Source organism: Cryptomeria japonica, chromosome 8, assembly GCF_030272615.1.
Source record: "Cryptomeria japonica chromosome 8, Sugi_1.0, whole genome shotgun sequence".
Taxonomy (NCBI): Eukaryota; Viridiplantae; Streptophyta; class Pinopsida; order Cupressales; family Cupressaceae; genus Cryptomeria; species Cryptomeria japonica.
In genome coordinates, this window is record NC_081412.1 from 180,265,537 (window position 1) to 180,553,894 (window position 288,358).

Here is a 288,358-nt window from a genome sequence, read left to right on the forward strand (position 1 = left end):
CTCGTGATTCGGATGAATCATGGATGGATTACAGACTTGGCATAGCATTGGCACAGTGAGACATGCATGTTTCACTTAGCGCAGGGGGAGATGACTGTGACACTGGAGGATGTGTGGCGCATCTTGCATATTCCCATTCGGGGTGAGCTGGTCACATATGATAGATCATGGGGGACTCTAACAGTGCAGAGATTCTTCGAGGAGGACGTGTATATTGATGACGGTTCGATAGCCTGGGAGGATATTGCTGCTTTGTATGAGCCATTACAAGCAGTTTTGTCTGGGATCGTGGGAGGGCTATTGTGTCCGGATAGACGATCACATGGTTTGGCCATTGGTTGGGGGCAGGTGATAGAATAAATGATGATAGAGGGGGCCTGATTTGCCTGGGGACCGTGCGTGTTAGCGCACATGTATCAGGAGCTGCATGAGGTAGTGTACCGCGGGAGAGGCTCCTTGGCAGTGGGAGTGATGTTGCTGCATATATGGGCATGGGAGCACTTACCAGTTATGCGACCAATGAGTCTTAGATTCTGGGTAGTTGACTAGCCCTATATGTTCATCTACAGCGGTATGATGAGTCAGCCCCACCTGGGAAAGTTAGAGTGGTGGCGGTGGGCACTAGATGATCTGGATGCGGTGATTTGGAGACCCTACATGAGTGCGAGCCCTGGGAGGATGATGCAGAGGCATTGCTGTTAGGTCCCAGAGACAACTGAGAGGGGGGGTGAATCAGTTGTCAAATAAATTCAAACCAAAAACAACTTAATCAACTTAATGCTTAATACCAGTAAACCAGTTAAGTATGTCGGTAGACAATGTTAACAGTTAATTGCTATACCGGTAAAGATTAATGCATGAAACATAAACACAAAGTCATCCACAACACAAAACACCAATATTTGTACGTGGAAACCCTGTAAGGAGAAAAACCATGGTGGGAAACTTTACCCACAATCAGATGATACTACTGCAGATAGTAAGTGTACATAAATGGGGTCTGCACATGCAGAAAAGGCCAACAGCCTAGAGTTCACTTCTCAATCACAAAAAGGGAGTCACACTGACTGCAGTTGGATGGTTAAATCCAATAAGAATGTACTGCTCAAGATAGCATCTTCATATGTTGGATTTAGTACCGGTGTAATGCTGATATGCTTTCATAAAAACCTAGCTTCACCTTCAAATGATGTCTTCGTGTATAGCTCTGCTTAATCTCGCATATACCTTCACACAATTCTTTTTCGCATTCCACATTCGATCTTACAAATAAGATCTTACATTTATACCATAACCTAAGACCAATTTTAGTAGGTTGGCTCTACAAGATATTACAATAAAAACATTTTACAAACAATATAATATCTGATGCAATAACCGATTAAACATGTCGGCTTAATGCATTTACAACAATAATTAGTCATCTCCATAGCATGCCATGTTGATATGGAAAAGATAAACCTACCGATGTAACCCTAGGTAACCCTGGACCTATTTGCCGGTAAAAGAAAATACACAAATATGAATATAACAATGATTAATTCCTCAAAACAAAGTGTCCACACGATGTCTTCGACATTACCAGGTGTCTTCCATATCATTCCAAGTGCCGGTGATCATTATATCCTGTCGGTGAACCATATACCAGTAATCGTGCAATAGTTACTTGATTGTCGGTGAATGTTGTTGGATCTCCAAAGTGCTAGTGTTTTAGTAGGTGTTGACATCAATGACAAAACCATAACAAAATACCAATAGTTGCCATATGTATTCATGACCTGATTCCTCATTGGGAGGACATGTTATGATGTAGAGAGACAGGTGTCAGGCAGATTGATGAGACAGTTTGGGCGGCAGCAGGGATTGTCGAGGGGATCGGGAGAGTATGCTAGAGTGGTCCGAGAGAGATATGCATGGGGGCTAGTACTTCCTTATGATCAGGCATTGGCAGAGTTTCGGATGCTTCAGGCGAGGCCATGGGATATATGACCAAGGGTGGTAGATGTAGGAGTGTCAAAGGAGTATACGCAGTATATGGCGGCTCATCTGATTCCTCGGATATCAAATCTGGCAGAGCTGATTCCCAATTTTGAGGAGGAGAGGGGATGGAGACGAAGGGGGAGAGGAGGTCTAGGACCAATGGTAGATGGAGGAGGTGGGGGTGGAGGAGGAGGAGGGTGGGATGGTGGAGATGGTGGAGGTGGAGGAGGAGATGGTGGAGGTGATGGAGGTGGCAGAGGAGGTGGTTTAGGTGGTCGGGTCTAGCGGAGAGGGAGAGGCAGATTGCCACTGTGAATATCACAAGGAACGTTGATGCTAGGATGAGTCAGATTAGGTGGTCGAGGTATGGAGAGGGAGATACCGATGGATAGAGGGGAGGGAGCCACTGGAGAGGGAGCTACAGGTGAGGCACCTATGGATACAGGGGAGGGAGCGACAGGGGGTGGTGATTTGCGGGATCATATGCTATTACATTTACAGACTCAACTAACAACAGCCGAGACACAGGTAGAGGATCTAGAGGCGGAGGTTGTAGCGAGAGTTGTGCAGCTATTTGCATGAGAGTTGGAGCTGATGGTAGTGCTACAGGAGAGGGATAATGCAGTGGAGAGATTAGCAAAGCTGCAGGAGAGAGTTCGAGTTGGAGTAGGAACAAAGGGTCCTACTGGGGAGGTGATGAGATAGTTTGGATGGGCACAAGCTGAGATAGAGTATTGGCAGGGATTATATGAGTAGGTGGTGCCAGCTAGTAAACGAGCACTAAGCTATTCACAGATGCGGTAGACCAGGTTAGAGCGGTCTCAGAGGATGCAGAGCAGTGGGGGTGTGATGGGTCCTCTACGAAGAGATAGGTCAGGGGGTGCAGGAGCTAGTGGGGGTTTGATGGGTCCTCCACGGAGAGATAGGTCAGGGGGTGTAGTAGCTAGTGGGGGAGCAGGTGGGGATGGTGATGCAGCATCTGGTCATAGTGGCATCTGAGAGAGCATTTTGTATGTATTTTGATATTGTCATTTTGGACTATGTCTTGGATGGCTCTTTGTAGCCGATTTTTTGGACTTCATTGTACTCTGATACATGAGATGATATATATATGAGGAGATCCCATGTTTTTTATGATATGCATTTTGATATGTATGGAGTTTATGCTTTAGATGGATACTTGTATATGTATGCATTTATGAGATGATTCCTATATGCTATTTATATGCATGCTTTATGATGATTTATGATGTTGGATACTAACATATGAATGCAGGTTTATATATGTGTGCGTGCTTTGTTTGATGTATTGCTTTATGTATGTAATGCCATGATGCTTATGCATGCATAACAAAATGATGATTTATGATGGTATAGATAGTAGTTTGTAATTTATATTAGCTCAATGATGAGATAATGATATGCAATGATGTTAATGCAATGCTTTGAATGAATGATTCTTTTTATGGATATGCATCTATATGGTGAAAAATGAATGTAACATGGATAAACAAATGTAAAGTACAAATGTTTAAATGATGATTTCTAAATGAATGCATATGTTTATAATATACAAACCAATGTTGGAAACAAAGGGTTTTATGATTCCAAATGCCCAAATATGATTTAAGTAAAATGATAATGTGATGATAATGCAACTTATGGTTAATAATTGCACCTTAATGCAATTAAAAAGGGATAATGAATGCAATTTAAATGAATCCTAAAATGAGTATAATAAGACACTAATAATGGATGAATGAATGCACTTTTTAACTAATGAATAGATAAATGAATGTATGCAATGATAAATGATAAATGATAAAGGATAATAAAGGATGATAAAATGAGACTTTGATAACTGACACTAAATGAATGCACAGTAAATGGCTAATGCAATCAAGGACAATTGGATTATATGAATGAATCTAAACATCATGATTATGCAATGATGAAATGATATAAGAAGACTAATGTTTAATAAATGATAATAAACTATATGCATTTTAAACAACTAAAATGATATGAAATGTACTTGATGCAAATGCAACTAAATGTAATGATGATGATATGCTCATGATAGATGAATGCAAGGTTGTTTATACTTTGCATGATGCACTGATGATGTATCAAAGTACTCGATCATGATTGTATCCAAGACCAGCTCATTTTTTTGTATAACTGCTCATATTTAACTTTGTTCACAGTTGCATACAAAAAGCATATATATGAATGAGTAAATGGATGGGAGATATGCAACGGAATGCAATATAAACATATGAGATGAAATGACGATCCATAGTGCTTTATTTTTCATCGTCGAGCTTTTAAAATGTTGTATGAAAATACAAGCAACTTGACATAATGATTCAAGATGACTTGAGTATTTCTTACATGGATTTTGATATAGCAAGTTAATACAAACAACTTGATATAATGGGTCAAGTTGACCTGAGTATTGTTTGCGGAATAGACAAGGATTATCTCCATTCATGCATGTCTTGGATCATCCTCCTTGATCTTGGGCTGGTCATATCCTGAGCCAAGTTCATACCTTAATAAGAGACAAAAACCTTTATCCAAATTGGATGAGGTAGGAGGAACCAAAGAAGAGCATTGTTCTTGTAAGCAAACATTATATACATAAAGAATAAAGAATATGGATCCTTGATAATGGTTCATGCTCATATGGTCAAGGTATACGTTGTAGTCAGCAAGCCATAGTGATCTATGACTGCATTTTTGCCTATGGTCGTGTAGCTTAGTGAACTTCCCACGTAGACACCATTAGTACATGCCCCAGAACTTCATCGGAATAATTCGCAGAAGATACACAAACAATGTTGTAGGAACCTGATATGAATAAATAACCCACAAATCAACCAAGTATTTGATAGCTTAAACAGAATTTTCTTGTCAAAGAAAAATGTCATCTTGTCTTTGTTTCTTGGTAAGGAAGGATGCATCCTTGTTGAAGACATTTTGAGTGTTGATGTTGATTGTTTGGTTGATTTTGAGAAGTGATCATCGTGCGAGTATTTTTCAATGCTTGTTTTGGTATCTGCTCGGATGAGTATGTATAATGTGTTGCCATGTTTTTGTGTGATTTTTGATGTTTTCTGATGTTTTTGGATTTTGTGAGATAGTTTTGAATGTTTTTGTATTTTCTGAGACAATTTTTCCAATGTTTTTGGTATTTTGTGAGATAGTTTTCCAATGTTTTTGGTTTTTGTGAGATAGTTTTGAATGAAGAACTCAATGAATCACAAAATAATGTAGAATCCACTTCCATCAACTAGATTAAGGGTATTGCCCCCAGTTTAGATATGACTATGAAAAAGCAGGATGCAAGATGCATGAAGTACTATCCTTAATTGCAGATCAATAGCGAGTCATAGTTTGGACAGATGGATGAGTGAATGTAGTGAATGTGATCGCAACAAGTCTGAAAGACAATGGAGCCATAGCCTTTACAAGTGGCACCTGTTTGCCAGGTTTTCTCCATTGCACTTACCCAAGGTGCCACCGGAGTGGTTGTTCACCGTTTGGATGCATGATTTTTCTTTACTATTTTGATGTTTTTGTATTTTCTTCAGGATATTTTTCCTGAATGTTTTGGTGTTTTTCCCAATATGCATGGGAGCCTGATGCTCTATGTAGCTCATGTATAAACCATTTGAGGTGCATGTTGTTGATCAGATCTGCTAGCGGTTATCCTTCTAAAGTAGCCAACTGATATGCCCCGGACCCAAATACAACAGTGATAACATATGGACCCAGCCAGTTTGATTCAAAATTTCCCTGATGTTCTCGGTTGGGTTGGTTACGAGGATTCTCTCATAAAACAAGATCGCCTACTTCAAATGTACGAGGTCTAACTCGATGATTATAGCTTCTGCTCATGCGTTGCTGATAGGCTTTGAGATGATTGTATGCAGCTTGTCATTTCTCATCAAGTAGTTCTAAGTACTGAAGACGTGATACTCTGTAGGCTTCGTCATCTATAAGATTATGCAAGGAAACCCGTACTGATGGTATCTCAACCTCAATAGGTAAGATAGCTTCGACACCATAGACCAATGAGTAGGGAGTTGCACCTGTAGGGGTTCGAATGCTAGTTTGATATGTTCATAGTGCTGGATTCAATTGAACATGCAAATCACGGTCGGCATCATTGACTATCTTCTTGAGGATTCTCAATATGTTTTTATTCGATGCTTCAGCCTGAACATTGCCTTGTGGGTAATAGGGGGTGGAAAAGCGGTGTTGGATGTGAAACTTCTCACAGAGTTCACGGACATCTTGATTTTTGAAAGGAAGATCGTTATCTATGATGATGGACATGGGTACACCATACCGACAGATGATGTAATTAAGGATGAATGAGGCAATCTTCTTGTCGGTGACTTGGGTAAGTGGAACAACTTCAATCCACTTTATGAAGTATTTAGTGGCGGTAATAATGAATTTGTGGCCGTTGGATGAAGATGGATGAATTTTACCCACAAGGTCAAGGCCCCATTGACAAAAAGGCCATGGTGTTGTGATTGGTTGCAATTCTTGTGCCGGTGCATGTATCAGGTATCCATGAACTTGGCATTTCTTGCACTTTTTGACAAAGTAGTTGGAGTCTTTTTCCATAGATGGCCAATAGTATCCAATGCGCATGAGTTTCTTAGTGAGTGACGGATCGCTTGCATTAGTTCCACAAATTCCTTCATGTACCTCTTCCAAGGCCTTTGTTATCTCATCCTATTCTAGACATCAAAGGAGAGTACCATCAAGACTGCGTCGGTATAGGGTTTCAGCTATAATGGTATATCGATCGGTTTGGCAAATGAAAGTTTTACGTTGGTTATTCAATTGGTTAGGAGGAAGTGTGTGGTCGCGGAGGTAGGTATAGAATTCACCATACCATGGGGATTCAGAATCGATAAGGTGACATATCATCTCGGATTTGGGGATATCATAAGCGGGAATCCAAAACTATTCAACCAAGAACTCGTAGCGTGTTGAATTATGCGGAAGATCTAGGAGAGAGGCGATGGTAGCCATAGCGTCAGCAGCTCGATTCTGATCTCTTGGTATCTGCTCAAAGGTGATAGTAGTAAATGATTCCTTTAGTTTGTCCACCATTTGTTTGTATGGCATGAGTTAGTCATCCTTAGTCTGATATTCATCAGTTGCTTGTCGAATGACCAATTGGGAGTCGCCATATACTTGTAGTTCTTGTAATTTCCATTATATGGCTAGCCTGAGTCCTATGATCAAGGCCTCATACTCTGCTATGTTGTTTATGCATGGAAATGTGAGCCTGTAAGACTTCAGGATGTTGTCACCTTGAGGTGTGATAAACAGAATGCCTGCCCTCGAGCCATGCCTAGTGTATGAACCATCAAAGTATAGTTTCCATGGTTGTGCTATTGTGATCATGAATATCTCTTCATCTAGAAAATTGGAAATTAGAGGATGATCGCCTATGAGTGGTGCATCGGCCAACTGATCTATAATAACTTGACCTTTGATAGCTTTACAGTCCACATACTCGATGTCAAATTCATTTAGAATCATCACCCATTTGGCCAAGCGGCCTGTCAATGCTGTTTTACTGAGTAAGTATTTGAGTGGATCCATCTTTGCAATGAGTTGTACCTTGTGTGTTAATAGATAGTGCCTCAGTTTAGTGGCTACCAAGATTACTGCTAGGCAAGCTCGCTCAATAGGTGTGTAGTTGAGTTCATAGCCAACCAGTGTGCGAGAGATGTAGTAAACAGCGCACTCTTTCCCTTTTGCATTGTATTGTGCGTATAGTACACCCAATGTTGTACTTGTTGCTGATATATAGAGTAACAGACGTCTGCTCGGATCTGGTGGGATCAGCAATGGTGTATTTATGAGATAGTCTTTAAGCATCTGGAATGCTTGCTGGCATCTGGTATCCCACTGAAAGTGGATGTTTTTATGCAGTAGATGTGTAAAGGGTGACACTTATCTGCCAGTTGTGCAATGAATCTTCAGATGGATTGTAGCCATCCTTGTAATGTCCTTAGCTGACTGATGTTCTTTGGAGGTGGCATGTCCATGATTGCTTTGACCTTTGCTAGATTGACCTCAATGCCTTTACTTGAGACAATGTATCCTAGAAGCTTCCCGGAGGTTACTCCAAAGACACATTTCTTTGGGTTGAGTCGAACATGATATTGTTCCAGTCTATCAAAGATTTTATCTAATATGTTGAGATGACCTTCTCTGGTGAGTGATTTTGCTAGTAAGTCATCAACATAATCTTCCATTATAGTATGCATCATGTCATGGAATATGGTGGTCGTGGCTCGTTGATAGGTCTCTCCTACATTCTTGAGACCGAAAGGCATTACATTCCAGCAATATGTGCCCCATGGACATGTGAAGGTTGTCTTATGTTGATCTTCTGGTGTGATCTTTATCTGATTGTATCCTGAAAAGCCATCCATGAGTGAAAGCATGGCATGTCCTGCTGTTAGGTCCATTATGATGTCGATGTTTGGTAGGGGGAAGTCATCCTTAGGACATGCCTTATTTAGATCTCTAAAGTCAGTACAAATACAGATGCCCCCATTTGGTTTGCCGATAGGCACAATATTGGATATTCAATCTGCATAATCAATTGGTCTAATGAAACCAACATCTAGGAGTTTCTTGAGTTTTGCTTTGACTAGTACTGCAATCTAAGGATGCATCTTATGAAACTTCTTCTTGACAAGTTTGACTCCTTCTGCTATGGTAAGGTGATGCATGACTAAATCAGGATCAAGCCTAGGCATGTCTGCATATGACCATGCAAAGTTGATCTGATGCTTTTGAAAGAACTCTACAAATTTAGGTTGTTCCTCTGGAGTTAGAAGAGATGCCAGATGTATGTGGTGAGGAGTTTCAGGAGTCCCCATGTTGTATTCTTTTGTTTCCTCGATGAGAATCGTTGATCATTCTTGTTGTGTACTAGCAGGGAGAATGTCAAACCTTTCATCTGTCGGTGCCTCAAAGAGGTTTTCACCATTGGATACGCTCTTTCTTTTTACTTTTGTTGAATCAAACAGTGCCATGGTGTGGTTTTCACTGGAAGATCCATGTTTTATTGTTATATTTTTGCAGCTGAAAGGTTTGGCATCCGCCCTAAAGTACACTGCGCTATTAAGTTCTATGGTGAATCCAGCTTTGTGATCCCCGCTTGGTATGTTATCCCGTAGTTCCAAACAGTCAATGATTATCTTATCATTTTGGAAATGGTCAAGACATGGGGGATTAGGTTGGTTCCATTCAATGAGTTCAAGATGGATAATGGGAATTACCTCATTGATTAGGTTAAGTTCGTTAGATGTGTCAATGAGGGTTAATACGTTATGGTGAGGGTCATTGATGGTACTCTCCCTATCAGAATCAGGCGTAGGATGTGACATAGGGTCTATGGAAGAAGTTTCCATCTCAAGAACCCAAGAGGTCTTTATATGTGCTTCTCTGCAAACAGGGATGTCTTTGCGAGGTGGAGGTAGTGATGTGTCTTCCTCATCTGAAGTATTAAGCTGGATGGAACCAAATTCCCATTCATGTGAGTCGGTCTCTGAGTCACTTTCCAGTATCCGATTACTATACCATACTGGGATGTCCTTTGAGTTAAACAGTACAGGTGTGATCAGTTGATGTACCTGTGTAGATGAAATAAGTGGCGCTGTAGGAAGGATGATGGGGATCAATGAATCTGATACAGGGAGTATCGGTAGTGTTGCCTCTGTTGCTTCTATTGGAGCTATTGATGTTTTAGATATTGTTGTGGGTTCTGATATAGTTGTTGTTGCTAATGGTGCTATTGATGTTATGGCTGCTGTTGGTGGGATTGTTGGTTTGTTTGGTGGGATGATTGGCATTATAGATGGTTGTTTTGGGATTCTTAGCCTTAGTGGGGCAGTTGCAATAGTATTTGATGCTGCTTTTACAATCAAAGGTGTCCTCTTTGCAATAGGATGATATAGTGGTTTGTTGGGTTTTCCTTTGAATCTAAGCTTAGGAAGGATCTCCTTTTGAAAGCCTAAGCCTATATTATCCTTAGGCTTTAATTCCGGCTGCAGTGGTTCATGTCTTCCTTGTTTGCAAGGTCCCAAAGCACTCTGACCATCATAACCCATTCTTTGCATAATGAGAAGGCCTTTTCCATACTGATCTGTGGGAAGCTTAGCTTGCAGCATATCGGTGGTGATGGGATCTTTATAGATCCATTCTACTAAGTCCTCATCTCTGGTTTCTTCTTCTTGACTCTTCCCCAGGATGAAAGGTGTCAAAGGACATGTTGGCTTGATCAGTGGTTGTTGAAGTAACTGCTGAGGTTTACCATGTGTTCTAGGAGAAGTGGGCATTTGTCCCACACAAAAGAGTTGACTCAAATTGTATTCCCCGAGACCTTCCTCTGTTATTTTCATCTTAAGCTTTTCTTGCTTGGGTATAGTGGTGTTTGAACTGGCAAGAGAGGCTGGACTTATGTATGATGTGGAGGAGATGGCTTCTCTATTGTTAGGAACAGTAATCTCTGATTGATGACTTATATTATGATAATATGCAAAGGGTTTTGCATCACCCAGGATTGTGATCTCTACACCATTATGTGGGAACTTGATACATTGATGGTAAGTGGATGGAACGGCTTGCATGGCATGTATCCAAGGTCTTCCTAACAATAGATTCTATGGCAGAGGAAGGTCCAGAACTTGACAGATAATGTGTTTCACCAAATGATGCTCTGCAAAAGAGGACAAGTTAGACAAAAAGTTGTGGTAGTATAACACATACAAACAACAAGAAACAAGTGTTAAAGTTAGTGTTATTCAACCAAAGATTAACCTAAGCAGGCATATCAAAAGAGATACTAAAAACATGAGAGAATATTTAACTAGGAAATTAAATACGATGAGGCAACTCCAAATGCCTCCTAACATGCTCTTAGTTCCTTCTCCTTTGTTCCTCTCCTCTCCAAGTTCCAAACTAGTGTAGCTCTCAACAGCCTTTTGCACTATGGATGCTTATGGAGGTTTGAGATTGAAGTATTTTCTCTAAATGTGAATAAAAAGCTAATACTAGATGCTATGATACTAAAATGATTTATTTTAAACCAAAGTGATAAGATATTAATGATTTATGCTAAATGCTCTCTAAAATTCTCTCCAACTTAGATGCATACAAGTTTTCAGGATCTGGATTATGAAGAAATGGGCTCTATTTATAGGAAAAATGGAGCAATGGATGGTTGAGATTGAGTAATCTCAACAAGGGTCAGGATTGAATGATATTCAATCTATGTGAAGGCTTTCAACCCAATCTTAGGATGACAAGTGTCAATATGAGATAGGTTGAGAGGAGAGGGAATAAGCATTTAATGCTTGACATGACTTTGAAGGTTAACTTGGGGGTTAAAGTCAAGGTTAGGTTGAATGAATAAATTCTTTATTCAAAGAATAAAACTTTTATTCAATGGATAAAATCTTGTGCAAAGGCAAAAGGGATAACCATGGTCAAAGCAATAAATGCTTGACGAGACACATGAGTGCAAGTTGAAATAACCATAAATGGTTATGTAAGAGCCATAAATGGTCATGTAAGAGCCATTAGTGGTTTTGGAAGACTTTGGAGGTTAAATTGTTGAACACACAAAGCATTTAATGTTTTTCAAAGACTTTGAAGTCTTTGAGAAGTGACTTCAAGTTTCTTAGGATTGTGACAATAATTAGGGGATGGGTTAGGCTAATTAGGAAGGGGGTTAGAAGAGTCTAGAAGGGGGTTTAGGAATGCAAGTGGATTTGGTGGGTGATGGAAAATAGGATTTTTATTTAAAATAAATTAATTTATTTCAATAAATGTGTGCAAGTTGCATTTGTAGGAAAATGCAAGTGGGGGGGGGGATAAATGATTTAAATAAATGTTTTGTTTAATTTATTTAAAAGAGGAAAGGGGATTAAATTGAATAAATAGAATTTATTCATTTAACTGAGTGTGAATTTGGTTGAATTAATTAATTAAAATAAATTGAATAATTTATTTAATTAATAAGAGAATGTTTGAAGATGAATTAATTTTTATTAATTTAATTAACTGATGGCTTAGTGGATTTTTAATCAAATAAATAGGAAATATTCATTTAATTAAATTGGACAGATTTATGTGACTATAGAACATATAGAATAGATCACATCTTCTCCATGAATCTGTAGCACAAGAACTGAAGAGAAGTAAAAGCATCCATCACACACACAAACATCCAACGAGGAATCCCAATGGGAGAAGGCATCAACCACATGACCATGTGGAACCAAAAAGGTCCACCCCCTATGGTCCAGATAATGACATAGGGCCCCACACACACTTTAGATCTACGCTAACACCTACACAACCATGGGAACATAAACATACAAAAAGGCAACAACATACTGAAAGACTAAAACAACATAAGGCATAGGCTTAACCATAAATCATAGACTAACCAGATGCTTTAAACAACTCAGAGGTTAAGGTCCTAGGACACACATAGGGGAAAGTGTCATCACATGCCATCGTAAGGGTTTCCCAGGTAGTCTCTCACTAGACCTCAATTCCCAAGTGACACCCATGCAGAACTAACTCATCCTTTCATGAAGAAAAGGAAGAACAATCATGCCAATTGGCTTTCCCAAGCTCATCCTGAGCCTGACTTAGCACTTTAGGCTTTGACTGGGGCACATAATTATCTTTTTAATGTAAAAAATACCCAACCCCTACATGAATTAATTAATATTATCACTTGCTTATGGCAAACTTCCAATGAGATTCCTCTGTAGCCACTTGGGGCCCCAACACTCACTTGGAAGCCACTCCCCCCTAACATGCTCCTAAAACCTAGAGTTCCATGATAAATCATAAACTTAAGGAGAACTCATAAATCCACATGAAACTTTAATGCATTGGTTCTAGATGAAAATTTGAACCACACCATCAAATCTGATTCATACCACATTGTCAAACTCTATAGGTCTCTTACATCATCAAGAATGCAAAACTGATAAACCAAGATGAACAAATACATAAGAAAGAGAATGTGACACATAAATCATTCAAAATCCATCAATTAGCCTCTAGAAAATTACCACAAAAAGTTACAAACCCCCAAACAACCCTATGGTCTAACCTATACCAACATGGACTTCAAAACCTAAGCCGAAGATGAAAAACTTGGAAGTATTGCATTTGTTACATGAACTAGCACATTTGTCACTTGTTTTATCATATTGTGACTTATTTTAGTGCACATATGAATTATTTCAGCACATTTATTCTCTGTTCTAGTGCATTTACAACAAAGACATGATTACGACATTGAGTCAACTTTAAACCCACAAACGGACTCCAGAATGACACTAGACCCAAAAAATAACTCATACCCATTTTATAATGGGGTGTTTCCTACTTATAAACATGATTTGATATCCATAATAATGAAAATTAAATTTATAATAAAACAAATATAAAAAATAACCTCTTAAAGAAGCTAAACGGAAGCGTCCTTATCATCTAAACAACAAAACATGAAACAAAGACCCAAAATTTATTCAAACAATATAAAGACATCATTTAAAAACACAACAAACAATATTTATCCATTTCTAAAGCAAAAATACATAAATTAAAGAACATCAAGAGAATCACCAACTTGAAAGAAAGAAGATTTGGACAAAGAAATTGAGAAGGAAGACATATCTACGTGATCAATCCTCGACACACAAAACCAATCTAGAGAAAATCCAACCTTATCCAATGCACACACAACAACAACACAATCTGAGAAGCACCCAATATCCATTCTCAAGCATGCACAAGAAATCCCCCTCAAAACCTGAGACCAAAATCAACATTCAAACACAAAATGAAGATCCTCAAACACCTCTCAACAATATGATTTTAAAAAAACCATTATCAACAACCTCCATGAAGAAAACCACTCTCTCAAAAATGAATATGCATTCGAAAATCAGAACCACTCTTTCCTCATGCACTGAGGACCCATTTAGCAACTCCCCATGTGAAAGCCACATCACTCCCCATTAACAATGAAAGAAAAGGGTAACAATATTAACTACCAAATACAACTCTCAAATAACCATTAAATATTAAAGAGTATTTAAATCCACAAATAAACTTAAATAATTAAAGAACATGATTCAACAAAATAATATTAATATATAATATGAGGGTCCCTATATATATACACAAACATATAACATAATTAATTACTCACACATAGGGCTATACATGTAATACATTTTTTAATCACCACAACCTTAACAATGTCAAACCAAAAATTAGATTGAAATACATCATGCTTAAACCACATAAAATCTAACAAGACAACTCTAGCTAAAACATTGGAACTAACAAGACACTGACTAGTGTTAGGATGTGGTAGGGCCTTTTGTCACCTTTGATCAACTACCATTGTGATTAGAGGCACACTCAGTCCTGTGAGACTAGGCGGAGATGATGCCTAGTACCTGCATCCTGCATAACATGAAATGTCTATACACAACATATATATAAACATAAGATGAACAAACAGGTGAAAGAGAATCACAACATCACACCCTGGTCATAAATGAGTGATGTGACATTGTCCCTTTCACATCCACAATAAAAATATATTATGAAAAATACATAACATCATCAATATTATCAACATCCTATCTAAAGTAAACATGAAATAAGGGTTATCACATGATAATACATCATAACAAATATATATTAAACACTTGAACTGATAGTGAGTAAACATAAATAAATAAACATAAACCCTAACATCATCATAGTCTTAAGTATCGCATCATCCAACATAGAAACATAAAGTATCCAAAGTCACCATAAAGTATCTCAACATAAAGAGTCTAAAATAAGTCCATAAGTAACCATAATATGCATCATAGAAGAGTGTTTCATGGAAGGACACTACATGATTTGCCTTAATTTAGTCCTAAGACAACAATTTTAACTTAAAGTGAGAGTTGTAATATATTAGTAAATATAATTTTATAAAAACTAAATACATTTCATTATAACATTTAACTTAATATTTTAAGGATAGTTTGGAGGATAGTTATTATCTCGATAACTTTCTCTGATTTAAAATTGGGAGTTATACTATGACTAACAAAGACAATAATGTCTATAGATTTGAAAGTGTTGCTTCTGATTTGGATAATATTCTTCGCATAGGATGGTGGGCTTTTGATAGCTTCTTTATTTAGTTAATATCTCACACATATTTCATTTTATTTGCTCTATTGAAACATATTTATTTTCCTTAATTGATATACCTTCTTCTTTTCACTTGCATTTGTACATCTTCAATTACTCTATTAAGAGAAGCATATATTTTCTCTCTGGTATATCTAATTCTTATATATAGACTGTATAGTTTCCACCACACTTAAATCCTTCACAAATGACTTTCATATATTATTTATATCTTCCTTCAAATTTGCTCATTAAATTTCTAACAATCTTGTCGTATAATCTTGTAGCCAATCCTCCTAATAATGGATTTAATTTCTTATACATTTATAGATATATTCTTCATACACACTACACATATTCTTGATAAAATTCAACACATGAATCCTTCAAAAAACTGCTAATGAGACCTCTTCAATGCGTATCTTTTCTATAACAATATTCATGCAATGTCCCCTACTGGAAGGCTACCACCAAGAACAAGGATGTTATTGCATGTAACTTAATAACAATTTTGATCTAATTTGATTGATGGTGTTATTACTAGATGCTTTTGATTTCTTCCCTTTATGTCTCTCAATGTGAGGGAGGGGTCAAACCTATACCATTTGGCAAGAGACACACCCTTTTACTATTTGATGAATACTAAGAGGGGGGGTGAATTAGTATACCAAAAAATACTAAACTCAAACTTTTAAACAGTTTAGCAATTAACTAGTATAACAAATTTACTAACAAACTGGTTAAGACAAATGCAAACCAAACAACAAATAAAGAATTCACCCACAAGAGCATAATCACCATAACACAAGATGTTTTGACATGGAAACCCAAATGGGAAAAACCACGGTGAGCAAAAACTCACAAGTAACTATCTGCAAAATAGAAACCAGACCGGTTAAGGTCATACAATGTTCTTCACCAAAACAGATCCTGTTAGGAATCTAGATCTCTGTTAGGAGATAAGTCTTGTTAAATACTACCTTGTGAGAGGATTTTGGATTCACAGTTGTGAACCACCTTGTTAGAGGATTTACAAAGGCTTTGCTGGGCCTACCCGATTAAGGGTTTCAGACTTGTCAAAGATATGAGTAATCAACAAGTAGATTATCTAGATACTAGCGCAATATGCTTGGTTAGATCCTTGATAGCTCATTGTTAATGCACATTTAGTATTACTTCAGTCTTCAATATCTCCACACTATGTTTCTTCACACAGACCTAATCTTCTCTTCTATAATCACACATACAAAACCCTCATCCATTCCTAAAACCCTAGACATGATGTCCTTATAAAGGAGTCTGATTTCATGTCAGTCCAATAGGATTACATTACAAGTTCCTAGGTTCAGTGCATCTAGACACATTTGGTAACATGGCACAAAATCACCACCAAAGTGTCGGTGGATGATAACTAATCATAGAAATACTGGTTGGTAACTCGTCACAGAGTAATACCGGTTCATACATTTTACCGATTACCGGTTATCAAAATGAAGACTGGAAAAATGTTAACTATCGCTTTGTTCCTTCGTACCACTTTGAGATCCTCGAACCGCTTGAGGTCTTCATACCACTTTGGGTCTTTAGTCAGTTTGTGACTGGTAAACACCTTCTACAAAACACCGATAGTCTAAAGATTATAATACATAATACCGGTTGGAACAATTACCAGTTGAGTATAACTCATACATAAAGAAAGTGATCTCAAAACAAGTGTGTGTTCATTAATGACAGTCACAACATCATCAAAAATGCCAACAATCTCCCCGTTTGGCATTGATGGCAACACTTAGGAAAATTTTGACATCTAGGTGTTTTACAACAAAAATATGCCATAATCAAAATTAGTCCCCCTACGCATATACATTATCCCTTTTTGCAGACAATACAATGTATACTACTCTCTTAAAGAGGTAACATGAAAGTATACATAACATGCATCAAAATTTTAAATACTACTCCCCCTTTGCCAACAATGACAAAGTAATGCAGAATAACCCCTGTTTCTCATTAAGATTAAAATAAGTAAATGTTTATGACAATAATGAGTGAAACTTATCAAAAATAGATTTAAAATCCTGCATAAAAGTCTTCATGGCTAATGACCATGACTCAAGTAATGAGGTAGCAACCTCACTTTCCATCTGCATCTGTGATACCTGTTCTTCCATGGCATCAATTGTACTCTTCTCTTAAGTTACCATTAAAGCTTCTAGATTGAGAAAGCACTTCTGAAGAATTTGCAGCCTAGGTAATAAAACCAGTTGAAGCTCCTACAAATCTCTTGTTCGGTTGATAATCTTCAATTCTATCTTGGCAAACTGAAGCTGATATCAGTGAACAGGTTGCCCATATGTAGTGAAAGAATCATACGGTGTCTTAAAGTTGCTTATGTATGCCTGCAAATTAGATTACAATTTATCCTTTTGTGCAAGCACATCATCACAAAATAGATGGGGTTGGCTTATTTTGCTCAACAGTAGTTTTCCCTCATCCATAGCATCTCTTATATTCTTCTGTTGTTTCTAAAGTTGAGATCAGAGATCATTCATTTTCTTTACTAAGACAGTGTTTAGTGCCTTTTGATGCTTCCTTTGTGCATTAGCTTCAACAACTTCTTCTAGGCATTGTACCTGGTCTTCTACAACTGTACATAGAAGTTTTAGTTTGGCCAGAGAGGAATTGGTACCGGGGAGGTTTGTACCTAGAATCAAACTGGTAAGGGTGTCAATCGAAGTGTGAATGACATCCTACTCCTTTTTCCTCCTTAATGTTTCCAGTCTTTCTTGTGCTAGCTTTATGCCTTGCAGCAGCTCCGATTCATCTGCAGATTGGAAGTCAATAGGACTGGTGATGTCAGCTGGTTTGGCTTGACCACCAGTTGCCTTTGGAGTCTCTTCTTGTTTGTTCTTTTCTGCTTCCTTCTTCTCTTCTGCTCTTTTCTTTTCCTCTTCTTTCTCCCTTTTCCCTGCTTCATGCTTTTTCTTATCTTCCTCCTTTCTTTCTTCTTCTTTCCACTTCTCCTCTTCTTGTTTCTTCTTCTCCCCGTCTTTCCGCTTCTCCTCTTCTTTCTTTTCCTCTTCTTCTTTCCTCTTCTCCTCTTCTTTCCTCTTCTTCTCTTCTTTCCTCTTCTCTTCTTCTTGTTTCCACTTCTCTTCATCTTGTTTCCTCTTCTCTTCATCTTGTTTCCTCTTCTCTTCCTCTTTCTTTTTCTCTTCCTCTTTCTCCACTTTCTCTTTGTCAGCCTTTTCCTTGTCCATCTTCTGCTTCTCTGCTTTTTCTTTATCATGTTTCTCCTTCTCTATGTCTGGAGTGACATCTTCACCATCTAATGCATCCATATCAATAGTGCCAACCTGTTCTGTAGCTGGTTCTCCTTTGCCCTCAAATGCCTCATTCAATTTTCTAGTTTCCATTTCCTGTTCAGCTTTTCTATTTGCTTAAGCAACTTTATGCATTTTTCGTAGCGGCTTTAGTATGGAAGTGTGTGTCTTTCACCACTTCAAAGGCTTTGCCTTCTAGTAGAAAGAGTCTTCTTCTTCTCATGAAGAAGAGACCTTTGTACTGGTCCATGATTTCAAACAATTCAGAGTTTGAAGCATCAAGGAAGTATTCTGCAAAAATATTTTCTCTAATCTCCGATTCTCTCTTGATGGCAATGCGCCATTTATTATCTAAAGAATTGTACAAAGAATCAGGTGTCTCAAATCTAATTTCTGATGGCAGCCGATCATAAACACACAAATGATTAATGATTTACCGCTCTGCTTCCTCTTTCTCACTATCGGTAAAATCATCAAAACACTCCTTCAAATCACTAAGCAATTTTCTTTTAATATTCTTTATAGTCCTCTGACAATGTGTCATTGGCTTATAAGAAGAGACGTCAATATTTACCGATGCTGATGATGTAGGTGCATTGTCGGTAGTTTTTGCCTTCTTCCTTGTTTGCCTGGTCTTCTTAGGCTACACTTCTAGTTCTGTATCCTCAGGCTCCGGTGAGTTGCTTTGGATCTTTCGCTTCCTTTCAAATACTTTAGCAGGTGCAACTTCCGGTTTCTTCTTGGCAGATGACCACTTGGTCACTTTTGGGCTTGCTGAGGTAACCAGTGCTGATACCGATGGCACTACCTTTCCCTTTTTCACTGAAGGTTCTTCAATCGGCATTACCCTTTCCAAGTAGGTGTTGGTTCTCTTTTTCTTTGTATTTAAAGGAGAGGCAATCAGGGTAGAGGCATACCCATGCAACATGTCATACATCACCTCATATCCCATTGTTTCTACCTCTTCCTTTTGCATGTTGCAGTAGTGTGACTGCTACCATGACAGATCAAACGGGTTGCTCTCCAACTGGTTTCCACTTGATAGCCACCACTACCTAACTGATGGTCATAGGCATTATATCGGTTTGGATTTTGGTTCACAGAGGATTCAGGAAAAACTCCTTGAGTCCTTTGAGGATATCTCCCAGTGTTGTGCATAATAGACCTACATTCAAATGCTCTATGCCCAAACTTGTTGCATGTATAACAGTTTCCATTGAATCTATTGGATCTAGGCTTATTGTTTAGAAAATAAGGAAAGTTATTGTAGGCTTTATTTCTACACACATTAGCAGTATGTCCTTCTTTGAGACAATTTAAGAAAATAGGTTTAAACTTTTGCTTACCTTTATCCTTTGATGTCGGTTGCTTCTTTGATGCTACATCTTTTGTTCTAGAGGTCTCACCTTCCTCATAACCGAAGAAACCAAGTCCAGTAGTATTCTTTATAGGTTTTACTGATTCAAGCTTTTTCTCTAGCTTAGCAGTTCTCTTATTGAATTTGGCAAGTATCTCCTTTGTCTCAGTGAGTTCTTTGGTAATAGAAGCATTGGAATCCTTCAAGGTTGCATTCTCAGAAATAGCCATGTTTAGTTCACCTTGCATTTCTTCTTTTTCCACTTTACTCTCTTGGAGATGAGCGGTAAGGGCACTGATTTATTGCTTCAACTTAGAGATCTCATGATCTTTGTCTTTTACCAGATCTTCAGCTTTCCTTCAGTTCTCAAGCTCTTGACACATTCTGATAGTCAGTCCTTCCAATTCCCTTCTCAGGTTGGCATTAGATTCATTCTGTTTTTCAACTTCTTCAACTAGGGCCTCCATGTCAGCTTCATCAGAAGAACTATTTTCAGTAAGCTCCATCAGTTTCTTAGCATGCTCTCTTCTTTTTGCCAGAGAGGCTTTATATTTGACTTTGAGTTCATCATAGGCTTTCTCAGTTTGAGTGAGCCGATGAGTAAGTTCCCTCACAGTGTATTCCCCCATATCTCCTTCCAAGTGGTTAGACTTATAGAAAGGTTGGATTTGATACCGATTGATGAATACTAAGAGGGGGGGGGGGTGAATTAGTATACCAAAAAATACTAAACTCAAACTTTAAACAGTTTAGCAGTTAACCGGTATAACAAATTTACTAACAAACCGATTAAGACAAATGCAAACCAAACAACAAATAAAGCATTCACCCACAAGAGCATAATGACCATAACACAAGATGTTTTGACATGGAAACCCAAATGGGAAAAACCATGGTGAGCAGAAACTCACAAGTAACTATCTGCAGAATAGAAACCAGACCAATTAAGGTCAGACCGGTTAAGGTCATACAATGTTCTTCACTAGAACAAATCCTGTTAGGAATCTAGATATTTGTTAGGAGATAAGTCCTATTAAAGACTACCTTGTGAGAGGATTTTAGATTCATAGTTGTGAACCACCTTGTTTGAGGATTTACAAAGGCTTTGCTGGGCCTACCTGGTTAAGGGTTTCAGACTTGTCGAAGATATGAGTAATCAACAAGTAGATGATCTAGATACTAGCATAGTATGCTTGGTTAGATCCTTGATAACTCATTGTTAATGCACATTTAGCATTACTTCGGTCTTCAATATCTCCACACTCTGTTTCTTCACACAGACCTAATCTTCTCTTCTATAATCGCACATACAAAACCCTCATTTATTCCTAAAACCTTAGACATGATGTCCTTATAAAGGAGTCTGATTTCATGTCAGTCCAATAGGATTACATTACAAGTTCCTAGGTTCAGTGCATCTAGACACATTTGGTAACACAACACAAAATCACCGCCAAAGTGTCAGTGGATGATAACTCATCACAAAAATATTGGTTGGTAACTCATCACAGAGTAATACAGGTTGGTAACTCATCACAGAGTAATACCAGTTCATACATTTTACCGATTACCAGTTATCAAAAATGAAGACTAGAAAAATGTTAACTACCACTTTGTTCCTTCGTACCACTTTGAGATCCTCAAACCGCTTGAGGTCTTCATACCACTTTGGGTCTTCAGTCAGTTTATGACCGGTAAACACCTATAGTCTAAAGACTATAATACATAATACCAGTTGGAACAATTACCGGTTGAGCATAACTCATACATAAAGAACGTGATCTCAAAACAAGTGTGTGTCCATCAATGACAATCACAACATCATCAAAAATGCCAACACTATTATCACCCTTTGAAAGAGTGCAAACCTTCTTTATTTTTGCTCTTTGAAAGGGACACAACCTTTCACAATAAGATCTACATGTCTTATTTAAATTAGATCTGCACTTTTAATTCTCAAATTATCCCCCTTTTGAAATGAAGATCTCTTCTCCCTTTTATATCTCATGTTTGAGGGAGTCACAACTTTTCATCTTATGCCTTTTGACCATTCACTAAACTTAACTAAATTTTAGTTATGGTTATGTTTAATTTTATTCTTTTATATTTATAATTTTATTATTAAATCCTATTTTGAAAAGGGCACATTACTATGTTGGCAAAACAATGGTTATAACACACATCTAAGTACTCAAACTAGAGACACAAATTTCCATTGAGCAACTATCTAAATTCCATTCTTCTGAATCATTTATTCATTAATCCAAGGTCGTGTAACTTGAAATAGGACTGCAAAGTATATGCACTAAGAACATATAGGAACAAGTCTACCCTTTTTAAGACAATGATTAAATAATCTTTTAGAAAAAGGAATTTACTTGAAATCATGACTCTAAGGATAACATGAATTTCTTCTAACAAAATGTCAATTCTTCAACTTATACAGAAAATATTATGCCCTATCGTGGTTGTAGGAATAGTCACAGAGTTAGAGATTGTGGCTGCAAGAACAGACAACGAGCAAGTGAATGAAATAGAATTAAACAACTTAAGAAACAAAGTGCATAAAAGACAACCATATATAATTCTCACCAAGTGGGCCCCCTTGGGTGAGTCTCTTGTAATAAGAACTATAACAGAAATTAACTTATTAAGCCCACAACCATATCATAAATGCCATATTCACTTGGAAAGTAGATGCTCTTCTTTTATTCAGAAATCAACTTCAACGGCATAACATTACTCTAATATGAAATTAGGAACTAACTAATATAGGAATGCGCAAAGGATTTATAACATTCATCCTTAACAAAAATCCAAAACATACGCTCCACTTCCCACTATCTAGGTGGGAGATTTATTTAAAACTCGTTAAATTTAGGAAAGCTAAGATAATCAGAACTCTTGTCCTTCTTTTAACATTTGTATATTTTCCCTATATTCTCTCTAACATCCCTCATGACAACTAACAATCTTTACTAATGGATCAGAATTAGTCTACAGACTCCTTATTTATCAGAGATGGTAGTGAACAAGTCTTCAACAGATTTTTGGATGCTTCCTGGCTTGTTGTCTATCGTTTGTCCATGTTACCTTGTTGATATGAATGAGACCATGTTCCTTCATAAATATTATCCCACATAGCTTCCACACAAAGGTTAGAGAAAACATTCTATCCACACATCATGATCATTTATTTTGAGCATATTCATTAGTCACACATAAAAAATAGTAAATACTTATAATTGCAATCATAAGGTTCATGGTCTTATCAAAATAAAGGTTTCAGCTCCAAACAATAAGACTTATCAAAACAAGCATATAAGGTTGATTAAATTATGTTTATGAAGTCCATCAATAAATACAAAAACTTCTAAAGATGACAAACCTGAAGATGACAAACTATCTATAAAAGAACTATAAAACTACGACTTATCACCACCCCCAACTGAAGGTTTTGTTGGTCCACCAATAGATGTTCCCTCAAAAGATGTCTTTTGATTTTCAATCCAAATCAGTAGTAGAAGTCTCCCCTCATATTTTAGCAATATAACCCATGGTTCTCTCTGAGATTCTCCCATCTTTCCCGTTCTTGTTCCACGTCATAATACTACAGTTCCTCCTAGTGAGGAATAGGCCACCATAACATAGGCGGTTGGAAGATCAAAGGAATCCACTTTTCCTGTTGTGACCATCCCAAATGTATATAGGTGGTTGCTTGCCTAAGTTTTGCTTGATAGTTTCTCAAATAATGTGGCTCTACTTTCTTCAAGTTCTCAAGTAAACCATTCCATCTCCGAGCCAGGTGTCCATACATTGTTCTTGCAGTTGTTTCTGCCATTTGTTCAAATTCAATGTGAACTTCTTCCCTTAATGATAAAATCCTTCTTTTAACCCCTAGATCAAAAGTAAGATGGTTCCATCTATAATAAATTTCATCTGAGTCCTCTACTTTAGCCCTTATTGGTAATGGAACAACTTGTTCCATATCCATATATTATCTAGCTTGTTCACCCCTCAAATTTTCTTTCTAAATATAGGACATAAATGCCCTAAGATGAATATTTATGATAGAAAGAAGTGGGTTCCACTGAGGTGTGTATGAAATAGCATATTTGTGGAGATAGAACTCACAAAGTAAATTATTTTTCTCAGGAGGAGAGGTTTTATAGGCATTGAAAAATTCATCGAGAGTCAATAATGATGAATTCAGTATTGATAGCTCCCTACCTATCTTGTAGGAAAGATGTAATTACTTCAAATAAAGATAATAGACTCTTGGAGGAGGCCTACATTCTATTACCTGAGGTATCAGAGTAGCTAAAACATCTATCCTATCCTCCAACTTGTTTACTACTACATCTTTTTCTTGCAATTTTCTTTGTAATGCCTCCTTTTCCTTTTTCCATTCCTCCTTACTTTCTAATAATTGAAATAATCCAAAAGCAATCGATCCCCAAGAAAAATAAGGTGGAACGTGCACACTTACCTTATCTTTTGTTTATTGTTCTTACTGATTCACTTTCTCAGCAGCCTCAGCCAAATTTGCTAACCCAGTTGTAACAGTTCTTTCATTATTAGGCTCATCCTGACTAGTTTGCTGAGGTATAAAAGTATTATCACAAATGTTTAAATCAACGTTTAAATTGATTTTTCCAAAATGTCCTAGCCCTTCTTGTTCCTCATCTTCTTCTTCTTCCTCTTCTTCTTCCATTTCTTCTTGTTCATCCTTTGCTTCTTTTTGTTCCTCCTCCTCATTACTCTGAGCCATGTTTTGAATTTCATGCTTTGTTTCATTCAATTTTTCTCCTCCTAATTATTGATTGCCTTCTATGTTGGTATCCACTTCTTCTTCTGAGAACTCTTTTGAATAAGACATTTCATATTCTTGATCTTCTTCTTCACTAGGAGAAGAGGATTGAGACAATATCTTGGGAGATTTCCTCATTAGATTCTGAGCTTGAAATTTCAATTCTTTCTCCTGTAGCTACTTTTCCTTTAAACTTCTTTTTTAGCCTATGACTAGTTCTTGTAGGCTTCTTTCCTGTAGAAGGTCTTTCCATTTTTTTCCTTTTTTGGCTAGATGATCCATCTTTTACTACATAATTTCCTATTTCTTGAGTTTTTGTAGAGGTCATGGGTCTCTTTGCTTCCTACTTTTTAGAAAATTTTCCTGCTTTCTTATTCTTCTAAACTCTATTTCCCAAAAGCAATTTTTCATTCTTTTTACTCTTGGATGAGGGTTTTTGTTTTTATGAAACTTTTTGAGTGACTTTTTGAGTGGCATCCTCAAAAGAATTTTCAATATAATCCTTAGTAGGTCTAGAGGATGAAGCCTCTGCAGCTTTTCCAGAGCTGGAAATTTGTCTTAATGGACAAGCTCTACTTAATGCTAGAAAATCCACCCACTGCATCCCAAGGTTGCTTTCTACTAGGGATTGCTCAACCAATATTTGAATTAAGCAATGGTGAGATACGGATTGAAGGTTGCCTTTTTGTACCTGAGTTGCCATCTGCTTAAGTATATTGTAAAGGAAATTTGGAATATTCATTCGCCTACCATGTCTTAAATGACATAACAATTTAAAATGAACATAAGGCAATTGAGATTGTCTTCCCTCACAAGTAATGTACTTAATAATATAAGTTACCCTATGAGCCCAGAGAGGTGGAAGAGACAACCTGTTAATTCCTTACTTAGTAACATTCAAAGGAGGGTCACCATGCTCTGTAAACTATTCTTTGGCAAACTTGGCATCATTAGTTTCTGGAAATGGTTCACCATCCCGAGGCAACCCAGAAACTTGAGCAATATGCTCCTCTATAAGAGGAATCCTCAACCCTTTCACCACAACCATATCATCCTTCAAAGATTGTGCAAATTCAAGGGCTACATTATCATCATAAGTATGCAATTTTAAGAAATAATCTAGCCACCCACATCCTTTATACAAAGGTTCACAATCCTTGTCTTGTAATATCAAAGTGTGGTTTGTAGGTTCTCTCTTAATAGGGGAACCTCCCATTACTACAACTCCTACTTTCTTCAAGAAAATCAATTCATGTTAAACCTGAAATATGAAGTTTTTCTACTTTCAGACAACAAGAGAAAACAGGGTGTACTAGGCAGGCTTCCAAACAGAACGGGGTTTTATACAGACTTGACTTGAAAGGAAAAAGTTTTAAAAATTTGCCAAATTAGGAATAAAATAGACTTTAACAATGGAAGGTAATACTAACTCATTCCTTTAACCTGAGTTAACATGCTTATTAGAATTTGTATAGGTCTAATAATGACAATACCTTATCTCACAATAAATTCCCCCCTCCAAATGAAGATAGACGTAGTGTCCACACATGTGTAAGAGTAGGAAATCAAAATGCAATCTTAATTATTTAAAATTTGAATGAAATGACAACAACAAAAAATGAAGCAAAAAGTCGTAATCATGAAAGTGTAAATATACTTACGTGCTTTGTAATGTGATTGTGGCGCGTTGTGACTTGTGTTGGCACATGCGATATAGGAGCAAATTATTGTTTAAACATGTTCATAAAGAATTATGGTGGCAGAATTGAAATGAAAGACAAGAAAGCCAAATGAAACAGTGAAATAAACTCCAGGCGGACATGGAGTGTTTATTATGATTTTTGACAATTGTCATCAATGAAATGGTAGACCCAAAGGTTCACCTTTAGTGGTTGCAGGAAGAGTCAGAAGTGGTTGAATTTGTTGAAGAAACTCTTCCTTAGTGCTTGGTTTATGATATAGGCAGAGTCAATGGCCATTGACAAGCAGTTTGAATTGTGCATTATCAATGGTGGCCAAATTGATTGCGCCATTATCAAACACTTGTTCAATTTCATAAGGACCTAGCTACCTTGTGTTTAACTTCCCTACATTATCCTTAAATATTGAATCATACAATAAAGCCTAGTCCCCAGCATGAAAAGTTTTAGGTTTGATGTATTTATCATGCCACTTCATTCGATGTTGCTCTAGACTAAAAGTGTATTCTGCAATGTTGATTTCCTTAATTCATCCAATTGATGTAGATGCAATATTATTTATTCTTGTGCCTCTGACAATTGCATACCCAATTGTATTGTTGTATGTAGAGTTTTATGCTCAAATTATATGGGCATGACAACATGTTTACCATAAACCAATTCGAAGGGTGTAAACCCTGTTGTTGTTTTCCAGGATGTTCGATAGGCCTAGACTGCTTCTGGGAGGCAATTTGCCCAATCTTTTTTGTGCGGTGCAACTATTTTGGTGAGGATGGCCTCAATTTCTCTATTAGTCACTTCAACTTGACCATTGGCCTAAGGATGATATGGGGTAGATTTTTTATGTCTAATATTATACTCCTCTATCATAGCAACAATCAAGTTAAATGTGAATTGTGCACCTTGATTAGTTACAAGTTCTCTAGGTACCCCATATCTAGTAAATATATCTTCATAAAAAAACTCTGCAACTTTATTGTCCTTGGTATAATTCATTGCTTTGGCTTCAATCCATTTAGTTAGGTAGTCGGTACAGACTAAGATGTAGGACTTTCCATTAGAGGGAGGATCAATTGGACCAATAAAGTCCATACCCCATTTATCAAATGGGGTAAAAACTACCTATGGATAAAGTGGCATCTCATCTGACTTTGTTGGGTGCCCCATCCTTTGGAATCTATCACATTTTCTAGTATAGTTGGTTGCATTCGTATGTAGAGTAGGCCAATAATACCCTGTGTTAAGTATCTTGATGGTTGTTCTTTTGGTTCCAAATTGACCACCACAAGGTTCATCATGGCATGCATGGACGATGTCAAATGTTTCACCTTCTCTAATGCATCTTCTCATAACATTGTCTAGTCCAATATAGAATAAACATCCATTTACCCATGTGTATGGAAAGATCTTTTCAATCAAAATTATTTTTTCCTTTGGGGAAAAGGAGTTAGGTACCTTACCCGTAACTAAGTAATTAGCTATATCTGCATACCATGGTATGTGCACTGTGATTGCAAACAAATGCTCATTTGGAAAAGAGTCATCTATTTTAGGCTCATCAGGTTGGTGTGTAAGTCTGGATAAGAAATCAGCAACAACATTTGTCTTTCCATATTTGTCAATGATGGTAATATCAAATTCTTTAATCAAGAGAAGCCATCTTGCTAGCCTTCCTAAAATAACTGGTTTGTTCATGAGGTATGTTATGGTTGTATGATCAGTATAAACAAAGACTTGGTATACTGTAATGTAATGTCTAAACTTGTTGAGAGCATATACGACTACTAACATCTCCTTTTCTGTGACAGTGTAATTGAGTTCAGCTTCTTGCAAATTTTTGCTAATGAAATATATTGCATTTTCTAAGGCTCCTTTTTTAGCAAATATCGCTCCCATTGCATGGTCAGAGGCATCAATATATATATATATAAAAACGCAAGTTCCACTTGGGGCCTTATAGGACTGGTGCTTGAATGAATACTATTTTGAGTTGTTGAAATGCTTTATCACATAATGGTGTCTATTTAAAATCAACATCTTTTAACAAAAGATCATACAAAGGGCTTGCAATGGTACTATTTTTTTTTATAAATCTCCTATAATAACCAGCATGCCCCAAAAACTATAGATTATTGGAGAGGATTGATTGAGAGGTGGAACTCAGGTGATCTCACATGCTGATTGATAATTGAACTGCTAATTTGGGGGTGGAACAGAATAAATTGAATAGATAAAATGAGTTAATTGATTGAAAAAAGTTGATTGAAAGATGAAAAAGAATGATTGGAGGAAATAAAGAGGAGGAAATAGTTAACTGATTGAAAGTTGATTAAGAGCTTTATTTAGAAAAAGCTAACTAGAAGATAGAAATAGGAATTGAAAAGATAATTGAATTAATTAATTTAGCATGTGCTTGCACTTTGACTTTGATTTTCAATTTAATCTTGGTATGAGAATTAATTCAAATATTGAATTTATTTTAAATTCAATTTATTATTTGAATATATTTAGAACTTGACTTTGATTTTCAATTTGATTTTTGAAATCATGCACATGTATTTGAAATTAGGAGAAATTAAAAGAATATGAAATTAAAATAAATTAGAATTTGGGGAATTAATGTAATTAAATGAAATTAGAAGAATAAAATTAAATAAAATTAGAATTAATTAGTTAATTAAATAATTTAAAGATTTAATTATTTAAAAATTGATTTTAATTAAATAATAAACATTATTTAATTTAAAGGATTAAAATTGTAATTAATTAAATAATAAATATTTAATTAATATTTAGAAGAGGGTTAATGATTAGATGATTAGAGAGAAATTGAGAATTAATCAATTTAAATAATAAAGATTATTTAAATTGAAGGATTAATCGAAATTAATTAAATAAGAAATATTTAATTAACATTAGAAAATGGTTAAATGATTAAATGATGATATAATTAAAAATAGAATAATTAGTAAGATGACGAGGAAATATGAAATTAGAAGAATAAGATTAATTAACTTAATTAAAGAATTATTTAATCAATTAGACGAATAATTAGTACATGATCAATGAGACATTTTTGGGTGTCTACATTTGCCCCTCTTTGAGACAAAGTTAGAATGACATTGTTTCAAAGAAAATGAAAAAATTTCTTGCCCCAGTATGCCCTGGTGATGTTGTATAGTGTAAATATACCCCCTCGGAAAAGGTGGTCGAAAAATTTGGAAATTGTGACCATATTTTCAATATCAATATAATGAGCAATCGTGTGAAGTTTCGTGCAATTTCGAGATCGTTTGAGTAGCCTACAAGTTGTTTGAAGTTCATGGGGACCATGGGTGTCAGAGTGGAAAAAACCCTAATTTTGAGCTATAAATATAGAGTTTGGCCTTTCATTTGCTCATTTGCATTGTGTTGAGTGCTTGGAGATCCTTGCGAGTCTTTTGCTTTCCTGTGAGTACTTGATCACCATGGCTGGCTATAGGGCACGAGTGCACTTGTCTGACCGAGTACATTCTTACCAGAGACCTCTAGGGACTGTGTGCAGAGGTAGAGGAGGATGTAGGCATTGGTGGAGACACCGAATCTATGAGCAGTGGAGATGACAATGATTCGTCAGAGTCATCGAGCAGCGAGGATGGGGATGATGATGATATGTCGGAGCTAGAGGACGTTCCTACTGTAGAGGGGGGAGGAGGAGGACAGGGTGGTGTGGAGATGATGATGATCCATAGATTCTCAGAGTGTCGATTCAAAGTTTAGAGGACAAGGTTGCCAGACTTAGGCAACAACCAGATACTGAGCAGGAGGCATTCCACAAAGACTATGGTGCATTAGAGACCGAGAGAGATCATCTCCAGAGGGAGAGAGATGATGCAGTTAGACAATCACAGATGGTTCGGGCTGCTTATCATCAACATTTTTCTCCAAGTACCGATGCACGCAGACACTCTGACAAACTCTATTATAGTATACAAGAGGCTTTTAATTATTGACAACTCTACCATGAGGTTGCACCTAAGGAACAGAGAGCTTCGAGCTTCAATGAGGTTAGAGGTCATTCTGGTTCTAGTAGGACTTCTACATGGAGGACCAGCAATGGTGGTGTTATGGGTCTACCTCAGCATCATGGGGTAGGATCTAGTAGGCAGGATCCACCTAGAGATAGAGACAATGTGGGTTGATACATTGAGATCATGTTATCTAAGCCTTTGGGCCTATTTTTATGATTATTGTATTCTGACATATTACCATTTTTTAGTTATATATATGATATGCAGTTTTTTGGTAGCGATCTATTATGCTTTGTTTTCCATGTATGTTGTATATCTCAAAGAGGGCCAATGTCTATGATACTATATGTTATGCGATGCATGTCTATATGATTTATAAATGATTTGTTTGTTTTTATGAATGCAATTATTTCTACATGATTTATGATGTGATGATTAATGAATTGTTTAATTGATAGTTCTGATACTTAATATAAGTACAGATCTGATAGCCAACAAGATGAGAGGGGGGGGTGAATCATACAAACTTAATCATTAAAGAAAACATCAGATTCAACCTCGGTAACATATATCAGTCATAGAATAAAAACTGTCAAACATGCAAACTCAAAAACATATGAACAATATAAACCTCATAACACCAGATTTAACGTGGAAACCCAAATAGGGAAAAACCACTGTGGGATTTCGGACCCACTAAGAAATATACTCTTCTAGAGTATGCTCGGTTAAAAGCCAATCCTGTTAAAGATTACAAAACACATTGCTAGATGTGACCCGGTTAAGGGATTTCCCTCAGATCTGTTAGGATCTTCACTTTGTTAGAAGTGACCTTGTCAAAGGATTTCAAACACTCATTTAGAATGTCACCTTGTTAGAGGATTTACTTATAAGATTGTTAAGTCCACTTGGTTAAGATATTTCCTGTTACTTTCACAAGCTAACAATAATACACTCTATCTACAACTTTACATCTAAAATGCTAAAGCAGATTCTTATTTGTTCAACACAATCTAGACATGGAACTATTCTTGTCTATCTGTTGGGCATCAATACTCTGTTATTCCAATAGGTCTTCAAGCTTCTGTGCTCAGTGATCACTATGTAGCATCCCTATGCATACACTTGCCCGCATCCACTGTTTATCAACAGTTCCTTATTTATAAACAATCATCTAACCGCTTAATCTCCTTGATCACATTTCCCATGATCAATCATAGCCATCAGATCTTCAATCTTGTCCAGATTCATTGTATCTTATGATCTGAAAATGTTTTACCCTACCTCGGAACTTGCACAATCATCTTGGAACTTGTGTTAGGGTAATGTGGTTCAATCTGAGTTGTAGATCTTCTTGTCGACTTTCCATTGCCTTAGATTTGTTAACAAACTTCTTCCATGACTTGCCAATCATTGATCCGCTCTAGCTCATCAGCTTCTTTCATTAAATATCACATGTAAACATTTAATGCATTCTGTTATTGCTCGGTTGCAACTCGGTGAATACTAAACTTTACTCGGTAGACATTCTGTCTTCATTAACCGGCTGCGATAACCTTAGGGTTTACCGACTAGGTTCCTTAGGGTTTACCGACTAGGTTCTTTGCCTGATAACATAGTGTAGTATTAACCTTTACATTTTATAACATATGTATGATGTTAAAACAATCTAAAACATCAAGATCTCATCATTGTCTGACTCGATAGAGTTGCCCATTGAATAATTTATCCCTTTATTCATCATATTCTTTCCTGTGTCTTTACCGACTTCTTTATAATCTTCGTATCATATTTCTTAAGATATGGCAACATCATACCGAATTAGAAAATCAATTTCTTGACATCAATGACAAAATAATAATATCAAGATAGTAAAACATCTTTAATCAGTTATGTCCATAATCATCAACAACCTTCTCAATATCCTTGTTATATTGCCAACAATCTCCCCCTTTGGCATTGATGGCAAAACCATTTGATTTGACCGTTAAGAATTCAGATTGCTATGATTTTGAAATGCTGAAATGCTCTCCCCCATACATCAGACTTCTCTTCTAGTTTTCTCTCAATCTTCTCCTCCTTGGGTAGGTCTTCTCCCCTTGGTAGTCATCTCCCCCTTTGACAACAATGTTAAAAAGAACTAAAACATAAGTTGTTTCTTGTAAGAAGTTATTTCCTGCTGATGTGTATCAACTGAGTCTCGGTCAGAGCATTTGTTTACAATTCCTGTTCCCTGTATCATTGTCTGTATTATCCCAATATTGTTCCAGTACACTTTCAGAAAAGCATTCTTAAAGTGTATCACTCCAGCATCAGGTCCCTAAAAGATATTCAATAGATTAATCGAAGTGATGCTTTCGCCGAACTCGGTCAGTGAGTAAGAGATAGGGGTAGGACCCCTAACTTACTTCTGAGATATTCAAAAGTGTCCTTTGGTAGTGGCTTGGTGAAGATATCAGCTATTTGTTCCTTTGAGTTAACATATTCCAACACCACTTTCTTTTCATGAGCTTCTTCTCTAAGATAATGATATTTGATAGATATGTGCTTTGTCTTAGAGTGCATAACAGGGTTCTTTGAAATATTAATGGCACTAGTATTGTCGCAGAATATAGTTACTAGCTCGGTAACTTTCTCATTTATACCTTCCAGCAATTGTTTGATCCATGCAATGTTGGTACAATTCAATGTTGCAGCAACATATTCAGCTTTGACTGTTGACTGAGAAACACATCCTTGTTTCTTGCTAAGCCAACTCACTATTCTTTCTCCTAAGAAGAAAGCTCCTCCACTTGTGCTTTTCCTGTCATCAAGGTTGCCTACCCAATCAGCATCAGTATAGACTTTCAAATCAAAATCATTTCCTTTTGGGATATACTAAGCCATAATCTTCAATGCCTTTCAAGTATCTAAAAATTCTTTTGATTGCTATCATGTGTATTTCCTTAGGATCTGCAGAGAATCTTGCAACAATACCTACTGCATGTGCTATATCAGGCCTGTTGTGAACAACATATTATAATTTTCCAATCATGGATCGGTAGAGTGTCTCATCAACAGATGCAGATTCATCATTCTTTGATAGTTTGCAGTTTGTAGTCATAGGAGTACTTACTGGCTTTGAATCTTCCATTCCAAATTTCTTCAAGATTTCCTTTATGTATTTGGATTGAGTAATGAAAATTTCATTTTTCATTTGCAGTATCTGTAAGCCTATAAAATACTTTATCTCACCGATTAATGACATCTCAAATTCTTTGCTCATTTCATTACCAAAGTTCTTGCATAAAGAGTCATTTCAACAAAATATAATATCATCAACAAATATGGCTGAGATTAGTATTCCATTTTCATCATTCTTCATGTACATGTTGTTGTTCTCACTTGTCCTTATAAAACCAATCTTAATCAAATAAGAGTGCAGTCTTTCATACCATGCTCTAGGTGCTTGTTTCAGACCATATAAAGCTTTGTTCAATTTACATACCTGATCTTTATTATTGTCTTCAACAAATCCTTCAGGTTGTTCAATGAAAACTTCTTCTAATATTCCATTCAGAAATGCAGATTTGACATCCATTTGATATACCTTGAAGTTTTTGCAGCATATGCCAGCAATGTTCTAACTCCTTCAAGTCTGGCAACAAGTGCAAAATTCTCACCATAATCAATTCCTTCTTCTTGGGCATAACCTTTGCAAACCAATCTTTCTTTGTTTTGAATGATCTCTCCTTTCTCATTTAGCTTGTTTCTGAAGATCCACTTTGTACCGATTACATTTTTGTCCTTAGGTCTTGGGACTAGTGTCCATGTGTCATTCTTCTTGATTTGATCAATCTCTTTAGTCATAGCATTTATCCAATCTTCACTGTTGAATGCCTCTTTTACTATTCTTGGTTCAAATTCAGATATCAAACATGTGTTTTGTCTCAGTTTGTTCCTTGTCATCACTAGATCATCCTTATTTCCTATAATCTGACTTGGTGCATGATGTCTTCTAACATATTTGGCTAATACAGGCTCGGTAGGCTCTATATGATCCTCTTCATCACTCGGTAACTGGATATCTTCCTCATTTCCTTCAACAGTTATCTCGATAGGACTTTTCGGTTGCACATAGACAAATTCATCATAGTCTTCTGGTTCTTTGGAATTCCTGTCATCAGTTCTTTCTGCAAATTCATCAATTTTCACATTTGCACTTTCTACTATTTTGTTAGATGATTTGATCAAGCATTTAAATGTTTTGCTTCTAGAAGAATATCCTAGAAATGTTCCTTCTTCACTTTTCTGATCAAACTTGGCATTTCTATCATCTTTATGAACATAGCATTTTCTTCCAAAGATCTTAAAATAACTTACGTTAGGTTTCTTGCCATACCAGATTTCATAAGGTGTCTTCAAAGTACCTTTCTTTAATTGAACTCGGTTCAAGGTGTAAACAGTTGTTCTTATTGCTTCTCTCCAAAAATTTTGTGGAACCTTCTTCTCAATCATCAGTGTTCTAGCACAATCCACAATATATCTATTTCTTCTTTTAGCTATTCCATTCTGCTGTGGAGTCCTCAGTGTAGAGACTTGTCTTTTAATACAATGATCATTGCAAAATAGGTTGAACTCATCAGATGTGAACTCTCCTCCTCTATCTGATCTAAGACATTTCAATTGTCTTCCTATTTCATTTTCAACTCTAGCCTTGTACCACTTAAACATTTGAAAAGCTTCTGATTTTTCTTTTAAAAACATTACTGACATCATCCTTGAATAATCATCCACAAATAATATGAAATACTTATCACCATAATAACTTTGAACTTTCATAGGACCACAAAGATCAATGTGTACAAGATCTAAAATTCCCTTAGAAGTGTAGGACTTACTTGTAAAGTTGGATCTTGTCATCTTGCCCATTTGGCATCCTCGACACATAGCATTCTCGGGTTTTTCAAGACTCGGTAGACCTCTTACTCTGTGCTTCTTACTTATCTTGATCAGATTATCAAAATTAACATGACAAAACCTTTTATGCCATAACCAGGTGTTATCAATCTTTGCATGCAAGCACTTGTTGTGAGTAGAGTCAAGGTGAAATGTATTACCTTTTGTTTGTGTCCCGATAGCAGCTAACTTTCCATTTTTGTCATGAACTTTGACAATTCCTTTCTAAAATTCTATTCGGTAACCTGTGTTGTTTAGCTGTGCTACACTCAACAAATTATATTTCAAACCTTCAACCCAATAAACATCATTGCATCTTTCTTTATTAAGAAGTGTTATGGATCCTTTACCTCTTACCGGACATGGTGCATCATTACCAAATCTAACATAGCCTCCATCATAATCTTCTAACATAACAAACTTGTGTTTATCTCCTGTCATATGATGTGAGCATCCACTATCTATAATACAAGAATCATTAGTGTTTATGTGAGATATTAGGGATTTTTCTTCATACCTTTCTTCATCTGATCCATCCTTGATAGCCACATAAACAACTTCCTATGTATCAGTCTCATCTGATTTATCATCTTGAGATTCCTCATCAGCAATTAAGCAGGTCTTTCTATCTCTTCTTCTGAAGTCTCAGTGACCTCTGTAATGATTATCTTTCTGTCTGTCATCTCGGTAATCTCTCTTTTCAATGAAATCTTTGTCAGGACAGTTAGAAGCCATATGTCCAATCTTATCACAATTGAAACATTTCAAGGGTAGTTTTCCCTTATACTTACCTTTGCCTCTTGGTAACCTTTTGGCCAATAGTGCTTCAAACTCTTCTTGCTTTCTGATTTCTTCATACAGTTTGTGTACCTCCTCGATGTTCTTCCAAAATCTTTCACTTGCTCCACTATGATCTCCTCCAGAGTACTTATACTTTCTTTCATTGTAATCATTAGATTCATTCAGATGAAAATAACTAAATGCAGATTCAACTTTATTTACCGATGACCCACTATTATCAAAATTACTTAACTCAAATGCATGTAGCTTACCAATAGTAGCATCCAAGGAAACTGGCATATTAGGTATAGACCTCAGTTCATTGATTGCAGAGACTTGGATTGCATAGGCAGGTAGAAGGGTTCTTAACAACTTACTTGTCACATCCTTTTCTTCAATAGTTCCTCTTGCTCCCTTGATTTGATTTACAATCTCCTTTAGTCTTGTACTGTACTGGGTTATGTTCTCACCTTCATTCATCCTCATAGATTCAAGTTGTCCTCTTAGACTATCAACTTTTGCTCTTTGAACATGTTCATCTCCTCCATATATAGATATGAGCTTAGTCCACATAGCCTTCGCATCATTGCAGCCTTCTAGATCATTAAACTCAGAATCGGTCAATGCAGATGTTATTTCAATCATTGCTTGAATGTGTTCTTGCTTTGCCTTTATCTCTTCCATAGTCAATGGATAGGTGCTCAGTGTAACAAAATCATTCTCCAGATAGTATATAGCATATTCTCCAACTCCTGATAGATGTAGCTTCATCCTTTTTTGCCATGTAGAGAAACTTGACTTATTCAGCTTAGGTGCATCCCTCTTATACATCTTTGGATCTTTAACTCCAGAGCCTTTAAACTTTCCTTTCGGAGTCCAAAGCTCTGATACCAATTGATAGTTCTGATACTTAATATAAGTACAGATCCAATAGCCAACAAGATGAGAGGGGGGGGTGAATCATACAAACTTAATCATTAAAGAAAACATCAGATTCAACCTCGGTAACATATATCAATCATAGAATAAAAACTATCAAACATGCAAACTCAAAAGCATATGAACAATATAAACCTCATAACACCAGATTTAACGTGGAAACCCAAATAGGGAAAACCCACTGTGGGATTTCAGACCCACTAAGAAATATACTCTTCTAGAGTATGCTCGGTTAAAAGCCAATCCTGTTAAAGATTACAAAACACATTGCTAGATGTGACCCGGTTAAGGGATTTCCCTCAGATCTGTTAGGATCTTCACTTTGTTAGAAGTGACCTTGTCAAAGGATTTCAAACACTCATTTAGAATGTCACCTTGTTAGAGGATTTACTTATAAGACTGTTAAGTCCACTTGGTTAAGAGATTTCCTGTTACTTTCACAAGCTAACAGTAATACACTCTATCTACAACTTTACATCTAAAATGCTAAAGCAGATTCTTATTTGTTCAACACAATCTAGACATAGAACTATTCTTGTCTATCTGTTGGGCATCAATACTCTGTTATTCCAACAGGTCTTCAAGCTTTTATGTTCAGTGATCACTATGTAGCATCCCTGTGCATACACTTGCCCACATCCACTGTTTATCAACAGTTCCTTATTTATAAACAATCATCTAACCGCTTAATCTCCTTGATCACATTTCCCACGATCAATCATAGCCATCAGATCTTCAATCTTGTCCAGGTTCATTGTATCTTACGATCTAAAAAATGTTTTACCCTGCCTCGGAACTTGCACAATCATCTTGGAACTTGTGTTAGGGTAATGCGGTTCAATCTGAGTTGTAGATCTTCTTGTCGACTTTCCATTGCCTTAGATTTGTTAACAAACTTCTTCCACGGCTTGCCAATCATTGATCCGCTCTAGCTCATCAACTTCTTTCATTAAATATCACATGTAAACATTTAATGCATTCTATTATTGCTTGGTTACAACTCGGTGAATACTAAACTTTACTCGGTAGACATTCTATCTTCATTAACCAACTGCAATAACCTTAGGGTTTACCGACTAGGTTCCTTAGGGTTTACTGACTAGGTTCTTTGCCTGATAACATAGTGTAGTATTAACCTTTACATTTTACAACATATGTATGATGTTAAAACAATCTAAAACATCAAGATCTCATCATTGTCTAACTCGGTAGAGTTGCCCATTGAATAACTTATCCCTTTATTCATCATATTATTTCCTGTGTCTTTCCCGACTTCTTTATAATCTTCATATCATATTTCTTAAGATATGGCAACATCATACTGAATTAGAAAATCAATTTCTTGACATCAATGACAAAATAATAATATCAAGACAGTAAAACATCTTTAATCAGTTATATCCATAATCATCAACAACCTTCTCAATATCCTTGTGATGATTAATGAATGGTTTAATGATTTCTACATGATTTGTGAATGATGTTTATGAATGAATGCCATTAACACTATACAAATGCAATTTACACTATACGGATGCAACTTAAAACTATATGGATACAACTTAAAACTATTTGGATGCAACTTTTATTTTTGTATGATAATGTCAGAATATTCTTTTAACTCAGATGTACATTGAAGAAATGTTAGTAAGATGAAAGAAAGAAGAGATTGATGAAAACATAATGTTAGATAACAAAAAATGATTTAGAAGAGATGATAAATCAGCAAACTATCAATAAACAGATGAGATGAGAATGGGAATGATTGATTCACGAACCTGTGTCATTATTTCTTGTGCAAGATATATTCATCACTAGGACTTATTATTGAACAATAGAGCTTAGCACATCAGGGTATAAGGAACCAAGATGTAAAGATATCTCATTGAAGAAACAAACACATAGAAGACAAGGAGTGAAACCCTCCATTCTGGGAAATACACTAGGGGTCGAGGTATGTGTGGTATTCACAAGCTGAATGCTCCTATCACAGACACCCACTAGAGTAATTTCCCTATAACTTCATTGGTTCACACCACAAACAACAAACAAAGAACTTCATTGGTTCACATTACAAACAACAAACAAAGAAAAAGATAATGCCCATCATGGCTCCTCTAGTCATTTATGGACATCCGTGAGTAGTGTAATGCCCCGCCATGAAACCCCGAAGGGATAAGCCAAAACACAAGAATAGAGTGCAATAATTTTTTATTTTTTTTTCAAAGTAACACCACATTAAGATACAACAAGATATCAAAGATTCAGATTACATAGCGGAAGACATCAACTAACACCTAAAGAGTTTCCCAACGAGATTACATAAATTTCACAATTCACTTAACTCACACAATTAATCCAATGAGCTGATTATCTTAATAATGAGATAATTCTTAATCAGGATAATTTCTTTCAGAAGATGGAAATATAAATCACAAGAAAAGATTCATTCATTAAGATATATTCATAATCTTCATACAAGCTTTCATTAAATTACAAGCCATACATCTAATATTCTAACACACTAGAATTTCATCATAAACATATGAGATCTTTTCCAAGCATACTTAATTTCCTTATCAACAACTGAATATATTCCATTACTCTAAGCTACATTCATTCATGATCCAATTTACTGCATTATAAAAGACGATTTCATACATGCATCCACGATAATTCTCATCTAAACCACTTATGCATTTGATCAAAATGGCATTCAAGAAAGGACTGAATATAAGCATTTAAAGTTAATTCCATTTATCCACTTATCCATTCTAACATAAGCTAATCATACATGATAAAGCTAAATAAAGGAAACATAAGAGAATAACATCACATAACACCATAATGATCTCGGAGTTCACCCCTAAAGGGCTACATCTCTGGGTCTTCTCAACTGCAAGACCCCTCTAATAATAATAAAGTTAGGAATACAAGAGGTTACACCATTTACAATCCTGCAATCAAGGTGAAATATAAACAATATACAAACGACCACATCGGTCAATTAATACATAAACGATCCCTGAAAAGAAAAGGATCCAGCTGAACATAATCAAAGCTAATACAAAGGTCCATTGGAGCATCCACAAAACTGAGTCATCACCACCCAAGGTCTAACATGAAACTAGGTACTCGCAAGGGCATAGACAATAGGACGACCCACAAACGTGCTCCTAACAGGACAAAACGACAACACACTAGCGAACGTAGGGACAAGTGTCATCACACAACCTGGTACGGTTACCATGGCAGGTCTTCATAGGTCCCGGCCCCATACACTGGGTTACCCTGGCAACCTAATCCGAACCTCCGGCCCATCCAAGCCTTATGTGGACCCACACATCCTCTCGTGAAGACAAGGATGATGGTTTGCCATTTCAGGCCTTCTCACAGCATGTCGAGTCTATGTTAGCACTCGTCCCATGTGTGAGGCACATTTATCTTACTTAGAGATTACATTCTAATCTACTGATAGGTTATCACTTATTAGACTCACTTTCGATGGGTTACCCAGCAGCCACTTTGGGCGCGGCCCCCAATCGAAAGCCACTTTCCCATATGACACTAGACTATACTCAGACGAACTCAAAACCCAAGGAATACACATGGTCAGATGAACGGAGTTCAAGAAGGAGGGAACAACCATCTGGTCAAACACGAATCATCATTCGACACCCACACAAAGGATATGACCAAATACAACACTACCACAAAACAACAGTCAACTCGGGACCAAGGGCTGAAATAGGTACCCCAAGTCAATCCATACGACAGGGTCCTATCAACAAAGCACAACTTGCCATTACATAAGCAAAAGCGAATACAGAAACTAAAATCGCATAGGTAATATTCAGCAAATACAATCTTTTCCGAATTGATCTAAACGTTAAAAGTTGATCAAGTTTTCTACATGATCTATATTAGATTGCAGTTATCTACCTCATCTAGGTATAGGTTGTTCTTGGTTTTCTAACTCACTGATGTTCATTGCATCGAACATATATAAATATGCCATAATGAGTTCTTTAACCAATTTCACAAGAATATATTCAGACAACCATTAACCAATTAAATAAGATATTTAATCTTCAATTAAAACATCATTGACGTACTGGATTAAAACCAATCTCTACAATTCCATATTTTCCAAGCTCAGTTACACTATACGGATCAAGGAAACATAAATATATATGGAATCCAAATAAAGATAATCATTTCCAAAATCCAAAAATTACTTCCCTTCGCACATATAGAAGAATCCAAAATTAACTATTAATTAATGAATATATTTATTAATCCACGATTAATTAAATATAACAAATTAATAATTAATAACGGAATTAACAAATTAAGTATTTAATTAGAGAAATATTGATTAATAATAAAATAAAATTTGAGCATTAATTAATGTACACTTTCCAATATACAAATAATTAATAACAAATTAATCATAGTTTATTACTTAATGAATATTTAATCATAATTAAAAATAACCTTAATTAAAAATACATTTATTATAATATTAAATTATAATATTTTTATTTTTTTTATTTAAAAAAAAAACATATTAAAAAAAACACATTCTTTATTTTTTTTTTTCTACGAAAATAAAAACATAAAATAAGGGGAGGGAGGGTACCCACCTGGAACCCCACGTGGGCCCCCCCCTTGGGAGCTCACGCTACCCACGGTAGCGCTACTACCAAATGGTAGCAAGCGGTTGCCATGGGCAGCGCTGCTACCATTTGGTAGCAGTCCGCTACCATGGTAGCAAGCTACCTCCCGCGTGGTGGGGGTTTGTGCCCTGCCACGTGGGTATTAAGTTATATTTTTTTTTTTAATTTAATTTTTTTTTTTTTTTAAATTTTACTGTCAAAAAAAAATGCATAGTAACAAAAAAGATACAGTCCAGAGACTTTTAAAAATAAATATTTTTTTTTTCATTTTCCAAATACCCAAATTTGGAAGGGGAAATCTTTCCAACACAATACCCTTTAGGCAAAATGAGACGGATTTACACAATTTAACATCAAATCTGCCAAACCCCAATCTAAATTTCATTCTTCAACTTATATAAAGGAGATTCAATGGAGTTTTAGACAAAAAAAAAATTTCAAGAACAGCCAAACCCCAAATTTGGTTTTAATTTAATTTTTTTTTTTGAGAATCCATTTATACAAACAAAATTGCCATCTTGCGATTTGGAAAGGAAGCAAGGAGAATTTAAGATCCAAAAATTCAAACTACAACTTCTCTATTTCCCAAAAGCATAAGATTTTTAATCTTCAACCAGATTTCTACATAAACACCAAAAATGATTTTCTTTAAGCAAGAACCCAAGAAATAACCAGAGGCCTACTTGATTCAGCAATCCTAGCAAGATCGGAGGGGAGCCCAACCTGCAAGCTCCAAGAAAAATCCTTTCTTTTGCAAAATCCCCCAATTTTTTCATCCGAAAAATATTTTTCCAACAAAACATTTTTCCAAAAAGAATCCATCCTCCAAAATTTCCAAAAGTCTAGGTTATAAAGAAGAGTTGACCAAAATTTCATTTTTTTGGAATTAAAATTTTTATTTAAAATAATTCTTTTCCAACTATATCAATAAATTGAATTGCTTTTCCTATTTAAAATTGATTTTCTCACTCAACTGAAATTTAACCTTTCTATTTCAAAAATGCCAAAAGATTAAATTAATTCTGTTGCAATTAAATTTAAATCTTTCTTTTTCAATAGCATATACAAAATGCATTTAATATTCAAAATCAACCATTTAATTGAACTTACTCCCAATTTAAGACGAGCAATCCAATATCAACGATAATCGCATAATGAAATCCCGATTAATTTAGTCCATTACTCTTTAATGCACAAACACATATTTAATCAAAATAATTACTAAGGACTAATTAGCCAATTTAACCATACACACCAAGCACGCAAACCAAGAAAGTCGATCAGACAGACGACTCGCAAACCCAACCAAAAGGGAATATTGACGACGACTGAAGATGCTCGCTTGAGCATGACTATGGTCAACTAGGGTCTTACGACCACCTAATCCAACTCTAAGGATTAAAGAGGTACACTCAAACCTGCAAATCCAGGTGAAGACGAACCTCGCACTCATCCGACGTTGTACCTGAAATCTCCTGCAACCAATAGTCATACATGCATACATATATAAACTTAATGAAAGCGTTAGCCCGATATTAATACCACGAAATAGGAACACTAAACAACTTGCATACAACTAGTGTGAAAACCACATCAACAGCTATGCGTTAAATCAAACATCTGACTATAACATTATATTAAGATAAACTAACCAAGATTAAACCAAGATTAGAAATTGATTAGGGCAGGGGTACTACATTCTCCCCCCCTAGGTTTCGACTTACTCCTGGAAGTCGTAAGGCTAGATGGAGAACATGTCGTACGCATCAGCCCTGAAACTCATTCAACAAATATCAAATTGCACATAGAAATCTTTCCATAATCAAAAGAAATATTACTGCTAAATCCTCTACAAATGCCATTACCCATTGGCAAGATACATCTAAATCCATACATTTCTTATAACATTCTAGAAATTGTCCACAATCATAGCAAAGAAACAAGAATTTTCTCCCTTTCATTACACCAAATTAAAGCATTACAAAGAGGTAAACAACAATTACCATAATCATCTATCAAACATGACAAGAAAACATGCCATCAAAATCAATTTCCTTTACCAATCCATCTTTTTCATAAAATTTATCACATAGAACTAGCTTAAATATCAATTTCTACAACCAAATTAACTTCCAATAAATAAGAGCAACAAAATAACTCAATTGATTACACTTGCCAGGCATAAGAAAACCTTTCCAAAGACTATGTCCCATAACATAGTGACAAGTTAACACAATTTACTCCATGATACAAATAATAACCATCCACATAACTGGAATACATAACTCAAAAGGCCACATGTGAGCATGTCTAATGCTCGGTCAAAGATAACATGCATGATCAGCATCTCTATGCCTGATCTCAGAACAACAATAAGATCATAAATATCCAATATCTCACTCAAGGCTCGATGGTGCTAGGCACACCATAGCGGTGCTACCTTCCATACAAGACCTTTGTGAATATCCCTTGTTGAGCAAGGTGGTTAGCCTCCAAGAGATAGTCACCACACATAGGTAGGTAGTGGATCCTAGCTGCATCACCGCCTCACATACCCCCATCCTCAAGGTTCCTTACGACCACTTCCTCGTACACACTCTACCAAATCCGTATCATACGTCTTTGGAGAGGAATTTCACATTTCAACACAAGACCAATATACGAAAACAATAAGGATAAACCAGTTTAGCCACCAAAGTACAGATGAATAAAGATAATAAATCATCAATTCCAACAGTAAGGTAAGAAAATAATCCAGAATTTCAACACCAAATCAAAAGTGCAAAAGATCACAAGATCGTGGCTAAACCTTCAAAATCAAAGTAAAATAAATTGCTGGTCCCCAAAGAAATAATAAGAATATCACAACTGCACATAACATCACTATGTGACTAGCATCTAGCCATCAACGAGGAAGGAAGGAACAACTGACTAGCTATTGCAGTAGCTCATCATGTGGTGCGACATAGTCACACTACCCACATGGCATGGCGGTGTGCACCTCGACATCACCCCGCATCACGTCGTCACGCGGCATGGCAATACCCCAAGCGGAGAAAACACCCAATGGGCATATCCCGCATGGTAGTGTACCTCATGGAAAATGCACGCGCAGGTCACATCCCGCATAGCAACGTATCTAGAAGGATACTCGTCGTAAGTCAGAGGTATACATGACTAGGGTCCACCCACATGCCCACCAACACGTATTGACTGGCAGCACATGTGAATAAACCTACCTTTCATGAAGACAAGGCAAAGGATCCTCCAATTTACACCATCACTATACACAAGAATCACCATCCATATGCTCAAATAAAGGAGAGGAATAGGCTGCCACATATAAACCTATAAATAGATTCATCAAAAGGGAAAGTATTGAGCACACCTTTGACACAGTTTAATAGTACAACTATATCATTCCTCGAAGTAGAGAAGCTAAAGTCGCTTCGCGCCGACATTACTCGTACGCCAATCCATACTATTCAAGGAACGGTTACTTCGAATACTACCCCTTAACATACTGAGCTACCCACAACCCGAGGTTTGGTACTCAGTAGGGAAACAATTAAGCAACATCACACAAACAGTATGGTTTCCCATACTCATAAGCAACATATCCTCCATGGTTGATTACTTCACCAATCCATGGGCACATATAATAAGCACTGGTTTCTTACAATACACACGAAAACACCAGTACTGGTTTAGTCACATTTACGGGGAGTACTTTTCAGTACGCTAACATCTATTCAAGGAAAATTTTAATTATGCTTTCTATATAAATAACTGAATCAAGTTTACTCTAGATACAAGTACTGAAATTATTAACAATTCACAATTACATAAGGAAATAACATCATTCCTATATCTTTCTCAAATTTCACTAAGCATCCGTAACTAAATTACTAGCTAAGCAAATTCTTTTCCCAAAGAGGACTTTCATCTTTCAATATGAAGCCAAAATGCAATAGTACAATTTCACATGTTTTATAAACATTCTATTTAAATCAATGCATTCTTTAATACCATTTCTAAAAATCTTATGATTAGGCAAAGAGAAGGGAAAGAGAGTTTGATAATCAAACTGCTTCCTACAAAAATGCAAGATCAACAGATCACACTACATTATAAAATTTCTCACTATAAGCCTATCATTTTAATTACACGGTTTTCATTTCACTACCGTTTAGAAGGATGACAATCAACCTAACAAAACACTTCCAATAATTATGGTTGCAACAGGAGGTTCTAGTTTTCCAAACAAAACAGAGATCAAGACAGGTAATCTTTTCGATAATGCAAGACCTCTTAAGAACACTCACTATTTAATACAATACAGACACATGTCATAATTTTCAACCTATCATTAAAATCAAATTACGATAAAAAGGTAAGTGAGGAGCTATTACCCAAATAAAACATATTAATGCATACACATCAAACAAGTTTTTCATTCGCGCTTCCTAAACGTAATAAGACAATTTATATATCCAAAAGCAAGTTCAATGGAGCATTTGCTAAAATAGATCCTCAGTCAAACTGATTTAATGCAACACATAAAACAATCTTTCGAGGAACACATTAATACTCTCTCGAAGCTACAATAACATGCTCCTTTTAATACTTCTTCTACAAACCAAGCAGTTTCACATAATTCAACTATTCGCATAGTAATGCACCTTACTAAGATAGAATTTAATTATGCTACTCCTACAAAATACACATGGAGAATTCTTTAAACGTACACATACAATTTTCTCCCAATAACCAAAATAAATTTTTAAACCCATAGCTCTTTAATAATCTAAAAACATAAGCGTCATGAGGCTCACACAAGGGTTCAAGAAGTCACAGCCTTTTCTCTCTCGCAAACAAGAAAACTCGAATCGAAGATAATTACACATATCCTAATCATTTTAATTTCCAGAAAGAGAGAGAGGAATGGTGATAATCATTTAATTTTCTACAAAATAAGCATTCAATATTTGCCATACTAGTCCTTCAAGTGGACAACACTAAGCTAGATCATATTCTTAAACAAGCACTGACCAACCCAAATGGATTAGTCTATAGAGTACAACACTCAAAAAGGAAAGTACATACGACTCTCTTTCAGAGTATGAGTAATCGTAGACCGAGACATCAATAAGCAAACAATGCACATATAAACACTCAAACACCAACATCAAGAAGGTGAAAACAAGGTGTGAACACACACACGTTACACACAAGTTAAGGTCTGCTCAATCACTCACATGCAAAAGGAGGACGAGCAAACACATAAGGTCGATACACCTCACACCAATAGAGGGCACACGCGACACCAGAGATCCCAGTGTTTGCAACATGGGCTCTAATACCAAATGTAATGCCCCGCCAGGAAACCCGAAGGGATAAGCCAAAACACAAGAATAGAGTGCAATAATTTTTTATTTTTTATTTTTAAAGTAACACCACATTAAGATACAACAAGATATCAAAGATTCAGATTACATAGCGGAAGACATCAACTAACACCTAAAGAGTTTCCCAACGAGATTACTTAAATTTCAAAATTCACTTAACTCACACAATTAATCCAATGAGCTGAATATCTTAATAACGAGATAATTCTTAATCAGGATAATTTCTTTCAGAAGATGGAAATATAAATCACAAGCAAAGATTCATCCATTAAGATATATTCATAATCTTCATACAAGCTTTCATTAAATTACAAGCCATACATCTAATATTCTAACACACTAGAATTTCATCATAAACATATGAGATCTTTTCCAAGCATACTTAATTTCCTTATCAACAACTGAATATATTCCATTACTCTAAGCTACATTCATTCATGATCCAATTTAATGCATTATAAAAGACGATTTCATACATGCATCCACGATAATTCTCATCTAAACCACTTATGCATTCGATCAAAATGGCATTCAAGAAAGGACTGAATATAAGCATTTAAAGTTAATTCCATTTATCCACTTATCCATTCTAACATAAGCTAATCATACATGATAAAGCTGAATAAAGGAAACATAAGAGAATAACATCACATAACACCATAATGATCTCGGAGTTCACCCCTAAAGGACTACATCTCCGGGTCTGCTCAACTGCAAGACCCCTCTAATAATAATAAAGTTAGGAATACAAGAGGTTACACCATTTACAATCCTACCATCAAGGCGAAATATAAACAATATACAAACGACCACATCGGTCAATTAATACATAAACGATCCCTGAAAAGAAAAGGATCCAGCTGAACATAATCAAAGCTAATACAAAGGTCCATTGGAGCATCCACAAAACTGAGTCATCACCACCCAAGGTCTAACATGAAACCAGGTACTCGCAAGGGCATAGACAATAGGACGACCCACAAACGTGCTCCTAACAGGACAAAAGGACAACACACTAGCGAACGTAGGGACAAGTGTCATCACACAACCTGGTACGGTTACCATGGCAGGTCTTCATAGGTCCCGGCCCCATACACTGGGTTACCCTGGCAACCTAATCCGAACCTCCGGCCCATCCAAGCCTTATGTGGACCCACACATCCTCTCGTGAAGACAAGGATGATGGTTTGCCATTTCAGGCCTTCTCACAGCATGTCGAGTCTATGTTAGCACTCGTCCCATGTGTGAGGCACATTTATCTTACTTAGAGATTACATTCTAATCTACTGATAGGTTATCACTTATTAGACTCACTTTCGATGGGTTACCCAGGCGCGGCCCCCAATCGAAAGCCACTTTCCCATACGGCACTAGACTATACTCAGACGAACTCAAAACCCAAGGAATACACATGGTCAGATGAACGGAGTTCAAGAAGGAGGGAACAACCATCTGGTCAAACACGAATCATCATTCGACACCCACACAAAGGATATGACCAAATATGACACTACCACAAAACAACAGTCAACTCGGGACCGAGGGCTGAAATAGGTACCCCAAGTCAATCCATACGACAGGGTCCTATCAACAAAGCACAACTTGCCATTACATAAGCAAAAGCGAATACAGAAACTAAAATCGCATAGTTAATATTCAGCAAATACAATCTTTTCCGAATTGATCTAAACGTTAAAAGTTGATCAAGTTTTCTACATGATCTATATTAGATTGCAGTTATCTACCTCATCTAGGTATAGGTTGTTCTTGGTTTTCTAACTCACTGATGTTCATTGCATCGAACATACATAAATACGCCATAATGAGTTCTTTAACCAATTTCACAAGAATATATTCAGACAACCATTAACCAATTAAATAAGATATTTAATCTTCAATTAAAACATCATTGACGTACTGGATTAAAACCAATCTCTACAGTTCCATATTTTCCAAGCTCAGTTACACTATACGGATCAAGGAAACATAAATATATATGGAATCCAAATAAAGATAATCATTTCCAAAATCCAAAAATGACTTCCCTTCGCACATATAGAAGAATCCAAAATTAACTATTAATTAATGAATATATTTATTAATCCACGATTAATTAAATATAACAAATTAATAATTAATAACGGAATTAACAAATTAAGTATTTAATTAGAGAAATATTGATTAATAATAAAATAAAATTTGAGCATTAATTAATGTACACTTTCCAATATACAAATAATTAATAACAAATTAATCATAGTTTATTACTTAATGAATATTTAATCATAATTAAAAATAACCTTAATTAAAAATACATTTATTATAATATTAAATTATAATATATATATTTTTATTTTAAAAAAAAAACATATTAAAAAAACACATTCTTTATTTATTTTTTTTCTACGAAAACAAAAACATAAAATAAGGGGAGGGAGGGTACCCACGTGGAACCCCACGTGGCCCCCCCCTTGGGAGCTCACGCTACCCACGGTAGCGCTGCTACCAAATGGTAGCAAGCGGCTGCCATGGGCAGCGCTGCTACCATTTGGTAGCAGTCTGCTACCATGGTAGCAAGCTACCTCCCGCGTGGTGGGGGTTTGTGCCCTGCCACGTGGGTATTAAGTTATATTTTTTTTTTTAATTTAATTTTTTTTTTAAAAAAAAAATTTACTGTAAAAAAAAAATGCATAGTAACAAAAAAGATACAGTCCAGAGACTTTTAAAAATATATTTTTTTTTTTTCATTTTCCAAATACCCAAATTTGGAAGGGGAAATCTTTCCAACACAATACCCTTCAGGCAAAATGAGACGAATTTACACAATTTAGCATCAAATCTGCCAAACCCCAATCTAAATTTCATTCTTCAACTTATATAAAGGAGATTCAATGGAGTTTTAAACAAAAAAAAAATTTCAAAAACAGCCAAACCCTAAATTTGGTTTTAATTTAATTTTTTTTTTTGAGAATCCATTTATACAAACAAAATTGCCATCTTGAGATTTGGAAAGGAAGCAAGGAGAATTTAAGATCCAAAAATTCAAACTACAACTTCTCTATTTCCCAAAAGCATAAGATTTTTAATCTTCAACCAGATTTCTACATAAACACCAAAAATGATTTTCTTTAAGCAAGAACCCAAGAAATAACCAGAGGCCTACCTGATTCAGCAATCCTGGCAAGATCGGAGGAGAGCCGAACCTGCAAGCTCCAAGAAAAATCCTTTCTTTTGCAAAATCCCCCAATTTTTTCATCCCAAAAATATTTTTCCAAAAAGAATCCATCCTCCAAAATTTCCAAAAGTCTAGGTTATAAAGAAGAGTTAACCAAAATTTCATTTTTTTGGAATTAAAATTTTTATTTAAAATAATTCTTTTCCAACTATATCAATAAATTGAATTGCTTTTCCTATTTAAAATTGATTTTCTCACTCAACTGAAATTTAACCTTTCTATTTCAAAAATGCCAAAAGATTAAATTAATTCTGTTGCAATTAAATTTAAATCTTTCTTTTTCAACAGCATATACAAAATGCATTTAATATTCAAAATCAACCATTTAATTGAACTTACTCCCAATTTAAGACGAGCAATCCAATATCAACGATAATCGCATAACAAAATCCTGATTAATTTAGTCCATTACTCTTTAATGCACAAACACATATTTAATCAAAATAATTACTAAGGACTAATTAGCCAATTTAACCATACACACCAAGCACGCAAACCAAGAAAGTCGATCAGACAGACGACTCGCAAACCCAACCAAAAGGGAATACTGACGACGACTGACGATGCTCGCTTGAGCACGACTATGGTCATTTAGGGTCTTACGACCACCTAATCCAACTCTAAGGATTAAAGAGGTACACTCAAACCTGCAAATCCAGGTGAAGACGAACCTCGCACTCATGCGGCGTTGTACCTGAAATCTCCTGCAACCAAGAGTCATACATGCATACATATATAAACTTAATGAAAGCGTTAGCCCGATATTAATACCATGAAATAGGAACACTAAACAACTTGCATACAACTAGCGTGAAAACCACATCAACAGCTATGCGTTAAATCAAACATCTGACTATAACATTATATTAAGATAAACTAACCAAGATTAAACCAAGATTAGAAATTGATTAGGGCAGAGGTACTACAAGTAGTATAGGAACATGATCTGTCACCAAATGATAAAAGATAAAGACTGATCCAGACAAAATTCAGCAGCTATACCAATCTCCATATGCCTTTGTTCTCAGTTGCTTGATGTGATAGTTGATAATGTCTGATCTCAGAAAGTTGCGGACCCTGTTTAAGACTGACCTGTTTGATTTCCAGTGTATCCTCTTCTATTTAAGACAAGATAATGATCACTTGATATGGATATTGATATGATTGATAAGATAGTTTGATCAGTTGATTGCAGATGCTTGATTGGATAGTCGTATCCTTTGTTAACTTCGTGCGAAGCATTTGTTGGATATCTGCTAGGGTATTTGTTTCTTGAGAGACATTTTATTGCAAGTTTTTTGATTGATTTTTTTTTTTTTTTTTGGATTTTGTAGATCGATATTTGAATGTTTTTGGATGATTTTATTTTTTCATGACTTTTTCTGAATTTTTTTGGTATTTTTTCAGGACTTTTTCTGAATGTTTTTGGATTTTTTCAGGACTTTATATGTGAATGTTTTTGGATTTTTAAAATATTTCCCAATGTTTTTGAATTTTTGTGTTTTCCCAATGTTTTTGGATTTTTGAAAGATTTTCCTAATGTTTTTAGGATTTTTTCAGTTATGCTTCCAGTGTGCAGACCTATATGACATGATGATCTGCAGAATGCATGTGGAGACAATGAATTTTTGACATGACCTATGTTAATGCAATATGCATGATGAAGATGCATTTCCTCTTTGAACAAGGATGACCATGTTTGTTTAGCATTTTATAATACACCAATTGAATTGGAGGTACAAAACATTTCATAGATAAGTGGTCAATCAATCCTTAAGGTCCCTTGGCACATCCAAATTAACACACTTAGTGACTAAGATTTACAAATGGAGACGTGGAAAACTTCCCCATTGGTTCTTGAAAATTTGATCTTCTTTTGCCCATGTGTGTGCAAATGAGTTAATTCTCACTCTTGTGTTCACTAAAGATCCTTAGCATCCTATATGACTAGCTACATGGATTGTTCTAACTTCAAAACAGTCCCAAATAGAGCCTCACTGCCAGCAAGCTTTTAGAGCTCTGACGAGGTTATAGACTGTAATTTCCCAAATATTGCTCCATTACCAGCAAGCGTCCATAGCCCTGATGGAGTTACTCGCATGTTCCCATAGTCAATATTTTTGTCGCACTTTGTATGCGTGATATTTCAGTTATATATCATTGCTCTTTTTCCTTGAGATGAATATTTGATATAGCTCTTCTTCTTCTTTTTTTTCTTGCCTTGACTTGTAAGTAATGAAACCTACTTGGGTGTGACAATTACAACGACGCTGAAGTAGAATTTTAGATTTGTCACTAGTCATATGATCAACTAGGTGTCTGGAATGAATTAGAGATTTTGTTAATTTGTTTGAGATATAGAAATTGATAGATTTTGGGTTAACAAGTCTCAAATAGTAAAATCACTACCCAACAATAAGTAAAGCATCGTCACAGGGTAATGCTGAAAATGAATGACCTTACGACCTCAAAGACTTCATGTCTAAATATCTAAGAAAGGAGATGACCCTTGTTTCTCTTGAATGCAAGTGGATGATAAAATTGGACAGTTCCCTTGTTTTATTGATGCTGATATACGCAAATAAGGAAATTTTGCAAATACAATGCATTTGAAAAATACACTATATGTGATGAAGCGCTTTGAATAAAATGAGATGCAATACGAAAAGTAAAACCTAAACTAACCCAGCCCTTATATATAATATAGTTTAAGGTGAATGTTGTTCATAGGGTCAGGGAGTGGATCTCCCTCCATGGTAGCCAAATTGTATGCTCCATTTATTATAACCCTTGTTATGATAAAAGGACCTAGCCAGTTAGGTTCAAACTTCCCTGGCTTTTCACGTTCTTCTAGGTTCCTTTGGTTCTCCTTGAGAACTAGATCTCCCACTTCAAAATTCCTTGGGCGTACTCGTTTATTGTAACTCCTTCTCAATCTATTGTAACCTTGCAAATGATTTAAAGCAGTTTGTCTCTTTTCATCGAGCATTTCAAGCTCTTGTAATCTTGCAACCCAATAGTCTTCCTCTGATATGATGTGTTTTAAGGAGGCTCTTAAAGATGGTAGTTATATTTCAATAGGTAGTATTGCTTTTGTACCATAGACCAATTAATATGGTGTTTCTCTTGTAGGGGTGTGTACTCATGTTCTATAAGCCCAAAGAGAAGGATATAACTAGAGATGTCAGTCTCATCCCGTGTCAGTAACAACTTTCTTGAGGATTTTTAATATTGTCTTGTTTGTTGCCTCTTCTTGTCCATTGCTTTGCAGATAATATGGTGTTGCAAATCTCTATTGTATTTGAAATTTTTCACACAATTCTCTCATTTCTTGATTTTTGAATGGACGTCCATTGTCTATCACTATGCACATTGGAATCTCGTATTGGTAGATAATGTAATTAAGCATGAATTTTTCTATTTTCTTACTAGTGGTGTATGTAAGGGGGATTGCCTCTACCCATTTAGTAAAATACGCAGTAGCTGTTAAGATGATTTTGTGCCCATTGGAAGAAGTAGGATTAACTTTACCAACTAGATCCAACCCCCATTATGAAAATGGCCATGGTGATGTAATAGGTTGAAGATCCTGTGTCGGTGCATTAAGGTCTCCATGCATTTGACATTGTCTACATTTCTATACATATTTATTGGCATCCTTTTCCATAGTTGGCCAATACTATCCAGTTCTTCACAATTTCTTTGATAGTGGCAGGCCACTTTGATGTGCCCCACAAATTCCATAATGTACCTCCTTTAGGGCAAGTTGTGCTTCTTCTTCATCAAGACATTAGAGAAGGGTTCCATCAAAGCCCTTTCTATACAATGTGTCAGCAATAATAGTGTGTCTGGATGCCTGATGAATTAGTGTTTTGTTTTGATTTCTCGACAAATCAGGAGACATATACTATGTAAGTATGTGTATATCTCATTATACCACGGGGATTCAAGACCCACAATTACACATACATATTCTGATGATGGAATCTCATATGTCAGTATCATCAATTGTTGTACAATAAACTCAAACTGAGTTTCATTATTAGGCATATTTAGTAGAGACCCTATTGTAGCCATGGCGTCGGTTGCCTTGTTTTGTATCCTTGGACTCTGTTGAAAAGTGATGTTACTAAAATGTTCTTTGTAATCTTCTACCCATTTTTTATAAGGTAGTAGTTTATCATCTTTTGTGTTATAGTCATCATTGACTTGATTTACAATCAGTTGTGAGTCACCGTAGACTTGTAATTCTTTTATCCTCCACTGTACTGTGGTACGAAGTCTTATGATGAGAGCTTCATATTCAACAATATTGTTCTTACAGAGAAAATTTATTCTGAATGATTTAGGGATAGAATCACCTTGAGCAATGATGAAAGAATCCCAGCTCCAACTCAATGATTTGTATAGGACCTATCAAAGTATAATTTCCACATGGTGGATGTTGTCAATGTAAACATGGATTCATTAGGAAATTATATTAGTAGCGGGTGATTGTCTTGCAAGGGAGCCTCTTCTAACTGATATGCTATAATCTTCCCTTTGATTGCCTTTCTGTCCACATGCTCTATATAAAACTCACTTAAAATCATGACCCACTTAGCCAATCTTCCAATCAGTTTTGCTATGCTTAACAAATATTTGAGTGGATCAAAACATGTGATGAGTTGGACTTTGTGACTCAACATATAATGTCTAAGTTTCTTAGATGCGAAGATCACTGCTAGACATGCTTGTTCTATAGGAGTGTAATTAAGCTCATGTCCAATTAGGGTTCTTATATAGTAGATTGCTCTTTCCTTTTCTTGATCATCATGGTGTGCCAACAAGGCTCCTGAAGATGAGTTTGTTGCTTATATATATAGTTATAGGGGCTTTCCTTGAGTAGGTGGAACTAATACTGGAGTATTCAGAAGATAATATTTTAAAGCTTGAAAAGCTTCTTGGCACTGTTCTGTCCATTTGAAAGTAACTCCTTTTCTGAGTAAATACTGAAATGGATGACATTTATCTGCTAGTTGTGCTATGAACCTTCTTATAGACTGTAGTCTTCCTTGTAACCCTCTTAACTGCTTAAGTGTTGATGGAGGTTGCATATCCATGATTGCTTTGACCTTTGTAGGATCTACTTCAATTCCTCTGTTAGACACAATAAAGCCTAAAAGTTTGCCTATTGTTACACCAAACACACACTTTTTGGGGTTTAACCTAACATTGTATTTCTCTAATTGATCAAATAGATTTACCAGGACTTCAAGGTGACCTTCCCTTGTTTGTGATTTAGCCAGTAGATCGTCCACATAGTCTTTCATGGTATTGTGGATCATGTCATGAAAGAGTGTTGTCATAGCCCTTTGATATGTTGCTCTTGCATTCTTAAGAACAAATGGCATGATGTTCCAGTAATATGTTCCCCATGGACAAGTAAATGTCATCTTATGTTGATCTTTTGGTGCAATCCTGATTTGGTTATATCTCGAGAAACCATCCATTAATGAAAGCATTTCAATCCTAGTTGTTAGGTCAACTATCATGTCTATGTTAGGTAATGAGAAATCATCCTTACAACATGCTTTGTTTAGATCTTGGAAGTCACTACAGATTCTTATACCCCTAGTGGGCTTAGTCACAAGCACCAAATTGGATATCCATTCTGCATAGTCAATAGGTCGAATGAAGCCCACATCTAGAAGTTTTTCGAGTTCTATTTTGACCAGTACTGCAATTTGTGGATACATATTTCTTAGATTTTGTTTGTACGATTTACTTCCTGGTAACAATGGTAAATGATGTAACACCAATTCTAGATCTAGGCCTACCATATCCGCATAGGACCACTTGAGCGAAATTGATCAGACGTTGTTTGAAAAATTGTATGAATTTGTCCTTTTCTTCCTGGTTTAATGATTTTGCTAAGTGGATATTATGTATAAATTCTCCTTCTACTATATTTACTTCTTCGGTTTCTTCCATGAGTAATGTTGAATTCTCTTTTTCAATAGCGAGGTTGTCTAACTCACTCTTGCCATTTCAATCACTTTGATCCATATCTTCTGTCATAGTGGCACCTACCTCTCAAAAGTATGTTGTTCTATCCAGGTCTACAACAAATCCTGCCTTGTGATCACCTTGTGGAAACCCTTCTCTGACACAAAGGAATTTTTCAAAAGCTTCACCATTCTCAAACCAATCTAGGGTTGGTTTTTCTTCTCATCTCCAATCAATCAAATGTGAGTGTATAAGGGGTAATTCATTACTCCCTTCTGTTGTAACAAATTCTGATAATATGCATACCTGGTTATTTGAGTGATGTGATATATTTTCATCATTGATAGGTGATTTGTGGTCCTCTATCATGTCTATTGCTTGTGGGCTAACATCATGATCAGATAGGAATTCATAGTCATGAGAATCTATCACACTTTCTATGTACGTTTTAGTTTCTGAGGTTGTGTCACTTATCTCCTCTTATTCTTGCATATGATTTTGTTGTAGATTCGCAGGCCTCCTTTGTATGGTGGTCACCCTTCTTAAGCCTGGTATAAGTCATTGCAGTCTTTCCTCATCTGATTCATTGGGTGGAGGTTGAGTTGTTTCCCTTAGAAAAAGTATTGACAACAACCAAAGATTAGGTTCGTTTACTAGTGCTAAGCCGATGTCTATTACCATATTTGCTTGTGCGGATGTTTCAAATACTGTATTCTTGGGTGACTCGGTGCTAGGTTCTTGTAGAAGTTGTTTCATATCTTCACCATCTGATTCTGTAGTAGGAGATGTTGGTGCTTTCTTGCTTGTCTGAGATGAAGAGGGAAACACTCATGTTGATAACTGACTTTGAGGTATGTACTCTGACGGTGGCCTTGGTTTGTTCAGTATATCTAGCGTACGTTGTCTTGCTTCTATTATGTTTGGTACATGTTTATATCCTAACCCTTGATTCTTTGGATTTTTCGTTCGGTACAACATGTTCTAATCTTCCTTGCTTTTGTAATCCCAAGCCTGTGGTACCATCATACCCATGTTTTTGTAGCATCTTGAATCCATTGCCATACTGATCTAAAGGTAACCTGGGTATTATCATGTTATCTTCTTCTCTGTATATCTAGTGATTGAAATCTTCATTCAAAGATTCTTCTTGTAAATCTCACCACCTAATGAAAGAGCATGAATCTGAGTATCTTACTATTTCTTTTCCTTTGTCTTATTTCATTACTGTGTTTTGAGGCTTCCCAAAAGACCTAGGAGAAAGAGATAATTGTTTGCCATTCGAGGTACTTGAAATAGAGTATTCCCCATAACCAACATCCTTAATATGCAAAGAAGATGTTGTAGGCACATTCTTCTGTATTGTTGTGATCGTTAATGAATCCATTTTTGTAGTGAGGGGTGTTGCTTGATTAATGGGTACCTGGTTATCTATGCTTGCCTTTAAGTGATTACAGTGTTGGAATGGATTTGGATAACCCTTTATGGTGATTTCAATGCCATTGTACAGGAATTTAACACATTGGTGAAATGTTGATGGTACAACTTGCATGGTATGAATCCATGGGCGGCCCAATGACATGTTGTACCCTAGTTCTCTGTCCAACACTTGGAAAGTAACCTCTATTGTTATAGGTCCTATTTGCACTGGTAGCGTAACTATACCTTTTGAGGGACACTCTTCATCATCATATGCTTTGATGTTTATTCTTTTTGAAGGATCAATATGAAGCTCAAAATATCCCAATGCCTTAACTAGCATTAAACTACAGATGTTGAGACCAACTCTTCCATCTATAAGTACTCTTCTGATTCTTCTCTTATGTATGTAAGCTTCTAGATGTAGCGGGTCATTATGGAGAAGTCTATCACTGGGAATATCCTATTCTGTGAACGCAATACAGGTGCCAGTAGCCAAATTCCCCACCATGGATTGGAAGGCATTTTCATCTATATCTCTGTCAACTACTGAATCTTGAAGTGCTTTGTCCAGGATAGATTTATGAGTTGGTGATATACGTAATAGTTCAAAGAGTGATATTTGGGTTGGGGTTTTCTTGAGTTTCTCAACAACATTATAGGTCCCTATTGTTGGTGGTGGGTTCGATGGTACTCCTTGTAAAGTTACTTTAGATCTGCAAGTAACTACTACACAGTCTCTATCTCTGGGAGTTATCGTGATTGTAACCACTGTATCATCTCTTGTGAGGGAACTCTCTGCAACATATGTTGTGTTATCAAGGTTCATTTAATATCCCTTCCTATATTCATTATGTGCAAGTCTAACATCCATGATATGTGCTAAAGTTCATCTTCAAACCATCCCGAATGAAGCGGTTCTTCATGCCCCCAGTCCATAAGATGGAGATTCTTGTCTTCATCATATTTTGGTGCTTCTAACATCATGCAAATTTGGTCATCATAGTTATAAGTCTCTTGATATTGCTCTTCATTATCAAGTGCTTCTTGTGAATCATCATTTACTACATCTCCTGAGCTAATGGCATGAATAGTATAGTCATATAAGACTTTTGTGTAGTTAGTTGTGTTGTCTTGTGTTCCCAATGTAGATGCCTTCCCTTTATAATGTTTGACAAATGGATCCTTAAAGATGGTATGATTCATGTTTGCTGAAGTTTTGTTGGTGTCAATTGTGATGTCACCTTGATCGTTCATGTCTTGGATTAAGTTTTTTCAATTTATAGAAACTTGCAGTTTTGTGACCTTTAGTACGATGATATTCACAGAAATCACTCATTCCACCATGTAGGTTTGAAAGGACCTAGTTCATATACTCTTACTTCTGGAAAAGTGATCATGTTTGTATGTATTAACTTTTTTAATGTTGATTCAATAGCTTCCCCTAGAGGTATGTAATTCCTTTTTGGAGCATTTACCCTTGGGAATTTTGTGTTCATAGTTTGTGCAACGTTTATGTTGGTTGATATAGTGTTATTCTCTGTATGTGAACTAAATGATTGACTTGGGCCCTGTAAAGACAAAATCGGTTGAGTTTTGTTCACTGTACGGGAGTCTACAACACCATCGTTGGTCACATTTTTTTTTTTGACCAATATTTGTATTTATCATTGTTGTTGTTATTGTCATATTTTATGAGGCCTTGTTCTACTAGTTCTTTCTCACACTTTAGGGATTTTTCATTGATTTGTTTAAATGTGGTAAAAAATTGCATTTGTATCGGGTACTTGATTTTAGGGATTAAGTTTTCTGTGAACATGTTGACTTGCTCCGTTTCAGAAATAATAGCCTTGCACCTTCTATAAAGAGCTCTCCATCTTTGTATGAAGGATGCGAATGTTTCATTTTTATATTGTTTTGCGGCACATAAGTCCATCAAAGTGATTGGGATTTCAATGTTATGCCAGAAGTTAGTAATGAAGTGTTCAGCTAATTCACCCCATGATGTGATAATTGGTGGTAGATGTGAAAACCACTCCAAGGTTGAGCCTCCCAGACTTTTAGGAAACAATCTCATTAGATAAGTATCTTTAGTTACAACCTCCATACATGTCATAAAAAACTCTTTGATGTGATCTCTAGGATCACCTTTCCCTCGGTATCTATCAAAATTTGGTGTTTCAAAATGTGGTGGGAAAGACGACATGTATAATGTGTGATCAAAAGGATAAGGACGTAAGTCCTACATTGTCTAGCTCTTTTTATCATTACTGGTTTGCATAGTTGCCATTTGTTGTTGCAAATTTTGTACCTGTTGGGACAAAATATTTGTTTGAGTCAGGGGTACACTTTGCGCATGTATATTTCTCACAAAAGGATCCGTGGTAGTGTAACTAGGAGGTTGTTGAAAGGTACTATAATTATAATTACTGTGTGTTATGGGTTCCACTAGGTACTGTGAAGTAAGCAACACGTGAACCCATGTTTGACTGGATTGTACTCATTGTATTAGCGAAACTTGGGTTTGTATTCTAATGACTGTATGTAGATCCTATGGAATAGGAAACCGGAGGTTGAGTCACACTTTTTGTATGAGAAACTTGTGTTTGAATAGGTGTTGAGACACTTGACATTATCAGTATTGTGTGAGATGCTAGGATAGCTTGTGTTGGTGTGCTAACGTTTATTGTTGAGGATGATGCACTTGATTGAGAAGTCATGTTTAAAATGACATTTGTTTGTATAGATGATGTTGGTGTATACTAAGAAAAACTTGAGGTCATCGCTTGTGTTTGTGCCATACATGTGGTATTTGACTACTATTTGGATCTAAAGTATTTCCTCGTGGTAATATTGGTGTGATATCAAAATATTCAAGTAACTTGGCCCCATTTTGTAATAACAATGAGAGATATTTGTCCCTATCATTATGTATAAGAGTGTCTAAGATCATAAGGACATGTGGGTCTTGTTGAGTTGATTCAATCTCTTCGCGTGTTAATTTTTTTTGTAGCTTGTGTATTGTGGGCATTGCCTAAGAATTTGACTATTGACTACTTGATATGTCCATGTTCCAAGTTGGATTAACTGACAGGTCGTTGTTTGGGTCCATCTTACTTTTTGCCTTTTGCGACCTTGTGACGGGCATTTATAAATTCTATATGAGGATGGTTTAGAATCTAATGCAAGACAATAATAATGTAAGACTCTAGACCTAAATACAGAATATGCAGCACTAGACCAGATTCTCTATTAGGGATTTGGACATGAGACTTGTTGAGTATCTCGAGATTTTTGCAACGCAAGTTTTTCAAGTTCTTCTCTTAGAAGTTCTACAACAATTTCTCTATCAATTCTACAAGCAATTTTATATTCTCTATTTAGCTCGTACTCAACTCCTATGTAATGAGGTGCATTTCTCTTTAATCGCCAGGCCAACTTACCTAAACCATCAATGATTTCTCATCGACCGACGTTTGGCACTAGATTACGTTGCTCAAAGGGGAGCAAACCATCACCTGGGAGACCCATTAAGACGCATGCTATGACTTTCTAGGATGATTATGCAAATGATGATGGACTAAGACATATGTACATGAGGTCTAATAAGGACCAAATCTAAGGACGTATATGAGGACGATAATAAGAACGTAAATGAGGACTTATGCAATGTATATGAGGATGATAATAAGGAGGTAAATGAGGACTATGCAAAGACTAATGCAACTCCTAAGGACATAAATGAGGACTATGCAACTTCTAAGGACATATATGAGGATGATAATAAGGACGTAAATTAGGACAATAATAAGGATGTATACGAGGACCATGCAACTTCTAAGGACGTATATGAGGACTATGAAAATATTTCCTATGGTCACAAGTATGTAAATTTTTTTGAGTTTGTAGGACCATCTAATGTTTCAAGATAAACTTTGTTTCCAGTAATTATGCCTGTAGGACAAGTTTGTTGTTTTCCAAATCTGAGAACAATTGTTTGAAGACAGGTATAGCTAACTGAACTATGTTCTGACCAACTCTCAAGATTCAGAGATACGTAAGGTAGGGCATGCAATAGCCCAAATACTGACTCAATACTGGTCTGGTACAACGATACATATAAAAACACAGAAGACAATCTTAGGTTGGAAAGTGGACACCATTCAATGAGGCCCCCGCAGCAAAATACTGAAACAAGATGAACATATAGAGTCTGGTAGCACTGGCTCCACTCCATGACACACACTTCTTGGGCATGCCAGTCTCTCTTACCCTGAAGATCCTGTTAGAGTATTCGGGTATTTACTTGATTAATTAAACAATATTTGTTTAATTATTTAAGTTCCCTTTATGTCTTTTACACTTAAGCTAACTTTAGGTGCATAATAATTAATTATTTTATTAATTATTATGTGCAAGCCTAGGTTTTCCTTTTTAGGGTTTCTTGACCTATTATAGGATTATTCTTTTCATTGTATTGTAAGGATTATCACATTACACATTTTGTGAATATTGAGCTCTCATATTTTTGAGCATATTTTTTGTGTATTGCTTTTTTATTATTTGCTTCCTTGCTTCTCCTTGTAACAGGTTATTCAGCTTGCAGAGATCTTTAGGCTCCTGTGGTGTTGTATTTATCAACTCTCACAGATCCAAAGATCTTATCACTGAGGGATTTTTGTCTCATAATGCAAGGTACATGAGGGGTATCTATGGGGTACGATCCGGACTCCCAGAATCACTGAATGTGGAATTTGGGCTACTAAGTTGGTTCTTATTATAAATTTCAAGGGGTCCCGATCCAACGATGGATTCTCAGAGCAAGCCACTTAAGACTTTAGTTGAGCTTATCAGTGCAGGGAAGGCCCCCACATACATCGAATTCACTCAACACTCTATCCTCCCGACTAGTATATTTATATAGCGGCTCAAAAAACTCGCTCAAGAGTACGCTAGGAGAGATGATATCCCCAACACATCCCAATTTGAAGTACCTCTATGGGGTGATGAAATCCCCAATCAAAGATACTCCTCACTATTAAAATGAAAAATTTGGGTGTTGTTATCACCTTCTCCCTTTCTCCCAAGACCCCGAAGGTGGGTGGAAAGGTAGTTAATGCAATAGTAGGTCCACCCCAAACACGATAAAAATTTATTTCCCTTAAATAAAATGAAGTGTGAGTTATTCTATTGATAAGCCTGATTCATGTTCATTTTAAAACCCAAATTTAGGTGTGAGATACGCATGTCCTGTCAATTTTAAAACACCAAACTGAAGTGTGAAAGCATGCATGTCAATTTTAACCAAGTTGATTTTAAGCCCAAAACTGAAGTGTGATAACATGCATGCTAATTTTAACCAGGTTTATTTTAAGCCCAAAACTAAAGTGTGATAGTGTTTATGATTCAGTAATAATCTGATCCTCTCTGTAAATTTGCCACATATTGCAAACAGATAATTAGTAACCCAAGAAAATCCATAGAAAACATAAACTTAACAATGAAAAATACGAATGCGTAATGATACCTGAGCGATTGCGTGATTCTGTACGAGCGATTGCGTAATAATCACAGAGCGATTGTATAATGTTGGCAAAGTGAATGTGTGATAATGACAGAACGATTGCGTGATTATATCTAGGTGAATGTGTGATACATAGACATACCAAACAAAAAACAAAATAAAAAAGCTAATTTTGATCTGGAACCTGCAAAACTGATTGTGATGCCCTGGCAAGATCTCTCATCATCCACTCAATTTTAAGCAAGTTGTATTTTACTCTATACGAGAGAACTAGGTTGTTGTATCTATCAATGGCTGGTTGGTCCTCTAGATCTCGTATCTGCTTTTCTGCCTTTAGGATTTGTTGATAGCGTTTGGCTTGTCTTCTTTGTTCCTTCATCCTCCTGGTACATGAAATCCTGAATTGTACCTTATGTGTCATAAGATGTCTTAATTAAAGCATGTAATAAGTGTAAATTGTATTCAGATTTAACCAATTTCATACAGAATTTAATAGAATAGAAAGCAGGAAACAAGAAATATCAGATAAACAGAACACAAAAATAACTCTCGTGAATGCATGACAAAATATGAGCGAATGCGTGACAGAATAAAGGCTATTGCGTGATGGGGTCCGCACGAATGCGTGACCCTGTGTGATCGATTGCGTGAGCCTATCTATGCAATTGTGTGATTCTAAAAACGCGATTGCGTGATTGTTGAATCTGCTATGCAATCTGTACAAACTTGCAAAAAAAATGAAAATTTCGTATGACCTGCAAAAATCACATAGAAAACCAGAAGATTAATTAGATGTTGCTTCACGTTGGGTTCACCAAAATGTGTGTGCTAAAATTCATCATGTAATCAAATTAAAAACAAGGGAAATCGTGAATCCCTATTCAATTAAAGAATTTAAACAAACTCAATGAAAATAGATGCATATAGAATAATTCTCAACAATGTAGAACTCCCTATTGTGCATCATGGCTTACATTGCTCTTCTTCTCTTTGTGGTATGGTGGCTCTCAGATATTGTGTTGGCAATCTGCAAGTGACACAAAGATTTGAAGTTCGTGATTGTTGAAAATGGAGATTGAATGCTCAATTTATAGATTATTGGAGAGGATTGATTGAGAGGTGGAACAAAATGATCAAGAGGTGGAACTCAGGTGAGCTCACATGTTGATTGATAGTTGAACAACTAATTTGGGGTGGAATAGAATAGAGTGAATAAATAAAATGAGTTAACTAATTGAAAAAAAAAGCTGATTGAAAGATGAAAAAGAATGATTGGCGGAAATAAAGAGGAGGAAATAGTTAACTGATTGAAAGCTGATTGAGAGCTTTGTTTAGAAAAAGCTAACTAGAAGATAGAAATAGGAATTGAAAAGATAATTGAATTTATTAATTATTTGATTGAATTAATTAATTTAGCATGTGCTTGCACTTTGACTTTGATTTTCAATTTAATCTTTGCATGAAAATTAATTCAAATACTGAATTTATTTTTAAATTCAATTTATTATTTCAATATATTTAGAACTTAACTTTGATTTTCAATTTGATTTTTGAAATCATGCACATGTATTTGAAATTAGGAGAAATTAGAAGAATATGAAATTAAAAGAAATCAGAATTTGGGTAATTAATATAATTAAATGAAATTAGAAGAATAAAATTAAATAAAATTAGAATTAACTAGTTAATTAAATAATTTAAAGAAACTATTTAATTATTTAAAAATGGACTTTAATTAAATAATAAAGATTATTTAATTTAAAGGATTAAAATTTTAATTAATTAAATAATAAATATTTAGAAGAGGGTTAATGATTAGATGATTAGAGATAGAAATTGAGAATTAATTTATTTAAATAATAAAGTTTATTTAAATTGAAGGATTAAACATTAATTAAATAATAAATATTTAATTAACATTAGAAAATGGTTAAATGATTAAATGATGATAGAATTAAAAATAGAATAATTAGTAAGATGATGAGGAAATATGAAATTAGAAGAATAAGATTAATTAACTTAATTAAATAATTAAACAATTATTTAATCAATTAGATGAATAATTAGTACATGATCAATGATACATTTTTAGGTGTCTACACTCTGCGCAAATGATTATTATATTATTCGCTCCTTGCCCATTCCCATATATGATCTACAATGAGATCTTACATACATTTATACCAACCCGGGACCTAACCAATTAGGTCGGCCACACAAATAATAATACAATAGATCTAATACATAATCCTGAAATAAAATCATAACACATGTTGGCCTAAGGCCAAATAAATATCATCCAATCAATAAAACATCCCAGAAGCGCATCTGAGGATCCACGAACACATTTCATGCAAACCGGTCCATAACCTAGATAGCACCGGACCTAAATTAGTGTTGGCATATGTGCAAAGTGTGATGACATGATGATATTGTATGTTGTCATTGATGTCAATATGCTGAAGTATGAATTGGTATATTGAAGTAAGCAAACTGGCAAGAGAACCGGTATGATGATGTGAACCGGTATATGTGAAAAAGTGAAGCGGTATGTTGGTTCAAGTGAAGCGGTATGTTGGAATGTGAACCGGTATATGGAAAGTTTTGTATCAGGGTTTCATTTGGTATGACTACCGGTTGGTAGTCTTAGCTTCAAGGTTTCCGGTTGATGCATTTCAAGTCTGTGTGCTTCGACCGATGACATCCTATGATGGGTTAGCATTGAAATGGAGATCAGATCATGTTGCCACACCAGCCTTATGCGCATGAAGGATTTCCTTGAGGATCTTGCATGAAGAAGATTGATCCTATCTACCTCAGGAATATGTGAAGTCTTAGTAAACGGTGGAGAGCACGTGATGGGTTATCAGCTTCCAGAAGCGGCAAAGAACGAACAATGGAGAACGTCTTGAGATCTATTCAAGACTGTTTTATTCAATGCAATGTGTTTGAACGGTCAGGATTGGACCGACTGTATTGATAAACCTAAATATTTAGGGTTTAGGGTTTATGCTACCGACCTATCTGTTTCCTATAAGGTTGATGATGATTTGCACTATGAAGTTGTTGGCAAATGTTATGTGTGTATCCAAGTGAAGAGATACTTGATTCTTGCCAGACCAGAGAAGTGTGTTGATACCTGCAGAGTGTGATTGCAGAAGCAAAGGAACTAAAGTGGATCTGCCTTGGCATTGAGTGTTGTTATCAAATTAGTGTATTACCTGTTGACTTCTAACTATTTTAACTGTTGGAAAATCCCTTAACCAGGTAGCTTTAACAGGTTTTGTGTAAATCCTTTAATAGGGTGACTCAAATCAATGAGTTCTTCAAATCCTCTTGCGAGGTAACCTTTAACAGGGTTCTAACCTTTAACCGGGTATTTAGCCATCCCTTAACCGAGTGATCCCTAGCAGGATCGGTTCCTAGCATAACCTATTGTAAAGTCCTTAACCGGACTAGGCTCCTAACAAAGCGGACTTCAAAAGAGTTCAAAGAACAACTTGTGGGTATTGATCCCCACCGTGGTTTTTCCCAGTTGGGTTTCCACATGAAAAATCAATGTGTCATGTGTGATGCTTTTTCATGTGATGATTAGTGTTTTCTGTTAAGTGGTAATGCATGTTGATCCAGTGGTCTTTATATTTCTGATGTATTACTTGTTTATGCATATGGGTGAAGTGGAAAGGAGAGATTAGGTTTTGTGAAGATCTCAGTGTTACTGGTTTATGTGTTTCACAGTCTCACTGTGTTTTACCGGTAGTGCCCTGTTTTAGATCGGTGACACTGTTTACTAGTTTTTGCAGTCTTTACAGTCAAAGTGGTTTAGAGAAATTTTTGTCTATACTAATTCACCCCCCCCCTCTCAGTATCTGTTGAGTACTTACTGTTCATCATTATTCATCAATTAGATCCACACATGCCGAAGCAATGACACCAATTAGTCGAGGCACAAACACAATCACAATCAACATCCTAAGTACCTTCTAGAAGCTGCACCAACACCACTTATGCATTACATCAAATATCTTCAATAAAGCTCTGTCGGTGAAATCGTTACCAGACCAATAAAGCAAGCTTACTAGAACATAAGATAGCATCTGATCATCAAGTCAGTACCAACTGTCTGAAACATGCTTCAAAAGCATATGAACCATCCATACAAACTTATCCATCAACCAGATACCGGTGGCAATCAACTGACTATCTTCCCAAGACAATCCTTCTACGAGAAGTCGGTAAACAACCATAACAAGTGTTGACATCAATGAAAAAACATCAATGCAACACATAATCAATTCCATCATATGGCAAACAAAACAAACAAACAAAACAAACAAACTTATGTTTATTGTTGCTCTTTGAATTAATCTTTAATTTATGGTTGCACCCTCCAATATCTCAATCACACCTTTCAATTGCAATCACTATTTTTAAGAGAACCACTTGTATTATGTTATTGTTTATCACTAATATAGGTTCTTTTCAAAGCACTACCTTTCTTCTATAAAGTGCTCCCTTGTATAATTAATTGTTGTCTTACCTAATAGGTAATCATTGTCTTAGTATGTTGTCTATTATTGGTGCCTTTGTCTTTTTAATATTTTTAGCTCTTCCTTTGTCTTATATGAATTTTGTCATATATGAATTTTTTCCTTTCTCGGTTTTGTCTTATCTGCTTTATTTTTAATCTTATCTAATCTTTTGTCTTATTTACTTTTCATAAAATATAATCACTATCCTCTTTAATATTTACTACCTCTAATTTAATACTCATTGTCTACTACTATGAAATTTCTTCACATTAATTAATCATAAATCTCTCCTTTGTTAAATGGTTGATCTTAATATATGCATGAAATCATTGCCTTCAAATTTTCATTCTTTATCAACCACTACCATACATTGGCTATTTGATATTTCCTTAACTTGCGCACCACCCGTATATATATGTGTCTTAAAAGAGTCCATATAGATCAACAAATTGATCGTCACAATTATTTCCTCCACAAACCAATTTAAGTCAATAAAGATTTACAAGAAGAACACATTTTCTTGGATGATGGGCAACAACATTGATAACTTTATATTGGAAAATATCTTTCATGTCTAGAATGCTTCATTGTTGCCTAATGAATTGTAAGCTATCCTTAAAGATAATACAAGGATCTTTCTTAATATTAACAATACTTGATGAAGTCTTGTTTGGGGACATCAAAGTTTACCTTGCTTGGAAATGCTTCCCCACAAGCATTCCTAAAATTAATTGATTCAAATAATTATTTCTTCACCATGCCTTTAAATATAAACCTTGTAATCACCACATGGAGGACACATGCACATCCATATAAAAATGATGACATTGTTAGAGTTAATAAACATATCTCTTACATTACTATTTATTATCAAGTATAGTGTAATCATAGAGGTGTAAAATGTTAGGATTGACCAAGTTAACCTATACAAAGCCCAAGAGTAGGACTTTGACCCTCTTGGCCTTGGTGGCAGGACTTTGACCCCACACAAGGTATACTACTTAGTAGGCACTTTTCTTGCTTCATTATCTATGCCCCATCCCTTGTAGTGAATATAACGCCATGGTAGGAAGGTCATGGAGAGCGTAGTGGAGTCCTTGATTTGTCTAATCTAGGCCCATGAGCTATATTTTGACCCTCTTGGCATTAGTGACAAAACTTTGTCATCCACACAAGGTATACTACTTAGATGGAAACCTTATACCTTCTTATCTACCTCTCTTATGTAGCAAGATTCTTAGATTGTCCACTCTAAGCCCAAGAGCGGGACTTTGACCCTCTTGGCCTTGGTGGTGGAACTTTGGCATCCACACAAGGTATACTACTTAGATGGCAACCTTAATCCTCTTACCTACATCTATTTTTTTAATCATGGTATGGGGAATGTTGCAGGATTCTTGGCTTGTGCAAACTAAGCCCAAGAGTGGGGCTTTGACCCTCTTGGCCTTGGTAGTAGAACTTTGGGATCCATCCAAGTTACACTACATAGATGGCAACCTTAATCCTCTTACATATATCTCTTATGATGTATACATAATCAATATCTAGAAAACATCTTTCTTACTATAATGAACATGGCATAACTTGGATAAATTAATCATGAGTTGTTGTTATATGAGAAATATAATCTCTTCCAAGTATGTCATAATAATTAAGTATAACTTTCATAGTTTTGTCCAACTCTTATTATTCTCATATTCTAGATCAAATATGGAACATGCACGACGTATACACTTGAATGCATGAAGACATGGAGAAAACACTTGAAAACATTAGGCATACACATGGATATATGTAGGCACGAAGCATACACTCAAGTACTCATATTGTTAGATTACTTTCTTATGACCAGAATGATTCATTGATTCATCTTTACCCTGTAGGATGGCAAGATCATTGCTATGATAGCACTGTAATGTCCCTATTTGGGATATGCCTTAATTTAGTTATGATAAAAAAACTTTAACTTAAAGTGAGAGTTGTAGTATATTAGTAAATATAATTTTATCAAAACTGAATACATTTCATTATAACATTAAACTTAAAATTGTAGGATAGTTCGAAGGATAGAACTTATTTTGATAAATTTCTCTGATTTAACATTGGGAGTTATACTATGACTGATAGAATCAATAATGTTGTAGATTTGAAAGTGTTGCTCTTGATTTGGATAAGATTCTTCACACAAGATGGTGGACTTTTGATAGCTTCTTTATTTAATTAATACCTCACACATATGTCATTTTATTTTCTTTATTGAAGAATATTTATTTTCCTTGATTGATCTGCCCTCTTCTTTTTACTTGCATTTGTACATCTTCAATTTCTCTATTAAGATAAGCATATATCTTCTTTCTAGTATATCCTATTCTTCTATATAGATTGTCTATCGTTTCCACCACACTTAAATCCTTCACAAATGACTCATATTATTTATATCTTCCTTGAAATTTGGTTAAGAAACTTCTAACAATCTCGTTGTATAATCTACAACCAATCCTCTTAATAATGGATGCAATTTCTTATAAATTTCTAGACATATTCTTCATATATACTGCACATGAATTCATCAAAAATTTGCTAATGAGTCCTCTTTAATGTGCATCTTTTCTATACTATATCTGTATAATGTCCCCTACGGAAGGCTACCACCAATAACAAGGATGTTACTACCTGTAATAACAACATTTTTAATCTGATATGATCAATAGTGTTATTATTGGATGCTTTTTATTCCTTTGATTTATGTCTCTCAAAGTGAGGGAGGGGTCACACCTACACCCTTTGGCAAGAGACACACCCATATATTGTTAGCACCCTTTGAAAGAGTGCAACTCTTCTTTATTTGTGTTCTTTGAAAGGGACACAAGTTTTCACAATTAGATATGTACTTCTTATTTAAATCAGATATGCACTTCTAATTCCCAAATTATCCCCCTTTTAAATGAAGTTCTCTTCTCCCTTTTATATCTAATGTTTGAGAGAGTCACAACTTTTCATCTTATGCCTTTTGACCATTCGTCAAACTTAACTAAATTTTAGTTATGGTTATATTTAGTTCTATTCTTTTATATTTATAATTTTATTATTATTGTTCATTATTAAATCCTATTTTGAAAATGGCACATTACAATTTGCTCAAGTATTAACCTTTTCATTGCATTATTTCTCTTCTTGAATGATTTGTATTTAATATGGTATGAACTCCAGTTATTCTCCTTGGATGGTCTTTATAGTTATTCTACTTTTGTATTTTTCTCAACCCCCTCCAAATTTGCTTGCACCTTTCTATCATATATCTACTTATATCCCCTTCTTATTCTACTTGTCAATATTCTTGATATAGAATAATAACTCCATATTCCTTGAAGGGACAATACCCTTTTAGATTAGATATCTCTAAATGAGACATGTCTTTTATAAACATACTTCTTTATATAAACAAATCACCTTTCATTTTAATCGCACCCTTACAAACTTTTGTTTATTTGTGCTCTTTGAATTAATTTTTAATTTATGGTTGCACCTTCCAATATCTCATTCGCACTTGTCAAATGCAAACACTGTTTAACAGAACCACTTGTATTATATTATTGTTTATAGCTAATATAGGTTCTTTTCAAAGCACCGCCTTTCTTCCATAAAGTGTTGCCTTGTGTAATTAACTACCATCTTATCTAACATGGTAATTGTTGTCTTAGTATGTTGTCTATTGTTGTTGCCTTTGTCTTTTTAATATTTTACCCTCTTCTTTTGTCTTATATGACTTTTGTCATATATTAATTTTGTCCTTTCTCAATTTTGTCTTATCTACTTTATTTTTAATCTTATATAATATTTTGTCTTATATGCTTTTTGTAAAATACAATCACTACCCTCTTTAATAATTATTGTCTCTAATTTAATACTCATTTTCTACTACTATGAAATTGCCGCACATTAATTAATTGTAAATCTCTCCTTTGATAATGGTTGATCTCAATATATGTATGGAATCAGTGCCTTTATATTTTTATTGTTTATCTACCACTACCATACATTAGTTATTTGATAATTCTTTAACTTGGTCACCACCCATATATATATGCATCTGAAAAGAGTCCACATAGATTAGCATAATGATCATCACAATTATTTCCTCCACAAACCAATTTAAGTCAATAAAAATTTACAAGAAGAATACATTTTCTTGGATGATGGGTAGTAGCATTGATCACTTTATTTTGGCAAATATCTTTCATGTCTAGAATGCTTCATTGTTGCCTAATGAATTGTAAGCTATCCTTAAAGATAATACAAGGAGCTTTCTCAATATTAACAATACTTAACAGTCTTGTTTGGGGACATCACAATCCCATAATTCTTTCAATGACACCTACACAACATAGCAAATGTATGATGATGGATGTAATAAAGCATTGAAATGGGTGTTACACAGAAGATTAGGAAGAGAATCTTGAATAATTTTTTTAAAATAGTGTGTAAGAGCATCTTGGAAGAGGAGCTACATCTTCCAGATGGAGCACCAAGTTTGATTGGTTGAATAATTAAATGGTAGAAGTTACTCTTGGATGCATGAAAGATGAGGCTTGATTTGAATGGTCCTCTTGATCATGAATTGGGCACCTCCTTTGAAAGCTCATGTTTTCTTGGAAATTGTAAATGGTTTTATGGATGCCTTGTATATGGTAGATATAGGTCTTGGGGTTGTGGTTTGATATTAAATTAGATGATGTTGTAGGTTTAATAAGCATGTTGTTAGATGTTTTTGATATTAAAAAGCAGCCAAAATGCAAGGGGGCTGACCCATAGGAACATTAAGAAGACCAGTGGCAAGACCACTAATCACATATAAACAACAGAGTTACAGCCTTTTGCCTCTATCAAAAACAACTATCATTCTACGAGAGTTTATTAGAATTAAAGTAGTAATAAGCAGAGTTTTAGTTATTTGCCATGCAGGGCAATAAACATGGAAACTTAAACAAAAGCATAGGCTAAACCTATCCTCCCATAGGCTACTAACCATAAACAAAAAACCAGTATCCCTCTGCATTCAGAGCATTACTTCTTTTTACCATGGCTCCTCTTGGGGAGGAGCTTTCTTGCCCATTCCTTGGTGAGGAATTTGAACAAGGCCTTGTAGTCCTCGTCATCCTTTCCTTTACCTTTGGATGCACTTTCCTGCATGAGGCACAGGGTGGTAGCTGAGCAGTGCATAACATTCAACACAAATTTAAAAATATCATGCATTTTGGACTCCGCCACCTCCAGTCTGCTGGTGATATCCTACACATTAACCAAAAGGGCCTCCATATTTTTCTTGAGCTCTACCAAGTTGTTTTCCTCCTCCTCTTTTATGCTACTCACCTCCTCGACAACCATCATTTTATCCAATCTGAAAGTCAAGGAGGGGAAATTTCTAGGCTTTAGACTCTTCGAAGAGGTGGGGCTTTCAAAAGCTTGGGTGGAGTTGATAGAGTGAGGGGTCGGGTTATGGTGGAGCGAGACCACATTACCAGTCAGGATGGAATTATCAGTGTCATGCGAAGAGGAGGGGTCTCTCAGGGATTTTTCCAAGGGTTTAGAGGCAAGCCTGCTAGAGTGGTAGGGGGTATTGGCCTCACCAGTAATATCCATGTCAGAATCGATCTCCTAGATTCTGACTTTCTTAGGGGTTATGACCTCCTCAGGGGAGTGTTTTTTAGTTTTCTTGCTGCAAGAGCCAATTTTTGGGAGCTGAGGGGGGCTAGCATCATTTTTAGCAGAAGGGTGGGTCGAAGGGCTAGTATTAGTCACATTCTAGATGGAGATGGAGTGGGGCGAGCAGAGGGCAAGGTGGAAGTTGTACAGGCAAAGAATCAGGCCTTGGTGGAGGATTGGGAAATCCTTCCCTTTTTTCTTAGCTTCAACAATGTCCTTAACATTAGTGTCCTGAGAATGCAGCAAGAAAAATGAAATAGAAATAGTCTTTGTTTCTCAAATGGTTAAGGAAAGGGAGATGGTAGTAATAGAAGATAACATACCTTCGCTCCAGCATGAAATACTTCATCACAACATAACAAAACTCATCTCGTGGGGGAGGGAGCTCCTCCCTATTGAATCCACTAGCCCTCTTAACATGGTTTTCACCCTCACGAAAGAATTGGTTCAAGCTGGTGGTATCAACAATATGGCTCTACTTTTTCCATTTTCTTCCCACCATAGAAAGACCTGTCACCTAGGATATGACCTCTTCATTGATTTCAAATGAGATTCCTCCCGTGGTCACTCTTCTGTCTTCCCAAGAAGTCACAAATTGTTTGGAGAGTCTTTCATCGTTACCCTTCATACTTTCCATGAACTTATCAATGCTGCCCTCTGAATAGACGAACCACACCGTCGGTTTTGCTCCGAAATCATCCACTTTATCGGTTCTAGTCTAAACCTGTCCTCTCCCATTCTTGCTTCCTCCAGCTTAACAAAGTGAATGTGAGTCCTTCCAGCAAAAATACAGAGCCGAAGCTAAGGCAGAGTTGATATAAAATCCATGTCGAACATGAGATAAGGGGACGTAATAATTGGGATGATTATTATCTCTTATGTCCGAGTAGATATCAAAATTAGGAAATCTCCTAGGAACGTGCAGACCTTCAATCGAGCCAGTGTGATTTGACCTTTCCCTTCCTTCGCCTTTATCATCACTAGTTGGCTCCGTCCGGGTAATAATTAGGGAATAATCATTCCCGATATGTGTACTGTCATCATAAATCCATCCCTTGTGAGAGTGGTGACTCAGCCTGCCTTGGATACGTGGTCGTCCAAGTTCATAATGGGCGCGATTCCTGTCCCAACTTAAAATTTGAAAGTTGGCTTCCTTCATCTTTGGACGGATAAAACGGTTCCATCTTGGAAAAAGGCTTTTTCCCTCTCCAAGATCCCCTTGGTGGTGATCGACAACAAACTAGGGTCCCTCCAACATCATAAGCCATTTTGCAGCCTTCCCATCGCCGCCATAGAATCGACAACTTCATTTCCTTCTTTAAAGGTATGTCGGATGGTGAAGCCATCCAAGTTGGCCAGAAGGCTCCTGACATCCCTCAAAATGGGCTCCACTCTCCAACCAGCATTAGATCTCCCTTTCATAGATTCCACAATAATCTGAGAGTCTCCTTCAATTTCTAGGTGTTTAATTCCTATGGAGTTAGCAAATTTCATCCCCCATAGGAGGGCCATTCCCTTCGCTTGGGTGACAATATTGTTCTTTAGGTTGCCTGCGTAGGCTGCCACAGTGTTCCCCAAATGGTTGTAGATGATTCCACCCCCCGCTTGATAGGTATATTGGGCTGAACCATCAAAGTTCAGCTTATACCAGTGTAATTTTGGGGTTGACCATTTGGTCATCTTCCTTTTGTTATTGGCACTGTTGTTGAAGATTTCAAAACCTGGGGGAGCTTCCATCTTTTAGCAATTTTCTTCTCCATCCAATTAGGGGGGTTAGGAGGGGTTTTCCATTTTGTCACCGCAATGTTTTCAGAGGTCATCTTAAAGAAAATGTGGGCAACACTATCAAGAGGAGTTTCAGTATCTCTGAAGATTCTGTTGTTTCTTTCTCTCCATAAGGCCCATCAGATGTGTGTTGGTATTTGTCTCCATAATTGAATGATGAGGGGGTGATGGGAGGGGGGATTCCATCCAAAAACAAACTATTTAAATGTCATTCTAGAAGACCCAATAGAGACCACATTTCTGGACAGTGAATCCACAGATGTTCAGCAAAGGGGCAGAGGACAAACAGGTGGTCAATAGTTTCCTCATTAGCTTTACATAGGCTATATCTATTGGGGAGATGGAATTCCCTCTTTTTCAGGTTATCCAAAGTGAGGGTTTTACCATGCATTAGTGACCACCAGAAGAAATTAATTTTAGGGATTAACTGAGGGTTCCATATTTTCTTCCAGCACTCAACATCCGCAGGGGGTCTTAGGAGCTGTCTATAAGCAGACTTGACCGAGAAAGTACCTGATTGGGTATCTTTCCAAATAAAGTTGTCTTCATGAGAGGCCAGAGGGATTCTAGTTTCCAACATAGTGTTTTGAAGGTCTTGAGCAATGGGAACCAGGTTAGGCCTGTTGCTGAAAACCTGGACAATGTTCTTCCATCCTCCCCTTCCAGGTTCCATATAATCAACTATGCAATCCCCTAAGAGTCCCTTTAGGTGGTGCATAAGTTGGTGGAAATGAGTGTTAGCCAAGGGCCTATCCTCTGCCCAAACATCTTCCCAGAATCTCACCTTCCTGCCATTTCCAAGTTGCCATTTCAATCCTTCTCTTACAACCAATCTACTTTTTAGGATGTTATTCCATAACTTGGAGACTTGGGGGAGGTCGATCGCACTCAAATTGTAATAGAATTGCTCTCGGTCAAGTTACTTTGCTCTAATAATGCTACACCAGTCCGCCTCACCTGTAGCCAGGGTCTAACCAATTTTTTCTATTAGCACCTTATTCAAGGCATTTATCTTTCTTATACCCAGGCCTCCCATAGATTTGGGCAAGCACATGCTATCCCAATTGACCAAAGCAATGCGCTTTTTCTCCTCTAGGCCCGTTCATAAGAAGGTTCTTTGGATTTTCTCAAGTTGTTCCCCATGGCACTTGATATTTTAAACATGGACAAGAAATACATAGGAATTTCCTATAGGGAAGCTGTGAGGAGTTGGAGCTTCCCCGCACTCCTAAGGAACTTCCCTTTCCATCCAACATGTTTTTTTTGCATCCGTTCAAGGATAGTGTTCCAGAAAGAGGGAGTGACTTCCTTAATTGTAAGAGGGAGACCAAGGTAAGTCCCCAGGAGAGCTACAGATTTGCACCTAAGGATATAGAGGATTCTGAGTTGGAGGTCATTAGGAGTGTTGAAGAAGAAGAGGTTACTCTTCTCATAATTAATACATTGACCTGAGGCCTTGGCATAATTAGTCAGTAAGTTCTTCCATTGTTTAGCCTCCATGATAGAGGACTTGCCAAAAAGAAAAGTGCCATCCACAAATTGTTGGATATTAGAGGGGGGGGAGCATGAAAGCAACTTTGAATCCTTGAAGTCTTCCATTGGTAACTAGGTCCACCACATTTTTGCTCAAGACTTCAGCAATGATGATAAAGAGGTAAGGGGACATAGGGTCACCTTGTCGGATACCTTTTTCTGCTTTGAAGCAACCCCTAGGAGTCCCATTAATCAAAATAGAGAACTAGACCGCAGTAACACATATCCGAATCATATCCAACACCTTTTGGTTGAAACCCAGCTTTAAGAGTGATTTGAAGAGAAAATCCCAATTAACTTTGTCATGTGCTTTTGAGATATCTAGTTTGAAAGCAATGGCAACATTCAAAATTTGGTGACCCGAAACAAAGCCTTTCTGGGATGAGCTAATAAATTTCACCAAGAGGGGTTTAATTATGTTCACAAGGACCTTGGAGATTATATTGTATATAGTATTGCATAGACTTATGGGGCGGAAATCCTGCACGCAACTGGAATTTGCAGTCTTAGGGACAAGAACAATGTAAGTGTTGTTGATTTTCTTTAGCAATTTCCCAGTCTTAAAGAAATCATGCACAACTTTGGTGACATCATAGCTAACAATGTCCCAGTAATCCTGAAAGAACGTCGGGGGGAAACCATCCAGGCCCGGGGCCTTATAAGCCCCCGTAGCAAAGATAGCCAAGTGGACTTCTTCCACAAAGATAGGGGAAGTTAGTTGATAGTTATCTTCCTCCTCAATGACAGTCGAAAGCTTACTCACAAGGCTATCTTGTAGAGACACATCCCTTCCTCCAGCCCCCATGTATAATCTTGTGAAAAAATCAGAAGCACATTGTCCAATTAGGGAATCTCTAGTGATCTCCTGGTCAGAATCATCCTTGATACTTTTGATATAGTTCCTTCTCTTGTGAATGCAGGTTGATCTATGGAAGAAGGTGAATTTTCTGTCCCCTTCCTCCAACCACTAAATTCTGGATCTTTGCTTCCAATAAACTTCCTCCTCAGAGAGGATATCCTTCCAATTCTTACGGCAGTCCTCTTCCTCCATCAAGATAGGGTCCTGAGGGTTACCAATAGCCATTATGTTCTGAAGTTGTTCCAGTCTGGAGCCCAGATCCTTTTTTTTTTTTGAAAATATCCCTGAAGGTAGTCCTATTCCAGCCTTTGACTTCCTTGCTGAAGAGTTTTAGTTTCTCCACAATTCTGAACATAGCTGTCTCTTGGACTAGGGTAGCCCACCAATTCCTAACTAGATCTCTGAAGTCAGGGTGAGAAGCCCACATAATCTCATATCGAAAAGGGGGGGACCCTGGTAAAGTCTATCCTTCCAATGGAAAAGAAGGGGGTTATGATCAGAAGCAGTCCTTGGGAGCATTTTTAAGGAGTTATGACTAATGTCCTAGTTAGTGGAAACTAGGAATCTATCCAGTTTGACTTGAATTAGATGTTTGCCTTTCCTATTGTTTGACCATGTGAAAGGAGTGCCCTGGAGGTCAATATCCATAAGGCTAGAAACATTGATGAAGTTGGCCAGATCTCTAATACTGTCAGTAAAATCTGCAAGACCTCCAGACTTCTCAGAGGGGTAGAGGGGAGAATTAAAGTCTCCCGCAAGCATATACTGGGCCTTCTAGTTAGTCAATATGAGATCAAAAATTTCCTCCCATACAAGTCGTCTTCCCATCTTGGAATTGGGGGCATAGATGTTGAACATCTGCCAACAATGTTCACCATGTTGGAGAGTAACCGCTAGGAAGTTCTGGGAGCTGGTGAAAAACTTACCTTTAATATTAATGGGGTCCCAGAGGGTGGCGATGCCCTCAAACACTCCCAAAACATCAACATATAGGAAGGTCTCCCCTGGTCAGAGTTTACCAGCAATGGTAGCAAAGGTTTGGTGGGACATTTTGACTTCCTGCAGAAGGCAAATATCAATTTTCATATCCAAAATGAGTTGTTTTATAGCGATCTGCTTCTGGGGGTTGTTCAGATCCCTTATGTTCCAAGAGAGGAACTTCATTTCTTACTTTTGTTGATTCCATCAAGGGTCAGTTTCCTACCCTTTTCAATATCCTTGGCCATAACTTTGTGTCTCAGGACCCTTTTTGAGGGTCTGCCAACTTTATTTTTAGTACCCCCCACATTCGCTTTCTTGGCCTTAGCTTTCTTCTTCTGGGTTATCCATTCTTCATTACCTGCCCGAGGAGATTCTGGAGGTGACGGTTTCACATGAGGGAACGTTGTCAGGGAGTTCCCTGGTGGAGCAGGCCTTTCCTCCATACCAGAGGAGAAAGGGGGGGTTGAGGTAAAAAAGCTTAACCTTAGCCACAAGAGACATAACTTCATCCGAAATGGAAGCTTGAAAGGATGAGGGGGTGGGGGTAGCAGAGGGCATGAGGGGGATGCCATTTGACAACAAACCTGGGGATGAAAGGGGTTTAGGGGAAAGGCTGAGATTCATCATCGATGGGATTTCACCTTCTTCAAGGGGAATAACAAGATTAACAATCTTAATAGGGTCCACAGGGGATTTTAAGATTTCAAGGATCTTGTTCGTGTGGGGGTACTCCTCACGGATTTCATTCGCATCGGTCAGCTCCAGGGGAGCAGATGATGAGGAAGCATTTGGGTTGATGGGCTCAACCCAGATAGCCTTTTCTTTGAGCTTGGGCTCAGTAGTCACTGGGGACGTACACTCAGTGTAGGTATGGCCTTGTTTATTACACTTCTGGCAAAAGAGGGTAGCATTTTCATACACAATAGCCTGGGACCATTTTCCCCATTTTGATTTTAGAGACACAAAATTAGGGAGAGCCTTGTTAATCGTAACATTGACACAAAAGCGAGCATAAAACGAACTGGATTTATTGAGAGTGACCGAGTTTGTTGCAACATAGCTACCAAACGAGTTCCCTATCTAGCAGAAGATTTGCTCATCCCAGAACTCCAGTGGGAGGCCAGGAAGCCTAACCCATATAGGAGCCATGCAGTTGATTTCGACTGAGGGGTCGAATCCCGACCTCCATTTATCCAGAGAGAGAAAATGTTTGCCATAAGCCCAGGAACCCGATAGGACATAGATCAGATCTTCCTCAGTATTGAACTTGAACAGGAAGAGTCCCCCCGACATTGCTGAGATGTCCATGCTACCTTTGATCTTCCATCGAGATTTCGCCCATCGCCTGATCATGTCAATAGATGGTCGGAAGGAAAATAATCGACCAACAATTGCCAGGTGAAGGGAGGAGACGATTTTGTCCATGAGATTGTCTAGGAGCTTGATCTTAGTTCCTTCCTCCGTTTGGGTAAATTTGGCCAAAGCTGCTTCTAAGGTCGAATTTGTGGACCCAAGGAGGGCATTCTTCCAACTAGACTTAGGATCCTTCTTTCCATTCTCCACATCCCCCTGTCTGGCAGAAGTTTCTAGTCTGAGATGTGGTGTATTCTTCCCTTCACCGTCCAGGCCAGAGTCAGTCAGAACTGACGTGGTGGAAGGGGTGTCAAACTTGGCATTCCCTTCACCGTCCAGGCCAGAGTCAGTCAGAACTGACGTGGTGGAAGGGGTGTCAAACTTGGCATTTCATTCCATATGACCTACAGACCGTGGGGTCCCCATAGTCGGAACAACATGTGATTCGACCGTGGTATCGGGTATGGGGTCTAGTTGCAGGGGGGGAGGGACCTCCCCAAGAGGGGCAGTCATCCAAGGGGAACAAATTCAAACGTGATGAAGGCAGGAGAGTTGCAAAGCTGAAGGCGGGATTGTAATGGGTTTGAATTGTTAGATGTTAACAATGGCGCAACATCACTTATTGGGTCTTCTCATTGTATTATATGATTTATGTAGTGTCAATACAATGAGATTTACATCGTGACTAAGATTTTACTCATAAGAGTTTTCTTGATTATATTATATGTCATTCTTCTTCTTGCTAATTCTTTTATTTCTATTTTAGTTCACTTTAAGCTTTACTTTTTATTTCATTATCGCACAAGATCAAATTCAAGACATTTTGATTGCTCACAAATGAAAATATTAACTTGTATATTCAACATAGTTGATTGCTAATTATTATGGTTAATACAACTTAATATGTGATTGTATTGGAGAGTGCTTTTTGAATACATGCATTGATTAATGAATATAAAACGATACAAATAAATTTGTCTCTTATTGATGTATGCAAACAATTTAGGATTATGCTTTTATAACCTAGAGGCATTAATTTAAAAATTTGGCATCAACACTAATGAGTAATAGTCAAATCCTAGAAATTTAGTCTCATAATGCAAAAATGAAATTTGAAATTAGAGGTTGGAATCATCCAAACAATTTTATTTATAAGACAAGATTATGATTACGATTATGATCAAGATCAAGGTAAGTGAATTATTGAGAAATGGATACAAGATATTCTAGATACAATATACAATATAATAACATATATGAATGATGAGTTAAATTCCAACTTAATCAAAATACCAAAACAATCAAATTATATATTAAATTATACATCTAAAACATCAATCCAAAATAACATAAAACTAGAATAAAGATGTTGAAATTATGTACTTTTCTCCTTTACACATTACAATCTATTAAGTAAATAAAAATTTAAAAATTGGATAGTAGCTCATATTGTCCAATTTAAAAGAAATTGACCAATCCAATAAAGATGGGGTTCTATGGAGGGGAGCCTAAGAATCTTCTATATAACAAACTAGAATCTTGTCCTTGATAATAGAGTTACTAATATTTTTTAATCAATAGATTGTCCCCACTCACTTATTCATAAAATTAGGAGTCTCAAATTTCTAATTATCAATTTTATGTGTTTTTAGAAGAAATAATTTTTTTATTCCTAAATCTATGATATTAACATTTAATTATAACTTAAGAAATAATCCAGCTAAATACTACAAAAATAATTAAATGAAAGATTGTGTATTGTATTTCTTATTTTATTAGGCCTATGATAGTACAATAAAGTCATAATAATGCAATAACAATATAATAATAAATATAAAAAATAAGACAATAATAATATAACAAAAATATTATAATAAAAAATTAAAATAATATAATAATAATTAAAAAAATTATTCATACAACTAATATAATAATATCTTTAAACATACATTTCAAAATGATATAGTATAAATAGCGAGATCACCAATTTTTTTAAAAATTCATAAATTTAAAATTTCAAGCTGAGAAAATAGCATCTAGATGGTGAATTTCTGATCAGCAACCACTGTAATATTTTAGGAAAAGGATCATGGCCCAAGTGCACAATCAGTTTCACCCAAAGATTCCACTGATTTGATCATTCAGATAGCCGGATGACGCCACACGACAAGCTTAAGTTCAATCCCTGAATTTGTAATAATCAATGCGAATCAAAGACTTGACACTGATGTCTTTCTTCAATCTCTGATGTCCCAATTTTACTGGAATCCTTGTAAACTAAGGCGGTACAGCACTCTTGCAGGCAGATGGGTGAAATGGGAATAACCCAATTCATGTTGTTATTGTTATTATCATGCTTCTCTCTCCTATTTTGCACTCTCTCTTCGTCCCATTCAGCCGAAGATGAGGTAGCCGTAGCCCATTTCCAGCAATACTTAAGAATACCTACTGCCCACCCGAATCTCAACTATAAACCAGCCCAAGAATTCTCGTCCCATTCAGCCGAAGATGAGGTAGCCGTAGCCCATTTCCAGCAATACTTAAGAATACCTACTGCCCACCCGAATCCCAACTATAAACCAGCCCAAGAATTCATACTCTCCAGAGCCAAATCCATAGGCCTTGATATCCAAGTACTAGAATTCACCAAAGAGAAACCTCTTATACTCCTCACATGGACTGGCAAAAACCCCTCAATGCCTTCTATACTGTTGAACTCTCATATGGACAGTGTTCCTGCAGAGGCAGACAAATGGGTTCATGACCCTTTTGGGGCCACTAAGGACAGCACAGGCAATATTTATGCCAGGGGAGCCCAAGATGACAAATGTATTGGAATGCAGTATCTTGAAGCCATTGAAAGACTTAAAACACAGGGATTTCAACCTCTAAGAACAGTGCATGTATCTTATGTCCCTGATGAGGAAATTGGTGGCATGGATGGATCGAAGGCCTTTGTTCTATCCAAGGAATTTGAAAAATTGCATGTGGCTTTTGTCCTGGATGAAGGACAGGCGAGCCCCAATGAACATTACAGGGTTTTTTATGCAGACAGAATTCCTTGGAGGTTGATTATTAAGGCTACTGGAGCTCCAGGTCACGGTTCTAAGCTCTACGATAACAGTGCTCTTGAGAATCTTATAGAGAGTATGGCTGTTATAGATCGTTTTAGGTCAGCTCAATTTGATTTAGTGAAGTCTGGAGTGGCAGAGTATGGAGAAGTGATATCTGTGAATCCAGTTTATGTCAAAGCGGGGACTCCCACCACTACTGTGAGTATTGGATTTATATTTGGCAAATGGTATTCCGAGTATTTAAATTTTTTTAATCTGTTTCTGAGATAATATGGATTTTAAGTTTTTGACTAATGACAAAAATGTCTCCAAGGGACCAAAATTTTAGTAGCAAGATAAACTGATACACTTGTTCAGAGATAACCATAAACATACAAAAAAAAAAGTGCAATATGTTCACGAGTTTTGTCCTGAAAGAACCTAGTTGGAAAAAATCTCCCCTAATGTATAGTTACAAAATCCACCATTAAATGTGCCCCAGAAGAGTTCACTCTAAAGATTGCCATAAAATAGCAGCCAATTTGTAGCCACACCTTATAGTATTCACATCCTCTGCAATGTGTTTGTCTGGGGCGAAATGCTGACATGTAGGACACCAAGGAAAGTCCTACTATCAAATTTTTGAACATTTATTTTTTATTGTCCTGGAGCCAGTGTACATACAAAGTCCTGCCTATAAGCCAATTTTTGCGCGAGAGTAACGAGTGACAATAATTTCCATCTATTAAAATTTCTATAAACAGCTCATTGACAGGTGTCAAAACATAGATACATCATACAAGATAGACAAATACTATCTTGGGTTTGGATTGGTGGGCTGCTATAGGAGGTGCTATGCACACTAGCTATTGGCACACGGATGTTGCCTGTGAAGCACAAATATTGTCCACCCTAAGTATTCCAGATTTTACAGCATCACATATAATTTAGCTGTAGAAATTGAGAATTGGAAGCCCTGTCAAAAATTATAGGTAGCATATTTTTTTATTAGTAAACCGCGGACGTGGGGTCTGCTCCTGTATGTATTGATAATAAAAGATTTTATAGTAGTCTGATACATTTGCCACCATTTTTATCCCTCAAAAATTCAAAATGGGGATTTCTGCTAACCCTATATCTATTGAATGATGTCTTTAAGCTCGCTAACACCCAAAATGGAGTCACCTACAACCTAGCACCGAACTACGATATTTAACATCTTAACTTTTACACATTACAACACAGGAAAAGGGTCATTCCAAATTCTCCTCCGATATGAATTCTTGGAGCTGGTCGAGGTCCTCGACAGGCTCCATTACCAAAATCCTCTTGAGGAACAAAACACATTAACCTACAAGTTATTCATGGCGGGGCAAAGCAGAGTACATGTTGGTGAACACCAATGGAAAGCATTCAACCTCCTATCCGTGGATTCTGATGATGTATAAATCCCTCGACAATGGAATGCCATGACCTTTGGTGATCATCTCCAGCACATCATCCATATCACCTAGGAATTGCTTCCAAATTAGTTCTTGCACAACAACTTCTTCGAATCCACTGACTCACCCACATCGATCAGGGATGCCAGGAACATGGACGAAATGCCCATATTAACCCTGTATCTGTGATCAAACTCTAGGGAAGCATCCCCCAACACATCTTTGTTCTCATGTAGGATTAATTCGTGATGGGTTTTGAAGACACATTTGAGCCTCTTCTCTTTTTATCTTTTATTTATACAAGGAAAGCATGACATCATCCAGTGAAACAGTTGAATGGGATGGTGATGATGATTTTGTGTTTGGAACTAATGCTGCCATAGTTCCAAATCGACGAGTATGCAAAGAGGTCATGGTGGAAGAAGACTTTGGGGAGAATCAAGTCCTCCAAGGTCAATTAGCTACTTCATCAAATGAATCCAATGTTTTTCACAAGCCTAAATTGGAGAACCAGTTGGAGGTAAGTGAAGACATGCTTATTGCAGCCATAAACCATTTTGATAATACTCAGAAGTTGTTGGCAAATTATTATTGGAGGACTCTAGGATCACATAAGAACTTTGGAGGAGAACTATCTTTTGTAGAATTTTAGGTACTTAGAGAGGCATTGATGGTTATTAAATCAAATTACCTACACCTACTTTCAGATAGAGATCATCTTCTCCAGCTTGATGAGATTTATTTTTGTTAGAGCATTTAAACACCTGGTTTTTTTTTTTTCGCTTTAGTTCACTTAGTTGTGCTTTTTCGCTTCTAGTTGTTTTAATTGTACATTTGGTTTAGCTAGAGTTGAGCTTTTTTAGCTCCTCATGCTTGCACTTCAGTTCTCCTAAATTTAACTCAGGGCATCTTTGCTCTTTCTTTATAGGGATTTCATTGTACAATTGTAATTCATCGTATAATCTTTGCTTTTGAGGAATATGTATGGAAGGTCTTCTAATGGTATTAGAGCTCAATCTTTTCTTCAAAATGATATTAGAGCATGGATTCAACAAACCCCTTCTCAAGCTTTGAGGGTTTCTTTTCTCAAAAGCATTGTACGATCTCCAAGTTTGCCTTCTTGTGTGGATTTAGAAGTGGACTATTTTTTATCAGCTTTTGGAGCAAAACGAGAAACTTTTTTTTTTTTGAAAATTTTCATTTTCGGAAAGTTTCCAAAAATGGAAACTCTCTATTTTAAAAAATTTCTTTTTTTTTTTCCGAAAACTTTTTATTTTTGGAAACCCTTGTAAGCCTCCAAGCCCATTTTGACATGCAGTTGGTTTTTTGACCATAACTTGCTCATATGACATTTGTTTTTTTGACTTCCGCATATCGTTGGAAAGTTAGTCTAGAGGGCTATTTGAACTTATAGGTGGTTTGATCTGATTTTTCTCTTGGTGATTGCAGCAGACTGTTGAAGTCAGCTCTCTTTTTTACACTTTAGGGGCCATAACTTGAGCAAACGGACTCTGTTTTTTGACTTTGGCATAACACCGGAAATCTCTTAGAGTCCTCTATCCAGATCCATTGCTAATGTTTCTAGATTTTACTCCAAGTAATTTTTATTGTCTTTTGTGTTTTTCACTTTATGGCTGATTACTTGGTTTTTTTTGGCTCTTGGAAACTTTTTGTTTGCATTGGATGGCTTCTCTTGGGCTGTTCTACATGTATTTCCAGCACTTCGCCCTATTTGGGCATTTTGAGCATCCTTTTCATGCACTTCTTTGTTTGTAGATGCACTGAGATAAAGTGCCACTTTTGTGTATGGGTTTTGGGGATTTTGCACATTTTGTTGTGCTTTATTTTGTACATGCACTATGTTATAAAGTGCCATGGGAGGTTGTGTAGTGCCTTTTGTTTTGCCATCACACCTTTGTTTAGTGAGTATCCCTCCATGTTGACATCAAATCCTAGAGATTCTTATTACATGTGTGTATGTGTTGGTTGCATACCTTTTTTCAATTGGAGGTACTTTCTTGTGCGCATTCAGATGCTTATTCTCCTTTACGCATTTCATGATGATACACAGGTTTAGTGGACTTGTCATGCCTTTCCCTTGTTAGCATTATGGGGGTTTCTATTGTTGGTGCTAATGCTTCCTTGGTTTCGCTTTGGAGTGAGCTATGTATATAGTATTTGTTCTTATGTAATATCCAGATGTATTGGCTGTATTTCGATGAGATGGAGCTTTTACCATATAGACACTCTTGCATTCTAGTTTTGTGGAGGCAACTTATCCTTAATTGATCAGTGTTCTTCAAACTATTAGTACTTGTATTTTTGACTAGCAGTTTACTCTTGGGTTGAGTAGTGTTATTGGGGTCACTCGTGCATATTCACATGCCATCTGTATCTTCAATCGTAAGATGTTTTGTCTTTGTTTGTCATCTGTTTGTTCAAGTAGTTTGATTGGGGGAACTCATGTAGATTCTTGTCTTCTTGATCCTAATCATTATCTTGGTTTCAAAGAAGTTTCTTCATTCAACACTATAGTAACTACCATTCTACAGTTGTCTACAACTTATTTATGTTTTAGAGGATGTTCTTCGTGTTCCTACTCTTTTGGGACATTATTTTTTTGGAGGCTTCTGAGTCTTTCATTCTTTTTTTCTCTTTTAGAGAGGAGTTTTCTCCCATTGGGTTTTTCTCCTTTTCTTTGTTTGTGAGAGATTTGCATTGGTTTATACATGGGTACCTCATTAGACCTTTAGTTGTTGGGATCCATCTTGTATTCATGCATTTAAAGGTTTTCTACTTCACCCTAAATTTCACTTAAGAGGGGGGCGGGTGTTAGAGCATTTTAACACTTAGTTATGCTTTTTTTTGCTTAAGTTCACTTAGTTGTGCTTTTATGCTTCTAGCTTCTTTTTTTGCACATCTAGTTTAGCTAGAGTTAAGTTTTTTTTAGCTCCTCATGCTTGCACTTTAGTTCTCCTAAATTTAGCTTAGGGCATCTTTGTGCTTTCTAAATAAGCACTTCATTGTACAATTGTAATTCATCCTGTAATCTTTGCTTTTGAGGATTGTGGCATATTTTTTTGCTACTCGTTTGTGGAAGGTGTTGTAGTTTGTTGTTTGATCTTGCAGGCTTGTGTTGCGAAATTCAAGATGGTATTAGAGCTCAATCTTTACAACAATTTTGATGTGCATAAAGGGAAAGAAAAGAGACTTACCCTTGAGCTCAAGGTTACCAAGGATTCTTTGAAGAGCACTCAAATGGCACGTCAAGAATGAGAAATTTAGGTTGATAAGCTTCGTGTAGAGTTGAGCTTGGCACATTCTTCACCATCTACAGCAGAAATTCAGTTATCTATGGCAGCCATAATGCAAGAGGGTGATAGAAGTGTGAAGTCTTCTATCATTGGCACTCAAGATTTGAGGGATGAGCCTCTTATGATGGTCAAGCATGAGGAACTTTCAGATTTGCATGAACTTGAGGAGAACTATGATTCAGAAAATTCTGTTTGGATATGTAGTTTGCATCATGAGATTCATGAGTTTCCTCTTTTAGAGAGCCCAAGGCTAAAATCATAAATGAAGATGGGATAGTTGTACACACACTTGGTGGATCAGCCACTAGTGTACCTACACATGTAGAGGGAGACATAAGTGATTTGGATTTGGTTGGGCCCTTGGTCATGCGTGGAGAGTTTGAGGAGTTATCTCTTCTAGAGGCTCACATGGTAGAGCTTACGTCTTTTGGACCAGCTTATGAACGAGTGTACATGGATGGTGGCATTGCTAATTTAGGATTGTTTGAGCATGTGGATGCTCTTGGAGAGGCCATTGATACAATATTCCCTCATGATGCATAATTGAAGTATGGAGCTGATTCATTTTCAGGGTATGAGGTATGCACCCAGAGAAGAATTTTGACCCTAATTCATTGGGTTGTGGTCCTGTTGTGACCTATTTCACACATCCCCACATTGCAAATGGGGACCCCCAGTTGTTTGCTTTTTTAGGGTTTTGTCTTAGCTTTGCAATTTCATAAGTCCATTTCTTTAAGAGTTTTGAGTTAGGGTTTTGATGAATCATCCGAGTCAAATAAAGAATTCATGCTCAAAACAGTGTTTGAACATCGTAAGAGTGCTCAGAAGGCCCAAAGGATGAAAAATGCAATTGCTTAGGGTCAATTCTGACACCTTCCTATTTTTAAGGAATTCTGCTTTTTTTGCTTTTTGTGATTTTTGGCACTTTGGGACCAATCCGAGAAACAACTTTTTTGGCTTGCTTTTTTGCTTTTTTGAAAGTAGACCTAGGATTGGGTCCCTCAAGTCATGACAACAACGCTCATGTCTTCAGAATCAAAAAATTGTGCCTCCAAGTGCAAAAAGCAGGGTAAAATCTCTAGGCTAGGGTTTTTTTTTGTTCCAGATGTTACTGATAAGTAACATGGCAGATCAAACATCAACATGGCAGATCAAAATTGAAGATGGCAATGGAAGAAAGGTTAAGTGGCACAAGAGCTGCAAAGTCCGCCTAGAGAAGTTGGCCAATCAACCTTGAAGTCCACCCAAGGAAAAGCATGATCAAAAGAAGCAATGTCCAACCAACCTTCAATTCCACCCAAGGTGTATATGGCATGAAGGAGTTCAAGTCCGCTCGACAAGATAAAGTATGGAGTTGTCCAAGCAATGCATAGCAAAGGAAAGGATGGCAGGACCATGTTGAAGTCCGCCCAACAAGGTGAAAAGTATGTCCAAACACTAAGCAAGTTCACCATAGCACGTGCATAAGTATTGTCAAGTCTGCCTGTAATATTCCCACTAATTTTTTTGTATTTTCAAAGCAATATCACAATTACACCAATCACCCATTAGGGTTAGAATAAAGAAATCCAAACTACTGGAAAGAACCCTACACTTTTTGATCACCGAGAGCCCAGATTGGGAGGGTGAGAGCATATGGTAGCAGGGGATTGTTAGTGATAATCTGTTGAATTATTGAAATACAATAACGGGTGGCAAGCCAACCCCTTCCACTTTTCAGCGGGATGAAGACCAAAAACTTGGTGGTAAACCAGTCAAGGGAACAAGAGCATAACCAGAACCAAATCACTCTACCGCTTATGCAGCGGGAGGACTTATACATAAAAACTATCACTCAACCGCATATTTCATCGGGAGGACAATATCACTCAACCACTTTCTCAGTGGGAGGACAAAATTGAATTACAAAACAAGAAGGCGGCTAAGCCATCCTCTTCCACTTGTTCAGTGGGAAATACCATATAATGCAACAGGAATGATTGATCAGTACTACTGAAACAATCTTACAAAGATAGAGATGCGAGAGAAGATAGAGTTAAGTACATATCTCAAGTATTCAATATCAAGTTCACACAACAAAATCACTACTTGTTGTTCTGAAATCAGAGTCAATAATACGCAGAACCAGCCACACCCAAATCCACTAAATTCTCGTAACTTTCCCAAAACTAAATGAAATCACGTCAAACCAAATGCAAATGAATAGCATAACTTAGGTGATCAATTCAATACCTTAAAACAACAACTTGAGAGACACAAGAGTGATGCACACAACCAAATGCAAATCTGGAAATGGCACTATAGCTGAATACTTCGATTTGCAACCATAAATTAGAGATTTCACCAAATGCCACGCCAATGTAGAAGAACGATTGTCTCTCCAATACGCTTCTAATGAGCCTTCACCCAGAACGATGCACCCAACACGCAAATAGCTACAAACAAAACATACTTCCAGCCAACACACACCAGCAACTCCAAAAAACGCAGCAACACACAACTCTTCAAAAACACATCCAATGCAATCCCAAGTAACACCAAGTAGTTCACAAATTCGAACCACAGCTAGGAGTGATGTCTCACACCCGAAATTGCAAAGAAAGATCTAGGAGGTTTTCACCCTCGAAGAAGTCTGGAGTCATTCCGACAGCATAACGATATATTTTCTCTAGATAATCAAATGAGGAGCCAAACACCTGTATATATGGATTTTCAAGTCCAGAATTCAAATGAAATTGCCTCCAAATTCACCTCTTCCAAATTGCATTTTGTTTCAAGTAGTGGACCCAAGTATGGCGCCCACTTCCTAAGTCAAAAATCGCGCCTAGGAGAGAGGACCACGATTTTGGCATAAAATAAACTTTGATGAATATAAAATAAAGTCTCCTTTCATCTATTGCATCCCCCTTCAATCATCAAATAATTCACCTAGGCAGACTTAGGAAGAAAATCACATTATGCACAATTCCAAATATCATTAATCAGTAATAAAATAATTAAATATTAAATCTTAGGATAAGGAAATAATATTTAATTAATCACTTATGACTCCAATACCGATTATCAACAAAATCCAGTATGAGGCTGAGCAATGAGGATCACTGAACTGCGCTAGATCATGACCATATCTAGGACTGCCAAAAATAGAAACGCCCAAATTGCCACTTACTAAAAATAGTAAGTCATGAAATGCTGCTCCGAAAATCATGATCTTCGCACCCAGAGAAAGAGCTTGGCGAGCTTAGTAACATTGCACCATCCAGACAACCAATCCCTATCTTACTAAAAATAGTAAGTCCACATTCCACCAAAGAGTCAATTGCATGTTATGCCACACTGGAATCCATGAAAATCCTAGAAGGGAACCACAAACAGGACTGAAGAATTCCCCTCTGACTACCCCTGACAAGCTCGATCAGAACTCCATAGAAAATGGAAACCCTAATTCTCCTTTCCACATAGCCTACGGGTCTCCGGAATAGGCCAATGGACCACTGAATGCATCATCACAAGGAAGGGGACATTACATTGCCCTACCCAAGGTTGGTCAAGAAAGGTTATGGAAAGCAAGGCCTAAAGTCTGCCTAGCACCAAGTTAGACAATGGCCAAGCAATAGCAAAGTCTGCTCAGCTATGGCTTGACAAGCTCAAAGTCCGCCCTACACATGGCTGGACATATGTCTAGTCCGCCTTGTCCAAAAAGCACCTAAAGTCCGCCCAAGCACTTGGAAGTTGGCCGGCACAATATCCACCAAGTCTGCCCTCCAGGAAGATGTCCAAACCAAGGTAAAGTTTGCCAAGGAAAGACTAGAGAAAGATGGCAAAATCAGGACCAAGTCCGCTCTACACATGCAAGTACATCATGAAGTCTGCCTAGGAGAAATTGGAGGTGGCAAGGTAAGTTTAATACCATGGCAAATGGAGAGAAAAGTCTGCCATGACTATAGAAGGGTGGCTTGAAGACTATGAAGTCCGCCTAGAAAGAATTGGCATAAAGATAACCAAGTTCGCCATGAAAAAGGGAAGAAATGACAAATTTGACATAAAGCACTTGGATAATTCACCTTCGATGAAGGATCAATCAAGTTTGGAGGTTGAAAAATCAATCTAACACTTATAATATTTTCAATCCAACACTTAGAATGATTTTTAAAAGGAAAATAAGTTCAACACTTAGAAAAAATTTCGAAAAAAAAAACTCAATTTTCTAACACTTAGAAAATTTTTGGAATTCGAGAGAAGAATCTAGAAGGTTCTATGCCAACTCGCTTAAAGGAGAAGATTGAGTTTCCATTTTGGAAGAAATAAAACAAGTTCGACAAATCTAAGGAAAAACATAAAAACAAATAGACGAAAAAAAAACATGAAGTTTCCAAAAATCGAACTCCTTCAACTCTATATCTATTCAACTTGTCACTTTCAAATTCATTATCAAGTTTGAAGATTGGAGTTTGATTGTGAAGAAGTTTTCTCTCTTGAGGTTTCGAAAGATTGATTTTTGAAGGAAAATCCTTGAAGAAGGAATAAATTTTCTAAGTGAAGGACAAAGAATAGAGTGCTTTTTCTGAGTTTAAGACAGAATTTTCAGAGTTCAATGCAAATTTTCAGTCACAACTACAATTTCTAAGGTTTAAAATCTAAGTCTGACTGATTGCTTACACCCTCCTTCTGTCTTATTCACTTATTCTTGTGAAATTTACTAAGTACCTAGCCAAATTCTTCCATTTTCAGTTTGGTTTTTCACAGAAATTTAGCTTTTTGACAGGCTGAAAGTGATTTTTTCAAGAAAAACGTCCAAAATCAGAGTTAGAATCTTCAATTTTCTCAAAAATAATATTAAATTATTATGTTGCTTGCATGTTGATGACGACCAAAGGAGGACCTTCACGAAAAACTCAGATGAAGTACGCCAGTGTTGCAGCTGGAATCAAAGATCAATTCCAAATGGAAAAATGTCACAGACACCAACCTTGGGCACGTGGACTTCAAAGATTTCAGGAGGAGGATGTATGGGCAAGATGGATTCTTGCCAACGCCTATTGCTCATTGGATGATGAGAAATGACATCGTCCAAGCAGCTAGATCTCCACCAGCTGTGGAATGTGCTAAGCTTATGGTCGAATGTGCCATACACTACAATGCCAAGAGAGAGAAATTGTTGCACCTGATAGAAGAGTATTGGCTCATCTTGGAGAGTTAGCCATCCAAGATCCCGAGCTACAACAAAACTTCATATAAAACTAAGGAAGAAACCATAAGACTTTATGACGAGATCACCTCTGGAGTCAAAATGTTCAATTGGTCTAGGATAATCAGCGACAACTTGAGTGAGCAACTGAAGAATTTGGAAAGGACAAAGTCCTTTTACATGAGCTCCTACATTGTCTATCTACTAGCAAGAAACTGTAGATACATTGGATTGATTTACAAAGGCATAGTAGGCAATGGTGAAAATGAATTTGAGTCCTGTTGTGAGGTATTCACACATCCCGCCATTGCAAATGGGGACCCCCACTTTTTCGCTTTCTAGGGTCAGTCCTCTTAGCTTAGTTGTTGGTCAGCCTTAGAGTTGCTATTAATCTTTGCATTGAAGGGATAGAGTCCCTCAAGTAGCCAAAGGGTTCATCAAGTTAGGGTGGTCTCCTGAGGTTGGAGTAAAGACAGTCAGTTGTTAAGGCTTTTGAAATGGATGACTTGTATCTTGTTTGCAGGGTTATGATTGAAATGAGGAACTAAGAAAATCAAGTGAGTTGAGCATGATAGGTAAATAGAAGGACTCCTTTGTATCATGCCTAGGTTTCTTGTGTTATCTAATCATACTTCTTGTTGCAAGAACAAGCCTTGGTTGTTTGAATGGTGTCCTTGAATTTCTTAACCTAATTCATGTCCTTGCCAGGGTCTTAGGGCGAGAAGTTCACTAAGGTGATGTACCTCATTAAGGGTCAAGAGTGAGCTTTGTCTTTGAGTCCTGTCCTCCTGAAGGTCATAGAGCGAATTCACCTATCTTGTCCTTGTCCTTTGAAGGGACGGTAAGCGAGCTGCACTTTGAAGCCTTGTCCTTAGGAGGGTTGGTGAGTGAAATCTTTAACTTAATTCATGTCCTTACCTTGGTCTTTGGGCGAAAAATTGTTATAGGTCATGTCCTTGGGAAGGACATTGGAAGAATTTACCTACCTTGACCTTGTCCTTGGTGATCTTCCAGAGCAATCTGCTGATGGTCATTGAGTGAATTTGAATGTCTTTGCCTTGTCCTTCCAAGGGTTTGCGAGCGAAATTTGAGTCTTGTCCTTGGGCTGGCCATGGAGCGAGCTGCACTTTAGGTCTTGTCCCTACTAAGGACATAGCGTGAAATCCTCCTCAAGGACATGGAGCGATCTGCATGCCTTGACTTTATTGCTGGTAAAAGGAACCTAAGTATGAGTCTAAGAGAGAACTTGGTTTACAATCATGCCTGTCTTTGCCATGGTCAAAGAGTGAATTTGGAGCTGTCTTAGAAAGGTCAGCCAGCAAAACATGTTATAGGTCCTGTCCTTAGAGATGACACAAAGCGAAATTCATTTTTGGACCTGTCCCTAGCAAGGACACAGAGCGAACTGTCATATCAGTCTTGTCCGTAGACTGGTCACCAAGCGAACTTGATCAATTATAGGGCCTGTCCTTGGAAAGGACATGGAGCAAACGCCTTGTCTTGACCCCCCAAACAAGTTGATAAGAATGCACCTTTTGAGGAGGCCAGCCAACAAATTTCAATGTAGGTCCTGTCCCTGCCAAGGACACAAAGTGAACTACACTTTTGAGTCCTGTCCTCATCAAGGACATAGAGTGAATTTTGTTTTAGCCTGCCCTTGCCTTGTTCCAAGAGTGAAAATAGTCATTTGATTATGTTTTTAGAGCTGTCATTGAGTGAACCTAATCACGACCTTGGGCTGGTCACAGAGTGATTTTATCATTATGGGTCCTGTCCTTGGGAAGGACATGGAGCGGACTGCTTGCTTTGACTTTGCTCGCCTATGAGACATAAAGCTAATCGGATAAGAATGTACCATACAAAGGTTTTGGAGCAATGAATGTTGACATATAGGACCTGTCCTTAAAAAGGACAGAGAGAGAGAATTTCACATCTTGACCTTGTACTTACCAAGGACAGTGAGCGAGCTGCACCTTAGAACTTGTCCTCTCAAAGGACAGTGAGTGAATTCATCTAATCATGTACCTGGCTGATGATTGAGGGCGAGTTTTATTAAGTATGTACCTCACACTCTTCCTAGAGAAAACTTACCCAATTGATGTACCTTGGAAGAGCTTTGGAGTGAATTTCTTTAAATCATGTACCTTGCAGCCTGTCTAGAGCGAATTCATCAAGTTATGTACCTTCCAAAGGTTTAGGAGCAGGTTTTGAGTTGTGTACCTTGGAAAGGGTCCAGAGCGAAATTCCTTGAAGATATGTATAATGCCTCCTAGTATGACCAAATTGCACCTATATCATGTACTTTGATTAAATAGGAATATGAAAGGCTATAAATCATGTGTGTTTGATACTTTTTGTTTATTTTGCAGAAAATGAAGAAAGAAATGAAGAGAATCACGTTGGAAGAGGATCAAAACAAGTAAATGTCAACATCAAGATCAAGCTGCGAGGAAGATGCACTCGAGGGAACTTCATAAGACAAGCATAAGAAGGTGATTATACAAGGAGCATTGACCTAGACAAAGACATGAACCACAACATCAACTCTCACAGCACCCTGAAGGCATGAACGGATCAAAGGAGTATTAAGGAGAAGACATACAATCATTCCAAGGCAAGCAAGCAAAGATAGAAGGACCTAGCTATATCAATACTCCCATCACCACTACTTTGAGCGAGCTAGATAATGTTGAGTATCAAGAGATATCTCTCAACATCGCTTCATGGTGATAAGTCAACTCCATAAATGCGAGTTGAGGTGGCGTCCTAGTCATCATCGCAATCACCACTCACCAATCAAGGAAGGTCTACATTAGCATGTCTAGATACAATGTATTTGATTTCTCCATGATGACACAAACTCCGAGGCACCTACCCCTGATTTCTCTTGGTCTAAACTCATAAAATGTAATTTTCTCATTGGCTATGGAGAAGTTTGTTGTAACAAACCCTAATTAGGGTTTTTATTGTAAAATCTTGGCCATTAATCTTAAATTGATCTGAGCCATTAAATTGTATTGAGATGTAATGTCCCCTTCTCGTTGATGACCTCCCAGTGGTCCATTAGCCTATTCCTGAGACCTGTAGGCTAGGTGGAATGAAGAATGAGGGTTCAGCATTGATGAGGCGAGGACTTACTATTTTTAGTAAGTCAGGGAATGGCTATTTTGGTGATACTGTCCTATTGAGCTCTCCACGCTCTGTCACTGGGTGCAAAGATCATGCTTTTCGGAGCATTAGTTCTTGACTTACTATTTTTAGTAAGTGGCAGTATGGCATAATTCTATTTCTGGCAGTGGACATGGTCCTGATCCTACAGCAGTTCAGTGGCCTTCTTGGCTTAGTTTCATCTTGGTTTTGACAGTAATTAGTATGGGAGTCATATGTGACACAATTAAATATTATTTCCTTATCCTAAGGTTTAATATTTAATTAATTTGATTAATTGCTATTGATTTATTGAATTTGGGATTAATGTCTAATATCTCCTAAGTGCTTGGCGAAATTTATGTCTAATAAGGAGATGTCAAAATTATTAAGAGAGATTATTTTATTTCCATCTCTAATGTTTGCTAAGTGAAATATCGTGGTCCTTGCTTTATGGCATGACGATTGACTTGTGAGATGGCGCCACTCTTGGGGTCCACGTGAGATGAAATGAAATGCAAATGGAAGAAGTTGAGTTTGAAGCAATTTGCATTTGAATTTGATGGTGTGAAGTTATAAATAAGAACCTTGGGCTCCCATTCTGGATCATCTTGAAAATTTGTAATGTTATGCTGCCGGTTTGGCGACAAAACTTTGAGGCTTTGGAGTGCGTCTCCCTAGTGCTTCTTGGTTTCGTACTTGAAACATAGTACCTAGCTGTGTGCTGTTATCTACTACATTCTCAGAGCATGTCATAGTCATTTTTGGTGTTGGAACGATTTTGGGGACTTGCTGGTTTGCCTGTGGCTGAAGTGCATTTTCGATCACACCTCTCTGCTGAAGCGACTGATCGTTATGGGTATTGGCTCTTTCATCCTTCCCAGTAATGGCGATGTACTTTGTAAGTTTGTGGCATTTTTAGTTAAGCTTTGAATTTCCTAGACAAAATCAAAATTCTTAAGCTAGGCATGGTTTTCTGTTTTGCATTGGGATGCGTGCAAAATCAATAAGGGGGTTATGGTATCATGGTTTTGATTGGTTGTCATTGCAGTTAGTCTGGTGTGGGTTTGGGATTGGTTTTGGGTGATTTGGATGTGTATTGAGAGAGTTGTGAGCTTTTTAGAGTTTTCTTAGGCTGCCGGTTTTGCAATTCCAGCCTGCAGATTTGATATTAGCAGAAATTCATGTTCATTTTGGGATAATCAGCATTACTCTCTTCTCATATCTTCTATTTTTGTAAGGTTAAGTAGTATTACTACTAACCAATTCTATGTTGTAATTCTCATCTCGCTGAAAAGTGGAAGAGGCTGGCTTGCCGCCTATTATCAAGCAAATTGTAATTTCAGTCCTCCCACTGCATAAGTGGTTGAGTGATATCGAAGTGTAATGGTCCTCCCGCTGCAAAAGCGGTCGAGTTGAGATTGTTATGTAACTGCAGTCCTCCCGTTGAAATATTGCGGTTGAGTGATTCGTATTTTTGTGTATCTCATTTGGCTGGTTCACTGCCAAGTTTTCTTGCTTTCCCGCTGGATAAGCGGAAGGGGTTGGTTTGCCGCCCAAGCATTGCATTGTTTTCAATTAATCAAGCTAATGATCCCCTCAACACCATATGCTCTCACCACTTGGTGATTAGAAAGTGGAAGGGTTACTTTCCCAGCATGTTTCAGTTTATGATTTCTAACCTTAACGGGTTATCTTTTTGTTGATGTCTATTGTTGGCCTTAAAAAAAATAAAAAAATAATTGGGATATTATAGTGGTATCAGAGCTGGTTTTTCTGCCAGCCTGTGAGTTTCAGTGGGTTCAAAAGTTTCCATGAGTGACAGAGACGTCAGATACTACAACAGAGAGCAGAAGAGACAGCAGTTTCAGATTCCAATAGTGCCGGAAGAGGACACATTTTCAAAAGTATTGAGGAATAGAGGGAAGGATTTAGATTCTTCAGATTCAGTGGATTCAATGGCAGATAAGACTACAAAACCGAATGAGGCACCTGATAAGAAGGCTGAGAGACAATTCAATGCCATGATGGACATGATGTCTCTACTGCTGGCCAAGCTTAACCAGAACGTTGTTGGGGTCCCTAACCAACCCAACAATGGATCGGAAGCCAACACTTCTAATGCTCCTGTAGGCAATGGAAACGGGAGTAACAATGGAGGTTCAACCCCAAGACCTTTACAACTCGTATTTCTGCCAAGAGAAGTACAACAAGCTGAAACAGAAATACCCACAGCTGATGAAATAAGAAACTACATGGAGTATGCTTCTCTTCCAGGTGAAATCTGAGATATCCTAACTTTGGATCAGTTTATGAATCAGAAAATGAAGAGAGGAAGGAGGAATGACTATAAGTCTACTGCCCCAAGAGATTATCAACAAGATCTTGGAAGAGTGACCTTAGCACACTTTGATGGAAGCGCTAAGAGCACCACTAGAGAATGGGTACAAAAGTTGGACAATTACTTGTCCTTGAGGCCTATGCCGGAGGAGGATGCCATCAAGTTTGCTACCTTGCACTTGGATGGAGTGGCCCATGAATGGTGGTACCATGGGTTGGTCACCCTTGGTCATAACTTAATCACCACCTATGCTGATTTCACCAACAAGCTGATTGAGAGATTCGACACCAGGGATCCAGAGGTGAAGTTTAGAGAACTTGCACAACTCAAGCAGCAAGGTTCGTTGGACACTTACGTGACTGAATTCCAAAACCTGTCAGTCATGGTAAGTAGCATCTCGGAGAAGCGGTTGGTTGTCCTTTTCACTGAAGGACTTGAGGAACCTTTGAAAGGTTGGGTCAAAGCTTTTGATCCGCCCACCCTGGCAAAAGCTATTAAAAAATCTCGAAGCATGGAGTTGGCTGCCCCAAGGAGTGAAATTCAGTCCAAGCCTTTTCTTTTCAGAAAGGATAAGAAGAAGTTCACAAATCAGACCAAGAGGTTCCCTCCGCGTATGGATGATGAGCTCCGTCAAGAGCTCCGGAGGAAGAATCTTTGTTATCCTTGTAGAGCACCTTGGGCCCCCAGACATAAGTGTCATGGAAAGGGGAATTTGCATCAGATGGAGTGCTATTCTGCAGATGGATCAGATTCTGAAATTTCAGAACAACAAACTGAAGTTGAGGACAACGAGTATGAAGAGGCTCCTGAAGGGCTTGAATTTGGGTCAGAAGATATGGGAGTGGTTGCTCAACTCTCGAGCATTCACAAAAATGTGTCCTGTAGAGTTCGGGGTGTGATTGGAGAGCATCGTGTCATTGCTCTCATTGACACAGGTGCAACACACAACTTCATTGATGAGATGATTGTTGCAAAAAGGGGAACAGTGGCAGAGGAAGTTGAGGGCTTCAAAGTCATGGTAGCAGATGGCTCCACTATATCCTGTAACCAAATGATTTCCAACATGTCTCTGAAGTTGGGAAATCATGAAATCAGAGATGATTTCTTTGTGGTGAGCATTGGTGGGACTGATGATGCAGTCCTCGGGAATGAATGGCTGAGATCTCTTGGTGAGATCACACTAAACTTACAAACCATGGAGCTGAAATTCATATCTGAAGGGATGAAGGTAGTATTGAGAGGAATGTCGCATGGTGGACTTAAAGTGGTATCCTTGAAAAGAATGGAAAGGCTGATCCGCCATAATCAGGTGGAGTGGGCAGCAGAGTGTTTGATAATGCCTTCAAATCCATTGGTAGACAAGGGCAGCTATTCCTCAGACATTCAAGCAATGATCATGGATAGAACTAAGATCATGGTCATGCCCTCAGAACCACAAAAAGAGAATAGGAACTATCCTGAAGACATTTAAGCCTTATAACCAAGAGAAGCAAGGTGTTTGAAAACCCACCTCCTGGCAGACCCCTTGAGAGAGGTGCCGAACACATTATTGAGCTTGAAGAAGGAGCTAAGCCAGTTATGACTACTCCTTACCGATATCCTAAGAAGCAAAAGGATGAGATTGAGAAAGCAATTCAGGAATTGCTTGACATGGGTTACATAAGGCCTAGCAAAAGCCCCTTTGCTTCGGCTGTTGTTTTGGTGAGAAAGAAGGATGGGACCATGCGCATGTGTGTGGATTACAAAGCCCTAAATCAGAAAACCATCAAGAATCGGTATCCTATTCCGAGAATTGATGAGCTCATTGACGAGCTACATGGGGCAGTGTTCTTCTCCAAGATTGACCTCAGGTCGGGGTATCATCAGATTAGAATGAGAGCATCAGATGTGGAGAAGACCGCTTTCAGATGCCACTTTGGGCATTTTGAGTTCCTAGTCATGCCCTTTGGCTTGTCTAATGCACCCGCTACATTTCAATCATGCATGAACAAAATCTTTCAAGAACAGCTAAGGAAGTTTATTTTGATATTCTTTGATGACATACTCATATTCAACAACTCTTGGAAAGAACATTTACAATAGTTGGATGAAGTGTTAAGCATATTAGAATCCGAATCCCTGTTTGCCAAGGAGTCCAAATGTGAGTTTGGGATGGAAGAGTTGCTCTACCTTGGTCACATTATCAGTGCAGGTGGTGTGAAGGTGGATCCTGAAAAAATTAGAGCCATCATTGATTGGCCTACTCCCGAGAACATAACACATTTGAGGGGATTTTTGGGATTGTGTGTGTTTTATCGGAGTTTTGTGAATGGATATTCTTAGTTGGCTGCCCCCCTCATAGATCTTACAAAGAAAGAAGCTTTTGAATAGTCCGAAAAGGCACAGACAGTATTTGAGCAGTTTAAAGGGATCATGAGTTCCTGCCCTGTTTTAGCATTGCCTGATTTCACCAAGCTGTTTGAGCTACAATGTGATGCATCTGGAGAAGGTGTTGGTGCAGTCCTCATGCAGGATAAACATCCTATAGTCTTTGAGAGCAGGAAATTGAGATTCGATTTATGTCAAGGAAATGCTTGCCATAATGCATGCCCTTGCGAAGTTCAGGCAGTATCTGGTGGGGAGTAAATTCATTGTTAAGACTGATCACAATAGTCTTAAACGCTTCATGCATAAGAAAGATTTGAATGAGAGACAACAGAAGTGGGTGAGTAAGCTGCATGCTTACGATTTCGATATTGAGTATGTTAAGGGTAAAAAAAATGTTGTGGCAGATGCCTTATCTAGAAGGCCCTATTTAAGCTCACTATGCGAGCTTACTGCTGATTGGAGAGAGTTGTTGCTTGCTGATTACGCCAAAAATCAGTTTGCAACCAGCCTTATAGAAGGTACTTTTCATGATGAAAGGTACAAATTGGTTGAGGGATTGATACTGTACAAGGGAAGAATCTTCATAGTGGCTGAATCTAAGTTAAAAGAGAAGATTTTGAAGACTTTCCATGACATCCCCCTCGCTGGTCACCAAGGTTATTTCAAAACATACAGGCAGATTTGGGAGAGATTTTCTTGGAAGGGACTTAAAAAATGATGTTTTGAAGTACATTAAGGAGTGTCATACATGTCAGAGGAACAAAGATGAGCACACTCTACCAGCTAGTTTGTTACAACCCTTGCCTATTCCCGGTCAAAATTGGGAAAGTATTTCCATGGATTTCATCACGGGGTTGCCTCGCGCTCAAGGGAAGGATAGTATCTATGTGGTGGTGGACAGACTTACAAAGCTTGCTCATTTCTTCGCCATCACCAGCTCTTTTACAACAACACAAGTTGCTGAAGTGTTCTTCCGGGAGGTGTTCAGATTACATGGGTTACCGAAGAACATTGTGAGTGATAGGGACAACAAGTTCCTAAGTGCTTTCTGGCAGGAGATTTTCAGATTGTGTGGTACTGTGCTCACTCCAAGCACCAGTTATCACCCCCAAACTGATGGGCAGATCGAGATAGTGAATAAGTGGTTGGAAGGTTATCTTAGAAACTATGTCTCGGAGCAGCAGAATACATGGGTGAGATGGCTTCACCTAGGAGAGTATTGTTACAATTCCTCCTATCACATGTCCATTCGGATGTCACCATTCATGGCACTATATGGTTATGAAACTCCTAGCTTCGCGGACTTGGTATTTGGTGATAGCAGAACCCCTCAAGCAAAGGATATGATGCAACAAAGTCAAGATATTTTGAGGATTCTGAGGGACAATCCCCAGCATGCATAGAATCAACAAAAGTTGTAGGCTGATCAGCAACGAATTGAGCGCACCTTTGAGGTGGGCGACATGGTTTATTTGAGGCTCCAGCCCTACAGACAGTCTACTCTCAAGAAGAGTGGGGTTGAGAAATTGAAGCCACGATTCTATGGGTCTTTCAGGGTCAGCAGGAGGATTGGAGAAGTGGTGTATGAGTTGGAATTTCCAGCAAGCAGCAGGATCCATAATGTATTTCATGTGTCTCGCCTTAAGAAGGCTCTGGGACATAATGTTGTTGCTTCAGCTGAGTTACCTCCGCTTGATGAGGAGGGAGAGTTGGTTTTGATTCCTGAAGCTATCCTTGAATTCAGGGAACAATCTTTGAGAAGAAGAGTGATCAGGGAATACTTGATCAAATGGAAAAATCTACCAGTAGAGGATGTTACGTGGGAAAATGAGGAGATTTTACTGCATCCAGCCTTACAGTTGCTTGAGGACAAGCAATTTTGGGGAGGGCAAACTGTAATGTCCTCTTCTCGTTGATGACCTCCCAGTGGTCCATTAGCCTATTCCTGAGACCCGTAGGCTAGGTGGAATGAAGAATGAGGGTCCAGCATTGATGAGGCAAGGACTTACTATTTTTAGTAAGTCAGGGAATGGCTATTTTGGTGATACTGTCCTACTGAGCTCTCCATGCTCTGTCACTGGGTGCGAAGATCATGCTTTTCGGAGCATTAGTTCTTGACTTACTATTTTTAGTAAGTGGCAGTATGGCATAATTCTATTTTTGGCAGTGGACAAGGTCCTGATCCTGCAGCAATTCAGTGGCCTTCCTGGCTCAGTGTCATCCTGGTTTTGACAGTAATCAGTACGGGAGTCATATGTGACACAATTAAATATTATTTCCTTATCCTAAGGTTTAATATTTAATTAATTTGATTAATTGCTATTGATTTATTGAATTTGGGATTAATGTCTAATATCTCCTAAGTGCTTGGCGAAATTTATATCTAATAAGGAGATATCAAAATTATGAAGAGAGATATTATTTTATTTCCATCTCTAATGTTTGCTAAGTGAAATATCGTGGTCCTTGTTTTATGTCATGAGGATTGACTTGTGAGATGGCGCCACTCTTGGGGTCCACGTGAGATGAAATGAAATGCAAATGGAAGAAGTTGAGTTTGAAGCAATTTGCATTTGAATTTGATGGTGTGAAGTTATAAATATGAACCTTGGGCTCCCATTCTGGATCATCTTGAAAATTTGTAATGTTATGTTGCCGCTTTGGCGACAAAACTTTGAGGCTTTGGAGTGCGTCTCCCTAGTGCTTCTTGGTTTTGTACTTGAAACATAGTACCTAGCTGTGTGCTGTTATCTACTACATTCTCAGAGCATGTCATAGTCATTTTTGGTGTTGGAACGATTTTGGGGACTTGCTGGTTTGCCTATGGCTGAAGTGCATTTTCGATCACACCTCTCTGCTGAAGCGACTGATCGTTATGGGTATTGGCTCTTTCATCCTTCCCAGTAATGGCGATGTACTTTGTAAGTTTGTGGCATTTTTAGTTAAGTTTTGAATTTCCTAGACAAAATCGAAATTCTTAAGCTAGGCGTGGTTTTCTGTTTTGCATTGGGATGCGTGCAAAATCAATAAGGGGGTTATGGTATCATGGTTTTGGTTGGTTGTCATTGCAGTTAGTCTAGTGTGGGTTTGGGATTGGTTTTGGGTGATTTGGATATGTATTGAGAGAGTTGTGAGCTTTTTAGAGTTTTCTTAGGCTACTGGTTTTGCAATTCCAGCCTGCAGATTTGATATTAGCAGAAATTCATGTTCATTTTGGGATAATTAGCATTACTCTCTTCTCATATCTTCTATTTTTGTAAGGTTAAGTAGTAGTACTACTAATCAGTTCTATGTTGTAATTCTCATCCCGCTGAAAAGTGGAAGAGGCTGGCTTGCCGCCTATTATCAAGCAAATTGTAATTTCAGTCCTCCCACTACATAAGTGGTCGAGTGGTATCTAAGTGTAATGGTCCTCCCGCTGCATAAGCGGTCGAGTTGAGATTGTTATGTAACTGCAGTCCTCCCGCTGAAATATTGCGGTTGAGTGATTCGTATTTTTTTGTCTCACTTGGCTGTTTCACCACCAAGTTTTCTTGCCTTCCCGTTGGATAAGTGGAAGGGGCTGGCTTGTCGCCCAAGCACTGCATTGTTTTCAGTTAATCAAGCTAATGATCCCCTCAACACCGTATGCTCTCACCTTCCCACATTGGGCACTTGGTGATCAGAAAGTGGAAGGGTTACTTTCCCAACATGTTTCAGTTTATGATTTATAACCTTAACGGGTAATCTTTTTGTTGATGTCTATTGTTGGCCAAAAAAAAAACAAAAAAAAACAGGGATATTACATGAGAGCACTATAAAAGGCTCAAGCTCTTCATTTGTAAAGGTTAATAGTGAATAGTTAGCTAATAGTTAATAGGTTAGATTAGGAGAAGGCAAAAATTGTTGCCAAGACTTGTTGTAAAGAACAATTGATTTTCATTTTAGTTTTGGTGAGTTTTGATTCGTTATTTCAACAACTCGCATGGTCTTTGTTTCTCAAATTGCTTTTATGTTGATTAGATTGAATGGAATAATTTGTTGAATGCATTTGTGTGGAATTGGCCTAGTCCATACCACTAGCCTCTTACTGATTGTGAGCGTGCCTTGTGTGGTCAACTGGAATAACATGAACTTAACTTCGAATCATCCTACACTCATTGTTTGTGCATTGTCTTGAATGGTGATCAATGTTTGGCGGTATTGGTTCGAACATCTTTGAAACGTCCCTAGAAGATTGCACTGAGTTTGTGTCAAATTGTTCTATTTGATGGTGAAACCTTGCCCAATAGGATTCCGTAAAGTCATTCATTCATCTTCTTACATTCTAGGTCCTAGTATAGACTCTCTCAAACCCTACCGCTTTTGCTCTTTTTTATCTTTCAATTGAGTAGATAGGACTTAAGTTCCAGCAAATCAAGCATTCAGGCATTCGAATGTAAGTCCCCTTGTGATTCCAGCATAATCACATCAAACCAATGAGCTTATCCACACGTAGAGACCCTACATTCATGAACCTTAGAGTCTTTCTTGGATGAACCTTAAGCAAATCTTTAGCATCCAAAAGATTTTGTTCAAGAGAGGATAAGATACTTTGGTATTTTATTCTGTGTTCGCATGTGCGTAAAAAACACATCAACAAGTCCTATGACTGCTATCCGTAGCTGCAGCTTACCAAAAAGGCCCACTTCAAGTGAGTAAATGATGCGTTCTTGATGTATATCACCAGAACATTGCAAGGAGGAACCCATTAGAGGCTTATTCTAGAAGCTAAGAGCTTGATAAGTAAGTATGGATTTTGGTTTATCTAGTTTCCAAGATTCACATACATAAGAATCCAAGGATTTATTGGATGTCCTTATCGACTTCCAATTTATCCCACTTACAGAATGATCTTGCTAGAAGTTCTGAGACAATTAGAAACGTATCAAGGCTTCTAGAGAACAAAGCAGAAGGCACCCATTTCCTTTCCATTTTTCATCGAAAATATGCTGGAGTCTTGTCCAACAACACAGGCAGTTGAGAGCGTCAAATTAGAGATGTAGTGGTACCCATTCATAGTTTACCGATCCAGGGTTGATTTCGATCCTCATAATCATATTGGATCAGTGAATGGAGAAAAATACAGGTTTTTGGGTGAATGCTGCAGACAAGTATGACATCAGGAAAAGACTATGGTCTAGATTGCTAGTAAGCTTGATCAGAACATCTGAGCTTTTCCATGTGCCTGATCAGTTAGAGGATGATGGAGAATATGTTCAGCCGCACTTTGATGAGAATTGGCCTCTTCCTCCTGTATGATGGTCGGAACCCGAGCTCATAGATCTAACCACCTTGATGCGACTAGTTGTTGAGTATTCACAGTGGTGGGTTGATCAGCAAGTCCAAGTGCTAAGGCAAAGAAATTTGACTCTTACTTATAACTTGATGGGCGAAATTGTAATGTCCCTTGCCAATTCTGATATAGATTTTCAGAATTCTTGACCCTTGAAGAATTATGACAAACATTTTGCATATGACTGATAAAAAAACTTCAGATTTGGCTTGACATTATAAACTTTTGTTTTAATAATAAGGGTGACTTTGAAACCATAGAACAAGGATCTAGGGTGATAATGCAACTATAATTCCTAATATTTGATTCAATGACATGGATTGGTATGCAGAAGTAAAGATGACAGCAGACTATAATTAAGTCAAACAGTTGGCATACATCATAAGACAATGTCTAGATGAGAAGCAGCCTTATAACTCCTTTATTTAGAATTAAATAGGCTTATTACATTCACTCAACAAGTGCCCAAACACCTAACAATTAAGTACTGATTTTCAGATTGTCTGAAGATGCATGGCAGCCAACAATACATGCATACTACTAAAAAATACAATGAAATTGTGATGCGAAACAACCTGGTATGGATCGCCTAAGTGTGGCGATGAAGATGCAAGCAACATCGAAGACCAAAGAACCTCCAATGTGCCCAATCGAACTACTCCATGATTCGCCCCTGCTGCTGCATATGAAAGGTCTGATTGCTGGTAGGGATCAGCAATGAGTCCTTAATCTTTCTGCCAAAGAGATCTCCTTCTCCCAATAAGGGTAGCACCACCATATGAGGATGAGAACTGAAGCCCAAGAGGAAATATGATCAAAATCGAAGGGGGCAGTAGCTGACTGGTTCGATCCCAATTTCAAATTGAAAATGCCTTGTTCTCTCAACAAGATCGCCTACAATCATCTCCAAATGAATCGCCCTTGGCTCCTTCTAATATCGCTGTCCTCAAACCTGCAAATCGATGCATCAATGATGATAAATGAACAAAATCGTGGGAGAGGTATAATCTGCTTCAGATTGACTATTAGCTGCAACTTCACTTGATCCACTTGCAAATTGCATCAAATAGAATCGACCTTCCTCTAGATGATATCGCTGTCTTCAAACACATGCAAGGATGCATTCACCATGACCAATGAGAAAAATCGTGGTAGTCTGAAGGTCTGATGCAATTTATCTCAAATTTGATATGAAAACTCAATTAGCTCAATGTGAAGAACTGAATGTTCCTCACTCTGAAGACAACCCTTCAGAGGATCTTTCACCTCCTCAGTTATGCAGATCGAAGGTAGGTATCATTTCCTAAGACCAAATCTGCAGACAACCCTTGGCTCCACAACTCAATACAAGAAGATAACAAACAACTGATGATCGTCCTTGAATTACCCTCTTCTATTTATTCTTTTCATAACCCATCATAAGATTCCTTCTAGAAGAGGGTAGGTACACTTTATTATTTCTTAAGTGACTTTTTAATTATTTTTATTTTACACTTAAGTCACTTTATTAATTTAATAAAATATAAAGTCATCTCACATATGTTTTTAGATAAATATAATGAGACAACTTATATAATATTAAATTAAATAATTTTCCCCTTATTTCTCCAAAAATCTAACACAAACAATTCTAGGCCAAAATCGGGGACATTATAGAAATGGAGTCATATTCTTTGAATGCAAAAGCATCTCAAGGTGCTAGGCCAATCGAAAGCATCAATTCAAGAAAAAGGAAGGAAACAGTTGATGATCCTTTGAGGTCAAAGGGGAAGGAAGTTGTGAATGAGAAACTTGCTCAAAAGAAGCAGAGATTAGAGCCATCCCATTCTGCCACGTCAAGGAATTGGGAAAGCCTAATGATTATTGAGGATCAACCACTTGATGAAATAAAAATCCCTTCTCCAATCGATGAGGGAAATGTGATGTCAGTCTAGCAGGAAGATGAAGATTCATCATCTCCTATAGGCACAAAGATATTGGAATTAGATAATGAAATGGATATTCTGGGCAATGAATTTCAGGAGGGAATGATTTCCGCTCTTCGACGAACTCAAGATATTCCATGTGAAGAAAGCAATCAGGAAGAGGAAGGCATTGAACAGCCTACGATTCCTAATTGGTTAAAAGAAAGGTTGAAAGTAAAAGTACTAGTGGAAGTCCAGGAAGAAGAAGATGACACTCCCAATTTCTTGGCCAGGTTAGGGAAGATTGTTATGAAGAAGCTTGCCAATAAGTTTTCCACAATCCAGAGAGATGAGACAGGCTGGCGCACAGTTCAGATTGCTGTACCAAAAGCGGACAAGTCAAAAGAAGATATGACTCATCAGGAGTGTGAAATTACCACTTTTGACTTAGGACCAACTACAAGGGGTCAAGAGGTGGAAGACTTAGATAATTCAGTTGCTTCCATGAAAGCGAGACTGAACAAAGAGGTAGGAAAGAAGAGAGAATACAAAAAAGAAATTGAGCGCCTGAAGGAATACATTTAGCACTTGACCAAGCCACTTAACCAAGGCAATCCAACAACTCCTCCACTTTTGAAATCCTTGCAGGAAGCAGTTGAAAATTTTGAAGAAAAAGTGACGGCAAGAGAGACTAAATAATGGATGGCAAGCAAAAGAGAAGAAGCAACCACATTCGTAGACAAATTGATGTTGACATACGGGCAGACTTTCTTTTTGCTCTCCAGAATTGCGAGCATGGGCTGACCTTCAAGATGTTCTAGACATTATTTTCCCATGCCTTAGGGTGTTAAAAGCCATTCCTAAACAGGAATTGATCAACGAAAAGATAATTGCAAGAGGAGCTGCATATGACTTTAGCACATGGCATTGGGCATTGGTTGCATGGAGCGAAGTCCTGGAGAGAGTGAAGGCTGATAGTATTAAGGACGAAGAATAGATTAAAGAAATACAAAGAATTTTTTTCCTTGCAACAGTTGATTTGCTTGAAAAAGAGACCATCTAAGAAAGTGATATGCGGCTGGAAAATCTCAAACTCAAAATTCAGGAAATTTTCCTTGCCAACACTGGACCAATCCTAAAAACAAATTTGACCAAGGCATCGGATTTATTTTCCATTCGGGATGCCTTCCAAAAATAGGAGTTGGAATGGCAGATTGCATTTGCCGCTTGTCCAGACGACTTGGACGGATGGGAGTACAAGATCAATATGCTGCCACAACTCACCATGGAAGAGGTCGGCCCAATTGTGTCCAAATTCATTGAACACACTGTCGCTCACGAGGATAAGGATGTGCCTTCTTGAAAGATAGCTCTTTACACCACTTGTCTAGCATGCATTTGTCTCTGGTTTTTTTTTTGGGAAACTCTATCTAGGGTTGTGTTGTCTTAATCTTAGCCATTGATCTTAGATCGATCTAGGCCTTTCATTTGTTTTCAGAAACTCTATATAAACTCATCATCTCATTTCATTGTGTGGTGGAGAGATTTATGAAATTGTTGCTTAGAGCTATCTTGATAATATAAGTTCATTCACAGCTTGCTTTGAAATCTTATTGTTATCACGTGGTTGCATATCTTTCTTCAACATAGAATAGTTTTATTTAGAGTAAATTTACTTTCAAAGTTATTAAATGAATGAAGGATTTGATAGTGCAGATTGGTGAAACTTTTGCTCATACTTTCTTTGAATAGACGATTTTTATTCAATGTGTAAAGTTAGCCTGAGCTTATATCGTGGATGCTTAACTTCTACTTTGGGTGAATATTGTTCATTGGATGGTATCATTCGTAGTTTGAAAAATTTCAAGCACAACCTTAGAAGATTGCACCTACTTTGTCTAGTTGTCCGTAGTGTGGCGAAACAAAGTTTCGTTGATAGGTTTCACCTAATCTCTATCATCTCCCAAGTTCTTAGGAGTAGTATAGAACTTCTAAACCCCTACCCTTTTGTCCTTTTTTTGAAATTTGAAAATCCAAAAAAAATAAATAGAGAGCATTCATTGTTATATTCGTCTAAGTCCTAACTTGTGATCAATATTAGTTGAGCGTAAGTCCCCCTTGTATTTCATCATACATTACCAAGGAAGCTATCCCACATAAAGTCACCCATTCGTAGATATAAGCCTTGGAGTCGCTGTGTGGTCTTTCTTTGCAATCTTGGCACACATATGGATTTTGTTCAAGAGAGGCTAGAGTGTCCTTGACATTTTTTTCTAATGTTTGGTGAATGATAAAACGTACACCAACATAAATTGGCGCTAGAAGGAGGGCGGAGAAACAACAACGAATTGCTCACAAGTAGAGGTAGTAGACATGATGCAGTATGGTGTTGCCGCATGATTTTCCCCTTGATCTGCCGTTTGAACAACCAGAGCTAGGACAGACGAACATTATTTCTCAATTACATTCTTTGCTTGGAAGTCTTAGACGGATTATACTGAATTTAGACAAGTGAGCTGTGTTATTGCTAAAGAGGAAGAAAAGGGTTGGCAAGTTGACACGGCAATTGAAAGAGATTTGGAGGAACAAAGATTCTTGGCTCTTCAACAACAAATTCTTGAAGATATAAAACGACAAGCTCTTGAACCAGTGAATCAATCAACACCTCCCCATCCGCAATAAGTTTAAACATGATACAAAATGGTGCTTCCAATCAATCATGAACCAAGTAGAGATCCTGATCCTGTACTGCAACCAGACTTGGGTTTCTACGACAAGCAGGAAAACATCATTACAGAATTGTACACTCTAGCGTGGAAAGTTAAAAAAAAAGCTCCTAACTGGCATCGAATGTGCTTTATTCTTGAGGAAGAAGAAGAAGTAGTAGAATGCAATGATGCTAATATTCGAAGGGAACTCTGTCTACAAAGAGAACGCGCAACTGAAAGAAATCAAGCGAATCCTCAGCCAGCTCCCATACAATCTCAGCCAACTCCTGCAGACCCATAGCTAGTACTTGCAAATCCTCAACATAATTAAATAAAGTCACGCTGGATCACATAAATTCTTTCTCACCAGACCAATTTTGAAGAGTCCTAAGATCTGCTTCAAGCTAATCCAAAGAGTTTGTAGAGTTAGAGTCTTCTACCAAATCCAAGCAAAAGAAGAAGAAGGTCCATCGAGTCAGGATGTGCCTAGAGAAGAAGCTATTTCCAACTTATTCCACATTTCAAGTTTGTTCCAAACACCAGCCCCTAAAGTTTCAATTCCAAGAGTTATCCTGGAAATCCTAGTTCTAGAAACCCCGGTTCAAGAAGCTCACACAACTCCAGTTCAATTGACACCAATTCAAGCAGTTTCGACACCAATTATCCTTCAAACTCCAGTTCAAATAGGAGTTCATTAGACAATGTTCCAATGGCGTGGCGTCTGACCAATGCATCATGTATGACCTTTACTATTTACCATGACATGCCTAAGACCCCGGAATAGTTTTGTTCCAAATTTCATAGTGGTGATTTGAGCTGCACCGCGGACAAACATATCAAATTTTTTGAAGATCTCCTTCAGAATAGAGATATCCAAGAAGAAGATGGTGCTTGTAGGTTGTTCCCGTATACTTTCGACGAGGAGGGCTCTTATTGGTATATTCACTTGCTAGCTGACTCTATCCATAATTGGCAACAAATGAAGGATGCTTTCTTGGAAAAATTCAGGGCACCAATTTCTCCAATATATTTGTATAGGCAATTTGTGGAAGTGAAGAGGCAAGAGCATGAACCAATTAGCACGTTTAACCATAGATTTCACAAGGCTTACACAAGGTTACGAGATCCTTACAATTTGGACAATGTTGCAACATTACCAGTTTACTATGCAGTCCTAGATTGCCTAACCTCTATGTTTGTAAAGTCAAAGAATCCAGCCCCAACAAACTTAAAGGAAGCATATGCTGCAGCAGTTACAATCAATAATGATCTAGGGGTAGGTATTGCTTCAGGGCCACTCAACTATTTGGGAAATCTAGCTATTCATAACCAAATTCAAGATATCAATCGGGCATTGGCTCAACATACACCTGTGATGAATCCGGTTCCCACTCCAAATAATCAATTGGTTCTTCACCCAGGATGACCTATTTCTCAAGCACCACCACCACAGCTAGTATATCTACAAAATGCAACGACCTCAGTCCGAACCCCAGAAGAGAAGGATGAAATGAAAGAATTGACTGATCAGGTCAAAAAACTGTCAACTGAAGTCACGTATTTGAGAAATCAGAATAATCAAATACAAAGTATGCAAAGAAACTATTAGTCACATCAGGGGAATTACCAAGGTCAAAGTTCTTCCAGATACCAAAGAGACAATCAAAATTACCAAAGGGAAAATCAAAACTATCAAGGGAATAATCAAGGTTTTTGGAGTAACAATCAAGGCTTCCAAAAGAAGACATGGAGCACCGGACCTAACAATGGCATTGTGCCGTCTCCCTTAGATAATTAACTTGCCGCTGACAATTGTCCCGCAGACAAAGTTTTCCTAACCAAAGTAGCACTATCAGGATGGTGCAGATTGCACAACACTGATCAGCATAATGAATTGAATTGTCACAAGTTTCAAGTAGCAACAAACATCTTTAAGAATGAGAAAAGAAATACAGAGGATCCTCCAGTGATAGGATATGAGTTGGTCCCTGCACTAAGATATGATTAGGCCCTTGTCCTAGAAAATGTAAAGTTTCCGTCTCAAGAGTACACATCGTATTAGCCTAACCAAAGATTCCCACCTGCATCTGCAAATGGCCCAGTGGAGGCACCACAATACCAAGCTGGATCAGAAACTCAGATCCCATAAGACCAATCAACTACAATTAATGGTTATAGTTTCCCTCCATTGTATAACAGTGTATTTTTTGGAAGGAACTAGAGAAGTGCAAGCATTTCAACAAACATCTAGAAACCCACTCAGAGTATATCAGAGGAATACTCGCCAAAATGAACCTTTGATCATGTCTATTCCTCCGAATAATTTTTAGACCCCACCAAATCCAAATGCTACTAATGTGCCATCCCTTCCTAGAGATTCACCTAAATACCGCCAGCAGAATGTCCAATCAAATGGCACAAGAGAAGCTACAAAATAGAGATATCCTCAATAGTTTCCTTGAAGTCTACAAAATAGGAGTCACAAAACAAACTTGCAATGTTTGTCAAGTACTCATCCCTAGTAGCTGTATTTGGAAAACTATGAATGTCCTATTGCCTTGAATCATTAGAATCCATGGATGTAGTAGCACTAGTGTCATTAAAAGTAACAAGTAGATTAAGCAGATGGAATATCAACACACATCTCTATAACCTCAGTAGATAAAAGAACACCAAGATTCAAATGACCATATTGAATCTCCTCAAAAGTGTCCACACCAAATGCCTAAGAGTGTACATCATATGAATCTTCCAATGCTGGATTACTAGAGTCCTTAGCTTTAATATGTTGACTTATAGATGAAGAAGATGAACCCTCTAAATTTGGATTAGGATTCATAGAAACTTAAGTCTCAATGGATGTCTCTATAGGAGGAGAAGGAGCATTTGTAGAAGTTTCTATCATGCCAATCAAATTCTTCCCATTCAACAAGCATTGCAATTGTTTTATGATCATATGGTTGAAACATATCAAGTGGAATAAGACAATCCACGATAGGATCCTCTAGGAATGGAAGTTCATTCGAGCCTCCATACATCTCCCAAAGTTTGGTCGAATGTCATGAGGGAACTCTATCCCATTAGTGGCCATTTGTGTGTCAATATTGTTGTCCTCATTTTTGGATTCTCAAAAATGTGACAACCCCTACAAATTTTTGCATTAAAAGTGTCATTTTTGTCTCCAAGGCACGTTTTACGAGGTAAAAAAACTCACATTTGATAGTGTCAAATCATTGGGGGGTGTCTTTGCCATCATTGTCCAAGTTTTGGTGAGTTTTGGTCTTCTTTTTCCTAGCTTTCTATGCAATTTCGGGCTTCAGAACAGTCACTGCAAGTTGAAGTTTTTACTCTATGGTACACTTCCCGAGGCAGAATTTTGACTAATCCTTGGACTGACTTAATCCTCAATCCATCCCCAACCTACGTTTCAAATTTCGTCGCGTTTCAAGTCCGTTTGCTATGTTTTTGCTTCAATGTAGGGGAATTTTTCAATGATTACCAGTAACTGGTAATTTGTTTTTCAAAACCCCCTTGAAGCTTTTAGGCTTGTAGGGGAATTTTTCTCCAACTGCAAGTTTTTATAAAACTTGTAATGGGGGTTTTAAAACCCCCATTACCAATAGCTTCACTTTAACTGTTTAAAAACTTGTAAATGAGATTTTAAAACCCCTTTACATGTCTTTATAGCTTAAAGTTGTTTTTATAATGTTAAAATAAAACTTGTAAATGGGATTTTAAAACCCCTTTACATGTTTTAAGTGAAATCACTTGTAAAGGGAATTCTATTTCCCTATTACAAGTAATTTTACTTGTAATTTCTTTTCTAAAACCCGATTTTGCTCATAAAGTGCTTTTTTGAGGATTATAAACTTGTAATTACATTTTTAAAACCCGATTTTCATTGTTTCATGCATTTTAAACTTGCTATTTGTTCCAAAAAACCCGAATTGCAAGGAAACACATGTTTTTTGAGGATTTTCAGCAAATTTTTGTGGAGATTTTTTGGGAGATAGAAGGCGTTTTGGATTCCTCCCTATTTTTATGCATTTTCAAACACCTTTCACGCCACATGGAGGTTAAGATTGCTGGTTTTTAGCTTTATAACAGCAAACACGTTTTTGCCAAAAAACCACGTTTTTCTTCATTAAAAATGCCACGAATCAGCAATCTTGTGAATCGTTTTGACTTGGTATGCAAAGGTATTGAGGTTAGAAAGAGTTTTGGTCATTTTCCATGCCATTTCTCATGCATTTGTTGCCACGTTTTTCAGTTTTGGGCATTTTTTCAAAAACGTGGCTAGGGTTTTGGAATACGGTTTATTTCTTTTTAAGAGATATTCTTCTTTATTTCAAAGATTGATCATCTTTTGGAGAGGCATTTTCAGATTGGAGCAAGGTAAGATTTATTTTCTTCTTGTTTCATTTTTCTTGTTTTCTTGTTTCTCCTTTCTAGTTGTAAATTTGTAAATGGTTGGTTCTTCCCTAAAATCGGTTTTTATGAGAGGAAATTCCCCATTTTACAAATAAATTTGTAAAGTAAAGTTGTTCTTCCCCTTTGGAATTTCTCCTTCTTTACTTGCATTCGGGTTTTAAAAACCCGATTGCAAGTAAGAGGAAAATTAGTGTTCTTCCCTTTTAGGACAAAGACTTAATCTTCTTTGGTCCAAAAATCAAGTTTCAAAATAAGAAAGATGTGTTCTTCCCAAATTTGCAAAGAGATTTGCAAGTGTAAAGAGTTCTACCTCTTGATGTGTTCTTCCCAATCATTTGCAAGAGGAATGTTTTGATGTGTTCTTCCCTTTTTGGACAAAGACTTAACCTTCTTTAGTCCAAAAATCAAGCTTCAATGATTAAAAAATCAAGTTCTTCCCATTTTCTTGAAGATGATCTTCTCAAAATTTTTTCATATTCGTTTCCCTCATCCGTACATACCATTTCATCCACTCATTTCACACTTTCATTCATTTTCCCCATTTAAAGTCTACCTGCGGTCAGCCATCCAGAACCCGAAATTGGTCCAAAATGCACTCAAAAAACACTTGAAATTGAGTTTTAAAAGTCCGATTACAAGTGCAAACTTGTAGTTACCCATTACGCATATGAAGTTGCATGTTTGTTCCCACACTTGCAAGTTAATTCTCTTGTTTATCCCACACATGTAATGCAACTTCCAAAACCCGAAATTCACTCGTGAGCCCATTTTTTGCATCAATTTCTCTCTTCCCTTGTCAGTCCGGTTTGCACACACGATCTACCAAATCAATGGATTAAGGCATGGGCCTTATTTTGTAAGAAGATTTCAAGAATGAAGGATGATACAAAGAAGAGATACAACAACAATTCATGGTTGAGAGCATAGAATGCTTTCAAGACAAAGATGGTCATGACATGAAAAGAGGAAGGCAGCCCGTGCCCTCTTGAAAAGCTAGTACTACCCCAAGCAAGAAGACAAGGATGCAAGTTCCCGTTCTGGTTCAAGATGTCTTTACCAATCTATAATACTTCAAGTTCCAGCATCCTGAAGCGACATGAAGATCATCACAGACAAAGGATGATGCAGTTAGAATTGTGTCTTTAGACACATGGAATAATTTTAGTTGTGCATTTGTAATTTCATTTTGACAAGTTACATGTAAAAGTATTTTTTGTAAAACGGATAATTATCCTATTTTTGGATTCATGCCTTGTGGTTAAACTGGGACAGTAATTTCTGATCTCTGTGTCATGGATTGCTGGAAAGTAGGGGATCCTTAAGAACAGCCTAACATTCGATTGGTCTCGGTTTGAGACACCCTGTATATATAATGTTGGGTCCATTCGGTTCCTTTCTATCGATAGATGAACGGTCAGCAGGTCTTTTGTTGAAGTTATGTGGTGGGGGGTAGTAGTTAACTCTGAATTTTCATGGTTTCAGTTAATTAGTAAGCTCTATTGAAGTAATCATCTGAACAGACCCTCTGCCCTTATGTTGTTTCACTCCTTTCTCATGGCATATTGATTTCTGGGTTCATCTGTATATTCTAATGATTCTAGCAGATTCATTGATAGTTTTTTTGCATTTTGGCATTTAAATACACATATAGATACATATGAAAATGCTTATGTTTGGGAGAATCTGATATCTGCAGAGTTAAAAGTAATTATGAATCTGAAAGAAATTGATCCTTTCCATTAGTAGGTAGAATTGTAGCCTGGATAATCTCTTAAATTGAAACCCAAAAGGTTAAGGTGGTTTCAAGCTAAGGGATATCCAGGCTATAATCCTCTTACTTAACAGAAAGACGTAACTATTCATTATATGGTTACTGCAATTTATTATGTTTACTATGCTTCTAACAGTCTGGCAAAGTATGTTGCTATAAGGTCTTGCAGATTTGGGAAACAGGTCAGAAGTCATTACTCGATGCTTTTGTGGATTTATCAATGAGTGGATGATGGATTCAACCGGAAAGTGCTGAAAGATTTACTGTACAGAAAGAATCTAAAATGTCTTATTATGTCAGCCTCCTACCTCTGATGAGGATTTGTAAAATTGTATAGTTGGTTATATTATCTGATCCCAGAAGGGATCTGGGCTAGACCGGAGGTTTTCTTATCTCCATTCTTTCCTACCGGTGCCCACACTGAATGGAGATGTAAAATTTTTATAAAATAATAATAAAATTTTGGCTTCGGCCTTTTATCGATCAAAAAAAAAAAAGTATTTTTTGTAAAATGCAAGTTACACATTACTTGCACTTTTGTAATTACATGTAAGGCAACTACAAGTTGTGTCCAATTAGGACTGTAGTTGGAATAAGTCTTAGTTAGTTAGAGTAACTCTTAGTTAGTTAATGAAGTCTCAGTTAGTTATTGAACGAGTCTTGGTGGTTGAGAGAATCTCTCAAGTTAGTTAGTATCCTCCCACCTTTTTCTCAAGGCTCCTCTTCTATAAATACTGGAGGAGTCTATTGTAATTTTTATCTTTTGGGAAAGAAAACAAAAACTCTGCCAAATTTACAGCAAGAAGTCTTTGAGCTTATGTATGTGAATTGAAGGTTTTGAAGAATAGTAAAGAAAGATTACTCAAGTTTTGAGTCTTTGAGCTACAAGTTTGAGTTTCATTCTTTTTATTTATTCTATGCAAAGTGTTTCTAAAGGAGCTTAGTCCAATCTGATTTGAAGTCTTTGAGCTGCAAGTAGAGAAGATTAATTAAAATAGGAAAATCTCTAGAAGGAGCAACAAGTCTTTGAGCTTGCGTCTATTCTTGAGGAAAAATTACTGTTTGATAAGAAATAGCAGCAAGTCTTTGAGCTTGCATTAGTTCTTGTCTTTGTGTTAAAAGAATAGATTATTCCAGTCTTTGAGCTGTTATCTTTTATTCATTGTAAAATTTAGTATAGCAAAGGGTAGATAGGACTTCCAATAGTCAAGTCTTTGAGCTTGATATTGCTGTCCCGTCCCGAAGGAAGTGACAGAAGTCTTTGCGCTTTCAGGAAACTCCATTTCCTTTCTCTCATTTCACTTGAAAGTAGTTACTGTTGTTCATTTTCAATCGCTATCCTTTTCTGTGAAGAGAAAAGGATATTGTCTTTCTTGAAGAAAGAAAGAAGACTGCTGTCCCATCCTGTTTTTATTTCAGTTTTAGTTAGATAGGGGGAGCCTTCCCTTAATTAGGAGAGTTTTTACTCGTGTGCTGTGGTTGAAACCACAATTTTGTATATTTCCCCCAAGTGTACAAAATTTTCAACCAACAAATATCACAACTATAACCAATTAGTCCTAGGATATGTTCAATCTTAAGTTCTCACACAACTTTCTTCAAAATTGATGATGTAGGTTTAAGTAATAGTCCATAGAGATAGATAAAAAGATGAAGCAACTTGCAATGTGTCAAGATTCCATCTCGCCAAGACTTATAGTTCTATCTATCCAATTTGATTACAGTAGAGTACCTTTTGATAGCCATGATAAAATCCAAAACTTTAGCCACACAATAGACTAATCAAGAGACTCAATCCAACAGAAGCACATGATTGCCCCCTTCAAATTACTTAGTGTGATTATACGCATAACTTGACAATGAAGTGGACTTGGTCTTAGAGCATGTAGATGACAAATTTGGCCACATAATTAAAGTATAATTTTTTAACTTAATGAAATCAATTTGACCACACCACTGCAAAGAACACAAAAAATTATGCACTTAAAAAAACTGCACCAAAACTATTACCCTATGAGCCTAAATGAAACCTCGAAAGTTCCCAAAATGAGAACTTCTTAGCATCACTTGTCAGAATCTGCAAGTTTTGGAAAAACTAGACATCAGAATAAAAAGCCATTGGCATCACTACAAAGCTCACAATATTTTGCCATATGTATAAAATAATTGCTCCAAAAAATGAGCCTGGATGGCTAAGAAACATGCCTTAAAGATGGACTTTCAAATAAAAATTGTCAATGGAAAGCAAGGTAGGTTGGAGGTCATCAATGTCACCTTAACGCAAAGTTGACTTCAATAGCGATGATGACAAAATATGCCACTTGGGACGAAATACTACCTTTGTTTGCAAAATTGTTGTTAGGTTTTTCAAAAACTACCTTTTCACTTGAAAAACATTGAATTGTACTCCTTATATTGTTGTTCATAGAGGTGCAAAATGATTGATATGCATAGGAGTCATTTTCTAGATTTTGGGGTTTGGTGCTAGAGGTACTATTGAAATATGCGTCAAACGAATAGTTGATGCCATCAGTGCTGTTTTGTAGGCAATGGTGTGTGCAGGCGTGGCTGTAGCAATGTGCAACATGTTGGGTTTAGTGGCTGGCTCGCACTTACTATGGTTACCTTATGATATTGCGAACTGTAGTACTAATAGGTGTGCATAAATCAAAACTTTTTCTAATTGCAAAAAAACATAGAATATTTAATTATTCACTCATACAAATTGTGCAAGACCTACATAGATGACGCTAGTAGAATCTTATTTGATTTTTGTAGAATATTTTGTGCAGAAATCTGTATGGTCAAGGAGGGCAATTTTTTTTGAGGGATTGGTACAAAGTGCTTGATTTTGATGATTAGATGGTCGATCTTGAATTTTTTGGGCCTTTTGAACATGGTGACAGGGTCAAATTTGATCCAAAAATGCTTTGAAATTGTAGCTACCCTCTAACTCTGAAAGCCACCTTACAATTTCAAACCCTTGTAGATCTAGCCTCACATCTCCAATTTGGAAGTCTCAGTTGACTTTCTTTGACACACTGAACTCAATGGTGAGTTCATATTTATACCAAAAAGCTCCAAAATTAACGTACAATATGTAATAACCCACTATACTTAACCCAACAAAATTTTGACCTCTTTTTTTTTAAAAAAAAAAAAAATTAATTAAAAAATTTGTGTTTGATTCAATCAAATACTCTAGGCATCCATCCATTTGGATTAGGCATTCATCCATCCGGGATGAGCATCTAACCATACGAGTTAGGCATCTGTCCATATAGAACAAAAGGTTTCATCTATCCAATACGGGATAGGCATCTACCCATATGGGATAGGCATCTATCCAATTGGGATAGGAGGTGCTCTGGCCAGAGACTTAGACTCATCGGGACCATTCGGGTCTTGAGTCACTCACTAAGTACTACACTCTTCTAATAGGAGTGCACTGAGGTCGCCGTCCTTAGGAGAAATCAAAATAACATAATGCAAGCTTGAATTCCGCCTCGGAATTTGGCTTAACGCCTCGAGAAGTCAAGCGAATCCATATGGAATTCCTTCCGAGTATGCATTGAATTACTTTTTCCTTTATTTTCCTTATCTTTCAATTAGGATTCTTCGCAATCCTTCTTCTTACCAATTCCTAGACCCCATCCACGAACGCCTGAGTACTAGGGACAACTTCGTCCCTAGACTGCCTACATACCCGTTTCGGCACGGGATCAAGGCGTAAAGTATGTAGTTCTATTTTCTAATCTATGGTTTAATGTAAACCATTTGGTCGGTACGCAACCCTTTCTAGGGTCAATGTCCCAGACAGTTTCTCTACGGTTGCTACCCATGATGGTAGCACTTAAGCAAAGGCTCAAGATGGCCTATTGCTTGTGGCCTAAAATAACTAGATCCTAATACCTATCATAAGCGTCACCTTGACCCAATTGTCAATCGTCAACAACTCTTCGAGATTAAATCAAATTTATAAAAGCATTTCACTCAATCAACCCTAAAGGGGTTTACTATGGTTTAACTCAGTGGATGTAAAATCATTTAAGAATTATCTTATTAGATTATCAATCCAAGGGGGATTACCCTCCCCTTGGATTTTAACTTCCAAGTGTCCTTTATTAATCCCTGACGATTTATAGGGACGATGCCATAGACGTCGTTGATGCAGCTTTATTAGGCGTTAAGTGCAGCAGTTCAACACGACGGCATTACCCGTAAGCGTGACCCAGAGGCACTGTAAATACCGAACGCTGCCAGGTTTTTGTTTTCCAACTCCCTTTGTTTAGTTTTCTAACTAAGAGGCTATGAAAACTTTTAATTAGCATCATGCTTGAAACAATTATGAAATGAATGTGCATAATTAGACATTGCAAAGCTTAAATAATTGAAATAACTACTTCTATGAGATTCATGAACCACTTGAAAACTAACTTATTTAATAATCAAAACTTGAAATATAACTTGCACAATAATGGCAATTATGAAACTCGCATATTGATAATTAAACGTGTAACTTGCATGAAGATGATGAAAATGTAACTTGCTCATCAATAAATGCAAATAATGTATAAGTAATTCACATGAAGCAAGAATAGTGTCATTTACATGCAACATTAAGCAATGTTTATTTCTATCATGAGAATAATTAATTATAGAGTCACTAGTTCAAAATAAGCAATTAGTTTAGACATTAGACAAATTTTGGATCAAATCATAATAATATAAATTAATTGTTTTGAATGAATCTAAAATGCCAACTAAGTAACCCAATAAATCTCAAATAAATTGAGAGATTCCAATCATAAAATTAGATATACTTTAATTTACAATTATAAATTTACTAAACAATGATCCAAATTATTTATAAATTTTTCTAAGTTTAATTTTACTAACTAAAATTTAAATTAAAGAAATAATTAGCAAATTCCAATTTGCAAATTAATATAAAAAAAAATCTAAATAAAAAAAAGAATACGAAAATAAGCTTTTAATTGTCAAGTGGGGAGTGGTGGCCACGGGTCCCATCACCACTGCGGACATGCAGGTGCAGGCCCGCCAAGATGAGGGGACAGCTGTGGGCCCCTCCACTCTCTCTGTGGCCACTGTCGTAACAGTGACCGAAGGGTTAGTGGAGAGTACCACTCCCCGGCGGCTATATTAACTCCGCCTCCTCCCTATGTTGACCGTTTAGTTTATTTAATGCGAAAATATTTTTTTGAAAACTGCTTTATTAACTAAATTACCTCAGAGATAGATAGATGTATACATTTCGATTTCACTGTGATCATATTCAACAAATTTGCCTTACGTTGAGATAAACATAAATTTTTATGATGAGTTTGTTAGGAAATTAACATTCACAGAGGGAGAGAGATTTCTAAAAAGAAATAAATAACAAGATAATATTTTTCACAGGGAGTTTATACAACAATATTGAGAAAAATTCATATTTGAAATACCATTTCACATAGCGAGATTTCTCAATACAAATGATTATATGCATAGAGAAAGAAACTATTTACAGAGATAAAAGAATTTGAGTTTTCAAAAAAAGTAGAGATGTTAAAAAGCATGATTTTTCCAGATTCAAGATTTTCTCTAGATTTCAAAAAGCAGAAAAAGTAGAAGTCTGATTTCTTTCTTTTCTCTAAATAGATTAACAAATAAAAAGAAATCTGCATTTGCATGTTTGAAAAGTACTTTTATCAATGCATTTCTTTAATGAAAAATAGATTTTCCTTTCTAATAAATCTATCTAACAATTAAGTAATAATTTCCTTCAGAAAATTATATTCAAATAAAAGAATGTAAGAGGAGATATTTCCTTTTGAAAATATAAAATTTACATAAGCAATTAGCAAATGGAAAAGGGGGAACCTGGAGAATCCCTTTTGATGTTGAATCCTCTCCAAATCTTCAAGCTAGCCTTCCTTGATCCTTCCTTGCAAGCTTGGTGAAATTTCTTCAAAACAAACTTAACAATTCTACAAATGAAAAATGTGACTACCAAAAAAAAAAGACTACTACTTGAGAAAACTTTTCTTCCAAAAAATAATCAACCCCCTTCTTTTGGAAATTGCATACAATAAATAGGAAAAACCCCTTAACTCCACTATCTAGAGGAATTAATTGAAAATGAAATTCTTTTTCCAATATTGGATCCATGCAAAATTGATTAATATCCTAGTGGGGGAGTTACATGCAAGGGAATTAAAGAATTAAGATTCCTCTAGAAGCTTCTAATTTCTCCTACAACACGTGCCATAATTGGGAATGGGAAAAATAAATAATGCCTATTTAAATTATATTCTCCAAGTGTGTACGTGGGTCCATTATTTAACCTTTTATAATATTTATTCAACCATATTCAATAGTTCAACCAAAAGAAGATATAATAGAAATTGCATCAAATTAAAAGTGATAAGGGAGGGTTATGACATCCTCCCCCCCTTAAATTGTGCATCGTCCCGATGCACTTATTGAATGTATCCAAAAAGAGTCTATAGTTCATGATTAGTTTAAAACAAAAAAGGAAACAACTGTTGCATTTCCCTAGTATCTTCCCATGTGGCATTCTTTTCATCATACTGATTCCATTGTACTTTGCATTGATCAACCTCTCTGTTGCACAATTGGCACTGGCGCCTCTCCAAGATTCTAAATGGCTCTATCATTATTCCCCCCATTTCTTGGACATGTAAAGCATCCCAATTCAAGATATGTTTCTCATCAGGTATATACTTTTTAAGAAGAGATACATGGAAGACATCATGGATTTGGCTCAACTGGGGAGGTAAGGCCAACTGGTATGCAACTGGATTAATCCTTTCCAATATCTCAAAAGGCCCAACATAATGAGGTGCAAGCTTAGTCTGTTTCCCAAACCTTATGGAACTCTTGTGTGGCCTAACCCTAAGGAAGACTTTCTCTCCCACCTCAAACTCCCTTGGTGTCCTGTTCTTGTTTGCATAACTTTTCTGCCTATCTGAGACTTCCTTCAATCTTTGCCTAATTTCCTTAGTTTTCCTTTCCATTTCCTTCAACATATCTGGTCCAACAATTACCTTGTCTTCAAGACTATCCCAACTCAAAGGTGTTCGACATGGCCTACCATACAATGCTTCGAAAGGTGCCATCCCCAAAGATGTTTGATATGTATTATTGTAAGCAAACTCTACCAGAGGTAGGTAATCTTCCCATTTCTTCTGTTGGTCCATGCAGTACATGCGAAGTAGGTCTTCCAAAATCTGATTTTTCCTCTCTGTTTGACCGTCAGTTTCAGGATGGTATGCAGTACTAAAATTTAGTTGAGTTCCCAGAGCTGATTGAAGAGTTGTCCAAAACCTTGAAGTGAATCTAGCATCTCTATCTGATATGATTTTCTATGGCATTCCATGCAACCTAAATATTTCCTTAACAAAGCGCCTTGCCAAGGTAGGTGCATCATCCGTTAGATTCCCTGGTATAAAGTGTGCCACCTTAGTGAGTTTGTCAATTACCACCATTATTGTATCATGCCTAGAAGGTGACATGGGCAACCCTTGCACAAAATCCATGCTAATAACTTGCTACTTGTGTTGAGGTACATCATGTAACTGTAATAATCCAGCTGGATGTCTATGCTTTGCCTTTACTCTTTGACACTCCAAACATTTAGCCACATACTTGACTATGTCATTCTTCATCCCTTGCCAAAAGTATAGCTTCTTTAGGTCTGCATAAAGTTTGTTAACCCCCGGGTGCCCTGAGTAAGGGGCATTATGAGCCTCCGACAAGACTACCTTCCTTAAGTCCCCTGAACTAGGAACATAGATTCTATTATTGTATCTGAGCAATCCATCTTCATCTAATGTATACCCTTCAATCTTAGGATCTGTTGGATCGTATTCTAAAGTCAATTTGACTTGCTCATACCATGTGTCATGTCCCTCCTCATCCATTACTTGCCTTTTGAAAGAAGTTTTGAATGTTGCTATAGTCATCAAGTGTCTCCTACTTAAAGCATCTGCCACCCTATTTTCCTTCCCCTTAATATATTCAATTTCAAAATCATATTCACTTAGAAACTCTAACCACCTTCTTTGTCTAGCATTTAAGTGGGGTTGGGTAAAGATGTACTTTAGTCCTTGGTTATCTGACTTTAACTCAAAGGGCTTCCCTAGTAAGAAGTGTCTCCATTTCTGTAGGGCATGCACAATCGCTGCTAACTCTAAGTCGTGGGGTGCATAATTAACTTCATGAGTCTTCAGCTTCCTGGATTCGTAAGCTACTACCCCTTCATCTTGGATAAGTTCTCCTCCTAAACCTTCAATAGAAGTGTCAGTTACGACTGTGAAGTGTCCATTCGGATTTGGTACCTTTAAAATGGGTGCTGAAGTTAGTTTTCCCTTCAAGATTTGAAATGCCTTATCACTTTGCTCTGTCCACACAAACTTTTTACCCTTCCTCTGTAATGAGGTGATGGGGTTTGCTATCTTAGAGAATCCTTCCACAAACCTCCTATAGTACCCTGCTAGCCCCATAAAGTTTCTTACCTCTGAAATGTTTTTAGGGATCGACCATTCTACTATTGCCTTTATCTTATCTGGATCAACTGCTATTCCTTCCTTTGATATTATATGCCCAAGGTAGTGAATCTTTTCCTCGAAGAAGGTACATTTTGACAGTTTCCCATATAACTTATGTTCCCTCAAACTTTGCAAAACCATTTGTAGGTGTACTAAATGTTCCTCCTCATTCCTAGAGTAAATCAAGATGTCATCCAGAAATACCAAAACAAATTTGTCCAAGTAGTCATGGAGTACACTATTCATTAGGTTCATAAATGCAGCTGGGGCATTGGTTACACCAAAAGGTACTGCTGTGAATTCATAATGCCCATATCTAGTCCTGAAAGTTGTCTTCGGAATGTCCTCTTTAATTTTGAGTTGATGATATCCTGATCGGAGGTCTATCTTCGAGAAAACTGCTGCTCCTTTCATTTGGTCAAAAAGATCCTCTATTCGAGGTAAGAGATACCTATTCTTTATTGTGACCTTGTTCAACATCCTATAGTCGATGCATAGTCTTAAGGTTCCATCCTTCTTCTTAACGAATAAGACTGGTGCTCCCCATGGTGATACACTTGGCCTTATTAATCCCTTAGCTAAGAGTTCCTCTAATTGCATTTTGAGCTCTTGTAATTCAGTTGTGTTCATCCGGTAAGGTGCCCTTGATACTGGTTCAGCTCTCGGTAGTAAGTCGATAGAAAAGTCAAACTTCCTTTTAGGGGGTAAGCCGGGTAATTCTTCTGGAAATACATCCTTGAATTCTCGTAAGAAAGGGGTATTTTCAAAGGCTGGGGTATTTTCCTCTTCTCCTTCATCAATTTCAACCATATAGATTAGGCCTCCTCTTCTTCTTTCCTTCATCAATTTCAACCATATAGATTAGGCCTCCTCTTCTTCTTTCCTTCTTTAATTGCATGGCTGATATGGTTTCTATATTAATGGGGTTAAACTTTCCTTGGATTTTGACCTTTTTCCCCCCATCATTCAAACATTCAACAACTTTGTTATAGCAATCTACATTAGCTTGATGATCTATTAACCAACTCATTCCAATAATTACATCATATAACCCTAGGGGTGCCACATAGAGATCTACCTTTGTTTCAAACTCAGGAAATTGTACCCTTGCCCTCGACAAACACTTAGTTACTTCCCTAGTCGCCTTATCCCCATATTGAACCGTCCATGATGACTCCATTTGATTAACTTTTAATACATATTTGCTTACTAATTCAGGTGAGATGAAACATTCAGATGACCCAGTGTCAATTAGAATTGAAATTGGTTGTTCAAATAGTGTACATGTAGTTTCCACGGGAACATTCTGGAATCTTGCTCTTCGGTTCCTAACTGCTGCATGAATCCTTTGTTGAGGCCCTTGTTGTGGTTGATTGGCCCTAATCTGACCTTGCATCCTGGGACATTCTCTAGCAAAATGGTTTCCCCCACACATAAAACATCCACCTAGAGGACCCCTCCTGCCTTGATTCCTAGGGGGATCATTCCTTGTTTCATTGGCCCTAGGTGGATAAGTTATCCTGTTCAGCTGGTCATTCCTATTATAATTTCCCTTGTTATTATTGCCCCTGTTATTATTATTATTTCCGTTCCTCTGATATTGATTAGGGGATGGCCTTCTTTTGGAAGAATTGTTCTTTTGACTTTTGTTGAAGTTAGTGTTCCCCTTGAATTCCTGCTTTCTTTTAAATGAGTGGTTCCCATTATAGTTCTGCCTTGCTGCTGTTAGGGCTTGAATCTTTCTCTCCTGCCTTAGGGAATTTTCAAGTACTTCGTTCATGTTTTTGGGTCCATGCATGTCAACCTCTGCCCCTATGTTGGTACTTAGTCCCAAAATGAACTTCCTCGCTTGACCTTCTTCATCTTTCTGGTACATAGGTACGTACTTACGCAATTTGGCGAACTTATCCCAATATTGTTGGACTAATAGGGGCCCTTGTCGTAGATTATGGAACTCTGTCACCTTCTCATCAAAAAACAATTGAGGGAGCCACCTTTTTCGGAAGTGGTGAACAAATTGATCCCATGTGATCGTATCCCTGCTATACCCATTTTGCTCCTTGGTGTTGGTCCACCAACTAGCTGCCTCCCCTGTGAGTTGATAGGAACCCCATAAGGCCTTGGTTGCTTCGCTAAAATCTCTTAGTTCAAAATACTTTTCCATTTCATTTAACCAATTTTCAGCTCCTTCACCAATTTGCCTCCCATTGAACTTAGGGGGGGTGATTTTCTTCAAATCCTTAGAGAGTTCCAATATGTTATTTTCTTTTCTATTGTCCATCACATTCCCTTGATTGCTACCAGGGTTCCCATTTTCAATTCCACTTCGATTTTCAATGTCATTCTGCCTTGCCCTAAGCTCCTGCATTGATTGCTCCAAGAAGTTGATCTTATCCCTTTGTTCGGTTAGCAGGTTGATTATAGCCTCGACCCCATCTTCGTTATTCCCTTGGTTATGTTGATTCCCTTCATGGTTTTCCTCATGGTTTTCTTCATGGTTTTCTTCATGATTTTCCTCATGGTTAGATTCCCTTTGTCTCCTAGTGGTAGCACGTCTTCCATTTCCCCTTCCTCTAGCCATCTAGGGTTTTACCTGAAAATTAAATTATGTAGTTAGTTCTTGATTTATGATTTTATAATTTAATCTCTACCATTGCAAGACACTTCCTTGGTTGTGTAAATTGAAGTGAGCACAAGGCCTAGATTTGAACCTTTGCTCTGATACCACATGTAATAACCCACTATACTTAACCCAACAAAATTTTGACCTCTTTTTTTCTTTTTTTAATAATTAATTTAATCATTTGTGTTTGATTCAATTGCATACTCTGGGCATCCATCCATTTGGATTAGGCATTCATCCATCCGGGATGAGCATCTAACCATACGGGCTAGGCATCTATCCATACGGAACAAAAGGTTTCATCTATCCAATACGGGATAGGCATCTACCCATACGGGGTAGGCATCTATCCAATTGGGATAGGAAGTGCTCTGGCCAGAGACTTAGACTCATCGGGACCATTCGGGTCCTGAGTCACTCACTAAGTACTACACTCTTCTAATAGGAGTGCACTGAGGTCGCCGTCCTTAGGAGAAATCAAAATAACATAATGCAAGCTTGAATTCCGCCTCGGAATTTGGCTTAAAGCCTTGGGAAGTCAAGCGAATCCATACGGGATTCCTTCCGAGTATGCATTGAATTACTTTTTCCTTTATTTTCCTTATCTTTCAATTAGGATTCTTCGCAATCCTTCTTCTTACCAATTCCTAGACCCCATCCACGAACGCCTGAGTACTAGGGACAACTTCGTTCCTAGACTGCCTACATACCCGTTTCGGCATGGGATCAAGGCGTAAAACATGTAGTTCTATTTTCTAATCTATGGTTTAATGTAAACCGTTTGGTGGGTATGCAACCCTTTCTAGGGTCAATGTCCCGAACAGTTTCTCTGCGGTTGCTACCCACGATGGTAGCACTTAAGCAAAGGCTCAAGATGGCCTATTGCTTGTGGCCTAAAACAACTAGATCCTAATACCTATCATAAGCGTCACCCTTGACCCAATTGTCAATCGTCAACAACTCTTCAAGATTAAATCAAATTTATAAAAGCATTTCACTCAATCAACCCTAAAGGGGTTTACTATGGTTTAATTCAGCGGATGTAAAATCATTTAAGAATTATCTTATTAGATTATCGATCCAAGGGGGATTACCCTCCCCTTGGATTTTAACTTCCAAGTGTCCCTTATTACTCCCTAACGATTTATAGGGACGATGCCACAGACATCGTTGATGTAGCTTTATTAGGCGTTAAGTGCAGTAGTTCAACACGACGACATTACCCGTAAGCGTGACCCAGAGGCACCGTAAATACCGAACGCTGCCAGGTTTTTGTTTTCCAACTCCCTTTGTTTAGTTTTCTAACTAAGAGGCTATGAAAACTTTTAATTAGCATCATGCTTGAAACAATTATGAAATGAATGTGCATAATTAGACATTGCAAAACTTAAATAATTGAAATAACTACTTCTATGAGATTCATGAACCACTTGAAAACTAAATTATTTAATAATGAAAACTTGAAATATAACTTGCACAATAATGGCAATTATGAAATTCGCATATTGATAATTAAACGTGTAACTTGCATGAAGATGATGAAAATGTAACTTGCTCATCAATAAATGCAAATAATGTATAAGTAATTCGCATGATGCAAGAATAGTGTCATTTACATACAAGATTAAACAATGTTTATTTCTATCATGAGAATAATTAATTATAGAGTCACTAGTTCAAAATAAACAATTAGTTTAGACATTAGACAAATTTTGGATCAAATCATAATAATATAAATTAATTGTTTTTAATGAATCTAAAATACCAACTAAGTAACCTAATAAATCTCAAATAAATTGAGAGATTCCAATTATAAAATTAGATATACTTTAATTTACAATTATAAATTTACTAAACAATGATCCAAATTATTTATAAATTTTTTAAAGTTTAATTTTACTAAATAAAATTTAAATTAAAGAAAATATTAGCAAATTCCAATTTGCAAATTAATATGAAAAAAAATCTAAATAAAAAAAAGAATACGAAAATAAGCTTTTAATTGTCAAGTGGGGAGTGGGGGCCATGGGTCCCATCACCACTGCGGACCTGCAGGTTCAGGCCCATAGAGATGAGGGGACAGCCGTGGGCCCCTCCACTCCCTCTTCGGCCACTGCTGTAGCAGTGACCGCAGGGGTAGTGGAGAGTACCACTCCTTGGCGGCTATATTAACTCCGCCTCCCCCCTATGTTGACCATTTAGTTTATTTAATGCGAAAATATTTTTTTGAAAATTACTTTATTTTATTTTATATATTTTTTTTATCGTACAAATTAAATATTACAATATATATATATATATATATATACGGTTTTATTTTAGTTCTATTAACAATTTAAGAGGGATACATATAAAAATGTTATTATAAAAATAAAAATAAGAATTTACTCACAGGCATGAAAGATAATGGAGAAAATTATTTCAAATGATTTCACAGGAGCCCAAAAAAAGATTCATTGTGCTTGAATTTGAGGCAGCAATACAACAGAGAACTAAATTACCTCAGAGATAGATGTATAAATTTCGATTTCACAGTGATCATATTCAACAAATTTGCCTTACGTTGAGATAAACATAAATTTTTATGATGAGTTTGTCAGGAAATTAACATTCACAGAGGGAGAGAGATTTCTGAAAAGAAATAAATAGCAAGATAATATTTTTCACAGGGAGTTTATACAACAATATTGAGAAAAATTCATATTTGAAATACCATTTCACATAGCGAGATTTCTCAATACAAACGATTATATGCATAGAGAAAGAGACTATTTACAGAGATAAAAGAATTTGAGTTTTCAAAAAAAGTAGAGATGTTGAAAAGCACGATTTTTCCAGATTCAAGATTGTCTCTAGATTTCAAAAAGCAGAAAAAGTAGAAGTCTGATTTCTTTCTTTTCTCTAAATAGATTAACAAATAAAAAGAAATCTGCATTTGAATGTTTGAAAAGTACTTTTATCAATGCATTTCTTTAACGAAAAATAGATTTTCCTTTCTAATAAATCTATCTAACAATTAAGTAATAATTTCTTTCAGAAAATTATATTCAAATAAAAGAATGTAAGAGGAGATATTTTCTTTTGAAAATAGAAAATTTACATAAGCAATTAGCAAATGGAAAAGGGGGAACCTAGAGAATCCCTTTTGATGTTGAATCCTCTCCAAATCTTCAAGCTAGCCTTCCTTGATCCTTCCTTGCAAGCTTGGTGAAATTTCTTCAAAACAAACTTAACAATTTTACAAATGAAAAATGTGACTACCAAAAAAAAAAGACTACTACTTGAGAAAACTTTTCTTCAAAAAAATAATCAACCCCCTTTTTTTGGAAATTGCATACAATATATAGGAAAAACCCCTTAACTCCACTATCTAGAGGAATTAATTGAAAATGAGATTCTTTTTCCAATATTGGATCCATGCAAAATTGAAATATCCTAGTGGGGGAGTTACATGCAAGGGAATTAAATAATGAAGATTCCTCTAGAAGCTTCTAATTTCTCCTACAACATGTGCCATAATTGGGAATGGGAAAAATAAATAATGCCTATTTAAATTATATTCTCCAAGTGTGTATGTGGGTCCATTATTTAACCTTTTAAAATATTTATTCAACCATATTCAATAGTTCAACCAAAAGAAGATATAATAGAAATTGCATCAAATTAAAAGTGATAAGGGAGGGTTATGACACAATACAAAGCCACAAGGAGGACTATTGCCCAAATTTGGTATTTCTATCAACTTTGTTTTGATTCTCCAAGTCATCATTTGATGCAAGAGAAGAGCATACTCAACTTTTCAAGATCTACCAAGATTTGTAATGCAAATCTCTAAATAAAGACTAACAAGAAGCAGTCCCACAAGCTCTGATACCACGTGGGAGTTGGTATAGAATTCTCTATACCATGCAAGATTTGGTTGAAGATGTAGCCACCCAAGATCTAGGAGCTTCAATGAAAGCACAAGAGATGGAATATGAGAGAATAATTTTATTCTATCAAAGGATCAAATATAACAATAAAGATCAAATTGAGAATACAAAGGGAATCCCTTGGTTATATGTGTAGACACTTAAATTCACCCATCATTAACATCGCTAATTGTTCCTCAATATTAATTAAATAATTTTTATTATTTAATTAATCTAATTTTTTTCTTCTAAATTAATATTCATTATTTTCCATCACAAATTAATTATTCAATTTCTATCTTAATTAAGTTCAATTTTATGTTTTCCCATAATTAAATAAATTTTTAAAATTATTTAATTATCTAATGATGTCTTCTAAATTAAATAAATTTATTAAATGAAATTTCCCCAAATTCTAATTTCAAATAAATTTGAATTTGCTCTAATTCAAATTAATTTCATTCTCACGAATTTGCATTTCATTTCACTTTTTTGAAAATCTTAATGCAAGTTAAATTGAATTTCATGCTAATTTCCTACATCATATGCTAAAAATCTAACTTCCACTGATGTCCAGTCAACTCCCAATCAGCTTTTTTTGACTAATCAATCAAATTAGTCAACTAATCAATCAAATCAGTCTTCTAAATAATCGATTCTATTAACTGTCAATCGCCTTTTTCTGATTGATCAATCAATTCTATTTAACTTCCAATTAGATCAGTTATCTCTTCAATCAATCCAATCGATCTATCAATCAGATTTTGTCAGCGTGAGTGATTCTCTGTAATGTCCCCGTCTCATTGATGCTCTTTCAGTGGTCCATTAGCCTATTCCTGAGACTCGTAGGCTAGGTGGAATGAGGAATGAGGGTCTAGCCTTGATGAAATGAGGACTTACTATTTTTAGTAAGTCAGGGAATGACCATTCTGGTGTTACTGTCCTACTGAGTTCTCCTTGTTTTGCCTCTAGTCACGATGATCATGTTTTTCTGAGCATTAATTCTTGACTTCCTATTTTTAGTGAGTGGCTGTGTGGCACAATTCTATTTTTGGCAGTAGACAGGGTTCTGATTCTGCAACAGTTCTGTGGTCGTCCGGGTTCAGTTTCATCCTGGTTGAGATAATAATCAATACGGGAGACATTTGCGACATAATTAAATATTATTTCCTTATCCTAAGGTTAATATTTAATTAATCTATTTATTGGCTACTGGTTTATTAAATTTGGGATTAATGGCTATTTTATCCTAAGTTTGGCGAAATTCAGGTGTACTATGGGATGAGAAATATTTTAGAAGAATATTATTTCACTTTTGCATCGCCATTATTTGCCTAAGTGTTTAACGTGGGTCCTCTCCCTTCTTGGGCGTGAGTTTTGACTTAGGAAAATGTGGTGCTACACTTGGGTCCACATGTAGTGGAATGAAATTCAAATGCAAGGCGTGGAATTTGGAGGAATGTCATTTGAATTTGAAGAGTGAAGTTATAAATATGAGGCTTGGGCTCCCATTTGCATTATCTTGAAAATTTGTAATGTTATGTTGCCGGATTGGCGACAAAACTTGAGGCTTCGGAGTGCGTCTCCCTAGTGCTACCCGGTTTCGTACTTGAAATACAGTACCTTGCCGTGCATTGTATTCTTCTACATTCTCAGAGTTTGCCATAGACATTTTGGTGTTGAAGTGATTCTGGAAACTTGCTGGTTTCGCCTGTGGCTGAAGCACATTTTTGCTCACACCTCTCTGCTAGAGCGACTGACAGTTATGGGTATCATTCCTATCTTCCTTCCCAGCACTGGCGATAAACTTTGTAAGTTTATAGCATGTTTGTTTAAGTTTTGAATTTATTATGCAAAATCGAAATTCCTAGTTGAGGCGCGTGGGTTTTCTGTGTTGCATTGGGATGCATGCAAAATAAAAATGGGCTTGTTTGGGTTGTGGCTTTGATTAGTTGTCATTGCATTGGATGTATTGTGGGATTGGGATTGGTTTGAATCAATTCGGGTAAAAATTGAGTGAGTTATGAGTGTTTTGATATTTCCATGGGCTGCTGAAACTGTACTTTCAGCCTATAGATCAATGTAATAGAAAATTACAGTATTGTTGTTGAAATCTGCATTTAACCTTCTCATCTCATCTCTATATTGTAAGGTTCTTTCAGTAGTACTGATCATCCCATTCTATTTGCTTTCATTTGTAATCCCCACTGCATAAGTGGAGGAGGCTGGCTTGTCGCCTTCTAAGTTTTGTAATTCAGTTTTTTGTAATCAGTCGTCCCGCTGAATAAGTGGTCGAGTGATAAGTTCAATACTATGGTCCTCCTGCTGAAATATGTGGTAGAGTGATTGTTTAATGTAATGTCCTCCCGCTGAAATATGCGATAGAGTGATTGAACTTTAATTTCTTGTAATTTTCCTTGGTTGGTTCACCGCCAAGAGTTTAGTTTCTATCCTGCTGGATAAGCAGAAGGGGCTGCCTTGCCACCCATGCATTGTAATTTTCAGTTTAATTATTGATGCTGACGATCCTCGGAACACCGTATGCTCTCACCCTCCCAGTCTGGGCTCTCGGTGAACAAAAGGTGGAAGGGTTCCCTTTCAGTTGTTTTGTTTATTCCTCTAACCTTAACGGGTTATTTGTTGTGGATGAATTGTTATTGGCCTGAAAAATCAAAAAAAAAATTAGTGGGATATTACATTCTCTCTCATCAACTTGTCACATGAAATCTCGACCATTGGTTGAATCAATTTTCAAATTAATCTCAACCATCCAATCAATTCTTCCACACTATGAAGTCAACATCAATTCCCCTTTTTCGACAACCATGATCTTTGAATTCTTGCGTCATTATCTTAGAAGTTTTACGGCGCGATTCTAAGAGCCACCATATCGCAGGAAGCAGAAGAACAATTGAAGCAACACGCTCGATTCAACAAAGGGGGTTTCGATGATTTAATTTGTTTTTTCTTGTTAAATTTTGTATGCAAACCTTCATTGATGCTGTGGACTAAGTTAATTAGATAGAGCTTTTCGTGGTTTCTCGTTAATCTAATTAGCATAATCTGATGATTTTTCTCCATAAACAATATAGACCAAGGCGAGACATGGGATTACATTATGACACATATCTTAATCAATGTTACAAGACTCGGACTCGCCTCAGACTCGCCTCAGACTCAGCAAGCTGATTTTGGACTTGGCACCCAAACTTGTTGCAAACACAGCAAATTGAAAACCCAAGAAATTCAGATAAATAAACCTTAAAGACACAATAAATTCATCAAATAGAAGTTACTTTGATCACATATACAAGTATACATTGATCAAATAAATATAAATCCAAATTTTTAGTTGAAGGAAATAACACACTTAGATATATAAATATTGTCAAATGTATACAAAACTCATGGAATATGAAATCCACAACATTAAAACAAATAGTAAAATAAAATTATAAGTGTATGGCTAGGAGGAGGTCACATTACTCATCCCAACATCACAATAAGTCATGCATTGGCGTGTAAGATAGGTCCTGGATGATGATGTAGCTTGAAAACCCAAGAAATTAAGAGATTTTTATGGATTTAAAACTTGTTTCATGCACCCTTAAATAAATAAACCTTAAAGACACAATAACCTCATCAAATAGAAGCTACTTTGATCACATATACAAGTATACATTGATTAAATAACTATAAATGCAAATTCTAGTTGAAGGAAATAACACACGTAGATTGTTAGATGTTTACAAAACTCATGGAATGTGAAATCCATGGCATCTTAACAAATATTGAAACTAAAATTATAAGTCTATGTCTGAGAGGAGGTTGCATTACTCATCTCAACATCACAACAAGTCATGCATTGGCGTCTAAGTTAGGTCCTAGATGATGATGTAGCCATGATAATTGCAACACCACTTTGGGGGTTTTGGGGAAGTGCCCCTAACATGGGTTCAAAGGGTAGTGCCCTTGGTGCATTCTTTGTTGTGATATAGGGTGGGGTTGAGGGGCAGATCCCTCGCCACCAAGCCCAAATGGAGATCATCAAAACCACACAGACCTTCATGGAACACGCTATTTTCATATTTAAAAAAAAAATCCTAGATGGGCATGTCATAAACCAAACAAACATTGAAATTTTGTAAGTTTTTTTAAAAAATAAAATAAAATGGCCAAGTGTTTGGGTCCACTGGCTTGTTTGGTGAGTCCACTGGACTTGGCGAGTTTGGTGAGACTTAGTAATCGAGTCTCCTAGACTCGACGAGGGTGCTTGGCCTCAGACTTGTCGAGTCTCGTTCCATTGATCTTAATCTTATGACTTGAGACATAAAGTGATTACTATCCTATGTGTACCCTAGTAAGCTTAAGCAACTAGTGTGAATAAGGTCAAAGCAGAGTTCCGTGACTCGCGGCGAGTCACGCGAGTCAGCGGGCCGGGTGACCTTTGCTGGGTCATGGTGACCCTGACCCGGGCCCAGACGAGTCACAGGGTGTGACTTGCCTGACTCGCCGAGTCCGAGGGTCATGACCCGACCGGCGCAGCTTGCAAAAAGTGGACGCAAAAAAAAAAAAAATATAACACATTTTTATTATGTTTTGTGCTATTTGCCTTTGTTATAACCCTAAAAGGGATTGCCATTTAGTTTTATGAGTGGAAGAGAGGAAAAAAGAGAGGAAGAGAGAAAAATAGAAAGCCATAGTTTTGCAACCAGCTAAGAGGAAGAGGTGAAAAGCTTGCACAAATCACATTGGGGCAGCACTACAGTTGCATTGAGAGCATCAGGGAGTCCATAGAAGCTCATTTTAAACACTTGTCAACAAATTTGAAAGAGGTAAGTGTTAATTTTTATTGATTATGTTGGTTTTTTTTCTATATTTATGGATTTTTTCATTTTTTTGTTATTTTTTTTTTAACTTCAGCTTTCCAAATCTATATTGCTGCTTGCATACTTCAATGATTCAATCACAATGACATAAATAGAACAATAGCATAGCAAACCCTAGACTTTTTTTTTTGAAAAAATTGTATACACGTATTTATAATTTTTTCTAAAAAAAATCTAGGGTTTGCTGATTTTTCTGAATTTTTAATTTCTTTCTTTGAAATTTGAAAATTTTCAAGAAAAAACACAATGCACAAATTAGTCTTTGCTGATTTTTTTTAATTAGTTTAAAATTTAAAATTTAAAACTTTGTCAAACACAATGCTCAAATGGTGATTTGTAAAATTGTCTTATTGCAGCAGCCCTCACATTTTGAAAACAATTTTTTTTCCTAATGGCTCATCCTTATCCTCCACCTAGGAAACATGGTCAAAAAGATGAGGCATGGAAATACACTGATTCCCTGGTAGACAAAGAAATCAAACCAAGTGTATGTTTTGTAAGGAAATTAACCATGGGGGGATATAAATAGATTAAAATATCATATTGCTGGCATACGTGGTTATGATGCTGAGCCTTGTGACAAGGCAACTCCCGAAGCAGTCCGTTTTTGTTACGTCCTATTAGAAAACTTTGAAATACATAAGCAAACAAAAAAAAGACAAAGAGAGGAGTTATGTCATATTGATTCCCCTCCACCCACATCCGCATCCACAGCTGCATCCATAGGTTGTGTTGGAGAGGGTTCTTCTATGCCTCCCTTTTGTCCTAGTGCTTCTGCTAGTGCTAGTACTTCTATTCCTACTCCTACTAGTCACACTTTTGGTCCTAGAGTGTGAAAATCCAAGATAGACAATTTTTTGTACCACGCACTACTCCTGGCGCACAACCCTCACTTGAGAGCATGTCTTGGAACAAGGAGGTCCATGATGCAGGAAGAAAAGCAATTTGCAAGTTTTGGTATTTCTGCAACATTCCATTTATTGCAGCCGACTACTTTTTTATTTGATTGTTTTAAATTAAAATTTAAAATTTTATGGTTTGAATTTGAAAGTTGAAATTGAAATTGAACTTTTCTTATTTAATCTATTTCAATTTGTGATAGGTCTCCTTTTTGGCAAGGCATGATTGATGCAGTAACCATTTGTGGGCCGGGGTTTAAAGCCCCTAGTGATACTGAGTTGAGTGGCCCTCTCTTGTTGGAAATGGTGGAAGATATGAAAGTTGACTCAGAGGACCACCGCCAATCTTGGAGCCACAAGGGTTGCACCATCATGACAGATGGTTGGACTGATAGGAGGAATAGAACACTCCTTAATTTTCTTGTTTCCAGCGGAAGTGATTGATCATTTTACTTCTCTATATGCATTGTGATTGAAATTGAATAATTTACATTCTAATTTATTGATAATTAATTTGTTTTATTTTCAGGATCCACCATGTTTTTGAAGTCCATTGATGCTTCCTCACATGTCAAAAATGCGGCATACTTATGTGAGGCTATTGAGGAAGTTATAGATGAGGTGGGGGAAGAAAATGTGGTGCAAGTGGTGACGGATAATGCAGCAAGTTATGTTGCTGCAGGTAAACTTTAAAAGTTTTCTTTTAAGTTTAAACTTTTAACTTTTAAACTTTTAAATATTAATGGTAAAATTTCTTGATACTTATCACATCTAATTCTTTAACTAATTTAAAATTGTTGCAGGAAAACTTTTGATGGAGAGGCACCCAAAAATCTTTTGGTCTCCATGTGCGGCCCATTGCCTTGACCTCATGCTGGAGGATATAGGTAAGCTTGGATGGGTGAAAGAATGCGTTGAAAGGGCCAAGAATATATGCAAATTTATTTACAATCATGCATTGGTCCTTAGCATTATGAGGCAATACACGGGGGAAAGGGAGTTGGCTCGTCCTGGTATAACGAGATTTGCCTCAAATTTCCTCACATTGAAATCCTTGTTAAAATCAAAGGCATCTTTGAGGCGCATGTTTGTTGGTGAGGAGTGGACTTCCTCATCCTATGCTACGACCACTGCAGGGATGGATGTAGTAGATTGCATTTTTGATGAGCCAGGTTTTTGGACCCCTTGTGCAGAGATCATGCAGGTAATTTTATAAATTTATAATATTATATGCATATTTTTGTTTTGTTTGCATTGTGCAACTTTGCAATTTTTCTTATTTTCATGCACACTTGTGAGTTAACTATTTTTGTTTAACATTATTTGCAGGTCACTGAGCCCCTAGTAGTTCTCCTACGAGTTGTTGATGGTGAGAAGCCCGCTATGGGCTACATATATGAGGGCATGGATAGGGCCAAGGAGGCCATTAGATCCATATATGCTGGAGTTGAGGATAAGTATAGGCCCATTTGGGACATAATTGATAGAAGATGGCATAACCAACTTCATAGACCCATCCATGCAGCAGCTTATTACCTCAATCCATCATTTCGTTTCCGTGCTGATTTCAAAGCGGATGAGGAGGTTCTTAGCGGGCTATATTTAGTAGTACAATGGATGGGCACTGATACCACAACTACACTTCTCGAGATGGATGCATTTAATAATGCATCAAGGGCGATCTTTGCCAGCCAATTGTGCAAAGAGGGTCAGACAAAATTGTAGCCAGGTAGAAAATTCTAAAGTTTATGACATGCATTTTAATTTTTCATTTTATAATCTACCTTTAAAGTTGGAAATGAGACTAATGTTTTTTTCTTTTCCTTATCTCAGATAGATGGTGGCAAATGTTTGGGCCTTCAACCCCAAACCTTCAAAAAATTGCCATCCGCATATTGAGCCAGCCGTGTAGCGCTTCTGGATGTGAGCGCAACTGGAGCATGTTTGAGCACATCCACTCGAAGAGGCGAAATAGATTGTCTGTGGAGAGGTTGAATGATCTAGTCTTTGTTCATTACGACCTCCGTCTCAGGACCAGACAGATTTTGGATGATGACTTCTCTCCGATCACTCTAGAGGAAGTCGACCCCGAGTCCGATTGGCTCACTGAGTCCACCGATCCAGTCTTCACTGATGATGACCTTGAGTGGGTTGACCAGGCAGACAGAGAGGCTGAGGCTGTGGCTATGACAGAGGAGGAGGATAGAGCATGATCAGGCACAACACCTATGGCTACTCAGACTGGCACATCACAGACAGAGACTATGGCTACTCAGTCATCCAGGACCTACCTTAGACGCCTTTGTAGGAGGCAAGTAGACGAGGCTGAGCCAGAGCTTGAGCCATAGACTTGTTTTTTTTTACACTTTACAGTTAGATATATGTTTGGGAACATTTGAAGTCATGGATTTTATTTTATACATTGGACAACATTTATAACTCTATATATCTATGTTTTCTAATTCCTTCAGCTACAATTTACATTTCTACGCATGTGATGGATGTATGTTTATGTATGTGATCAAATTAGCTTCTATTTGATGATGTTATAGTGTCTTTAAGCTTAATTCAATAATGGGTGTATGAAACAAGTTTTAAATCGTTAAAAATCTATAAATTTCAAGGGTTTTCTTATTTTGCCGAGTCGTTGCCGAGTCGTTGCCGAGTCCAAGCCGAGTCACGAGTCGAGTCAGCCTTGCCGAGTCAGAGCCGAGTCTGAGTCTAGGAACTTTGGGTCAAAGTGATGAACTAGTTAGGTAAAACATCCCATTCACATTGTTTATTGCTATACCTAATAAATTAAATACAATAAATAATAATACAAATAACAATGCATACCAGACACAAGAGTAAAATATATCTTTATTCGCACATGAATTTTTTACAAAGAAGAAGACCAAAGATGGTCGGCCAGGGATTACAATTGATTGGACTCTATCCTACTACCTTTGTTGGCGGTACACAACATATTTAAAGGACCTGACGGTTGCCAAGAGGAACACAACCGTCAACCAACACATTAACTACTTGAGAGTAACAACAAACTTAATTTGGACGATTAATACATTGCTGGTTAACCAATACATAACAATAGGCATTTTATGTTGACTACATCATCTCCCTCCCCCCCCCCCCCCCAAATAGGCATTTTATGTCGACTACACACACCAACCACTAGAACCCTATTCCAAGCCTAATAAAATTTTGGAGATGCAAAAAAGAAAAATAGAAATACAATAGAAAATTTTTCATGAGGACAAAGATAGCTCGTAGTACACTAGACCCTATCATTTTGGCTTTCTGAAATACTGATCTGTTATTTAATTTTATATAGAATCCTCCTTGTTCTCCATTGTCTTCTCTTTGAAAAAATCCTATAAGGAGCTATTGCTAAAATATTTGTTTAATTGGCCCAAAAGTCATTGTAAGTTTTGCCCCCTAAATTAAAATGTTTTTCGATTTAATTGTTTCAAATGTGCAAAAGACACATACTCTCTCCTCCCATTCTTCTTTTGGCCTCTACTGTCTACTTGTTTGACACTAAATATTATGCAAGTTAGTCCTTAATCGAGCTATGAGAATATTTGCTTTTGAGATATTTACTCCTATATAGGCCTTTTGTGGATGATCATAAGTGGGGTTATATTCATCAAGATAATATTTCCTCTTTCTCCCTATCACCTTTTCCCATACAATCTTGCATAATTTATCCATAACAAGAAGGTTATATTTCTTTGTTATTATTTGGGCATGGATTTAGGTGAATGCCTCATTTGCTCATCCACTTGATGTTCTTATTTCATTAAGGACTTCTTTCCCTCGTTCAAAACTTTTTTGATGACAAACTTGGGCCATCTATTTGCCTTCATCTATTCAATGTTTTTCAAATATCCCAAGAGATAGACCATAGCAATGATACATGTTTCGTCTAGAGGAATCTCATAGTGTATTGAAGGTTTTAGTTTGAATTTGCTTGTTATAATGCTTTTTTTTGACCTTTCTATTTGCTTCCATTATGAGTTTGAAGTGTCATTGTTGATAATTTCACACCCTAAAGTACCATCGAAGTCGCTAATAACTTGAATACAATACAAATAGTTTTCTAATCCCATAACTTTGCCTCTTTGCTTATATTTTGCAATGCATAAAGCACTCTCCAAACTCCCAAAGTTCTTTTTTGCAAGTTTCCCAACTAAGTTTGTTGTTTTTGTTAATTCCAAGGTATTTGTATTGTGTTACTTATTCTAGAATAATCACTTCATAATAAAAGTTAAGCTGATTTTTTTTGTTTTGTTTGAGGAGAGAATGATCTTGGTTTTATTGGTGTGAAAATTGCATATTCATATATTTGCAAAGTGTTGTAAGGCATATAAGCTAATCTAGGAACCCATGATTGGACCTAGCAATCCAAATGAGATCGTTAGTTTAAAAAAAAAGCCTCACAATATACTCACCGAAGACACCATCCTGTCCTTGCAAATTAGCCATTCTCCTAGTTTGTCAATATGAGCCAAAAAAGGTATGGGATAGAGAGCATTCTTGGTTAACTCCAATTCGCTTTTAAATTTTTTTGGAAAGCTTACTTGAGATATAAATTTTACTCTTACCTCCTCATAAAGCCTACGGACCACTAGTTTAGACTATGGAATACCAAGATTCTTTGTTTTGCACGATAACTTACTATTGTGATCTCGTCAAAAACTTTTTTAAAGTCTAGAAAAAAACATTTTTGCTATGTTACCTGGGGACAAGTCCCCAACCAAATTGTGTCTATCCCCATCGGAAATGTCCTAGGGATGCGGGGATAGGTTGGAAATGTTCCCCACCATCCCCCAAAATCCACTAAAAACAAGAAGTGTCTTGAGGACATTTCAGCATATGTAGGAAATGCTTGGGGATGGGTAGCCAGCCTTGAGACAGACAAGGGACACCTGGATGTCCCCCAACCGTCTTGGTAGCCGTCCCCTACAGCCCCGCAACAAAATGTTTCATCGAAAAAAATAAATGGCTACCAAGGTAGTTGCAAACACAATATCTGATAGAAAATCTACATTTGATTATGTTCTGGTGGATGTCCATGCCTTGTTCCAAACTTCTAGTTTTGCCATAGACTTGAATGATGCTGGCAAATGTTGTAGAGATTGGTTTTACACCAAACAATTGCATTTGCTGGAAAGTTTTCAAATCCTTTGTGCATGTTCCGCAATCATTGCATTCTATGAGATTGCATTTCTTTGAGAAATTTTTTGAAAAGCCTTAAAACCTCATCAAGTACACCATTATGTTCATATTCTATAATCATCACAGTCCATGAGAATACATTTTTGAGGGATACTTTTTTAAATAGCTTTATACCTTGTCTATGCTTGTACATTTTCCATATTTCTACCAAGGCACTTGCAACTACAATATCTGAAAAAAATATACTCTCAATGTAAAGCCCTTAGCATGGTGAAGGTTCACTAACATATTATATAGTGTCATGACTAAGTATGAGCAAGATAAAATTATTGATACTTTTTCTTTAAAAAATTGGTAAATATCAAACGAAAACCTCTGTGCAACAATGCCTATCACTTGCTCTGCAACAATAGTTATAATAGGCACAAGGTTGATATAGACCAAAAAAATAATGGCATTCGATTAATGGTAATCATTTGTAGGCTCCAAACAAATCTCAATTGAACTCTAATATAATAATATTACGTGTTAAGATTTTATGATGATTGCCTTATCAATGCTATCATATGAATATTTGATTTAAATTTTTTTTTTTTCCCTATTTTTTTAATAGCCATCTCTTGGCATCCATTAAAAAATGGCATGTCCCTTGTTCCCATACCCAAAACATGTTTTGTTGTCCCCTGCCATCCCAATCCCGAAAACTTGGGGTAACATAGCTTTTTTTTCATTCCAATTTTTTTCAATGATGTTTCAAAATATTGCCGTGATCTAAATGTTTTGTTTTGAAACCTGCTTTCTCATTTTCCCAGGTTATCTTTATTTTTCTATCCACTTGCTGATTTTGTGCGCAACCATGCTTCTAAAACTTTTTTTCTATCAAAGAAATCAAAAAAATGTTTACATCACTCTTAAAAAGAGGCATCACTAGGTTGGTTGTTTAATATAGTGGAAACCCATTTCGAATGATTTTGTTGAATATTTTCTAAATGTGAGTGGTCAAATTTTCATCTCCTATTTTGAGTATTGTATTTGTAGCTCAGCCATGTCACAAGCCTTTCTCGTACCTGTCTTCTTAACACCTTTGTTAATCTTGATTGTGGTAGGGACCTCTACCTTTGAATCTTGTTCATATATTGCTTTGCATGTTCAAGTCATTGAGTGACAGTGATGTTATTCTCTATTTTTCCATTGTTTTTGCTCAAGTTCCCTCCAAAATAGTTGAGTTATTCTTCCCAAAATATATTAGCTTTTCTCTATCTAAATATATTAGTTTCTGAAGCTCCCTCCAAAAGAGGAGCAACAGTCTATCTTAGTACCATGAGCACATCTCGTCATAGATCTCGAAGTGGCTTTGCTCACTAGTGTTGGCCCTCATAATCCAATTGAAATTTGGGACAGGTTATTGGTCTTCACAACTTAGGGATATCTATCCATGCCGAGTAATCCTTCATGGCTTAATGGCTACACTTATCAACCACTGGTCGTATAACTTGAAATGGTACAACACTATATGTACATTACAAACCTATCTTGGGTTGCTATCCTATATTGACTGCAAAAATAGTAGTGAAAGAAAGTGTTGGAAAACAGTTGCTGAAAATAACTATTACCGAAATGGAAATATCAATGAAAGAACAAGTGCAATGTAAACTAAACATTATGCTATGGCAATTCAGTCTAAAGCAATTAAAACAAAACAACCAATTAATTATTATAATACAAAGCAACCATTAACTAATCCCTGCACTATCTATTCTAGTTTCGTTTAGCTACTACAAGAAATAGTAAACTAAGACTCTTATTCTACCAAAATCAAAAGAACAACGATATTAAACTCTTGAAACAACACCAACTAAACTACACTAAGAGTAGCTTTACCTCAAGTGGGCCCCCTTTGAAGAGCACATAGAAAATACTGAGAGGGGGGGGGGGGGCGCGGTGAATCAGCATTTTAAAACTTTTAAAAGCATGAAACTTCATAAAATATAGAGAGCAAACATCAAGACACAAAAATCAATTTTCTCATGAAAAAACCCTTTCAGGTAAAAAACCACGGCACATAATAGCTTTCATTAACGAAATGGGCCCCAACCCAGAATATAAGAGTGAGCACCAACTCAGTGAGAGCACCTACTCCCCTAGAAGCACCAACTCCTCCAAAATGAGGCACCAACCTCAATACCTCAGATTTTTGATATGTTTCTTTTCTTCAATTCGATATACTTTCTTTTTCATAACATCTACAATCTGATTATAAGTCTGCCATAGAATTCTCTTCACATGTTTGATATAATACTGCTCTTATATTTCTTTTAATTTTGCCCCCAAAAACTCACTTCACAATTTGCTGAGAATGTGTTCTTATATCACATTTGAATCTGCTCCAAAATTTTGAAAATGATATATTCATATTCTGCTCATACTCAAACTGGTGTGTATAAGAATCCCTTTTAAAACAGAGAATACCTTAAGCTCACATAGCCAATTCAGATTCACAGCATACATATATTTCTTGCTAGAAAAGGTGTTACATATATGTATTGAAGCACAACAAAAAATTATTTCCACTCCAAGTTCCAATATCTTCTTACAGCCAGCCCTTAATAGATACGATGATATGTGAGACTTTTTCTATTTTGGATCTGACTTTTGTCAAATATCAAAACAAAAGATCTGACTTCTGTCAGATATCAAAATAGAACCATTACACGCTTCCCACGTATTCTCAAAAAGGAAAATCCATTTGGTCAAAAGGTGTTTTTTTCTTAATCATCACTCCCATGCGTTCCATTCCAATATTTGTATTGCACTATTAATAACATGTCTGCTTGTTTGCTAAGAATATGATACACGAATCCCATCTTTAGCTTTTAAAAGGTAGCTAGACTCTCACAAGTAACCGCCACTATACCACATATTGTCCACTCTTTTAAGATTATATGATTCCATATTAATATCACATCAACATCTAAAACCATGAAAATAATATTAAATTATGACCTCCGTATTATTGAATATTAGGCTAGTGATGTGTCAATGACTTGACACAAAGAATGGACAAGTAAGCTGCTAACTTTGACAAGCAACCAGCTGAAACTGACAACCAAGTAGCTCAACCAAGCAGGCAAGTAGCTCAACCAATCGGGCAAGTAGCTCGAGTACATAAGCAATTCGCTCAACCAAGTAGGCAAGTAGTTCAAGCAAGCAGACAAGTAGCTCAAGTAGACAACCGAGTAGCTCAACCAAGTACCCAAGCACCTCAACAAACCAACCAACCAAGCAGCTGAAACACACAACCAACCAGCTCAAGCGGACAATAAGGCAACACAATTTATTACTTTGAGAAATTCTCTAAGATTTATACGACCTTGAATCATCACACCCTTTGACATCAATGACAAAATATCCAACAATCTCCCCCTTTGTCATTGATTGAAACTCCAACTGCAACCAACTTGAAACTAACATTGCTCTGAAATAATATTGCTCCCCCTGACTTAATTCATCCCCTTTGACATCAATGATGAAACCAACCTGCATAACTGAAATCAGCCCGCATAACTAAAATGGGGCTGAAAGAATATGTCAATGAAAACTCCCCTTGAGTCCAACCAACAATTCAATAATGAAGTGGAATTACTCCTACTTGACTCAAACAACACTTTTCACTTTTTTATATCAAGAATGTACAGATTGTTAGCAGCCCTACTAGCATCAACAATGTGTTTACCATTTTTACTGATTTCACAATAATCTGAATAAAAGACCAAGCTTATCCTTGATCACACAACTGACTTACGCTTAACAAATTGTGTTTTAGACCTTCTAAAAAAAACACATTTTCAACTTTTGTCTTGCCATCATTCAACATTAATGCACCTTTACCTGCCACCTTTGTTGATGAATTACCTCCGAAGCTCACCTTGCCTCCATTAGATTTCTTGAGAGTCAAAAACTTAGTCTCATCTCGAGTCATGTGTTTGGAGCAGCCACTATCAACATATCAAATGTCCTTCTCATTTTGTGCAAGAAGGGCTGTTTGCACAATCAAAGATTCAATTGGAGCTTGTTTCTCCTTCTTCCTCCAAATTTTGACACTTGCCTTTGCTTTGTCCTTAGAAAAATCTGCCATTCCACTTTTGCAAGCTCTTGCATTGTGACCCAGGTTATTACTCTTCTAACATACAACATTGAAATTTCTCAAAGGAGCAAAAGAATTCCTATTCATAAATCTTAAGTTATTTCTAGTAGACACTCTACTGTTCATTGCCTTGTATCCAAAAAAATTGCAAGGATAACAATAACCATAGAAGAAAGAGTTATTAAACTTGGTCAGATGTGCTTGTCTTGATCTTGGAGACCTCTTCTACGCATTATGGTTAATTAAATCCTTTGAGTTTCCACCAATGACTGTCTGCTGTTCCTCTTTTGTAGATTTTGAACATTGTCCTTCTTCAAGGTCAACTCCACCTTTATCAGTAGATTTCTTTTGTGAACTCTATATGTCGTCCAATGACAGAGAGCTTTTTTGGTTCATCTTCTCATGGTTCTTGAGTGTTGAAGATTTGTTTAACTTTCTGAGAGAAACAATCTTAGCTTTTAGCTTCTCACAACTTTCTTCTTTTAACTTTTTATTTTTTGAGTTCTTCAATTTTCTTTGCTTCCTCATTCTAGATTTTCAAATCAACTAAGAGTTTTTCTGCATCTTCAAGAGGTTGATATTTTCTGATTTTATCTTCACTCTCTTCTTAGAGCAGCAACTTCAAATTCTGATTTTTCTTCTTTAATCTTTTAATTTCAGCTAAGCCAACTATTAGCTCTAACTCAAGATCAACTCTTACTTCTTCTTCAGTAGGTTCTTCATTCTCTTGAATCTGATTTTTAGTAGGTGCCTCTTCCATGCCAAGAAAAAGAATTTCTTCACTCTAAGATTCTTCGTCACTCATATCAAATGAACTGCTTTCTTCCTTCAAAAATAGACTCATTTATTTATGAGTCTTTTTCTCTTTTCCTTTATATTTTTTGTTGTTGTATATAGATTTTTCTCATAACTGCTGTCATTAACAGATGGACACATAACTGCAAAATGACCTGCCTTACTGAAGTTAAAGCACTTGAGAGGCATCTTATTTTTGAATTTACCAGAACCCTTCAACTTTCTCATGGACAATGCATCTTCAGAATCGGAATCATCATTTGAACTATCACTTGATACTTGTTCCTTTTGTTTACCTTTCTTTGATGCTTTGAAGGCAGTTTCCCTCTTTGATGAAGATTCAGTATTCGTCGTCATCTCATAGGCTGTCAAAATGCCATGAAGCTTGTCAATAGACATTTTGTCAAGATCAACCATTTCTTCTATAGCTGAAATATTTGCATCAAATCTTAAAGGTAAAGACTTTAAGATTTTCTAAATTACAACACTATCCTCAACCTTTTTATCCAGGCCCTTAAGAGAGTTCACAATTTCATCAACTCTCAAAAAGTAAGCAGCCACATTTTCTTCTTCTTTCATCCCCAAACTTTCAAACTACATTCTATGAGTCTGAAGTTTAGCCCTTTTTACTTTTTCATCTCCTTCATATGCATTTTGGAGTTTCTCCCACATGGCTTTAACTGTATCACAATGCATAACATTCACAAACTCCGTCTCCAATAATCCACACAAGATTGCATTCATAGCTTTGGCATTGCTTTCAAAAGATTTCTTTCCATCAACATTAGTTGGAGGATTTTGAGGGGTTGTATAACCGGAAACTATGTTGTTCCAAACATCAAAACCAAGAGACATTGTTGAGACATGGACCAGCTAGGACTCGAACCTAGGACCTTCCATACGTTGCTGGAGTGCTCTACCACTAATCTACTGGCCCCTCTTGGACCAGTCCATCGTCGGTCCGGATGTGGCTTATTTCCAACACCAACATCCCCCCTTAAGCCACACCTCTTGAGTGCTTGGGGCTCCTAGCCTGGACCTGGCTCTGATACCATGTTGAGACATGGACCAGCTAGGAATCGAACCTAGGACCTTCCATACACTGTTGGAGTGCTCTACAACTGAGCCACTGGCCCCTCTTGGACCAGTCCATCGTCGGTCCGAATGTGGCTTATTTCCACACCAACAGACATAAGATAGGTTTTCATCCGCATACAACAGATTGCATAATTTGAGCCATCAAATGAGGGTGCTCTATTTGTTGCAAGTCCTTCAAGAGCGTTCATTGTGTGCTGTCAGGATCAACCTCCAAGATTTTAAATTCTCTTTCCTAAGGTAATCGACTCTAATACCAATTGAAGAGCACACAAAAAATACTGAGGGGGGGGGAGGTGAATCAGTAATTTAAAACTTTTAAATTACATGAAACTTCATAAAACATAGAGAGCAAATATCAAGACACAAACCAATTTTATTATGGAAAACCCTTTCGGATAAAAAACCACAACACACAATATCTTTAATTATCGAAATGGGCACCAACCCAGAATACAAGAGTGAGCACCAACTCACTGAGAGCACCTACTCCCCTAGAAGCACCAACTTCAAAGATGAAGCACTAACTCCGCCAAAATGAGGCACCAACCTCAATACCTCAGATTTTTGATATGTTCTATTCTTCAATTTGATATACTCTCTTTTTCATAACATCTACAATTTGATTAAAGTCTGCCATAGAATTCTCTTCACATGTTTGATATAATACTGCTCTTATATTGCTTTTAATTTTGCTCCCAAAAACTCACTTCACAATTTGCTAAGAAATTGTTCTTGTTGTCCTCATTTTTGTTTCCAAAAATGAAGGACCACTACATGAAATTTTTGTGAAAAAATGAAAATTTTTACTCTATGGCATGCTTCCCGAGGCAGAATTTCGACTAATCCTTGTACTGGCTTAATCCTCAGTCCATTCTCGAACTGTGTTTCGAATTTCATCAAATTCTGGGTTCGTTTGCTATGTCTTTCCTTCAATTTCGGGTTTTAAAATCCCGACTGCAGGTGGAGAATTTTCTTCAAACTGCAAGTTTTAATGATATTCATTGTTTTGATTGTTGTAGGGGAATTTTTAGCTTATTACATGTGCACTTTTATTAAAAGATGTTACTTGCAATTTGTTTTAAATTTCCCTTTCTTGTTTTTGTCTTTTTTATTGTTTTTTGGTCTTGTTTAGTTAAAATAGGGATTTTTTGGCTCAATTACAAGTAAACTTGCAGTTTGGTCAAAAAACCCCCACTTTAATGGTTTTTGCATGTAATAGGGATTTTAAATCCCCATTACATATGTGCAAGTATTTCTAACTTGTTGTAGGGATTTTATTTCCCTTTTACAAGTAATTAAAACTTGCATTCCTCTCCAAAAAACCCGATTTTGCCTTGCAAGTGCATTTTTTGACAATTTTAAACTTGTCATTTGTCTAAAAAATCCCGATTTTGCCTTGCAAGTGCATTTTTGACAATTTTAAACTTGTCATTTGTCTAAAAGAACCCGATTTTGGCTTGGCAAGTGAAAAAGTAAAAATAAAACTTGTCATTTGTCCAAAAAATCCCGATTTTGGCTTGTAAGTGGAAAAAGTGAAATTGAAACTTGTTATTCTCCCCCAAAAAGCCGATTTTCATTCCCTTATGCAAAATCGAACTTGTCTTTCATTCCAAAAAACCCGAAATGCAAGGAAAAACGGTTTTTGACCATTTCAAGGCAATTTTTGTGGAGAAATTGTTGGAGGAAGGCGTTTTGGCTTGCATCCTATTCTCATGCATTCTTGGACATCTTTCATGCCAAATGGAGGTTGCATTGACTGGTTTTTTGCCCTAGATCAGCAGTCACGTTTTTCTTTAATGCCACATTTTAGTGGATTAAATCTCCAACAAGCTGCAATCTCCTAAAACGTTTTGCCCTCTCTTACCTATGCGTGGAGTTTGGGAGGAGTTTCAAGCTATTTAATGATGCCATCCAAGATGCAATAGTTGCCACGTTTTTTCCTCTAGGTGAATCATTTTGGCTGCATATTGGAAGTGTTTAATACCATGAATCTTCAAGGACATGAATCGTTTTGGCTTGGAGTATCAAGGCGTTGAGGGTTAGGAAGTATTCAAACGTTTTCTATGCCATTTTACTCTTGTTTGCTGCCACGTTTTTCCATATAAGACGTTTTTTCCAAAACGTGGCAAGGGTTTGGCATTGCGGATTGCTTCTATTTATTGGTTTTTCTTCTTTTTTCCAAGAATTGGTTGCATTTCTTGAAGAGGCATTTTCAGTTTGAAGAAAGGTATGTTCTCTTTTCCTTTCTTTCCTTCATTTTGTTATTTTCTTGCTCTCTTGGTTTTCTTTCTTAGTTGCATTTTTGGCATGTGTTGTTCTTCCCCCAAAAATCGGTTTTTGTGAGAGAATTCTTCCCTTGGTATGCAATTTTTGAATTGCATTGTTTTTCCCTAAATTTTCCCTCTTTACTTGTATTCGGGATTTTTAATCAAGATTACAAGTTCCCTGGAAATTCTTGTTCTTGCCCTACGGTTAAGGAATTTAACCATTTTTGGTTAAAATTTTAAGTTGAAAAGTGTGAAATACCCCTCCCTTGCAAATTCGGGTTTTGAAAACCGGATTACATGTTGAAGAGTTCTTCCCATTTTCATGAAAATGACTTTCCCGGATTTTCCCATTTCTATCCATTCATGTTCCCCATATCCATACTTTCCATTTCCGTCATTTTTCGCAAGTCAAAATCTCATTTTTCTTCCATTTCTCCATTTTCGAATTTACAAGTGTACTTGTATTCGGGTTTTAAAACCCCTATTGCATGTATGTCCTTTCCAACTTGTATACTTGTGAAAATTCTCCCAAGATCCGAAATTGGTCAAAGTCAAGATTTTCCCATTTCTACATATTTCCCCTCTTCCTCTCACAAAATCATAAAGTTCAAGAATCAAAGTTTTACCCATTTGGAGAAGGAAGAATGATATTTGCAGTTGACTATGATGTTGCCTTAACTCTTTTAAGTCTTCATCACAGTATTCTAGGTTCACAATCAATGTCAGATTTGTCGGCATCTCCAACTCCAAACAAGATGAAATTCATATATGACAAATACCAGAACGAGGTTGCACCTTCCCAGGTTTCTTCTCCTTTGGATCGCATCAGAGATACGGAAATAGGGCACGTTGATATGTCAGAATTCGTCACAAGGGTAGAAGATCCACAGGATAATAACTTGCAGCGGCTGTTGGACAGCCATATCCATCATGCATCTTCTTTCCCGGTGGCTGCCCTAGAACCTGAGTTCGTTCTTGCTTGCGCCCATCATTTTGACAAAGAGTCAAGAGTCATAAAAAATGATGATGGCGAAGCTATAATTCGTCTCGATGTAGATACAATCGAGAAGGTCTTCAGAATACCTCCTGCACTTGTTTATATGGAAATCTCCAAAGAAAGTGCAGCAGAGTACTATGTGAAGAGGGAAAAAGATTGCAAGGGACACATCAATAGGTGGATCCAAGAGCCATAAGCCTCCTTCTCAAGGTGGGCGAAGTTGTACCACTGCGATTTCAAATGGGAGATTGGAGACACCATAACCCTCCTCAGCAGGATGATGGGCCTTGAGCATTCCAATGTCTTTGAGCCATGGATGTACCAGTTCATTATGTTCATACGGCAGTCTCATCACATTTCATGGGGAGAAGTCATTAGTGATGCCTTGTGCGAACAACTTGCAGCAGTTCCTACCACCATGACCTTCATGAATTCATATTTGGTATATTTGGCAGCGTCACTTAGACACTTTCCAAGTCTTTCTACCAAGGGTGATCGCTCACTTATACCAGTTTGGGAATATTATGACCAGTTGCCATTGAGACCCAACAGACTGCATTTCAGAAGAGTCCAAGATGCATTCTTCGGATATTTCATGGGTTAGTTTGATAGAAATCTCAGGAACAAGAGAGTATCAGATGAGGCATAGGATAAGGTGTGCGAGTATGGATGTTTGTTTCTACAGTTTCCCACCTTCACCTATATAAGGATCGGATGCTATGATGGTCAGCCATACATGCTTCCCAGATACCCAACTGATAAGATCATTCTTATGGAATTGGGAAGACAGATCATGGCTGTCCACACTTTTCAGTCTGCTAAGCACAAGGTTGGAATGGGGATCTCTACCACAAACCCATTGAAAATTGGCCGGTACTCCCTTGTCACATCTGTGAAGGCTAAGGCCATGGAGACTGAATTGCAGGAAATCAAGCTCAAAAGGTTTAAACCTAGAGCTGATTTTGATTATAGGGGTATGAAGGAGAAGATCAAGAAATCCTTTGTGCATGTACATCGCATTGAAGACATATGGGTAGATCTCCGCACGGAAGCCGAAGTTCTAAAGATGGATTACTGTAGGCTCACTGTCGAGCAAATTGTTGATTTGAACTCGGTGGATATCCCACAAGGGATGATTGATGATGGGCACATACTTGATCCTGAATACATTTCACGAAGCGTTGAGGAAGCTCCACTTCCTTTGATCCAATGGTCGCACAAAGAGTGCATATCCATCCTTGACAGATTTCAGCCTATCTTGGCCAACACCAACGCATGGCTGAAAAGTAATGCTGTTAGACTTATAAAAATCAAGGTTGGTAAAGAAGATGATTCTACAGGGCCTCTTGGACGGAAGTCTGAGATTCAGATTGACAACAAGGAGGGTGCTTCATCTTCAGGCACAAGGATCAAGTTACAAGTCAGTCGTGCAATAGTGCTTCCTCCTGAGGAGATGACTGTTCGTGGGAAGGAAAAATCACGATTCCATGTTCAGGTAATCGATCTGGATAATCCAGATGAGGGGTAGCAATCTAATGATGCTCTCAAGTCTCCAGTTTCAAACTTGACGCATGAGGTCATTCCTCCAGTTTCCATTGAGATGCCTCTTTCTCCTCCTGATTTGCTTGTGGATGAGTCTCCTTAGAATGCTATTCCCATTTCAGCATACGAGCCATCTCCTGATCATCAACAAGAGAGTGTGTCGAAAGTTCCTGAGACTATTCCTACTTGCATCCAGTTATGAGAAATTGATACTTCCACTTCTGGTTTTGAAGAATTCATGAGACAATCTTCATGCCCATTGGTAACTGAGCAAACCGTGGTCGCTGTCCAAATAGATATTCCTCCCAGGATGACCACGGTGATTCAAACAGAAACTGCTTCTCCTTTGCCTACGACCGTGACTAGAGGGGAGTTGATGACTTTGCCTCCATGGCTTAGTTCTTTCACCTTGAAAAGGAAGAAGCAAGAAATCTCACCTGACGCCTTTGACTATCAGCAACTGAAATAGTCCAGATCTAAAGTTGCTAAGAAGGCCAAGACTATCTCTAGAGTAACTGTTGATAGTAACAAGATGAAAGTAACTGAAATTGTGGAACCTATTGCAGATAAGCCACTTGATGAAATGTCAGCTGTTGATTATAAGGTTACGAGGATAGAGTTGGGCAAACAAACGCATGAGGCTATTAAACATGATGCTCAGTTTTCTGTTGCTTCGCTAGTACAAAGGTGTGATGATCTTCTAGCAAAGAAAGACAAGCTAGAAGAGGAAAACCGACAACTTATGGTAGCCGTTCATAAAATTACAAAACCTGCTGCTGAAGGGAGTAACTCCATAGGTTCTTCTGGTTCCCAAGAATCAATTCGTGGAGTGGAAAGGGCTGCTCAGAAAGTACAAGCACTGGATTCCTGGGTTGATCAACTTCATGATCAATGTGTACAGGTAATGAAAGACATTTTTCAAATAATGTCTAAGTTAGAGACCATTGAGGAGAAACTGGATCAGACTTCTAATACTTTCAAAAAGAATCTAGAAAGTGTTGAAGAAAGTTTGACAATCTGGCGTACCATGCCCCAACAACAGCTGAGTGTTCTACAGGAGCACACCATCATCTCTTCCAGGGTCATGTACTTGGAATTTGAAGAACTCTTGGAAAACAAGACCCTTGTTCTTAAATACCTCATTGAGGAGATCGGTGATGCAAAGAGATTTCGAGGCGAAGTTTACCAAGATATTGTCTCACATTGTGAAAGGGCCTCTTGCAACATAGTAAGTCAGGATGGAGAGCTGATTCCAGAAGAAGAAGTTCTTGCTGATTTACAGATGAGGATTCATAATGAATGGAGGAGCCAACAATTCTCGGTAGCTTCGATTCAAGCATTGATGAAACACCAAGCCTTTTTGCATGAAATCTAGTCTATCTTGGAGAAGAACAATTCTGCCCTCCTCTACTATCACGACACTATCGTGAAGACTATGGTTGTTGCCAAGAACACCCATGAACCGAATCCTGATGAACTACAAGCGAGCATCCAGAAATTTCAAGGATTTGTGTCTTCACAAAATGCAACTTAAGTGTTTTTTTTTTCAACACTTAGCTGAATTTTCCCTCTTTTGTAATCTTTAGTTGTAATTTAGTTTTGACAACTTACATGTAAAAGTATTTTTTGTAAAAAGCGAGTTACACATTACTTGCACTTTTGTAATTACATGTAAGGCAGCTACAAGTTGTGTCCGATTAGGACTGTAGTTGGAATAAGTCTTAGTTAGTTGGAGTAACTCTTAGTTAGTTAATGAAGTCTCAGTTAGTTATTGAATGAGTCTTGGTGGTTGAGAGAATCTCTCAAGTTAGTTAGGATCCTCCCACCTTTTTCTCAAGGCTCCTCTTCTATAAATACTTGAGGGGTCTATTGTAATATTTATCTTTTGGAAAGCAAGCAAAAACTCTGCCAAATTTACAGCAAGAAGTCTTTGAGCTTATGTATGTGAATTGAAGGTTTTGAAGAATAATAAAGAAGGATTACTCAAGTTTTGAGTCTTTGAGCTACATGTTTGAGTTTGAATCTTTTTATTTCTTCCATGCAAAGTGTTTCTAAAGGAGCTTAGTCCAATCTGATTTGAAGTCTTTGAGCTGCAAGTAGAGAAGATTAATTAAAATAGGAAAATCTCTAGAAGGAGCAGCAAGTCTTTGAGCTTGCATCTATTCTTGAGGAAAAATTACTGTTTGATAAGAAATAGCAGCAAGTCTTTGAGCTTGCATTAGTTCTTGTCTTTGTGTTGAAAGAATAGATTATTCCAGTCTTTGAGCTGTTATCTTTTATTCATTGTAAAATTTAGTATCGCAAAGGGTAGATAGGATTTCCAATAGTCAAGTCTTTGAGCTTGATATTGCTGTCCCGTCCCGAAGGAAGTGACAGAAGTCTTTGCGCTTTCAGGAAACTTCATTTCCTTTCTCTTATTTCACTTGAAAGTGGTTATTGCTGTTCATATTCAATCGCTATCCTTTTCTGTGAAGAGAAAAGGATATTGTCTTTCTTGAAAAAAAAAGAAATATTGCTGTCCCATCCTATTTTATTTTCCAAGTTGTAGTTAGATAGGGGGAGCCTTCCCTTAATTAGGAGAGTTTTTACTCGTGCTGTGGTTGAAACCACAATTTTGTATATTTCTCCAAGTGTACAAAATTTTCAACCAACATGTTCTTATATCACGCTTGAATCTACTCCAGAATTCTAAAAATGATATATTCATGTGCTGCTCATACTCAAACTGGTGTGTATAAGAATCCCTTTTAAAACAGAAAATACCTTAAGCTCACATAGCTGATTCAAATTCACAACATACATATATTTCTTGCTAGAAAAGGTGTATCTTCTTACAACCAGCCTTTAATAGCTGGGATGATATATGAGACTTTTTCTATTTTGGATTTGACTTCTGTCAAATATCAAAATAGAACCGTTACATGCTTCCCATGTATTCTCAAAAAGGAAAATCCGTTTGGTTGGAAAGGCATTTTTTTTAATCATCACTCTTATGCGTTCCATTCCAATATTTGTATCTACTATTAATAACGTCTCTTGTTTGCTAAGAATATAATACACGAATCCCATCTTTAACTTTTAAAAGGCAGCTGGATTTTCACGGATAACCACTGCTATACCACGTATTGTCCACTCTGTTAAGATTATACGATTCCATATTAATATCACATCAACATCTGAAACCATGAAAATAATATTAAATTATGACTACCATATTATTGAATATTCAGCTGGTGATGTGTCAATGACTTGGCACAAAGAATGGACAATTAAGCCGCTGACTTTGACAATCATCCGACTCAAATTGACAACCAAGTAGCTCAACCAAGCAGACAAGTAGCTCAAGCACGCAAGTAGCTCAACCAAGCAAGCAAGTAGCTCAACCAGACAACCAAGTAGCACAACCAGACAACCAGGTAGCTCAACCATGCAGGCAAGCAGTTCAACCAAGTACCAAGCACCTCAACCAAGCAAGCAAGCAGCTGAATACACAACCAACCAGCTCAAGCATCTCAAGCATCTCAAGCACCTCAAGCAGACAAACAGGCAGCTCAATCCATTACTTTGAGAAATCTTTTGAGATTTATACGACCTTGAGTCATCATCCTTTGACAGTAATGACAAAATATCCAACACCCTTGGGTAAGTACTCTCTATGAAATCATAAGATTACACAACTGGTTCAAAAGTGCACTGTATTTAATTCATCACAAGTTACGTACTTTCTTCAAAACAAAGCTGCTATCAAAGTCATTGTTTGCCACATACGGGTAAACGATTAAATGCAGAAAGTAAATGCACAAAACATAATGGAAATATATTAAAGAACCAGTTTCTGTATAAATTCAATAGTCCATGTACATCAAGTTCTTATAACATTACACCCAGATATGACTATGATGATGCCACTACGAAGGGAAGGTATGCAATATATAATACCCGAAGGGGTGCGACCAACCGTCGCGTCCAATTGCCCTTCGGGACGACTAGCTGACTGCCGTAACTCATAATTACCGACGACAACATAATACGACAACATGACATAATGATTATTCCCGGCAACATCATCCCCCCCAAGAAAAGAAGTCGTCTCTCGACGACTTAATACAAAATAGAGATGACATTAAACAAAACCAAGGTAGAGAATTGCAGAAATTTCTGACGCCAGTTGAGCCTAGAACTTATACACCTATTGTGTCCTCGCCTGAAAACCCTTTTCTGCTACCATCCGATGCTCAAGTGCGGATGTCACCATTATTGCTTCCGCAAGGAGTTCTTTTTTTTTTTTCTTGACATCACAGTCCTCCTGTGCCTAAACCAAACTTGTCTGCAAAACACGCTTTGAAGTCTCAGCCTCCACCAACTGCCACTCAAATGATACTGTCTCCCTAGCTAATTTCTCCTCGATAACCACCTGTGCTGCCCTCTCAGCATCCAAGACCTGTGTACGCTAAGATGAGTCTCCCGCTACTACTGCCTCCAACCTGGTGGTCAGCTCCTCCTGAGCCTTTTAGCATCCACCAAGGCAACCTCACGTCCAGCCGAGACATACTCCGAGTTCCTCAAAGCGTACCATTCATGCTTGGAAGTGGCCACAACCTTCTGGCACAAAGGCTAGGAGACTCCTCAAATCCTCCATCACACTCCCCAAAGGCTGATAACTGAACTGAATAAATCCCTGGTGCTGTACGAATTCACGTTCTTGCAATGCCTTCCCTCAAACTCTGTTTGTTCGCAACCTCCAAATCTGTCTCCCTCTTCGGCTTATGGCTTCTCCGCCAATGCTTAGCTTTAGGCTTCTTTCTTACAGTACGGAACAACCCCAACACTTACTGTGACTTCTCGGATGCCCTTCGCCCAACTCCAAAAAGTGTATTGCAGCGCCCCAGCGGGGTCGAGGGGCAGTGCTCCCACCGCCAACACCAATTTAACACCTTCAGAACCACACGAAAGTCCATGGCGCACCTCATTTTTGTGATATTTTAAGATGCCAAAAACCTGCTTCTCAGTGTCCTGGCTCCAGACTCCATCGAATGATTTTAAATTTGGTCGTTTTTTTTTTTCACGTGCCATCACCACCTTTATCCCTGCCGTACCGTGGTATTTTCCCTTTCACCCTCTTGTAAACCGCCGCCAACGTGTTCCTTTAGGCCTACGGACTGTAATGTCCCGAGTGAACCCGTACGGTGGCTAAGCCGTACAACGACTGGGGTCACCCGAAGTGTGGTGTCATATAGTGATTGCTCTCCCGTACCATGGCTGGGAAGGTCATAAGGTGAACGAATACCCGCCGAGTTCCACCCTAGGCCGGTGACCTCCGTCGACAGTGGTGCACCGTACGGTGTCCCACTGCACGGGGCCTCATTGCACGGTGGTGCACCGTACGAGGTCCCACCGCATGGGGCCTCACTGCATGGTGGTGCACCGTACGGGGTCCCACTGCACGGGGCCTCACCGCACGGTGTCCCACCACACGGTGGCCAACCGTGGTGGTTCCATCGTACAGTGTCCCACTCCACGGTGGTCTCCCGTGGTGGTTCCACCATACGGTGGCCCCCCGATGGTGGTGCACCGTATGGTGTCCCACCGCACGGGGCCTCACCGCATGGTGTCCCACCACACGGTGGTCGACCGTGGTGGTTCCACCGTACGGTGTCCCAGTGCACAGTGGTCTCCCATGGTGGTTCAACCATACGGTGGCCCCCCGACGGTGTATTTGGCCACTGATTTTTTTTTTTTCTTACTTTTCAAATTTTTTTTATTTTTATTTTTAATTTTTTAATTTTTTCAATTTCCTAATTTAATTGTCCAGGACGTCTTCGGCTTGGGTCCCGTGTCTCTGGGATCGCCCTTCATCCTTCTTGGTTTTCCTTGCTCGAGAGTCTCCCGCTTTGGTCTCGTACCTCTCGAGTCGCCTGCCATCCTCTCGGGTCCCCCTTCGGACTCTCGGGTGTCCTTTCGGCCTCTCGGGTCCCCTGCGTGCTTCTCGTGGTAGGGTTTCAATTTGGACCCGTTGGTGGCAAGTCTATTTTCAATGGCCATCTAAAGACCTGGAACCATAAATTCTACAGGAACCACGGTCTCCTTCTCGTACATAAGAAGAATAATAATAATAAAGATTTTGAAGGTTGCGGCCTTCCACATAGGGTTCCAATCGTTGCCAACACGAATGATCTTGGGATTATCTACGTCATCGAGGTTTGGGGTGTCTCCCTTCCAATATTCTCTGTATTCTGGCAGGTACACCTCCTCTGTTACTTGCTCTGGTTCCTCTACTTCGAGCCTGTAGCTCTGGAACATTTCGTAATCCTCCATCTGCCAGTGGAAGAGCCTGTTCAATGACCCCGTCTCATCCTCGGAGCACTCTCCTAGTTTGAGAATCCCTTCGTCGTTGGGCTCCCTGCAGCCTCGTCCTTCGTCCCTTAGGTCGCCTTCTCCTTCACCCTCCGATTCCAAAGATGATGCCAGTTCCTCACTAACCAACTGCGTCCCAAGGTCTATGATAAAATTCCTTCCTCCATTCTCCATAGACAAAGTGTTCTTCTTTCAGTTGTGGGTGGCCTTGGCTGCCACCAGCCACCCTCTCCCTAAGATTGCATCATGTTGTCCTCATTTTTGTTTCCAAAAATGAAGGACCACTACGATGGAATTTTTATTAAAAAATAAAAATTATTACTCTATGGCACGCTTCCCGAGGCAGAATTTTGACTAATCCTTGGACTGGCTTAATCCTCAGTCCATTCTCGAACTACGTTTCAAATTTTGTCCAATTCTGGGCTCGTTTGCTATGCCTTTCCTTCAATTTCGGGTTTTAAAACCCAGACTGCAGGTGGAGAATTTTCTTCAAACTGCAAGTTTTAATGATATTCATTGTTATGGTCTTTGTAGGGGAATTTTTGATCAATTACATGTGCACTTTTGTTCTAAATATGTCACTTGTAATTTATTTTAAGTTTCCCCTTTAATGTTTTTATCTTTTTATTGTTTTTTGGTCATTTTTAGTTAAAATAGGGGTTTTTTGGCTCAACTGCAAGTAAACTTGCAGTTTGTTCAAAAAAACCCCTACTTTAATGGTTTTCACATGTAATAGGGATTTTAAATCCCCATTACATATGTGCAAGTGTTTTTAACTTGTTGTAGGGATTTTATTTCCCTTTTACAAGTATTTTTAAACTTGCAGTTTGTCTTTTAAAACCCGATTTTAACATAAAAGTTCATTTTTGACAATTTTAAACTTGTCATTTGTCCAAAAAAACCCGATTTTGGCTTAATGAGTGAAAAAGTGAGATTTTAAACTTGTCATTTGTCTTTTAAAACCCGATTTTAAGCATGAAAGAGGGAAAAAGTGAAAATCGAACTTGTTTTATATCCAAAACCCGATTTGCTTCCTTTTGAAGAAAACGAACTTGCCTTTGGCTCTCCAAAACCCGAAATGCAAGAGAAAAACGATTTTAGACCTTTTCAAGGCGAAATTTGTGGAGGAATCGTTGGATGAAGGAGGCGTTTTGGGTTTGCATCCTATCTTCATGCATTGTTGGACATCTCTCATGCCATTTGAAGGATACATTCGCTGGTTTTTACCCTAAATCAGCAACCACGCTATTTATTAATGCCACGTTTTTAGGAGTTAAATCTATAACAATTTGCACACTCCTAAATCGTTTTGCTCTTTTCTACTAAGGCGTGGAGTATGGGATTGGTTTCAAGACATTTAATAATCCATTGAATGTGTATTGAATACCACGTTTTTTGCAAAAACGTGATTCTCTTTGGCAGCGTTTTAAACCTTTGGCATTGTTACCTCTTCAAATACCTTTGGTGTTATTGCTTCAGCAAATACCTTGATCGTTTTGCTTCAACAAACTTGAAATGAACACTTTCATTGGCATTTTGCTCCTCCAAGTTTAAGATTGCTGCCATTTTTGGGGGCATTTTCACAAAAACGTGATAAGGGTTTAATAGTCCAGTTTTGCTTCTTCATCTCAAGAAGTATTGCATTGTTGGAGAAGCATTTTGATTTTCTAATCAAGGTATGTTCTTCCTTTCTTCTCTTCTTTTTATTATTTTCATGTTTTCTTCATTTTTCGTTATTTGTTACATTCTTCGCATGTGTTGTTCTTCCCTTAAAATTGGTTTTCATGAAAGAAATCTTCCCTTTGAAATGCAATTGTTAAATTGCATTATTCTTCTCAAAATTCCATCTTAGCTTGTATTTGGGATTTTTAATCTCGATTACAAGTTCGCTGGAAATTCTTGTTCTTCCCCTACGGTTAAGGAATTTAATCATTTTTGGTTAAATTTCCAAGCTTGAAAAGTGTGAAATACCCCTCTCTTGCAAATTCGGGTTTTGAAAACCGGATTACATGTTGAAAAGATCTTCCCATTTTCATGAAAATGACTATCCCGGATATTCCCATTTCTATCCATTCACGTTCCCCATATCCGTACTTTCCATTTCCATCATTTCCCGCAAGTCAAAATCCCGTTTTTCATCCGTTTCTCCATTTTCGAATTTACAAGTATACTTGTATTCGGGTTTTAAAATCCCGATTGCATGTATGTACTTTCCAACTTGTATACTTGCGAAAATTCCCCCAAGATCCGAAATTGGTCAAAGTCAAGATTTTCCCATTTCTACATGTCTTCCCTCTTCTTCTCACAAAACCGTGAAATTCAGAGATCAAAGTTTTACCCATTTGAAAAAGAAAGAATGATATTTGCAGCTGATTATGATGTGGCCTTAACCCTTTTAAGTCTTCATCACAGCATTCCAGGTTCGCAATCAATGTCAGATTTGCCGGCATCGCCAACTCCAAAGAAAATGAAATACAAATATGACAAATACCAGAATGAGGTTGCACCTTCCCAGGTATCTTCTCCATTGGATCGCATCAGGGACACAGAAATAGGGCACGTTGATATGGCAGAATTCATTCACAGGGTAGAAGATCCACATGATAACAACTTGCAGCGGCTGTTGGACAGCCATATCCATCATGCGTCTTCTTTCCCAGTGGCTGCCCTAGAACCTGAATTTGTTCTTGCATGCGCCCATCATTTTGACAAAGAGTCAAGAGTCATAAAAAATGATGATGGTGAAGCCATAATTCGTCTTGATGCGGATACAATCGAGAAGGTCTTCAAAATACCTCCTGCACCTGTTTATATGGAAATCACCAAAGAAAGTGCAGCAGAGTATTATGTGAAAAGAGAAAAAGATTGCAAGTGCCACATCAATAGGTGGATTCATGAGCCACGTCCTTCCTTCTCAAGATGGGCAAAGTTGTACCATTGTGATTTCAAGTGGGAGATAGGAGACACCATCACTCTTCTCAGCAGAATGTTAGGCCTTGAGCACTCTAATGTCTTTGAGCCATGGATGTATCAATTCATCATGTTCATACGGCAGTCGCATCACATTTCATGGGGTGAAATCATCAGCGATGCTTTGTGCGAACAACTTGCAGCGGTTCCTACCACTATGACCTTCTTTATGAATTCTTATTTGGTATATTTAGCAGCATCACTTAGACACTTTCCAGGTCTTTCTACCAAGGGTGATCGCTCGCTCATACCAGTTTGGGAATATTATGACCAGCTGCCTTTGAAACCTAGCAGACTACATTTTAGAAGAGTCCAAGACGCATTCTTTGGATATTTTATGTGTCAGTTTGACATGGATCTCAGAAATAAACGAGTATCAGATGAGGCATGGGTCAAGGTATCTGAGTATGGGTGTTTATTCCTGCAATTTCCCACCTCCACCTACATGAGGATTGGGTGCTATGATGGACAACCATACATGCTTCCAAGATACCCGACCGATAGGATAATTCTTATGGAGTTGGGAAGACAGATTATGGCTGTTCATACTCTTCAGTCTGCTAGACACAAGGTTGGAATGGGGATCTCCAGCACAAATCCATTGAAAATTGGTCGATACTCCCTTGTCACATCTGTGAAGGCTAAGGCCATGGAGGTTGAATTGTAGGAAATCAAGCTTAAGAGGTTCAAACCTAGAGCTGATTTTGATTATAGAGGTATGAAGGAAAAGATCAAGAATTCCTTTGTGCATGTTCATCGCATTGAAGACATCTGGGCAGATCTCCGCACAGAAGCTGAAGTTCTGAAGATGGATTACTGCAGGCTCACTGTTGAGCAAATTGTTGACTTGAACTTGGCAGATATCCCACAAGGGATGATTGATGACGGGCGTATACTTGATCCTGAATACACTTCACGGAGGGTTGAGGAAGCTCCACTTCCTTTGATCCAATGGTCACATAAAGAGTGCGTCTCCATTCTTGACAGATTTCAGCCTATCTTGGCCAACACTAACGCATGGTTGAAAAGCAATGCTGTTAGACTTATCAAAATCAAGGTTGGTAAAGAAGATGATTCTACAGGGCCTCTTGGACGAAAGTCTGAGATTCAAATTGATAATAAGGAGGGTGCTTCATCTTCAAGCACAAGGATCAAATTACGAGTTAGTCGTGCAGTAGTGCTTCCACCTGAAGAGACAACTACTCGTGGGAAGGAGAAATCACGGTTCCATGTTCAGGTGGTTGATCTGGATAATCCAGAAGAGGGGCAGCAATCTGATGATGTGCCTAAGTCTCCAGTTCTAGACACGCCTCACGAGGTCATTCCTCCGGTTTCCATTGAGACGCCTCTTTCTCCTCCTGATTTGCTCATTGATGAGTCTCCTCAGAATGCAGTTCCCATTTCGGCATACGAGCCTTCTCCTGATCAACAGCGAGAAAGTGTGTTGAAAGTTCCTGAAGATATTCCCATTTGCATTCAGTTATCAGAAATTGACACTTCCACTTCTGGTTTTGAAGAATTCATGAGGCAATCTTCATGTCCGTTGGTAACTGAGCAAAACATAGTCGCTATTCAAACAGATATTCCTCCCAGGGTGACCACGGTGATTCAAACAGAAACTGCTTCTCCTTTGCCTACAGCTGCTACAGGAAGTGAGTTGATGACTTTGCCTCCATGGCTTAGTTCTTTCACCCCGAAAAGAAAGAAGCAAGAGATCTCACCTGATGCCTTTGACTACCAGCAACTCAAACAGTCCAGATCCAAAGTTGCTAAGAAGGCGAAGACTATTTCCAGGGTAACTGTTGATAGCAACAAGATGAAAGTAGCTGAAATTGTGGAACCTATTGCAGATAAACCACTTGATGAAATGTCAGCTGCTGATTATAAGGTTACAAAGGTAGAATTGGGCAAGCAAACACATGAGGTTATTAAACATGATGCTCAGTTTTCTGTTGCTTCACTAGTGCAAAGATGTGACGATCTTCTTGCAAAGAAAAACAAGCTAGAAGAAGAAAATCGACAGCTCATGGCAGCCATCCATAAAATCACAAAACCTGCTGCCGAAGGGATTAACTCTATAGGTTCTTTTGGTTCCCAAGAATCGATTCGTGGAGTGGAAAGAGCTGCTCAGAAAGTACAAGCACTGGATTCCTGGGTTGATCAGCTTCATGATCAATGCATGCAAGTGATAAAAGACATTTTTCAAATAATGTCTAAGCTGGAAACCATTGAGGAGAAATTGGATCAAACTTCTAACACTTTCAAAAAGAATCTGGAAAGTGTTAAGAAAAGTCTAGCAATCTGGCGTACCATGCCCCAACAACAGCTCAATATCCTGCAGGATCACGCCATCATTTCTTCCAGGGTCATGTACTTGGAATTCGAGGAACTCATGGAAAACAAAACTCTTGTTCTTAAATCCCTCATCGAAGAGATCAGTGATGCAAGGAGATTCCGGGATGAAGTTTATCAAGGTATTGTCTCACATTGTGAAAGGGCCTCTTGCAATATAGTAAGTCAGGATGGAGAGCTAATTCCAGAAGAAGAGGTTCTTGTGGATTTACAGATGAGGATTCACGGTGAATGGAGGAGTGAACAATTCTCAGCAGTTTCAATTCAAACATTGATGAAACACCAAGCCTTTTTGCATGAGATTCAGTCCATCTTGGATAAAGACAATTCCGCGCTTCTCCGTTGCCACGACACTATTGTGAAGACTATGGTAGTTGCTAAGAACACTCATGAACCGAATCCCGAGGAACTACAAGCGAGCATCCGGAAGTTTCAAGGATTCATGTCTTCACAAAATTCAACTTAAGTGTTTCTCAGCACTTAGTTGAATTTTCTCTCTTTTTGTAATTTCTTAGTTGTAATTTTGTTTTAACAAGATACATGTAAAAGTAGTTTATGTAAAATGCAAGTTACACATTACTTGTACTTTTGTAATTACATGTAAGGTAACTACAAGTTGTGTCCGATTAGGACTGTAGTCTGAATAAGTCTTAGTTAGTTAGAATAACTCTTAGTTAATTAATGAAGTCTCAGTTATTTATTAAAAAAGTCTTGGTGGTTGAGAGAATCTCTCAAATTAGTTGGGATCCTTCCACCTTTTTCTCAAGCCTCCTATTCTATAAATACTTGAGAGGTCCATTGTAATTGATATCTTTTTGAAAGCAAGTAAAAACTCTGCCAAATTTACAGCAAGAAGTCTTTGAGCTTATGTATGTGGATTGAAAGTTTTTGAAGAATAAGAAAGAAGGATTACTCAAGTTTTGAGTCTTTGAGCTACATGTTTGAGTTTGAATCTTTTTATTTCTTCTATGCAAAGTGTTTCTAAAGGAGCTTAGTCCAATCTGATTTGAAGTCTTTGAGCTGCAAGTAGAGAAGATTAATTAAAATAGGAAACCCTCTTGAAGGAGCAGCAAGTCTTTGTGCTTGCGTCTATTCTTGAGAAAAAATTACTGTTTGATAAGAAATAGCAGCAAGTCTTTGAGCTTGCATTAGTTCTTATCTTTGTGTTAAAAGAATAGATTATTTCAGTCTTTGAGCTGTTCTCTTTTATTCGTCGTAAAATTTAGTATAGCAAAGGGTAGATAGGACTTCCAATAGTCAAGTCTTTGAGCTTGATATTGCTGTCCCGTCCCGAAGGAAGTGACAGAAGTCTTTGCGCTTTCAGGAAACTTCATTTCCTTTCTCTCATTTCACTTGAAAGTAGTTACTGTTGTTTGTATTCAATCGCTATCCTTTTCTGTGAAGAGAAAAGGATATTGTCTTTCTTAAAAAAAGAAGGAAGACTGCTGTCCCATCCTGTTTTTATTTCAGTTTTAGTTAGATAGGGGGAGCCTTCCCTTAATTAGGAGAGTTTTTACTCGTGTGCTGTGGTTGAAATCACAATTTTGTATATTTCCCCTAAGTGTACAAAATTTTCAACCAACACATCATACCCTTTTTTCTTTAGTGGGATTACCACGAAGTCCAATATGAAGGGTTGCGTCCCGATGGTAACTTGCTGGCCCATCAGTGTCTCGATGGATTTGATTCCATGTTGATATGCTCCCAACAGATTGAATGTAGATGGCCACAGTGTCGGCTTCCCCAGCTTCCGCCAGGTTTCTTCTGGAAGAACATTCACTCCTGATCCACCATCGACGATGGTATCGGTTAGAATGGTGCCAAGGATACCCATCTCCACAATGGCCGGGTTCCTTCCAGTGTTAATTGCCAGTAGCATGGGGTCTATTGCAGACCCCCTAGGAACATCTGTGTAGTGGTTGGTATCGGTGCGTGGTTGGAAGAGATTATTCAGCAATGCAGTTTGTAATTGAGGCATCGTCTGGAGGAGGTCGTGTACCTTCACAGGCACCTCCAGTTTTAAAATTTGATTTAGTATAGCCTCCTTCACCTCCGGTCGGCTGGAAGTACCCGCCATACCCTTTGCCTTCGCCCCCTCTCGTATCTCTTTCTTGATTTCTTCCCGTGCTTCCCGTACCCTTCGCTTCTCCGTCTCCGAGTCTGGGCACATTGCTTGTCTGGCTTGGGTGCAGGTTACGGCCAACACTTCCTCTTCTTTAGTTTCCTCGATATTGAGCAAGTTGACGCCGGACTTCGGACAGGTGGCGTTTTCGTGGTCTCTCGGTCCGCACCATTTGCACAAATATTGTGTGGCCTCTCCCTTCGGGCAGTCTTGGGCGAAGTGCCCCCACTGGCTGCACGCTCTGCATTGTATCATCGGTCGACCTTTGGAGTCGTATTGGATCTGGCTCCTTGTATTGTTATTGTTGTTTCGTCCTCCCCACTGGTTATCTCTGTAGCCTCCCGATGTGATGTCCCCTTCTAGCTAGAGACATCACTCTAGCTTGTGATTAGCCTATCAAAGACCCTCGTAGGCTAGTAGGATTGGATAGAGGGTCACCTTGGCGTGGAGATCTTCCAAGGATAGAGCAGAGTACACTTTTGGGTTGCCAGAGTTTGTTTATGATGAGTTTTGCTTTGAGTTTGGCTTGGTCAGGCTATTTTTAGCAGTTGGAGATGGACCCCTGCAATTTTTAGCAGACATCACGGTCATATTGGTGGTCAACTGGTGAGCTCCAGTTTCAGATGGCATAGCTAAATTCAAAGTATTCATGGAGTTAGACAAGTTTGAATAACTTAGCATTTATTATTAAGTGATTTAATAATAAAGTTATAAAGTGACTTTATATTATAATCACTTAACTTGAGGGTCAACTCATCATTAGACGGAGCCATGTTTTTAATTAAATTATCTGAGCCAGACTATTGAAATATTAAAATTAAATGCCCATTTAATGATTAAAATCGTTTTGACACCCAAAGTGAAATTAAATGAAACTACAAGCAAAATTGTAATTAAGAGGATTAGGGTACGATTTGCAAAAAGGATATATAGCATTGAGTTTGGAAAGAAGGGGATGGATTGCTATTTTGCTATTTTGACATTGTGAAATTGAAAGGGTTTTGCTTTGGAGACTAGGGTTTTCAGCCACCATTGGAGGACGTAGTTGCTTCAATGTTCACCATCTGAGCTGATGAAATATTCAGTGATATTTGGTTTCAGGAAGACTTCATTCAGAGGTCTTATTTGCATCTAATTGTGCAGAATTGAAGAATAAATTCACGGGAAATTATTGCAGATTTATTGAAGAAATTTTGGTGATTAACAAGTACGGTACAGATTGCTACAGTACCGCTGTACGGACTGCTACAGTGTCGCGTGAACAGTGCCGCCGTACGGACTGCTACAGTACCGCGTGAACAGTAAAAAAATTTTAAGATTAAAATTTGTAGTTTGCAGATTTTCATCTACTGGGACAGCAAAAATCAGGTTTTTATCTTACATTGTAATGAATTTGTTTTTCAGGCATATTGGCCATAGAACAGAACAAACATTCCCTTGATAGTCTCATAAATTAATTCCAGCAGTAATATTATTGTTTCGGAATTATTTTAAGCATAGGAGTTTATTTCTGTATTGTATCATTGCTCATTATTACCAAAAAACACAAAAAAAATCCATAAACATTCAAAAACCAAAACAAATTCAAATCAACTGCATTCAAAAGAAACAGTCAGTAGAGGAGAGCCAAGTTGGGTTCTTACATTGGTATCAGAGCCGAATCCTGCCATCCTGAGGGTTTAGCAATCACATGCAGCCGCCTGAGGTTGGCTCTCACAGATATTACACTTGCAGGCGAGCTTTGTTTGACAGGGAACAAGAATTTGACAGGCAGCCGGGCACCATGGGTGACAGGCAAGAGGGTAGCCCACCTAGAGGCAATAGGAATGAGGAGCAAGAAACAAGGGAATTTTTCAGAGCAATGGCTACAGGACAGCAACAGATGGCTCAGGCCTTGCAGGCACTCACCACCATGATTGAGCGCATGAACGCACAAGACAGACAAAATCAGGAGCAAGGGGATAACAAGAGTGCAGTGGGGTCACCTAGAGCTCATAGGATTCATTCCAGGACAGCAGACAGGCCTACACGTCCTACCTTCATTAGAGATGAACTTGAGGTAGCACCTACAAAAGAACCAGGAGAGGAGATGTTCGCAGATATCCTCATGGCTGCGAATGACGAATGGGATCTATTAGCTCCATAGGTGCGAGAGAGGATGACATTCGAGAGGTTTGTTAATCAGAGGAGAGAGCATTACAGGTCACTCAGACAGGATAGGAGGCCTAGAGGTCAAAATAGTGAGCTGAATAGGGTTACAGGCAAGCTTACTATGCCTACATTTGATGGGAGTGGTAAGATGACAGCTCAAGCTTGGATTCATAAGCTTGACACATTTTTGGCATTGAGGCCAATGACAGAGATTGAAGCTATCAAATACGCCACTTTGCATTTGGAGGGAGTAGCACATGATTGGTGGTACCATGGTATGGTAACACTTCAGCATAATCAGGTGAGAGTACCAGGACTTCGTGGATAGGTTGGTTGAAAGATTTGACAAGAAAGATCCAGAGGTTTACTTCCGGAACTTAGCACAGCTAAAACAAACAGGCAACTTGGAGTATTTCATTGGTGAATTTTAGCGGTTGGCAGTCATGGTGCCAAACATTTCGGAGCGTAGATTGGTAGTTCTTCTCATTGAGGGCCTATCCGAACCACTGAGAGGTTGGATAAAGGCATTTGATTCTATTTCTTTACAAGAAGCTATGAAAAAGGCAAGAAGTATGGAACATGCAGTCCCAACAAACAAATTTCAGTCCAAAGGAGCATCTTCTAGTAAGGATAACAAACCATTTTATAAAAAACCAGAGAGGACTGATTTTAAAAATGATTCTAAAGATAAAACTTCAGCACCTTTTGACAGGGAAACATTAAATGATTTGAGGAAGAAAAAATTATGTTTCTACTGTAAGGGACCCAATGATGCAAACCATGATTGTCCTCTTAGACCAAAGGGCAAAGCTAACAGAGTTATGTGGGCATACTATGAGGAATCAGAATCAAATAATTCAGACCAGCTGTCTGATATAGAGGAAATAGATGGTGAAAAAGAGGAAGACAAGGCTGAAAACTTGTCTAAAATGGAGTCCAAGGATGGGGAAGGAGATGGGCAACTTAGGGAAGCTCGTCTCACTAGTATTAGGCAGGAAGGGTCATTTCGGATGAGAGGAGTGCTTGCTGGACAGCGAGTTATAACTTTGGTTGATACAGGTGCCACTCATAATTTCATTGATGCTAGGATGGTGGAGAAGTGTGGCATACAAACAGAGGAGTTTGGGGGAATTAGAGTGAGGGTAGCTGATGGCTATGTCCTCAAATGTGATTGTAAGATCACTGGACTCCCATTGAAAGTTAATAATTATGACTTTAAGGCAGATTTCTATGTTGTGCCTATGGGAGATACAGATATAGTCCTTGGGATGAGTTGGTTGCATGATATTGGGGAGTTCACTCTTAACCTCAAGGAGATGGAGATGAGGTTTAAAGTGAATGGGAAGACACATATTCTTAAGGCAATCAGGGATAGTGATCTCAGGATGGTTTCTTTTTGGAGGATGGCTAGATTGATTCGACATGATCAGGTAGAGTGGGCAGCAGAGTGCACGTTGATGCCATCACAGGAGGGACAGCAGAAGACTGAATATCCTCCTGATATTCCGGAGCTTAGAGTTAAACACTCTAAGGTGTTCAGTGACATTCCACCAAGTAGACCACCAGACAGGGGTATTGAGCACATCATTGAGTTAGAGGAGGGGGCTAAGCCCATCATGATTACACCTTATAGGCATCCGAAGAGGTTGAAGGATGAAATTGAGAAAACCGTAAAGGAGTTACTTGCTATGGGCCACATTAGACCAAGTAAGTCTCCTTTCGCTTCTTCAGTGGTCTTAGTGAAGAAGAAGGATGGGACATTGAGGATGTGCATTGATTACAGGGTGCTTAATAGGAAGACAATTAAAAACTGGTACCCCATTCCTAGGATCAATGAGTTGATAGATGAGCTTCATGGAGCTTGCTTCTTCTCAAAGATAGATTTGAGATCAGGTTATCACCAGATCAGAGTTAGAGAGCAGGACATTGAGAAGACAGCCTTTAGATGTCATTGTGGCCATTTTGAGTTTGTAGTTATGCCATTTGGGCTAACTAACGCACCTGCTACCTTTCAGGCAACAATGAATCAGGTTTTCCATCCTCAGTTGAGGAAATTTGTACTTGTCTTCTTCGATGATATCTTGGTGTACAATAGATCTTGGGAGGAGCACTTGGTTCACCTTGACACGGTGTTGGATATATTGGGCAGAGAGTCCTTGTATGCAAAGGAGTCGAAGTGTGATTTGGGCATGACAGAGTTGTTGTACTTGGGTCACATCATTAGTGCAGAGGGCGTACACATGGATCCTAAAAAGATTCGTGCCATTGTGGAGTGGCCTTCACCGGTGAACCTTACACAGTTGAGGGGCTTTCTGGGATTATGTGGTTTCTACAGGAGGTTTGTGGATGGATATTCCAGGCATGCAGCACCCTTGACAGATTTGATGAGAAAGGGAGCTTTCTTGTCGACTCCTGAGGCATAGGAGTGTTTTGAGAAATTTAAGGAGTTGATGACTTCTTGTCCAGTGTTAGCATTACCAGATTTCAGCAAACCTTTTGAGCTACATTGTGATGCTTCCGGAGGGCATTGGAGCGGTGCTTATGCAGGAGAAGCACCCTATTGCTTATGAGAGCAAGAAATTGAGAGGGCCAGAGCGGAGCTTCAGCATATATGATAAGGAGATGTTAGCCATTATGCATGCTTTGGCTAAATTCAGGCAATATTTGGTAGGTAGCAAATTTTGTATCAAAACCGACCATAATAGCCTAAAACACTTTTTGGGGCAGCGAGATCTCAATGATAGGCAGCAGAAGTGGGTGAGCAAGTTACAGTCCTATGACTTTGACATTACATATTTTAAGGGGACACAGAATGTAGTTGTTGATGCCTTATCACGTAGGCTCCATTTGAGCTTATTGACAGACATATTGGAGGATTGGAGACACTTGATCCTTGCAGAGTATGCAAAGGATACTTGGGCAGCTGGATTCATAGATGGGACTATTCAGGACAGCAGATACACCCTTGTGAATGAGCTCATCATTTACAAAGGGCGAATATTTTTGGTTCCAGGATCAGCAGTGAGGAGGATGGTTCTGAAATCTTTTCATGATTCACCTATGGCAGGACATCCTGGTTTCTACAAGACATACTGGCAGATTAGAGAGTGCTTCACATGGAAAGGGCTCAAAGCAGAGGTACTTCAGTATGTTAGGGAGTGTCCCACCTGCCAGCAGAATAAGCAAGAACACTCCTATCCAGCCGGTTTACTTCAGCCACTTCTGATTCCTGATAGGAAGTGGGAGTGTTTGTCTATGGACTTCATCACAAGACTGCCTAGAGCCCAAGGCAGGAACTGCATATATGTGGTTGTGGATCGCCTTACGAAGTTTGCACACTTCTTTCCGATCACTGCTACATACACTGCTACACAGGTGGCAGAGTTGTTCTTCAAGGAGATATCCAGATTACATGGCTTACCTCGGAGCATTGTGAGTGACAGGGACAACAGGTTTATGAGTCACTTTTGGCAGGAGCTATTCAGGTTGTGTGCAACAGAGCTCACTCCGAGTACTAGCTACCACCCTCAGAGAGATGGTTAGAGGAGATAGTGAACAAATGGGTGGAGGGATATCTTAGAAATTATATAGCAGGGCAACATAAGGCATGGGTAAAGTGGATTTATCTCTGTGAGTATTGCTACAACACCACTTATCACATGTCTATTTAGATGTCACCCTTTATGGCCCTGTATGGTTATGAGGCACTCAATTTTATGGATTTGCTTTTGAGTGAAAGTAGAGTGCCCAGTGCAGGTGATTTGTTATAGGAGAGTCAAGACATTGTTAAGACTCTCAAGGATAATATAACTAAGGCACAAAATCAGCAGAAGCAGTATGCAAATCAGAAGAGGATTGAGCGGATTTTTGAGGTTGGAGATATGGTGTATCTTATGTTGTAGCCTTACCGTCAATCCACTCTCAAGAAGAGTGGTGCCGAGAAACTTAAGCCACGATACTATGGTCCATTTAGGATTATTAGGAAAGTGGGAGAGGTGGCTTATGAGTTAGATTTGCCGGCGGAGAGCAAGGTGCACAATGTTTTTCATGTGTCACGCCTCAAGAAGGCGCTAGGACATCATATTGTGCCTTCTACAGTACTACCACCACTGGATGATGAGGGAAAACTTGTTTTGATACCGAAGGCTATCATTGATTTCAGAGAGAGGAACTTGAGGAGACGTACCATCCGGGAATATTTGGTGAAGTGGAAGGATTTGCCGGTAGAGGATGCTACTTGGGAGAGCAAGGAGATTTTACAGCATCTAGAGTTGAGATTGCTTGAGGACAAGCAATTTCAGGGAGGGCGCACTGTGATGTCCCCTTCTAGCTAGAGACATCACTCTAGCTTGTGATTAGCCTATCAAAGACCCTCATAGGTTAGTAGGATTGGATAGAGGGTCACCTTGGCATGGAGATCTTCCGGGGACAGAGCAAAGTGCACTTCTGGTTTGCCAGAGTTTGTTTATGATGAGTTTTGCTTTGAGTTTGGCTTGGTCAGGCTATTTTTAGCAGTTGGAGATGGACCCCTGCAATTTTTAGCAGACATCACGGTCATATTGGTGGTCAACTGGTGAGCTCCAGTTTCAGATGGCATAGCTAAATTCAAAGTATTCATGGAGTTAGACAAGTTTGAATAACTTAGCATTTATTATTAAGTGATTTAATAATAAAGTTATAAAGTGACTTTATATTATAATCACTTAACTTGAGGGTCAACTCATCATTAGACGGGGCCATGTTTTTAATTAAATTATCTGAGCCAGACTATTGAAATATTAAAATTAAATGCCCATTTAATGATTAAAATCGTTTTGACACCCAAAGTGAAATTAAATGAAACTACAAGCAAAATTGTAATTAAGAGGATTAGGGTACGATTTGCAAAAAGGATATATAGCGTTGAGTTTGGAAAGAAGGGGATGGATTGCTATTTTGCTATTTTGACATTGTGAAATTGAAAGGGTTTTGCTCTGGAGACTAGGGTTTTCAGCCACCATTGGAGGACGTAGTTGCTTCAATGTTCACCATCTGAGCTGATGAAATATTCAGTGATATTTGGTTTCAGGAAGACTTCATTCAGAGGTCTTATTTGCATCTAATTATGCAGAATTGAAGAATAAATTCACGGGAAATTATTGCAGATTTATTGAAGAAATTTTGGTGATTAACAAGTACGGTACAGATTGCTACAGTACCGCTGTATGGACTGCTACAGTGTCACGTGAATATTTGGTTTCAGGAAGACTTCATTTAGAGGTCTTATTTGCATCTAATTGTGCAGAATTGAAGAATAAATTCACGGGAAATTATTGCAGATTTATTGAAGAAATTTTGGTGATTAACAAGTACGGTACGGATTGCTACAGTACCGCCATACAGACTGCTACAGTGTCACGTGAACAGTGCCGCCGTACGGACTGCTACAGTACCGTGTGAACATTAAAAAATATTTTAAGATTAAAATTTGCAGTTTGTAGATTTTCATCTACTGGGACAGCAAAAATCAGGTTTTTATCTTACATTGTAATGAATTTGTTTTTCAGGCATATTGGCCATAGAACAGAACAAACATTCCCTTGATAGTCTCATAAATTAATTCCAACAGTAATATTATTGTTTTAGAATTATTTTAAGCATAGGAGTTTATTTCAGTATTGTATCATTGCTCATTATTACCAAAAAACACAAAAAAAATCCATAAACATTCAAAAACCAAAACAAATTCAAATCAACTGCATTCAAAAGAAACAGTCAGCAGAGGAGAGCCAAGTTGGGTTCTTACACCCAATGTTGCATTGTTGTTCGCCTGGGAGTTGTTGGTACCACCCGATGTAGTTGGTTGTTCTTGCATAAGCAATACTTGTTGGTTTCGTGTTTTCTTGTTGTAGGGGCATTCCCTGGTGGGATGCCCCATCAACTGGCATATATCACAAGAGGCCTTCTTTGGGCAGGATCCTTTCGTGTGGTCGTTCGTCTTACATTCCGTGCACGAAAGCTCCCCTTCATCGGTCTTGCTCGGACCTCCCTTCATAACCTTCAGCTCTTTCATCATCCTCAGCATGTCCTTCTGCAGGGCTTGCACCTTTTTGCCGGACTCGCCATTGCTGCTGCTTCTCTCGGAAGAGTCATCATCCTCGGACGAGCTATCCTTCTTTTTCTTCTTGGATGTCTTGGTCTCGCTCTCGAGATCCATCACTCTATTATATGCATCGTCGTACGAGGTTGGTGGAACCATTTTCATCTTCTTCCGGAGGGAGCGTTTCAGTCCCTCCACGAACCATCTCTTTTTCAAACCATCTGCTGGTTGACTCTCCATTTTCCCCAACAGTTCCTTGAGCCGCCGACTATAGGCTCGAATCGTCTCGTTCTTGTTCTGCTTTGTGCCATAGATTTCGGCTACTATTTCATTGTCGTCTCGAAGTAGGCGGAATTCTTTCTCGAAGGCTTTCTGCAGCGTGTCCCATGTGGTCACTATAGTTTTGTCAATATCCGAGTACCAGTCGATGGCGACTCCCCATAATGTTGCTGGGAATTGCGTCGTCCATTCGTCCTGGTCCGTGACACCATTGGCCGCCCCTATGGTTTCGCAGGTTCTGCAGTGCCTGACAGGATCCTCCTTCCCGTCGCCAGTGAATTTTGGCAGCTTCTGCCTATTGGCTATTGATGGGGGTCATGTCCTCGGAAATGGCTGTGTCTGTTGTGCACCCGCGCCACTCCCTCTCGTGCCGGTCGTGTTTCTTGCTTGAGTGGCTGGGGATACGGTGTTTTGTCTGCCGTGTGTCTAGGGCTCCTCCGCACCTACGGTTGTACGGTTGCCCTCACCTCCGTTCTCACCCGTGTCCACTGCTGGCGACCAGGTGGACCCCACGTGTGCACGACGTAAGGGATAAGTTCCGGAATTGATCCTGGGTCTCTTCGACCAAATTCCTTCTTAGCCTTGTTTCCTCCAAAAACTCTTCATGGCTTCTCACCCTACAATGTTTTGGCGACGCGTAGAAATTTCCCTCGACTTTTGCACCCTCCGTGACACCTCCTTGGTTCCCCTCTGGCTACCCTTCGGCAGGTCCTCCTTTGGCAAGTTGCCTCAGCCTCCGTCTACGTTCTACTTGTTCCAGAATCAAGGCCCTTTGTGCGGCCTCCCACTCCTCTGTTTTTGCTTTCTTATTTCTATCTTTTTTTAATAGGTTGGGCATTAATTCCCGTACATCCCCATAATTAGCAACAACACATGAAAATAATAGAACACATCTTTTATTAATTCATCCCGTCGGATACAATTTGTGTCAATAGTACGACACCATTATTATAGTCTAGAATGTTCTTTATTCCTCCTGGAGGTTCAGTGTTCAATTTCCCCTTAGGCTCGTGCCATCACACTTTGCTTCCCAGCGACGGCTGTTTTCTTCGTACTGTTGGAGGACTTGTTGGCGTCGCTCCTCATGGGCAATCTCCTCTAGGCGAGTTCGTTGTGCCAGTGATGCCTGTGCAAGCAACCGGGGGAGGTGGTTCATCAATCGATTCGCTGCGGGGCTAACTTCCATTGCGGTCCACACTGCACTTGTTGGGACGTCAGCCTCCGTGGCCTCCCTTCGGACGTAGGTCTCGATTGCCACCTGAAGCAGGTTCGAGTTTTCCCTCGTTGCAGTGTCTTCTTCGTCGTAGAGCTTTGTTTGCGCGTCGTTGGCCTCTGGGTTAATCTCACCAACGGGTAGGCCCATCTTGTTCGTGCGCCATCCGCTCCGTCCTTTCCCGAGTATGTCTAGGCAGCGGCGCCAAATGTTTACCACATACGGGCAAACGATTAAATGCGGAAAGTAAATGCATAGAACATAATGGAAATATTTTAAAGAACTAGTTTCTGTATAAATTCAACAGTCCATGTACATCAAGTGCTTATAACATTACGCCCAGATACGACTATGATGATGCCACTACGAAGGGAAGGTATGCAATATATAATATCCGAAGGGGTGCGACAAACCGTCGCGTCCAACTGCCCTTCAGGACGACTAACTGACTGCCATAACTCATAATTATCGACGACAACATAATACGACAACATGACATAATGATTATTCCCGGCAACAGTCATAAAGTTGTTAACCTTTTCAGGTTGTATGCAAGTTTGTTTATACAATTACACCCATGACTAATTCTCAAACTAACTACTTCTCAATCCCCTGATCTAGGGAGAGATTTATTAACTAAATAAAGGAACCATAAATTGAGAAAGAGTCCCATTATAACTGCAATTCCTAACAACCAATTAAGACATAAATATCCACTTGAATCAGCTCAATAGACTACTAAATGGCATGTTCTCAGGTGGTTCAAATAATGATGAAGGATGTCCACGTGTGAGTGTCACCCTTGGATAGCTTGGTTCGCTTGAAATTGCTTTTGACCAAATCAACGTTGGTTCTGTCTGTGGTTGTAGGAGCTGACACAGTGCTTGGCTACATGAAGAGTTGCTTCTAACCTGAGAGAAAGTGTTGCACGGCAAGTTAGTACATACAACATTGCAAATCATAGCAATTAACCATTTCCATCCATAACATTCACAATTATAAGCATATATGCATTATATTAGATCCATTAACAGAACATATTCAAAGTCCTCAAATGAAGTCTTAATACCATAATAGGTCACACTACAATTGGAGCCTATAATACTTATTTCATGAAACTTAACTAAAGTCTGCAATGTAACTCATAAAAGATGGACTAATTAAAGACCAATCAACTAGCTTGAGTTAAGTAGAATCTGTTCCATCTAGTTGGTGCTGAGGAACCCATCCTTGAATATCAGGATTTTGAAAATGCATCTGTTATGATGTTATAAGGCATGGTCATGATTCCTCTGTCAGATATTTGGATTGAAATATCTGGAATCTGTGTCACTTTGATAGCTGGGGCTGAAACAGGACTCTGTAGACCACATCCTTTCTTGCACATGGTCTTATATGACAAAAGCACACATTTCGCTTCATATACTTTCATAATATTATTTTTAGAATTGTTATCTAACTCATATACTTAGGTCCTTTAAGAGCCAAAATTTTGATTGTAAGGGGCACCTTGAGTGCCCCTTTGAGACTTTTATGGAATGACGTTTCCAGCCTGAATTTTACTTGCTTGTTTTTAGCTCAAGAGAAACCATTTTCTCCATATTCTTGTACTGATAAATATGAGTCCAACAATTATTTTTTAGTTATTTTGAAATTTCTGCCTAGGAAATATTCCATGCTCTTGTAGGTGCGGATTGTTGTAAAAATGTTTCTGGTTTCTATGTTGTTGCCATTGACAAAAATCTGCAATTCAGTTACCACACCCAAAAGGCTCAGACCTATTTTTTTTTTTGCAGGGATTTGTTATGAATGTGCAGCCATCGGAGGCAGAGGCAGGGTTTGACATTCGACTTCCACCTACAGCAGATCCCCAGATGGTTAGAAAGCGGATTTCAGATGAATGGGCACCTGCTGCATGCAATATGACTTATCAGGTAATAACACTGGATTCACAATTATATAGTTGATCAAAATTTCTCTTTAATTTTCAAAGCATAATGCTACATTTTATGTTCCTAACTAAAAAATTTGTCATGTACCAGTTCAAAGTTTGTGGCTTAAGCATGCATATGATATTTACCTTAGGCATTTTTTCTTGACAGATCAGAACATTTCAAAACTAGAATAAGGTTGTCAGGCCAGGAATTTGAACTGAAAAATGAATTGGAAAACTGTGTTGGTGCAAACCCAAAATTGTATTAACATTGAATGATCACAAAGACATTTATCAATCTCCAAATGACTGTTCAGCTCATCTTTTAAGATGACTGTTTGGCTTCACCTACAGCTGAGTGATATAATAAAAATTATTATTATTACATGTATTTATTACTACACCTTGGATTATATAAAAAAAGTAAAAATAATAAATGCATACATATTTGAAGCCAAAAAATTAGGAATTAGGTTTAGAATAATAGATAAATTGTATATAATATATTTATAATGTGAGTTACCACATAATTATATAAGATCCTATGTATATATTTAACTTCAAATAACCCCCAAATATAGCTGTAACCTGAAAAGCAGATAAAATAAATATATGTATTATGTATGTTGATAAAACCATGTAGTGCACATATTTAAAGGCTAAATATATGTAAATTAGAAAATATTAATAAATGTGATTAACACTTAACGGATAAATCAATAATTCAATTAAATGTAGTTTAATAATGTCCACAAGGCGAAACAATCTATGGGACCGAGAGCTGTAGCAAAAGAGCACCATGCAAATGTGAAATGTAAAGTATTGTAAATAATTACCAATATGAAATGTCAAGAATAGCAAATAATTAACATTTAGCATCTTTAAATAAATGTAATCCCCCATCATAAATGTGGTGGACACTGAAAGACACTAAAATGTAAGCATGTACTGTTTTTATTAACGTGAAGTCAGTAATTATTTCTTTTGACTGAGGAATGTAGCAAGAGATACACCAAGACCTACTGTAAAAGGGCAAGCCATAAAAGCTAAAGACCACCCATAACCATAAGAATTTCTAAAACATGAAAAAGGAAAACGAAGATCAAAGAAAAAGAGTAGGATATGAACCTAAAGCACCAGGCACTGACAATAATAACAAAACCAGTAAAATGCAATTGGCCTTAATTGGATGGGCTACTGATGTGGAGACAAACACTTATATGGAATCTAGCATGTCCACCCATTGGGGCACAGCCTTGACCAATGGAGAGTAAGATTTTCCATGATGCCATGATTGATTTAACTGTTGATTGGGCTGGCCATACATAGAAGAGATGCATTGGGCTGAACCAGATATAATAAAAATGAAACTTCCAGCCAATACTTCCATGTTCTGTTAGCATCTAATAAGAAAAAATAAAAATAAAAAGCTGCCTTTTCAGACAGGTTTGTCCTTGGTTTTGTTTGGATCGTACAAAACAGACCTAGATTTGTGTATTCACCTTGTAATGGACTTGGCTGAATCCATGCATTATCTGGGTAGGATCTTGGATGGCCTTGTAGTGGATTTGAAAAAGGACACAATTCTCTATTTGGGAGAAACTCTACTCAGGAGATCAAGACTTCACATAGACCTACACCATGTTGGCAGAAGGCTAAGAGTATGGGAAATTCCATATGTTTGACAAACTTCTCTTCAAGCTCAGACATCTCTATGCTCTAAAACATGTACCTTGTTGAAAGATTCATTTAGGAGGTGAACTACACCAAAACAACAAGACACTTTGGCATTACCAAAAATCAGTAGCACTACAACAACATTGTTATTGGGCTTGTATGTCATTGTTCAAGTTGTTAAGCGGTGGTGCCACTGCATTCAAGACGAGGATAAAGTCATCCATTCTAATCATAAGCCACTTCAATTTTCACACACATAAAGCAAGCTTAAGAATGTGTGCCACGTGAAGTAGAAGACATAATTGTAACAATTTCATTTGGTTATAATGCTCAAGGTGAAAGACAATATGTAATGTCCCCATTCAATCCCTAAACCAAGTCATTATTATGAACAGCAATTAGAAGACAATATGCAGCGATTTGTATAAGGTAATATATTGTATACAACAATTTATATAAGTTTGAAAGGCAGCGGTTAAAGTTGAAATTTAAGTTGTTGGAGTTCAAGATGTGATAAATGACACTGCAGTGTTAAATAATTAATGTGAACAGACAAGTGTTTATAGCTGACTTCACCCATGATCAAATGACTTGAGGAAGGTGGCGAGCAAGGTGTTCTGAATGAAAGTACTTTACAATAGCCACCTAGAAACAAGCAGCAATATAATAAGGTGGCGACTTAAACTGTTTTGAGGACACAAGTGGCAATCATCATTAATTTGTTTTTCAATCTATATTGCAACGACCTTTATGAAGAAAGACAAAGGCGACAGAACTGGTAGTTAATGGACAGCGATCAAGTAATTACTATTAATGTGCAGCAGACTCCTTGTCTAATAAGTGGCCATTCTTATGCATAAATTATGCTTGATCTATATGCTCACATGGTGCAATTTCACTAAGTAAATAATGATTAATGTGAAGGGTGCGATTTCATTAAAGCAAGAAAAGGTGCGATTTTCTTAAGGAAGAAGTTAATGAGCCAAGAAGAATAAATCAGGTTGATCATAAAGATAAGTTAATAATGTGTCAATAGACAAGGGCTAAATCAGATTAGAGGTATTAGTTAAGTTGTTGAAAAGACATGGCTGTGGATATACAACTCCTCACATCGTGACCCTTGAGAAGATATTTAAGTAGGTTCATGTTTCATCCCAGAGGGAGATGGAAGATTTTATTTGGAGATAATTACTTCATATTGAAGCACTCAAAGAAACTTAGACCACCAAGTGAAAGTGGTGTCTATCCACTGTTTGCAAGGCCAAGAATGCAGGAGCAGAAAGTAATCCAATCAGAGAAGGCATCAAAAGGTTGTGTACCTATAAGGAGATATAATAGGGGAAGCAATCAGGTTCAGAAATTATAACCTTACCTATACAAGACGATCTATTATTACTCATACACAAGGCTACAAAGATAAACTCAGGAAAAGCGTCCAGATCATTGTAAGGTTCAGGATCACATTCCTTTCATACAATCAGATCCACAACTGTTCCAAATGCATAATCATAAGATCATTATTCAGATTTCAGAAAGGCAATCAGACTATTGCAAGGATCAAAAGCAGATTCACAACCTTCCGAACTTGGTGCAAATACATTTACAAATCAGAAAACTCAATCCTTTGGATATTGTGAACATTCGTAGCACTTGAAATAATAAAGAAGGATTACCCCAATTCAGTAATCTGCATATACTTTTCAGCAGATATCATATATCAGTCCACACTTGTCTTTGCGTTAGAAAGATCATTGATACACTCATATAAGAAGCATTATTGCTAATTTTATTAAGTCATTTGGAATGATAGAAACTATATGATTCATTCTCTTACTTACGTTGTCCCATTCAAGGCCTTAACACAACAATCACCATTGGCTCCTTGGTGCAAATAATTTGATAGCATAGTTTATCCTATAATAGGCTAAAACTCCTTAGAGAATTATTTAGAGACATTACAAGTGGTATCAGAGCTGGTAAACCTGCCAGCTGTTAGGGAGAATGCAGAATTGTTCTCAAATTGGTAATTGGAGTGTAGAAGATGAAGACAATTAAAGAACTGTTGTTGAAACAAACTATCCAAAGGAGTAATAGAGATCTAGCCAAATGGGGTGAGTTAAGTGCTGAGCTAAAAAGAAGAGCAAAGGAAAATGAAGAAGGGCAGATTGGAAAAGAGAAACAAACAAATAACCCAATCACCTACCCAAACATCACAATTAAGGAGGATACTAATAATGAGCTTACAACTGCCTGTAATCTCATGCCAACATTTCAAGAAATTCAAGAAGAGGAAATGGTTTCCATTATCCCTGAATGTGAGGAAATATAATTTAGAACTTCATATGCTTCTTTAATCACCAATGAAATGATGCATGAGGATTATGAGATCGCCCTTACTCCATCTCAAGGATCATGCACTAAGGATGAATTACCTAGTAATCATAAATCAGACTATTTGAAGCCACTTATAAATCAGAATGTCATTCACGATTCTCTGAAATATCCCTTGCTAATTCTGTTCCAAATTTGCTGATTAGATGCTCAAGGAATATTGTCAAACACTTTGTATGCGAAGTTGTAGCTTGCTGATATGAATTTCAGTTTGCTGTGTATGCTCTTAAAATCAAGTAGAAATGATGCAAATGCTTTGAAATGTTAGTCAAAAGATCTAACAATAAGCTGAGAATGAAATGCACTTGTTTTTAACTTTTTTCAAATGCAAATACATGAGTTCCTAAGGTAAAATGCATACCTATAGCCAAGTAGCATTTTCACAAACACTTGGCATGTAAACTAATGTGCATCTACAGCCATATACCCAAAGACTAATAATGATGTGCAAGTCCTTCCTTGTATTAATATGAAGCATAGGCTGAGTATAAGCTGATTTGATTAGCCAAGACTCTTGGCCTCACAATGACATGTAAATCTGATGAAAGCACACCTACAGCAGCAAGCTAATATGACTAATATGACAATGCAAACTACATCTAAAAATCATGGAGAACCTGGTGTAAATAAGTGACCATATCCGATGAAGAGGTGGAAGCTCTTAACTTGACAAATGGTGCCTTCTCCTAGCCAAATCGAACTCCCCTTCAACCAAGCGTGAAACCCTTGTGTAAATTTCACCAAATTGCCAAAGTACTATAGCGTTTACTGTTCACGCCACTGTAGCAGTTAACATAAATTTAGATTTGAAAATGATTAACTCTTAACCTTCCACAATCTTCAGATCTGCAAACTTATAATCTTGAAACCCTTGAATAATCTTTGTATTTCTTCACCAATATCCTCAAATATGACCATTGTATGTAGCCAACCCTTATAGCAATCTTCAACTGATATTTCACAACCTCACCATGTTGACAATGAAGAGTGAACGTTCTCCAAAGTCTGGAAATGATTGAAAATCTGCAGAAACCCTTGGTCTCTCACAAATCCCAATGCTCCCGTGAAAAGACAAGTTAAAAATGCTCCAAAAGATAAAATCGATTTCCTTTAGTTGCCTTATATATTTCCTCCATATAGTCGATACCTCTAAAAAGCATTTAACTTGCATTTATTATGACATGAGCTTGCACTTTAATATTTTATATTAATCTTCTTGGCCTAGGAGTTCAGCAATTAATATTATGGCCCCCTTTTAATGATGACTTAACCCCTTTACTTAATGTGCAATTCTAACATTATTTAATAATATGCCTTTAATGATTAATTATTACTTTATTAATAATTAAAATAGCATAACTCCATGAGTTATGGACCAAACTGAGTTCCAGAGACGAGAATGCTTTGCCAACTGCCCACTAGGACCCTCTAACCATCTGCTTTAGCCTACGAGGGCCAAAATAATAGGCTAAACCAATTATAAACCATTTCATCCCAAAAAGGGGACATTACATTCTCCTTCACCTCTTGAAGAGTACATGGTATCCACTAACATGTCAATGGTTGTGGATGAGAAGAGTAATATTTCTAATGAAAGTGAATCAGAAGATACATTGTGTGACAAATCTAATCACCTTGAGGAAAATAAACAAAGACATGTGACATTAAAGGATAGGGATGAGCAGATGAGAAAACTTTTTGATGAAGCAATGGCAAGCAAAGAAACAGGGAAACCAATGGATAGTGTTGAAGATGTGGAAAGGACTCTATGACTATGTGAATGGTGGAACGTGAAAGCTAAACATGCCAAGATGATAGCCTCTCAAGCAAGAGAGAACCTACATAAAATCAAGTAAAGGCATGGACACATAGATGAACCAAAGGTGAATTGTCAGGCCAAGCATTGTGATACAAATATTACATCTAGAATCCCGCACACACACTCACCTAGTCAAGAATCTCAACCAATAACATCAAGGGCCTTGGAGGATGATTCACCAAAGGAAGTAAGTTTGGAAGAATATAAATTTGGTTTTGGAAGCAAGGATAACTTTCAGCTTATTAATAATTTCTTGTGTGAGTTTGAAGCTAATAAGACCTATGGTAGTCTTCTTTTCGAGTTGGATAACAAAGCCACTTTGGAATCATGTGACGAGATTGAAGTCAATCACAAAACTTGGGATCCTGGTGCATTTTCCATCAATGCAGTTTTGAGACCTGATCAAAGTTGCAAGACAATTCCTAGTGGTATTACCATTAGCCCTTCTCCCAACCAATTACAAGAGACTACGATTCACGAGATATCAATGAATTATATACACTCTTTTGATCAGCTATGTAATGTTGGAAGCTTAAATTTGGTTGAAATAAGAGGTGACACTTAAATTATATCAATGTCCGTACCCCTAAACAAAATATTCCTGTTTTACCATAGTGATGACAACAATTAATGACCAAGTGGTTGTTGAACCATTGCTAGCATTGAGGGAGCTAATTATGAGAGATCCTACAAGTAACATTCAGATTTTTACCTCCACCATAGTGAACAATAATTCCTACCAACATTCTAGGATATTGCTATACAATTCTTCCTAAAACATTGTGATGGTTGCAATAGATTGGAAAACTTGGAATTTTCCTCTCGATACCTTGAGAGAATACATAGAGACTTTGATTCTATGGTTGAACAATGGTCTTTTGCCATCAATTAGGATTAGGTCTCTGGATTTAGACAATAAACACTTCTTAGGGTTCCAAAAGAGGCAAACACAGTTTGGATATGAGAATCAGATTATTGAAATCAGAGTGGAGCAGCATGTTATCGGAAAATATGTATCGTTTAGTAATGTTAATTATTGATAGTCAGTTAGCCGACGGGTAGGTAGTTGGAGTCGCGACGGTTGTGTCGCACCCCTTCGGCTGTCATATATTGTACCACCTCCGGGTGTTGGAGGAGATGTAATATTGACGACAGATTATAATATGAACATCTTTTGACATTAATGGAAAGCTTATTCTGGTACTTCCTTTGTAATTGCATTGTGCATTGCTGTTCAGTTTCTGTATTCTTCCTGTTTACCTAGTGAGGTAAACATTTGGCGCCGTTGCCGGGGATTGAACCCGGGTCACCCGCGTGACAGGCGGGAATTATTTCGGGAGGGACGGGAATATACTACATGGCATAGGGATAATGGGACAACCATTGCCCGAGGGGACGAGCAGTAACCCTGACGAAGATCACCAAGAACTGTTCGAAGGAGAACGAGCACTCACAAAAGATTTCGCTTGCATCCTTCAGGCGGCCATCGAAACACACGTACGGAGGGAAGCCACCATTGAGGTTGTTCCAGAGGATGCTGTGTGGAGCGCGCTTGGTGTAAGCCCGGCGGTGAATCGGTTGATGAGCAATTTGCCTAACCTTCTGGCTCAAGCATTTTTGGCTCTTCAAAACCGCAGAGAAGACACCTACCGTGAGAACCGACGACAGCAAATCTTACGAGAATTTCATGAGCGCCAGGATGACGGACGTAGAGAAGACCGACGAAGGACAAATAATCCTTAAATTGTGAAGGGAGAGAAATAAAGAACACTGTTAGAAGCAGAAGAATTATGTTGATTGTATACAAAAGAATGAATTAATAAAGACGTGTTGTGTTTTGTTTTATGTGTTGTGAAACATGAAATTGTACCACAATTAATGCCCAATTTATTGAATAAAGACCGAAATAAGAAATCAGAAACCGACGAGTGGGAGGCTGCGCAGAAGGCTTTGATTCTAGAACAACGTGTAGAACGCAAACGGAGGCTGAGGCAACTTGCCGAAGGACAACCTGCCGAAGGGTTGCCCAAGGGGAACCAAGGAGGTGTCACGGAAGGTGCAGAAGCCGAGGGGAATTCCTACGCGTCACCAGACTACTGTAGAGCGAGAAGCCTCGAAGAGTTTCTGGAGGAAACTAGGTTACGGAGAGAACTAGTTGAAGAGACTCGAAATCGGTTCATAGACTTATCTCTCACGCCACAAAGGGAGGATCACCGAAGGGAGCCGGGCACGGGTAACGACGAAGGGGAAGCTAACCGCACGATAGGTACAAGGCAGAATACCGTACCTTCGGTCACCACCACAGGAGACATCAGCGGCATCGGAGGGAGCAGCGCCGGAGGGCAGACACAGCCACAACCACCTCCAAGTGGACGACTTCCATCAATGGCGAGCAAACAGAAGTTGCCCAAATTCAACGGGGATAGCAAAGATGATCCCGCACGGCATTGCCGTACATGCGAAACCATCTGGACAGCCAACGGGGTGACTGACCAGGATGAATGGATGAAGCAGTTCCCCGCCACACTGAGAGGAGTGGCTATTGACTGGTATTCAGACTTGGATAAAACCGGGGTAACTACGTGGGATGAACTGAAGAAAGCATTCGAGAAGGAATTTCGGCTTCTCCGAGATGATAATGAGATAGTCTCCGAAATCTATGGAACAAAGCAAGGAAAGAAGGAGACCGTACGGGCGTATGGCCTCCGGCTGAAGGAATTAGTCGGAAAGATGGAAAGCCAACCGGCTGATGGCTTAAAGAAGCGGTGGTTTGTCGAGGGTTTGAACCCTAAGCTACGACGAAAGATGAAAATCGTGCCTCCGACATCCTACGATGATGCATACAACAGGGCCATGGACTTGGAAAGTGAAAATAAGACGGCCAAAAAGAAGAAGAATAGATCTTCGTCATCCTCTGAAGATGATACGTCGGAAGAGGAGAGTAGCAGTGATGAGAAGCCGAAGAAGAAAGTCATGGCCCTTCAGAAGGATATGGAACGGATGTTAAAAGAGTTTAAGACAATGAAGGGGACCACAAGCAAGGATGACAAATTGTGGTGCACGGATTGTAAGGAGAGCGGCCACACAAAGGGTGCCTGTCCCAAGAAGGCATTCTGTGACATCTGCCAGATCATGGGACATGCTACGAAGGAATGCCCATACAATCTGAAGGCACGTAACCAGCAAGTGCTCTTTGCCCAGGAGCAGCCCTCCACATCGGATTCAAACAATAATGCATCTTCCGGAGGCTACCGAGGAAACCGACGAGGCGGACGGGGGAATAATAATAATTCCACCAGAAACAGGGTCTAATACGATGCGAAGGGACGCCCGATGATTCAATGTAGGGCTTGCAATCAATGGGGTCATTACGCACGAGAGTGTAATAACAATGACACCGCTCAAAAGCTATGTCGGTGGTGTGGCCCCGGTGACCATGAAGATGCCGATTGTCCGAAGTCTGGCGTAGGGACCAATCTGATTGATATCGAAGCCAACACACGGGGTAAAGAAGCCGTCCTTGCTCTTACCCGAGGGCAGGCAAAGGAAGCTCGATACCCCCATCCCCGCACGGAGAAGCAGAGAATGACGGAGGCAAGGGAGGAAATAGTAAGGGCCATGAAAGCCCAATGGGGGGAGACACACGAGTCATCTGGACCCTACTGCACAGACGCGGAGAGGAACATTGTACGGCAGATGCTCCAAATGGAGGTACTTGTGAAACTGGAAGACCTCCTACACACCATACCGCAATTGGGGACAGTGTTGTTGGGCACAAAGGTTGATAAACCCAAACCCAGAGACATAGACGCTCCCATACTAGGAAGCTTGGCAACAAATCCAGTTGTATTTACCGTCAACAATGGCCGACACCCAGCCGTGGTGGAGATGGGCATCCTGGGCACCATCCTGACGGATACTATAGTAGACGGCGGTTCCGGAGTAAATGTCCTTCCGGAGGACACATGGAAAAAGCTAGGAAAGCCCACTCTGTGGCTACCTACGTTTAATCTGCTAGGTGTAGACCAACACAGGATTAAACCCCTCGGCATGTTGATGGCACAGCAAGTCACCGTGGGTGCACAACCTTTTGTACTCGACTTCGTGGTCATTCCATTGAAACAGAAAGGGTATGATGCCATACTTGGAAGAGGATGGTTGGTGGCAGCGAAAGCAAACCACAATTGGAAACGAAATACACTCTCGATGGAGAGCGGAGGCAAGAAATTCACTATTGATCTCCGGACGCAGTTGGTGAGCGAGGAACTTGCCTCTTCCTCGGGATCTGAATCCGAGAGGGAAAATGACCCACGAGACGAAGGGAGAGAGGGGATGGACCCAGATGCCGAAGGCATATTAAAAATCGGAGGTTGCTGTTCGGAGGATGACACAGATTCACTAAATGGATTGTTCCATTGGCAGCAGGAGGACTATGAGATGTTCTCACCCTCCTGTAACGTATTAAGCGTCGAAGGAGAGGAGCCAGATCAATATCCTCCAGAATACGGGGAGTATAAGGAAGGAGAAGCTACAATGGACACCGTACCCGCACATCAATTTAGAAACAAGGAGGCCATGAAGTATGAAGAACCGACGGTGAAACCTTTGAATCTAGGTATGGAGACGGATAAGAAAATCATTCTGGTAGGAGATGACTGGAACCCAGTGCTGAAAACGGCCGCATTCAAGATTTTCACTGAGTACAAAGATGTATTCGCATGGACTTATAAGGATTTGAAGGGAGTCCCACTGGAGTTATGTGTTCATCGGATTCTGTTGGTACCAGGCGCAGTACCAATATGGCAGCGACCGTACAGGATGAATAAAAACTATGCTGCAAAAGTACAAAAAGAGATTGAACGAATGCTGGAGGCCAAGATTATCTTTAGGGTGCAGAATAGCGAATGGGTATCCCCCATTGTAATATCTCTCAAAAAGGACGGTAACGAGATCCGGATTTGTGTCGGCTTCCGGCGACTCAATGCAGTTACCATCAAAGATCCATTTCCCATACCGTTCATGGACTCTATTCTTGAAGAGGTGGCCGGCCATGAAATCTATTCATTTATGGATGGATTTTCCGGCTATAATCAGATATCAATAGCGGAGGAAGATACGCTGAAGACGACATTTGTGGTGGAGGATGGAGTATATGCTTACAACCGGATGCCCTTCGCTCTCTGCAATGCTCCGACAACGTTCCAACGAATAATTCTCCACATTTTTGATAAGATGTCCGTGGGTAACTTCAAGGCGTTCCTGGATGATTGGTCCATCTATAGTGGGGAGGAGATGCATCTGAAGGCACTCGGAGAATGTATGGACAGGTGCCGGAGGGCACGACTCGCACTGAACCCTAAGAAATGCAGATTCATGGTACCTCAGGGTAGACTACTCAGACACATAGTGTGTAAAGCGGGACTTAAAACAGGCCCGGATAAAGTTCAGGTGATTGTGGAGATGGAACCCCCACAGGATGTCTCAGGGGTAAAATCTTTTTTGGGACACATCGGATATTACTGAAGGTTTATAAAAAATTTCTCCCAGATATCTTACCCCCTGGATAACCTCACAAGAAAAGGGGAACCGTACGTATGGGGAACAGCGCAGTCGGAATCCTTCGAGGAATTGAAAGCACGACTGTTGGCGGCACCAATATTGGCCTACCCGAACTGGGATAGAGAATTTCATGTGCACGTCGATGCCTCCAACTATGCAATAGGTGCAACATTAGCACAAGTTGGGGATCATGGGTTGGATCACCCGGTCTACTTCGCCAGTAGACTACTCTCGAAAGCTAAGAGGAATTACAGTACAACTGAACGGGAAGCGCTCGACATGGTTTACGCAGTACAGATGTTCCGGCATTATTTGTTGGCGACACCCTTCACCTTCTATGTAGACCACCAAGCTTTGATGTACTTGGTGAATAAACCTATTATTCAAGGACGGGTGAGTCGGTGGCTGTTACTACTGCAAGAATTCACATTCAACATTATAGTACGGCCAGGGAAGAGCCATGCGATCGCTGACCAACTGTCACGAATCAAGTCGGGAGAACGAGCGGAGGGGGTGAATGATGATTTTCCGGATGCGCACTTATTCCGGATTGCTGTTTTACCATCATGGTACACTCGTATTGGCGAGTACCTATCGACGTCTCAGTTCCCTCGGGACATGCCACCAGGGAAACGACGCAAACTGGTTCTGAGGAGCCGAATGTTCCAACTGATCAATGGACTCCTTTACAAAATGGGGACAGATCAAGTACCCCGCCGATGCGTGATGGAGGAAGAGATACTGGGGATTTTGAAGGAAGCACACAAAGGACCCGCAGGAGGTCATATGGGGCCGGACACGACGGCCAGGAAAGTACTGTTAGCCGGGCTATGGTGGCCGACGCTACACAGCGACACCAGAGAATGGGTCGGAAGTTGTGATACATGCCAGAGGGCCGGAAAACCACTAAAACGAGACTTCATGCCATTAAACCCTTCAGCGGCACAAGAGTTATTCAAATGTTGGGGGCTTGATTTTGTGGGGCCTTTAAAAGTCAGCAAACCGCGGCGATGTACATACATTGTGGTAGCTACGGAATACTTGACAAAATGGGTCGAAGCACGGGCCCTACCCGATAACACCGCGGTGAGTACAGCTAGATTTATTTATAAACAAATTATCACGAGATATGGAATTCCGCTTCAGATAACCAGTGACAGAGGAGGCCATTTTGTGAACCATGTGGTGAGACTCCTTACGACGGAGTTCAAAATTTTTCACTCCTTGTCTAGTCCGTATTACCCGAGGGCCAATGGTCAAGCGGAGACAACCAACAAGATTCTGGTTTCGGTCATCTATAAGTCGTGCGGGGTAGAAAAGGAAGATTTGGGAGGAGCGACTATCGTCGGTGTTATGGGCATACCGCACCACCTACAAAGTAACGACGGGCTAGACACCATTTCAATTAATGTACGAGCAGGAAGCCGTAGTACCGATGGAGTTCATGGTGCCAAGTCTCCGAATTGCTATTGAGAATAAACTTGGCGATATGGAGAGCATGAGGGAGCGCCTGTATGCCCTAAACAAACTCGATGAACGAAGGCTGATGGCACAATGGGTGACAGGCGTGGCCCAGCAACGAAGGAAACATTGGCACGACCAACACATTCGGCGGGCGAGGTTCACCCCGGGGCAGTTAGTCTTGAAATATAATGGACGAAACGAGATTAAGCCTGGCAAGTTCAAGGTCAAGTGGTTAGGCCCGTACAGGGTCCGAGAGGTCGTAGCAAACGGGTCCGTCAAACTCTGGACCCTCAACGGACAAGAAATTTCGGAGGTTGTCAATGGCTCAAAACTTAAAGTCTATCATCAGAGGTTGGAGGCGAGCAGGCAGCTCGACAATTGAAAAAAAAATAAAATAAAAAAAAAAAATAAAAAAAAAAAAAAATTAAATTTGGGTCTACCGTGCGGTGACCACCACGCGGTGGAACCACTGTATGGTGACCACCACGCGGTGGAACCACCGTGCGGTGTCCACCGCACCACCTACAACCCCCACCGGACAGCGCGAGGAGATAAAAAGAAAACACCGTGCAAACATCATAAGAGCGCAGTTCATGATCCGCGTCTTGATGACATCCACAGGATTCGAAGCCATGGCGGCCACAAATCCGGCCCCAAAACTTGCAGTCACATGAGTACCGATTCCGTCCGCCATGAAACGATGCGAAAGAATGCTCTCCTTGAACTGGTCATAAGAAGCCAACTGCGAAGCCGTCACAATCATAGCCCTCTGCACCGTCAAAGCCGAACCAGTCCAGAGCGAAGTGACACCCTCCTGCCTGACCATTTGCGCCACCGCATCAGCAACACTTTTGTAATTCCGCCTCTGCTCCAAAGGCAGTCATCCGTCCGCCTGCATTCTCACCATCGCCACATCCGCAGGGTTTCCCACAGCGGCCCCAATGCCACCGGCGAGCAAACCCGCTGCGATCTTCTAAAACAAGGGAAGAAACCCCAGAAAAGAGCGCCATGGAACCCTCGGAATGGAAGACGTGGATTATTACCGAGCACGGTTGACCTATTTGTGGGCGCGAGCAATTGTAGTAGCTGCATGGTTGTATACCATTGGCCGGGAGTGTATTGGTTGGCAGCTTGAGTCGTGAAGGAATTCAAGTCTTGCCGCGGGAGGTAGTTACACTCACTGCCACCGCACGGTCCCAGCTGCCAGGAGGTAATTAGGCCTGTACCGAAGGGGTTTTTCGCATCGGCAAAACCAAGAAGTAAGTATCAGGAAGAAGTTAATGGAGTTGGCAGGTAAAAGAAATTGGAAAAAACAGTTGCAGGATAGTAGCCATAGGAATAAGGATACGCGAGTTCTTCCTTCGGGTGTTCGCATAGCCGGTAACACAATGCACGCTAGGCAGAAGAGAAAGACACCACAGCAGCATGCCGCACGAGGGAAGAACGCATTGACTTCGCAGAATATCACCTTTGAGGGATTGAATGGGTCCGAATGCAGGAGGTGGTGGCAGGATACACCGGATGATGATTTGGTGAAGAAGAGCCTTCGGAAAGCAGGAGTGGAGTGGGCCATCCGAATGCCTGTGTTTGCTATCCGTGAGTACGAGGGAGCATTACGGTTCATGGTTGATACCTTTGATAGCCATTCACGGACGAGTACTTTTGAGTACCTTGGGAAGGATCTCACGATATCCTTCAAACCGGCAGATTTCACGAAAGTGTTTGGCATTCCAGGAGTACATGGCAAGAAAGTGGAATTGAAAGCTAAGAAGATGACGCGGGAGGAAAAAGAATATTGGATTAAACGAGTATCCCGAGACTTGACCACAGCAGAATTGGAGAGCATTGTTGATGCCACGAAGAGCCGTGGGATGCGTAGGTCTTTTGTTGCCGAGGGCCATTGGCGGTGCATAATGGACGGCCTCAAGAGTAGGTTGACGGGGTCTGGTAGGGCATCGGATATCGCTCTACCGCAGATCATATTGATGAATGAACTTTTGAATGGCGTTGTGTATGATTGGGCTACATTGTTATCAGAGTGGATGTGCGAGTTCTTGAGGATGGAGCATCGCACGTTCTACATGCCCCACTATGCCATCGGATTGTTTTTGGAGGCCACGCGAGAAGTAGTACCGGAGGCAAAATTGGAGATACAGCCGCAGAGACCATTGACTGTAGGTGAGCCTCCTATCATGCATTGGAGACACCTTGACATTGGCCATTCTTCCGCGAAACGGAAAAGGATAGTAGAGACCCCCTTGGCAGAACCTGATAGTGGAAGAGAGACTTCCAGCAGCAAAGAGGCTTCGGAGGAAGAGGATTCGGAGGAGGATAGTAGCAGTAGGGCGACAGAAGAGGGGAGGATGGAGCCCGCGGGGGAGCGAGTCTTGTTTGCGCCACCCTCACTACCACTTGGCACACTTGTGAGGTCATCCGCGGGAGTGGGAGGCACGTCGATTCCAGCTTTTGGGGAGGGCCGCACGCCCGTTGCACTTGGGCCCATGCAGCAGGTGGCATCACCTTCCATCGTACCACCTCCGCAGGCTAGTGCGCCACCCGCGGGACCGCCTCCGGCCATAGAGGCACGTACAGAAGGCATGGCAGAGTCGTGTGGATCACCGCAGCAAGTAGTGGCAGAGGAGGAGCACAGGGAGGTGGTCCACGCAGAGCCTCAGGTGCGGTTGGACGTTGTGGGATCCGAGGCAGTAGTGACTGTGTCTGCCTCTTTGTTGGAGGAGCCCCTGGATAGACACACTTTAGAGGTGGAGAGAGGCCCGGAGGTGTTGAGTACGGATCCATCGGTGGTGGCTATGGGGAGTTGGCTGACCCGGCGATTTCAGATGACGGTGATGCCACCAGTAGGAGCTGCTGTATTCTCACCTCGGCGAGAGCCTCTGACGGAGGTGGTAGACTTGGAGGATTCATCGGGTGAGACACAGGTACCAGCAGTAGGGCATGAGATAGGAGAAGTTGTCCCTGCTATCCAGGAGCAGGTGGGGGTAGAGGAGACACCTTTGTGCCAGCAGGATGCAGCAGTTTTGGTCCCACTCGAGCCCCCTGCACCTATATCGGGGTCCCAGCCTTCGGGGCAGGATGGGGAGGACATTGAGGCTTACTTAGCAGATATGGTGACGAGGGGTCGGCGAGTGGTGGCATCGGCTCAGACGCGAGCTTTGCAGCAGGTTGTGGAGGAATTAGAGCAAGTCCTCCAGTTTATGCGGGTAGGCTGTTCTACAGCTTTTGCTACATGCTTTGAGTCACAAGGGTGGCCAACTATTCAGACAGATGCAATGCTCGAGGCTTGGAGTGTGCCTCAGCCCGTCGTGGAGAGTAGGGTGACTACTCTCGTCCGACAGATTGAGCAGGTTTACAGGGATGCCTACTATGCACTGCGGCAGACGCAGCATGAGTCCGCGGTCCGCGAGGTTGCTCGTGTAGAGATAGAGAGAGATCTCGCCAGACAGCAGGCTTCGTGGGCAGCCGAGAGGACGCAGTTGTTAGCACAGCTTGAGACAGCCCATGCAGAGAAGGTTGCAGTTGACATCCGCCTGTCGGAGGAGCAGAGTGCGCGGAGCCTTGTGCAGCAGGAGTTGGATGCTGTTACTGCAGAGCGGGGTTTGTTGCAGACTTAGTTGGTCGGTATGACAGAGTCCGCGGATACCAAGGAGAAGGAGTTGCTGGAAGCTGTGCATATGGTGAAGACGGCTTTAGAGAAGGTGTTGGTGGCGGAGCGGGATGTGGCAGCATGCACTCAGCAGGTTTATGACCTCCGCGCCCGCCTGGCGGCCCAGACACCAGCATCCCAGCCTTCGACTTCAGGGACGCTTCCTTAGCACCCTCCTTGACTTTGTTTTGGGTGTATATATGCATTGTCTCCATTTTGTTGTTAGTCGTCGGAGACGACTTCTTTTTTGGGGGGGATGATGTTATCGGAAAATATGTATCGTTTAGTAATGTTAATTATTGATAGTCAGTTAGCCGACGGGTAGGTAATTGGAGTCGCGACGGTTGTGTCGCACCCCTTCGGCTGTCATATATTGTACCACCTCCGGGTGTTGGAGGAGATGTAATATTGACGACAGATTATAATATGAACATCTTTTGACATTAATGGAAAGCTTATTCTGGTACTTCCTTTGTAATTGCATTGTGCATTGCTGTTCAGTTTCTGTATTCTTCCTGTTTACCCAGTGAGGTAAACACAGCATCAGCATGATGGTTCCTTTTCAAGACTGATTTGGAATCCAGGAATCATTTGGAGTTCAAAAATTGTTGAAAATAAGATGATCTATGATGAATATAGTACAAGGTTCAAGATCATCAATGGACATTTTTTTTGAAAGTTGTTAGCATTTGTGCAATATTGGATTGTTCTTCTTGGTAGTTGTTGATTGCCAAAGGTTGCACTTTCGGTCAACACAAAATAAAATATTGAATGTATCCTATCCTCTCTTGAATAAGGAAATCTCTAATGCTATTCAGATTGATCATAGGAGATAACCTCAAGGTTCCAATTGTCAGGTCTTGAATTGCTTAGGATAACTCAATGTTGATGTGTTTTGCTAGTAAATACAAGGGGACTTATGTATCTGACAAGCTGGTCTGCATCTGATATAGCAATCTGGCGATGCTTTACCTCTCAAAATGGGGAAAATAAAAGGCAAAGGGACAGGGTTTAGAGATCCTAGGGACAATGACAATAACAGTTGGTGCTATGGGTAGATAGATTTTGAATAAAACTAGTTCCTGCTCAGCCAAAGATAAACTCACAACTCCATAGGAATAGTGAAAGCTCTAAGGGGAAGTAAAATATTTTCAGACCACGAACATTAATTTGGATACCCAATTCTGGCGTAATAAAAATTAAACACTCACAGTTGAACTAAGAGAAACAATAGGCTCAGACTAACCATGCACAAAGACCTACAGTTCGCAAGCCTCCAATGGTATGAACCCGAAATCAAGTCAACTACCCTCACACTTCACCTTTAAGATCATTGAACACTAACTTGATGAAGAGAAACCATGCAAACAGGTTAGGGCAAATGGAAAAACACCATGCTTCAACACACTATTCATTTGTTCTAACTACTATTACAACAATTCTTGTCCAACAATTCCTACCCTATTCTAATTCTACTTCTAAATACTGCTACTTCTATTTTCTAAAATTCTAACCATCTAACTTTAAAATTCTAACCCCTTACAATGAGAGAGGCATTGGCCTTTAATAAATTTTACATTTTGAATCAATGGCCAAGATTCAATCCATCCAATGGCTCAAATCTACCTTCTAGAAATCTTGGCAGCTTTTAGTTAATGGTTTCAACAACCCTCAACCACCTTTTCAACTACCCTCAACTATTTTCAATTAACCTCACCATAAGACAAAAGTTCACAGGGCTCAAGGCACAAAAGGTAAATTTGGTAGCTAAGGAAGTAACTAACTTTTGGCACCCTTTTGAATTGCATTAAATAGGACCAAAATTAGTCATTTTGCAATAAAATAATTGCTATTACAATATTTACTTTCCAACTTAGACTTAGTTGTTCATTCTTTATTTCTGGATGCTCTTGTAGCGTTTTTTGTGTCTTGTCAATTCCTTCCAGAATTCTAGAAACATCAATCAACACACTGCTCTGTGATCCTTCCTTCAATCTTTTGCCTTGGCTTTCATCTTGTTGCCTTGTTGGTGGTGGTAGTGGTCTTTGCTCATCCAGCTTCTCTTACTTTGTCTTTGGCTCTGTTCATTGACATCTTCAAGGTGTTGACATGGAATTCTTCCTCTTTTATCATGGTGATCTCTTTGGCATATTTAAGGAATGCCACGGACCCTTGGCTTCTTTGTATGGTCCCTTCCTCTATTGGTGCTCTGGATTGTAGTGTTGTTGAGCTTACTTTGTCCTAAGCATCTCCACATGGCCTCCTTTGTGCTCTCTATCTTGCATGGACACATAAGTTCAAGGATAAATCATTGTTTTGTTTAGCTATTCATTCTCACCATCACATTCCATCCTATGTCATCACTCATTTTTAACTCATCCCTCGAAGGATCTTTATTTGATAGAATTTGGACCTTAAAGCACCTCAGGAATAAGGTTTGATCAGACTTTACCTCAAACATTGAACTTTGCTTAAGTTTTGGCGAACTTTGGCCCTAAGTTCGGCCTTTTCGTCGGCACAGGGAAGCATATTGGAAGTAAGGTATAATTTGACTTGTCATGAGAATGCCGAAGTTTGCAAGGAAAGATGGAATTATGGCCTTAAGTTTGCCATTAAGACTTAATCCTCCTTCACCACACACAACGAACTTTGCAAGGAGAAGAAGAACTTTGGCCTTAAGTTCGGCCTTTTCTTCAGCTTTGGAGACCCTTTTGGAACATGGCTTATTCCCACTGTCACCACAAACACCAAAGTTCACAAGGCAAGGTGAAAGTTCGGGCTTTTCTTTGGCCTTTCCAAGAACTTTGGGAATAAGGTTTGTTCCCCTTTAACTTGCAAACACCAAACTTTTGCAGAGAAAGGACAAACTTCGATCTTTTCCTTGGGTTTGGAAGAGGTTTGTGAAAAGATGTACTCCAAAACTTCTGCAAAAGCCGAACTTTGGGGAAGCAATATTGTATTAGCAGAAATTTGAGGATCTTAAAGTCCCCTTTTGGGACCAAACTTGGTCTTTCTTACACTAGAAAAATCAGACCTTTGACCAAGATGTGGAAGCATTGTCCAAAACAAACCCTTGAACAGCAAAGTGGAACATAAGCTGAAATTCAGTCAAAAGTTGGTGTTAGGAACACCTTTAGGAATAGAAGCCCTATCCCAAACTTTAGGCAAACACCAAACTTCTAGCATGAAGGGGAAACTTTGGTCTAAACTAGGCAGTAGGACACACTTTAGGAGAAAGCTTTGTTTTGACTTTGGTATGCAACCACTGAGCTTTAGGCCTGTAGATCTAATATCACCATATGTTTTCATCATGCTCGGGCTTAAAAACTTGGTACATTTGTGCATTTATAAGTTTCTCTCTCTCACGCTAGCATGGCAAAAAGAAGGGGGGTCTTTGTCAGAGACGGGGAGTGTGTGCATAGCACAACAAATAGAGACTCGGTTGGGAAATGTTCTTGAACGTTTCAAGGATGACCATCTCAATTGAACCCAGAAAACCCAGAATCTCCAGCTAACACCCCACAGACCAGACCAAGTGACAAAAGGCAGATTCAAAGTAAAAATAAGGTTACAAATTGAGTCAAATCACCAATCTTGGACACTAAGTGTGTGCAGTGAAGTTCATTCCAGCTTAAAGAAAGTTGGAACATCATTGTTCAGTCATGGCAAGCTATGTGTGTGACTCTAACTACAAAAGAAACCTGGATATTGCCTCACTACCAACGAGCGTCCATAGCCCTGGCAATGTTATCGCCTGTAAGCTCATGGAGATTGCTCTATTTCTAGTGAATCTTCTTTGAGTACCGGTAGAGATGTCCGCATTCCCAAAGCCAAGTATTTTTTATATTTCGTTATCCAATTTCTTTCTTTTTGAGTTTTCTTTTATTTCTCATTTTTCATACTTATTTTGGCTTGTAAGCATTGAAGCTCACATGGGCTTGAACATTATAGTGGTCGTTGAAGCAGAGCTTTAGATTTTTCACTTGCAATGACTTCCTTTTGATAAAACAATAGATTAAGCAACTATTAAGCGTAAGATGTGCAATGATCGCAATGTTGGTGACAAGACACAACAAGCAACTAAATTTTAAAAATGAATAAGCTTTAAACCAAATGAGCTGACTACAGGGGCAACCATCAATTAAGTGCTCTACCAAACTTGGCATCAAAGAAATGAATTGAAAAACATCCTGGCTTCTTACACCAAAGCTGGGCAAAGCATACATACCCCTACAAAATGAAGGGAAACTGATCCCTCTGAAAACAAACCTAAACTAAAGCAGACTAAGCAAACTACTCTAAAGCGGAAAGTAGGAAATCTATGCTAAAAACAAAAAAAACAAACTACTCGAAAACAGATAAAGAAAACTAAACTAAACTATGTACAAGAAGAGGCTGACTATAAAAAATGTGGACTATTCGTGCAAACCCTTGACCCAAGATGACTTCTTAGAGTGTGTAGTAGTAATAGGGTAAAGGGCATAGTCCTAAGTCTAGCTGATTTGTCTTTGTACTCTGAAAGAAATTTTTTTAGTGGGCCACTCTTGGGCTCAACCGGGACATCGGGCGATATTAGTAATTGGGGCATCTCATTGGGTCCATGGTTGATCCATATACAGGTTGTTTTCCCTAAACATTTGAAATCAAATTGATAACATTCAGAATTATTAGTAGAAAGGAAAGAGACATCATGGTGTGCTTTTGAATCCTGCGACGAATCCTATTGATCATCCAACAACATGCCATGTTGTGGGAAATCCTCAACAGGTTCAGGAGGTCGCAACTGGTGGTGTAGCATCCCCCTTGCGTTTGGCACCCTTGTTGAAATAGGATTTATTAATAAATAATAATAATAGATTAAAATATGAAAGAATAAAAATAAAAATTATATAATTAAAATTTAGTTAAGTTTAATGAATGGTCAAAAGGCATGAAATGAAAAGTTGTGACTCCCTCGAACATGAGATATAAAAGGGAAAGAAGAGAACTTCATTTGGGGAAAAAAGAAAAAAAGGAAGAAAGAAGGGAGCAAAGGAATTAAGGAAGCATTAATGGGAAGAAGATAAAGAAGTGACTCTTTCAAAGGGGCAGTAATGATGAAAGGTTGTGACCCTTTCGAAGGGTGTTAATTGTGAAAGGTTGTGACCATTACGAAGAGGTGTGACTCTCCCTCACATTGGAGGATATAAAGTGGAGAAATTTTCATTTGAGAAGGAAGGATCCATGGAATAGAACAAAATATCTGAAGCATTTTAGGAGCAGACCTAAATCATAATTATAAGAAAATCTGGGAGAATGATATGAACATTTATCAAAGAGATCAGAATACAAATACAAATCTGCAAACAAGAATAAAGCAGGCATCAAAGGAAAAGAAGAGGAAACATTAAATCAATAACCAAAGAATCAGACCTGATGGAATAGAAAGGATTCTCATACACACGTATATATATCTGAGTATAGATAGAAAATTAGATTGATATAAACAACAGACCTGAGCATTTAAAGAGGGAAACAACATCTAAATGAATCTGTCCAAATTACCGCAGCGGACTGAAAATACATAATCTGCAATAATTTTACAAGGATATTGGGCAAGATTTAGTGTTTTCCCTGTTGGCAATTGATACTCATCCGGTGGTTCTGGGTGGTTTCCGGTGGCTGATTATTGGTTTAGGGTTGTCATTGATGGCAACTCTTCATGGAGATTCGATCCGGTGGTCGTAATTTTTCTTATCTAGAAGCGGGTGTTAACTGGTAGCTTGTTAACCGGTATTTCAGGAAGAACAGAGCATTTTTGGGTCCGGAAGCTTTCCGGTGATTGCGGTGCATTGAATCGTGTTTGGGATGATTGGGCCGACATAAACACATCATTCTATTATTGTTTTGGTGATCCATATTTATCTTTTTTGATCCGGTCAAGCCGACATGTGACTACACGTGACACTTTTAGGCCGATATGGTAATTGATTTATTTTGTGGTCACCGGTATATAAGTTTGGTGTGGATGATCTTTTTGATGTATGATGCGATTGTATGTGAGCGAGAGGTGATCGAGAATCCATTTTGGTGCAATTTCACATGCACATTCTTGATCCGGTAGCTGATTGAGATAGAGAATAGGGCAGAATAGAGCAAAACAGAGAAAGTGATCCAGTCAGTGTATACAACACTCAATCGGAACTCATCCAGGCATTGTAGATGCTATTTCAGAGTTCATTCATTGTAATAATACATCACTCTAACAACTTTGTAAGTTAGTGAGACTTCCCTAAGGGTTGTAGCCTTCCGGGTTATTGTAATTGAGCAGTGAGTTCTAGGCAGTGTGCCTGAATGCCTGTGCATTCCCATATGTAATATTGTTTTGCTACTAGCCATAGTGGAATAATATTGTGGGTTCAAATCCCACCATGGTTTTTCCCATTTGGGTTTCCACGTAAAAAATACCAGTGTTATGATCTTATGGTTGTTTGTTTCATGTTTCTGCATTTTAAATTCTAAGTGTTTACATCTGGTGGTTGAAAGTTAAGTTTGAAAATCTGCTAACTAGTAGATCACTGATTCGCCCCCCCTCTCAGTGATCCCTGATTCCAACAATTGGTATCAAAGCCTAGTTCCTCTAAGGAAGCTTAACCGCTTGAGGAAGGTCAGAGAGATTGATTCAATGGATTCCGGTTTTCAGAGACAACTCAGTGTGGCACTTGATGATCTTGATGCAGCTAGAAATGAGATCGGTACCTTGAAGAAAAATCTGAATGCTGCTGATGATTTCATTAATGACCTGAAGGATCAAGTGAACATCTCTAGAGAGAAGAGGAAGGAATTGATGGACAAGTTGAAGGAGAAAGAAGATCAGATCATGGAATACTAGGATAAAGCTGATGAAGTTAGCAAACTTAAGAGAGAGAATGCTGCTTTGAAAAATGAGATGCAATCCATTGTGATGAGGCTGACTAAGGAGATTGAGGACTGGAAGAAGAATGAAGAGAATTTGGCACAGTCATTGAAGGAAAGAGCTGATGAATGCTTCAGGCTTACCTATGAGAATGATCAGTTGAAACTTGAGTTGACATAGTCAAGGAATAATGGTCAAGAACTTGAAAGATAGATTGCTACTTTAAGGGATGAACTTGCTACTGCCAATGATTACAAAGACAAATTCAAAGCTAGCTCAACAAGGCTTCATGAGATGCTAGAAAGTCAGAGACATGGAAAAGACATGTGAGGACTTGGATTTGAGAAAGGTGAATCCTTTGGATCTGGACAAGGCAATGTACTTCCGGTAAGACAACCTAATGCTCATGAATTCAATGGTAGATGCTTTACTTGCAATAAGTTTGGTCATATGACAAATCAATGCAGAAGTAGGATGAATAATGGAACGAACAACATGAATAATGTTCCTACTTTTACCAGTCAGTGTTTCATATGTAATAATTTTGGTCGCAAGTCAAATATGTGTAGAGAAGTAATAAATAACCTCTAGAACAAGAGATGCTATGCTTGTGGGATGTTTGAACATATCTCTAACCAGTGCAGGACAAGACCAAATCAGATGAACTTCAGACCTATGCAGAATAATGTTGTTTGCCGTGCATGCAAGAAAATCGATCACATTGCAAAGTATTGCAGAAGCAAGAATAGTGCTCCGGTAGACAAGAACAAATCAGATGAAAAGAGAAAAGCGAAGCTAGAAGAGATTAGAGAAAAACATGAGAAGATGTGGGTTAGAAAAGATGAATCTAAAGCTGACAATGGGTCTGCACTAGAATCTGGTGCAGGATCTTCATCCAGTAACTAGGGCTTTATGCCTTAGGGGGATCTTTTCATGCAGATTCTAAGAATCCCCTCTTCGGTGGTCTACAATGGATTCCGAGAGGTTGCAGAAGGCTTTGATCATATGTGCAGATGATATCCGAAAGTTTCAGAGATGATTTGGTGCTTTGGTATGCGACTTCATGAAAATCATGGTAACCGGTTGTTGCATTTATTACAGTGGAAAATTAGGTTTTCGAAGGATAAAAGTGCATTTCGAAGTTTCATTTGTCATAATGCGATCAAGCAAAGAGAGCAATGAAGCAGAGCGAAGCGATTTGGCGATTTCAACAGCAATTTGAGCGACTCCAAAGCGAATTTCAGCGCCTGGTTGTGAATCAAGGTATTTATCCGTTCAAGCTTTCCGTTTCCGCAAACCCTAAATTCAAAATGGCTTCAACTTCTGGTGTTGCTACCCCTTTGGTGGTTGAGATTAAGGACAGGGCCAGACTTGTATTCAAGAAACACCTTTTCAAGTCGGTCGAGGAAGATCCGGAAGGTGCATTTTCATCTGTGCCCTATGGAGTGTTTCATAATGAAGATATTAGGGCTTACATACACTGTGATCTCGAGGATCTTGGAAATGCGGACATGCTGGACCTATAAAACAAACATTTGGCTGACGGTTTGGGAAATCTCAAACCCGAGTACAAGGTGCTTCAAGATAAGGGTTTTTCGTAGTTTGTCCACTTTCCGTTGTTCAATGAAGCAAAGTGGATCCGGTATATTCTTAGTCTTGTTCATGATGAGTTCATATGGATTGATAGGCCGCACAAGATCACCAAGCAGGCGATTCGAGCTGTGACATGCCTAGCTGAAATCGGTGAAGTGCCCAGCCTGAGGAAAGTGTCAAATGACATGGTGATAGCCACCACTGGCTCAAAATTCGACAGTAGATTGATGACCATAAACGACATTCTGGAGAATGATGTAAAATTTGCATCGATGGTAGTCGGTTTCAAGGTTTATCAGTCGAGCAGGTACAACTTTTGTCTCTAGTACTGCCATTTACTCTGCATATCAGATGCTGAGAGAAGACAAAAGGTATGACCTGTGCATAGACCTCTTGAGTGGGCTGTTAAGCAATTTGAAGAAGATTAAGCAGGATAAAAAGCACACATTCAAATATGGTACACTTCTTATTTGATTGGCTTTATACTTCTTGATTGAGATACCTGGTGTGAAAGGAAAGGTCCAATGGGCCTATGATAGACCGGTGGCCATGCAGATTAAAGAGGGATTATGGGGAGTTGGAGATGCAACAATGAGAATATCTTCTCTTTGGGGATACTTTAAATCCTTCCAAGTAGCAATAAAATGCAGAGAGAGAATCCCTAAGGGAATTGTTGAAAAGTATGAGCAAACCATATGCTCAATGGTTGACAAGAATTAGTGTTTGATGGAAGCTGTGGAACCCAGAATAGTGTGGATCATGCCCATGGGGTATGAAGTTGACTCTGTCACTCTTGAGGCATATGCCCAACACTTTCTGAGTCAATCTGTGGACCCTAAGGAAGGGAGATTTGGTACATTCAAGGAGAAGGACCTCAGTTTACACATGCAATTCACTGCACCTGCTCAAAAAAGGAAGATTACAAAGATGGCTGAGGAGGTGGCAGTTTAGATGGGTTTTACTTGGGAAGAGGTGAAGAAAGCAAGGGAAAGTCATGCGCAGAAAGAGGCCAAAGAGGAAACCAAGAAACCTAATGTTGATCCGGTTCCCTCCAAGGTCAAACCTAAAGAGACCAAGTCTGCTCCTGCTTCGGTGGCTAAATCTCCAAGACCTAGCCCATCCGAGAAAGGTGTATTGAAGTAGAAGGAGAAGCCCAAGAGGACCTATGTTGCAGTATCTCTGGTGGCTTCTGAAACAGAGTCTGAGGAGGAAGCAGGAAAAGCGAAGAAGAAAAGAGAATTTGTCAGAGTGGTGAGGAAGCCGCAGTTCGGTGGAGCCCAACAGAGCAAGAAGGCAAAATCAGATCCTGTTCTTGCCAGAAGGCCTAAGAGAGAAAGAAAAGTCAAGACTCAACCTGAGTTTGGTGTCCAACATGGTAAATCTAAATCTGTTCCTTCATTGACAACAGACCAGTTAATTGATGAAATAATTGTAGATGGTAATTTGAAGAATCTTAGAGCCTGCTATGGGTATTTTGACGAGGTTGACAAGAGAAGGGTTGAAGAAGCAGTTGTATTATATTTACACAATTTTAGCAAGACATTAATTGAGCTGGAGAAGACCATTCCTAAGGATTTGTACAACCTTATAGATGCAAGGAGAATGACAGCAAGTAAGATTGACAAGGAGATGAAGGAGAGAGAGTTAATAAATGTTTGCACCTATATTACTCACGATGAAGCCAAGAGGCTGATTGAAGAGGCAAACAAGAAGGAATTCCGAAGCAAGAACAGAGTTAACGGGCTAATGATTGGAAACGTGGAAGAGGTGAGGAAAGAGACAGAGGATATATGGAGAAAGATAATTCAGAATGACCCTCTGTACAAAGATGCATTCAAGTCATCTCAGCCGGAAGAGAAGCAAGGTGTTTCTAGTGGTTAGAAGGATGAAACTTAGACTGAGGGACATCCGAAAGATCAAGGTAACACTACACTTGATGCTAAGACTGGTGATACTCCTTCGGTGGTGGATAGCTCTGCAGCCCCTGAGATCCAACAGGTTGACATTGCACCAAGTGGTGACACTAGTGCCAAAGATAAAGGGAATGGAGAAGAGAAGAAGGATGCTGTGAGTGTAGAGGCTAAGGTTATTGAGGTAGACAAAGGAAAGGGAGTAGCTGATCCGACAATTGTCACTCCTCCGATTACAGGGACCCCACCTTAGATCCCTATCAATCTAGACGGTCCATTGAATCTTGGCAAGATGTCTGCTGCTGAGAAGCTTATGTTCACAGCTCCTATGCAAGCTCAGGATAGCCAGGATTTGGTGAAGTCTGAATCTGAGGATAAGAAGCTAATTTTGATGTCAATTGATGTTTTGCAGAAGGTGGCTCCAAGTGTATAGTTAGATTCAAATAACAGCCCCTTCGGTAAATTGTTGCATTTAATTAACAGTGTTAAATACCAATTTTGATTCTTTGGAGAAAACCGCTACTCAAAAAGTTTTGGATAAATTTAAGGATGTTAGAATTCAAACATTTTGGAAGATGATTGAGGATGATAGAGTGAGACTGAATTAGAGACTGGAGATTATTTCTGACACATTGTCAGAAGGCGGTAAATTGTACAAATCTTGCCTAATTTTGCCTAAATTCACTGTAGATATTGACAAGTAGATAGGTGTTTGCTAGGGCAAGCTTGCTAGCATTTCTCAGTCCTTTGATCCAAATGTATCTCTAACCAGAAGTGTTGAAGGGCAGATTATAGCTCTAAATGATCAGATCTCAAGCTTCCAAGCGGACAAGGACAAAATTTTGAGAAAAGTAGGTGAACTCCGGAACCTGATTGCCTCCCGGTTGGACACTATGTTGAGTAACAAGGTAGATTGCATGAAGGAGATGGTCCGACTTGTGTCATCTGACCTAAGGGAATTATAAATTCATGCCACTGTATTTAGTGTATTTATCACAGTTTTGGATAACTTGAAGAGTGGGTGGGATACTCATCAAGGATTTTTGAAGACTATTTATGATGACATCTTCAAGTACCTGTAAATTTTTGGTGAATATCTCTGTATATAAGTTTTGGACAACACCCTATCTTTGGCATTGCTATCAAAGGGGGAGAGGAACAGTGAAAAATGTACAGTATTGGAGAGTGGAATTCTTTGTCTAAGGGGGAGCCTTAGAAATTCTTTTTAATTCTTTGAACCGGTGTACAGTACTCAACTGTAATGTCCCTACTAGTTAGAGATCACTTTCTTGCAAAACAAACTGTTAGAATGCAACAAAATATATGTTACTGATCTAATTTGTAATTAAACTTCAATTACTTAATTAAACTAATCTCAATTCTTAGGTAATAAAAAGGATACGAATGAAGTATTGGAATATTTCCTTAGGCGGTTGTAATGCCCGCCTTCTTGGAACCCATCATGGTTCCAAGCCTTACCAGGGAATTCGATGGAAAATTCGATTCCCGTCTTGGATGTAGCATCTTACATCCAAGCCTACCAAGCAAGATCGTCATATATGATCAATTCCTTGCCTTGGATGATACATCTTATCATCCAAGTCTACCAGAGAGGACCGGCAAGATCCGTCTCTTCTTGGGTGAGCTTCCAACACCCAAGCCTTTAACATATATGCATATGAGTACTCAGTATATACTACCTACCGAGATTATCATAATCCTGAATTAGGCTAAGGGAATTTTCCCCAATAGCCTCCATCACATAGCCAAATTATTGTTATTCATATATCATTTTATATTTCATTATCATTTATTAATTTATAATCTATGCCTACCTCTACATATTTCTTAATTACTATTATTGATCCTACATATATCCTACATACATACATATATATATTGGTAGATATAAATGAGACAATATTATGTTAAGACTATAACTCTATCAAAGAGATTCGTGATATATTGCATATGATAGATCCATTATAAACATATATGTGTGTGTGTGGCACACACGTTCACACACATATATATTCCTGTGGCGTACAACTATCCTCTTAACTTTTTCACAGTCTGCTGGCGCTGCCTCTTTTCCCCCAACGGAATGAATTCAATCTTCTTTAAATATCCTTTGCACGAAATGGTTGCAACTTAGGGTGAATAGTTATAACCTTTGTCAGTGATTATACTTCCTTAATATCGCACCACTCCATAGCAAATCGATTTGACTTAATCTTGTTAATTTAGTCGATATTTCAATCCCCTTGCTTAAGTACACATCATTACCATCCAGCTCATTGTCTGCCCCTTAACTCGATATTACTTAATATGGCTGTAACATTTGTTTGCAGTATTAATATAAATCCGCTATTAATGTCAAGAGGTCTTCTGTGGCTATTTTCCTATTTAATTGCTCCGCTATTATAAAGCGATGATTCCCCTCTTTGATTTTATTCTGCATAACCTAAAAAGTGCCGTAGGTAGGTGCTCGACTGTAGCAGATCCGAAATATGGATACCGTTCATAAAACCATCCTTTTTTCCTTTTCCCCTGGAAAGAATTCGAATCATCTTAATGTATGATGAGGAATAGTGTAGAGACACGTCTCTTGTCTTTTTGTAATTGCTTCTCTTATCTATCCTTGATTGCACCATTTCATTAACTTTATGATAATCGATTAGATTCACATCCCTTCACTATGTAATTGATTAGCCTTTAAATCCAAATAGGTTAATAAACATTGGATGCTTTATTGCACCATTTAGTTATTTGTCGGTTAGATAGTTTATATGAATTACGTGGTGATTGAATATTTTCCTGATCGGGCTTATGTGTTATGGCATTGGATGAATACTTGAGCGTGGCCAATAATATTTCTAAAGATTATTATTTCGACAACATAGGAAATGATATGCCTTAAAAGTGTGTTATGTGTGAATGAAGACAAGAAGTTAGGTGGCTTAGTGTGTGATTCGTATTTCACTTCAGAAGAGTTTGAAGGATTTTATATTGTTGCTAGGGAGACCATTTTGACATGTGTCAGATCTGGTCTGCCATAAAGATTACCATTTGATATGCTAGACACTTAAAACAGTAGCAGCAATCAAGCTCAAGGAACCAGTGAGTTGAGGAATTTTTATTTGTGTTTTCTTGGGTCCTTCCATTATCTTTAGCTACCAGCCATTAAGAAGGGAGAAGTGGGGCCCACAAGGAAAAGCCCCCAAATGTAAATATCAGCTCCAAGGGTTAAAAATATAAATAATCAGAAAATACTCCCTGTATGAGGTATAGCATCTGAATTATGTGTGAATTGTTTTATGCATCTAAAATCAGTCAAAAGGCTTTCTATATAAGGAATTGGTTTTATATATATATTTTTATCTTTTAATTGTATTATTATTGTTTATTATTAAATTCTATTTTAGAGCGGGCATTAATATGTTTTGATTGCTTAGATGGGGACATCACATCAACACTTAGTCATTTTTCACGATTGTTGCCATCAATGCCAAAGGGGGAGATTGTTGGCAATTGACACCCATCCGGTGGTTTTTGGTGGCTGATTATTGGTTTAGGGTTGTCATTGATGGAACTCTTCATGGAGATTCGATCTGGTGGTCGTAATTTTTCTTATCCGGAAGCGGGTGTTAACCGATAGCTTGTTAACCGGTATTTCAGGAAGTTTTTGGGTCCGGAAGCTTTCCGGTGATTGGGGTGCATTGAATCGTGTCTGGGATGATTGGGTCGACATAGACACATCATTCTATTATTGTTTTGGTGATCCGCATTTATCTTTTTGGATCTAGTCAAGCTAACATGTGACTACACGTTACACTTTCAAGCTGACATGGTAATTGATCTATTTTGCGGTTATCGGTATATAAGTTTGGTGTGGATGATCTTTTTGATGTATGATGTGATTGTATGCGAGCGAGAGGTGATCGAGAATCCATTTTGGCGCAATTTCACATGCGCATTCTTGATCCGGTAGTTGATTGAGATAGAGAATAGGGCTGAATAGAGCACAACAGAGAATGTGATCCAGTCAGTGTATTTAACACTCAACCGGAAGTCATCCAGGCATTGTAGTTGCTATTTTAGAGTTCATTCATTATAATACATCACTGTAACAACATTGTAAGTCAATGAGACTTCCTTGAGGGTTGTAGCCTTCCGGGTTATTGTAATTGAGCAGTGAGCTCTAGGTAGTGTGCCTGAATGCCTGTGCATTCCCATATTGTAATATTGTTTTGCTACTGGCCATAGTGGAATAATATTGTGGGTTCAAATCCCACTGTGGTTTTTCCCATTTGGGTTTCCACGTAAAAATACCGGTGTTATGATCTTATGGTTGTTTGTTTCATGTTTCTGCATTTCGGTTTTAAGTGTTTGCATCTAGTGGTTGAAAGTTAAGTTTGAAAATTTGCTAACCGGTAGACAACTGATTCAACCCCCCCTCTCAGTGATCCCTGATTCCAACATTCCCAAAAGGAGACATTACAAGTAACTGATATTAATGTGCAGTGAACTTGTTGTCTAATAAGTGTCGATTGTTATGCATAAATTATGCTTGATCTGTATGTTCACATAGTGCAATTTCACTAAATAATGATTAATGTGAAGGGTGTGATTTCATTGAAGCAAGAAGAGGTGTGATTTTCTTAAGGAAGAAGTTAATGAACCAAGAAGAGCAATCAGGTCAATCATAAAGATAAGTTAATGATATTTCAATAAACAAGGGCTAAATCAGATTAGAGATATGATTAGTGAAGTTGTTGAAGAGACATGACTGTGGAGATACAACTCCTCACATCATGACCCTTGAGCAGATATTTAAGGAGGTTCATGTTTTGAAATATCCCCTATAGTGGTATTTCTGAAAATACAAGGAATATTCACGAACAAGTGTCTATTCCAACTGCTAGTACCCAAGTTTATGTCTTGCTGATAGGTTGTCTTAGAATTTCAGTTTGATAGGGAAGCCATTGAACACATGTTGAGACTGATTTTAACTACTATCAAGGACTAGAATTGATTGAATAATTATCAAGAATGCATAAACAACTTTCTAGGAATGTTTCATATCAGACTAGGCTCTCAATTATGGACAAATGACTAACTGACATTATGACAAACAGTTGTCAAACATCCTCAGAAAAGAACATGTATGTGATGCAATCAATTCTCCTTCCTTCTGAGATAAGGCGCCTTGAAGAAGCAAGCAATATCGTGAGTGAGGGAGCCTTCAATGAGCCAATTCTACCCTTAATACAAATCACCCCTGCTGCCGCAAATGAAGTTTGATGCAATGATGATTGATAGCTGCAAGCCCTCTATTCACCTTCAAAAATAATCGCCCTTCCTCCACAATTAGAGCGCTGTCCTTAATGATGGATTTGGAAGCCAAATTGAAGAGATATAAGCAAAATCGATGATTCAGAGCTGATTGGTACGATTCTGATTCAGACTGATAGAGGCCTGATTCCTCCACAATATCTTCTTAAATTGTCACAAGAAGAATCGCCTTTGGCCTCCAAGAATATCACTGTCCTCAAACCTAGTATTTGATGCTTCAATGATGAAGTGTGAACAAAATCGTGGAGTTGGGATTGGCAGCTCGATTTTAACTTTTAACCTAAGATATGATCAGCGAGCTCACAATACACCTCCAATGCTCCTCCAATAGGACCGGCTACCCTTACTAATCAAAATCGATATACGAAGGACACTTAATTTGCCAATCTGAAAATTCAAAGAATTCATTCACCATGGCACCTAGCAAACTCAATATGCACACTTAGGAAGACTGATATGTCTCCCTCTCTTAACAGCAACCCCTCGGAAGATCTCTCACCTCCTCAGTTATGCTAACCATCGGGAGTTTTTCGTTCCCAAATGAATGTTTGCAGAAAACCCTTTGGCTGCACAAGTCTACACAAGAAGAGATATTCAACAACTGATGCCCAACAATGAATCACCTTACTCTATTTATTCTTTTCATATCCAATCATGTGATTCCTTCTAGAAGATTCTCTTCTTATCCCATAGGTACACTTCATTATTATTTTATTACACAGTATTTTAGTTGCACTTCTAAAATATTATTATATTATAATTAAAGTGCACATGTCTCGCAATATGTGTAATCCCCTTATTCTGCCATAGAATCAAGTATACATGAAATGTGAAGCTGTGAATCCCTGCAAATCGACCTCCTAATCAATCCTCTTGGCCTACGATGGCCAGGTGATAGGCCAATCCTGTGAATATCTGAGGACTCAATGAGAAGGGGACATTACAGTCTGCCCTCCCTGAAATTGCTTGTCTTCAAGCAATCTCAATGCTGGATACTGTAGAATATCCTCTCTCCCAAGCAGCATCCTCAATCGGCAAATCCTTCCACTTCACCAAATATTCCCTGATGACTCTATTCCTCAATCTGTGCTCCCTGGAATCAATGATGGCCTCAAGTACTAATATCAATTTCCCCTCTTTATCAAGAGGAGGCAGCACTATAGAAGGTACAACATGATGTCCTATTGCCTTTTTAAGGCGTGATACATGAAAAACGTTATATACCTTTGCATCTGCCGGTCGCTCAAGCTCTTAGGCCACCTCTCCAACTCTCCTAACAATCCTGAATGGCCCATAATAGTGCGGCTTGAGCTTCTTCGCACCACTCTTCTTGAGTGTGGATTGCCCGTATGGTTGCGGCATCAAATACACCATGTCACCTACATCAAATGACCGCTCAACTCGCATCTGATCTGCTTACTGTTTCTGCTGATTTTGTGCCTTCTGTGTGTTCTCCTTTAATGATCTCACAATGTCCTGACTCTCCTGGAGAAGATTCGTAGCACTTGGTACTCGGCTGTCACTCAACAAAAGATCCAAGAAGTTGGGCGCATCATACCCATATAGAGCCATAAATGGTGTCATCTGGATGGACATGTGGTAAGTAGTGTTATAACAATACTCACATAGGTGCAACTACTTAACCCATGCCCGCTGCTGTCCGGCTATGTAATTTTGGAGGTAACCTTCCACCCTTTTGTTCACATTCTCTATCTGACCATCGGTTTGTGGATGGTAGCTCGTACTAGGAGTAAGCTCAGTACCATTGACTCTGAATAGCTCCTGCCAAAAATGACTCATAAATCTGCTGTCCCTGTCATTGAATATGGTCCGAGGCAACCCATGGAGTCTGAAAACCTCTTGGAAAAATAAATCTGCCACTTGCACTGCTGAATAAGTAGCTGAGATTGGAAAGAAGTGGGAAAACTTCGTAAGCTGATCAACAACCACATAGATACAATCACTGCCATGGACTCTAGGCAACCTTGTAATGAAATCCATCGATAGGCATTTCCACTTCCTGTCAGGAATGGGTAGTGGCTGGAGAAGTCCTGTTGGATAAGTATGTTCGTGCTTGTTTTGCTGACAAACAGGACACTCCCTAATATACTGGAGAACGTTGGACTTGAGCCCTTTCCAATTAAACCATTCCTTGACCTATCTATATGTCTTATAGTAACCTGGATGTCCGACCATGGGAGAATCATGCAAGGCTCTCAAAATCTTGCTCTTCATCTCTAATCTTGGTACAAGGAAAATTATCTCTTTGTAAATGATAAGATCATTCACAATGGAGTACCTGCTATCCTGCGCTATACCATCCATAATGCTAGAGGCCCATGAATCCTTATCATATTCTGCTGAAATCAAATGTCTCCAATCCTCAGTAATCTCAATCGTAGCACTCAAATGTGGCCTGCGAGACAATGCATCAACATCGACATTATTCTTCCCTTTGACATAGGTAATGTCAAAGTCCACTTGCAATTTAGTAACCCACTTCTATTGGTGGTAATTCAAATCACGCTGCCCAAGGAAGTGTCTTAAGCTGTTATGGTCTGTTTTGATGCTGAATTTAGAGCCCACCAAGTATTACCTGAACTTGGCCAATGCATGCATAATGGCCAACATCTCCTTATCATATATGCTATAGGTCTTCTCAAGCCCTCTCAATTTCCGGCTCTCAAAAGCAATAGGGTGCTTGTCCCGCATGAGAACTGCACCAATACCCTCTCCTGATGCATCACACTGAAGCTCAAAGGGTCTAGAGAAATATGAGACAACCAACACTGGAAATGTGGTCATCAACTGTTTGAAATTTTCAAAACACTGTTGTGCTTGATCAGTCCAAACGAAAGCCCCCTTCTTTGTCAAGTCTATCAATGGTTCTGCTTGCTGAGAAAAGCCCTTGACGAAGCGCCTGTAGAAACCACATAATCCCATGAATCCTCTAAGTTGTGTAAGGTTCTTAGGAGTAGGCCATTCTATAATGGCTCGAACCTTATTGGGATCCATCCGCACCCCCTCAACACTAATAATGTGGCCAAGGTATAGCAATTCTATCAATCCCAAAGCACACTTGGACTCCTTAGCATACAAGGACTTTTTTAAAATACTCAATACCTCACCTAAATGCGCTAGGTGCTCTTGCCATGTCTTGCTATAAACCAAAATATCATCAAAGAACACAAGGACATGTTTCCTCAATTGGTGCTAGGAAACCCTGTTCATGGTGGACTGGAAAGTAGCTGGCGCATTAGTCAACCCAAAGGGCATGACCAAGAACTCAAAGTGTCCACAATGGCATCGAAAAGACGTCTTTTCTATGTCTTGCTCCCTTACCTGAATCTGATGGTATCCTGATCTCAAGTCAATCTTCGAAAAGTAGCAAGCTCCATGCAACTCATCAATTAGCTCATCAATGCGTGAGATGGGGTATCGGTTCTTGATGGTTCTCTTATTAAAAGCCCTGTAATCTATACACATTCATAGAGTACCATCCTTCTTCTTAACCAACACCACTGATGAAATGAAAGGAGACTTACTTGGATGTATATGGCCCATGTCCAACAACTCCTTGATGGTCTTCTCAATTTCATCTTTCATCTTTTTGGATGCCTATATGGTGTAATCATGACGGGTTTGGCACCCTCCTCAAGCTCAATAATATGCTCAATACCCCTATCAGAAGGTCTATGTGGTGGAATAACACTAAACACCTTGGGGTGTTTAGTCAACAAGCTCTGAATATTAGGTGCATACTTGACCTTCTGCTGCTCTGTTTGTTTAGGCATTATTCTACAAGCTGCTGCCCACTCTAGCTAATCATGGCGAATTAGTCTCTCCATTCTCCTAAAAGAGATCATTCGCAAGCTCGTGTCTGTGATTGCTTTGTGCACATGCTTCCTTCCATTCGCTTCAAATCGCAGCTCCATATGTTTTACATTGAGTGTAAGCTCCTCAATAGCATGGATCCAAGTCATCCCAAGTACTACATCTATATCTTCCATATTGACTACATAGAAATCAGCCTTGAATTCATAGTCACTCAAACGCATAGGGAGATCAGTAATCATTTTATTGCAAGTTAGAGCAAAACCATCAGCAACTCTAACACGAACCCCCTCAAATTCCTGTGTCTGGATCCCACGTCTAGCTACCAACTTCTCATCAATGAAGTTGTGTGTTGCTCCTATATCTAAGAGAGTGATGACTCGCTGCCCTGCTATGACTACCCTCATTCGGAAAGAACCTTCACGATGCAAGGAAGTGATGCGCATGGTAGTCCTCTTCCCTTCTGACTCCGTTTCTGATACTTCTAAGGCTATTTCGGATTTTATATCCTCATGATCAGACTGCTGGTCTGAAAAATCAGAATTATCTTCATGCTCATAAACCCATTCCATCTGCTTCGCCTTAGCCTTGGGTCTCATAGGGCACTCATGATCAGGTGTATAGGGTGCTTTACACCCAAAACAAAGTTTTTTCCTCCTTAAATCATTTAAATTTTCTTGATTTCTACCCATTGGAAACTTATTTCTGAAATCTGATTTCTCATTTTTCTTATGAGAGAATTTACTATCTTTGTTGGAAGAAAATTTAGATGGAAACTTACTTCTACGTGTTGCAAGCTCCATACTGCGTGCTTTCTTCATGGCTTCCAACAATGTAGGTGGGTCGAATGCCTTAACCCATCCTCTTAAAGGCTCCAATAATCCCTCCATGAATAGTATGACCAACCTCCTTTCTGAAATGCTAGGCACCATCTCTGCAAGCCTCTGAAATTCTCCAATATATGTCTCGAAACTACCAACTTGTTTCAACTGTGCCAATTCCCTGAAGTACATTTTTGGATCCTTGCGATCGAACCTCTCTATCAACCTGTTAGTGAACTCAACATAGGTGGTAATGTGATTGTGGCCAAGTGTAACTAATCCATGATACCACCATTCATGAGTAGCACCCTCCAAATGCAATGTGGCGAACCTGATAGCATCCTCTTCGGGCATAGGCCTGAGTGACAAATAGTTATCCAACTTTTGCACCCATGCTCTCCTTGTAATTTGTCACTCCCATCAAAGTAAGGCATGGTGATCTTTCCTAGAGTATACTGATAGTCAGTCCGTGTTGGAGTGTGGTAGTCATTCCTTCCACCGTTTCTCCTACTCCTCTGGTTCATGAACTGATCAAAAGACCACATGTCTCTCAAGTCGGGAGGTAGGGTAGTATACTCCAACTATGCTTGCCGAGCTTCATCCGCATATGGTACAGGGGCAGCAACCTGCGGTTGTTCATGTGGAGTGAAGGTGGGAAAAAGTGGTCTTGTGACGGATCCTCTAGTGTAAGCATCACGCTGGTTGGCTGTTCTTCCTTCAACTTCATTGCGGCTACCACTCCCACTGTCTTCCCTTGAATTATTTGTTTGTTGTTGTTCAAGTTGCTGATTATGGTGTGATTGTTCCATTCTTCCTAGCAATCGTGACATCATGTCGATCATGGTATCGAACTTTTGTTTGATTCGTTCATCCTTGTCAACCTCGGCCATATTCGGGACGACCTTATCTTTTTCTTTCTCTCTCAATGCCTCTAATAAAGTGTCAACTTCAGGTACCTGTGGAATGTGATATTGCTGCCTTCATTGTTCCCTGTTGTAGAGTACCTTATTTCTCTTTCACTCATCAATCACAGGATGGTAGGATCTTTGCTCTGATACCAATGAAATATCCCCTGTAGTGGTATGTCTGAAAATACAAGGAATATTCACGAACAAGTGTCTATTCTAACTGTTGGTACCCAAGTTTATGTCTTGCTGATAGGTTGTCTCAGAATTTCAGTTTGATAGGGAAGCCATTGAACACATGTTGAGACTAATTTTAACTACTAACAAGGACTAGAATTGATTGACTAATTATCAAGAATGCATAAACAACTTTCTAGGAATGTATCATATCAGATTAGGCTCTCAATTATGGACAAACGACTAACTGACATTATGACAAACAGTTGTCAAACATCCTCAGAAAAGAACATGTATGTGATGCAATCAATTCTCCTTCCTTCTGAGATAAGGCGCCTTGAAGAAGCAAGCAATATCATGAGTGAGGGAGCCTTCAATGAGCCAATTCGACCTTCAATACAAATTGCCCCTGCTTCCGCAAATGAAGTCTGATGCAATGATGATTGATAGCTGCGAGCCCTCTATTCACCTTAAAAAATAATCACCCTTCCTCTACAATTAGAGCGCTGTCCTTAATGATGGATTTGGAAGCCAAATTGAAGAGATATAAGCAAAATCGATGATTCACAGTTGACTGGTATGATTCTGATTCAGACTGATAGAAGCCTGATTCCTCCACAATATCTTCTTAAATTGTCACAAGAAGAATTGTCTTTGGCTTCCAAGAATATCGCTGTTCTCAAACCTAGTATTTGATGCTTCAATGATGAAGTGTGAACAAAATGTGGAGTTGGGATTTGCAGCTCGATTTTAACTTCTGATCTGAGATATAATCAGCGGCTACCCTTTCTAATCAAAATCGATATGCAAAGGACAATTAATCTGCCAATCTGAAAATTCAATGAATTCATTCACTATTGCACCTAGCAAACTCAATATGCACACTTAGGAAGATTGATATGTCTCCCTCTCTTAACAGCAACCCCTCGGAAGATCTCTCACCTCTTCAGTTATGCTAACCATCAGTAGTTTTCGTTCCCAAATGATTGTTTGCAGAAAACCCTTCGGCTCCACACGTCTACACAAGAAGAGATATTCAACAACTGATGCCCAACAATGAATCACCTTACTCTATTTATTCTTTTCATATCCAATCATGTGATTCCTTCTAGAAGATTCTCTTCTTATACTGTAGATACCCTTTATTATTATTTTATTACACATTAATTTAATTGCACTTTTTAAAATATTATTATATTATAATTAAAGTGCACACGTCTCGCAATACGTGTAATCTCCTTATTCCGTCATAGAATCAAGTATACATGAAATGTGAAGCCGTGAATCCCTGCAAATTGACCTCTAATCAATCCTCTTGGCCTACGAGGGTCAGGTGATAGGCCAATCCTGTGAATATCTGAGGACTTAATGAGAAGGGGACATTACATGCTTCATTTAAGAGGGAGATGGAAGATTTTATAGGGAGATAATTACTTCATATTGAAGTGCTCAAAGAGCCCTAGACCACCGAGTGAAGGTGGTGTCTATCCACTGTTTGCAAGGCCAAGAATGCAGGAGCAGAAAGTAATCCAATCAGAGAAAGCAAATAAAGGTTGTGTGCCTATAAGGAGATATAAAAGGGAAAGCAACCAGATTCAGAAATTATAACCTTACATATTCAAGCCAATATATTATTACTCATACACAAGGTTACAAAGATAAACTCAGGAAAAGCGTCCGGATCATTGTAAGGTTCAGGATCACATTCCTTTTATACGATCAGATCTACAACTGTTCCAAACACATAATCATAAGATCATTATTCAGAAATTGCAGTCAGACTATTGCAAGGATCAGAAGCAGATTCACAACCTTCCAAATTTGGTGCAAATACACTTACAAATCAGAAAAATCAATCCTATGGATATTGTGAACATTCATAGCACTTGAAATAATAAGGAATGCCACAATTCAGTAATCTGTATATACTTTTCAGGCGGATATCATATATCAGTTTGTACTCATCTTTGCCTTAGGGAGATCATTGATACACTCATCCAAGAAGCATTATTGCTAATTTTATTAAAGTAATTAGGAATGATAGAAACTATATGATTCATTCTTTTACTTATCTTGCCCCATTCAAGGCCTTAACACAACAATCACCGTTGGCTCCTTGGTGCATATAATTAGATAGCATAGTTTATCCAATAATAGGCCAAAACTCCTTAGAGAATTATTTAGGGACATTGCACAATAAGACAACAAATTGCTTCACTTAATTGCTAGTTCATGTGCTCATCATGGAATTGGATTTGTGTGGCCAGGCTTCTCTAATTGGGAAAACCCCTACTGAGGAGACCAAAACTTCACATAGGCCTACACCATGCTTGCACAAGTGTAATGTTTTTTTTTTTTTAAAATGGGATTAAATAATAAAATATAATATAATTAAAAGATATAAAGGAATGGTCAAAGGGCATAAAATAAAGATCTCTGAATTTCAGTTGGTCATTGTATGTGAACATATAGTATTTATCAGATGCTGATGCATGGAGTTGCTTCTGCAGATAATCTATTATTCCATTATATCTTCTAATGATTCATTTAAGAACATTATATCGTAATTATATTATGTCATCATTGAAGTTTAATATTAATACACATACTCAAATAAATGAGTGGTATCAATTGGTGCATTATCTTAATATTGCCAGCCGTACACTTACATAAAGGAACCTCCATGTTTAAAGGGGACAATTTCTGACACAAACCTGTTTGTCTGGTTTTGCATTTAACTGCCGTACAATACCAATATGCCATGCCTTGCCAAGTTAGTCACAGCCTTATTGGGATCACTAAGATAATAAAGGCATTTAAATGAAGTTGAATTAAGAAGTCATTGGTATCAATTAATTAAAAGTAAAATGGGGCTCAAAACTAGCGATCAAAGATGGAGAGTTACACCGTTTCAAAAGGTAACATTTGTGAAAGGTTGTGACTCCCTCAAGAGGAGGTATAAAAGGGAATCAACTCATTTGAGATGGGGAGATTGATCAATTATATAAAATAGGAAATAAGAAGAGGAAACATTAAATCTACAATCAGAAAATCAAACCTGACTGGAATGGGAATAAAATAAGCATTCAATATTAAATAAGGAAATAAGCCAATAAAATGCAGAAATCTGACTTACTATTGTCAGCCTGGAATTAATAAGTTTATGTGTGGAAAATGATATAAGGTATGAAGGCAATGTCTAGTCCTTGCTGGAATTAGATAAAGAATTTTAAAAACTGGGTGGAATCGACTGATCAGATCAGATTGGATATAAGATATCGACATTTAGGCAAACAACAGACTTCTAAATCAACAAGTATTTTGTATCCAATGTGGATAAACGTTATTATACATCTATACTCTTTAATATATCTTTTGTTGAGACATGGACCAGCTAGGACCCGAACCTAGGACCTTCCATACGTTGCTGGAGTGTTCTACCACTGAGCTATTGGCCCCTCTTGGACCAGTCCATCGTCGGTCCGGGTGTGGCTTATTTCCAACACCAACACCGCCCCTTAAGCCACACCTCTCGTGTGCTTGGGGCTCCTAGCCTGGACATGGCTCTGATACCATGTTGAGACATGGACCAGCTAGGACTCGAACCTAGGACCTTCCATATGCTGCTGGAGTGCTCTACCACTGAGCTATTGGCCCCTCTTGGACCAGTCCATCGTCGGTCCGGGTGTGGCTTATTTCCAACACCAACATCTTTGACCAAGATATTAATAAGCTTTGTCAATCTGTTATGTTTCTTTAATTAATAAATTTATCCGTTCCTTGTCCCCCCAAGCAACCATATGTGGAATGGAAGGAAATATGTTAGGGAGAGGCAGTAGACCTATTCCCTCAAATTAAGTAGGCCACCCCAAGTGGATGGATTTGTCTTAGTTGCATGTTCTTGCCATTTGTGGGCCAAGGGGAGAATTGTCTTAGTTGGATGCTCCACATCCTTGGGCTTAATTGAGCTAAACAATCTCTGGGCGCCTTTTCGTGGTTTTCCTCTACAAACTCTACTATGGTTGGTTATGGGATAAGCTAGGGTTTATGTTCTAGTAGCAAACTAATTTACCATTTCATATGATGTTGATTGTTCGTTAGCTCTCAAACTCAATAACTTTTAAATGAATCTACTTTAATGCTATTGGTAAAATATTGGAATTGTTAATTTTGGGCAAAAATAGGTCTATCCCAATTTGGAGACATTACAATTGGTATCAGACCTTTAATCCTGCCAGCCTGTGGGATAAACCTGCTTCATTGCCATACAAATAGGGTTATGCTATTCAGCCCCCCTTCTTTAAAAAAATCAATGAATAAAATCAAGTAGGCCAACATTGCACTTCTATATATTTGTGCATTTCACATGTATTTTTCCCTTACATCTATTTACTTGTAAACTTCATGCCTTACATGTATATATGTGCATGATACATGACTTATGTGTCTATACTTAATACCTTAAGTCTATTTATGTGTATACTTAATGCCTTATGTGTAATTATGTGTATGCTTCATATGTTATGTATTCATGTGTATGATTCATGCCTTATGTTTATTCATGTGTATACTTAATGCTTTATGCCTTACGTATATTCATGTGTATTTACGTGTTTGCATAATGGCTTACATATATTTATGTGCTCGCTTCATGCCTGATGTGTTTTCAGCATGTTTACTACATGCGTGTTTCATATGTGAGCTTTTCTCGTGTATGCTTTGTGTCAATGTATGTGTTGTATCTTACACGTACTTATGTGTTTAGTCCATGATTATCTCATGTGTGTGTATGTACTCCTAATGTATGCCCTATGTCTTGAATATTGTGTTTCTTGCATAGCAAAGGAATCTTTGTCCATGTTGACACAATTGTTACTGAAGCAAAGTATTAAAGCATCTATTGAATATGGCACAAACGTCCCTCCCCTGAAAGGCTGAAAATAAGATTATCATCAAGATAGACAGCAAATGAAGTTGCAAATGGATGAATAATATCATTCATCACCCACATCAATAGTAGGAATTCCTTAGTTAAGCTGAAGAGAATTACTAACCATTCGAACTAACCCTCCTTTCAAATGCTTGAAGGTGCTTGATCTGTTCTTTGTCACGAATTCACAAATCTGTTGCTTGATCCCTTCATTCTCTTCAAAGAAAAGGTGGTATAGAGAACACAAAAAATAAGGTTACCCTAGAACCAAATCATAGCATGATTGACTATGCACTACTTTGGTAGTCCAATAGGTAGCTAAAATGTATACTTATAATTCTTCACCATGGTGCTCAGTTTCCTTTGATTTGCCAAGGGATTGTGTTAGCTTGTATCACAAGGATGCCTTTCCTACATTCTAGTATAACCAATAAAGCAAAAATTTCTCACTAAAACTAATAAGTTTTTTAGCATTTTACACTACTTGGCACTAATGAGCAAACTACTTCTAAAGGACAATATTTATACTGGTCGCAATCTAAGATGATATTTCCATGATTTGCTTAATAAATTACATGATGGTAGAACAAATTTTTTACTGTACAAGTGAAATTGGATTACTCCAATGTTGTTTGCATCTGAAAAGGTTTAGATTTTGTAGACTAGGGAACCATAATGGATGATACTTCCCAAAAATTGAGCTTAACAATCAAATAGCGTATGACTGTGGATGAGGCATTCAAACCATTTCCAAAGAAATCAGGTTCTTCTCACTACAACTATCAACAACGAAGTGTATAGGGATAGTCGTTTGCTCCTTCTAGATTTGAATTAGAAGATGAGAAAACATTGGCAATTACTACAATGGTGCCAAGCTCATAGTCCTTGATTCATGTACTAATCATGAAAAGCTATTATGAGAAAACAAGATTTTCATAGGACTTTTGGATGTTCAAATCAGTAAGTTAAATTATGAAGTAGATAGGTCTTGACCTTGGCAAGTTGAGGATAATTAATCAAATCCTCTTCATAAAACCTCCAAAAAGGGAAAATTGAGTCCAAAATATAAATACCAAATTAATAACCCAAACTTATCCCATGTGTAAACAAAATATATTTGCAAAATAATATAACTAGGTGATGAACTTTGGGGTTTTTAATTTAATGAGAAGTCCTAGTCAAGTTGCCCTTAGAGATTTTTAACCCAATAAATGAAGTGTACAGGAAAACAAATCACAACTTAACAGAGTTCCTACTAATATGGAAAGATTGTGAACAAAAAGATAGTTCCCAAAACCTTCTCGACAAGTACATTGCATAGGTGTGTGTCATGCTTCTAATCCTCATCTTGATATGAGGAAAACTCACCCTTGCGTAGACTTACAAAAATAACCGTTGTGCAAACATAGGGACAACCAAATCAGTTCTTGCAAATACCCTTGGCACTATTACAAGATGGCCTCGTTCTTTCTCTGAGAAATATGAGAGGAAACTCGTCTTAAATTACAAACCTTAACAATTGCCAATTATTGGTTATATCTCACATTCTAATCAAAGGTAAAAGAATGTTTACTACTATATCTGAAAAATTAAGTACAGGAAATAATAATACAATGATAATGCATACCAGTCATGGTAGTAAAACATATCTTTATTCCCATATGAAATTATTATAGAGATGAAGACCAGAGATGGTCAGCCAAGGATTACAATTAATCTGACTTTACCATACTCCCTTCCTTGGCGGTATATTTAAAGGACTCAACGATTGCTGAGAGGAACACAACCATCAGCCAACGAACACGTAACTATCCAAGTGACAACCCACTTATTACAAATAATTAATACATTGCCAGATAACAAATATTATCAAATATAACAATAGGCATTATGCCAACAACAAAGAACATATATCTTAGTTTGAATCTGCAACTAGTTTTAATATTACACATCCAACCATAGAAATGGGACTCGAACTCAGTGTAGACTCGGCAAGGGTGACTCGACTCGGGACTTGAGACTGGGCAAAAAAAATCGGTGCAGACTCGGTAAAGTGGAAAACCCAAGAAATTTATAGATTTTTCAGGATTTGAAACTTTTTTCATGCATTCTTTGTTAAATAGACCTTAAAAACGCAATAAATGTAATGTCCCCACTTTAGTAGTTGACCAAGGGTATGTGTGTTAGCCTAGCTCTACATGGTCGTGAGGGCTAACGAAGGGTTTAAGGGGATCCTGGAGTGTTTTAATCCAGTTATTTCCAGTTTGGGCTAAAACGGAGTTGATTTACTTAGTTTCAGGCATACTTACTATTTTTAGTAAGTCAACAGGACACAACGGAGGCTAGCTTTGGTGATTGGATTCGATACTCCTCAGCGAGAGCTTTCCGACGAGCTATCACTCGCTCTATTCGGAGTCCGATTGCTAATATATTTTAATGCCTGAAGTGTTATTAAAGTAACATTTAATTTAATTGTAAACTATTAAAGTGTTACTTTAATATTTATTTTATGGGGATGTGTGCAAATCAAAGGGGCACCCAAGGGAGACATAAGTGAATATTTTAATATGTTTTATATTGCACATCTTTTATCCCACAATTCTCAAGTGAGTTGGGTCAACCCTTGGAGAAAGAATAAAAGGAAGCTTTTGTGGCTTCACTCGACATGTTGAATATGAGAAGAAATTGATGTGTGAGTTGCAGATCCGTTCTTGGCATTAAGGGACGTCTATCCTCTCTTGTGACATTCTAGACGTCATTCCTTTGGGGTTTGGCCTTTGGAATCCATTGCTATCAACTTCATTAGCAGGCAGATTGGGTGCATCTCCAGCTACAGGCAGATTTGGTGTTTTTGCTCATACCTTCTTCACTTCTTGTCCAATGCTTATGCCATTCTGAAGGGATGATTTTATGAAGATATTGGACTGATTGAAGACTAATTAATACTGTAGCAACACTGTAGCGCAACACTATTCACGTTACTGTAGCACGACACTGTAGCGCGACACTATTGACGTTACTGTAGCACGACACTATTCATGTTATTGTAGCAGCAAGATGGGAAGTCATTGTTGGAACATTATGTCAAAAATGCTGGAGTATTTAGTGAGTTGAAAAAATATGCTATTTATTTGATTTTATTAATTCTGGAAATAATATCATATCAGCAGTAGTTCAATCTTCATGTTGCATATTATTGTAATTTCCTTCTAGTTCATGTTATGTGATTTCAAATCTATGCAAAGACTTAAAAACAAACAAACATTTCATTTCCGAAGCCATAAGGGGGTTTAAACATTAAACGGAGAAATAAGGAGTTGGATGCAAACTGTTTGACTAAATTCTTATCAGCAGTTGATTTAGTTTTTGGGCATTCTAGGGTGTCCATTACAGTGGTATCAGAGCTTGTTTCTCCTGTCATCTTGTGAGGATTTCATGCGTCCAGCACATCAGTATTACTTGAGGAGAAACAGGTCAAACCCAAACTTACAGAATTCACCAGAGATTGAAGAGGAGGGTGACCCTTTTTCAGCACCAGCCATGGGTGACAGAGATGGGGAAAGGGGAGAACCTAGCACTAGGGAGATGCTCAGTGATCTTGCTAGGGGTCAGAGGGAGCTTCAGGCTACATTGCAGCAGATGGCTATAGCCATTACACAACATTTGACGAGAGCAGATCAAGGCAATAATGGCAACCAAGGTAATAATACCAATCAGAGTAATAATGCTAACCAGGGAGGTGGACAGGGTAATGGAGGTAATGGAAACGCATCAGTTAACCAGGGAACCAGGACATATGCTAGAGCAGGTTCTTCTACTATGCGACCACTCATGCCACAGTTTCCTCCGAGACAGAATGACCAGAATAATGTTGGTCCTACACAGCAAGAGATTCAAGATATGATTATGGATGATTGGAGGAACTCTAGCCCTGAGTTACAGGCTAAGATGACATTCAGGGAATATATGGATGTTAGACTCAAGAATATGCCCATGAGAGGAAACCGACAACATAATTATGAGATGAGGAAGAAGTTGGGAAAGTTGTCTATTCCATACTATGATGGTACAGGGAAGGCTTCAGCACGGACATGGGTCCAAAAATTAGATACTTATTTCCAGCTTAATCCCATGCTTGAGGAGGATGCGATTAAGTATGCTGCATTGCACTTGGATGGGAGTGCACACGAGTGGTGGCACCATGGTATGGTCACATTGGGCCATAACTAGATAGACACATACGCAGAGTTCACTGAGAGGTTGATTGACAGGTATGATACGAAGGATCCATAACTCCATTTCAAGGAGTTAGCCCAGTTGAGACAATGGGGTCCTATCGACAGTTACATCTCAGATTTCCAGAGTCTATCAGTGTTGGTTACAGACATTTCAAAGAGGAGGTTGATTGTACTGTTTGTGGGTGGATTGTCAGAGCCTCTTCGTGGTTGGGTGAAGGGACATGATCCCCTCACATTGCTGGATGCCATTCGGAAGGCAAGAGATCTTGCACCTTCCGCTTCTAGGAGTAAGTTCACTCCTAAGGATCCACACTTCAAGAAGGATAAGGATAAGAAACCTGTACATAAGGATTCTTAGCCTCAGAAAAAAGAATCAAAGAGGTTAGACGATGAGACACTGAACGAGTTGAGGCGGAAAAACTATGTTTTCAATGTAGGGAACCGTGGGATTTATCTCACAAGTGTCCTTTGAAGGCTAAGGCCAACCAGATGGAGTACTTCTTTGTTGAGGAGTCATAGTCAGAGGATGAGGAGCAGCAGTCAAAGTCTGATGGTGAGAGTAGTGCCACTGAGGAGGGTTCAGGGGATGAGAAGTCCCTAGCTAGATTGATAGGTGCTCAAAAGACAATTACTTTTAAGGTGCGTGGCACCATATAGGGACAAAAGGCGGTTGCTTTGTTGGACACTGGGGCCACACATAATTTCATAGATTCACAGTTAGTGGCTAGGAGAGGGTGGCAAATTGAAGAACATTCAGGATTCCGAGTCATGGTAGCTAGTGGTCACAAGTTACTATGCACACAGAAGATTACAAATCTTCGCATCAGATTGGGAGATGGTTATGAGCTCCAGGATGAGTTCTATGTTGTGGACATGGGTGATTATGACGTTATCTTAGGGATGACTTGGATGGCATTGTTGAGAGAGTTTACTCTCAACATGGAGAGAGTAGAGATGAGGTTCCAGCATGAGGGCAGGACCATGGTACTCAGAGGATTATCAGATGGCAGTTGTAGGGTAGTTTCTTTGAGGAGGATGGAGAGGTTGTTCAGACATGATGATGTTGAGTGGGCAACGAAGTGCTTGATTATGCCAACATCACCAGAGCCACAGGTTAAGAGTCATCCGCTTGATATGCAGGACATCCTTGATAGGCATGCCAAGGTATTTGGCAGTATCCCACACGGCGTTCCTCCAGATAGGGGGATAGAGCACGTCATTGAGTTAGAAGAGGGTGCTAAGCCCATTATGATCATGCCCTATCGTCATCCAAAGAAATACAAGGATTAGATAAAGAAAGCCATCAAGGAGTTGTTGGAGATGGGGCACATTAGGCCAAGCAAAAGCCCTTTTGCTTCAGCAGTTGTTTTGTTTAAGAAGAAGGATGGAACAATGCGCATGTGCATTGACTATAGGGCCTTGAACAAGAAAACCATTAAGAACAGGGACCCCATTCCGAGGATAGATGAGCTGATAGATGAGCTACATGGGGCATGCTTCTTCACAAAGATAGATTTGAGATCAGGGTATCATCAGATCAGTATGAGGGCAGAGGACATTGAGAAGACAACTTTTCAATGTCACTATGGTCATTTCAAGTTTCTAATTATGCCATTTGGGCTAACCAATGCTCCTGCTACTTTTCAGAGTTGCATGAACTAGGTGTTCAGGGGGCAATTGAGGAGATTCGTTTTGATTTTCTTTGACGATATTTTGGTCTTTAGCAAGACATGGGAGGAGCATTTGCAGCATCTTGAGGAGGTGCTATCTATTTTGGAGAGAGAGTCACTATATGCCAAGGAGTCTAAGTGTGAGTTTGGGATGACAAAGCTTTTGTACCTTGGTCATATTATCAGTGCAAAGGGAGTTCGAGTGGATCCTGAAAAGATTAGAAGTATTGTTGATTGGCCCACGCCTACGAACCTTACTCAGCTTAAGGGGTTCTTTGGCTTATGTGGTTTTTATAGGAGGTTTGTTAAGGGGTTTTCTCAAACAGCTGCTCCCTTGATAGATCTTACTAAGAAGGGGGCGTTCATGTTGACTGGGGCAGCACAGAGGTGTTTTGAGCATTTCAAGCAGGTGAAGTGGTTTGGGTCATGATTTGTTTCATCTTCACATCATGTTTTATAATCATATTGTACATATAGACATATGGTTCTTCATCTTGGAGGTTGGACAATTGAATAGTCTAGACAAACTAGTTTTATGCGTTTACCCCTTTTTGGTTGTGGGAATTCCCATTCATAGCCTTTCTATCTATACATCCAGTTGTGTCCTATACATTTTTGTTTGAGTGGAAGTAGCACATTATTACTAAAAGTATTCTACTTTAATTTGATTGTGTACTAAATTACTTTGATTTTTGTTTTCTTGTGCATAATCTATAAACCCAAGTTTCACTAAGATTGGTTTGTCCCTTAGACTTACTGGGATCCATATCTATGAAATGTTGTTCTGAAAATTTACCACCCACCATGCTTGCTTTGTCATGCTTCTTGTTCTAGTTGGTACTTTCAAGCAAAGATTGTGAGCTTGGTGTGTTCCATGGAATGGAAAATCCCTATTAGTGCATTTGACTTGAGCTCATTGAAGTGGATGTGCCATGGAATAGTGGATGAGGAATGGAGCCCACTATCTCCTTTGTAATCTACCTTTGATTCTTGCGTCATCTTTGGGTTCATCATTGCTACAGTGTCTAAAGATGTTCTCATCATTTCAGCAAAGTGAAGGCTGTATTCATCTCTAATCAATGTCAATTCATAATTTGACGTTGTGGCAAGCAATCTATGCAAGGTGGTATTTGAGGTGATTGATGCCTCCACTCATATTCAACCCACAATGTTTGTAGATGACTGATCCTATGGTCAGTCATAGTATGACATGCTTCCAAGTGACATCCATGTTGCTAGTGCTTCACTTCCACTTGCTAATGCCATTGGATACAATGTACAAATCTTGACTTTGAAAAAATAAGAAAAACAAATTCAGTTTCTACAAACCCTAGCATTGTTTTTTTCTTGTAAAACCCTAGCTTTGAAAAAACATTGAATGCAAAAAACTAGCTAGCATAGATTAATTCAAATGCATGTGACACATGAATGAACATGTAAGGGAAGAACTAAAAAATATTAAACAACTTGGCAAAGTATTAGAAAAAGAAAACATACCTAAAATGTCTTTGGAAATTGCTAAAGTCTTCCACAGTCACCTATAATTGCCACAAGAAGATCTCAAAGGAGGTAAATTGCTATGTGAGTGAGAAGTGAGGGCAAGTGTGCCTTTAAAAGGGAAAAAGGTTTTGTTTAAATGTGTCTTAGGCATATTTTCACTGCAGACTATGTTGTAGACATGGTGGCAATTCACAAGCGCAGACTCATTGAGTACCTGTGGTACTCATTGTGAATCTCAGCTGCAAATCTGTAGGTGAGTTCCTTGCCCGGAACTGCAGCTTGTGAGTACTCATGGGTTATTGTTGTAACATATTCACACATCGCCCCATTGCATATGGGGACCCCTACCTTTTTGCTTTCTAGGGTTTTGTCTATTAGCCTTTGCATGCTGAGTGTTGCCAAGGGGATCACTAAGATGGCAGGCTCTGCTTGAGCCAAGGTGAGTCAGTGGATGCTCTGAGTTAGGATCATCTTTGAAAGTCTTCCTTAGGACAAAGTTTTTCTCTTATTGCTAATTGTATCTTGTTTGAGTTTGAGGAGGTCAATGAAGCTTGGTGAGTGAATATCATCTTTGAAGGTATGAGTTAGGTCAAATTGGTGAGTGATGAAGTCTTGAGTGTTGATTGATGAATAGTTGACCTATCTGTCCTTTGGAGACGCCTTGGACAAATCTAGACATGATGATTTGATGAAAAGGTCAAGGAATTTGAGCAAAACTTGAATTTTGCTCCTGACCCTTCCAAAGTGTCCAGAGCGAAATTTCATAGGGGACCTAAAATTTGACCTAAGTCAGTGAGTGGTAGAGAGAATTGGCAAAGATATGGAAGGTAATGCATCAAGGGTAGAGTGAATTCGCCTTGAGAAGTCTGGAATGTCATCCTGATCCTCAAATGTCCTGAAATTTGGCTGTTTGGAATGTCATCCTGATCTTGAAATTTGACAAAGTCTGGAAAATTGAAGAATCCTCCAAAAACTAGATTTTGCATTATAACTCCTGGAGGTCCGAAACCACTCTCAAACATCCTGACAATATATGTGGAATATAACTTAAAGTATAGAAGAAAGATATAAGGAAATGTCACTTATACTTAAATGTTATATTCCATATATGAATCTTGACAGAGAGGCTACAATGTCAAACTATAAGACATTCCACCTTGACCCAAACTAGGAACTAGCTCATTCCCAGAAATCATTGAAGGCAATTCACTTGTTTGGATGAAGAAATGTGAGAGATGAAGTCAAGATTTGAGCCTATTAGTGAATTTCGCTCCTGACCCTTCCAAAGGGTCCAGAGCGAAATTCTTAGAAGACACCTTTTTTCTTCCTTGTTTGCACTGAAAGCCTTGTTCCTTGGACATGGTGGGGTAGATTGATATGTTTTTTGCCTTAGGAAGTGATTGAAAGCATTGAAAAGTGAGGATTTTGTCCAAGATTGTGAATTTCGCTCCTGACCCTTCCAAAGGGTCTAGAGCGAAATTCTTCATAAGCCTCATTTGCTTCCTTGCTTAGACCAAATCCTTGGTTTCTAAGGCGTGTTGGGAAGACTTTGATGCATATTTTCCTTTGAGAGGAGGTTTGAGGGGATGAAGTGGTAGAAATCAACCTAGAAGGAGAATTTTGCTCCTGACCCTTCCAAAGGGTCCAGAGCGAAATCCTCAGTTTGACGCCCTATCTTGCCTAAAACGATGAAAGACCTTGTTTTGAGCTAAATGGATGGCAGATAGGTTTGATTATTGTGAGGAGAAGTGATTTTGATCAAGCTTGAAGGCAAATTGAGGCAATGGAGTGTGAAATCAACCTAAATTAAGAATTTTGCTCTTGACCCTTCCAAAGGGTCCAGAGTGAAATTCCAAGAAGACACCCATTTCTTCCTTGTTTGGACCAAGATCTTAGTTCCTTGGGCGTATTTGGGAGTAAATCAACATGTTTTTTCCTTAGGAAGTGAATGAGGGCGAAGGGAATGAAGAATCAAGCCTAAACCTTGAATTTCGCTCTTGACCCTTCCAAAGGGTCCAAAGCGAAATTCTTGAGAACACCTATTTTTCCCTTGGAGAAGGTCAAATCCTTAGTTTTTTATGGTGTGGATGGAAGTGAGATGATGTGTCCTTGCCTTTTGAGGTCAATTGGAGTTGAAAAAATGAAGAAATGAGCTCAAAACAAGAATTTCGCTCCTAACCCTTCCAAAGGGTCCAGAGTGAAATTCCCAAAATCCCTCTTTCTTCCATTTTTTGTGTCAAGACAAACCTTGATCAAGGTGAAATGAGCTTGGAAAGACCCCTAGGCGTGCCTTTGAATGGATTGTGGCCACCAATGATCAAGATTTTGAGCTAGAACAAGGATTTCGTTCCTGACCCTTCCAAAGGGTCCAGAGCGAAATCCTAAATAGGTCCTGTCCTTGGCCATGTTTTTTAGCGAAATTCTCCTTTCAAGTGATTTTGAGGTCAAGCAAGTGGTGTCTTCATGAGAGGGGATTCAAAGGTGAGAGTCAAGGTAGAACAAAGTGAGAAGAATGGGGCTAAGAGAAAACAAGCAAAGAATGAATTTCGCTCCTGACCCTTCCAAAGGGTCCAAAGCGAAATTCCTCAAACCACCTATTTTCTCCTTGTGTGAAGCCAAAGCATTGATTCCTATGGCCTAGTTGAAGGTGGAGTGATGTATGTTTGCCTTGTAAGATGAATTGAAGTGAAGGAAATGAAGGAGCAAGTCTAAAACTTGAATTTTGCTCCTGACCCTTCCAAAGGGTCCAGAGCGAAATTCTCAAAATATCCTTTTTCTTCCAAATTTGTGTTAAGCCAAATGTTGATGAAGGTGAATTGGACTTAAATATTGTCATAGGCATGTATTTGAATGGGTTATGAGTTCAAAAAGTAAGGATTTTGAGCTAAAGAATGAAATTCTCAATTTCACCTAATTTGCTCATGATGAAGGTCAAGGTATGAATTCCTAAGCCTTGGTGGAGAGAATTCTAGCATGTGCTTGTCTTAGGAGGTACTTTGGAGTAGGAAAATGATAGAATTTGAGCCTAATCAAGAATTTCGCTCCTGACCCTTCCAAAGGGTCCAGAGCGAAATCCTTAAAAACTCTATTTTGCTCCAATTTTGCATCAAAACTAGTGTTGATTGAGATTAAGGGCATCCTCAGGCATGCATTTGAGCAAGTATGGTCACAAAATGAGAAGAATTTGAGCCAAAAATGCAAATTTCGCTCCTGACCCTTCCAAAGGGTCCAGAGCGAAATTCTAATAAGGCTTGTCCCTGGAGAGGATTTTGAGTGAACTTCATTTTGATGTCTTCTTGTTGATGTTTTAAGGTAGAAAATGCTATGTTGAATGAATTTATTATGTGTCCTTAATCACCTTTTGGTTTGTTTTGCAGATGAAAGAAGACCAGGCCAGGACAAGGATGACCTATTCTAAGCCCATCACCATCAAGGATGTTCCAGGGGCATAAAGGAGGACTCAAGGTGTTTTGAAGCATTGGAAGACTTCAAGTGTTTGAGGAGTTGCAAGCTAGCCTCAAGATCTTATTCCACCACATGAAGAAACCGCAAGATGACAAAGAAAGGATTCGCCGACACTTCAAGGCAAGGTATGTTACCGGAGAAGGAAGACTTGACAGTAAGGAAGCCTCATCAAGCACATAGAAGATCAAGGAGGTACATCATTCTTTGCATCAAGGATAGAGGAGGATCAACCAAGATACAAATGTCAAACAAGGTGGCATCCCAGTCACTTTTCCTCCAGTCGGATTGGTCCATCTCAGCATGTCCAGATTCAATGTACCTGACTCATCGGGGACGACACAAACTTCAGTGTACCTACCCCTGTTTCCTATTGATTCTCAAATATTAAATGTAATTATCTCATTGGCTAAGGAAGTTTGCTATAACCAACCCTAATTAGGGTTTCTATCCTTTAATCCTAGCCATTGATTCTAAGTCAATCAGAGCCGTCAATTTGTAAAGGGCTCTCTATATAAAGCCTTGGCTCCTCATTTGTAAGGGTTAATAGTAAGAGAATAGTTAGGAGTTAGCAAAAGAGAGATAGTCAATAATTAGTAGCTCAATAGTAGATAGCATTTTAGAGTAGAGTAGAAAGAGAAGGCAAAGATTGTTGCCAAGAGATTGTTGCAAAAGACATGTAAACTTCATTGAAGGAATGGTGAATTCTATGTGTCAATTCTACAATTTGCATGGTCTCTATACTTCTCAAATTTAATTTCATGTTATTAGATGAATGGAAGAAATTTGTATATCCATACTACTAGTAGTTTGTTGATTGCAAACTTGCCTTGCTTAGTCAACTGGAATCATTTAGCTTAAGCTTAACTGCAATTATCGCTTCTTCATTGATATGCATCAACCTGACGGTGTCTATGCTTGTAGCGGTGATCTGAACATCATAAAGTTTTCCTTAGAAGATCGCACTAACCTTGTGAAGATGATCCTAGCATGTCAAAGCAAGACTTAGTTAAAGTTTCATCAAAGGTCATCCATTGCTCCTACATTCTTAGTGTTAGAATTAGATCCTCCTCCAGCCCTTATCTTTTTTACTTTTTAAAAAATCAAGGATTAGTAAAGACCCACGTTCCAATGATATCCAAAGCAAATCAAACGCTCAGGTCATCGAATGTAAGTCCCCTTGTGATTCCAGCAAAATCACATCATACCGCAAGAGCTTATCCACACGTAGAGAACCTACAATCAGAACCTTGGAGCTACTCCGATTGATCCTTCTGTGAGATCTTCAGCATTCGGGGAAGCTTTATTCAAGAGAGGATAAGGTACCTTTAGGTATTTTATTCTGTGTTTGGTCGTGTACAAAAGACACATCAATGGTTACGTAGATAACAAATTTTCAAACTGTGGTGAGAGGTATTTGTTGGTGTAAATTATGTCTTATAATTACACTTTACTTAAGTTGACTTAGGGTAATGTATTTCATCATAGTTTGCATATGAGACACTTAGGGAAGTGTGCACATAGGGATGGTGTATGTAGGAGAAATTCCACCTTTTGTGGTCTTATCTTGTTGTTACATTCCACCTTTGGTGGGTGATCCACCTCTTGCGGAATATTTTATTATTTCTCCTACCTACCCCTACCTACCCTTGTTTCTCATTGAGCCACATGTCATGATTGTGTGCTCACCATATGGCCTTGCCTTTATAAGAAGGCTCATCTACATTGTATGTAATTTTTGATGATCCAGTTGATCTCATTTTGCATCTTGATTAGAATACAGTTTGTTCTCATCAAATATTTTGTCTCTCTTATTGTGCTATTCATTGTGCCTCTAGATCTTGGCTATATTTGACAAATTCTTACAGTATTGATTACTGTAATGGTGCTAAAAAGCCAATATGGAACATAGGTGCTTAAGGAAAAGTTAAAACAAGTATGCTTGAAATGTTGCTGTCTAATTTTGAAAGAAATATTGGGACACCAACAAAATATTTGCCACGTGTATAAAAGAAACAATCCATGAAAGAATACACAATCATGATATTTGTAAACAACCACAACTTAATATGAGATATCTACAAATGTCTTCACTAATATCTTCTGTAATATACTTGGTCTCCTAATGTATTCAGCCCTGTCTCACATATAAGATGCAGTGGACTCATGGATAGAGATTCTGTTGGGCTATGCACCTTGCGCATGTAGAAGGGTGATGGATGATGTGATGGTTGAATTGCAATGGTCCAGTTGTATGTGAACTTGGTAACCCATCATTAACTCAAAAAGTAAACTGAAGCAATAAGTACATTATGTGGATGCATAACATTCCTTTTTTAAATGCTTTCTTATTTAGATTATATACAATGATGAAAGTGTGATGACAAAACCTTCACTCTAGTTGTTAAAGAATATGCCATCTTTGTCTCTCTAGTTCATTGGATGTAATAACATTGTTTAGTTAGTTTTCAGTTTGATCTTCCACTGGTATTCTTGAAAAATATTTAAAGAAGCTTTGCTATGACCAATTTGTTATCTTGTCCTTCTATATTAGTTGTTATATTTGTTGCCTTTTTCATTATTACTGAGTCCACTAGTAGCAGCCCACAAATTGGAGGTACCTGATTCCAGACAACTTTTCATAATTATGTTTTTTTGGTCCCTAAAGCTCTGTTTATAATCATTTATTTTTTGCTTCTTTGAAAATGGGCATGTTTTAACATGCAAATCCTATAGGCTATTTCTCATGGTTTTGTAACATTAAAGTAGTTATTTGCATAAAACAATTCATTTTGGTTCTTCTATTTGTCTAACTCAGTGGATGATGTTTTTGGTCAGCTTATTCAAATAGGGCCAATAAGGGACATTCACGGGCATCCCCTTTTAACAGTAGCCAACCACTCAAATATATGGTGGGTGCAGCTTGAGAAGGCTGTCTTAGTAGCGGGAGGCAAACTACGGAAACCTGAAATATTGGCATCAACCACTGATACTCGCTTTATGAGGGAGAAAGGAATCCCGTCTTTCGGATTCTCACCAATGTCAAACACCCCAATATTACTTCACGACCATAATGAGGTTCTCTGATTATACCATATGATTTTCACATTCTCTCACACAAGCATTAAGTACATGTGCACAGACAAATTTTCATTTATGCCTTAACACACTGCTTAGGATTTTCAGCTTTTTTTATGCTAGTTTAATTTATTCAACATTTTTTTGCAGTTCTTAAATGAAGCAGAGTATATAAAGGGGATAAAGGTGTACAAGAAAATTATTGAAATATTAAGTTCCTGTACTGAATCCGTTGATGATATAGCCTTTAAAGATGAGTTATGATGGTGTGTGACATTGGTTGAACATTACACAAAAGACTGGTCAATGGTATGACAGTCATGTTATTCTCACATAAAATGGGATAATTTCTAATGGAACGACTTCATTGGAACAGATAAATAGAGAAGACTCTGTTTAGTATGATTACAGATATCCCAGTGTTCAAAATTCTATTTCAAAAATCAGATTTATAATTGAGATTTTTGTAGATTCCACCTAAAATAAAGCAGATATTGTTCAAATCTTATTGCATTAATGTGAAGTGTTTATAGTTGGATGCTGTGAAAATGTTAAGAAGTCCCCAGTTAGCATATTTACTATTAGACTTTTAACATGATTGACAACATTTGAGACAATGCACTATTATTAATATATATCAAGTGCAATTATGTAAAGCATATTTCCCTGTTCTTGAGAGCTTTGTATATATATTAATTTGTAATTTTATGTTTTCAACACTATACATATATTAAAGAAAAATCCTGATAATATACCCAAAAGAGATGACCATAGATTTTATTACGAGACTGTTTAAACCTTGTTTTCTAACATTAGGATTTTGCTTCTCTTTATCATTTTGTATGCACTAAAACTTGAGCGCCTTTGGCGTACACTCTGATACTCGAAATCATTTGTTTTCTGTCATCTAATACTAATCCCAGATTTCAAGGCAGGGAATTCCTTTGATTCGCGATTCCACTGAATTGAGTTCACAGGAAAATGTATTACTATCAGAGAAGGAATCCCATTTCATTCATCGGGGCTGTATTAACTGCGTGAACTTGGCCGTTGTGTTGTTTGTATCGGAAATTATATGGACACTTTGATTCCTTGGTTGCCCTCTCATGCATCATTTTATTCAGAAAAGAATCCAAAAATATCCTTATATTCCAATTCAGGGATGGATAGCTTTAGAAAGTTACAACAGTAATTAATGATTACTTTCAACTGTTTATGTTGTATGTCAGACAGGTTCAACTTCACTCTGCTTGAGCACTATAGCTCGTCCAACATTGACAAATTAAAATTCAATTAATTTGTAAGCTGGCCCATACTCGAGAAATCCAACTGTTGTGTCAGTGAACTTATAAGATGCTGTTGTTAAGAGAGGTTCAACTCCAATACCAATGCTGTGCTGCAGATGCACACTTTACAATAATTGCAGGAACAATGCCAAAGGGATTACCCACTTGTTTGACTGCGATGTAAAAAATTAACAATGCTGCCGAAGGATGCACTCTGTTTAAACCTGAGAATTATGGAGCAGTTTACTACCTTTAAGAAACTGTATTCTAGGTAAAACTTCATGCTATTTAAACTTATAGGAAAATATTAGATTTTCAAAATGCACCCAAAAAAAAAGAAAAAATTACTCCTCTCAAGTATAAAGGCGTTTTAATTACATAGAGATATAGAGAGAACAAAAATCAGAAGTTTCCCCATGACTTTTGGAATATAGGTTTTGACATCTATGGTCACATTGCCAATTACATTGCAATGCACAATGTATGTGACATGACATTTAAATGATAATTATATAGTTGGCATGAGTTTTCCTTAGTCCATGTAGTATTTAAATGATTGCTTCTGTAATCAATTGTGAATGCTTTTTAATAAAAAACATACAAAATTGATTCTGGAAGCAATATTTTGCATGCTACTTGGATTGTGAAAAACCCATGCCAAATCATACGCAATTGATTCTAGAAGCAAACTTTTGAATACTACATGGAACTCGTGTCAACTATGATAACTACATACAAATAGTTTTAAAACATTGCATTGCACAATATATACTACATAAAGCATAACTAATAATTGCATACTAATAGTTTTCAAATTTTCAATTACAATTTGAGATTCCTTCACAAATTGTTGGGGGTGGTTGTGTCTCATCAAAAGGATTGGCCCTAGCATCTAAAGAATTAGAGCCCGCTTTTGTCCCTATTCTTGCCTTCTAAGTCTCACTATTTGAAAATGTATAAAGAACCCTTTGCACCTAATTTGTGACATCTATAAGGAGCTACATCCATCCCATGACTTCTATAACAAACGACATTGAAGCAATATATTCCTCCATTGCAAATGATACTACAAAAATGCATTTCACATTGTTTTTGCTTGAAACTGATGTGCCATATGTCCATGCATTTTTTTTCTTATACGACATGGTGATCAAATTTGCGACTTTTTAAATTTTTATAGCTTTTCATAGGTTATGTTTCAAAGTATAACTTTTGTCTTATCACTTTCAAAAGAAACTATTCTCTCTCATATTTCAATATACATAGATCCCCAATGCCAAATTGCCCAATATGCCACACCTCCTTTTATATCCAAAGGTATATCTCAATATACTTAACCTTCCACTATACCTCACCTTCACATATACTTGAAGGTACAAGAAAGAGAGATGTACATGGAAGTAGAGTGGTGCCATAAATTAGCACCAAAGAAATTGCATGTGAAAGATCTTTGGTCTATTTAATAGCATACCTAGTTGCAAGGGTCATTTTAGAGCATGTACGCATGGTCACTTGTTTGACATTGTGATCCCCTTGTGCTAGATTTATGATCGATTGCCAAATCACTAAAAGAAGAGGAATAGTGAATGAAGATAATTGTTGGGAAAATCATTTGCAATCTTCTTATTACTCAAACTTTGATAGCATTGAAATATGGCATTGCTTCATAGGATATGAGAGGGTAATCTTGTCAAATGTTTTGTTCGATGTACCATAGAGGGGGTTTATGAATTATTTTTTGTGTGGCTATGTATATTGGATTCTCTACAAATGTTAGTACTTTATGAAAAAATAAATTTAAACATGTATAGTGTTTAGCCAATTGCTTTAGAAAAAAGCATAACAAGAAAAATAATTATGCATTTTTGTGTTTCCCATACTGTAGTGTTCAAAACTAAATGCATTCAAATTGATCACACCTAGAAAACCTCTTAACTATAGATATTTTTTTAATATTATTGTCATGAAACACATATATGCAAATGAAAAGTAACTCATCTATTACAATTCATTGAGAATGCCCGATGTATGGGTATGAACTTTGATATATCATCCTAAAGTTAAACACATTGTAATATGCAAATTAAACTCCTTATCAATGTTGGGTTTTTTTGCATTGTTTCATTATCATTTTGTACCATGTACTATCTTGACGGTTTTTGTTCCCAAGAATGTATATAAATTCATGCGTGAAGGGTTCTACTTATGATATATATGATATTCTAAAATTTGATTTGCTATTTGAGGATTTTTGTCCCCAAGATGATCTAATTTGCTATGCTTTGTCTCTGAATACCAACTATTGCAACACTATCACAAGCCTTAGAATAAAGTTGGTTTCTATTTTTAAAATTTTGGTTCTTTGTTAGGATAAAGTGGCAATAACTTAGCAATCATAAGTCATTTCTTGTGTATTTGTGATCCTTAAAAGGTCTACTTAGATGCCTAATAATATGTTTGGCAAAATATTTAATTTAAAATTATCTATAACATGATATTGCAATTACATTCATAAAGGAAGGATCCAATCATTGATGACAGTTACAAAGTTTAAATGTAGATTATTCATCCTAGGCGTCTAGATGGGACATGAGAATCATCCTTGTTGCATGTCAGGATGCCATGTTGTGCACATTAGTTATCAAGAGTGATGAAGTGTAAGATGCCTTCAAAGTTACTATTTTCCTATTGGCTATGGGTTATGACACCTATATGAAGAATTTAATAATTTCTACTAAGTTTATAGGTTACCAATGAGTAGGGGGCATATGGTTTTCTATAGGTGGTTTAGTTTTCACCTATTTTGAGATACCTGTTATGACCTATTTCACACATCACCCCATTGCAAATGGGGACCCCTTGTTTGCTTTTTAGGGTTTTATCCTAGCTTTGCAATCTTGTAAATCCATCTTCTTTGAGAGTTTAAGATTAGGGTTTTTGAGAAGTCATTTGAAGTCAAGTAGAGAATTTGTGCTCAGAATGCTATCAGGATGTTGTCAAATTACTTAGAAGGTCTAAAGGATGAAGATAACAATTGCTTTGAGTCATTTTTGACAACTTTCTATTTTTAGAAATTTTGCTTTTTTACTTTTTTTTGCTTTTTTGGTTTTTAACACTTTGGGACCAATCCTGGAAGCAGCTTTTTTGGCTTGCTTTTTGCTTTTTTCCTGCTTTTTTGAAAGTAGAATTAGGGTTTTGTTCCTCAGGTCATATGATCAGTGCCCATGTTCTCAAAATTAAATTTTTTTGCCTCTAAGTGTAAAAAGCAAGGTGAAAACCCTAATCTATGATTTTGTTCGAGATGATCCAAGTATGAACATGACAAGTCAGAGATGGACATGGTAGTTTGAATGAAGATGTTTGGAAGAGAAGTGGCATGAAGATGAAAATTTGTCCAAAGGAAGATCAAAGTCCGGCCAGCCAAGCACATGGAAGAATGGCAAACAGAGGGTGAAGCTTGCCCTATCTAGAAGTTTGTGAACATGGCATAAAGCATGAGCCAAGTCCGCCCTTGGCTGATGGTATTCAAAGTCCGCCATGGTATAAGAAAGGCCCGCCTTGGAGCATTGAAAGATGGTAAGGAAGATATAAGGTTGGAATCTCTAGACCAAAGCAAAGTTTGCCCTTGCACATGCCAAACAAATATCAAGTCCACCCTTTGGAAAGGAGTTCCAAGCAATCTTAAAGTCTGCCTAGCATGTGTTAGAATATGGCAAACATAACTTGAAGTTTGCCCATGGTCAAGATAGAGAAGATGGTGAATGGAAGGTAAAGTCTGTCATGTCCTGTCCAAACATATGTGAACTCTGTTGGCATTTTTGATGACTATGTTGTGATTGTCATTGATGGACACACACTTGCTATGAGATCACTTTTTGTATGTATGAGTTAAAGCTCAACCGGTATTTGTTCCAACCGGTATGATGTATTATAGTCTTTAGACTATCAGTGTTTTGCAGAAAGTGTTTACCGATCTGAAGCGGTATGAAGATCCCAAGCAGTTCGAGGATCTCAAGCAGTACGAAGGAACGAAGCAGCACAACTCATATTTCCCAATCTTCATTTTTGTCAAACTGGTAACCGGTATTTTGCTTTAACCAGTATTTTGTTTGAACCAGTAATACTCTGTGATGAGTTACGAACTGGCATTTTGCGATGAGTTACCATCCACTGATTGTTTTGCGGTGCCGACACTCTGACGGTGCTTTTTGTGTCGTGTTACCAAATATGTCTAGATGCATTGAACCTAGGAAATTGTATTGTAATCCTATTGGACCGACATGAAATCAGATTCCTTTATAAGGACATCATGTCTAGGGTTTTAGGTTGTTGCTAGGGTTTAAGGTGGTTGATGAGTTTTTGTAAGTGTTATTATAGAAGAGAAGTTCATATCTATGAGAGCAGACAGAGTGTGAATGTGTTGAAGATTGAAGTAATGCTGGAATGTATTAGGAACGAGCTATTAAGGATCTAACCAAGCAATCTATGCTATTTGCTAGATCACTCACTTGTTGATTACTCACATCTTTGACAAGTTTGAAGACCTTAACTGGGTAGGCCCAAAAAGCCTTTTGTAAATCCTCTAACAAGGTGGTTCACATCTGTGGATCTAAAATCCTCTAGCAAGGTAGTCTTTAATCGGACTTATCTCCTAACAGAGATTGAGATTCCTAACAGGATCTATTCTGGTAAAGAACATTGTATGACCTTAACCGGTCTGGTTATTATTTTGCAGATAGTTACTTGTGAGTTTCATCTCACCGTGTTTTTTCCCATTTGAGTTTCCACGTCAAAATCTCATGTTATGGTGATTGTGCTTTGTGGGTGAATGCATTATTTGCTATTTGGTTTGCATGTGTGCTAACCGGTTTGCTTGCTAAATTGTTTTACTGGTTTATTGCTAGACTAGTAAAGTGTTTAAGTACAGTAATTTTTGGCATACTAATTCACCCCCCCCCCCCTCTTAGTATTCATCAATTGGTATCAGAGCCAACTTTTCTATAAGTTTAACCACTTGGAAAGAGATATGGGGAATACACTGTGAGGGAACTTACTCATCGGCTCACTCAGTCTGAGCAAGCCTATGATGATCTTATGGTCAAATATAAGGCCTCTCAGGCAAAAAGGAGAGAACATGCTAAAAAATTGATGGAGCTAACTGAAAACAGTTCCTCTGATGAAGCGGACATGGAAGCCCTAATTCAAGAAGTAGAAAAGCTGAATGAATCCAACTCCAACCTAAGAAAGGAGTTGGAAGGATTGACTATTCGAATGTGCCAAGAGCTTGAGAACCGGAGGAAAGCTGAAGATCTAGTAAAAGACAAAGATCATGAAATCTCCAAACTGAAGCAAGAGATCAGTGCCCTAACCGCTCAACTCCATGCGAGCAAAGTGGAAAAGGAAGACATGCAAGGAGAACTAAACACAGCCATCTCCGAGAATGCAAACTTGATGGAAACAAATGCTGCTATTTCCAAAGAACTCTCTGAGTCAAAGGAAATACTTGCTAAGTTCAACAAGAGTACTGTTAAGCTAGAGCAAAAGCTTGAATCGGCCAAACCTGTCAAGAATACTGATGGACTCGGTTTCTTCGGTCATAAGGAAGGTGAGACCTCTGGTGCAAATGCTGAAGCATCGAAGAAGCAACCGACATTCAAAGGTAAAGGTAAGAAAAAGTTCAAACATGTTTGCTTTAATTGTCTTAAAGAAGGACATACTGCTAATGTGTGTAGGAGCAAAGCCTACAATAATTTTCCTTACTTTATAAACAATGTACCTAGATCCAATAAGTTCAATGGTAATTGTTATGCATGCTACGAGTTTGGGCATAGAGCATCTGAATGCAGGTCTATTATGAACAACACTGGAAGATATCCTTAGAGGACTCAAGGAGTTGGTTCAGAACCTTTTGTGAACCAGAATCCCAACCGGTTTAATAGCTTTAATCATCAGTTAGGTAGCGGTGGCTATCAAGCGACAACCAAAAGGAGAGCAAACTGTTTGATTTGTCATTGTCATGGTCACACTGCTGCAACATGCAGGAGGAAGAACGGTAACATGAATAATGGACCATGGAGAGCACCTGGAATGGTCTGCTATCATTGCAACAAACTGGGTCACATTGCTAGATTTTGCAGAATAAGAAAGAACATATCGGATGACATACCAGTCACTCCAGAAGGAAAGGTTGATATTGAAATTGTTCAAGCGGATATGAACAAAACCTTGAAAAAGAAACCAGCGGTGTTGCATGAAGAACTAGTTTCTGCACCTAGTGTGGAAATCACAGAACCGACAAACTAAGCATCAGAAAAGCTTAGGGGGAGAAAACGGTGAAATACTTCGAACCCCTGATTGACACCGATAAAAGACCTTAATTGGTATGAGATACTTGTCAGTCGGTAGAAGACCAGAAATGGTAAAAGGCAAAATTGGGTTTACGCCCTAATAGTGGAGCATTTATTATGGTAGGTAAAGAACCTGTTTAAAAGGAATTTTCAAATCATTTCTCACTTATCATTTTTCGAGCGAAGAAGTTTTTCAAGTGCAGAGCGAAGAAAAGCGATTTACACGACGATTCAAGGAGTCTATCAAAAACCTGAAGAAAAATCTAAAGCTAACATCTACTAAAGGAGAGTAGAACACAAAGCGATATCTCTGCAACCGAAGGAGTGTGTGGCAAAGTTCAAACTACGAAGCCCTAAATTTTGATCTACGAAGGTATTTTTCATAATTCTTCGTTTATCATGGCTTTTGCATCACATGATAGCTCTAGTACACCCGTTGATTCTATGGACTTCATTAAACGAAAGTCGAAATACAATGCCCTATCTCAAGTACCTGCTGGTGTTATAATAGAAGAAGGCATTTCTGATTACATAGACTGAAAAATCGAAGACCTAGGGTCTCTTGTGATCCATTCCCAGCTAAGCTTGTTCTGTAGAAAGGATAAGAAGATTAAACCGAAATTCAGCATTCTGGAAAAGAAGAAACTTCACAATGCAGTTTATTTTCTTGAAGAATTTTTGGATGATCACATTCGCATTATTCTAAGCAGGGTACACGGTGATAAGATGTACTTAGAGTGAACACATGATATCACACCTGAAGCAATTCATGTTGTCACCAGTTTCTGTAACATAGGGGAAGTGCCAGCCCTAAGGAAGGTCAGCAAGACTAAAATGTCCAAGCTCACCGGTTTAGTGAGCGACTCATGTGGAATGACCGTCAACTCAATTAAGGATGATCTGGTCAAGTATGCCTGCATGGTGATAGGTTACTAGATGTTCTTTGCTAGCAGAATTAATTCTGTCTCTGCTGCAGCGGTAAATGCCGCTTACAGGATGATCAAGGAAGATGCATCATTTGATCTGTGCACTTGTATGCAAAGACAACTGCTATTGAATCTTAATTCGATCAAATAGGACAATGCACTGAGATTTAAGTTCGGACAACTACTGGTTGGTTTGTTCTTTTACTTCCAAGGCTACTTTCCAGGAGTAGGTGACATTCAATGGTCTGTCGACCAACCGGTGACAAAGAAAATCAAGGAAAGTCTACAAGCGGTTGGAACCAACTATCCGGAAGCACTGAACAAATACTTTGATTAGTGCAGATGCAAGATGAGCCAAAGGATAAGGATATCCGATGATATAGTCAAAAAGTATGAGGAAGACATTTGCTTCACCATCAAAGTGGATGAATGCATAATGGAGGCCATTGAGCCCAGACAGGAAGAAGTGGAGGCTATGGGCTATGAGGTAATGTATGATATGCTAGACGGGCATGCTTCTTCCCTAATCACCTCACCCCTTGATCCTAAGGCAAAGAGAACCGACACCTATTTGGAAAGGGTTACACCGGTTGTAGAACCCTCAAAAAAAGAAAGGAAAGGCAGTGCCTTCAGCATCGGCACCGGTTACTATAGCCAGTCCCAAAGTGACCAAGTGGTCACCAGCTAAAAAGAAACCAAAAGCTGCACCTGCCAAAGTCTTTGAAAGGAAGCGGAAGACAAAAAGTAGTACACCGGATTTAGAAGAAACTGTGTTAGAAGAACCGCCTAAGAAGAAGACTAGGCAAACGAAGAAAAAGACAAAGAATGAATTGACAACATCTGCACCGGTAAATATTGATATTTCTTCTTATAAACCTTTGACACATTGTTAAAGAACTATAAATAATATTAGGAGAAAATTGTTGAATGATTTAATTGATTGTTTTGATGACTTCAATGATAATGAAAAGGAAGAAGTTGAACAGGAAATCAATAAGTATTTGTGTGTAAATGACCAGTCGCCTTCAGAAATTAGATCTGAGACACCAAATTCTTTGTATAATTCTTTAGACAACAAATGGCGCATTGCCATAGAAAAGGAACAGGAAATGAGGGAGGAAATATTTGCTCAATATTTTCCTGATGTATCAAATTCAGAACTTATTGAAGTTATGAATAAATACAAAGGCCTCTTCTTCATGAGAAGAAGAAGACTCTTGTTACTGGAAGGAAAGGTTCATGAAGTGATAAAAGATACACATACTCATGCTCAAGAATCTCTAAAGATGCATCAAGTGGCTGAAGCCAACAGGAAAGATGAGCAAGAACCAAAAACTAGCAAACCGGATGAGGTGTATAACAGTGAAGGAGAACCGGTAACAGAACAAATGGACCCCATTGATGTTGACGCCTTAGATGGTGAAAAAGTTACTTAGGGTACACCATCAAAAGGAACAGGATAGGAGAAGCAAGCAGAAGAAGAAAAGAAGCAATAGGAAGAAGAGAAGAAGAAACAGGCAAATGAAAAAGATAAGAGACAAAAGGAGGAAAAGAGGAAAGAGGAAGGGGATAAGAAACAAAAGGATGAAAAGAAGAAAGATAAAGAGGATAAGAGAAAAGAAGAAGAGAAGAAGAAGAAGGAAGAGGAAAAGAAAGAAGAGGAGAAGAAGAGAAGAGAAGAGGGAAATACGAAACGAGAGGAAGAGAAGAAGAAGGAAGAGGAAAGGAAAGAAGAGGAGAAGCGGAAAGAGGAAGAGAAGAAATAGAAAGAGGAGAAGAGAAAGAAGGAAGAGGAGAAGAAGAAGGATGAAGAAGAGAAGAAGCGAAAAGAAGAAGAGAAGAGACAAGAAGAAGAGAAAAGAAAGAAAGATAAAGAGGAGCAGAGGAAGGCTCAAGAAGATAAGCAAAAAGCCAAGAACAAGGAAGCAACAGAAAAGAGCATACAGGTGGAGACCCCAATGGCAACCAGTAGTCAGGCTAAACCGGCTAACATTACCAGTCCTATTGACCTCCAGTCTGCAAATGAATCGGAGCTGCTGCAAAGCATTAAGCTTGCTCAAGAGCAATTGGATGCTCTAAGGAGGAAAAAGGAGGAAGATGTTATCCAAGCTGCGGTGGACACTCTTACTGGTTTGATACCTGATATGAACCTTCCCAGTACCAATTCCTCACTTGCACAATTGAAGCTCCTATGTACAGTTGTAGAAGACCAAGTGCAAAGCCTGGAAGAGGTCGCAGAAGCAAATGCCAAGAAGGAACATCAAAAGGCTCTGGACACTACCTTGGTGAGAAAATTAACAGAGCTTTGGTCTGAACTCCAGAAGGCACAGAAGGACATTAGAGATGCAATCAATGAGGGCAATCTATTACTCAACAAGATTTGTCAACCTCATTTATTTTGTGATGATGTGCTCACTCAGAAGGACAAACTGCAAACTGATATGCAATCATTTATTAGCACCTTCAAGATGCCATATGACTCCTTCTCCACATATGGACAAACTGTTCATCGGCTTCAACTTCAGTCTGCAAGACTAGAGGCAGAGATAAGCAACCAGACACGAAATTTGCAGGAACTTCAATTGGTCCTACTACCAAGACTGCAAATTCTCCAGATATGCTATCTAAATCTTGATGCCCTAACGGTCACTCAAGAAATGAGCACGATAGATGCCATGGAAGAATAGGTCTCCCAGATGCAGATAGAGAAAGAGGTGGCTACATCCCTACTTGAGTCATGGTTCTTATCCATGAAGCAATTTTTGCAGGACTTTAAATCAGTTTTTGACAAATTTTACTCTTTACTGTCATAAACACTTATTATTTTAATACTAATGAAATAGGGGTTAGTCTGCAATATTTTTGTCATTGTTGGCAAAGGGGGAGAAGTATATAAATTTTAATGTTTTGATGTATACTTTCATGTTATTTATGTTAAGGAGTAGTATACATTGCATTTTCTGCAAAAGGGATACTGTATATGCTTAGGGGGAGTAATTTTGATTATGGCATATTCTTTATTGTAAAACACTTAGATGTCAAAATTTTCTTAAGTGTTGCCATCAATGCCAAAGGGGGGGATTGTTGGCATTTTTGATGATTATGTTGTGATTGTCATTGATGGACACACACTTGCTATGAGATCACTTTTTGTATGTATGAGTTAAAGCTCAACCAATATTTGTTCCAACCGGTATGATGTATTATAATCTTTAGACTATCGGTGTTTTGTAGAAAGTGTTTACTGATCTGAAGTAGTATGAAGATCCCAAGGGGTTTGAGGATCTTAAGCGGTACAAAGGAATGAAGCGGCACAACTCATATTTCCCAGTCTTCATTTTTGTCAAACCAGCAACTGGTATTTTGCTTTAACCGGTATTTTGTTTGAACCTGTAATACTCTGTGATGAGTTACCAACCGACATTTTGCGATGAGTTACCATCCACCAATTGTTTTGCGGTGCCAACACTCTGACGGTGCTTTTTGTGTCGTGTTACCAAATACGTCTAGATGCATTGAACCTAGGAAATTGTATTGTAATCCTATTGGACCGACATGAAATCAGATTCCTTTATAAGGACATCATGTCTAGGGTTTTAGGTTGTTGCTAGGGTTTAAGGTGGTTGATGAGTTTTCGTAAGTGATTATAGAAGAGAAGTTCATATCTATGAGAGCAGACAGAGTGTGAATGTGTTGAAGACTGAAGTAATGCTAGAATGCATTAGGAACGAGCTATCAAGGATCTAACCAAGCAATCTGTGCTATTTGCTAGATCACTCACTTGTTGATTACTCACATCTTTGACAAGTTTGAAGCCCTTAACCGGGTAGGCCCAAAAAGCCTTTTGTAAATCCTCTAACAAGGTGGTTCACATTTGTGGATCTAAAATCCTCTAGCAAGGTAGTCTTTAATTGGACTTATCTCCTAAAAGAGATTGAGATTCCTAACAAGATCTATTCTAGTAAAGAACATTGTATGACCTTAACCGGTCTGACCTTAATCGATCTGGTTCCTATTTTGCAGATAGTTACTTGTGAGTTTCATCTCACCATGGTTTTTCCCATTTGGGTTTCCACGTCAAAATCCCTTGTGTTATGGTGATTGTGCTTTTGTGGGTGAATGCATTATTTGCTATTTGGTTTGCATATGTGCTAACCGGTTTGCTTGCTAAATTGTTTTACTGGTTTATTGCTAGACTAGTAAAGTGTTTAAGTACAATAATTTTTGGCATACTAATTCACCCCCCCCTCTTAGTATTCATCAAACTCCGCCCTCCTCTTAACATGGCCAAACATAAGCAAAGTTCGCATGGCATAAAGCAAGGATGGCATGAAGTTAGGATGTCATAAAGCACTTGAAGCTCGCTAGGCACAAGGAGAAGGATAAAAGAAAATAAAGAACAAAACAAAACACATCCAATGACCTTCCTAGTCCGCCCATGCACAAACACAAGCTGGCAAATGAATGTCAAACTCTAATCTACAATTAAGAGGAATATCATTAAGTTAAGCAAACTCCTACTTGTAGTTAAAGAAGAAATCCAAACATGAAGAGCAAAATCTGCTTAGGAAGTGTTGGAAGATGGCAAGGACTAAGCCAAGTCCACCTTGGCATAAAGAACATCCAAAAGTTCATGAACTCCACCATGCAAATAAAGTTCCAACTCTGCCTTGCCTAGGAAAGGTTTGTCGGGACAAAATAATGTCCAAAACCCTTTGAAGTTCGCCTAGCTAAGAAAAGCATAAAGACATGGCATGAAATGATGACAAGCACTTGGAAAAATAAAGATTAAAGAAAAGTTTGCTAAGACAAAGATGGAAAGAAAAGAAACAAAAGCAAAGCACATTAAGATATGACAAGAAAACTTCCAACTCTGCCCTACATTAGGAAAAGCATGGCAAACATTCTTTGAAGTCCACCAAGACACACGTGAAGATGGCTAGGCTTTCTTGAAGTCCGTCATGGCAAGACAAGGTTGGGAGGATAGAAGAGCATATGTCCAATGAGAGCCAAAATCCGCCTTGACAAGGAGAAGAGATGGCTAGATAATTAGCAAAGCACGCCAACGTATAAAGGAGAAAAGTAAAGAACACTAAAGTATATGACAAACAAATTTCCAAGTCCACTCATGAAAGAGATGACAAGAATACTATGGCAAAGTCTATACCAAGTCCGCCTAAGACAAGGTTGAGAGGGAAAAGAAAGACGCGGCCAAACATTGGCACATAAACATTCAAGCTTGCTCAAGGCCAAGACAAAGATAAACAAGATGTCCAAACTTCTATAAAGATCACCCACTCTTGGCTAAGCATGATATGTGAATGACAAATTCGCCTAGGAAGCAAGAAATTTTGGACATGAAAGAAAAATTTATCAAGATGAATAAGGCATTAGACACTAGCCAAGTTCGCCTAGGCATAAATGGAATATGTGAAGATGCCTAAACAAGATGAAAAATCCGCCCATGATTTGAAGATTAGACATGAAGATGATCAACTTGCCATGGCAGAGAAAAAAAATGGCTAGAGGAAAAACAAATTTGAAAAAATAGCACTTGAAATCAAGGGTCAATCAAACAAACGGGTTGGAAAAATTAAACTTGACAATAGAATATTTTTAAAAAAATTCCAACACTTAGAAGTATTATTTAAGGCAAAATAATTTCAACACTTAGGAAAGATTTTCGAAAATTCAACACTTGGAAAATTTTGGAATTTGAAAGAAAGATCTAGAAGATTCTTTGGCTAAGAAAGAATCCTTGAGAGGAATATAAAACTTTCCATTTTGGAAAGATTTAAAACATTAAAACACAAAGAAATAAAAAATAAACAAAAAAACATGGAGCTCCTCATATTAAGATTCTTAACTCTATATTTTCAACTAGATACTTTCAAATTCATTATCAGGTTGGAAGATTGGAGTGCAATTAAGAAGAAGTTTTCTCTCTCTCAAATTTTGTGGAAAATCGATTTTCAAGAAGGAATTTTGAAGACTTAAAATTTTTCTCTGTGTTGGAAGGAAGAAAGTAAGTTCTTTTTCTGAGTTTTAGACAAAATTTTCAGAATTTAAGGCAAATTTTCATCAAAATCAGTCAAAGAAAACTCTAGAGGCTCAAGAAATCCATATTCTTGACTGATTTCTTCTGTCTAAACCATTTATTTATCAGAATTTACTAAGTATTTGACCAATTCCATCCACTTTCAGTCTGATTTCTCATAGATAATTAGCTTTTTAACAAGTTGAAAGTGAAATTTCTGAGTTAAAATGTCCAAAATTAGAATTAAAACTATGAATTTTCTCAATAAATGATGATAATTTACATGTGTTTTTCAAATTAAAAACCACCAAAGGAGTTCCTTCCAGGAAAGCTCAAGATGAAGTTCACCAGCAAAGGATTGCAACTAGAATCAAAGATCAAATCCAAGTGGAAGAATGTTACAGATACTGACCTTGGGCATGTGGATTTCAAAGACTTGAAAAAGAGAATGTATGGCCATGATGGATACCTGCCAACACCCATTGCTTGTTGGATGATGAGGAATGGTATCGTCCAAGCAGATGGATTTCCACCAACAAAAGAATGTGTTGAGTTGATGGTTGAATGTGCTATGCACTATGTTGCACAAGAAAGATAAATCATTGCACTTGATGGAAGTGTATTAGCTAATCTTTCGAAGTTATCCATTCATGAAGCGTTTGGAAAACCAAACTACAACAAAAACTCATATAAAACTAAAGAAGATACCCAGAAGATCTATGATGACTAGTCTGAACTCTGTGCGGCAAATACCAACAAGTCATGGTTGGAAAAGACAAGACCTTCTCAAAATAAAATCCCAAAGAAGTTGGTATGCCCATACTTCAAAGATGAATATGGTGATGTTATCCTATTGTGGAATAGAGTAATGGGCAGCCCTCAAGGTGTGTCATTCAATACATGGATGTATTACTTCATTGATGAAATGACCTCGGGAGTCAAGATGTTCAATTGGTCTCACATAATCAATAACAATCTTCATGAACAATTGACAAATTTAGAAAGGACAAAGTCATTTTACACGAGCTCTTACATTATCTACCTGTCACAAATTATAGATATTCCAGATTGATTTGCAAAGGCATAGTTGGCATTGGTGAAAATGAATTCAAGTCTTATGATTGTTACTTGTAGTTACAACTTAGTGAGAAGAGCCATTTTAAGCAAGTAAATGATGCATTCCTGATGTATCTCACAAGGACACTACAAGGGGGAACTCATCAGAGGCTAACTCTAGAAGCCAAAAGTTTAATTAGGAAGTATGGATCCTGGTTTATCTAGTTTCCGAAATTCACATACATAAGTATTCAAGGTTTTACTAGTTGTCCTTACCGATTTCCAATCTATCCCACCAATAGAATGGTCCTACTTGAGGTCCTTAGACAGTTGGAGACTTATGATCAAGACTTCCAAGGAGCAAAACAAAAGACAACTATTCCCTTCCCATTCTTTATCAGAGATACGTTGGAGTCATGTCTAATGACACATGGAGTTGAAAGTGCCAGGCTATAGATGCAATGGTATCCCTTCACATTCTATCAGTTGAGAGCTACCTATGATTCTCACGACAATATTGGGACAACAAATGGAGAGAGATGCAAGCATAGAGTGGACTTAGAAGATTTTTGGGCAGATGATGCAGATGAGTTTGACATTAGGAAGAGACTATGGTCCATACTACCTGTAAACTTGATCTATATAACTGAACTTTTATGTGTGCTTGATTAGTTGGAAGATAATGCATAATACACTCAACCACACTTTGACAAGAATACACATCTTCCCCTTCAAATTGGTAGAACCTGAGCATGTAGACTTGGCTACTTCGATGTGGCCAGTTATGAAGTATTCTCGTTGGTGAGTTGATCAACAAATTCATGGGCTAAGACAAAAGAATATAATCTTGACTTATAACCTGATGGGTGAAGTAGAAGAATGTTCTTCAAATGCAGAAGCATCTCAAAGTGCCCGATCGATTGAAAGTGCTAAAAAGAAAGGAGAAGTAGGAAGCTCTTCAACAACAAAAGGGAAGACAGTTGTAAATAAAGGATCTGCTCAAAAGAAACAAAAGCTGGAACTATCTCGTTTTGCCACATCTAAGAATGAAAACTATGTATTAATTGTTGATGAACCATTGGATGAGATAAAGATTCCTTCTCCGGTTCATGGGGAAAATGAAGAGTCAATCCATCAGGAAGGTGAAGAGCCACCATTTCCCACGGGCATGAAAATATTAGAGTTAGATAATGAATTGGATATTCTAGTTGATGAATTTCAGGAGGGAATGATTTCCGCTCTTCGAGGAGGCCAAAATATGCCATGTGAAGAAGATGAATAGGAAGTGGAAGGTGTTGAACAACCTATAGTTCCTGATTGGTTGAAGGAAAGATTGAAAGTAAAGACACAAGTAATAGAAGTTCAAGAAGAAGATGATATGGCCGACTTCTTGGCTAGATTAGAACAGGTTGCTGTAAAGAAGCCTACCAGGAAATTTTCCACAATCCAGAGAGATGGAGCAGGCAACCATACAGTTCATATTGTTGTACCAAAGGTAAATAAATCAAAATAGGATATTACTCCTCCAAAATATGAGATCACCACTTTTGACTTGGGACCAAGTACAAAGGGTCAAGAAGTGGAATATTTAGATAATTCAGTCACTTCTATGAAGGCCAGATTAGACAAAGAGGTGGAAAAGAAGAGGGAATACAAAAAGGAGTGGAACGCTTAAGGGAATATATCCAACGCCTGACTAAACCACTCAACCATCACGATGTAGCAGTTCCTCAACTTTTGAACTCCTCACAAGATGCAACTAAAAATATTGAAGAAGAACAGACAACAACAAGAGAAACCAAAGAATAGATGACAAACGGAAAAGAAGAAGCAACAACATTTGTAGATAAATTAAGGCTGACATATGGACATACATCCTTCCTACTCTCCAGAATTGCAAGCATGGCGGAAACATGGGGTGACCTCTAGGATATTCAAGACAAAGTTATCCCATGCCTTGGGGTATTGAAAGGCATGCATAAGAAAGAGTTGATTGATAAGGAGACAATTGCAACAGGTGTTGCCTATGATTTTAATGCATGGCATTGGATGCTAGTTGCCCACAGTGAAGTTTTGGAGATAGTACTAACATCGAGGAGTAGATAAGAGAGATTCAGGATAAGATCTTCCTTGTAGCTGCGGATATGCTTGAGAAGGAAACAAACAAAGAAAATGATTTGCAACTGGAAAGCTTGAACCTCAAATTTCAGGAGATTTTCTTCCCCATCACTACATTAGTCCTAAGGCAGAATTTAACTAAGGCATCAGAATTCTTGTCCATCCGAGATGCCTTCTAGAAACATGAGCTGGAGTGGGAGATTGTTTTTGCTGCTTGTGCAGATGATTTGGATAGATGGGAGTACATGATCAACATGTTGCCACATGTCACTATGGAAGAGGTCGAATCAATTATGTCCAGATTCATAGAACACAATGTTGCCCATGAAGATAAGGTGCCCATTCCTAGGAGATGGCTAATCATGCCACTTGTCTAGCATGCATTTGTCTCTAGTTTTATTTTTGAAAAATTTATCTCGAGTTGTACTGTCTTGATCTCATCCGTTGATCTTAGATTAATCTCGGCCTTTCATTTGTTTTCAGAAACTCTATATAAACTCTCATTCTCTCATTTTCAGTGTTGTAGAGAGATTTATGAAATTGTTGCTTAGAGCTACCTGAATAATAAAAGTTCATTTGCGAGTGTTTTCTTTGAAATCTTATTGTTATTAAGTGGTTGCATGGTTGCATATATTTCTTCAACAATAGAATAGTTTGGCTTAAAATAGATTTTCTTTCAAAGTTTGTTAGATGAATGAAGGATTTGATAGTATAGATTGGTGAAATCTTGCTCATACTTTCTTTGGATGGATGATTTCGTTCAATGTATAAAGTTAGTTTGAGCTTATAATGTGGATGCTTAACTTCTTCTTCGAGTAAATATTGTTCGATTGATGGTATTATTCAAGTATGAAAATCTTGAGCACACCCTTAAAAGATTGTATTTTCTTTGCGTAGTTGTCCTAGTGTGGTGAAACAAAGTATTGTTATTGGTTTCACCCAGTCTGTACCATCTCTTGAGTTCATAGTAATAGCTTAGAAGTAGCATAGAACTTATGAACCTTTATCTTTTTATATCCTTTTTTGAAGAAGTCCAAAATCTGAAAATCCCCCCCAAAAAAGAGAGCATTCATTGGTAAATTCGTCTAATTCCTAACTTGTGATCAAAATAATTAAGTGTAAGTCCCCCTTGTATTTTAGCATACGTCACCAAGAAAGCTATCAAACATAAAGTCACTCGTTCACACATATAGACCTTGGGGTCGCCTTGTGGTCTCTCTCATAATCTTGGCACAAGTAGTGATTTTGTTCAGAAGAGGATAGAGTATCCTTGGATATTTTATTCTAATGTTCAGTATATGATAAAATGTACACCAACAATACCATAGTGGTATTTACATTGTAGCTCTCCTATAAATTGGAGATTTTGGTTTATAGATGCAGATGTTATTTTATAGGTAACCAAGTCTTGATGGAATGCTCCCAAACATTAAAGTGTTAGTGTGTTGATGTACATCTCTTCTTAGAGATTAATAATATACTTGTATTTTTTCTCATGTGGAGTTTTTTCCCTAAAAGGTTTTCTCCATGTAAATCATGTCACCTATGATTTGTTGTTTTATTTTCTATTGCTTATTTGTGCAATCACATGATAATTTATTTGGGTAATCTTTGATCAAATATTTCAAAATCACATACACTTAAAGGAGTTTTCATTAGAGTAGTTTCACCTTGTTTTACAGCATTTGGCATTAGAGCCAATTATTTTGTAGAGAGAGGGATTCTTTTCTTTTAAGTGTTGAGATTTTTTTGGCTATAGAGGTAGCTTTTGTATCGTGTGTGTGTGTTTTTAAAGATTTGAGAAAACATGTTATACCATAACTTCTACCCCCTATATTGATATTGAGAAATTCAATGGTTTTAAGTACAAAATCTAGAAGTTGAAGATGAAAGATCTCCTTGAAAAAAAGATCAATGGTTGTTGATTTCACAAGAAATGGAGTCATCTAGTATGTATAATGAAGATTGGTTGAAACTTGATAAGAAGGCACAAAGAACCATATGGTTGGGTCCTCTTGAATTTTTTTAGGAAGTGAAGTTACCACATTCAAGTTGTGGAAAAGAATAAGTGATATTTTTGCATATCACATGGATGCTTTTAATTTGATTTCAAGTTAGTTTGCTTCTACGAATGTTAAGTTAGAAGAGGAAGATAAATGAATCTTATTACTTTATTTTTAACTTGATACTTGCTAAAATCTAGTTGTTGCCACTGTTGAAAGTGGTGCAACATAGAAGATGGAAAATGTTATTGCTACTCTTATTTTAGAGATAATGAGAAGAAAATCCATGGATGCTGGCTCCCAAGATGCTTTACATGTATAGGGAAGATAGAAAAAAAAGGGGGCCTAAAGGGGACAAGAATAAGGACAAATCTAAGTCTAATGTTATAAGACCCTAGGAATAGAATAGCGTTTAAACTATGGTAAAAGGGAACATGTGAAGAAAGAATGTGAGAACAAGAGAAAGACTGCAAATTATTCCACACAAAAGTCCTCTAATGATGGTGACAATGATATTTAGTTATTTATGTTAACACTATAAGTAATATGCTTGACTTGTTGAGTTAGTTTTCTCCTATGACATGACTCCTCACAAGGAGCATTTTTATACGTATTCAACCTATTATGAATGAAAGGTTTACGTTGTTGAGAAAAGTACTAAGTAAATTGTTGGTAAGAGAAAGGTGAAGTTTTTCTTTAATGGAAAAAGAGTTGAAACTCTTGATAATGTTTTGCATACACTCGGAATTATGAGAAACTTACTTTTTGTATCTGTAGACACCTAAAATTGTCCTGTCTAATTAAATAAATATCTTTATTTATTTAATTACTTTAGCCTAATTCCTCTATTAATTAAATAAATCCTTATTTATTTAATTAATTCATTTATCTTCTTCTAGCCTTATTTCTCATTTGAATAAATACTTTATTTATTTAAATTACCCTTTTCCTAAATTAAATAAATATCTTATTTATTTAATTTATATCACTTCTTCTATTAATTAAATAAATCTTTATTTATTTAATTAATTCATTAACTATTTCCACCCATGACACATGTCATTCATCTCTTAATTCCTACACTACCTACCCTCTCATTATTTTATTATTTTCTTTACCTACCCTCTAATCGTAGCCGACCTCTTTTACACCTCTCAATCTTATCCCTCTATTTCATATAGTGTCTTCTATATAAGGATATGCTTTCTTCACTATCAACCCCGAACTACTTGATCAATTGACTACACTACGCCTTTGCACTTTCATATGCGATCCTACTTGCAACCACATTTCCGTTCTTTGTTGAGCTCTTGTGCACATAAAATCTGAGAGCAAATATATCAAACAAGATCAATGGAGATAGGAAGAATGGAGATTCAAATCCTATTGGATATGTGATGGTATAATCTTTGTGATTTCATTTGATTTTCATTGTCTTAAGTAATCTTCATATGTTATGGTGGATCTTTGTTGTTGTTAGGCTAGGGTTTTGTGGTTGAATTCATTTAGTCTTTCAACATTATTATTTATCCACTTTCACCATATACATTTTGGCACGCCCGGTGGGACTCTTGTCCCTTTTGCATTTAACATCTTTTGTTGCAGATTTTGTATTTTTGAAGTTGCAGATCTGACATTTCCAACAACATTTCGACATTTTCGTGTTTGCGCATTTTGAGATCACGTTTTTGGTTTTCTGTTGCGTCTGTGACATCTGGAATCGCGTCTACACCCTCGATAGTATTTTATTTTATTTTATTGCAGATTCCGAGAAACGTGTCTTTGTTCCCTAGTCACATTTGTGAAGTCTTCAGGCGCGTCTACGTCCAGAAGCAGTGTCTGTGTTCTAGAACCACATCTGTGTCGGATCTAAGAACGTCTACAAAGTTATAAAGTGTTTGTGTCTCTAATAACCGCGTCTGTGTGAAGTTGTTACATTTTGGGTTTCTTTGATTCAGTTTTTCGTCATTTGGGTTTTCTGATTTGGTTTATATTGAGCTAAGCTAACAAAAGTGGTGCAGCTTGTTTTGAAAGCAAAATCATTTGGTTGAAGGCCCCTATTTCACAAAGTCTTTTGGATCTAAAATTTACCTAACTTGTGTGCTTGCAAGAAGGGATGATCATTTGAAACAATCCAAACTACTAATAGATCTTTGTTTTAGGACCTTGGCAAGGGTTTTTGATTTGTATTGTGTGCCTTATTTTCATAGATTATCAAACACTTCAATTGGTACACTAAAATTGAACTAGTGTCTTTTGTGTCTTGAGCAATAGGCTCTTTTTGTTTAATCTTTAGAGGGCCTGTCTCCCCGTGTGGTCATTAGGACTACTAGTGAGGAGAGAACGACCCAAGTGGTAGCGAGGAAAACCCACCTCTTCCAAACCACTATAAACAACTGTATTCATGGTGAAAACTATGGATAGTGTGTGCTAATTAGTTCATACCGATACTATGTCTCCCCATAAACCCGTTTGATCAAATTTATTTGATTAGTTGTAGGGCATAACCCCTACTGGCTGGGAGCCTTCTGTATTTACAAAGCTGAAAGTGCCGCATGTATGGCCACACGAGCAGATGCCCTTACTAGCACCTTTTTGTTTTAGAAGCCAAAATCCTTCTAGTTGTTGGGGCAGGAGGTCAGACCTCTGGTAGCGGCCCACACACATACAGTTCTTAGTAGAGATACAAAGTTCGCCATGAGGAGTTTTCATGGGGACTGATGCTTGGATGCCCTGAGAAGTGAGTGCCGAGGGTGGAGCTAGTGGGGTCAAGCATCTAAGTATCTGCTCTGAATAGAATAGCCTAGGGGGAAACTCCGTGTGGGATCAACAACTATTGTCTTGGCCAACCATAAGAATTATGCTTGACTTATTTTAAACAATCAAACATTCAAGACCAAACACCAAAACATTGTGTCTTTTGTGTCTTCAAGTGTATGCAAAATAATTTTACATCAAACAACACACTTTTCTTTGAGTCATTTTGAGTCTAAACACTTGCAAAAATTGAGTCCTCACCAATATGGTGTCCTCTTGTCACGAAAAATAGTCAAACATTCAGATTTGGTCACAACAAGCAACTTCACAAATTGGAGAAATTGCACAAAATTTTTAAAAACGTGTCTCTGTCTGACAGACCCGTGTCTGTGTCATATAACTACGTCTGTGAAGGGCAGACACGCGTCTGTGTTCTCTTGAGCAACATTGCAATTACAACATCTCAGAAATGCGTCTGTGTTTGACAGAACCGTGTCTGTGTCTGATAGAATAGCGTCTGTGTCATTTAAACATGTCTGTGAAGTATACAGGCACGTTTGTGTTCAGAATTGAAAACTTTCATAATCCAGCAAACAAGGAACAGTCAATTTTAGACTTATTGAGCTTCCTAGGTATCTCTTTGGGTTTTCATCTAGCATTCAACCTATCTTTTGGGTCTCACAAAGTCCATCATTGCTTTACACCTTCCATTACATTCACATGTGTCTAAACTTGAGTCAAAAGGTCACTTGCTTGTCCTCATCATACTTTGTCAACACACTACATACAACAACATTTAGCTAACTGGTCCCTCATCAAGGTATATCACCTTTGGGTCTCATTTAGTCTTACTTAGAGTAAAGATCAACTTACCTCATCAAGAGAAACTATCATCTCTTTGGAAGCCACACCTACTCTACTACATACATACTTGGTCTTACACTTTGGACATTGCAAGTAAACCTCAGATTCATTTACATTCCATCCAACTCTTGGTCTTCCATACTCTTTCCATTTTCATCTAGTCTCAAACATCTTGGTCAAGACCTAGTTCATGGTTGAAACCCGTTCCCAAAAATCTAGGAGAGAAACTAAAGAGGCTCAAGAGTCCGCAAACATGAGTGTCTATGAGTATGACAATGATGTCTTTTTCAATTCTGATCATAACACATTACCTGACATGGATGCCTATAGAAACATTCCAAATGTTGAGAACATGGACAACACAAACCACAATGATACACACAATGACAATATGGATAACTTTTCCATACATTCAGCAGAAGTGGAAGACACCATTATGGATCCTTGTTTCAATAGATTGGTTGAGGAAATAATGAAGAGAGATAGACAATATTTCTTACAAGTGATGGCACATAGTGGAGCCAAGATCCCTCATGATTTTGACATGTCTCAAATAATGGAAAATTGACCTTTGCAACAATCTCACTCCAACATGGATCAAAGGAGGCCTAATAGTGGAGGCAATAGAGGACCATATCTTGTGCCTGAATCACCATCATCTTTGTTTCAAAAACCAGAGGTCCCATACACACATGGTCAAGCATATGATACTCACCTTCGTAGACCATTATGGAAGTCTTATGTAGAAAAATATGCTCAATCACATAAAAATGCTAAGGATCAACCACCAAAACAATTGGATATTCAAAGGCATGCTCAAAATTTGGACACAAGGAAACCCCATGTCAAATTTGGGGGCAACACACTAGAACAAACTCATGACATTCCTATAGAGTATGGTATACATGGACAAAGCAGGTATTCCATTCCTCACCATGACTCTATACCAAGTGGTCCTTATACGCATACACAACACCATTATAGACCTCCTCCATATGAACATGTGTATAATCAATATCATCCATATATGCAACATGCTCCTCCTCCACCCGGTGGTTCAGGCATGGGGTATGGTCCAAGAAGTCGATCTCCACCTAAGAACAATTTGGAATAGCAAATCAAGGACTTGCAAAAGAAAATGGAGGACATAAATACACCGAAGCCAACTTACACAATGAGAGACATATGTCCCTATCCATTTGACAAAAGCATTCCAATGCCTCCATTTCCTACACACTTTGTGACACCTAAGTTTGATAAGTGCAGAGGAAAAGGGGATCCTAAGGCGCATATAAGACAATTTTTCATAGCTTGCATTGAGGTAGCAGTAGAAGAGACAAATTTGATGAGATTATTCCCACAAAGCTTAGGTGATCAAGCTATGGAATGGTTCTCCCAACTCCCACGTGGAATTAAGTCTTGGGGTGACTTAGCAGAGGCATTTATCCAACATTTCTCATACAACAGAGAGACAGACATATCAGTCACTACTTTGTGCAACACCAAGCAAAAGGATGGAGAATTTTTTTCATCATTTTTACAAAGATGGAGGAATTTAGCCAGCAGATGCTCTTGTGAAATTCCACAAAAACAAATGGTAGAAATGTTCACTCAGAATTTTAACAAAGACATTGGTTATGACCTAAGAAAAGCTTGTTTGTCCACCTTCAAGGACGTCATTGAAAAAGGCTTAGCAACAAAGAGGGTCCTAATTGAACAAGGAGTCATTAAGATATTCAAAGAAAACAAAGATGACTTTAAAGGAAAAGATAAGCCAAGACTTTGGAATAAAAACAAGAACACAGTCAATGATGGTTTTGTGGATGCCAATACGGTACGACCCAAAATCATTTTTTCCGGATCAAGCTCTACAAACAATCAAGTGAATACTCAAACAACTTCAAAATCATGAAGGAAGTACACCCCATTGGGAGAACCACTTGAGTCAGTTTTCAAAAAGCTAGTGGCAAACAAAATAATCACAATTCTAGATTTTCCTCCATATGAGCCAAAGGTTAAACCAAATTGGTGGAATGATGATGAGTATTGTGAATTTCATAAGAGCAAGGGTCATAAGATAGGAAATTGTCATCGGCTGAAGAACATCATACAAGATCTCATTGATAGAGGTGACATTGAGATTGAAGGACACTCATCCAATCAAGAACATGAGATGTTTAAGGAGCCATTCCCAAAACATGACAAGGGAAAAGCTAAAGCCACAGATGACCAAACCAACTATACCAGAGCATCCTATAACTATGATTCAACTATAAATCACATTTTAATGGACAATTATTTTTCTACCATTATCATCAAGGACAAAATGCCTAAGAATTCTACCCAAAGACCCAAGATCATCCTGAAAGGAATTGGATCTTCTTTCGAACCTACCTCTGAATGTAATGTTACAACTCATCGAGGTAAATTCACTTTTCAAGGTGCTCCAGCTAAAAACACCACTTCCTCATCAACCAAACCTGAATATGACCTTGTAGAACAGTTGGAGAAGACACCTGCACGCATCTCCATCCTTGAGCTCTTACGCATATCCCCACGCATAAAGCTATCCCTGACAAAATCTTGAGAGACACTGCTATCCCTACTAATCTGAACGTGGACCAGTTTCAAGCCATGGTGGGATGCCTTTCTGTTCCACACTCCCTTACATTCACAGAAGTCGATGACGCCTCCGTAAGTCAGCCACATAATGCGCCATTACACATTGAAGCCTTCATACACAAACATCGAATAAAACGAGTCCTAATTGATGGAGGAGTAGGTCTAAACATTTGTACCTTGAGCACCATTAAACAATTGGGATATTCTGATAAAGCTATGAATTCTACAAACAAAATTACCATCAAGGCATATGATGATGAAGAGTGTTCATCCAAAGGCATAGTCACCTTGCCTCTCAGAGTTGGGCCAGTTACAAAGGATGTAGTTTGTCAAGTCCTAGACTTGGATCTCACATACAATATACTCTTGGGGCATCCATGGATTCATGAGATGAGTGCAGTTCCATCTACATATCATCGATGTATCAAGTTCCCACACAATGGAGTTGAAGTGACCGTCAAAGCTGACCCAAATCCATTCATATATTGCAATAATATACATCCTAGCTCAGAAATAACAATCCTAGTCAATCGAGAATCTATTCCTTCATCAGCATATGTGGATCCAGAATCATTGAAAGCTTCTACATCAAAACAAGCAGAGATCAAAGAAAATTTCAAGATTAAAGACCTGAGATGTGGTGAGTATATTTTCCATGTTGATCAACTCCCACTATCTCCTAAGGTATTCAGTCAACAAGAACAATCTATAAATAATTTACAAGGAATTGGGTACGAAGCACCTAGTGTTGTGGCTACTAAGTTTGAATGTGAATCTCCTCTAGTGGTGCAAGCACCTCTTGATATCAATAGTCCTAAGAGTGGTTCCAACAAAGAATCTATTAAGCGTATTGCCAACCCTCTTGAAAACTCACATAGCTTTACCATTTCATCCACTCATTCCATTTCCACTCCACTTCCAGACTTGGATCAACAAGAATCACAGAAGACCTTACTAATTGGGGATCAAAAATCAAGCTTTGAAAAGAAAAATCTAAAAGTCAAAAATAAAGAAAAGTCCTTTAGTCCAAATCAAATTCAAAAGCTATTGGACTCTACAAAAATCAAAGTCAAGGATAAAGATCCTATGAAGCAAAAAGAGCAAGAGATGATCTCCCCTAATATCAAAATAATGGGGGGAAAAAGTTCTAAAATTTCAAGTCAAAAAGCATACTTGTTGATCCTAAGTCTCCATCATGCTATCGTACTTTCACTTCTTTTCACAATCATAAGCCTTCATAACTCATCCACTTGTTCTACACATCCTTTCCCTTCTGGTGATATAGCATGGACCTTTAATGGAACTTCCTCGAAGGACTTTGTTATCAGGGATGCCCAAACTTCTTTAGGTGACACACATACGGGCCTACGTAGTCCACACATTAGTAATTCTATCTCAGTTCTTTTATCAAGGAAGATAGTCACTTGAGCTACACAACATTCAGTCAAGGAACAACACAACTACAATCATAAAGTCAAGCTTTGCACATTTGAGGTAGGTGACTTGGTTCTCAGAGAAAATCCTAAAAACCAGCAAGACAGAGAGAAGACGGGCAAGTTCAAACCAAATTGTCTTGGTCCTTACATCATCACAACAACATATGGATCTGGTACATATTAGCTCTCAACCATAGAGGGAGAACCTTTGGAGGATCCTATGAACAATATGCACCTTCACAGGTTTCACACATAGCTCTTTAGAGTATCCTAATTCAAAAAGACAAAAAAATAAAAATTTAAAAAAGAAATCATAAACAAAAAAAATCGTTACTTGGTGAAAACCTGGCAAATAGGCGCCTTGTGACACAAAAAAATTGAAAAATCAAAAAAATTAAAGAGAAATAAATTCATCCAATGGTGAAAACTGGGTCACTAGCACCATGCGTAGAGACATTGCTCCTCCCTCCTTTAGGATTCCATTTCATCCTTCAGTTTGCACACACTCACAACATATCCATCCATAATAAACTTACCCATTCCCATCATGGCTTGTTATTGATCTACCTAAGATTTATTAGCCATTCATAATAACATTCCTTTTCACCCTTTCCATCCATAATAAATCAGCTCCTATCTGTGGCTAAAGCAAATCCTATGTCTAGTCATGGGTGTGGAACTGAGAACATCACACATTCTAAGGAGTACAGTTTCTTCTATTTTTTTTTAGGCTATCCGTGCACAATCTGCAATAAAGCAACATTTGCATCGCCAATCCGCAATAAAGTTTCATCTTCTCCGCAATAAAGTATCAGTTGCATGGATTCAATCAGTTTCAGATGAGACATAGCAACAACAATGGACTTTCAACAAATCAAATATTTCAACAGACTCAGACAACATTATGGTTCAGTGATATCTATCCCTTTTGTGAAAGTAAACATTGTGACTACAATCAAATAAGACTTATACAAGTGACAAGAGACACTAAACTTGAGGACTACAGTGAATGTTGGTGTCGAGTCTTGGTTTTCTTTTGATTTTTATCTTTTGGTGATATGTCTTTTAGCTTTTTCGAGATGTCTTTGACTAGAGATTCTATCTCTAGGATGTCTTTGACTAGAAAGGCGAGGATGGGGTATCGTCGCCTATTTTTCTTTTGCTGTCTATAGATTGTCTCTTAGTAATGCTAGGACTTGTCCAAGGATATGAGGACACTGTGAGTCTAGTATGAACTGGGGCATTCCTTGTTTGTGATTGTCTTATCTCCATGCAAATAGGTACAATGAATTTCTGGGTCGAACATATGCCTCGATTGTCATAACCTACTTGCAATAATAAAGCTCAATGATGATAACGCACAAGAAGCTCTTTCACTTTCATATCTTCTATCTTCCATCCCCCTTTCTTGATTGACCTTCATCGTCCTTCATGAGTTTGTGTAGCCTACTATCACATGACTGAGTATAATGACACACCAAAAACATTTGCATTTCATGTAGTTGCACCTACATTACCACATATAAGCATCTCATACATACATATAGATCTCACAATTGCATCACATCCTGAGCACAACACATGTTAGCACATTTTACATTCTCATCATGTAAATAGTTATTTGCATTATCATATCCATTTGCATTTCATACATTCACATTTGCATTGGCATAACATTTAAAAACATAAAAAAAATTAAAAAATATTGCATATCATTACGTACATATTTGCATCCATATCATAACCATCACATAGAAACATGCATCATGAAACATCTCATCACATAGGTACACATGCATATAGCTACCGCAAGGATGAATCATCTCATATATATCTCAAAAATCATAAGTGTCATGATACAATGATGTCAAAATCATATGGCTACAATCACCCGAAGGTGTCTACATCATAATACAAAATGGTACAAAACTGATACATAGGGAGCCCTCTAAGGCTATGATGAACTCCCTCCCTCAAAGCCACCTGGCCTCGATGGAGTTTGAGCCCTGGAAGGACCTTCCCTAGGATCATCTCTCCTATCCCCTCTATCTGGTGGTGGTGGAGGACCCATGACCCCACCACTAGACGCCTGTCTCCTATCCCTCCCTCCAGTGGTCGTCACTGTCCGCAACGGTCTACGGAAGCTCCTAGCCCGCTGCTCTAGTGGCACTGCCTCGTAGTATAGGTCTCGCCAATAACCTATCTCCTCCCTTGCCCACAGAACATAGGCGTATCCAGCCCCTGTGTCCTCCATCGCCTACCTCCCAACCCTCAGTGTTGTCTTAGCCTCAATGTAATGCTGGATAGCCTGATCTCGCTCCCTCTCAATGTCCCTAAGCTATCTCCTGAGTCGATCCCTCTCCCTCTCTGGGTTTTCCAATCTGGTTTATATTGAGCTAACAGAAGAAGAGGAATTTTATAGAAAATTCAAAGTTGGTCAAGAAACAACCCTTGAGGACCCCGTGCAATCCTTGCCTCTAGGTTCTAGGTCGAAACCACATAGAATGAGAACACATGTCCCAGAATGTGCTACTAGTGATGATAATTTGGATTCATTCACGATTGAGATAGATGAGGAGAGTGCCAATGATGACCTCGATGACTACCTTGACATACCTGAGTATAACTACATTTTCACTCTTAGCCCTGCTAACTTTGGAGACATCAAAGGCCTTCCCCTTGTTCACCACCAACTTATTGACTGGGACCTGAAGGACCTGCATAGTTTGATACATTCCAAAATGATGAAGCCTTTATTGATTATCTAGGCATACAAGATGATCTTCCCCTTGGGGACCATAAGACAGGATACACTATAGAACTCAACAACGTGGCATATTTTGGTGAGGGTGTCGAGCCTTCTAATCGTAAAAACATAAAAATAAAAACAAATCAAGGGTCTTATGGAAAAAACCACGTTGTGGCATTGTCTGACCCCAAAAAAGTAAAAAGAAAGGACGTATCTAAGGGTGAAAACCTCTCTGAGGCACCCAAGGATGGAAGGCTCGACATTCTCCCAACAACTTATGAAGAAAAATCATCTATGTTGGTAGGGGAAACCATCAAAACAAACATTGGTACAGAAGAAAGTCCACATAACATATTCCTAGCTAAATCTTTGATAGAGACAGAAAGATCAAAGTTCATAAGTTTCTTCATAGAGCGACAAATCAATTTTGCATGGTCATACGCTGATATGCCTGGATTGGATCTGGATTTGGTAATGCATCATTTGACAGTTAAACCGGGGGCAAAACCAGTTAAACAGAAATTAAGAAAGATGCATCCACAAGTGGCATTATTAGTCAAGGCTGAGCTTGAAAAACTATTGGATGTCGGATTCATACACCCAATTGATTATCCTGAATGGATCTCCAACTTAGTGCCTATCAGTAAACTAGATCGTAGCATCAGAATATGTACAAACTTTAGAGACATCAACAAAGCTTGTCCTAAGGATGACTTCCCATTACCAAACATAGATTTGATTGTAGATCTCACAATAGGTCATGAAATGTTATCTTTGATGGATGGATTCTCTGGTTATAATCAAATAAAAATCACATCCGAGGATCAACACAAAACAACATTCACTTGTCCTTGGGGAACTTTCTATTGGAATGTCATGCCCTTTGGGTTAAAAAATGTAGGTGCTACATATCAAAGAGCCATGACTACTATCTTTCATGATCTCATGCACGTTACTGTGGAAGATTATGTTGACGACCTCTTGGGTAAATCAGTAGACAAAGATACACATTTGGACATACTTTCAGTCGTCTCTGATCGGTTGGAAAAATACAAAGTAAGATTAAACCCCAAGAAATGTGTCTTTGGAGTAACCTCCGGGAAGCTCCTGGGATTCATTGTATCAAAAAGAGGAATCAAAGCCAATCCAGCAAAAGTCAAGGCCATCCTAGAGATGCAACCACCACGAAACATCAGTCAACTTTGATCTTTGCAAGGGAGACTTCAGTCCATAAGAAGATTCATAGCACAACTTGCAGATAAATGCAATCCTTTTCAGCACTTGCTACATAAAAATATCAAATTCAAATGGGATGATAACTATCAATAGGCTTTCCAGATACTCAAAGATTATCTTCTGAATCCTCTAGTTTTGATGCCACCAGTTCCAGATCAACTTCTATTACTATACATATCAACTACTTCAACAACACTAGGGGCACTCTTAGCACAACAGGTTGCTGAGTTCAAAGAAAAGGCAGTCTACTACATCAGTCACACCTTGGTGGGATATGAGCTAAATTACACACCAATGGAGCATGCAAGTCTCGCTGTGGTCTTTGCTTCGTAGAAATTATGACATTACATGCTAACTCATAAAACTAAGTTGGTTGCAAGGATCGATCCATTGAAATACCTTCTCAATAAAGCAACACTTACTGGGCAACTAGCCAAATGGTTAATGCTCCTGAGTGAATTCGACATTGAGTATGTGGATAGAAAAGCAATAAAAGGACAAGCTATCACAGATTAGTTAGTAGATGCTCCCATGTTAGATGATGTTCCTCTAATTTCATAATTTATAGATGAATCCATTTTAACAGTGTCACATGCAAAGCCCTGGCAACTATACTTTGATGGCTCATACACACAACATGGGGCAGGAGCTGGTATCTTCTTCATAACTCCTCAAGGGGATTTTATACCAAAATCATATCGATTATCATTTCCCTGCACTAATAACATAGCTAAATATGAGGCATTAACAATTGGATTACGGATTGCAGTTCAGTGGAAGATCCAGGAACTTCGTGTTTTTGGGGACTCTCAACTTGTAATTCGTCAAGCAACTAATGACTACCAAACAAAGGACGAGAAATTAATTCCCTATAAAATAATGGTGGATGACTTGAAACAACATTTCACGAAGATAGACTTTGAGCAGAATAGAGCTGCGGATGCCATGGCTACAATTGCTTCACTAATTGATCTACAACAGGATGAGACCCGTTATGAGTTCTTGGTGGATAACCTTTTGGTTCCTTCATATGAAATCACTCCTACTGAGATGATATGTGTCATCGGTCCTGAGTCCCAATTATATGGTTCCATTTTCACATACCTTCGTGACAATACCCTTCCTCTTGACTTATCCAATAACCAACGTCGCAATTTCATTCGCCAATCTTCTTGATACGTCATTTTAGCTGATATCCTATACCGTTGAGGTCTAGATGGCACTCTTCTTAGATGTTTAGAAAGAGATGAAGCTCAAATTGCATTAGATGAGGTACATGAAGGGATATGTGGTCCACATTCTAGTGGTCCTAACTTAGCCAAGAAACTCATCAAGATTGGATATTACTGGCCCAACATGGAAAAAGACTCATATCAGTTTGTCAAGAAATGTAAGAAGTGTCAACTTCATGGAGACCTCATTCATGTACCAGCGCAAGAACTTCAAACAATTGCGACTCCTTGGCCCTTTTGTCAGTGGGGACTCGATCTCATAGGCAAGATTCACCCTCCTTCTTCCAACGGTCATAAGTTCATTATCACTACCATGGAGTATTTCATAAAATGGATTGAAGCGGTGCCTCTTACACAAGTCACTAGAAAACAAATTGCTACATTCATTCTCAACTATATCATTTGTCGATACGGTATTCTTGTTTCCATCATCACTGATAACTGGCGTCCCTTCAAAAATTAGGATGTTCATGAACTCTGTGACTGCTTCCATATTACCCATCATTTTTCCACACCTTATTATCCCCAAAGTAACGGTCAAGCTGAGGCGTCTAATAAAACAATCCTAAAAATCTTGAAAAAGCCAGTCGATGACACTGGCCGCAATTGGTATATCCAACTTAATCCCGCACTTTGGGCTTACCGCACAAGTGTCTGAACACCTACAGGAGCTACATCCTATTCACTTGTCTATGGCACTGAAGCTATCTTGCCTATTGAGGTTGAGTTACCCTCTTTACGAGTCTCTTTGCAAAACATTATCAGTGATAAAGACTACAAGGTCTCTCACTTACAAGAACTTGAACTATTGGATGAACGAAGACAAACTACTTTTAATCATCTCAAGGCTTATCAACAACGAATGAGTCGTAGCTACAATCATAAAGTCAAGCCTCGTACATTTGAGGTAGGCGACTTAGTTCTCAGAGAAAATCCTAAAAATCAGCAAGACAAAGAGAGAAAGGGCAAGTTCGAACCGAACTGGCTTGGTCCTTACATCATCACAACAACATATGGATCTGGTGCATATTAGCTCTCAACCACATAGGGTTAACCTTTAGAGGATCCTATCAACAACATGCACCTTCGCAGGTTTTACACATAGCTCTTCAGAATATCCTAATTCAAAAATACAAAAAAATAAAAAAATTATCAAAAATATAAAAAAATCATAAACATAAAAATCGTTACTTGGTGAAAACTTGGCAAACAGGCGCCTTGTGATACAAAAAAAAAGAAAAAAAAGTAAAGAAAAACATTTTCGTCCAATGGTGAAAACCACTTTGGTGGCACCCTGGGCAAGTACCATGGTGAAAACAGGGTCATCAGTGCCATGTGTAGAGACATTGCTCATCCCTCCTTCAGGATTTCATCTCATCCTTTCACTTTGCACACACTCACAATCTATCCATTCATAATAAACTTACCCATTCCCATCATGGCTTGTTATTGATCTACCTAAGATTGGTTAGCCATCCATAATAACCCCATTTTCACCCTTTCCATCCATAATAAATCAGCTCCTATCTATGGCTAAGGCAGATCCTACATCTAGTGATGGGTGTGGAACCGAGATCATCATGTTAATGCATGGTAGCTTATGCAAGATAAGATCTTCCTAACCTTCCTTGTTCTGTTATTCATCTACATGCTTCATGTTTGATTTATATTACATATGATTATCGGATTGTACAAACATTGCTTATCATTAACTTATTGGGTCAAATTAGCCGATACATACTTGCTATCGGATGCATAAACATTGGCACTGATTCACATCTGTTATCGGGCTTAATTATATCGAGCATATTTGTTATCGGGTTTAATGAATACACCACTTCATTTGGAATTAAACATTGGTTAACAAATGCACCGGTTGGACTATATTCATCGTGCACTTTGAATCATCGATGTTTATCTGAACCGATTCATTAAATAGATCAGTCATTATATTATGATATTACAATATGCTATCGGGGGTTTTTGAACCGATAATCAGCATTGTGTTAATGGTATAAATGTAAAGGCACCGATCAATGGGTGCATTGATTGGTCATGCCTAAAAGGCATGACCGGTCAATGCACCAATTGACCGGTTGCCTAAATGATATATATGCCAATTGAATTCATTTGGAGAAGACATAGAAAATATTAAATGATCTCTCTCCTTCAGACCTACAGATAAAAATTAGATTCATTAGATATTGACATAATTCCTCATATCGATATATAGCATTCATAGTTCATAACTTGTTCTTCAATTAAAATGAAATAACTTTACATGGTATCAGAGCCAAGGTAATCGAACCTTAGGCTATTCAATTTTGATAAAATTCAAGGACTAAGTTACAAACTACATCACATTTCCATAATGGCCAACACTATCAGATTCGAAGATAGACTCGGAGGTAGCGAAGATTTTTCAGCTTGGAAGTTTAGAATCAAAATGATTTTAAGAGAAAAGAAAGTTGATTTATATGTCCAAACTGAAAGTGCACAACCAGAAGATGAAACTGAGAAATCCACATGGATCGAGGGAAATGATAAGGCTATTAAAATAATAGTGGATGGGGTAAGAAATAATATAATGCCCATCATTAGAAAGCAGGAGACGGCTTATAAAATGTTCAAGGCACTTGAAAGGACATTTGAGATATCAAATGCAAGTCATACTCCAGCACTAAAATGAGAAATAAATCATATCACCATGAACAAAGGGGAGACAATCAACACCTACTTCATGCGGATATCAGTTCTAAAAGATGAACTTGCAACTCTAGACTACGAGATCCGAGGCAAAGAACTAACACTCATTGCTTTAGATGGGTTGCCTAGTGGATGGAGCACATTCATCCAAGGCATCAGTGCAAGGTCCAAATATCCTAAGTTTGAAAGACTAAGAGATGACTGTCTACAAGAAGAATCCCGATTGAACAAGGTAGGAATAAAATAGAAGAATATAGATGAAGACTTGCAAGTCCTAAATACAAACATCAATAAGAAGTACAAAAAGAAGCAATTCAGGAAAAGAAAAGCTAAACAAGGCAAGAACACTTCTAAGAAAGACCTATCACATGTTCAATGTTATAGGTGTGACAAATTCGGACACTATGTTGCAAACTGTCTGGAGAAAGGGAAGCAAGCCACATTTGCAAAAGTGAGGAAATCTAGAAAAAAAAATGACTCCGAGAACTATGTCCTCTACTCAGCACTTACAAGCCATACTTCAAACAAATCTAACTCATGGCTGATCGACAGTGATTCATCCAGACACATCACCGGCTTTAGAGAAATACTAGACTCCATGATAGAGAAAGATGATGAGGAAGTAACCATCAGAGACGATTCTTCACATCCAATCAAAGGAATTGGAACCTGCACCATCAAACTGAAGACAGGCATGTCACTACGACTTGAAGAAGTACTATATGTTCCAGGCATCAAAATAAATCTAATCTCCATATCAGCACTAGAAGATCAAGGATACAGAGTGACCTTCATGGAAAACAAGGTGTTGGCTTGGCCAAAGAGATCCTCCATCAAAGACACTAAGGTCATTGGTCGAAGACAAGGCTATTTGTATGAGCTATGTACAAAGCCCAATCTAGCATTGATCCATGAAGCAACTAATGCAAATGAAGTATGGCACATGAGATTAGGCCATCTGAATTATAGAGCTTTGTCAACCATGGGAAACCTTGTCATAGGTCTACCTAAGTTGAAGCAATATCATTCAGAGGCATGCAAAGGGTGTGCCTTAGGTAAAAATACCAAAAATGCATTTTAGAAAAGTACTAGGAAAACTAGCAAAGTTTTGGAGTTAATTCATTCTGATGCATATGGACCTATGTTTGTACCCTCGCTAGGGGAATTTTTGTACTATGTAATTTTTGTTGTTGACTACTCTAGGAAGACGTGGATCTACTTTCTGAAATGTAAAGAATCAGAAGAGATCCTAAGTAGGTTCAAAGAGTTTAAAACATTAACAGAAAATCTCTCTGAAAACAAAATTAAAACCTTAAGAATTGACAATGGGGGGGAATACACATCAGGACTATTTAAAGACTTTTGTAGAAATTCTAGGATTAAGAGGGAGTTGACAATACCTTATAATCCACAACAAAATGGAGTAGCTGAAAGGAAAAATAGGACCATAGTAGAAGTTGCCAAAGCCATGATACTAGATCAAAATCTAAACTTGAACCTTTGGGCAGAAGCAACTAACACTGTTGTGTACATACAAAATAGATGTCCTCATTCACACCTTGAAGATAAAACTCCTGAGGAAGTCTTTACCAAGACAAAACCAAATATTAGCCATCTTAGGATATTTGGGTGTCTGGTCTATATTCATGTACCTAAAGAGAAAAGACTAAAAATAGAACCCTCTGGAAAAAGGGGAATACTTGTAGGATATAGTGAAACTTCTAAAGCCTACAGAATCTATGTACAAGGGCAGAGAAATATTGAACTCAGTAGGGATGTAATCTTCGAAGAAGATTTAGCCTTCAAAAGGGCCCAAAATACAATAGAACCTAAAATTCATAATCCTACTCCTAACCTAGAAGAAGAACCTACTCCTGAGCTTCAGAGGGAGTATCTTGAAGAAACTATAAGTGAAACACAAGACCCACCTATAGATAATTGCAAGAAAAGACCACTATGGGCCACCAAAACTATAGCAGAAGCTCAGAAGTTCGCTGCTCCTTCAGGAACCTTCAGGGAAAGCAAGAGGCCTAATAAATTCATCAACTATGTTGCACTTATGAATGATCTCTCTAAAGCTGAATCTAACAATGTTTCAGATGCACTCAAACATCAAGTATGGATAGATGCCATGACTGAAGAATATCAGTCCATTATGAAGAATGATGTTTGGGAGATTGTTCCTAGGCCAACCAAGAAGTCTGTCGTGTCTTCTAAATGGTTGTTTAAAATCAAGCATGCTGCAGATGGCAGTATTGAAAAACACAAGGCCAGATTTGTAGCTAGAGGGTTCTCACAGAAGGAAGGAATAGATTATGAAGAAACATTTGCACCTGTTGCTAGGTACACATCAGTAAGAGCTGTCCTAGCCATTGCAGCAGCAAAGGGGTGGAAGGTACATTAGATGGATGTTAAGACAACATTCCTAAATGGCGAGATCATGGAAGAAGTCTACTTAGAGCAACCTGAAGGGTTTGAAATTCATGATGCAAAGTCTCATGTGTGTAGACTCAAGAAAGCTCTTTATGGGCTCAAACAGGCTCCCAGAGTTTGGTATGAAAGAATTGACACCTATCTCTCAAAGCTTGGTTTCTCTAAGAATGATGCAGATCCTAATCTCTACCTCAAAAGAAATAAAGGTGATATGTTAATATTAATTTTATATGTTGATGACTTATTAATTACAGGAGATGATCACCTAATAGATCAATGCAAGAAAGATCTATCCACAGAATTTGATATGAAAGACTTGGGGCTTCTTCATTACTTCCTAGGATTGGAAGTATGACAAAATTCTAATAATATTGTACTGAACCAAGGGAAGTACACCTTGAACATATTGACAAGATTTGGAATGCTAAACTGCAGACCCATGACCTCTCCTATGGAAACCAACTTCCATAAACTTAAAGAAGCAGTAGCAGAATCAAGACCTACTGACCCCACTCAATACAGGCAGATAATTGGGTCCCTGATGTATCTAGTAAATACAAGGCCAGATATCTGCTATGCTGTTAATGCCTTAATTCAGTTCATGTGTGAACCTAAGGAGATACACCTGGTTGCAGTAAAGCATATAATGAGATATCTACAAGGTACCCTAAAGCTTGGTCTTATATATGAAAAGGTTGACATAGATCTACATGGATTTACAGATTCAGATTGGGCTGGCAGTGTGACTGACAGAAATAGCACTTCAGGGTGTTGCTTTAGTTTAGGGTCAGCCATGATATCTTGGATCAGCAGAAAACAATCTTCAGTAGCTCAGAGTTCCACAGAGGCTGAATATATTGCAGCTTCAATGGCTGCCCGAGAAGCAGTATGGCTAAGGAAATTGTTCGTGGGATTATTTGGAGAACCTATGAAACCTACAGTCATTCAGTGTGATAATCAAAGCTGTATAAAACTTTCTGTAAATCCAGTATTTCATGACAGGTCCAAACATATTGAGATTCCATATCACTATGTACGAGATATGGTTGACAGGAATGTGATAAAGTTAGGATGTGTGTGTATAGGAGATCAGACTGCAGATATTCTGACCAAACCACTTTCTAGAGTGAAGGTTGATCACTTCAGAAAGGGTTTAGGTATGATAGAAAGGTAATCTGCTTTGTAATCTATACTTACATATATTTAAGATGTTTAAGGTGTAAACTTCTTTGTCATGTTTGGACTATCTCTTGGCTTCTTGCCACCTGTGTTCATATCTAAGAGGTGACGATCTCTTAGATACTAAACACTTGTATGTAGACATCATAAGGTGATGATCTTATGATAGTCAAACCAGTAATCATGTTGGATCACTGGTAAGTCATGGATGTGCCATGACTATGTTGTGATACAACATTTGTAAAAATGTTATTGCATTATCACAACTTGGATATGATGAGAACTTAGCACTTCTCATATGGTTATCCTTGTGTTGCATGTTAGGCAATACTGATATCACGTGTAGGTGATATCTCAACCATTGATCATGTTGGATCTCTGGTAAGTCATGGATGTGCCATGACTATGTTGTGATAAACATTTATAAATGTTATTGCACTTATCACAACTTGGATATGATGAGAAACTAACCTTTCTCATAGACTTATCCTTAAGTATTGCATGTTAGGCAATACTGATATCATGTGTTAGGTGATATCTTGATGAATCTTACAGATCACATGTTTTGGTGATTTCTCACATGATCAGGTGATGATTCTCTTACTTTTATCACATGTTAAAATAATACTTTATGTCACATGCTCAAGTGATGTTCTTCTATTTTGTATCATATGTCTTGATGGTACTTCTCATGTATAAATGATTTTTACTGACTGACATTATCTTAGTTATGAAAAGGAAATGTGATGCAGGTTGCCTTATCTATCTTCCAAAGCTAAGAGGGAGTGTTAATGCATGGTAGCTTATGCAAGATAAGATCTTCCTAACCTTCCTTGTTCTGTTATTCATCTACATGCTTCATGTCTGATTTATATTACATATGAATACCAGATTGTACAAACATTGCTTATCATTAAGTTATCGGGTTAAATTAGCCGATACATACTTGCTATCGGATGCATAAACATTGGCACCGATTCACATCTATTATCGGGCTTAATTATATCGAGCATATTTGTTATCGGGTTTAATGAATACACCGCTTCATTTGGAATTAAACATTGGTTAACAAATGCACCGGTTGGATTATATTCATCGTGCACTTTGAATCATTGATGTTTATCTGAACCGATTCATTAAATAGATCAGTCATTATATTATGATATTACAATATGCAATCGGGGGTTTTTGAACCAATAATCAGCATTGTGTTAATGGTATAAATGTAAAGGCACCGATCAATGGGTGCATTGATCGGTCATGCCTAAAAGGCATGACCGGTCAATGCACCAATTGACCGGTTGCCTAAATGATATATATGCCAATTGAATTCATTTGGAGAAGACATAGAAAATATTAAATGATCTCTCTCCTTCAGACCTACAGATAAAAATCAGATTCATTAGATATTGACATAATTCCTCATATCCATATATAGCATTCATAGTTCATAACTTGATCTTCAATTAAAATGAAATAACTTTACACATCGCACGTTCTGAGGAGTATAGTTTCTTCCAATTTCCTTCAGTCTATCCTCACACAATACACAATAAAGCAACACTTGCATTGTTGATCCACAATAAAGTTTCGTCTTCTCCGTAATAAAGTATCAGTTGCATGGATTCAGTCAGTTTCAGATGAGACATAGCAGCAACAATGGGTTTCAACAAATCAAATCTTTCAATAGACTCAGAAAACATTATGGTTTAGTGCTATCTATCTTTTTTGTGAAAGTAAACATTGTGACCACAATCAAATATGACTTGTGCAAGTGACAAGAGACACTAAACTTGAGGACTACAGTGAATGTTGGTGTCGAGTCTTGGTTTTCTTTTGATTTTTATCTTTTGGTGACATGTCTTTTAGCTTTTCCGGGATGTCTCTGACTAGAGATTCTATCTCCAGGATGTCTTTGACTAGAAAGGCGAGGATGGGGTATCATCACCTATTTTTCTTTTGCTATCTGTCGATTGTCTCTTAGTAATACTATGACTTGTCCAAGGATATGAGGACACTGTGAGTCTAGTGTGAACTGGGGCATTCATTGTTTGAGACTGTTTTATCTCCATGCAAATAGGTACAATGACTTTCTGGGTCAAACATATGCCTCGATTTTCATAACCTACTTGCCATAATAAAGCTCAATGATGATAACACACAAGAAGCTCTTTCACTTTTATATCTTCTATCTTCCATCCCCCTTTCTTGATTGACTTCCATCATCCTTCTTAAGTCTGTGTAGCTTGCTATCACATGACTGAGTATATGACACACCAAAAATATTTGCATTTCATGTAGTTTTCACCTGCATTACCACATATAAGAATTTCATACATACATATAGATATCACAATTGCATCACATCCGACACACAACACATGTTAGAACATCTTACATTCTCATCATGTATATAGTCATTTGCATTATCATATTCATCCACATTTCATACATTCACATTTGCATCATGCATAACATATTAAAAACATAAAAGAACAAAAATATTGCATTTCATCATCTACATATTTGCATCCATAACATAAACCATCACATAGAAACATACATCACATAGGTACACATGCATATAGCTGCCACAAGGATGAATCATCTCATATATATAATCATAAGTGTCATAATACAATGATGTCAAAATCATATGGCTACAAATCACCCGAAGGTGTCTACATCATCATACAAAAATGGTACAAAACTGATACATAGGGAGCCCTCTAAGGCTATGATGAACTCCCTCCCTCAGAGCCACCTTGCCTCAACAGAGTCTAAGCCCTGGAAGGACCCACCCTAGGATCATCTCTCCTACCCCCCTTATTTGGTGGTGGTGGAGGACCCATGACCCCACCACTAGATGCCTGTCTCCTGTGACTCCCTCCAGTGGTCGTCTTTGTTTGTGATGGTCTGCAGAAGCTCCTAGCCCACTGCTCTAGTGGCACAACCCCGTAGTATAGGTCTCACCAATAACCTATCTCCTTTCTTGCCCGCAGAACATAGGCATATCCAGCCCCTATGTCCTTTGTCGCCTGCCTCCCAGCCCTCAGTGCTATCTCAGCCTCAATGTAGCGTTGAATGGCCTGATCCCGCTCCTGCTCTATGTCCCTCAGTTGTCTCCTGAGCCTAGTTGTCTCCCTCTCTAGGTCTTGGATCTCATCTTCTTGTCCCTTACAGATATCCCTTAGCTCAAATAGCTCATCCTCCTCCTCCTCACCCCCCTATGCCTGTGCCTGTACCTGTGGCTACTCATATGGCTGCCCCTGCCCCTTTCCCCATCCTGTACCTGTCCCTGCACCTTTCTGGGACCCTGTGTTGCTGGTACCTGTAATGGCAACCCACCGCGACCTCTCACCACCTGAGCCTGTCTCTCCTCTCCACCCTCTCTCCATGGAGCCACCCTCCTCTCTCCTACTACACCCCACCTCCTCCATTAGCCTCTACCCCCACCATCTCCATCATCATCCTCATCCCCTCCGCCATCTCCATCTATCAGCTCTCCTAGATCTATCAGGTGTGAAAATGGATGCTCTACCCAATATGCAGTATACTCTAAATCCATCCCTACATCCTCAATCTCAGGCCACATATCCCATGGCATGGGCACCATCTCTATCAGCTGCATCACTACCTGATCATATGATAACAGAGGCCCAAAGTGTGCCTAGTCTCGCATTGTCTGTGCATACATACCGGAACCCCGTGGCATCCGCTGGATACTGCCAAACTGCCTACATACCCTATCAACCAACTGCCTCTCCAGTACATAGGGCATCTGCCCAATCAGATATCTGCTCCTGAAGGTATAGGGTAGATCCACTGCATCATCCTCCCACTGCTCACACTCTCGGTACGACCTCCATATCACAGTGTCAACCTCATCAAGGACTCGATGCCAGTGCTCCAACTTGCTAATCTGTGGCTGTGAGGTAATCATATCATACAAGTGCACAAAGCTGTGTCCATGACCCCTACCTCTAAAATGTATTGGTCGTGTCACGGGCAGATGCTCATATGCCCACACTTGCAATAATGTCACTCCGCAACCCAATCCTACGGATCCATGATATACAAACTAATGAAGCTCATAGTACAAGTGTGCCAGCACGAATGGTCCCTAGGCATATCTAGTATGTTGTGTCACCAGCGTCTCCAAGGTGCTCCCCCAGCCCACAACCAACCCTTGTGTTGCCCTATCTGGACACAGGAACCCACTGATCGCTCCTCCTAGCACTACTGGTAGTGCCAGTCCTATCACTATCATGGTGTCCCAAGTGACATGTCCTGCCCTCATCTCCAGTCCCGGATCCCAGAACACTCATCTTAATGCCTCCCTGTCTCCATCTTGATCATAGGGTATCAACTCCCCATCAATCGGTATCCTTAGAATCCTGTACACATCCTCTAAGGTGACTATCATCTCACCCATCAACAAATGGAATGTGCATGTCTCAGAATGCCATCTCTAAGCAAGTGCAGTTAGCAAACCCATGTTCGCCCGAAACTCAGGCACATACAGAATATATCTCAAACCCATAACCTCAATAGCAGCTTGGTCCTCAAATGTCAGCTCCGGTCGTAACCTCTGAGTCGATGGGAATCTCTCCCGTGACTCCAGCATAGGCAAGTACTCCTGCAGTCAAGCAAATCAATTATGTCAGTCAAAGTGGCATTCCCTGTTCATCACAAATGTTGCTTTTTATCCTAGTGCTTATGGCATTCTATCCTAGTGACACTCCCTGTTCATCACAAAGTGTTGCTTCTATCCTAGTGGCATTCCCTATTCATCACAAAATGCTGCTTTTTTATCCTAGTGACACTCATTGTTCATCACAAAGTGTTGCTTTTTATCCTAGTGGTACTCCCTGTTTATCACAAAGTACTACGTGTTTTTGCACTCCCTGTTCATCACAAAGTGCTTCTCTTTTTAGTACTCTCTATTCATCACAAAGTACTATGTCTTGGTACTCCCTATTCATCACAAAGTGCCTTGATCTATCTTATCCTAGGGTCTCTACTTGAGTGTATCCTCTTGAGTAGTTTCCTAATTGACAACGTATGTTCTATCACAGAATTGTCAATCCTAGCCCTATCTGCTATCATAGTCTTCTCTAGAGGACCTGCTTGAGTGTATCCTCTCAGCATCTTATCCAATCGACAGCGTATGTTCATCATAGAACTATCAATTTGCCCTAGAAAACATAAATGCGCATTCATAACATAGACGTGCTTACAAACTGCACAAACGCGCCTGCTCTGCACAAATGCACCTGAAATACACAGATGTGCCTATGCTCTGCACAGACACGCCTACTCTACACAGACGTGCCCACATAGCACAGACGTGCCTACATAATGCAGACGTGCTCGCATTTGACATAGACATTTTTTCCGGCACAAACATGCCTGGCACATACACAGATGCACCTAGCCAACCTAGACGTGCCTGACACCAACGCAGATGCGCCTCGACATTTTTTTTGGCATTATCTAAAAGTGCATTTATTGCACTACCTAAGATGCATTAATGACAACATTTATTGCAACAAAGTACAAGAAGGTTTTGTGGTACTCACCAACTCTCTTGCATCTCCTGGTCTCTGAAATCGGCGAACACGATCGAATCTATGTACCAATGCCATCACTGCTGACTACGGCTGCTCTATTCTCTCTCTGCACTCTGATCTCTTGGATTTGTGGATGACAATGAGGATGTTTTCCCTTCATGGTCTATCTTATAGACTTCCCTAGCCCTAGCCCTCGTTTCTCGAGTCAGTCTTCATAATCCCATGACTCTGTCACTCTATCCTATCCGGTCAGTCCATTCTAGCCTTTCTTTCTTATCAAGAGATTGTTTGTGATCTTTTCAGACATTTTCATCCAATCTCTCAAGGGGGCATATCATTCCCATCTTGGGGCAACTTTGTATCAGTTCATCTTATCTTCTTTGAAACAATGCAACAAGTTGCATTGTCTCAAAGAGGGGCAAAATGTAGACACCTAAAACTGTCCTGTCTAATTAAATAAATATCTTTATTTATTTAATTACTTTAGCCTAATTCCTCTATTAATTAAATAAATCCTTATTTATTTAATTAATTCATTTATCCTCTTCTAGCCTTTTTTCTCATTTGAATAAATACTTTATTTATTTAAATTACCCTTTTCCTAAATTAAATAAATATCTTATTTATTTATCCCACTTCTTCTATTAATTAAATACATCTTTATTTATTTAATTCATTCATTAACCTTTTCCACCCATGACACATGTCATTCATCTCTTAATTCCTACACTACCTACCCTCTCATTATTTTATTATTTTCTTTACCTACCCTCTAATCATAGCCGACCTCTTTTACACCTCTCAATCTTATCCCTCTATTTCATATAGTGTCTTCTATATAAGGAGATGCTTTCTTCATTATCAACCCCGAACTACTTGATCAATTGACTATACTATGCCTTTGCACTTTCATATGTGATCCTACTTGCAACCACATTTCCGTTCTTTGTTGAGCTCTTGTGCACATAAAATCTGAGAGAAAATATATCAAGCAAGATCAATGGAGATAGGAAGAATGGAGATTCAAACCCTATTGGACATGTGATGGTATAATCTTTGTGATTTCATTTGATTTGCATTGTCTTAGGTAATCTTCATATGTTATGGTGGATATTTGTTGTTGTTAGGTTAGGGTTTTGTGGTTGAATTCATTTAGTATTTCAACATTATTGTTTATCCACTTTCACCATATACAGTATCCAAGTTAAATGATTTTTTTAGTGCATGTGACTTTTGACAAGGCTGGTTGTAGGTTGGTAAGAAAAAAATTGGTGGTTGCTAAAGGATCTCGGATTGGATATTTTTTTTAGGTTTAATACCTCCACTCTTTGTAATTCTACCAATGTGACTAGCATTGAAAATGAATGTATGTTATGGAAGCAACGTTCTGTTAGGCCCAATATGGAAAGCTAATGTATTGAGAGGGGAGGGGTGAATTAGTACTTTAAATCATTTCTTTAACAATAACTTTACTGTTATACATAAACCAAAAACTACCATAACATAACATAAAGCTAAAACAAATAAATAACAATCATACATGATTCACTCTATAACACATATATTTTGGTTACGCATAAACTCTTGGTTAGAGAGAAAAACTGTGGTGGGGATGGCACCCACAACTTCACTACTGCAATAATAAAGGTTGCTCGGTTAGAGCTACATGTTTAGCTATTTCTGATAGCTTACCCTGTTATGAGTATCAAGATCGTTAGATCTACCTTGCTAAAGGATTTTACAACACTTATTCTAAATGTTGTACCTGGTTAAAGGCTTTACAATTATAGACTTTGTTAGAGTCTTTTACCCTATTAAAGGTTTCTCTTACAACTCAAAATATTACAATAAAATCTTTACAAATATCTGTAACTTTACACCTGAAATGTTATAGCAGATTCTATGTGCTCAAAATGAGATTACCTTGCTTATAACATACCTTGGTAATCCATAGATTAACTCGGTAAACCCTTTTGTTTACTCTATTTCTTGACTGTTCTCTGAAATCCTTCTCGGTTACTTTTGTGTCTCTGACAGTCACAATACTCAGTGCTTCCTTATCTATTGCACATGTCTTGCTTCATATATCTCTCTTCTTTGATCCTTAATTCATGTTGTATAAATAGATCTCTTATGTTGGTGATCTGTTCATTGCTTCGATCTTACAAACATGATTTATCGAATGAATAAACATACAAAATAATTCATTGCATAGATGACCTCAAAATCATACAAAATCTTTAAGTGCAATTTCCAATGTGATAACGGTTCTTTGTTCGTTGATCTTGTAACACATTTCCACACATGTGTCTAGGTTCAATGAATCTGATAAAATGTTTCACTTGATGTATATCAACTCGGTGTATCATTTTTGCTGCTCGGTAGACATAAAGTGTTACTCAGTAGACAACTTGGTGTATACTAGGCTCTGCGACTACTTTCTTCTATAACCGACTGCTCTGAGCTTACCAACTAAATATTTCAGTAGTAGTAACTGACTAGAGTATATAGAATGACTTTGGATATAAAACTAATGGCAACTTAGTAAGTAGTAACAATCTCCCCTTTTGACATTAGTTGAGATGTTTGACAAAACTACTTTCAAAGTCATAACTCAAAAATCTATATACTTACAAAATTTGACTAAACTGATAGTATATACAATAGTCAATAAAATAGTATATTCAGATATACTCCCCTTATCAATATACTATACATAACTCTGATTTTGCATGCTCGGTGATCAATATTGTGTATTTACTGCTTGGTTCATTGCTCGGTGATCACTGGTCGGTGCTATACATCTGGATACTCTGTTCGGTATACTCCCCATGTATACTACACTCCCCCTTTTGATACTTTGATAATTTACTCACTCCCCCTTTTTGACAAACATCAAAACTTAGTTACCATTCGATGGAGGCAACTAGTCAAAAATGGATTTTTACTTTGTCCTTGCATCGGTAAGAGCAGCAAAGAGGGTATCCTTGACACTAGCCATCAGTGAATTTTGAGCTGTAATGTCAGCTAATAGTGAAATTAGTCTATCTAAAGTGCTTCCCTCTTGTTGAGTGGATAGGGAGGTAGCCTTGTTGATCTGCTCTTGGACAGATGAAAGATGAGGAATGAATAATGTCTGAAGAGTCATTATATCCATCCTGATCTTGTGCTCTTCATTCCTGAGTTCCAATTGTTGAGCCATGAGCTTTTGTAACTTTGTATAGAAATGCTGAATAGAATTTGGCTTAGTGGTCAACTTATTTGAGAGATCGGTGATCTCTTTCTCAATCACTTCTGTTTTATTTTTGATATCTTTAATGAATAAAGAAAATGTACAGAGTTTCTAAAATAAATAAAGAATGTGCTTGAGTTGAGGGGACAACTCAGCAATAAATTTGACAAGTTTTACTTTGCCAATAGCAATAGCTTTCTATACCTCTTCAATCATTTTAGCAGTGAGCTCTTTGTCCTTCAATTTGCTCAAATATTCAGATGCGTCTACTCCAGATGTCTCTATTTTAGTTAGGAGTTCATCCAATTGAATGTGGATGGTTGCATCTTTTGTCACTGTAGCTTTAGGTAGCATATCTATTAATAATGCTTTCACCTTCTGAAGTACTCTATTTTTCTTTTGAATAGCCATTTGTTTTTCTTGTTCTGCTTTGGCTTTGCATAGTTCACCGAATTCAATGAGTTCTTGCCCTTTTAATTTGGATGTGTCTACATTTGGCAGCACTATTGGTTTTGACAAATCTAATTTGAAACTATGCTTTTTCATTTTCTTTTCTTTACCTTTCACCGGTTGAACTAACACAATGGCTTGGGAGGCTTGTTGACCCTCGGTAGGTTGCTCGGTAGAGGCAACACTTTTGTCAGTTCCTGTAGCCTTAGTTGTGTTTTTCGGTGCTTCTGTGCTTGGGGTCTCGATGGAAACAGTTTCTATGTTTGTAGGTGCTTGAGAAGTTTGTTCCCCAGTGGCCTGAGAAGTAGCTTCTCCTTCTGTAGACTTGTGATCCTCTGTTCCTTGTTCAGTATCCTGAGGGGCCTCGGTTGAAATAGGCTGAGTGACCAGAGGATAGGGCTGAACTTGTTCCAAAACTGACTCACTGGATACCAGTTTGGCATATGCAGTACCTTCTATCATTTCCTGTTCTTGTGCCTCGGTGTCCATGATATCCTCATCAATTTGTATAATGTCAGCAGGGACTTCCTCGGTGATATCAGGATCTTGCTCGGTGACATCAACTATTTCAACTTCAACTTGTTCACCAGCATTCTTGATTCGAAAGATTTCCTGCCACTTTTCTTTGGTCTCATTCTCTACATCCAAGTAAAGGCCATTCATCAATTTCAAGGCTCTTTGCTTGACTAAGAAGTTTGTGTGGTAGTTTTTTAGATGTTCATTGATCTCATCTACCGAGATGTCTGGAAAAAGATGTACCAGACTTCTTTCTCTCATCTGTTTCTCTAAGTCCATAGCATACTTCCACCTGTTATCAATATGCAAATATAATTCATTTGGAAGAGATTTAGATACTTCCAATGGGACCAATCGAAATTTCAGAAGTGTGTAGATTATGACTTCTTCTATTTGTCTCTTTTCATCATCAGATCTAGATTCATAATTAACATATCTAAATGCTCCAAATCCACCATATTGGTTCAGATTAGCACAAAAATTATCAACACTATGTACATCTACCTTTTTACTCTTGACAATCTGAAATTTGTTTTTATCTTCAGATTCGGTGTCATTGGATTCTTTAGCCAAAATGAGTCTCTGAGTAGATTTCTTATAAGTTTTTGTTACCTTGGGTGTGGCAACATTCTTTGGTTTCTTACTCAGTGATGCTATAGATGATCTTGTGTTTGGGCGCTTTACTGAAGGAGTCGGTGATACCTTTGATGTATCCTATTTCTTCCTTTTCAAAACTTTCCCTTTAGGTAACTCAGTGCTCAATGTAATAGCTTCCTCTTGGGCTTCAGATTACTCCTCGGTGGTTACTACAGTGCCCTTGATAGGTGTGGAGGAAGAACCTTCTCCAAATTTCTTCGATAGTGCCTTGATCATTTTTGTTGCTTTCCTTGTAGCCTTGGGTACTACAATACTCATCTTTACTTTCTCTTTAACTTCTTCATATGTACCATATCTCAGCTCAGTAGCATGCCTTGGTAATGTAAGAAAAGCATCTATCTATTGTTATGTGATGTCAAAATCAATCTCATAACCCATAGGCGGCAAAGATTGAGTTCTTGGTTCCACAACATTAACATAGCAGTTGTCGGTGTCTATTTCAAAGCATATGTCATCCTTGTATTTCTCTACTAACTGGGGTGGAATTCTATACCTTTTATGCATCTTTTCTTGAAACTTGCTAAAGTAATCATCCATAATATCATTAAAGTTATCACCTAGCCGTTTGATGAAGTCATTGATTTGATGGGTGATTGGTTGGTGTAGCTCCCAAACTACATTACCGACTGATGGAAATAATTTCTCAAAATAGAAAAACATGCATACTAAAAGTGATCCAAACTTCAGTGTGTTAGCTAAGTTGTTCTTCTTCGGCTTTCTTATGGTGTTTAGATTCTCAAACAAGTTTTTCAACAATACTTCACAAAGATCAATTTTCATTCCCTTCTTCACAATTTTATATGCTAAATCGACTGCTGCACAGGGTACACTGTTTTCCCTTGCCGATTGGAAGAAATAATAACCTATGACTCTAATGGAAAACTTCAACTCTGCATCTATCATATTGTTCAATTTTAGACCTCTGCAATAAGATTCAACTCTAGTTAGAGTGATCAATTCCTTCCGTGATATCATTTTCTGAGCTTGGGCATGATAAAAAATAGGGTAATCAGTGATCAAATGAATTATTTCCTTGGTGATTTTGAATGGTTGCTCCTCTAACCACATGAAATCATCATGAACTCTGCTAGAACAAACTTGACCCATTGGGGTTTGAAGACACGGGGATAGGTTAGGGCTTCGGTCAATCCCTTGATTTTGATGTGTTCATACTTGCTATCCAATTTCCCATCGGTACACAATTCATCATATGTGTCCTTGATTTCAATATGACCTAGTTCCTCAACACGACGCTTAGTGAAGAATCTGACATCCTCAACTAGTAAAACCCTGTCCGGAATGCGTGAAAATGCAGTTTTATCATCCAGTTCAGATGCTACTTTGGGAGTTAGAGAGTGTTTCAGTGAGGGCTTTTCAATGTTCTCAACAACAACGGGCCTCTAGATCTTAGATGCCATTGCAAATTTTGGATAAATACTAACAAAAGATTCTTAGGGTTTGAAAAATTTAACCAGCAAACACTTTCACTTAGCAAATGTAAAACAGATAATCACACTAATATTTCCCGGTAGCTAGCTCTTATAAATGCTTGAGGTCGATGTGTAAATACCTTGAATTTTGCTTCGTAGGAGGTTTGATCGCCTTTGAATCACTTTGCTCTGCTCTCTTGAAAACTTGGTAAGTGTAAAATGACCGCATAAAAGCTTTAAGTACACAATATACCCTATCAAGCTTCGTGCAGTTAGGTCAAAAACATTAAATGCACTTAGTACCACTTCCTTTTTATGCTTTTACCGAGTAGCCAGACTTCCTGTATTTACCGACTAGATAGGCTTCCTGTATTTACTGACTTGACAGGCTTCCTGAAGACTAAATAGAATTTCAAATTTCCTAATGCATCTTAGCTATGCAGATTTTGAGTTAAGTACATGATAAAATAGGAACTATTAAGATTTAACCTTTGAAAGAATGCAGTCCCTTCATACCTTTACCGATTAATTTGGAATAGGTGCACCTAACTCGGTAGATAAGGTGCTTTCTTCATTTGACACAAATTCCTTCTTTCTCTGAATCATCTGTAATTTGCTTCTTATTTCCTCAGTGTCTCCTCTGGGTTGATCTCTACAATCTCTAACCAAGTGTCCAACTTTGTGACAATGAAAACATGCCATACCAGGATTTCTCCATGATCTTCAATTGTTCATTCCAAACCTTATAAAGGAGTTGGCACTTATATGTCCATATCTTGGACACAACATTCACACCATATCCTTGTATTGTAATCCCATGGTACTGTAGAATACTATCGGTTAGAATCTGTGTGTGTTTGGTAGCCTCTAGTATTTGCTTGGTGTGTAGACCACATATAGTTATTTTGCTTAAAGAAACACTTCTCGGTACTATGTCCATATCTATTGCAGTTTTTACAAAACCCTTTGAATTTTGCCTTTTCATAATTGCTAACAGACTTTGTCCTACATTGGTTAGATGTGTGACCATATTTATTGCAATTGTTACAATAACCATTAGACCTAATGACATTCGATTGCTTACCTTTTCTGATTTGGCATATATTAG

At 38.2% G+C, this 288,358-nt stretch overlaps 2 protein-coding genes across 2 annotated transcripts; both read left to right on the forward strand.

The window, feature by feature from the left end:
* Positions 1 to 82,120: 82,120 nt before the first annotated feature.
* On the forward strand, positions 82,121 to 237,108 carry LOC131048359 (uncharacterized). Its single transcript, XM_057982293.2, has 4 exons — positions 82,121 to 83,383; positions 179,327 to 179,464; positions 236,166 to 236,405; positions 236,556 to 237,108. The coding sequence occupies exons 1-4, from the start codon at positions 82,418 to 82,420 to the stop codon at positions 236,667 to 236,669; spliced, it is 1,458 nt and encodes a 485-aa protein (XP_057838276.2). The 5' UTR covers positions 82,121 to 82,417; the 3' UTR covers positions 236,670 to 237,108.
* LOC131048360 (uncharacterized) lies at positions 138,196 to 140,292 on the forward strand. Its single transcript, XM_057982294.2, has 5 exons — positions 138,196 to 138,422; positions 138,516 to 138,668; positions 138,790 to 139,190; positions 139,316 to 139,715; positions 139,820 to 140,292. Exons 1-4 carry the CDS (start codon positions 138,209 to 138,211, stop codon positions 139,709 to 139,711), a joined length of 1,164 nt encoding a protein of 387 aa, XP_057838277.2. The 5' UTR covers positions 138,196 to 138,208; the 3' UTR covers positions 139,712 to 139,715; positions 139,820 to 140,292.
* Positions 237,109 to 288,358: the final 51,250 nt, after the last annotated feature.

Excerpts from the sequence above, each read along its gene's own strand:
- LOC131048359 (XM_057982293.2), top strand. The coding sequence starts at position 82,418 with ATGGGTGAAATGGGAATAACCCAATTCATGTTGTTATTGTTATTATCA. Across the intron at positions 83,384-179,326 it reads CGGGGACTCCCACCACTACT|GGATTTGTTATGAATGTGCA; the intron begins GTGAGTATTGGA and ends TTTTTTTTGCAG. Across the intron at positions 179,465-236,165 it reads CATGCAATATGACTTATCAG|CTTATTCAAATAGGGCCAAT; the intron begins GTAATAACACTG and ends GTTTTTGGTCAG.
- LOC131048360 (XM_057982294.2), top strand. The coding sequence starts at position 138,209 with ATGATTGATGCAGTAACCATTTGTGGGCCGGGGTTTAAAGCCCCTAGT. Across the intron at positions 138,423-138,515 it reads TTTTCTTGTTTCCAGCGGAA|GATCCACCATGTTTTTGAAG; the intron begins GTGATTGATCAT and ends TTTTATTTTCAG. Across the intron at positions 139,191-139,315 it reads CTTGTGCAGAGATCATGCAG|GTCACTGAGCCCCTAGTAGT; the intron begins GTAATTTTATAA and ends CATTATTTGCAG.